Source organism: Anomaloglossus baeobatrachus, chromosome 7 (assembly GCF_048569485.1).
Source record: "Anomaloglossus baeobatrachus isolate aAnoBae1 chromosome 7, aAnoBae1.hap1, whole genome shotgun sequence".
Taxonomy (NCBI): Eukaryota; Metazoa; Chordata; class Amphibia; order Anura; family Aromobatidae; genus Anomaloglossus; species Anomaloglossus baeobatrachus.
The window spans coordinates 303,692,647-303,981,004 of record NC_134359.1 but is presented as its reverse complement, the minus strand read 5'-3'; the positions used below and the strand labels follow the sequence as shown (position 1 = coordinate 303,981,004).

Genomic DNA, 288,358 nt, shown 5'->3' with positions numbered 1-288,358 from the left:
CCACAGACGGCTGCGGTAGTTCTCCCGGTAGGTTGGCGGTGACTGTCTTTCTCTGCACCTGTGTTATGTTCACGGTTCCAATGGCTTCCCACTGGTAACCCGCTCCCCAACTTAGATGGAGGCTGAGGGAGCCCCTTTTGCCCGCAGGCGCTGGCCCTGGGAATTGTAGCCTTGGTGGTGACTGTATTCCCTTCACGGTTTGAGCTGTTACCTTCAATCGGGTCTTGACTGCTGGAAAACCCCGGAGGTTCCCTTTGCTAACGGATTTGACCGGTTTTACGGCGACTCCTAGCCTGGTCGGGGTCTGTAATCCCTGCCGAATGGTGCTGGCTTCTCTTCGCTCCCCGATCCGGTACCGGCGGGCCACTGCCCGTCCCCGGTCCTTACGGTTTACGTCAATCAGCCTCTCCTGCAGACGGTCACCACCGTCTGCCAACCTTGCTGTATGTGCCCGGGCCACGCACCCGGACATGGTCAGTCTCCTCTACTACCACTTCCCTTCTCCACTCCTCAAACTCCAAACTCATCTCTCAACTGCCTTCCTTTTCACGCCTCCAGGACTGTGAACTCCTCGGTGGGTGGGGCCAACCGCCTGGCTCCACCCCCTGGTGTGGACATCAGCCCCTGGAGGGAGGCAACAAGGATTTTTGTTTGACTTCGGTGTGCCTAGCCAGGGTGTGGGGTGTGTTGTTGTAGTACCTGTGATATCCTGGCTTGTCCAGGGCGCCACACAAAGACCCACGCTCACTTCCTGTAGAGAGACAAAGACCCACCCTCACTTCCTGTAGAGAGACAAAGACCCACGCTCACTTCCTGTAGAGTGAGGCAAAGACCCACGCTCACTTCCTGTAGAGAGACAAAGACCCACCCTCACTTCCTGTAGAGAGACAAAGACCCACGCTCACTTCCTGTAGAGTGAGGCAAAGACCCACCCTCACTTCCTGTAGAGAGACAAATACCCTCCCTCACTTCCTGTAGAGCGAGACAAAGACCCACCCTCACTTCCTGTAGAGAGACAAAGACCCTCCCTCACTTCCTGTAGAGCGAGGCAAAGACCCACGCTCACTTCCTGTAGAGAGACAAAGACCCACCCTCACTTCCTATAGAGAGACAAAGACCCACGCTCACTTCCTGTAGAGACACAAAGACCCACCCTCATTTCCTGTAGAGAGACAAAGACCCACCCTCATTTCCTCTAGAGAGACAAAGACCCACCCTCATTTCCTCTAGAGAGACAAAAACCCACCCTCATTTCCTCTAGAGAGACAAAGACCCACTCTCACTTCCTGCAGAGAGACAAAGACCCACCCTCATTTCCTCTAGAAAGACCTAGACCCACCATCACTTCCTGTAGAGACACAAAGACCCACTCATACTTCCTATAGAGAAACAAAGACCCACCCTCACTTCATATACAGGAAAAAAAGGGAGAAGCTTTGAAGCCTAAGAACACCATCCCAACTGTGACACCCGGGGGCGGCAGCATCGTGTTGTGGGGTTTTGCTGCAGGAGGGACTGGTGACTTCACAAAACAGATGCATCATGAGAAAAGAAGATTATGTGGCTATACCTGTAAAGAAAAATAGACCCACCCTCACTTATCGTAAAGAAATAAAGACCCTCTCTCACTTCCTTTAGAGAGAGACAAAAACTCAACATCACTTACTGTAGAGAGAGAGACAAAGATCCACCCTCACTTCCTGTAGAGAGACAAAGACCCACCCTCACTTCCTGTAGAGAGAGACAAAGACCCACCCTCACTTCCTGTAGAGAGAGACAAAGACCCACCCTCACTTCCTGTAGAGAGAGACAAAGACCCACCCTCACTTCCTGTAGAGAGAGACAAAGACCCACCCTCACTTCCTGTAGAGAGAGACAAAGACCCACCCTCACTTCCTGTAGAGAGAGACAAAGACCCACCCTCACTTCCTGTAGAGAGAGGCAAAGACACATGCTCACTTCCTGTAGAGAGACAAAGACCCACGCTCACTTCCTGTAGAGAGACAAAGACCCACCCTCACTTCCTGTAGAGAGACAAAGACCCACCCTCACTTCCTGTAGAGAGAGACAAAGACCCACCCTCACTTCCTGTAGAGTGAGGCAAAGACCCAAGCTCACTTCCTGTAGAGAGACAAATACCCACCCTCACTTCCTGTAGAGAGACAAAGACCCACCCTCACTTCCTGTAGAGCGAGGCAAAGACCCACGCTCACTTCCTGTAGAGAGACAAAGACCCACCCTCACTTCCTGTAGAGAGACAAAGACCCACCCTCACTTCCTATAGAGAGACAAAGACCCACGCTCACTTCCTGTAGAGACACAAAGACCCACCCTCATTTCCTGTAGAGAGACAAAGACCCACCCTCATTTCCTCTAGAGAGACAAAGACCCACCCTCATTTCCTCTAGAGAGACAAAGACCCACCCTCATTTCCTCTAGAGAGACAAAGACCCACCCTCATTTCCTCTAGAGAGACAAAGACCCACCCTCATTTCCTCTAGAGAGACAAAGACCCACTCTCACTTCCTGCAGAGAGACAAAGACCCACCCTCATTTCCTCTAGAAAGACCTAGACCCACCATGACTTCCTGTAGAGACACAAAGACCCACTCATACTTCCTATAGAGAAACAAAGACCCACCCTCACTTCATATACAGGAAAAAAAGGGAGAAGCTTTGAAGCCTAAGAACACCATCCCAACTGTGACACCCGGGGGCGGCAGCATCGTGTTGTGGGGTTTTGCTGCAGGAGGGACTGGTGACTTCACAAAATAGATGCATCATGAGAAAAGAAGATTATGTGGCTATACATCTCAAGACATCGGCCAGGAACGTAAAGCTTGGGCAGAAATGAATCTTCCAAATGGACAATGACCTGAAGCTACTGCCAGACTGGTTACACAGTGGCTTAAGGAGAACAAAGTCAATGTTTTGGAGTGGCCATCAAAAAGCCCTGATCTTAATCCTATGGAAAATGTATGGGCAAAGCTGAAAAGGCCGGTGCGAGCAGCAACCTCCAAACATGACTCAGCTCCACCAGATCAGTCAGGAGGAATTGGCCCAAATTCCACCAATTATTGTGAAAAGCTTCTGGAAGGATCCAAAACATTTCCCCGAAATCACACTGTGCAGAAAGGAAGAAAAATGGCTGAAAACATTCTCTCTCTCTCATTATTCTGGCATTTGGAAAAGAGAAATAATTTTGGTTCCTAATTGACCGAAAACGGGAGACAAACCTGCAAATGTATCTGTATAGAGAGCGGAGGGAAAAACCTACAGATGTGTCTGTATAGAGAGCGGAAGGAAAAACCTGCAGATGTGTCTGTATAGAGAGAGGAGGGAAAAACCTGCAAATGTGTCTGTATAGAGAGCGGAGGGAAAAACCTGCAGATGTGTCTGTATAGAGAGCGGAAGGAAAAACCTGCAGATGTGTCTGTATAGAGAGAGGAGGGAAAAACCTGCAGATGTGTCTATATATAGAGTTCAAGGAAAAACCTGCAGATGTGTCTGTATAGAGAGCGGAAGTAAAAACCTGCAGATGTGTCTGTATAGAGAGCGGAGGGTAACTAAGGGTTTACACTGTATATGGGCGAATACTTTGCCGCTTTGGTGCAGTCAGCGATTGTATTGTCCCCACATCTTGCAGAGTTTGGCTCGACTCCATCACTATTATATGGGTGGAGAAGGACAATAGGTGGAGGAGGTCGACTCCACCATGTCTGGACATGTAACGCAAAATCATAGACAATAAATCCAGGAAACATCGATACATTGAAGCAAATGATGAAGTAAATATTAAAGTTATCCAGAACTCCACAGGGTCCGGAGTATTGGAGCCCCCACTGTTCTCCTCTGCCCCGCTCATCCCTGCAGCCGGACTCCTCTACTTGTGATCACGTCGTGGTTTTCAGAGTCTTCTGGTTTTCTTCTTGACCCTTTATAGGACTTTCACAGGGACCTTTGAGAACACTATAGAATAATAGAACTGCATCATTGTTCTGGGTTCTTACCCCTGTCATCTCCTTACAGAAGTTTTTGCTTAGTTGATGACTGGTGGAGAGACTACGGACTGATAAAATTCAATTTACAAGACTTGACGACAACCCAACATGTCCACGCGACAATGGTCTCCTTGATGATGATGAAATTACAGAGACTCAATGGCAGAAATATATGATCAGTGTCCACTGGTTGTGGGATATATGTTTATTTTATTACATTACTATTACAATATGTTAAAAACCAAAGCGAGAACCCAACGTCAACCAACTATAACAAGTGAAAACCTTTGAAGTCCACATTAGGAAAGGTACCTAAAATTAAGACTCTAGAAAGACCACCAAAGAAGATGGACCATAGGACCACAGCAGTGTTAGCACATCCGATAGCTTGGACTGAATGTCAACATTTCCCAATTCTGACCTCAGACACAGAATGTGCAGGCATACAAGAATCCATGTGTCTTGTATCGGGAGCAGGTGTGCGCCGACGCCATACTCCTTTGTGTCCTATACCCCCTTCAGACACCCGTGTCTCCTCCAGGCTCTTCTGTGTCCTTCAGGTGCCTTTTTTTCTCTGTTTCCTCCATGATCCTCAGTCTTCACTAGACCCCTCTGTCTCCTCAGAATTATCTGTCTTTCTATAGAGTCCTCTGCCCTTCTCCACACCCCATTCATTCCCTAAGTGCTCATCAGTCATCTCTGGACCCATCTGACTTTTCAGACTCATCTCTGTCTCCTCCAGAATCCTCTGCCCTCCTCCACACCCCATCCATTCCCTAAGGGCTTGTCAGTAAACTCTGCACCCCTCTGTCTCTTTAGACTCATCTCTGTCGCCCTCTAGAGTCCTCTCCATTCCCCAAGTGCTCATTGGTCATCTCTGGATCCATATGTCTCTTAAGACTCATCTCTTTCTCCTCCAAACTTCTCTGCCCTCCTCCACACCCCATCCATTCCCTAAGTACTCATCAGTAATCTCTGTACCCCTCTGTCTCTTCAGACTCACCTGTGTCTCCTATAGACTCCTCTTGCACTTCAGACATCATGCTAGACTTCTCTATTCCCTCAAATTTACAGTTTCCCTCCAGACTTTTCAGATTTCTCTGACCTCCTCCAGACTCCTCTGCCCTCTACAGACTCTTGTCCTTCTTCAGACTTTCTGTCCCCTCCACTTCCCTTTGACTCCTTCTCCAGAACCATCTATCTCCCTCCGAACGTCCTCTTAAGACTCTACTTTCCTCCTTTTTCAAACTCCAATGTGCCGTCTTCTGTCCTCTTCCAGAATTTTCCAGCCTCTCCCCGTTGTACTCCTCTGTCCCTTCACTATTCTTGTCTATCCCTGGACTCCTCTGTCCCCTCACTATTATTTTCCATCTCTGAAATCCTCTGTCTCTTAACTATTATTGTCCATCTCTGAAATCCTCTGTCTCTTAACTATTATTGTCCATCTCTGGTCTCCTCTGTCCCCTCACTATTATTGTCCATCTCTGGACTCCTCTGTCCCCTCACTATTATTGTCCATCTCTGGTCTCCTCTGTCCCCTCACTACTATTGTCCATCTCTGGACTCCTCTGTCCCCTCACTATTATTGTCCATCTCTGGACTCCTCTGTCCCCTCACTATTATTGTCCATCTCTGGACTTCTCTGTCCCCTCACTATTATTGGCCATCTCTGGACTCCTCTGTCTCTTCACTATGCTTGTCCATCTCTGGACTCCTCTCTCCCTTCACTATTATTGTCCATCTCTGGACTCCTCTCTCCCTTCACTATTCGTGTATATCTCTGGACTTCTCTGTCCCTTCACTATTATTGTCCATCTCTGGACTCCTCTGTCCCCTCACTATTATTGTCCATCTCTGGACTCCTCTCTCCCTTCACTATTATTGTCCATCTCTGGACTCCTCTGTCCCCTCACTATTATTGTCCATCTCTGGACTCCTCTGTCCCCTCACTATTATTGTCCATCTCTGGACTCCTCTCTCCCTTCACTATTCGTGTATATCTCTGGACTCCTCTCTCCCTTCACTATTATTGTCCATCTCTGGACTCCTCTGTCCCCTCACTATTATTGTCCATCTCTGGACTCCTCTGTCCCCTCACTATTATTGTCCATCTCTGGACTCCTCTGTCCCCTCACTATTATTGTCCATCTCTGGTCTCCTCTGTCCCCTCACTACTATTGTCCATCTCTGGTCTCCTCTGTCCCCTCACTATTATTGTCCATCTCTGGACTCCTCTGTCCCCTCACTATTATTGTCCATCTCTGGTCTCCTCTGTCCCCTCACTACTATTGTCCATCTCTGGACTCCTCTGTCCCTTCACTATTATTGTCCATCTCTGGACTCCTCTGTCCCCTCACTATTATTGTCCATCTCTGAACTCCTCTGTCCCTTCACTATTATTGTCCATCTCTGAACTCCTCTGTCCCTTCACTATTATTGTCCATCTCTGAACTCCTCTGTCCCTTCACTATTATTGTCCATCTCTGGACTCCTCTGTCCCCTCACTATTATTGTCCATCTCTGGACTCCTCTGTCCCCTCACTATTATTGTCCATCTCTGGACTCCTCTCTCCCTTCACTATTCGTGTATATCTCTGGACTTCTCTGTCCCTTCACTATTATTGTCCATCTCTGGGCTCCTCTGTCTCTTCACTATTATTGTCCATCTCTGGACTCCTCTGTCCCCTCACTATTATTGGCCATCTCTGGACTCCACTGTCCCTTCACTATTATTGTCCATCTCTGGACTCCTCTGTCCCCTCACTATTATTGGCCATCTCTGGACTCCTCTGTCACTTCACTATTATTGTCCATCTCTGAACTCCTCTGTCCCTTCACTATTATTTTCCATATCTGGACTCCTCTGTCCCCTCACTATTATTGGCCATCTCTGGACTCCTCTGTCCCCTCACTATTATTGTCCATCCCTGAACTTCTCTGTCCCCTCACTATTATTGGCCATCTCTGGACTCCTCTGTCTCTTCACTATTATTGTCCATCTCTGGACTCCTCTCTCCCTTCACTATTATTGTCCATCTCTGGACTCCTCTGTCCCTTCACTATTATTGTCCATCTCTGGACTCCTCTGTCTCTTCACTATTATTGTCCATCTCTGGACTCCTCTGTCCCTTCACTATTATTGTCCATCTCTGGACTCCTCTGTCTCTTCACTATTATTGTCCATCTCTGGACTCCTCGCTCCCCTCCAGCCCCTCTTCATATCCTCTTCTTATCTCCCCTCGTATGGACATGATCAGGTAGAGAAATTCAACGTCAGATCTTTCTGTTGAGGGCACGAAGCACGGTAGATTAATAGATGAGATGATCACAGAGTAGAGGATCTCCACGTTAAGGCAATAAGAGTAAGATCTTAGTAGGAACTGCTTTGACCATACGTGGTCCATAGAGGGTAGGACCACTAGGATTAGGCAGCAGGTCCTCAGTGTTAGGACCATGGTATAACATAAGATGCATACGTACACACTGGAAGATGCTTCTGTGAGTGGACGCCATAATTAATGTTCACATTGAGTTCTTCATCCTCCTGAGCAGGGAAATGGTAGAAACTGGACAGATGACTCAGTCTAGCAGGAGAGGAATTGCTGATGAAAGTTCACTATAAAAAAGATCTACTAACTTCTACTTCAAACATGCCTGAAGATGATTAGGAAAAGCTCCAAAGAAGAGACGCTAGGACCAGACTCGTCCACCAGTGACTGGAGTCACTCATGAGTCCTCTATTCTCAGGAGGACCTTGTATATGACCCAGTCCATCTGGACAAGGCATGATGGGGGCAGGGATGTCTGTCACCTCACTGAAGTTTACATGCACGTACTGACTGATCCACTGCTCATAGGCCGGAACCAGGGTGTACACTCCGGGGCGAAACGGATCAGCACAGCCTTCTCCCCAGCTCACGATACCAGCCTGGTACCAGACACCATCAACTTTACACACAAGAGGTCCTCCGGAGTCTCCCTGAGAAGATAGAAAGAAGCTGTGACAATCATGAGAGACTTTATCTATCCATCTACATTGGTGCCACCTACCTGGCAGGAATCTTTCTGTCCCTCAATGTATCCGGAGCATATTTTGTCCTCTTGGACGATGATGGTTGTTTCGCTTTCTAAAGACCACATATGATACATTGTGTCGCACGTGTTATGGTCGATGATTGGGGTCATGACCTCCTGCAGGGTCCCATTGGTAGGAAGACCTCCTGAGATAAGATGGGTATATTCTTACTACTCCCAAATCCATAAAAAGTTGAGCTTCATTTTAGGTTGAGCAAAAAACAAGAAAGCAATGATGGAAACCTCTTACCACCATATTTTATCTCCCAGAACATAGAATATATCAGAAGTTGAACGCTGGACATTTTTCCACTTTATTTGACAAAAAGTACTAATTTAGAAATTGTTGGTATTGGCAGATCTCAAAAAAGTGGTGCCCAGGCCATCTCCACCATTGTGCCCAGGCCATCTCCACCATTGTGCTCAGACCATGTCCACCATTGTGCCCAGGCCATCTCCATCATTGTGCCCAGTCCATCTCCACCATTGTGCTCAGACCATGTCCACCATTGTGTCTGGGCCGCGTCCACCATTGTGCATGGGCCGTGTCCATCTTTATAACTGAGTTGTGTCCATCATCGTCCCTGGGCCATGTCTACTAATGTGCTCAGACCATGTCCACCATTGTGCCCAGGTCATGTCTGCCATTATGGAGCGTTTCCTCTTCTTCTTACAACAGTTTGTAAACGTCAGGGAAGAGAGGAGAAAATCGCTGGAGTTACGGGAAAGGAACGTTGTCCCCTTTTTGTCTGATGTCATTCTTGATGCTCCACAATTCAGGGTCTTTCCCCGATTTTTAATTTTATAATGCAGCAAATGTTTTTTATTGGTGACAGGTCTGGACTGCAGGCGACCAGTTCATCACCGAACTTTCCTTCTGCAAAGCCGTGCTGCTGTGATATATGCAGGATGTGGTTTATCATTGTCCTGCTGAAAAATACAAGGTCTTTCCTGAAAGTAGACATGTCTAGATGGAGCATGTTGTTCTCTGACCTCTTTATAACGTGTAGCAATGATACCGCCGGTAAGCTGCCCCTACCATCAATAACAAGCTGAGTGGTTTGTCTCTTGGATAACAAGCTGGATGGTTTCTCTCTTTGATAAGAAGCTTGATATTCCCTCTCCTTGATAGCAAGCTGGTGGTCCTTCTTCTTGATCGCAAGCTGAATGGTCCCTCTCCTCGATAACAAGATGAATAGTCACAATCCTCGATAACAAGCTGGACGGTTCCACTCCTTGATAACAAGCTGCATGGTTCCTTGCCTTGATAACAAGCTGGATAGTCCCTTTCCTCAATAAGCTGGATTTGGATGTGCCTCTCCTCAATAAGAAGCTGCATGGTCCCTCTCCTTGATAATAAGCTGGCTGTTTCTGCTCCTCGATAACAAGCTGGATGGTCTCTCTCCTCGATAACAAGCTGGATAATCCCTCTCTTTGATAACAAGCTGAATGGTCGCTCTCCTCGATAACAAGATGGAAGGTTCCGCACCTTGATAACAAGCTGGATTGGTTCCTTTCCTCGATAACAAGCTAGATGGTTCCTCTCCTTGATAAGGCATATGAGGATGGTGCCTCTCCTCAATAATAAGCTGGATGGTCCCTCTCTTTGAGAACCAGCTGGATTGTTCCTCTCCTCGATAACAAGGTGGATGGTCCCACTGCTGAATAACAAGCTGGAAAGGCCCTATGCTCGATAATAAGCTGGATGATGACTCTCCTCGATAACAAGTTGAATGGTCCCTTTCCTCAATGATAAGTTAGATGGTTCCACTGCTTAATAACAAGCTGGATGGTTCCTCTCCTCGATAGCAAGCTGGATGGGAATGGTGCTTCTCCTCAATAATAAGCTGAATAGTTCCTCTCATCGATAATAATCTGGATGGTCCCTTCGATTGATAACAAGCTGGATGATCTCTCCTCGATAACATGCTGGATGGTCCCTTTTCTCAATAATGAGCTGGACAGTCCCTCTCCTCCTGAGTCTGCAGGACATGACGTCTGCGGTGTCCATAAAGAATATAACATTTTACTTAATCCATCTTCAGAACTGTTTTCCATTTTGCCTCTGTCCATTATAAATTAATTTTGTCCCAGAGAAGACGGAAGCGTTTATGGATTGTGCTGATATACGGCTTCCCCTTTACCAGATAGAGCTGTAACTTGCATTCGTGGATAACATGGTGACTTGTGATCAGACATTGATTTCTGGATTATGTCTGAGTACATGCAGTGATTCATGCCTGAGATGACCAGCAGCCTTGTCCTTTCTGTGTATGGACTTCTCCAGAATCTCTGAATGTTGTGATGATATTATGGGCTGTAGATGGAAGATATTCAAAGTCTTTACTATTTTATATTGAGGAAAAATTTCCTGAAAGTGTTCCACAATTCGTAGACTCCGTTGTTCACAGATCGTGACCTCCGACTATCTTTGCTTCTGGGAGACTCTGCCTCTCTCACATGCTCCTTATACACAGTCATGTGGAACATTGACCTTCCGGCTGTTTCTCATTAGTGTCACTTACTTTTCCTGCCTTTGTTTTCCAAATGAAAAGGAAAAATGTCCAACGCTCAACCTCTGATCTGTTCCCTGTTCTGATATAAACAGAATATGATATCAGAGAATTCATCATCATCATCATCATCATCATCATCACATTGCAGTTTTCTTTACATTTTACAACTTTTTTGGAATTGAGTTTGTACATTAAAGAGCCAGATCTACGGTAACGGAAACTTCAGAGGAAAAGGCGTGCAGAGGAAAGTCCTAGAACGTTCTAATAGACTTTGTGCTTATATTCATCACTATCCCTGCTTGCTGTCAATGAATGTGAACAATAATGTATACATCCAGAGGCTGAAATACCGGCCTGACCCTGTTCTGCTGTCGCAGGTGATGACCTTGTTACAGTGTATCAGTGCAGGACACTGCAGAGCCATGTGCTGCTGGGTTCACACTGATACAAGTTAGGCTTCCAACTTCTAGGTAAAAACAAGAACCATCACTGACAGCAAGCAGAGATCTTGATAAAGGTGAAAACCTGATACACTGTCACAGCAGCAGGAATAATTCTGGCTATAATAGACTTACCGAAGAAGGACGTGTGGCCCCAGCCGGTGACCCAGCATTCCTGCCCACAGGGGAAGGTGACGGAGGCGGCGGGCAGGCAGACCGGCATGATGTACTTGGTGTAGGTGACTGGGCTGGAGAGCTTCATCAGGGCCATGTCCCCTCGGCTCCCAATCCCCACAAATTCAGGGTTAGGGATCACGGCTTGGACGTCAGAGATAACAGTGTGCGGCGGAGTCGCTCCCGAAAGTCGATATAAACCCAAGTAAACTTTATAATCCTTCGGTGCAACGGAGCTAGGAATGAGACAATGGCAAAAAAAACGTGACTATTCACCGCTGCGGAAATCACAGGAACTGCATGGGAGGGGTTAGATAATGGGGAGTGGTTTATAAAAGAGGAGGGATTTAAGTAAAGTAGGAGGAGTCATATGTAATAGGTGGGGTTTATATATAGGGAGGAGTTAAATATAATAGGTGGGTGTTATATAAGGAGGAGTTATAAATAGTAGGAGTGGTTTAATTTAGTGTGGGAGGGGTTATATAATAGGTGGGGTTTAGATATGGGTGGGTGGGATGATACAATAGGTGTGGTTTATATATAGGTGGGAGGGGTTACATATTATAGGAGTGGTTTATATACAGAGGAGGAGTGATATAGAGAAAGAGTGGTTTATATATACTGTAGGGGGGAGGGGTTATATATTATAGGAGTGGTTTATATACCAGAGCTGCAGTCACTATTCTGCTGTTACATCATGTCTTATCCTCCAGTCACCTCCAGAGCTGCACTCACTATTCTGCTGTTACATCATGTCTTATCCTCCAGTCTCCTCCAGAGCTGCAGTCACTATTCTGCTGTTACATCATGTCTTATCCTCCAGTCTCCTCCAGAGCTACAGTCACTATTCTGCTGTTACATCATGTCTTATCCTCCAGTCACCTCCAGAGCTGCAGTCACTATTCTGCTGTTACATCATGTCTTATCCTCCAGTCTCCTCCAGAGCTGCAGTCACTATTCTTCTGTTACATCGTGTCTTTTCCTCCAATCACCTCTAGAGCTGCAGTCACTATTCTGCTGTTGCATCCTGTCTTATCCTCCAGTCACCTCCAGAGCTGCAGTCACTACTCTGCTGTAACATCATGGCTTATCCTCCAGTCCCCTGCAGAGCTGCAATCACTATTCTGCTGTTACATCTTGTCTTATCCTCCAGTCTCCTCCAGAGCTGCACTCACTACTCTGCTGTTACATCATGTCTTATCTTCCAGTCACCTCCAGAGCTGCAGTCATTATTCTGCTGTTACATCGTGTCTTATCCTCCAGTCACCTCCAGAGCTGCAGTCACTATTCTGCTGTTACATCCTGTCTTATCCTCCAGTCACCTCCAGAGCTGCAGTCACTATTCTGCTGTTACATTGTGAATTATCCTCCAGTCACCTCCAGAGCTGCACTCACTATTCTGCAGTTACATTGTGAATTATCCTCCAGTCACCTCCAGAGCTGCACTCACTATTCTGCAGTTACATTGTGATTTATCCTCCAGTCACCTCCAGAGCTGCAGTCATTATTCTGCTGTTACATTGTGTCTTATCCTCCAGTCACCTCCAGAGCTGCAGTCACTATTCTGCTGTTACATCGTGTCTTATCCTCTAGTCACCTCCAGAGCTGCAATCACTATTCTGCTTCTTCCTTGTTACTAGCAGTATACGGCATTTGCCTTTGTATCAGGGATGTGATGAGCATGCTGTGCTGTGCTGTGCTGTGCTGCTGAGGCGCAGCCTTATGAATGAAGACAATGATATAAATCTATAATTATGGGTTTATGTTGTTGATCTTACGATACCAGTTCAGGTAGATTCCGGTATCAGGAAGGAACCGTTCTCCACACAATAGACCCAGATGATCTTCCTCAAAAGTATCTGTGTCGCTATCATTTCCAAGAACCCTGGAGACATCTGTGCTGATGCTCCATCCACAAGACAATGTAAGCACCACTCCCTCAGGGAAATGTATGTACACCCCGCCATCTGTTGTAGTTGAGATACTATGCATCTTCTATGGTTCCAGGCATTGAGGAGAGGGAGGAGTTTGTATGGGTTCACGCCGCCCATGAGGAGCTTATAGAACCAACCTAAGCAGACCACTAACCCCACAGCACCCCGAGAGGAGCTTGTACAGGAGAAAACATTGTGACCTAGCTGAATGAGCCCTCCATCCCTTTTAGAAGATATCTGCTGTATTTCAGGATATTGAGGAGAATAATGAGCTTTTTCAAGTGATCCCGCCCATGAGGAACGTGAATGTCCAATCCTGGAGGAGTTACTGCCATCCCTAGTACAAGAGGTGTCATGTTTCTGCTTTGTTTCTAGATACTAAGAAGAAGTAACATTTTCCAGTTTGAGCTAACGCCCGTTCCTTTAGTATAAAAACAAGAATTTATTATCCTCTTTTTAAAATCTCATCCAAAATAGAATAGTTTGGTACAAAAGCAGCAGAAAAATGCAAACATTGACAACAACAAAGTTTAACGCAGGAAATGTGCTTCTGACCTTTAGCGGTCCTTAGTCTCAGAGGTAGAGTTTTGTGCAGGTTAACCCCTCCCATGAGAAAAGTGTAAGACCAAGCATGAGGAACCTCCTATTCTCATGAGCCAATGAGGTGGTTGTACAGGAGAAAAGGTTTTGACCTATATGAATGAGCCCCCATCCATAGGAAAAGTCTGGGGTGTTTCTGGATATCAAGGAAAGGAGACAAACGTGCACAGGGGAACCCACCCATAACTGAAGTATTTGACCAATTTGGCATGATTCCCTCCCATTCCTTGTAGAAGAGGAGGAGTTTGCACAGGTTAGCCCGCCTATGAGGAAAGTACAGGACCAAAAGAGAGAAACTCTCTTTTTCAATCTGATGATGAGAAGGCAATGCAGCAAACCCAAGAGGAACATGTTATGAGGAATGGATGAAACCAAGCTGGGGATAACGTCCCATCCCTAGTATAAGAGATTTTAGAAGAGGGAGGAGCTTTTATTTGTGTAACTGCCCATAAGGAAAGTATATGACCAATCTCGGATGACTTCTTTCAATCCCTAGTGGAAATGATGCTATTAACTATTGTTCTAGATATTGAGAAGGGAGGAGTTTGTCTAGGTTGACCCGCCCATGAGGAATTTAAAGACTAACCGAGAGAAACTCCCTTTTTTCATGGGATGCTGAGAAGGTAATGTAGCAAACCCAAGAGGAGCATGTTCAGGAGGAATGGAAGTGACCAACCTGAGGTTAACATCCCATCCCTAGTATAAGAGATACTTTTAGAAGCGCGATGAGCTTGTGAAACTGCCCATGAGGAAAGTGTATGACCAATTTCGGATGACTTCTTCCCATCCCTCATACAATTGATGTTTTCTTCTATGTTTCTAGATATTGAGAAGGGAGGAGTTTGTGTAGGTTGACCCGCCCATGAGGAATTAAACAACCAACTGAGAGAAACTTCCTTTTGTCATGGGATGTTGAGAAGGGAATGTAGCAAACCCAACCATGTAGCATGTTTAGGAGCAATGGATGTGACCAAGCTGGGGTTAACATCCCTCCCTAGTATAAGAGATACTTGTGAAAGACGGATGAGCTTATGTAACTGCCCATGAGGAAAGTGTATGACCAATCTCAGATGACTTCTTCTTATCCCTAATACAAATGATGCAATCTCCTATGTTTCTAGATAATGAGAAGGGAGGAGTTTTTGTAGGTTAACCCGCCCATGAGGAATTAAAGGACCAACCGAGAGAAACGCCCTTTTATCATGAGACAATGAGTACTGAATGCAGAAAACCCAAGAGGAGCTTTTAAAGGAGGAAAGGAGGTGACCAACCCAGAATTAACTTTTCAGGTGTTTCTGGACATTGATTAGAGAGGTGAGGGAGAGGTGAGCGCATTCATTAGTAAAGTGTATGACCAATCTGGAAAGACTTCTTCACATCCTTTACATGAGAGATGATACTTTGCTGCTGTGTTTGTAGATACTGAAGAGAGAGAAGAACTTGTACAGGTGAACCCGCCCATGAGGAACGTATAAGGCTGACCTGGGAGAAACTCACTTTTCAATTTGTCCCCTGAGAATGTAACAGCCCGGGAGGATCAGTAACAACATTGCTGTTTATGCAAGAAGAACCTCAAATCGGCACATTAAAGGGGTGCACTTACTTTTCAAAGCAGTGTGCAGCAGTCAATACCCACAGTGGGGACACGATGGACCCCCCACAAATATGACTTCCTTGGTAATGAATGCTGACTTGCCAGGGCCATTCTCCATCCACGGCGTCTGTCCCTCCAACGATCTTGGTAGTGACCGCCGGGGAACCGCATACAGGGTGGTGAAATTCAGAAGTAGGAGGGAAGGAAGACGGGGGGCCACCTGGAAAAAAGGGAAGACAAAGGTGAAGGAAATTCAGGACTTAATGTCTCAGATTAGAAAGTAGCGCCACCCTGGTTAACAGGCTATGTCTGGTACTACAAGTCATCCCGAATCAAGATTAGTGCAATACCACACATGACCTATGAAGAAGAGGGGCGCTGTTACAGGGAAATCACTGAATTATCTATAAAACTTCGAAAATTCCTATCATTGAGATTCAGAAATAAAAAATATTACCATACAATGGTCACATCCTTCTATAAACTATTATATTCTAGGACTGTGTGACGCCCGGGGACCAGGGGGTACTAAGATCCGGGCCACGGGGTCACTTCTGTGGGTATCACGGTAGCGTGACCCGGTCTGTGATCCCAGGCTCCACAGTAAAAGGGGATTTGGTAAGGGAGATTGTCCGTGACGCCACCCACGGTTGTGGTGATTGTGTGGACACCACCGCTGCTCAGTATGGGGATCCCGGGAGCGGTGACAGGGAGCAGCTTTGTTGTTATTTCTCCCCTCCGTGGATAGGGGGTTGGTTGTCCCGGGGCCCGGTGATGGGGTAGGGATGGATGGCAGGCCGGGTGCGGGGCCTGGTGAGGTGCAGGGTCGCGGGGGCAGCGCGGTGCCGCACGGCACGGTGGTACTCACTAAGCCAGAAATCAGGACACAGTTCTTAGTAAAACACTCGGCTGGATGGACGGGTCCCACAGACGCTGCGGTGTTTTCCCCTGACCCAGTTTGGTGGTGTAAGTCCTTTCCTGCACCTTCCGTACACTCCTCCTGCGCTCCGGCTTCCAGCTGGCTCCCCGATTCAGTACCGGTGGGCCACCGCCCAGCCCCGGCTACCTACGGTTCCACCAGCTGTCTCCCCGGCTCCCTGCAGACGGCCACTACCGTCTGCCTGACTCTCAGCTGCACGAGGGCCCTAGGCTCCAATCCTAGGCCCCAGTCTGCGTCTGCCTCTCTGCAGACCTCTTCTCTCCTCCTCCGCCTGAACTTGACTGGGCTTACTTCCTGCCTCAGGCCAGCTAGCTCCTGGGTGGGCGTCTCCATCTCCTGACTTCGCCCACCTGGTGTGTCAGTCTGAGCCCGAGGAAAGGAATCAAGTTTCACTGGGGATGTCTGCTGTGAAACTGCTGGGGGTGGGGGTGTGTGTGTGTTGTTATCTGTGGCCCCTGGCTTGTCCAGGGCACCACATTCCCCCTTAGCAAAATGCAGACCGTCCTCGGGCTGCCCGTCCATCACCGGTTTTATTTTTCTTTTTTAAACTGCAAAAGATTAAAACATTAAACACAAGCATTTTCGATCTTCCCACAACGGGATGCACATTACTGTAACGTTGCAACAGTAATCAAACACTTTTAATAATAACAGTGGAACGGGTCCTTCAGTCACCCACCCAAACAACCTGGCCCTGATGCTGCCCCTAAGAAATGGGCAGCACCCCTTGACCCCAGTCCAGAACCAGGCTGCCCAGATAGTTAACGGGATGGGTGCTTCGCTGCCGTTGCGGCCGGGCGGACTGCCGGAGCCGTCGTCATCTCCGTCACGGCCGGGCGGACTGCCGGGGCCGTCGTCATCGGCGGTGCGGCTGGGATGGAAGCCGGGACCGGTGGCAGGGCGGTGACGATGGTAAGGCCTGGGCCCTCCCTCACAGACGCTGCGAGCTCAGCTACCGGTGACAGGGGTAACGGGTCGGTCGGGGCGTTGGCCGCGGGCACTGAGGTTTCAGCGGTGCCGGCCGGACGGGACATCTCGTGCAGCGGTGTTCCAGGAACCAAACACTGGCAGAGTCCTGGCGTCCCTGCTTCCACAGCCGCGGTTCACATGCGGCCGGACGCCATCCTGTCCCCCTTAGCTTCTTTTTAGCACTTCCTTCTTCAGGGGGCGGGGCTCCACTTTCGCGCCTTTCCTGCTCGGGGAAGACGCTCGAGCGGGAAATTTTTCGCGCCCAAGATGGTGGCTTTGCAAAACTTTTGGCCGGACACCTCCGGCGGTAACAAGGCGCACCTCTACCAAACGGCAGAGCGGTAGGATCCTGTTCGTGACGCCAAATGTGACGCCCGGCGACCAGGGGGTACTCAGATCCGGGCCACGGGGTCACTTCTGTGGGTATCACGGTAGCGTGACCCGGTCTGTGATCCCAGGCTCCACAGTAAAAGGGGATTTGGTAAGGGAGATTGTCTGTGACGCCACCCACGGTGGTGGTGATTGTGTGGACACCACCGCTGCTCTGTATGGGGATCCCGGGAGCGGTGACAGGGAGCAGCTTTGTTGTTATTTCTCCCCTCCGTGGGTAGGGGGTTGGTTGTCCCGGGGCCCGGTGATGGGGTAGGGATGGATGGCAGGCTGGGTGCAGGGCCTGGTGAGGTGCAGGGTCGCGGGGGCAGCGCGGTGCCGCACGGCATGGTGGTACTCACTCAGCCAGAAATCAGGACACAGTTCTTAGTAAAACACTCGGCTGGATGGACGGGTCCCACAGACGCTGCGGTGTTTTCCCCTGACCCAGTTTGGTGGTGTAAGTCCTTTCCTGCACCTTCCGTACACTCCTCCTGCGCTCCGGCTTCCAGCTGGCTCCTCGATTCAGTACCGGGGGGCCACCGCCCAGCCCCGGCTACCTACGGTTCCACCAACTGTCCCCCCGGCTCCCTGCAGACGGCCACTACCGTCTGCCTGACTCTCAGCTGCACGAGGGCCCTAGGCTCCAATCCTAGGCCCCAGTCTGCGTCTGCCTCTCTGCAGACCTCTTCTCTCCTCCTCCGCCTGAACTTGACTGGGCTTGCTTCCTGCCTCAGGCCAGCTAGCTCCTGGGTGGGCGTCTCCATCTCCTGACTCCGCCCACCTGGTGTGTCTGTCTGAGCCCGAGGAAAGGAATCAAGTTTCACTGGGGATGTCTGCTGTGAAACTGCTGGGGGTGGGGGTGTGTGTGTGTTGTGATCTGTGGCCCCTGGCTTGTCCAGGGCGCCACAACTGTTTCTAGGGAGGGTTCAGGATCTCCTCTGAGGGGTAACATGGGACCTCTATGTAAGTATCCTCCAGCTTACGTCACCCTCTATATTCCCCTACGGAGTTATATCCCCCAGCGCTATCTGTTGCTGTCCTGCTTGTGTGTCAGTCTCTACTGCATCTCGGGCTTTCTATTTATGAAACAGGAGGCTCAGGATGAACAGAACTATAAATCCTATAAGTGCTACGGGACATTGAACTAAAGAAAGGAACACAAAAGTTATTGCAAAGAGTAAGATGAACCCGTAATGCAAAGTATCAGGGCCCTGAAATGGGGGTGAACTTTATCTACTGCTCGGGGCCCCAAGAAAAAAATATATCTATGAAGTTCTCCAACCGACTGCTAAGCAAAGCCACAGCCGCTCCCATCCTTCTTCATAAAAATCCTTCTTTCATCATTCTCCAAATCATCCACAAGGTGTCGCTGTGACATCCACTACCCACAATACCTACGGCAACATTGCAACCACCAACATCACAGCAGCAACCTGGAAAATGTCAGCGGGTCACAAAACGTAAGTGCTGTAAACTAACCAAGAAATATCCATGGAAGACCGAGAAATGTCCACAGATGACCCAAAATATCCACAGAAGACCAAGGAATATCCACAGATGACCCAAAATATCCACAGAAGACCCAAAATATCCACAGAAGACCCAATATATCCACAGAAGACAAAAAAATGTCCAGAGATGGGCCCAAAATATCCACATAAAACCAATAAATGTCCACAGAAGACCCAACAATATCTACAGAAGACCAAGAAATGTCCACAGATGACCCAAAATATCCACAGAAGACCAAGGAATATCCACAGATGACCCAAAATTTCCACAGAAGACAACGAAATGTCCAGAGATGGGCCCAAAATGTCCACAGAAGACCAAGAAATGTCCACAGAAGACCCAAAATATCCACAGAAGACCAAGAAATGTCCAGAGATAGGCTTAACAATATCTACAGTAGACCAAGAAATGTCCACAGAAGACCCAACAATATCTACAGAAGACCAAGAAATGTCCACAGATGACCCAAAATATCCACAGAAGACCAAGAAATGTCCACAGATGACCCGAAATATCCACAGAAGACCAAGAAATGTCCACAGATGACCCGAAATATCCACAGAAGACCAGGAAATGTCCAGACATAGGCCCGAAATGTCTACAGATGACCCAAAATATCCACAGAAGACCAAGAAATGTCCAGAGATAGGCCTAAAATTTCCACAGATGACCCAAAATATCTACAGAAGACCAAGAAATGTCCTAAGTAGACCAAGAAATGTCCACAGATGATCCATAAACATACAAAGACCTAGAAATGTCGACATTATACCTAGAAATATCCAAAGATATCTATGGAAGATCATGAAATGTCCACAGATGACTGTAAAGAAAACATTGAACTAGAAATGTTCATAAAAGACACATTTGACCGAATAACTTCCACATAATACCAATAAATGTCTGAAAAAGACCAAGAAATGTCCACAGAAGACAAAAAAGTATACACATTTGACCAAGAAACATCTATAGAAGACAAAGAATCATTCAAAGCATACTCGAGGAAGGCCAAGAAATGTTCCCAGATGACCCAAAACTTGCAAAGACCTACAAATGTCCAAGAAAAACTAAGGTCTAAAGGGAGAACTTTTCTCCTTGTGGAGACTGACAAACCAATCTGGCTGTCGGTGATGAGCCTTATAGCTGCAATGCTCCTCTGGGAAATATTCAGATTGTCTCTTCAGGGGGGAAGGAGACAAACTTTAGTGCACCTATTGGAAGTAGCGATCCTAAAAGTCAAAAGTGGCCCTTTAACGAGCCCTTTCATATGACGTAGGATTTATGCCAGATCCAGAACCTCAATTTGCAGACACACTGTTTTGGCATGATTGTCCTTAGTCAGTGCAAAGTATGAGATCTGATCTGCCTTTATGAGAAGTGGGGTCTAAGGGGAGAACTTTTCTCCTTGTGGAGACTGACAAACCATATTAGGCCTCATACTTTGCACTGACGAGGGACAATCATCTCGAAACACCGTGTCTGCAAATTGAGGTTCTGATCTGGCATAAATCCTACATCATATGAAAGGCTCGTTAAAGAGCTACTTTTGACTGTTAGGATTGCTACTTCCAATAGGTGGCGCTAGAGTTCGTCTCCTTCCTCCCTGAAGACACAATTTCAAGAAAAACTAAGACAAAGCTGCAAAATTTACAGAAATATCCGCAAATAACCTAGAAACGTTTGGGTGAAATGTTCTCCAGTTCCACCATGGAGGGAATTTTTGTCTGACATTTCAGCACATGCTGGAGTCATGGAAATAAAAGACAAAAATAAAGAGCATTTTTAAAAATAACCAAATCCCCACGTGCGTCCTCCATAAAAACATTGCAGCAAAAAGACTCCATAAGATAAAAAATGACTTTAAAAAGGTAAATGATGTGACGAGGGTTTATTTCTTCTCCTTCACACATTTCATGTGTTTAAAATAAACCTGGATTTCAATAAATTCACGAAAGACTTAACCATAAAACGTCGAAATGGATCAAATGTGAAAACTCAAGTAAATTATGTTAAAGGAGTTGTAAATCGGTTCCTGTGTACAGACATACATGATAAGATCCTGCCACCACTAGGGGGAGCTCGCTGTATACAGAGATACATAATAAGATCCTGTCTGCAGCCACCACTAGGGGGAGCCCCCTGTATACAGAGATACATGATAAGGTCCTGCCTGCAGCCACCACTAGGGGGAGCTCGCTGTATACAGAGATACATAATAAGATCCTGTCTGCAGCCACCACTAGGGGGAGCTCCCTGTATACAGAGATTCATGATAAGGTCCTGTCTGCAGCCACCACTAGGGGGAGTTCCCTGTATACACAGATACATGATAAGATCCTGTCTGCAGCCACCACTAGGGGGAGCTCCCTGTATACAGAGATACATGATAAGATCCTGCCTGCAGCCACCACTAGGGGGAGCTCCCTGTATACAGAGATACATGATAAGATCCTGTCTGCAGCCTCCACTAGGGGAAGCTCCCTGTATACAGAGATACATGATAAGATCCTGTCTGCAGTCACCACTAGGGGGAGCTCCCTGTATACAGAGATACATGATAAGATCCTGTCTGCAGTCACCACTAGGGGGAGCCCCCTGTATACAGAGATACATGATAAGATCCTGTCTGCAGCCACCACTAGGGGGAGCTCCCTGTATACAGAGATACATGATAAGATCCTGTCTGCAGCCACCACTAGGGGGAGCTCCCTGTATACAGAGATACATGATAAGATCTGTCTGCAGCCTCCACTAGGGGGAGCTCCCTGTATACAGAGATACATGATAAGATCCTGTCTGCAGTCACCACTAGGGGGAGCTCCCTGTATACAGAGATACATGATAAGATCCTGCCACCACTAGGGGGAGCTCCCTGTATACAGAGATACATAATAAGATCCTGTCTGCAGCCACCACTAGGGGGAGCTTCCTGTATACAGAGATACATGATAAGATCCTGTCTGCAGCCACCACTAGGGGGAGCTCCCTGTATACAGAGATACATAATAAGATCCTGTCTGCAGCCACCACTAGGGGGAGCTCCCTGTATACAGAGTTACATGATAAGATCCTGCCACCACTAGGGGGAGCTCCCTGTATACAGAGATACATAATAAGATCCTGTCTGCAGCCACCACTAGGGGGAGCTCCCTGTATACAGAGATACATGATAAGATCCTGTCTGCAGCCTCCACTAGGGGGAGCTCCCTGTATACAGAGATACATGATAAGATCCTGTCTGCAGCCTCCACTAGGGGGAGCTCCCTGTATACAGAGATACATGATAAGATCCTGTCTGCAGTCACCACTAGGGGGAGCTCCCTGTATACAGAGATACATGATAAGATCCTGTCTGCAGCCACCACTAGAGGGAGCTCCCTGTATACAGAGATACATGATAAGATCCTGTCTGCAGCCTCCACTAGGGGGAGCTCCCTGTATACAGAGGTACATGATAAGATCCTGTCTGCAGCCACCACTAGGGGGAGCTCCCCGTATACAGAGATACATGATAAGATCCTGTCTGCAGCCACCACTAGGGGGAGCTCCCTGTATACAGAGATACATGATAAGATCCTGTCTGCAGACACCACTAGGGGGAGCTCCCTGTATACAGAGATACATGATAATATCCTGTCTGCAGCCACCACTAGGAGGAGATCCCTGTATACAGAGATACATGATAATATCCTGTCTGCAGCCACCACTAGGGGGAGCTCCCCGTATACAGAGATACATGATAATATCCTGTCTGCAGCCACCACTAGGGGGAGCTCCCCGTATACAGAGATACATGATAAGATCCTGTCTGCAGCCACCACTAGGGGGAACTCCCTGTATATAGAGATACATGATAAGATCCTGTCTGCAGCCACCACTAGGGGGAGCTCCCTGTATACAGAGATACATAATAAGATCCTGTCTGCAGCCACCACTAGGGGGAGCTCCCTGTATACAGAGATACATGATAAGATCCTGTCTGCAGCCTCCACTAGGGGGAGCTCCCTGTATACAGAGATACATGATAAGATCCTGTCTGCAGTCACCACTAGGGGGAGCTCCCTGTATACAGAGATACATGATAAGATCCTGTCTGCAGCCACCACTAGAGGGAGCTCCCTGTATACAGAGATACATGATAAGATCCTGTCTGCAGCCTCCACTAGGGGGAGCTCCCTGTATACAGAGGTACATGATAAGATCCTGTCTGCAGCCACCACTAGGGGGAGCTCCCCGTATACAGAGATACATGATAAGATCCTGTCTGCAGCCACCACTAGGGGGAGCTCCCTGTATACAGAGATACATGATAAGATCCTGTCTGCAGACACCACTAGGGGGAGCTCCCTGTATACAGAGATACATGATAATATCCTGTCTGCAGCCACCACTAGGAGGAGATCCCTGTATACAGAGATACATGATAATATCCTGTCTGCAGCCACCACTAGGGGGAGCTCCCCGTATACAGAGATACATGATAATATCCTGTCTGCAGCCACCACTAGGGGGAGCTCCCCGTATACAGAGATACATGATAAGATCCTGTCTGCAGCCACCACTAGGGGGAACTCCCTGTATATAGAGATACATGATAAGATCCTGTCTGCAGCCACCACTAGGGGGAGCTCCCTGTATACAGAGATACATGATAAGATCCTGTCTGCAGCCACCACTAGGGGGAGCTCCCCGTATACAGAGATACATGATAAGATCCTGTCTGCAGCCACCACTAGGGGGAGCTCACTGTATACAGAGATACATGATAAGATCCTGTCTGCAACCACCACTAGGGGGAGCTCCCTGTATACAGAGATACATGATAAGATCCTGTCTGCAGCCACCACTAGAGGGAGCTCCCTGTATACAGAGATACATGATAAGATCCTGTCTGCAGCCACCACTAGGGGGAGCTCCCTGTATACAGAGATACATGATAAGATTCTGTCTGCAGCCACCACTAGGAGGAGCTCCCTGTATACAGAGATACATGATAAGATCCTGTCTGCAGCCACCACTAGGGGGAGCTCCCTGTATACAGAGATACATGATAAGATCCTGTCTGCAGTCACCACTAGGGGGAGCTCCCTGTATACAGAGATACATGATAAGATCCTGTCTGCAGCCACCACTAGAGGGAGCTCCCTGTATACAGAGATACATGATAAGCTCCTGTCTGCAGCCACCACTAGGGGGAGCTCCCTGTATACAGAGATACATGATAAGATTCTGTCTGCAGCCACCACTAGGAGGAGCTCCCTGTATACAGAGATACATGATAAGATCCTGTCTGCAGCCAACACTAGGGGGAGCTCCCTGTATACAGAGATACATGATAAGATCCTGTCTGCAGCCACCACTAGGGGGAGCCCCCTGTATACAGAGATACATGATAAGGTCCTGTCTGCAGCCACCACTAGGGGAAGCTCCCTGTATACAGAGATACATGATAAGATCCTGTCTGCAGCCACCACTAGGAGGAGCTCCCTGTATACAGAGATACATGATAAGATCCTGTCTGCAGCCACCACTAGGGGGAGCTCCCTGTATACAGAGATACATGATAAGATCCTGTCTGCAGCCACCACTAGGGGGAGCTACCTGTATACAGAGATACATGATAAGATCCTGTCTGCAGCCACCACTAGGGGGAGCTCCCTGTATACAGAGATACATGATAATACTCTACCTGCAGCCACCACTAGGGGGAGCTCCCTGTATACAGAGATACATAATAAGATCCTGTCTGCAGCCACCACTAGGGGGAGCTCCCTGTATACAGAGATACATGATAAGATCCTGTCTGCAGCCACCACTAGGGGGAGCTCCCTGTATACAGAGATACATGATAGGATCCTGTCTGCAGCCACCACTAGGGGGAGCTCCCTGTATACAGAGATACATGATAAGATCCTGTCTGCAGCCACCACTAGAGGGAGCTCCCTGTATACAGGGATACATGATAAGATCCTGTCTGCAGTCACCACTAGGGGGAGCTCCCTGTATACAGAGATACATAAGATCCTGTCTGCAGCCACCACTAGGGGGAGCTCCCTGTATACAGAGATACATGATAAGATCCTGTCTGCAGTCACCACTAGGGGGAGCTCCCTGTATACAGAGATACATAAGATCCTGTCTGCAGTCACCACTAGGGGGAGCTCCCTGTATACAGAGATACATGATAAGATCCTGTCTGCAGCCACCACTAGGGGGAGCTCCCTGTATACAGACATACATGATAAGATCCTGTCTGCAGCCACCACTGGGGTGAGCTCCCTGTATACAGAGATACATGATAAGATCCTGTCTGCAGTCACCACTAGGGGGAGCTCCCTGTATACAGAGATACATGATAACATCCTGTCTGCAGTCACCACTAGGGGGAGCTCCCTGTATACAGAGATACATGATAAGATCCTGTCTGCAGTAACCTCTAGGGGGAGTTCCCTGTATACAGAGATACATGATAAGATCCTGTCTGCAGTCACCACTAGGGGGAGCTCCCTGTATACAGAGATACATGATAAGATCCTGTCTGCAGCCACCACTAGGGGGAGCTCCCTGTATACAGAGATACATGATAAGATCTGTCTGCAGTCACCACTAGGGGGAGCTCCCTGTATACAGAGATACATGATAAGATCCTGTCTGCAGTCACCACTAGGGGGAGCTCCCTGTATACAGAGATACATGATAAGATCCTGTCTGCAGCCACCACTAGGGGGTGCTCCCTGTATACAGAGATACATGATAAGATTCTGTCTGCAGCCACCACTAGGAGGAGCTCCCTGTATACAGAGATACATGATAAGATCCTGTCTGCAGCCACCACTAGGGGGAGCTCCCTGTATACAGAGATACACGATAAGCTCCTGTCTGCAGCCACCACTAGGGGGAGCTCCCTGTATACAGAGATACATGATAAGATCCTGTCTGCAGCCACCACTAGGGGGAGCTCCCTGTATACAGAGATACATGATAAGATCTGTCTGCAGTCACCACTAGGGGGAGCTCCCTGTATACAGAGATACATGATAAGATCCTGTCTGCAGTCACCACTAGGGGGAGCTCCCTGTATACAGAGATACATGATAAGATCCTGTCTGCAGCCACCACTAGGGGGAGCTCCCTGTATACAGAGATACATGATAAGATTCTGTCTGCAGCCACCACTAGGAGGAGCTCCCTGTATACAGAGATACATGATAAGATCCTGTCTACAGTCACCACTAGGCGGAGCTCCCTGTATACAGAGACACATGATAAGATCCTGTCTGCAGCCACCACTATAGGGAGAGCCCTGTATACAGAGATACAAGATAAAATCCTGTCTGCAGTCACCACTAGGGGGAGCTCCCTGTATACAGAGATACATGATAAGATTCCGTCTGCAGCCACCACTAAGGGGGAGCTCCCTGTATACAGAGATACATGATAAGATCCTGTCTGCAGCCACCACTAAGGGGGAGCTCCCTGTATACAGAGATACATGATAAGATCCTGTCTGCAGCCACCACTAAGGGGGAGCTCCCTGTATACAGAGATACATGATAAGATCCTGTCTGCAGCCACCACTAGGGGGAGCTCCCTGTATAACGAGATACATGATAAGATCCTGTCTGCAGTCACCACTAGGTGGAGCTCCCTGTATACAGAGATACATGATAAGATCCTGTCTGCAGTCACCACTAGGGGGAGCTCCCTGTATACAGAGATACATGATAAGATCCTGTCTGCAGTCACCACTAGAGGGAGCTTCATGTATACAGAGATACATGATAAGCTCCTGTCTGCAGCCACCACTAGGGGGAGCTCCCTGTATACAGAGATACATGATAAGATCTGTTTGCAGTCACCACTAGGAGGAGCTCCCTGTATACAGAGATACATGATAAGATCCTGTCTACAGTCACCACTAGAGGGAGCTCCCTGTATACAGAGATACATGATAAGATCCTGTCTGCAGTCACCACTAGGGGGAGCTCCCTGTATACAGAGAAACATGATAAGATCCTGTCTGCAGTCACCACTAGGGCGAGCTCCCTGTATACAGAGATACATGATAAGATCCTGTCTGCAGACACCACTAGGGGGAGCTCCCTGTATACAGAGACACATGATAAGATCCTGTCTGCAGCCACCACTAGGGGGAGCTCCCCGTATACAGAGATACATAAGATCCTGTCTGCAGCCACCACTAGGGGGAGCTCCCTGTATACAGAGACACATGATAAGATCCTGTCTACAGTCACCACTAAGGGGAAGCTCCCTGTATACAGAGATACATGATAAGATCCTGTCTGCAGTCACCACTAGGGGGAGCTCCCTGTATACAGAGATACATGATAAGATCCTGTCTGCAGTCACCACTAGGGGGAGCTCCCTGTATACAGAGATACATGATAAGATCCTGTCTGCAGTCACCACTAGGGGGAGCTCCCTGTATACAGAAATACATGATAAGATTCTGTCTGCAGCCACCACTAGGGGGAGCTCCCTGTATACAGAGACACATGATAAGGTCCTGTCTGCAGCCACCACTAGGGGGAGCTCCCTGTATACAGAGATACATGATAAGATCCTGTCTGCAGCCACCACTAGGGGGAGCTCCCTGTATACAGAGATACATGATAATATCCTGTCTGCAGCCACCACTAGGGGGAGCTCCCTGTATACAGAGATACATGATAAGATCCTGTCTGCAGCCACCACTAGGGGGAGCTCCCTGTATACAGAAATACATGATAAGATCCTGTCTGCAGCCACCACTAGGGGGTGCTCCCTGTATACAGAGATACATGATAAGATCCTGTCTGCAGCCACCACTAGGGGGAGCTCCCTGTATACAGAGATACATGATAAGCTCCTGTCTGCAGCCACCACTAGGGGGAGCTCCCTGTATACAAAGATACATGATAAGATCCTGTCTGCAGCCACCACTAGGGGGATCTCCCAGTATACAGAGATACATGATAAGATCCTGTCTGCAGCCACCACTAGGGGGAGCTCCCCGGATACAGAGATACATGATAAGATCGTGTCTGCAGCCACCACTAGGAGGAGCTCCCTGTATACAGAGACACATGATAAGATCCTGTCTGCAGCCACCACTAGGGGGAGCTCCCTGTATACAGAGATACATAAGATCCTGTCTGCAGCCACCACTAGGGGGAGCTCCCTGTATACTAAGATACATGATAAGATCCAGTCTGCAGCTACCACTGGGGAAAGCTCCCTGTATACAGAGATACATGATAAGATCCTGTCTGCAGCCACCACTAGGGGGAGCTCCCTGTATACAGAGATACATAAGATCCTGTCTGCAGCTACCACTAGGGGGAGCTCCCTGTATACAGAGATACATGATAAGATCCTGTCTGCAGCCACCACTAGGGGGAGCTCCCTGTATACAGAGATACATGATAAGATTCTGTCTGCAGCCACCACTAGGGGGAGCTCCCTGTACACAGAGATGCATGATAAGATCCTGTCTGAAGTCACCACTAGGGGGAGCTCCCTGTATACAGAGATACATGATAAGATCTTGTCTGCAGCCACCACTAGGGGGAGCTCCCTGTATACAGAGATACATGATAAGATCCTGTCTGCAGCCACCACTAGGGGGAGCTCCCTGTATACAGAGATACATGATAAGATCCTGTCTGCAGCCACCACTAGGGGGAGCTCCCTGTATACAGAGATACATGATAAGATCCTGTCTGCAGCCACCACTAGGAGGAGCTCCCTGTATACAGAGATACATGATAAGATCCTGTCTGCAGTCACCACTAGGGGGAGCTCCCTGTATACAGAGATACATGATACGATCCTGTCTGCAGCCACCACTAGGGGGAGCTCCCTGTATACAGAGATACATGATAAGATCCTGTCTGCAGCCATCACTAGGGGGAGCTCCCTGTATACAGAGATACATGATAAGATCCTGTCTGCAGCCACCACTAGGGGGAGCTCCCTGTATACAGAGAAACATGATAAGATCCTGTCTGCAGCCACCACTAGATGGAGCTCCCTGTATACAGAGATACATGATAAGATCCTGTCTGCAGTCACCACTAGGGGGAGCTCCCTGTATACAGAGATACATGATAAGATCCTGTCTGCAGCCACCACTAGGGGGAGCTCCCTGTATACAGAGATACATGATAAGATCCTGTCTGCAGCCTCCACTAGGGGGAGCTCTCTGCATACAGAGATACATAATACGATCCTGTCTGCAGCCACCACTAGGGGGAGCTCCCTGTATACAGAGATACATGATAAGATCCTGTCTGGAGCCACCACTAGGGAGAGCTCCCTGTATACAGATACATGATAAGATCCTGTCTGCAGTCTCCACTAGGGGGAGCTCCCTGAATACAGAGATACATGATAAGATCCTGTCTGCAGCCACCACTAGGGGAAGCTCCCTGTATACAGATATACATGATAAGATCCTGTCTGCAGCCACCACTAGGGGGAGCTCCCTGTATACAGAGATACATGATAAGATCGTGTCTGCAGCCACCACTAGGGGGAGCTCCCTGTATACAGAGATACAAGGTAAGATCCTGTCTGCAGCCACCACTAGGGGGAGCTACCTGTATACAGAGATACATGATAAGATCCTGTCTGCAGCCTCCACTAGGGGGAGCTCTCTGTATACAGAGATACATGATAAGATCCTGTCTGCAGTCACCACTAGGGGGAGCTCCCTGTATACAGAGATACATGATAAGATCGTGTCTGCAGCCACCACTAGGGGGAGCTCCCTGTATACAGAGATACAAGGTAAGATCCTGTCTGCAGCCACCACTAGGGGGAGCTACCTGTATACAGAGATACATGATAAGATCCTGTCTGCAGCCTCCACTAGGGGGAGCTCTCTGTATACAGAGATACATGATAAGATCCTGTCTGCAGTCACCACTAGGGGGAGCTTCCTGTATACAGAGATACATGATACGATCCTGTCTGCAGCCACCACTAGGGGGAGCTCCCTGTATACAGAGATACATGATAAGATCCTGTCTGCAGTCACCACTAGGGGGAGCTCCCTGTATACAGAGATACATGATAAGATCCTGTCTGGAGCCACCACTAGGGAGAGATCCCTGTATACAGATACATGATAAGATCCTGTCTGCAGTCTCCACTAGGGGGAGCTCCCTGTATACAAAGATACATGATAATATCCTGTCTGCAGCCACCACTAGGGGAAGCTCCCTGTATATAGAGATACATGATAAGATCCTGTCTGCAGCCACCACTAGGGGGAGCTCCCTGTATATAGAGATACATGATAAGATCCTGTCTGCAGTCACCACTAGAGGCAGCTCCCTGTATACAGAGATACATGATAAGATCCTGTCTGCAGCCACCACTAGGGGGAGCTCCCTGTATACAGAGATACATGATAAGATCCTGTCTGCAGCCACCACTAGAGGGAACTCCCTGTATACAGAGATACATGATAAGATCCTGTCTGCAGCCACCACTAGAGGGAGCTCCCTGTATACAGAGATACATGATAAGATCCTGTCTGCAGCCACCACTAGGGGGATCTCCCTGTATACAGAGATACATGATAAGATCCTGTCTGCAGTCACCACTAGGGGGAGCTCCCTGTATATAGAGATACATGATAAGATCCTGTCTGCAGCCACCACTAGGGGGAGCTCCCTGTATACAGAGATACATGATAAGCTCCTGTCTGCAGCCACCACTAGGGAGAGCTCCCTGTATACAGAGGTACATGATAAGATCCTGTCTGCAGCCACCACTAGGAGGAGCTCCCTGTATACAGAGATACATGATAAGATCCTGTCTGCAGTCACCACTAGAGGGAGCTCCCTGTATACAGAGATACATGATGAGCTCCTGTCTGCAGCCACCACTAGGGGGATCTCCCTGTATACAGAGATACAAGATAAGATCCTGTCTGCAGTCACCACTAGGGGGAGTTCCCTGTATACAGAGATACATGATAAGATCCTGTCTGCAGCCACCACTAGAGGGAGTTCCCTGTATACACAGATACATGATAAGATCCTGTCTGCAGTCACCACTAGGGGGAGGTCCCTGTATACAGAGATACATGATAAGATCCTGTCTGCAGCCACCACTAGGGGAAGCTCCCTGTATACAGAGATATATGATACGATCCTGTCTGCAGCCACCACTAGGGGGAGCTCCCTGTATACAGAGATACATGATAAGATCCTGTCTGCAGTCACCACTAGGGGGAGTTCCCTGTATACCGAGATACATGATAAAAGCCTGTCTGCAGTCACCACTGGGGGGAGCTCCCTGTATACAGAGATACATGATAAGATTCTGTCTGCAGTCACCACTGGGGGGAGCTCCCTGTATACAGACATACATGATAAGATTCTGTCTGCAGTCACCACTAGGGGGAGCTCCCTGTATACAGAGATACATGATAAGATCCTGTCTGCAGCCACCACTAGGGGAAGCTCCCTGTATACAGAGATATATGATACGATCCTGTCTGCAGCCACCACTAGGGGGAGCTCTCTGTATACAGAGATACATGATAAGATCCTGTCTGCAGCCACCACTAGGGGAAGCTCCCTGTATACAGAGATATATGATACGATCCTGTCTGCAGCCACCACTAGGGGGAGCTCCCTGTATATAGAGATACATGATAAGATCCTGTCTGCAGCCACCACTAGGGGGAGCTCCCTGTATACAGAGATACATGATAAGATCCTGTCTGCAGCCACCACTAGGGGGAGCTCCATGTATACAGAGTTACATGATAAGATCCTGTCTGCAGCCACCACTAGGGGGAGCTCCCTGTATACAGAGATACATGATAAGATCCTGTCTGCAGCCACCACTAGAGGGAGCTCCCTGTATACAGAGATACATGATAAGATCCTGTCTGCAGCCACCACTAGGGGGAGCTCCCTGTATACAGATATACATGATAAGAGCCTGTCTGCAGTCACCACTAGGGGGAGCTCCCTGTATACAGAGATACATGATAACATCCTGTCTGCAGCCATCACTAGGGGGAGATCCCTGTATACAGAGATACATGATAAGATCCTGTCTGCAGCCACCACTAGAGGCAGCTCCCTGTATACAGAGATACATGATAAGATCCTGTCTGCAGCCACCACTAGAGGCAGCTCCCTGTATACAGAGATACATGATAAGATCCTGTCTGCAGCCACCACTAGGGGGAGCTCCCTGTATACAGAGATACATGATAAGATCCTGTCTGCAGCCACCACTAGAGGGAGCTCCCTGTATACAGAGATACATGATAAGATCCTGTCTGCAGCCACCACTAGAGGGAGCTCCCTGTATACAGAGATACATGATAAGATCCTGTCTGCAGCCACCACTAGGGGCAGCTCCCTGTATACAGAGATACATGATAAGATCATGTCTGCAGTCACCACTAGGGGGAGCTCCCTGTATACAGAGATACATGATAAGATCGTGTCTGCAGCCACAACTAGGAGGAGCTCCCTGTATATAGAGATACATGATAAGCTCCTGTCTGCAGCCACCACTAGGGGATCTCCCTGTATACAGAGATACAAGATAAGATCCTGTCTGCAGTCTCCACTAGGGGGAGCTCCCTGTATACAGAGATACATGATAAGATCCTGTCTGCGGCCACCACTAGGGGATCTCCCTGTATACAGAGATACAAGATAAGATCCTGTCTGCAGTCTCCACTAGGGGGAGCTCCCTGTATACAGAGATACATGATAAGATCCTGTCTGCGGCCACCACTAGAGGGAGTTCCCTGTATACAGAGATACATGATAAGATCCTGTCTGCAGTCACCACTAGGGGGAGCTCCCTGTATACAGAGATACATGATAAGATCCTGTCTGCAGTCACCACTAGGGGGAGTTCCCTGTATACAGAGATACATGATAAGAGCCTGTCTGCAGTCACCACTAGGGGGAGCTCCCTGTATACAGAGATACATGATAAGATCCTGTCTGCAGTCACCACTAGGGGGAGCTCCCTGTATACAGAGATACATGATAAGCTCCTGTCTGCAGCCACCACTAGGGGATCTCCCTGTATACAGAGATACAAGATAAGATCCTGTCTGCAGTCTCCACTAGGGGGAGCTCCCTGTATACAGAGATACATGATAAGATCCTGTCTGCGGCCACCACTAGAGGGAGTTCCCTGTATACAGAGATACATGATAAGATCCTGTCTGCAGTCACCACTAGGGGGAGCTCCTTGTATACAGAGATACATGATAAGATCCTGTCTGCAGTCACCACTAGGGGGAGCTCCCTGTATACAGAGATACATGGTAAGATCCTGTCTGCAGCCACCACTAGGGGGAGCTCCCTCTATACAGAGATACATGATAAGATCCTGTCTGCAGTTACCACTAGGGCGAGCTCTCTGTATACAGAGATACATGATAAGATCCTGTCTGCAGCCACCACTAGGGGGAGCTCCCTGTATACAGACATACATGATAAGATCATGTCTGCAGCCACCACTAGGGTGAGCTCCCTGTATACAGAGATACATGATAAGATCCTGTCTGCAGCCACCACTAGAGGGAGCTCCCTGTATACAGAGATACATGATAAGTTCCTGTCTGCAGTCACCACTAGGGGGAGCTCCCTGTATACAGAGATACATGATAAGATCCTGTCTGCAGTCACCACTAGGGGGAGCACCCTGTATACAGAGATACATGATAAGATCCTGTCTGCAGTCACCACTAGGGGGAGCTCCCTGTATACAGAGTTACATGATAAGATCCTGTCTGCAGCCACCACTAGGGGGAGCTCCCTGTATACAGAGTTACATGATAAGATCCTGTCTGCAGTCACCACTAGGGGGAGCTCCCTGTATACAGAGTTACATGATAAGATCCTGTCTGCAGTCACCACTAGGGGGAGCTCCCTGTATACAGAGTTACATGATAAGATCCTGTCTGCAGTCACCACTAGGGGGAGCTCCCTGTATACAGAGATACATGATAAGATCCTGTCTGCAGCCACCACTAGGGGGAGCTCCCTTTATACAGAGATACATGATAAGGTCCTGTCTGTAGCCACCACTAGGGGGAGCTCCCTGTATACAGAGATACATGATAAGATCCTGTCTGCAGCCACCACTAGGGGGAGCTCCCTGTATACAGAGATACCTGATAAGATCCTGTCTGCAGTCACCACTAGGGGGAGCTCCCTGTATACAGAGACACATGATAAGATCCTGTCTGCAGCCACCACTAGGGGGAGCTCCCTGTATACAGAGATACATGATAAGATCCTGTCTGCAGCCACCACTAGGGGGAGCTCCCTGTATAAAGAGATACATGATAAGATCCTGTCTGCAGCCTCCACTAGGGGGAGCTCCCTGTATACAGAGATACATGATAAGATCCTGTCTGCAGCCACCACTAGGGGGAGCTCCCTGTATACAGAGATACATGATAAGATCCTGTCTGCAGCCACCACTAGGGGGAGCTCCCTGTATAAAGAGATACATGATAAGATCCTGTCTGCAGCCTCCACTAGGGGGAGCTCCCTGTATACAGAGATACATGATAAGATCCTGTCTGCAGCCACCACTAGGGGGAGCTCCCTGTATACAGAGATACATGATAAGATCCTGTCTGCAGCCACCACTAGGGGGAGCTCCCTGTATACAGAGATACATGATAAGATCCTGTCTGCAGCCACCACTAAGGGGAGCTACCTGTATACAGAGATACATGATAAGATCCTGTCTGCAGTCACCACTAGGGGGAGCTCCCTGTATACAGAGATACATGATAAGAGCCTGTCTGTAGTCACCACTAGGGGGAGCTCCCTGTATACAGAGATACATGATGAGATCCTGTCTGCAGCCACCACTAGGGGGAGCTCCCTGTATACAGAGATACATAATAAGATCCTGTCTGCAGCCACCACTAGGGGGAGCTCCCTGTATACAGAGATACATGATAAGAGCCTGTCTGCAGTCACCACTAGGGGGAGCTCCCTGTATACAGAGATACATGATAAGATTCTGTCTGCAGTGACCACTAGGGGGAGCTACCTGTATACAAAGATACATGATAAGATCCTGTCTGCAGTCACCACTAGGGGGAGCTCCCTGTATACAGAGATACATGATAAGAGCCTGTCTGCAGTCACCACTAGGGGGAGCTCCCTGTATACAGAGATACATGATAAGATTCTGTCTGCAGTCACCACTAGGGGGAGCTCCCTGTATACAGAGATACATGATAAGATCCTGTCTGCAGCCACCACTAGGGGGAGCTCCCTGTATACAGAGATACATGATAAGGTCCTGTCTGCAGCCAATACTAGAGGGAGCTCCCTGTATACAGAGATACATGATAAGATCCAGTCTGCAGTCACCACTAGAGGGAGCTCCCTGTATACAGAGATACATGATAAGATCCTGTCTGCAGTCACCACTAGGGGAAGCTCCCTGTATACAGAGATACATGATAAGATCCTGTCTGCAGCCACCACTAGGGGGAGCTCCCTGTATACAGAGATACATGATAAGATCCTGTCTGCAGCCACCACTAGGGGGAGCTCCCTGTATACAGAGATACATGATAAGATCCTGTCTGCAGCCACCACTAGGGGGAGCTACCTGTATACAGAGATACATGATAAGATCCTGTCTGCAGCCACCACTAGGGGGAGCTCCCTGTATACAGAGATACATGATAAGATCCTGTCTGCAGCCACCACTAGGGGGAGCTCCCTGTATACAGAGATACATGATAAGATCCTGTCTGCAGCCACCACTAGGGGGAGCTCCCTGTATAAAGAGATACATGATAAGATCCTGTCTGCAGCCTCCACTAGGGGGAGCTCCCTGTATACAGAGATACATGATAAGATCCTGTCTGCAGCCACCACTAGGGGGAGCTCCCTGTATACAGAGATACATGATAAGATCCTGTCTGCAGCCACCACTAGGGGGAGCTCCCTGTATACAGAGATACATGATAAGATCCTGTCTGCAGCCACCACTAGGGGGAGCTACCTGTATACAGAGATACATGATAAGATCCTGTCTGCAGTCACCACTAGGGGGAGCTCCCTGTATACAGAGATACATGATAAGAGCCTGTCTGCAGCCACCACTAGGGGGAGCTCCCTGTATACAGAGATACATGATGAGATCCTGTCTGCAGCCACCACTAGGGGGAGCTCCCTGTATACAGAGATACATGATAAGATCCTGTCTGCAGCCACCACTAGGGGGAGCTCCCTGTATACAGAGATACATGATAAGAGCCTGTCTGCAGTCACCACTAGGGGGAGCTCCCTGTATACAGAGATACATGATAAGATTCTGTCTGCAGTGACCACTAGGGGGAGCTACCTGTATACAAAGATACATGATAAGATCCTGTCTGCAGTCACCACTAGGGGGAGCTCCCTGTATACAGAGATACATGATAAGAGCCTGTCTGCAGTCACCACTAGGGGGAGCTCCCTGTATACAGAGATACATGATAAGATTCTGTCTGCAGTCACCACTAGGGGGAGCTCCCTGTATACAGAGATACATGATAAGATCCTGTCTGCAGCCACCACTAGGGGGAGCTCCCTGAATACAGAGATACATGATAAGGTCCTGTCTGCAGCCAATACTAGAGGGAGCTCCCTGTATACAGAGATACATGCTAAGATCCAGTCTGCAGTCACCACTAGAGGGAGCTCCCTGTATACAGAGATACATGATAAGATCCTGTCTGCAGTCACCACTAGGGGAAGCTCCCTGTATACAGAGATACATGATAAGATCCTGTCTCCAGCCACCACTAGGGGGAGCTCCCTGTATACAGAGATACATGATAAGATTGTGTCTGCAGCCACCACTAGGGGGAGCTCCCTGTATAAAGAGATACATGATAAGATCCTGTCTGCAGCCACCACTAGAGGGAGCTCCCTGTATACAGAGATACATGATAAGATCCTGTCTGCAGCCACCACTAGAGGGAGCTCCCTGTATACAGAGATACATGATGAGATCCTGTCTGCAGCCACCACTAGGGGGAGCTCCCTGTATACAGAGATACATGATGAGATCCTGTCTGCAGCCACTACTAGGGGGAGCTCCCTGTATACAGAGATACATGATGAGATCCTGTCTGCAGCCACCACTAGGGGGAGCTCCCTGTATACAGAGATACATGATAAGATCCTGTCTGCAGCCACCACTAGGGGGAGCTCCCTGTATACAGAGATACATGATAAGATCCTGTCTGCAGTCACCACTAGGGGGCGCTCCCTGTATACAGAGACACATGATAAGATCCTGTCTGCAGCCACCACTAGGGGGAGCTCCCTGTATACAGAGACACATGATAAGATCCTGTCTGCAGTCACCACTAGGGGGCGCTCCCTGTATACAGAGATACATGATAAGATCCTGTCTGCAGCCACCACTAGGGGGAGCTCCCTGTATACAGAGATACATGATAAGATCCTGTCTGCAGTCACCACTAGGGGGAGCTCCCTGTATACAGAGATACATGATAAGATCCTGTCTGCAACCACCACTAGAGGGAGCTCCCTGTATACAGAGATACATGATAAGATCCTGTCTGCAGCCAGCACTAGGGGGAGCTCCCTGTATACAGAGATACATGATAAGATCCTGTCTGCAGCCACCACTAGGGGGAGCTCCCTGTATACAGAGATACATGATAAGATCCTGTCTGCAGCCACAACTAGGGGGAGCTCCCTGTATACAGAGATACATGATAAGATCCTGTCTGCAGTCACCACTAGGGGAAGCTCCCTGTATACAGAGATACATGATAAGCTCCTGTCTGCAGCCAACACTAGAGGGAGCTCCCTGTATACAGAGATACATTATAATATTCTGCCTGCAGCCACCACTAGATGGAGCTCCCTGTATACAGAGATACATAATAAGATCCTGTCTGCAGCCACCACTAGGGGGAGCTCCCTGTATACAGACATACATGATAAGATCATGTCTGCAGCCACCACTAGGGTGAGCTCCCTGTATACAGAGATACATGATAAGATCCTGTCTGCAGCCACCACTAGAGGGAGCTCCCTGTATACAGAGATACATGATAAGTTCCTGTCTGCAGCCACCACTAGGGGGAGCTCCCTGTATACAGAGATACATGATAAGATCCTGTCTGCAGTCACCACTAGGGGGAGCTCCCTGTATACAGAGATACATGATAACATCCTGTCTGCAGCCACCACTAGGGGAGCTCCCTGTATACAGAGATACATGATAAGATCCTGTCTGCAGTCACCACTAGGGGGAGCTCCCTGTATACAGAGATACATGATAAGATGCTGTCTGCATCCACCACTAGGGGGAGCTCCCTGTATACAGAGATACATGATAAGATCCTGTCTGCAGCCACCACTAGGGGGAGCTCCCTGTATACAGAGATACATGATAAGATCCTGTCTGCAGTCACCACTAGGGGGAGCTCCCTGTATACAGAGATACATGATAAGATCCTGTCTGCAGCCACCACTAGGGGGAGCTCCCTGTATACAGAGATACATGATAAGATCCTGTCTGCAGCCACCACTAGGGGGAGCTCTCTGTATACAGAGATACATGATAAGATCCTGTCTGCAGTCACTACTAGGGGGAGCTCCCTGTATACAGAGACACATGATAAGATCCTGTCTGCAGCCACCACTAGGGGGAGCTCCCTGTATACAGAGATACATGATAAGATCCTGTCTGCAGCCACCACTAGGGGGAGCTCCCTGTATAAAGAGATACATGATAAGATCCTGTCTGCAGCCTCCACTAGGGGGAGCTCCCTGTATACAGAGATACATGATAAGATCCTGTCTGCAGCCACCACTAGGGGGAGCTCCCTGTATACAGAGATACATGATAAGATCCTGTCTGCAGCCACCACTAGGGGGAGCCCCCTGTATACAGAGATACATGATAAGATCCTGTCTGCAGCCACCACTAGGGGGAGCTCCCTGTATACAGAGATACATGATAAGATCCTGTCTGCAGCCACCACTAGGGGGAGCTCCCTGTATACAGAGATACATGATAAGATCCTGTCTGCAGCCACCACTAGGGGGAGCTACCTGTATACAGAGATACATGATAAGATCCTCTCTGCAGTCACCACTAGGGGGAGCTCCCTGTATACAGAGATACATGATAAGAGCCTGTCTGCAGTCACCACTAGGGGGAGCTCCCTGTATACAGAGATACATGATAAGATCCTGTCTGCAGCCACCACTAGGGGCAGCTCCCTGTATACAGAGATACATGATAAGATCCTGTCTGCAGTCACCACTAGGGGGAGCTCCCTGTATACAGAGATACATGATAAGAGCCTGTCTGCAGTCACCACTAGGGGGAGCTCCCTGTATACAGAGATACATGATAAGATTCTGTCTGCAGTGACCACTAGGGGGAGCTACCTGTATACAGAGATATATGATAAGATCCTGTCTGCAGCCACCACTAGGGGGAGCTCCCTGTATACAGAAATACATGATAAGAGCCTGTCTGCAGTCACCACTAGGGGGAGCTCCCTGTATACAGAGATACATGATAAGATTCTGTCTGCAGTCACCACTAGGGGGAGCTCCCTGTATACAGAGATACATGATAAGATCCTGTCTGCAGCCACCACTAGGAGGAGCTCCCTGTATACAGAGATACATGATAAGATCCTGTCTGTAGCCACCACTAGGGGGAGCTCCCTGTATACAGAGATACATGATAAGGTCCTGTCTGCAGCCAATACTAAAGGGAGCTCCCTGTATACAGAGATACATGATAAGATCCAGTCTGCAGTCACCACTAGAGGGAGCTCCCTGTATACAGAGATACATGATAAGATCCTGTCTGCAGTCACCACTAGGGGAAGCTCCCTGTATACAGAGATACATGATAAGATCCTGTCTCCAGCCAGCACTAGGGGCACCTCCCTGTATACAGAGATACATGATAAGATCCTGTCTGCAGCCACCACTAGGGGGAGCTCCCTGTATACAGAGATACATGATAAGATCCTGTCTGCAGTCACCACTAGGGGGAGCTCCCTGTATACAGAGATACATGATAAGATCCTGTCTCCAGCCACCACTAGGGGGAGCTCCCTGTATACAGAGATACATGATAAGATCCTGTCTGCAGTCACCACTAGGGGGAGCTCCCTGTATACAGAGATACATGATAAGATCCTGTCTGCAGCCATCACTAGGGGGAGCTCCCTGTATACAGAGATACATGATAAGATCCTGTCTGCAGCCACCACTAGGGGGAGCTCCCTGTATACAGAGATACATGATAAGATCCTGTCTGCAGCCAGCACTAGGGGGAGCTCCCTGTATACAGAGATACATGATAAGATCCTGTCTGCAGCCACCACTAGGGGGAGCTCCCTGTATACAGAGATACATGATAAGATCCTGTCTGCAGCCACCACTAGAGGAAGCTCCCTGTATACAGAGATACATGATAAGATCCTGTCTGCAGCCAGCACTAGGGGGAGCTCCCTGTATACAGAGATACGTGATAAGATCCTGTCTGCAGCCACCACTAGGGGGAGCTCCCTGTATACAGAGATACATGATAAGATCCTGTCTGCAGCCACCACTAGGGGGAGATCCCTGTATACAGAGATACATGATAAGATCCTGTCTGCAGTCACCACTCGGGGAAGCTCCCTGTATACAGAGATACATGATAAGCTCCTGTCTGCAGCCAACACTAGAGGGAGCTCCCTGTATACAGAGATACATGATAAGCTCCTGTCTGCACCCACCACTAGGGGGAGCTCTCTGTATACAGAGATACAGGATAAGATCCTGTCTGCGGTCACCACTAGGGGGAGCTCCCTGTATACAGAGATACATTATAATATTCTGCCTGCAGCCACCACTAGAGGGAGCTCCCTGTATACAGAGATACATGATAAGATCCTGTCTGCAGCCACCACTAGGGGGAGCTCCCTGTATACAGAGATACATTATAATATTTTGCCTGCAGCCACCACTAGAGGGAGCTCCCTGTATACAGAGATACATGATAAGATCCTGTCTGCAGCCACCACTAGGGGGAGCTCCCTGTATACAGACATACATGATAAGATCCTGTCTGCAGCCACCACTAGGGTGAGCTCCCTGTATACAGAGATACATGATAAGATCCTGTCTGCAGCCAGCACTAGAGGGAGCTCCCTGTATACAGAGATACATGATAATATCCTGTCTGCAGCCACCACTAGGGGGAGCTCCCTGTATACAGAGATACATGATAAGATCCTGTCTGCAGTCACCACTAGGGGGAGCTCCCTGTATACAGAGATACATGATAAGATCCTGTCTGCGGTCACCACTAGGGGGAGCTCCCTGTATACAGAGATACAGGATAAGATCCTGTCTGCGGTCACCACTAGGGGGAGCTCCCTGTATACAGAGATACATGATAAGATTCTGTTTGCAGTCACCACTAGGGGGAGCTCCCTGTATACAGAGATACATGATAAGATCCTGTCTGCAGTCACCACTAGGGGGAGCTCCCTGTATACAGAGATACATGATAAGATTCTGTCTGCAGCCACCACTAGGGGGAGCTTCCTGTATACAGAGATACATGATAAGATCCTGTCTGCAGCCACCACTAGGGGGAGCTCCCTGTATACAGAGATACAGGATAAGATTCTGTCTGCAGCCACCACTAGGGGGAGCTCCCTGTATACAGAGATACATGATAAGATCCTTTCTGCAGCCACCACTAGGGGGAGCTCCCTGTATACAGAGATACATGGTAAGATCCTGTCTGCAGCCACCACTAGGGGGAGCTCCCTGTATACAGAGATACATGATAAGATCCTGTCTGCAGTCACCACTAGGGGGAGCTCCCTGTATACAGAGATACATGATAAGATCCTTTCTGCAGCCACCACTAGGGGGAGCTCCCTGTATACAGAGATTCATGATAAGATCCTGTCTGCAGCCACCACTAGGGGGAGCTCCCTGTATACAGAGATACATGATAAGATCCTATCTGCAGTCACCACTAGGGGGAGCTCCCTGTATACAGAGATACAGGATAAGATTCTGTCTGCAGCCACCACTAGGGGGAGCTCCCTGTATACAGAGATACATGATAAGATCCTGTCTGCAGCCACCACTAGGGGGAGCTCCCTGTATACAGAGATACAGGATAAGATTCTTTCTGCAGCCACCACTAGGGGGAGCTCCCTGTATACAGAGATACAGGATAAGATCCTGTCTGCAGTCACCACTAGGGGGAGCTCCCTGTATACAGAGATACAGGATAAGATTCTGTCTGCAGCCACCACTAGGGAGAGCTGCCTGTATACAGAGATACATGATAAGATCCTGTCTGCAGCCACCACTAGGGAGAGCTCCCTGTATACAGAGATACATGATAAGATCCTGTCTGCAGCCACCACTAGGGGGTGCTCCCTGTATACAGAGATACATGATAAGATCCTGTCTGCAGCCACCACTAGGAGGAGCTCCCTGTATACAGAGATACATAAGATTCTGTCTGCAGCCACCACTAGGGGGAGCTCCCTGTATACAGAGATACATGATAAGATCCTGTCTGCAGCCACCACTAGGGGGAGCTCCCTGTATACAGAGATACATGATAACATCCTGTCTGCAGTCACCACTAGGGGGAGCTCCCTGTATACAGAGATACATGATAACATCCTGTCTGCAGTCACCACTAGGGGGAGCTCCCTGTATACAGAGATACATGATAAAATCCTGTCTGCAGCCACCACTAGGGGGAGCTCCCTGTATACAGAGATACATGATAAGATCCTGTCTGCAGCCACCACTAGGGGGAGCTCCCTGTATACAGAGATACATGATAAAATCCTGTCTGCAGCCACCACTAGAGGGAGATCCCTGTATACAGAGATACATGATAAGATCCTATCTGCAGCCACCACTAGGGGGAGCTCCCTGTATACAGAGATACATTATAAGATCCTGTCTGCAGCCACCACTAGGGGGAGCTCCCTGTATACAGAGATACATGATAAGATCCTGTCTGCAGTCACCACTAGGGGGAGCTCCCTGTATACAGAGATACATGATAAGATCCTATCTGCAGTCACCACTAGGGGGAGCTCCCTGTATACAGAGATACATGATAAGATCCTGTCTGCAGCCACCACTAGAGGGAGCTCCCTGTATACAGAGATACATGATAAGATCCTGTCTGCAGCCACCACTAGGGGGAGCTCCCTGTATTCAGAGATACATGATAAGATCCTGTCTGTAGTCACCACTAGGGGGAGCTCCCTGTATACAGAGATACATGATAATATCCTGTCTGCAGCCACCACTAGGGGGAGCTCCCTGTATACAGAGATACATGATAAGATCCTGTCTGCAGCCACCACTAGGGGGAGCTCCCTGTATACAGAGATACATGAAAAGATCCTGTCTGCAGCCACCACTAGGGGGAGCTCCCGGTATACAGAGATACATGATAAGATCCTGTCTGCAGTCACCACTATTGGGAACTCCCTGTATATAGAGATACATGATAAGATCCTGTCTGCAGCCACCACTAGGGGGAACTCCCTGTATACAGAGATACATGATAAGATCCTGTCTGCAGCCACCACTAGAGGGAGCTCCCTGTATACAGAGACACATGATAAGATCCTGTCTGCAGCCACCACTAGGGGGAGCTCCCTGTATACAGAGATACATGATAAGATCCTGTCTGCAGCCACCACTAGGGGGAGCTCCCTGTATACAGAGATACATAAGATCCTGTCTGCAGCCACCACTAGGGGGAGCTCCCTGTATACAGAGATACATGATAAGATCCTGTCTGCAGACACCACTAGGGGGAGCTCCCTGTATACAGAGATACATGATAAGATCCTGTCTGCAGCCACCACTAGGGGGAGCTCCCTGTATTCAGAGATACATGATAAGATCCTGTCTGCAGCCACCACTAGGGGGAGCTCCCTGTATACAGAGATACATGATAAGATCCTGTCTGCAGCCACCACTAGGGGGAGCTCCCTGTATACAGAGATACATGATAAGATCCTGTCTACAGCCACCACTAGGGGGAGCTCCCTGTATACAGAGATACATGATAAGATCCTGTCTGCAGCCACCACTAGGGGGAGCTCCCTGTATACAGAGATACATGATAAGATCCTGTCTGCAGTCACCACTAGGGGGAGCTCCCTGTATACAGAGATACATGATAATATCCTGTCTGCAGTCACCACTAGGGGGAGCTCCCTGTATACAGAGATACATGATAAGATCCTGTCTGCAGTCACCACTAGGGGGAGCTCCCTGTATACAGAGATACATGATAAGATCCTGTCTGCAGCCACCACTAGGGGGAGCTCCCTGTATTCAGAGATACATGATAAGATCCTGTCTGCAGCCACCACTAGGGGGAGCTCCCTGTATACAGAGATACATGATAAGATCCTGTCTGCAGCCACCACTAGGGGGAGCTCCCTGTATACAGAGATACATGATAAGATCCTGTCTGCAGCCACCACTAGGGGCAGCTCCCTGTATACAGAGATACATGATAGATCCTGTCTGCAGCCACCACTAGGGGAAGCTCCCTGTATTCAGAGATACATGTTAAGATCCTGTCTGCAGCCACCACTAGGGGGAGCTCCCTGTATACAGAGATACATGATGAGATCCTGTCTGCAGCCACCACTAGGGGGAGCTCCCTGTATACAGAGATACATGATAAGATCCTGTCTACAGCCACCACTAGGGGGAGCTCCCTGTATACAGAGATACATGATAAGATCCTGTCTGCAGCCACCACTAGGGGGAGCTCCCTGTATACAGAGATACATGATAAGATCCTGTCTGCAGTCACCACTAGGGGGAGCTCCCTGTATACAGAGATACATGATAATATCCTGTCTGCAGTCACCACTAGGGGGAGCTCCCTGTATACAGAGATACATGATAAGATCTTGTCTGCAGTCACCACTAGGGGGAGCTCCCTGTATACAGATACATGATAAGATCCGGTCTGCAGTCACCACTAGGGGGAGCTCCCTGTATACAGAGATACATGATAAGATCCTGTCTGCAGTCACCACTAGGGGGAGCTCCCTGTATACAGAGATACATGATAAGATCTTGTCTGCAGCCACCACTAGGGGGAGCTCCCTGTATACAGAGATACATGATAAGAGCCTGTCTGCAGCCACCACTAGGGGGAGCTCCCTGTATACAGAGATACATGATAAGATCTTGTCTGCAGACACCACTAGGGGGAGTTCCCTGTATACAGAGATACATGATAAGATCTTGTCTGCAGACACCACTAGGGGGAGCTCCCTGTATACAGAGATACATGATAAGATCTTGTCTGCAGTCACCACTAGGGGGAGCTCCCTGTATACAGAGATACATGATAAGATCCTGTCTGCAGTCACCACTAGGGGGAGCTCCCTGTATACAGAGATACATGATAACATCCTGTCTGCAGCCACCACTAGGGGGAGCTCCCTGTATACAGAGATACATGATAACATCCTGTCTGCAGCCACCACTAGGGGGAGCTCCCTGTATACAGAGATACATGATAAGATCCTGTCTGCAGCCACCACTAGGGGGAGCTCCCTGTATACAGAGATACATGATAAGATCTTGTCTGCAGACACCACTAGGGGGAGCTCCCTGTATACAGAGATACATGATAAGATCTTGTCTGCAGACACCACTAGGGGGAGCTCCCTGTATACAGAGATACATGATAAGATCTTGTCTGCAGTCACCACTAGGGGGAGCTCCCTGTATACAGAGATACATGATAAGATCCTGTCTGCAGCCACCACTAGGGGGAGCTCCCTGTATACAGAGATACATGATAACATCCTGTCTGCAGCCACCACTAGAGGGAGCTCCCTGTATACAGAGATACATGATAAGATCCTGTCTGCAGCCACCACTAGGGGGAACTCCCTGTATACAGAGATACATAAGATCCTGTCTGCAGCCACCACTAGGGGGAGCTCCCTGTATACAGAGATACATGATAACATCCTGTCTGCAGCCACCACTAGGGGGAGCTCCCTGTATACATAGATACATGATAAGATCCTGTCTGCAGCCACCACTAGGGGGAACTCCCTGTATACAGAGATACATAAGATCCTGTCTGCAGCCACCACTAGGGGGAGCTCCCTGTATACAGAGATACATGATAACATCCTGTCTGCAGCCACCACTAGGGGGAGCTCCCTGTATACAGAGATACATGATAAGATCCTGTCTGCAGCCACCACTAGGGGGAACTCCCTGTATACAGAGATACATAAGATCCTGTCTGCAGCCACCACTAGGGGGAGCTCCCTGTATACAGAGATACATGATAATATCCTGTCTGCAGTTACCACCGGAGGGAGCTCCCTGTATACATTGTATACATAATTTTCTCAGTGGACACTGGGACTATATTTGACTCGTCTATTAACAGTTTTCAGCAGGCTCATTATCATCAGAGACAGGATTACAGTGACTGATAGCAGCTCTATGCAGCTGACAATACAGGATTCCTCAGTCACATTGGATGTCTCAGATGACGCGGCTTCCCTCCTCTTCTGGTGACCTTTGCTCACGTTCATTTGGTGCTTTTATGTAAGACGCAGGGTCAGAGTGCTTTCGTTGCTGCTATTGTACATGTGAATTTCCTGAAACCATAAAGTCTAAAAAAAAAAACAAAACCTGAAAATGACTTAATATATATTTGTTTTTTCAAACACAGATTGATATACAGTGGGTACGGAAAGTATTCACACCCCTATAAATTTTTCACTGTTTCATTGCAGCCATTTGGTAAATTCTCATTAATGTGCACTCTGCCCCCATCCCCCATCTTGACAGAAAAAAAAAGAAATGAGAAATTTTTGCAAGTTTATTTAACAAGAAAAGCTGAAATCTCCCATGGTCATAAGTATTCAGCCCCTTTGCTCTGTATATCACATAGTCATAAGTATTCATCCCCTTTGCTCTGCATATCACATGGTGATAAGTATTCATCCCCTTTGCTCTGTATATCACATGGTGATAAGTATTCATCCCCTTTGCTCAGACACTCATATGTAAGTCCCATGCTGTCCATTTCCTTGTGATCCTCCTTGAGATGGTTCTGCTCCTTCATTGGAGTGCAGCTGTGTGTAATTACACTGATAGGACGTGATTTGGAAAGGCGCACACCTGTCTATATAAGACCTCACAGCTCACACTGCATGTCACACCAAATGAGAATCATGAGGTCAAAGGAACTGCCCAAGGAGCTCAGAGACAGAATTGTGGCAAGGCACAGATCTGGCCAAGGTTACAAAAGAATTTCTGCAGTACTCAAAGTTCCTAAGAGCACAAAGGCCTCCATAATCCTTAACTGGAAGAAGTTTGGGACCAGCAGAACTCTTCCTAGACCCGGCCGTCCAGCAAAACTGAGCAATCGTGGGAGAAGAGCCTTGGTGAGAGAGGTAAAGAAGAACCCCGAGATCACTGCGGCTGAGCTCCAGAGATGCAGTAGGGAGATGGGAGAAAGTTCCACAAAGTCAGAGGCAGAGTGACCCCACGGACACCTCTTCTCAGTGCAAGACATATGAAAGCCGCATAGAGTTTATAAAAAAAAAAACACATGAAGGATCCCAGACTATGAGAAATAAGATTCTCTGCTCTGATGAGACCAAGACAGAACTTTTTGCTGATAATTCTAAGCGGTATGTGTGGAACCAACCAGGCACCGCTCATCACCTGCCCAATACAATCCCCACAGTGAAGCATGGTGGCAGCATCATGCTATGGGGGCAGGGACAGGACGACTGGCTGCAATTGAAGGAAAGATGAATGCGGCCAAGTACAGAGATATCCTTGAAGAAAACCTCTTCCAGATGCTCTGGATCTCAGACTTGGCCAAAGCTTCACCTTCCAACAAGACAATGACCCTAAGCACACAGCTAAAATAACAAAGGAGCGGCTTCAGAACAACTCTGTGACCATTCCTGACCGGCCCAGCCAGAGCCCTGACCTCAACCCAACTGAGCATCTCTGGAGAGACCTGAAAATGGCGTCCACCAACCTTCACCATCCAACCTGACGGAACTGGAGAGGATCTGCAAGAAGAATGGCCGAGGATCTCCAAATCCAGGATCCCAAGAAGACTCATGGCTGTACTAGCTCAAAAGGGAGGGTGCCTCTACTCAATACTGAGCATAGGGTGTGAATACTTTCTGTACCCACTTGATGGTAAAAAAAAGTTAAAATAATTTTAAAAACAATATTGATAAAAGGGAAGTATTTTGGCCCTAAGAGTTCCTTGTGTCTGTATGTAGGGGAGACTCCTCATGGTGGAGGGATTCCCCTGCGCAGATGTCCTCAGTGACCGGTCTGAGCAGATCTGTTGATCTGTTGAGCTCTAGTCTGTCGGGACAGAGGGGTCCGGTGCAGCCCCTTCCTCTGGCCCGGCTGGTACCTGAATTATCAGGAGGACTGTACATAGAGGAATATGGAGGGTAGCAGAGGTTCACCTACCAGCACCCAGCGTAACAATCACCACGAGGACCAGGAGATGTCGGAGAACGTCCATCGCAGGGCAGAGACTTCTCCCGTCTTGGATTCTTCCTCAGGATAAAGCTTTTATACCTCTAAGAAGAGCTTCAGGTTTCAGCCCATATGAGAATCTCAGCCCCACATAAAGTGCCGGACACCTGACACCGCCATACAATATCCATCTTTACAATATCTGATGTAAAACCATGAAGCTCTAAACATTAACCCTATAAAGATCTCCACTCAATGTGTCAGAAGAACTTATGATGGATGGACATGTGTAGGCTGCAATGGTGGGATTCACTCAAGTCCCCCACTGCCCATATGTAGCGCCCAGGGATATGGGGTACTCTGTCCCGGGCGGTTGCAGATGGGAATGTCAGTCTAGTGGCTGTTGCCCGATTCCGTGCTCTGGGCCCCTTTTGTAAAAGGGGGTATTTACAGGGTGATGGGAGTTAATGTCATGTGACACCACCTGCAGGTTGTGGTTAAGGATGGAAAACCGCCGTTGCTGAATGTGGGTACTCCCAGGGCTGGTGGTGATTGCACAATGGTGTTAGGCCCTCCGCAGGTAGGGCAGTGCCTCGGAGATGATAAAAAGGGGGTAATAACTGAGACCACACCAGGTTGTCTGTAACAGTCTCTCGGACCCAGGGATTGCTGGTTCAGGTCCCAGGAGTATCAGTGCCAATGTAGTGACCCAGGTTGCTCTGTCACTCTGTTGGTTGAGTCCCCGTAGCGTGAAGCGTTTGGGGCCTGACTGTCCCGTTTGGGGTACAGTCTCCTTCTCCGTACGTCAGGCAGTGCGGACCCTGCAGGGAGGTAAATGTCTGAACCCCGATCCTAGTTTACTGCTGATGCCCCCGGATTATTTGGTTCGGTGAAGTCTGTGAAGGTTTCCTCACCGGTCAGGTATTTACCAAGCCATGTAAAACTGGCACCTGATCAAGGGCCCTGTGCCCCGTGCGTGCTCCGGTCCCAGCAGTATCTCCGGTACACGTACTGGCGACCTCTCTCCTGTGCCCCCGAGGTCACCGTTACATGGCCCCAGCTCAGGCACATCTGCACGCCTCTTCTGTGTGCCACACTCTCTGCCGACTGACTGCTGACCCCTCCCACCAGGCTGGCTAAACCCAAGGATTCGTTCCCATGGCGTCCATCTCCTTACATGGTTAACCCTCTATGCCCAGTGTAGAGTGGAGGACTAGGATTTTGGTGTGCTTTGGTGGTATCGGCACTGGTACTCCAGGTCCCAGGGGGTAGGTCCTGCATCCCCTAGAGGAATCCAGGGGTCACAGGTAATGACACCACCACACCCTACACCCCGGATAGGTACACCAAAGCTAAACCAGAAATCCTTGTTGCCTTCCTCCAGGGGCTGATGTCCACACCAGGGGGTGGGCCAGGCGGTTGGCTCCGCCCACCGAGGAGTTCACAGTCCTGGAGGCAGGAAAACCAGGCAGTTGAAGGGAGATAGAGTTTGAAGTGAGAGGGAAGTGGTAGAGGAGCAAGTGAGAGGAGTTGAAGTGAAGGAGAAAGTGACAGTTTGGAAAGCCTGAAGTTGGTCCGGGTGTGTGCCCATTCATAAAAAAACTCACCAAAAATAAAGCAAACAGCCAAAGACTGGTCAGATCGTGGCAAAAGCACATGCAAGATGCATACGGCCCCCCATGATAAAGGTTGGAAGATCACAGGTGCAGAATGCCTATAAAACAACCACCCTCAGCCTATTATAACAGGAGGGGGAGGTTGCTGGCAAAAAACTGCACACAAATAAGATCTAATATAGGGCGTCAGTCACACAGATACGTGCAATGCAATGCACAGTGTCCAGGCAAAGCCTATTGATCACGCCCTTCTATTAGATCAGGCAGGCTGCCCAGCACCTAGGTGCATTGGCACAATGGACAGACATCCCAGGGGACCGGCTGCATCCTGCAAAAATTGTGCGATAATAAAATGATAAAATTGATAATAAGTGTGAGGTATTGGTCATATTTTGGCCATAATATATAAGCTCGTAACCCATACGTCAAGGGTCCCCACGCTTACGAGTCCCTAACCACATCAATGGTGGTGACCGTCTGCAGGAGAGGCTGATCGGAGGTTGCCGAAAGGACCGTGGACGGGTGGTACACCAAAGGACCTCCGGACCGGTATACAAGGAGAAGCCAGCACCATTGGCAGGGGCCTTTCGGATCCCGGCAAGGCTAGGAGTCGCCGTGAATTTGCCAAATGCGTCAGTGAAGGGGACCTCCGGGTCTCCCAACAACAAAGTCCCGATTGAAGGCAACAGTCCAACCGTAGGAGAGAGAGACACCGCCACCGCCAAGGCACCAGTTTCTCAGGGCCAGCGCCTGCGGGCACAGAGGGGCTCCTCCGGCCCATATCCAAGTCGGGGAGCGGGTAACCGGTGGGAACCCATCGCTACCAACATTACACTAGGTGCAGGGACAGAGACCGTCACCGCCAACTACCGGGGAGAAGCAACAGCAGCCGTCCGTGGGAACCGTCTTTCCAGCCGTGTGTTTTACCGAGAACTGTGTCAACGTCTCAGGCTGAGTGAGTACCACCGTGCCGTGCGGCACAGCGCTGCCCCCGCGACCCTGCACCTCACCAGGCCCCGCACCCGGCCTGCCATCCACCCCTACCCCATCACTGGGCCCCGGGACAACCAACCCCCTACCCACGGAGGGGAGAAATGACAAAAAAAGCTGCTCCCTGTCACCGCTCCCGGGATCCCCCATACAGAGCAGCGGTGGTGTCCACACAATCACCACAACCGTGGGTGGCGTCACGGACAATAAATCCCCAAACCCAATCCCCTTTTCACTCACGGGCGAGGAGCGCCGCTCGAGTCCCCGGGATCCGGCCCATTGCTCAAGCCACCGAGCAGCAGCGGCCGCGGCAGCAGCGGCAGCCGGACCCGAGCATTGGGAGAGCGCGGCGTCCCCTCCTCCGCCCGCGACAGATGCAGTTCCCTGTAGTGCCCTGAGTGTCTCAGGGGCCCTACACATATGTGACGCCCTGGAGCCCAGGGGTCACAGGTCATTACATACACCACCAACCCCCCTCACACACTAGGAAGGTAACACCCGTCAATCAAGCCCTGATTAGCACTGAGAGAGGCAGACAGGCACACCAGGTGGGCGGAGTCAGGAGGAAAGACACACCCACCAAGGAGTCTGCTGGGCTGAGACAGGGAAAACAGAGCACAGTGCAGTTTTGGAAGTGGTAGTAGAGGAGTTTGACACACAGCGCTGCTCGGGGACTGGGTAGGAGCCCAGGACCGACACACAGTCAGGCAGGCAGATGGCAGGGGCTGCCTGCAGGAGACCAGGAACACGACCGGTGGAACAGTAGGGACCGGGGCAGGGTTGGAGCCCGTCGGACCCGAACCGGGGAGCCAACAGTCTACCGGAGCACCAGGAAGGGTACTCAGACCCAGACTAGGCCGTAGGCCACCATTAGTCGAATTAAGTGATTGAGGTCTGGACCTCCCGGGGTCCTTTCCCACCCAAAGTCCCGATTGACGGCAACAGCCCAACCACAAAGGATACCAGCCTCGGCCAGAGGCCATAGATCCGAGGGCCAGCGCCTGTGGGCAAAGGAACTCCCACGACATACCCGCCGGGGAGCGGACCACCCGTGCTTAGGCACCGTTGTCCACAAAAGCTTAGGTGCAGGAAAAGGAGGACCCTGTCACACCGATCAGTGCTGCAGCCGGCCGTGGGCCACCCATCTTCCACCTTGTTTGGTTTACCAGCGCCTCTGAGTGACTTAATTGTGAGTACTACATTACCGCAGCGCGCTGCAGCACGGCGCCCCTCACCGCACCTCCCTGCTACTGGGCCCCGGGACACACCGCCCCTACCCACGGAGGGGTTAACAACTGAGCTGCGCCCTGCCATCGCTCCCGGGAGTCCCTCCATCCATACCACAGCGGTGGTGCCCCCATATCACCACAACCCGTGGGTGGCGTCACAAAAACCACCCCAACACCAGAATCCCTCGCGTGAAGCGCCAGCCTCCCCTTTCAGAGCGACGTGACCCCCTGGTCCGTGAGAGGCTCGAGCCACCGATAGCAGTACGAGCACGGATCCGAGCGGCTCGGCGGTCGCAGCCGAGGCCGCGGGGCGGTACACATATGTGGCGCCCCTGACCTGGTCAGGCACCACTGAGTACTGCACCCCTGCTGGGGACAGTACAAAACAGGTAATCCAGATGGCTGACAGGGGTGTGGAACACAGGCGCATAGTGATCAGGTCTCACACATGTACCCATGAGAGGACCCCTGGGGATCCCAGGAGGGGGCAAGCCTTCACCTTCACTGGAATAGTGGAGGGGGTAGAGCCTCCATCTCCTCTCAAGGGGTGTGGTGGAGAGTCTGGTTGCTAGGTGGCGTAGGCAAGAACAGGAGAGGAGGAGCAGTGAGTCAGTTAGAGCAGAACTCCAGAGGGCTCAGTGAGGAGCAGACCTGTGGGGCTGATGCTGTCTAACAGCGCCCGCGCAGTGGCTACAGACGGGGGAGAACGGTCAACTAGGAGTGCTGCCTGAAAGCCAGCTTCAGCTAGAGAGTGCACGGAGTGGGAAGTAAGGAGACTGCTAGAGAGCACCAGGCCCAACCGGGCGGCAGATCCCGAAGCGAGGATAGATTCACCTTTCCCTGCTAAACCTGCCGGTGTGGGGCTCTTACAGCCCACACCCCAACACTACAAAAGCCGCAGCCACGTAACCGCAAGTTAGGGCCCATAGGTCATAGGAGGCAAGAAGCTGGAGTGGCCTGGTCCGGGGAACAAGCAAACGGCAAACAAAAAGGGGAGAGAGGCTGCAGCATCTTCCCTGGGTGACCCCCATAGGGACTCAAAGTCGGGGTCACCCCAAACCACCAAGGGCTAAGGAAGGCGAGTCAGTAGTCACCCTCATAAAGTCAGCCTGAAGGATACCTGGTTCCCATCTGGTTCATCCCAGCTACGCCCGGGTTACTCACCCTGCCATCAAATGTGAGTAAAAACCCTAAAAGACCTCCTGCCTGTGTGGTTATTCTGCGACTTGTGGTACTACAAACCCACACCGGGCCCTGGGGCTTGCCTCACTCTCAGGAGGCTACTACATCCGACTGCACCCACCATCAGCCCCAGGCGTCCCCTAACCTGCAGTGGCGGTCCCCACTGACCGCAATACTGAGAGTGGCGTCACGATCAAAACCGAAGATTCCCTACCTGTGACCAGCACCAGCTACGTGGAGTCCCTGAAGGTATGCACCGATACAACACCTGTGGGGCTTCACACATACGTCCAACATAAAGGGCTTCAACAGAGCCATCTGCTGGGCCTTCAGTGTCATGCTATAAGGATAGCAGAAAGTGATGGCATCAAAGTCTGTATGAAGGAATCATTGCTTATAGTGGAAAAATCTCATCTCCAGACACCTCTGACCCTCCTCAGATTGTTCTGTCTGCTCCAGACATCTCCATATCTAGAGCCTTGAGCGTTCTTCTAGATTCCTTTGATCGCTTCAAAGACTTCTGACCTGTCTCCTAGACAAGCTTGCTCTTTTTGTTTACTCCATAGTTTCATCTTGATCCCTTAGGTCTCTTCTAAACAACTAATTTCCTTCAATCTCCTCTGTTCCCATCAAGATCCCTCAGTCCTACTGATTTTTCTGCCCTCTCGAAAGCCGTTCTGACCTTCTTCAAAAGCCTGTTTACGATGGAACGTCTACTTCTACCTATATCTATTTCATCTGTTTGTCCTCCTTCAGACACTTCTGTCCCTTCCAGTCCCTTTTACCATCAACCCAACCACTTTATCTTCTTACAGAGACTTCTGCTAAACCACCATCCTCTACAACCTTACAGATTTATCAGGACATACACATGATTGAGCATGCTGAACTTGAACATGCCCCACCTTTCTAACATGACTTTCCCTTGACAAATATTGTAGGAGATTTGAGACCCCCCATATATTTTAGACATTGAAGAGGTCCTACCAGGATCAGTGGTTTCAGGCAATGTTTGCCTAACGTGTATGGCTGATTTTAGGGTTAGGCGAGATTAATGTGCTCAATCTTCCCCCATGTTACAGTCACATATCTGTGGCCAGGCTGTAGACTATAAATGAGTTTCCCAACCTTTGATGGGACACATCTTGGCCATGAGAATCACCCTTGTGGTTGGAGTTTCCAGTATCTCGATCATATGGAGCATCCCATTGTGGATCCCTTCATGTACATTGCGACCACACTCACGTCAGTTTCTATCAAACCTTTGTCTTCTATACAATGAGAGTAGGGAGCGGTCGGACCGGTTCCCTCCATTCTATTCCTGTATCTTCTGTGAAACATAGATAAAGTAATTATACAAAGACAAGTGTGGGTGAGACGTCATACAGCCGGCGGCTCTGTTTTCTTGTTGGCTAGTATTGAGTATCTGTGAAACCTAGAGGCTCAGCGGAAGTGTCATCGACCCAACACAATTCACTACGTGTGATTTACTGGAGAATATGTAGAGAGATCAGCAAGTAGGTCACCACCGACAACTTCTTACATGGCCTCTACCTGTCCTACACGAGGACTTAGTTTTCATGAAGAACATTAACCCAAGAAAATATGGGGAAGCCCACCTTATCTTACAAAAAGATGGAATGGGTCCATTGGCTGTAAATCTAAAATCACCAATGAACCCAAATAACCAAACCCTATGGTCAAGCTTGGAGAGTCTCAACTCAAACCCAATGACTCCCATTTCCAGGCAGGATGGAGATTGTGAGTATCACTTCATAGCCTTAAGTCTCATTTTAGCAACAAACCCCAAATAACAGGCATCTTCGGTATGTGTCATGAAGGTCTAAGATGGAAAACATTATCTGCTGCCCAATGTGGGACAACAAATATTACCAGCAGATGTCCTTATTGCGCTATATCCAGACCGAGAGCAATCTATCCAATGTGGGACAGACACAGTCTACAAATTTAAAATAAAAATAGATAGAATTTATTGAACATAAAACAGAGCTCACGACAGGCGACCTCACATGTAGAGGACACCATCCACTACTGAAATGTGGACGAACAGCTCAGAGGGGTTTAGAGGATACAAACCGCTGCAGCCGATGGGCTTTTCTCCTGAGACATGGTGGACGTCATAGTGGTCACTGTCAATGAAGAGGTAGTGATGTGTTGGCCATTGGGTCATTTTACGATCATGAAATATGTAACGGCTGCTTAGAAATGGTCCTCAGAGGCTACATGAAAAAGGTTATCATCTCACCGGCTTTCTCCTGGTGGCCACCAGTTCCATTAATCCCACCAACACAATTCTGGGTGTGACACTCAATCATGATTATAATCCCAGTTCATGGACTCCGCTGACCATCACGTGTGCAGTACTAAACAGGTGATCAATAGTAACGCCGATGCGGTAAATATGGAGGACGAGGACACGAAGCGCGTGGCTCCATATGAGTAGATCCAGGTGTAGTAAATCGGGACATAGGTGTAGACTCCTGGACGGTTCGGCAATGCACAATCTTCTCCCCAACTTACAATGCCGGCTTGATACCAAACGCCATTGACTTTACAGACCAGAGGTCCCCCGGAGTCTCCCTGGGAAGAACAACAAGAGACTGGTAAATATGGAAAATTTACTCTTCTGTAATTGAAACTTGGATACAGTCATGTTTTGGTCAAGATTACAGAGAAAAAACCCCAATGCATACAAGACCTTTTGAGTGTGGCTCACGATAAGGGCACCCCACCACAGAATCAGTGTCAGACCCTGACAGGAGCAGTTAAAATAAAAAGGAAAATGATATGTAAAAAAATAAATAAAATAAAGAGGTCACCCACCTGGCAGGAGTCCTTCTTTCCGGCCTGGTATCCTGCGCAGATTTGGTCACTTGGAACAATCTGCTCGTTGACACTAATGGCGGAGTTGGTGTGGTACATGGAATCACAGGCTTTTGTGCCGATCAGAGGCACCATCACCTGCTGGAGAGTCTGCGGATATGGAAGAGTCACTGCGGGAAGAAGAGCGATGGTCCAGATCATGGAGTGTAAGATACAGAAACTAAGACCAAAATCACCACCCAAGCCGCCAATATATTGTACATGGTGAGAATAGTGGTACCGTGTGATGGGGCGTAGCAATATGGGGGGGGGGGGGTCTTTTGGACGGTATCACACATGGAAGGCTTAGATATTCCAGTAGGTTATATGGGGGATGTGTGGTTCTCCAGGAAGTTCAGACATGATTGGAGAACATTGAGAAGGCCCAAAACCAACTCCAGTGCCACCTATCGGTGGGGGGGGGGGGGGGGGGGGGGGGTTTAGGGGCTTGTCTCCCCTAGAACCAACTGGAAAACTCATTGTGCTCTGAATCACGGCTAATCCCAAGTTATTATGGTTCAAAGCTCTTTAAAAAGGGAAACAAGTTCTCACCTATCGATAGGAAGCATGATGACTTTTTTGGGGGTCCTAATGAGGAACTTTTATCTCAAACAGGATGGAGCAGCAGTGCACAAGTGCGACCACCATGCCATTCAGTGTAAGCATGGCTACCAAATGCAGCGCTCAGCTATCCAGCAGCTCCATGCTATCCAGAAGCTCCATGAAAAATGAATGGAGCGGCACTCGGGCGTCCAACCTACCACTCTACCCAGCCGATTGTTCTGAATCTCAGCAGTAGACACCCAGCAATCAGCAAGTTACCACCATATCAGTGGATGGGCAATAACTTGTCTTCACTGGACAACCACTTTTCAACTTCCCACCCTTTCTTGGGAAGGGCACAGCGAGGAAAAAAGGGCACAGCGAGGAAAAAAAGGGCACAGCGAAGAAAAAAGGGCACAGCGAAGAAAAAAGGGCACAGCGAAGAAAAAAGGGCACAGCGAAGAAAAAAGGGCACAGCGAAGAAAAAAGGGCACAGCGAGGAAAAAAAGGGCACAGCGAGGAAAAAAAGGGCACAGCGAGGAAAAAAAGGGCACAGCGAGGAAAAAAAGGGCACAGCGAGGAAAAAAAGGGCACAGCGAGGAAAAAAGGGCATACAGAAGAAAAGGAAGAATAATGATCTTGGAATATGACTGTCCAGGTTAGGTCAGGTCAGGGTGCACACACCAAATACGCATAGGTTTATTATTTTAGGGGGTGAAAAAACATTTGTATATTTGTAAAAACAAAATGTTTTTGCTTTTGTCTCCACATTCCGGGGGTCGTAATGTTTTCATGTCTTGCTCGGTGGAGCATGTGAGGTGTGGAGATTTTGTAGGGAGAGCTGATGTTTTTATTGATACCATTTCGGGATGATGTTTTGAATTCTTATAATGGCATTTTTTAACGTTGTGGCGGCTGAATCACCGCACTTCTGCCGTTTCTATTATTTTTTTCTTCTTAAAGATTTTTTTAAAAAGTTGCTTACCGTACAGGTTAATTTAATCTATTTTGATACATGTGATTTATTTTTATAAAGGGAAAAGGGGGTTGAGATAAACAGAAATGTATCTTATAAAATATATTAAATTAACATTCTTTATTGCATTTTATAGTCCCTTTGGGACCTGAACTTGGCCGATCATCTTGATTGCTTGGGTTTTCAGCAAAACATGACCACCCACCAGCTCCCCACAACCACTGCACCCGTGGCTGTTAGAGCCATCAGCTCCCCACAATCACTGCACCCGCGGCTGTTAGAGCCATCAGCGCCCCACAATCACCGCACCCGCGGCTGTTAGAGGCAGATGATGGCTGAATGACCGAGCCATCTTCTGCCAGCAATGATGTCAGCTCAGATCGTGATCCCGCTTCAAAGACAGGGAGCCAACATCAGGCGTACTGGTAACGGGTTAATGGTTGATCATAGCTACCTATACGTTGCACTAGAGACCATTCTCTTCCTTCACAAGGAGAGATCATTTGTATATCTTTTCCCAGGGTGCACTGCCTGACCTGTAAGACTTGACATTTCCACAGGGCGGCAGCACGACCCATGGGATGGCTTAGTTACAGTGATAAATGCCATGGTCATAGTGTGGCACTCTTGGACAATATCATAGCCCCATGCGTCTCCCGAGTTTTCTTACCGTCACTCCCCGTATTGCCCCATCCGGTTACCCAGCAGTTGGTGCCATCAGGAAAGCTCATGGACGCTGGTGGGACACACACCGGCAGGATGTAGTCAGTGTAAGTAACCGGACCGGAGAGTTTGATGAGGGAGATGTCCCCCGGGGTGGCACTGCCGCCATACTGGGAGTTCACGATGATGCTGTCTACACTGGACACAACCTGGTGAGGACTGGTGATCTGCAGCTGGTACTCGCCCAGGACGACCGTGAAATCAGAGGGATTCGTAGACCTGAAGGGAAAAACCAAACACCACAATGATGAAGAGAGTTTCATCCTCCACAAAATCCTATACAGAAGGAACTGAGACTTCTGTGGGGTCTTGGGCTGAACATGAGGACATCACTTATTCCTGGGGAGGTTATTAAAGAGAACAATGAATCAGAATTGTATATAAATAACTAACACCTTCAGGTAGATGGGACCTTCTGTCTGATCACCAAAAATGATGAGGAACCGGCTACAATGGGAGATCGCTTCTTCCTCTTGGGAATATAGAGATGAAGGACATTTATTCTACCCTCCCCCCTCCAATACAAAGGTCATATTTTACTATAGCCCTACTAAAGTACACAACAGGTTCCACATCTCAACATGATGGACCACGTCAGAGTAGAACAAAACTTACGATCCAAAGCAATGAGCGGCGCAGAGCACCCACAGGTTGGAGATCAGGGACCCTCCGCAGATGTGGGAACCTTGATACCGCAGGCTGATCTGCCATGGCCATGCTCCTTCAGTCGCCGTCGTGCCTCCAACGATCCGATTGTTGATGACTGGACTTCCACATGCTGGTTGGGCGGCAGCGGTGGTGGAGGTGTCGGAGATCACCGGGGAGGTGTAGACTGGAAAACAGAAGGGAAATCTTAGCTTTCACATCTATTCAATGTGGTGACATAAAAGGTTTATGTATCAGACCATGTGTTCAGTATCTACCACCAGTCATACACATCAAGTGACATCAATAATCGCCCCTGTGGTGACCCACAGGGAAGGCGCCAGATGTTGCAGAGGGGACAACTGGGATATGTAGAGCGACTGGCAGCAGATATTACTGTCATGGTAGCTGAAGTGGGTCCCTAAGTGTTTAGGGTCCCTCGTGTCCACAACAATTGTCAATAGCGGGAGGTGGCACTTACAGACATGGTACAGGGCCCTCCGGGGGCACGCCTATGGGGGTGGTGTCTGGGTGCATGTGCTGGAGCCGTGATGTTTGTGCTCCCTCGGCGGCCGGAGCCCAGCTCTCCTCTCTCGGCGGAGGGAGCGCAGATTCACTCCTCTCTCGGCGGAGGGAGCGCAGATTCACTCCTCTCTCGGCGGAGGGAGCGCAGATTCACTCCTCTCTCGGCGGAGGGAGCGCAGATTCACTCCTCTCTCGGCGGAGGGAGCGCAGATTCACTCCTCTCTCGGCGGAGGGAGCGCAGATTCACTCCTCTGTGATGGTGATTATATGGAGAGAAAGATGGACTGGGCTAGAGTTTCTGGAAGCTTCCTTCTGCTCTCCGGACTAGACCTGTTTGATCGAGTTTACAGGAAGTCTCAGCACTGAGTTGGACTCTTCCCAGCCGTTTCCATGGCAGCTTGTTGTCAGGAGAATGAACACATAACTTTCATATGCATACACTGACCAGCAGATGGCAGCAGAGTACCGTCACAATCCTCAGTGTCCGCACAGCACAACACAATGCATTACACACTGCACAAAGTAATCCTGACCCACTGGAACAGATCTACTGCCACACAACAGCTGTGTAGCTCATCAGCATAGAACGGGATCCGGGATGGCATACCCCTCCACTACGCAGTAGAATGGGATCCGGGATGGCATACCCCTTCACTTGCAAGTTAAGAATTTTGTTCAAATTGAAGGTGCAATCTGTCACCAAAGTGAAATATCTGAGACTGGACAGCCTCTCACGTGTCCCATCACCTCGCCTCATCCGTACTGCAGGAGGTCTGAACCCCAGAACAGGGTCTCGTGTGGATCCATTCTTCTCACGATGAACCCACCAATGTCTAGGTTGCTGGTTTACATCACAGCAGGTGTCAGATTTACTCATATTAGGGGCTGTCAGACATTGCATCTGTAGACTCCTCTTGGTTGAGCATGCACGTGCTTTCAATGGGCGGCAGATCATCGCCTCAGACGTATTGTGCCGGGTCCCTGTGCCGCCCGGACAGAAGGCGAGCGAGTGCTGAACGCGTCTACGGCCGCCATTGGAATGTAAGCCTCTGTTATCACAACCAGCAGTTATGTCCATTGCTGGAGCTGTTTGGTTATATAAAAAAAAAAAAAAAAAAAAAAAAAAAAAAAAAAAAAAAAAAAAAAGGGATATAAAAGAAATTCATTACAGGAGCTGCTCAACAGTGAAAAAAAAAATAAAAAAATATGACGCTAGGTTTTTTAGTTTATCATTTAAGTTAAACGGAAATTGGATGGTAATGAAGGATCATCAGTGACCGCAGCCTGTCCTTAGCTCTGCGCAGGCCTTCACTAGTGGTCTGGGGCTGCTCTGCGCGGTCTGGGGCTGCTCTGCGCGGTCTGGGGCTGCTCTGCGTGGTCTGGGGCTGCTCTGCGCGGTCTGGGGCTGCTCCGCGCGGTCTGGGGCTGCTCCGCGCAGGCCTCACTAGTGGTCTGGGTCTGCTCTGCGCGGTCTGGGGCTGCTCTGCGCAGGCCATCACTAGTGGTCTGGGGCTGCTCTGCGCAGGCCATCACTAGTGGTCTGGGGCTGCTCTGCGTGGTCTGGGGCTGCTCTGCGCGGTCTGGGGCTGCTCTGCGCGGTCTGGGGCTGCTCTGCGCGGTCTGTGAAATCTGCCCCCACATTGGTTATTACAACCCAACTTTCCCAAGTCATATTAAAAATTTTTTCACAACTTGTTTTCTTTTCTTCTCGCTCTTGTGATGGGGAGGGAGTCTTCTCGCTCTTGTGATGGGGGAGGGAGTCTTCTCGCTCTTGTGATGGGGGAGGGAGTCTTCTCGCTCTTGTGATGGGGAGGGAGTCTTCTCGCTCTTGTGATGGGGGAGAGATTCTTCTCGCTCTTGTGATGGGGGAGAGATTCTTCTCGCTCTTGTGATGGGGGAGGGAGTCTTCTCGCTCTTGTGATGGGGGAGGGAGTCTTCTCGCTCTTGTGATGGGGGAGGGAGTCTTCTCGCTCTTGTGATGGGGGAGGGAGTCTTCTCGCTCTTGTGATGGGGGAGGGAGTCTTCTCGCTCTTGTGATGGGGGAGGGAGTCTTCTCGCTCTTGTGATGGGGAGAGATTCTTCTCGCTCTTGTGATGGGGAGGGAGTCTTCTCGCTCTTGTGATGGGGAGGGAGTCTTCTCGCTCTTGTGATGGGGAGGGAGTCTTCTCGCTCTTGTGATGGGGGAGGGAGTCTTCTCGCTCTTGTGATGGGGGAGGGAGTCTTCTCGCTCTTGTGATGGGGGAGGGATTCTTCTCGCTCTTGTGATGGGGAGGGAGTCTTCTCGCTCTTGTGATGAGGAGGGAGTCTTCTCGCTCTTGTGATGGGGAGGGAGTCTTCTCGCTCTTGTGATGGGGAGGGAGTCTTCTCGCTCTTGTGATGGGGAGGGAGTCTTCTCGCTCTTGTGATGGGGGAGGGAGTCTTCTCGCTCTTGTGATGGGGGAGGGAGTCTTCTCGCTCTTGTGATGGGGGAGGGAGTCTTCTCGCTCTTGTGACGGGGGAGGGAGTCTTCTCGCTCTTGTGATGGGGGAGGGAGTCTTCTCGCTCTTGTGATGGGGGAGGGAGTCTTCTCGCTCTTGTGATGGGGGAGGGAGTCTTCTCGCTCTTGTGATGGGGGAGGGAGTCTTCTCGCTCTTGTGACGGGGGAGGGAGTCTTCTCGCTCTTGTGATGGGGGAGGGAGTCTTCTCGCTCTTGTGATGGGGGAGGGAGTCTTCTCGCTCTTGTGACGGGGGAGGGAGTCTTCTCGCTCTTGTGATGGGGAGGGATTCTTCTCGCTCTTGTGATGGGGGAGGGAGTCTTCTCGCTCTTGTGATGGGGGAGGGAGTCTTCTCGCTCTTGTGACGGGGGAGGGAGTCTTCTCGCTCTTGTGACGGGGGAGGGAGTCTTCTCGCTCTTGTGATGGGGGAGGGAGTCTTTTCGCTCTTGTGATGGGGGAGAGATTCTTCTCGCGGTGACGTCGGTGCAGGTTCGCAGCGCTCGTCCACCAGTTGACGCCTGAGGGGCTTATACAAGGTGTTCTGTTATTTTTGAACATGTTGGGAAACGTCTTCCTGCAGGCATTCGTCACGGAGGACTGAGAAAGCTGAATATACCTCCGGGGGGGGGTTAGGGTTTGACGGTTTCTGGAATTATTGACTGTGGGCAGAGAACGCGACAAAGAAACACAAAACATAAAATATCTGCCCCGATTCCTGGGTGGGGGGCAAATTGGGGCGAGGATTGGTCTCATGCGGTGCTCACCCAGCAAGTTACAGAATGACCGTGTGCAGGATCCGGCGCCGCTCGCTCCGCGCTGGTCACACGTTCCGGATTAGCTCTAATTCACACTTGATACATTAGATGATGGGACCGGTACAATGTATCAGGAGCAGAACACGGCGGATCATTATACGTAGGAACATTAGTCCAGATTCTATGTGGAACCCCCTCCCCCCCCCCCATCATCGAAAACAACACAATAGGGATCTGAGCCAGTTATCACTTTTTTTGTTCTTTGATGCATTTTTGGTGCAAGTGTTTACAATGCAAAATCACTGGCAATCTGCACTGAGCTCAGCTGAGGCCCGAACAAACATTATTTCAGGGTCAAAGTAAAAAAAAACAACAAAAAAAAAAACAAACAAAATTAAAAAAAATATATAATAATAATAATAATAATAATAATAAATAATAATAATAATAATAATAATAATAAAAAAAAATAAATAAAAAATATTATACACACACATCCAAAAAATAGAATCCTCAGGATGGCGGCGCCCGTCACCGGCCGAGCGGTTACCTGACGTCTCACACATTAAACTCTGCAGATATTTTTTAGCTAAATTAGTTTTTCCCCTATTGTGTTTTAGTTCTTTGCAGTTGTTTTTATTGCACTTTTTTCAACTGAATTATTTTTGTCTCTTTACAATGTTTTAGGTTTTAAATAATTTTTTTTTTTTTTTTTTTTGTGGGACCCTCTTGTTGCTTTATGTGTGGATTACAGGCGCTTTATAATAAATTTTATTTATATCTCATTCAAGTCAATGGGAAGAATCCATGAATAGAGAAGATTTGCCACCAGAGAAAACGACATATTGTGAATTTCAAAAAACGCATGGCAGTTCGGTAAATCCAGCGACAAAGAGAGAAAGCGCAGGGGGACGAGAGGCGCAGGAATCACATTCACTTTGCTGCATTTTTTAATCAGTGAAAATTGTGTAAAAAAAACAAACCAAATTCTTGTGAGGATTTATCCTTAAACACAGCAAATTTACTACACAAATGTAAAAAGACCTTGCAGTGCCCATGCCTTACAATGTATGAGAATATGAAGAATCAGTTATAAATTCATTCACTAGATCTAAAATGATCACAGTGTAGCCTCCAGGATCCGGTCCGGCTGCCGCCAGTCTCCTGTAATAATAACTATTCGGTCTTGTGACCCCCGGGGTCGATTTGTAAATTGCCCTCAGGAATTTAATATGACAATTTTAGCCCCATAAATAACCCCTGATTGATCCGTGTGATTGGAATTTCGCCGTCTTACGATCACGCGGATCTGTGCACGGATTGATAACGGATCGGGATCAGTGATCGGATCTTGTCGATGGATAGTTGGTGAGAAGAGACACTTACCGGAGAGCAGCAGGAGGCTGGCGAGATAGCGGACGGCGCTCATGGCCACACGGACTGCTTTTGTCGCCTCTTCTGGGTGATAATCTCCTTGGTTAGGACTGATCCCCCGGGGACTGATCTCTCAGCGTCCTCCTCACCAGTATCTCATAGCTCAGAATGCGGCTCGACCTGTTCCTACACAGAATTCTTCTCTTGTGACGACCGTGACCGAGAGAAGTGCACGTGAGCGGCTGCAGCGGCCACTATCATGGTGATGACATCATCTCACAGGAAATAATACCCTGGTGGGGTTTTCCCGATCACCTGCACAGCTGACCCCACTCAGGGCCGCCGCCTGCTGCACTCTCCCCACAGCTGCTCCCACTACTGCACTGGAGGCACGGGGAGATCGGGGACAGTTTACACCACACCTTTATCTAAAACTAAAAAGTTTTATAAAATTTCACAAAATTTTAGCAAACAAGAAAACTGGCCTGAAATTTTGTAACATTTTAAGCATTTTTTTTGCCAGAAAATGTTATTAATCTGCAGAATGAGCGGAGGTCCGGGCTCGTTAATGGCGCCGGGAAGTCCTCACTTTTTTGCTGCTAAGACATTCTGATCTCAACAAGGAAAAACCGGTAAAAACCATGAAACAATTGAAATGCTGCAGGTTTTATTCATTACAGGTAAAAAAAAAAAATGCAGAAGAAGAAACTGACTGTGTGAATAAGATCCGAGAATCTCATTCATTGTAAAATACTGCGTGTTACTCTCACAAACTGCTGGGTGTGAACGCGCCCTGATCACACTGCGGCTTCACCCTCATCATGCTGAGTGCGGGAGAGACGGCTTCACTGAAGAAAAAAACAACAGAAAATAACAGAAAATCCCCTTTCAGAGCAGCGCTCCTGGAATCACCTGTTCTCCTCTGATCTCCGCTCATTTATTTCTCTCCACATTTGTGCCTTCTCTCCTTTCCTCTCCTCTGCTCTCCTCTTTTCTATTCTCCCGTTTTACTTTCTCTCATCTCTTCTTGCCTGTTTTCCTCTTATCACCTTTCCGTGCCCCATTTCCCTTCCTTCCTCTCCTTTCTGTTGTTCCGCCCCTGCAGCGGTCGAACCGCTCGGATCCGGGGGTGGTGATTACTCGTGGCTCGAGGGTCTCCGGACCCGGGGGCTAGGAGCCACACTCAAATGGAAAAGGGGGTATGTACAGGGGAGATATGGTTAGTTCGTGATGCCACCCGTGGTGTACGGTAATTGGGAGTACCGCCGCTGCCGTTGGGAGTACCTGGGGTGATGGAGTGGGGCAGCTAGATGACGCGACCCTCCACGGGTAGGGGAAGGCCCTGGGACTCTGGATGGTGATACGGGGTGCAGTGCAGGGGGGAGCGCAGGCTCGCTGGTTGTAAGGGTTAACTGGGTACTCACTCAGCAAGAAAGCAAACACTGACAACCGGGTAAACCAAGTCTCTGGCTGCCGCTGCCCTCTCGGGGGAGCTTGTCAGGGTCCCGTCCCCTGCAGCACTGCCTGGTGGTCCGTCACCTGCCTCATGGCACAAATTTAGATTGTTCATTGTGGCCCGGTAGCTTGGAGCTTTCCGGGCCCCGCTCCCCACTGTGGCTAAGTGGAGGAGCCTGCTCTCAGGGGCTCACGCTTGGGATTTTAGTGGGCCGCTTGTTTGGAAAGCCCTATCCCCCTCGTTGCGCTAGTGCCCCCTATCTCTGAGCTTCTTGGGAACAGTCCATAGAGGCCCTGTCCTCCACAGGTTAATTGCTGGGTTGCCTGAAGCTTCTCCCCGATCTAGGGTCCATGTACCCCGATGTGCCTTTGGTCCCAGACCAGTGATAGCACCAGCCTGCTAACCGTCCTCCTTGACGGGTTCCAGGCACCCAGCCTCAATCCCCTGCGACTGGGGGTCCGACTCCTCTAGGTCCAGACCACCGTCTGCGACTTACTCTGCTTCTCCCCTGGGAGCTCCAACTCCCAGCTTCCTCAGAGCTCCTCACAGCTCGAGGGTTGCTACTCAACTCAACTGACACCTCCCACCTCCCTGCCTGACCCCTAGGTGGGCGGCCCTATTCCTGCTTAAGCAGCCCACTGGTGCACCTGACAGGTGGGGTGCAAGATGTATCTAGGATTTGTGAATGCTGGTGGAGACAGCACTGCAGGATGGAGACCCAGAACCAGGGGGTTTGAGTCCTGCACCGGTAGGGCAGATTGTGCAGAACCCTGTGATGACCCGAATAGTCACACTGTTATTATAGTTACACTGTTATTCTCCTTTCTCCACTTCCCTTCTCTCCTCCCCATTATTCTCCTTTCCTCTCATCACCCCACTTCACTTCTCTTACCTCCTCTCCTTTACTCTTTTCTCTCATCCCCTCTCCTCTCTTCTCTTCCCTCCTTTCCTAGCCATTATTCTCCTTTCCTCCCCTCACTCCTTTCCTCTTCCTCCCTCACCTTTACTCTTTCCTCCCATTCCCTTCCTTCCTCTCCTTTCTGCTATTCTCCTTTCTCCCCACCCCTTCTCTCCTCTCCATTATTCCTCTTTCCTCTCCTCAGCCTTCTTCTCTTCTCTTCCCTCCTCACCTTTACTCTTTCATCCCATCTCCTCTCCTTCCTCCCCTCCTTGCCATTATTCCTCTTTCCTCTCCTCATCCTTCTTCTCTTCTCGTCCCTCCTCACCTTTACTCTCTCATTCTATCCCCTCCCCTTAGTCACTTTTTCCCTTCCCTCCTCACCTTTACTCTTTCATCCCATCCCCTCTCCTTCCTCCCCTCCTTGCCTTTATTCCTCGTTCCTCTCCTCACCCTTCTTCTCTTCTCGTCCCTCCTCACCTTTACTCTCTCATCCTATCCCCTCACCTTCCCATCCCTCCTCTCCTTTCCATTATTCTCCTCTCCTCCCCTCTCCTCTTCCCTACTCCCCTTTACTCTTTTCTCTCATCCGCTCTCCTTTTCCCGTCCCTTTTCCTATTATTCTCTTCTTTGCTCTTTCCTTTCATCTCTCATTAGGGCAGCCATGCCCCATATGTGGCACAGTGTAGAGATCACCCATGTGTTATTAGGGTATTTAGGTTTTGATCCATTCTCCCAGAAATGAATTATTTGACTTTACAGAATCTCATGACTTTGCTAAGATAAACAGAGAATCAGCGGAGGACACAGCCCCGGCCAGGAATGTATAAGAATAGATGAGCGGAAGCAGTTGTGTTCCTACATAATCCATGTGATGTGTGATCTGTCGGCAGAGTCATGTGCTGGAGTGGGAAATGATCACTTTCTAGGACCATAGTATCCAGCCGGTGACTCCTGGCTCCTACACGTCCCGGGAACTGTAGTCTCCGCCGGCCATTGGAACATGTTGGGAGTTGTAGATTTTAGGAGGAAGAGCTGAGTCTCGGAGTAACGGCTCCCATGGCCGCAGCTGAGGACACACTGGGCAATGACCTTGTGTCTGCAGACAACTTTCTGATGGCCCCATGTTTATGCTCAGGGGTCAGGAGATGTCGGAGCTTAGGAAGGAATATTTGATTTTCCTGCTATAACTTCTGACCGAATTTAAGCAGAGGGGATTTGCCAAATTCAGGTTTCGGCAGACTCTTTCACCATTGCTGGATACTTCACTCTTTGAATGTAACCCAACTACCAGCCTTGAGGGGAGATGGTGACCTGGTCCTTCTCATGGAGTCACCCTCACTACCAATCACCATGAAGCCCCAGCGGCTCATGATTTCTGCATCTTCCTCATATGTATAACCAGTTGTAAGAGCAAAATCCTAAATAGTTGGTTTTCCTTCTGGATCCATCTTCTCCCCTCATTGATGTGAGCGGAGTCTGGAGCTTGGTGGACACAGGTCGAGAGGTGGAGCCGGTGTCACCTTACCTGCTGGTGTCACAATGTAGAAGCTCTGCACCACCTGCTGCCGGTAACTCAATATTTGTTGTGACCAATGTTGTCACCTCCACCACACAGAGGCGAATATGGGATGTCAGGAGATGCGCTCTATATCTTACCTGGTGTCCCGGCCGTAGACCCAACATCTCCTCCACATTCCCTGCTGGGCTGAGGGATGTCTGTCACATTGATGAACACTAGCTCAGGCACATATGAGAGAATCCAGGACTGGTAGACCGTCACCAGCGAGTAAACCCCAGGCCGGTATTGTAGCGCACAGCTGTCACCCCAACTGACAATCCCAGCCTGGTACCAGTCACCATGTACGTTACAGACCAGAGGTCCTCCGGAGTCTCCCTGGAAGAGAGTGGAGATAAAGGACATCCTCTATATTATATAGGTACAATATAGGGTTATTAGGGGAAAGTCTGAGAGACATTTCCACCAGCGGAGAGGACAAGAACTCGTGTAAGGCAACAGAGCTTCACGGTGGAGTCTCGATGGCCGCTATTGTCATCTTCAGAATGGAAAATAAGGAAAAACAAACCCTTCTGATTTCTGTACATGTAAAGATATTGGATATTTCCAGGCCGTGTGTGGTCAGTAGGGGGTTCGATCACACTGGACCTCCAGTGATCAGCAGACCTGAGGGGCCATGTGACTACGTTTCAGCCAAAGTACGTCATGGATGCCCGGCTGCTGTTGGAGGCGGGCGAGCCACGTCCACTCCTACGTAGAAGTGCTATTGTATTGTAAATATAATGTATATGGGAGTATATGTAGGACGTAGCAGAGCTGGATGGGCGCAGGGTTCGGTGCCCTCTAGCGACTGCAAGTAGCATATGTTTTATGGCAAGTAATGTAATTGATTCTATGCATGTTTTAGAATACTGTAAATACTGTGTAATGTGTAATGTAAGATGCTGGCCCCTTGTGCTGTGTCAGGCGGGAGATGTAGAGTAAAGAGCCAGGAGTACTGTAGATAAAGGGTTAAGGATTAGATAGATATAGTATAAATAATATAGGATGTCTTAGTGTAGTGCAACTAGGGACCAAGTGTGCAGGAGTGGGGTGTGAGTGGAAGGTAGTGAGTTGGTAGGTTAGAACAGGGAGAGATGCAAGTAGCTCAGTGGTTACTGAGCAGAGGGGGTGCTCAGAGGAGAAGAGCAGAGGCGGTGCTCAGAGGAGAAGAGCCGAGGCGGTGCTCGGAGGAGAAGAGCAGAGGCAGTGCTCGGAAGAGAAGAGCAGAGGCAGTGCTCAGAGGAGAAGAGCCGAGGCGGTACTCAGAGGAGAAGAGGAGAGGCGGTGCTCAGAGGAGAAGAGCAGAGGCGGTACTCAGAGGAGAAGAGCAGAGGCGGTGCTCGGAGGAGAAGAGCAGAGGCGGTGCTCAGAGGAGAAGAGCTGAGGTGGTGCTTGGAGGAGAAGAGCAGAGGCGGTGCTCGGAGGAGAAGAGCAGAGGCAGAGCTCGGAAGAGAAGAGTAGAGGCGGTGCTCGGAGGAGAAGAGCCGAGGCGGTGCTTGGAGGAGAAGAGCAGAGGTGGTGCTCGGAGGAGAAGAGCAGAGGTGGTGCTCGGAGGAGAAGAGCAGAGGTGGTGCTCGGAGGAGAAGAGCAGAGGTGGTGCTCGGAGGAGAAGAGCAGAGGCGGTGCTCAGAGGAGAAGAGCAGAGGCGGTGCAAAGAGGAGAAGAGCAGAGGCGGTACTCAGAGGAGAAGAGCAGAGGGGGTGCTCAGAGGAGAAGAGCAGAGGCGGTACTCAGAGGAGAAGAGCAGAGGGGGTGCTCAGAGGAAAAGAGCAGAGGCGGTACTCAGAGGAGAAGAGCAGAGGCGGTGCTCGGAGGAGAAGAGCAGAGGCAGTGCTCGGAAGAGAAGAGCAGAGGCAGTGCTCAGAGGAGAAGAGCAGAGGCGGTACTCAGAGGAGAAGAGCCAAGGTGGTGCTCAAAAAAGAAGAGTAGAGGTGGTGCTCAGAGGAGAAGCGCAGAGGCGGTGCTCAGAGGAGAAGAGCAGAGGTGGTGCTCAGAGGAGAAGAGCAGAGGCGGTGCTCAGAGGAGAAGAGCAGAGGTGATGCTCAGAGGGAAGAGAAGAGGCAGTGTCAGAGGAGAAGAGCAGAGGCGGTGCTCAGAGGAGAAGAGCAGAGGCGGTGCTCAGAGGAGAAGAGCCAAGGTGGTGCTCAGAAAAGAAGAGCAGAGGTGGTGCTTAGAGGAGAAGCGCAGAGGAGGTGCTCAGAGGAGAAGAGCAGAGGCGGAGCTCAGAGGAGAAGATCAGATGTGGTGCTCAGAGGAGAAGAGCAGAGGCGGTGCTCAGAGGAGAAGAGCAGAGGCGGTGCTCAGAGGAGAAGAGCCAAGGTGGTGCTCAGAAAAGAAGAGCAGAGGTGGTGCTTAGAGGAGAAGCGCAGAGGAGGTGCTCAGAGGAGAAGAGCAGAGGCGGAGCTCAGAGGAGAAGATCAGATGTGGTGCTCAGAGGAGAAGAGCAGAGGTGATGCTCAGAGGGAAGAGAAGAGGCAGTGTCAGAGGAGAAGAGCAGAGGCGGTGCTCAGAGGAGAAGAGCAGAGGCGGTGCTCAGAGGAGAAGAGCCAAGGTGGTGCTCAGAAAAGAAGAGCAGAGGTGGTGCTTAGAGGAGAAGCGCAGAGGAGGTGCTCAGAGGAGAAGAGCAGAGGCGGTGCTCAGAGGAGAAGATCAGATGTGGTGCTCAGAGGAGAAGAGCAGAGGCGGTGCTCAGAGGGAAGAGCAGAGGTGGTGCTCAGAGGAGAAGAGCAGAGGCGGTGCTCAGAGGAGAAGAGCAGAGGCGGTGCTCAGAGGAGAAGAGCAGAGGCGGTGCTCAGAGGAGAAGAGCAGAGGCGGTGCTCAGAGGAGAAGAGCAGAGGCGTTGCTCAGAGGAGAAGAGCAGAGGCGGTGCTCAAAAGGTCAGAGGAGAAGAGCAGAGGTGGTGCTCAGAGGAGAAGAGCAGAGGCGGAGCTCAGAGGAGAAGATCAGATGTGGTGCTCAGAGGAGAAGAGCAGAGGCGGTGCTCAGAGGAGAAGAGCCAAGGTGGTGCTCAGAAAAGAAGAGCAGAGGTGGTGCTTAGAGGAGAAGCGCAGAGGCGGAGCTCAGAGGAGAAGATCAGATGTGGTGCTCAGAGGAGAAGAGCAGAGGCGGTGCTCAGAGGAGAAGAGCAGAGGCGGTGCTCAGAGGAGAAGAGCAGAGGCGGTGCTCAGAGGAGAAGAGCAGAGGTGATGCTCAGAGGGAAGAGAAGAGGCAGTGTCAGAGGAGAAGAGCAGAGGCGGTGCTCAGAGGAGAAGAGCAGAGGCGGTGCTCAGAGGAGAAGAGCCAAGGTGGTGCTCAGAAAAGAAGAGCAGAGGTGGTGCTTAGAGGAGAAGCGCAGAGGAGGTGCTCAGAGGAGAAGAGCAGAGGCGGTGCTCAGAGGAGAAGATCAGATGTGGTGCTCAGAGGAGAAGAGCAGAGGCGGTGCTCAGAGGGAAGAGCAGAGGCGGTGCTCAGAGGGAAGAGCAGAGGTGGTGCTCAGAGGAGAAGAGCAGAGGCGGTGCTCAGAGGAGAAGAGCAGAGGCGGTGCTCAGAGGAGAAGAGCAGAGGCGGTGCTCAGAGGAGAAGAGCAGAGGCGGTGCTCAGAGGAGAAGAGCAGAGGTGTTGCTCAGAGGAGAAGAGCAGAGGCGGTGCTCAAAAGGTCAGAGGAGAAGAGCAGAGGTGGTGCTCAGAGGAGAAGAGCAGAGGTGGTGCTCAGAGGAGAAGAGCAGAGGCGGTGCTCAGAGGAGAAGAGCAGAGGTGGTGCTCAGAGGAGAAGAGCAGAGGCGGTGCTCAGAGGAGAAGAGCAGAGGCGGTGCTCAGAGGAGAAGAGCAGAGGCGGTGCTCAGAGGAGAAGAGCAGAGGCGGTGCTCAGAGGAGAAGAGCAGAGGTGGTGCTCAGAGGAGAAGAGCAGAGGCGGTGCTCAGAGGGAAGAGCAGAGGTGGTGCTCAGAGGAGAAGAGCAGAGGCGGTGCTCAGAGGAGAAGAGCAGAGGCGGTGCTCAGAGGAGAAGAGCAGAGGCGGTGCTCAGAGGAGAAGAGCAGAGGCGGTGCTCAGAGGAGAAGAGCAGAGGCGGTGCTCAAAAGGTCAGAGGAGAAGAGCAGAGGTGGTGCTCAGAGGAGAAGAGCAGAGGTGGTGCTCAGAGGAGAAGAGCAGAGGCGGTGCTCAGAGGAGAAGAGCAGAGGTGGTGCTCAGAGGAGAAGAGCAGAGGCGGTGCTCAGAGGAGAAGAGCAGAGGCGGTGCTCAGAGGAGAAGAGCAGAGGCGGTGCTCAGAGGAGAAGAGCAGAGGCGGTGCTCAGAGGAGAAGAGCAGAGGTGGTGCTCAGAGGAGAAGAGCAGAGGCGGTGCTCAGAGGAGAAGACCAGCTGGGTGATAGAAGAAAGTCCAGCCCAGGGTCTCTGTGAGAGGTGGTCTCTGCTGTCCTCCTGGTCACTCACCTGGCACGAGTCCTTTTGTCCATCTGTGTAGCCCGCACATATCTCATAATCGTGGATTATTACAGTGTTGGCAGCTTCTGGGGACCACTGATGGTACAGCTGGTCACAGGTGACATGGTCAATCAGTGGGGTCATCACCTTCTGGAGGGTCTCGGGATACCGTAGATTTACTGAGAAGAAACGGCCAAGATTACTAACATCACTTAGAGGTAAGTATTACCGCAGAGGTGCATCTAAGGCATCTGTGGCTCTTCTAATACATTCAACATAGTCTAAACTAAATATAATAAAAAAAATGTAGAGGGAAATGAAATGTTTGGATGAAATGCAGAGGAAATGGGTGAAGTCTCCAATAAATGTTCCCTGTAAAGCCCGGCAGGAAGAGACGTGATTAAAAAGCTGTAGAATGCACCCTAGAGCTCTTAGGGAGATAAGAACAGTGAAAGTCACACTATGGTACTAATTATAAGAAGAACTGAAGTGTGTAATGTGAACAGAGTGTTCCCTGATGCTGCTAGGTTTTGATTGGTCGGCGTCACACAGGAGAAAAAGGACACGCCCACAGAGAATTCTGCAGGTTTTTGGTTGAAAGGAATAATTGCATATTGTGCGCTTTATTATTGAGGGGCGTAATGATGGGATGAAAGGGCATAAAACAAAAGATAATGTTTCAGAATCAGGGGAGCAGTGAGAATCGGAGGAAGAACTCAGTTTAGATAACCAAATCCAGGGCGCGGTCTCTTTAAGCCTTTGTAAATCACAGAGCCGCAAATTTGTGCAAATCTGCAAAAATCGGGTAAAAAAGAGAAATGACAGGTCTGTAAGTGCAAGCTGTATTGTGGGGGAAACGTGTGAAGACCCCTGAAAGATGTCATCCTGGAGCTTATCAGTGATCAAAGCCTCATAGCTCAGCATCAACACGGATTAATGCGGGGTCAGGCCTGATCAGCTGCATCTGGGGAGTTGGATATCGTACATCATATATACTGTATATATATATATATATATATATATATATACTGTATACCTATACAAAATCATACTGCAACAAAGAAAGGGGGTGTCACAGTGACGGGTAAGGTACCAAACATGTCAGCATTGGATAATGTAAGGTACTAGTGGGGAACCAAAGGGGTAAAAGCTGGAGGGGTCACAATAACCAGGGGTCAGTACTGGAGGGGTCACAATAACCAGGGGTCAGTACTGGAGGGGTCACAATAACCAGCGGGGAACCACAGGGATCAGTATTGGAGGGGTCACAATAACCAGCGGGGAACCACAGGGGTCAGTATTGGAGGGGTCTCAATAACCAGCGGGGAACCACAGGGGTCAGTATTGGAGGGGTCACAATAACCAGCGGGGAAACACAGGGATCAGTATTGGAGGGGTCACAATAACCAGCGGGAAACCACAGGGGTCAGTATTGGAGGGGTCTCAATAACCAGCGGGGAACCACAGGGGTCAGTATTGGAGGGGTCACAATAACCAGTGGGGAACCACAGGGGTCAGTACTGGAGGGGTCACAATAACCAGTGGGGAACCACAGGGGTCACTACTGGAGGGGTCACAATAACCAGTGGGGAACCACAGGGGTCAGTATTGGAGGGTTCACAATAACCAGCGGGGAACCACAGGGGTCAGTATTGGAGGGTTCACAATAACCAGTGGGGAACCACAGGGGTCAGTATTGGAGGGGTCACAATAACCAGCGGGGAACCACAGGGGTCAGTATTGGAGGGTTCACTATTACCAGCGGGGAACCACAGGGGTCAGTATTGGAGGGGTCACAATAACCAGTGGGGAACCACAGGTGTCAGTACTGGAGGGGTCACAATAAACAGCAGGGAACCACAGGGGTCAGTATTGGAGGGGTCACAATAACCAGCGGGGAACCACAGGGGTCAGTATTAGAGGGGTCACAATAACCAGCGGGGAACCACAGGGGTCAGTATTGGAGGGGTCACAATAACCAGCGGGGAACCACAGGTGTCAGTACTGGAGGGGTCACAATAACCAGCGGGGAACCACAGGGGTCAGTATTGGAGGGGTCACAATAACCAGCGGGGAACCACAGGTGTCAGTACTGGAGGGGTCACAATAAACAGCAGGGAACCACGGGGGTCAGTATTGGAGGGGTCACAATAACCAGCGGGGAACCACAGGGGTCAATATTGGAGGGAGGAGTCACAATAACCAGCAGGGAACCACAGGGGTCAATACTGGAGGGGTCACAATAACCAGCAGGGAACCACAGGGGTCAGTACTGGAGGGGTCACAATAACCAGAGGGGAACCACAGGGGTCAGTACTGGAGGGGTCACAATAACCAGAGGGGAACCACAGGGGTCAGTATTGGAGGGCTCACAATTACTGGCTGGGAACCACAGGGGTTTAGTATTGGAGGGGTCACAGACAATGAGGTGCCACAGGGGTCGGTATTGGGTTTTTTTCTCGATGATATACTTGCTGTTGCCTTTGCACAGAGTTCGCACAGTAAAACATCATTTTGTTGTGGCTGATACTAAGCTGTGTAAATTCATTATTGTACAATAGGACGATATTGTGTTACCAATGTGTCAGGAGAAGCCGGAGGGGAAATGGGAGGGGAAGATGCACAATATTATTATCTACTGAATGTCACGTCGTCAGATTCCTGAAAATGTCACTGACTTATAACCTCCCAATAGATGGCGATAGAGCTCCTCTAGCGGAGAGATAATTGCACAATAATTGGTGAAAACGCTGAGTAACCCTGACACAGAGGAGGACGATCTAACAAGCGTAACCGTGCGACCAATGCCAGGAGGCTGCTGTAAAGCAAAGAAGACAGCGAGCCTGAATGCTCAATCCAGGCGCATATACTGATGAGCGAGTCTGCCCAGAACTACATTTGCTGGTTTGCTGAAATATCGTCAGGAAATGTCATTTTTATCAAAGTTATTCACTGACAATCACCTATTCTTTATTACACACCCGGGCAGAGCGGGAGCGGGGGCTGCCGGGGCTTTATTTATTCTGTGAACTGTTAGACATAACATTTTAAAAATAAACTTATATATTGTAATATTTTTTTTACTTTTTATTTAATATTACAATTTTGTGGAGGTTTTTACTGCAATTATTTATTACTTTAGAAGTAAACCTAAACCTATCCTTAATGCTAGTTCTATCCTGAACCCGTCAGTCCTATCCCTATCCATAAGCCTAGTTCTCTACCTTGTCCTATCCCTTACCTTGGTTGTATCATCTACTGTATTCCTATCCCTATCCTTAATGCTATCCCTAACCATTGTCCTAACCCTGGTGCTACAGTTGTCCCAGGTCCTATCCTTAACCGTAGTCCTATGTGTAACCCTGCTCCTATCTCTTACCCTCGTCCTATCTGTAGTCCTATGTGTAACCCTGCTCCTATCTCTTACCCTCGTCCTATCTGTAGTCCTATGTGTAACCCTGCTCCTATCTCTTACCCTCGTCCTATCTGTAGTCCTATGTGTAACCCTGCTCCTATCTCCTACCCTCGTCCTATCTGTAGTCCTATGTGTAACCCTGCTCCTATCTCTTACCCTCGTCCTATCTGTAGTCCTATGTGTAACCCTGCTCCTATCTCTTACCCTCGTCCTATCTGTAGTCCTATGTGTATCCCTGCTCCTATCTCTTACCCTCGTCTTATCTGTAGTCCTATGTGTAACCCTGCTCCTATCTCCTACCCTCGTCCTATCTGTAGTCCTATGTGTAACCCTGCTCCTATCTCTTACCCTCGTCCTATCTGTAGTCCTATGTGTAACCCTGCTCCTATCTCCTACCCTCGTCCTATCTGTAGTCCTATGTGTAACCCTGCTCCTATCTCTTACCCTCGTCCTATCTGTAGTCCTATGTGTAACCCTGCTCCTATCTCCTACCCTCGTCCTATCTGTAGTCCTATGTGTAACCCTGCTCCTATCTCTTACCCTCGTCCTATCTGTAGTCCTATGTGTAACCCCGCTCCTATCTCTTACCCTCGTCCTATCTGTAGTCCTATGTGTAACCCTGCTCCTATCTCTTACCCTCGTCCTATCTGTAGTCCTATGTGTAACCCTGCTCATATCTCTTACCCTCGTCCTATCTGTAGTCCTATGTGTAACCCTGCTCCTATCTCTTACCCTCGTCCTATCTGTAGTCCTATGTGTAATCCTGCTCCTATCTCCTACCCTCGTCCTATCTGTAGTCCTATGTGTAACCCTGCTCCTATCTCCTACCCTCGTCCTATCTGTAGTCCTATGTGTAACCCTGCTCCTATCTCCTACCCTCGTCCTATCTGTAGTCCTATGTGTAACCCTGCTCCTATCTCCTACCCTCGTCCTATCTGTAGTCCTATGTGTAACCCTACTCCTATCTCCTACCCTCGTCCTATCTGTAGTCCTATGTGTAACCCTGCTCCTATCTCCTACCCTCGTCCTATCTGTAGTCCTATGTGTAACCCTGTTCCTATCTCCTACCATCGACCTATCTGTAGTCCTATGTGTAACCCTGCTCCTATCTCTTACCCTCGTCCTATCTGTAGTCCTATGTGTAACCCTGTTCCTATCTCTTACCCTCGTCCTCTCTGTAGTCCTATGTGTAACCCTGCTCCTATCTCTTACCCTCGTCCTATCTGTAGTCCTATGTGTAACCCTGCTCCTATCTCCTACCCTCGTCCTATCTGTAGTCCTATGTGTAACCCTGCTCCTATCTCCTACCCTCGTCCTATCTGTAGTCCTATGTGTAACCCTGCTCCTATCTCCTACCCTCGTCCTATCTGTAGTCCTATGTGTAACCCTGCTCCTATCTCTTACCCTCGTCCTATGTGTAACCCTACTCCTATCTCCTACCCTCGTCCTATCTGTAACCCTGCTCCTATCTCCTACCCTCGTCCTATCTGTAGTCCTATGTGTAACCCTGCTCCTATCTCCTACCCTCGTCCTATCTGTAGTCCTATGTGTAACTCTGTTCCTATCTCCTACCCTCGTCCTATCTGTAGTCCTATGTGTAACCCTGTTCCTATCTCTTACCCTCGTCCTATCTGTAGTCCTATGTGTAATCCTGCTCCTATCTCTTACCCTCGTCCTATCTGTAGTCCTATGTGTAACCCTGTTCCTATCTCTTACCCTCGTCCTATCTGTAGTCCTATGTGTAACCCTGCTCCTATCTCTTACCCTCGTCCTATGTGTAACCCTACTCCTATCTCCTACCCTCGTCCTATCTGTAGTCCTATGTGTAACCCTGCTCCTATCTCTTACCCTCGTCCTATGTGTAACCCTACTCCTATCTCCTACCCTCGTCCTATCTGTAACCCTACTCCTATCTCCTACCCTCGTCCTATCTGTAACCCTACTCCTATCTCCTACCCTCGTCCTATCTGTAGTCCTATGTGTAACCCTGCTCCTATCTCCTACCCTCGTCCTATCTGTAGTCCTATGTGTAACCCTGCTCCTATCTCCTACCCTCGTCGTATCTGTAGTCCTATCTGTAACCCTGCTCCTATCTCTTACCCTCGTCCTATCTGTAGTCCTATGTGTAACCCTGCTCCTATCTCCTACCCTCGTCCTATCTGTAGTCCTATGTGTAACCCTGCTCCTATCTCTTACCCTCGTCCTATCTGTAGTCCTATGTGTAACCCTGCTCCTATCTCCTACCCTCGTCCTATCTGTAGTCCTATGTGTAACCCTGCTCCTATCTCTTACCCTCCTCCTATCTGTAACCCTGCTCCTATCTCCTACCCTCGTCCTATCTGTAGTCCTATGTGTAACCCTGCTCCTATCTCCTACCCTCGTCCTATCTGTAGTCCTATGTGTAACCCTGCTCCTATCTCCTACCCTCGTCCTATGTGTAACCCTGCTCCTATCTCCTACCCTCGTCCTATCTGTAGTCCTATCTGTAACCCTGCTCCTATCTCTTACCCTCGTCCTATCTGTAGTCCTATGTGTAACCCTGCTCCTATCTCTTACCCTGGTCCTATCTGTAGTCCTATGTGTAACCCTGCTCCTATCTCCTACCCTCGTCCTATCTGTAGTCCTATGTGTAACCCTGCTCCTATCTCTTACCCTCGTCCTATCTGTAGTCCTATGTGTAACCCTACTCCTATCTCCTACCTTCGTCCTATCTGTAGTCCTATGTGTAACCCTGCTCCTAGCTCCTACCCTCGTCCTATATGTAGTCCTATGTGTAACCCTACTCCTCTCTCTTACCCTCGTCCTATCTGTAGTCATATGTGTAACCCTACTCCTATCTCCTACCCTCGTCCTATGTGTAACCCTGCTCCTATCTCCTACCCTCGTCCTATCTGTAGTCCTATGTGTAACCCTGCTCCTATCTCCTACCCTCGTCCTATCTGTAGTCCTATGTGTAACCCTACTCCTATCTCTTACCCTCGTCCTATATGTAGTCCTATGTGTAACCTTCCTCCTATCTCCTACCCTCGTCCTATCTGTAGTCCTATGTGTAACCCTGCTCCTATCTCTTACCCTCGTCCTATCTGTAGTCCTATGTGTAACCTTGCTCCTATCTCCTACCCTAGTCCTATCTGTAGTCCTATGAGTAACCCTGCTCCTATCTCTTACCCTCGTCCTATGTTTAACCTTATTCCTATCTCTTACCCTCGTCCTATCTGTAGTCCTATGTGTAACCTTGCTCCTATCTCCTACCCTAGTCCTATCTGTAGTCCTATGAGTAACCCTGCTCCTATCTCTTACCCTCGTCCTATCTGTAGTCCTATGTGTAACCCTGCTCCTATCTCTTACCCTCGTCCTATCTGTAGTCCTATGTGTATCCCTGCTCCTATCTCTTACCCTCGTCCTATCTGTAGTCCTATGTGTAACCCTGCTCCTATCTCTTACCCTCGTCCTATCTGTAGTCCTATGTGTAACCCTGCTCCTATCTCTTACCCTCGTCCTATCTATAGTCCTATGTGTAACCCTACTCCTATCTCTTACCCTCGTCCTATCTGTAGTCCTATGTGTAACCCTACTCCTATCTCTTACCCTCGTCCTATCTGTAGTCCTGTGTAACCCTACTCCTATCTCTTACCCTCGTCCTATCTGTAGTCCTATGTGTAACCCTACTCCTATCTCTTACCCTCGTCCTATCTGTAGTCCTATGAGTAACCCTGCTCCTATCTCTTACCCTCGTCCTATCTGTAGTCCTATGTGTAACCCTACTCCTATCTCTTACCCTCGTCCTATCTGTAGTCCTATGTGTAACTCTGCTCCTATCTCTTACCCTCGTCCTATCTGTAGTCCTATGTGTAACCCTACTCCTATCTCTTACCCTCGTCCTATCTGTAGTCCTATGTGTAACCCTACTCCTATCTCTTACCCTCGTCCTATCTGTAGTCCTATGTGTAACTCTGCTCCTATCTCTTACCCTCGTCCTATCTGTAGTCCTATGTGTAACCCTGCTCCTATCTCTTACCCTCGTCCTATCTGTAGTCCTATGTGTAACCCTGCTCCTATCTCTTACCCTCGTCCTATCTGTAGTCCTATGTGTAACCCTGCTCCTATCTCTTACCCTCGTCCTATGTGTAACCCTATTCCTATCTCCTACCCTCGTCCTATCTGTAGTCCTATGTGTAACCCTGCTCCTATCTCCTACCCTCGTCCTATGTGTAACCCTGCTCCTATCTCCTACCCTCGTCCTATGTGTAACCCTACTCCTATCTCTTACCCTCGTCCTATCTGTAGTCCTATGTGTATCCCTGCTCCTATCTCTTACCCTCGTCCTATCTGTAGTCCTATGTGTAACCCTACTCCTATCTCCTACCCTCGTCCTATCTGTAGTCCTATGTGTAACCCTGCTCCTATCTCCTACCCTCGTCCTATCTGTAGTCCTATGTGTAACCCTGCTCCTATCTCCTACCCTCGTCCTATCTGTAGTCCTATGTGTAACCCTGCTCCTATCTCCTACCCTCGTCCTATCTGTAGTCCTATGTGTAACCCTACTCCTCTCTCTTACCCTCGTCCTATCTGTAGTCCTATGTGTAACCCTGCTCTTATCTCCTACCCTCGTCCTATCTCTTACCCTCGTCCTATATATAGTCCTATGTGTAACCCTGCTCCTATCTCCTACCCTCGTCATATCTCTTACCCTCGTCCTATATATAGTCCTATGTGTAACCCTGCTCCTATCTCCTACCCTCGTCATATCTCTTACCCTCGTCCTATCTGTAGTCCTATGTGTAACCCTGCTCCTATCTCTTACCCTCGTCCTATCTATAGTCCTATGTGTAACCCTGCTCTTATCTCTTACCCTCGTCCTATCTATAGTCCTATGTGTAACCCTGCTCCTATCTCCTACCCTCGTCCTATCTGTAGTCCTATGTGTAACCCTGCTCCTATCTCCTACCCTCGTCGTATCTGTAGTCCTATCTGTAACCCTGCTCCTATCTCTTACCCTCGTCCTATCTGTAGTCCTATGTGTAACCCTGCTCCTATCTCCTACCCTCGTCCTATCTGTAGTCCTATGTGTAACCCTGCTCCTATCTCTTACCCTCGTCCTATCTGTAGTCCTATGTGTAACCCTGCTCCTATCTCCTACCCTCGTCCTATCTGTAGTCCTATGTGTAACCCTGCTCCTATCTCTTACCCTCGTCCTATGTGTAACCCTACTCCTATCTCCTACCCTCCTCCTATCTGTAACCCTGCTCCTATCTCCTACCCTCGTCCTATCTGTAGTCCTATGTGTAACCCTGCTCCTATCTCCTACCCTCGTCCTATCTGTAGTCCTATGTGTAACCCTGCTCCTATCTCCTACCCTCGTCCTATGTGTAACCCTGCTCCTATCTCCTACCCTCGTCCTATGTGTAACCCTGCTCCTATCTCCTACCCTCGTCCTATCTGTAGTCCTATCTGTAACCCTGCTCCTATCTCTTACCCTCGTCCTATCTGTTGTCCTATGTGTAACCCTGCTCCTATCTCTTACCCTGGTCCTATCTGTAGTCCTATGTGTAACCCTGCTCCTATCTCCTACCCTCGTCCTATCTGTAGTCCTATGTGTAACCCTGCTCCTATCTCTTACCCTCGTCCTATCTGTAGTCCTATGTGTAACCCTACTCCTATCTCCTACCTTCGTCCTATCTGTAGTCCTATGTGTAACCCTGCTCCTAGCTCCTACCCTCGTCCTATATGTAGTCCTATGTGTAACCCTACTCCTCTCTCTTACCCTCGTCCTATCTGTAGTCATATGTGTAACCCTACTCCTATCTCCTACCCTCGTCCTATGTGTAACCCTGCTCCTATCTCCTACCCTCGTCCTATCTGTAGTCCTATGTGTAACCCTGCTCCTATCTCCTACCCTCGTCCTATCTGTAGTCCTATGTGTAACCCTACTCCTATCTCTTACCCTCGTCCTATATGTAGTCCTATGTGTAACCTTCCTCCTATCTCCTACCCTCGTCCTATCTGTAGTCCTATGTGTAACCCTGCTCCTATCTCTTACCCTCGTCCTATCTGTAGTCCTATGTGTAACCTTGCTCCTATCTCCTACCCTAGTCCTATCTGTAGTCCTATGAGTAACCCTGCTCCTATCTCTTACCCTCGTCCTATCTGTAGTCCTATGTGTAACCCTGCTCCTATCTCTTACCCTCGTCCTATCTGTAGTCCTATGTGTATCCCTGCTCCTATCTCTTACCCTCGTCCTATCTGTAGTCCTATGTGTAACCCTGCTCCTATCTCTTACCCTCGTCCTATCTGTAGTCCTATGTGTAACCCTGCTCCTATCTCTTACCCTCGTCCTATCTATAGTCCTATGTGTAACCCTACTCCTATCTCTTACCCTCGTCCTATCTGTAGTCCTATGAGTAACCCTGCTCCTATCTCTTACCCTCGTCCTATCTGTAGTCCTATGTGTAACCCTACTCCTATCTCTTACCCTCGTCCTATCTGTAGTCCTGTGTAACCCTACTCCTATCTCTTACCCTCGTCCTATCTGTAGTCCTATGTGTAACCCTACTCCTATCTCTTACCCTCGTCCTATCTGTAGTCCTATGTGTAACCCTGCTCCTATCTCTTACCCTCATCCTATCTGTAGTCCTATGTGTAACCCTGCTCCTATCTCTTACCCTCGTCCTATATGTAGTCCTATGTGTAACCCTGCTCCTATCTCTTACCCTCGTCCTATATGTAGTCCTATGTGTAACCCTGCTCCTATCTCTTACCCTCGTCCTATCTGTAGTCCTATGTGTAACCCTGCTCCTCTCTCTTACCCTCGTCCTATCTGTAGTCATATGTGTAACCCTACTCCTATCTCCTACCCTCGTCCTATGTGTAACCCTGCTCCTATCTCCTACCCTCGTCCTATCTGTAGTCCTATGTGTAACCCTGCTCCTATCTCCTACCCTCGTCCTATCTGTAGTCCTATGTGTAACCCTACTCCTATCTCTTACCCTCGTCCTATATGTAGTCCTATGTGTAACCTTCCTCCTATCTCCTACCCTCGTCCTATCTGTAGTCCTATGTGTAACCCTGCTCCTATCTCTTACCCTCGTCCTATCTGTAGTCCTATGTGTAACCTTGCTCCTATCTCCTACCCTAGTCCTATCTGTAGTCCTATGAGTAACCCTGCTCCTATCTCTTACCCTCGTCCTATGTTTAACCTTATTCCTATCTCTTACCCTCGTCCTATCTGTAGTCCTATGTGTAACCTTGCTCCTATCTCCTACCCTAGTCCTATCTGTAGTCCTATGAGTAACCCTGCTCCTATCTCTTACCCTCGTCCTATCTGTAGTCCTATGTGTAACCCTGCTCCTATCTCTTACCCTCGTCCTATCTGTAGTCCTATGTGTATCCCTGCTCCTATCTCTTACCCTCGTCCTATCTGTAGTCCTATGTGTAACCCTGCTCCTATCTCTTACCCTCGTCCTATCTGTAGTCCTATGTGTAACCCTGCTCCTATCTCTTACCCTCGTCCTATCTATAGTCCTATGTGTAACCCTACTCCTATCTCTTACCCTCGTCCTATCTGTAGTCCTATGTGTAACCCTACTCCTATCTCTTACCCTCGTCCTATCTGTAGTCCTGTGTAACCCTACTCCTATCTCTTACCCTCGTCCTATCTGTAGTCCTATGTGTAACCCTACTCCTATCTCTTACCCTCGTCCTATCTGTAGTCCTATGAGTAACCCTGCTCCTATCTCTTACCCTCGTCCTATCTGTAGTCCTATGTGTAACCCTACTCCTATCTCTTACCCTCGTCCTATCTGTAGTCCTATGTGTAACTCTGCTCCTATCTCTTACCCTCGTCCTATCTGTAGTCCTATGTGTAACCCTACTCCTATCTCTTACCCTCGTCCTATCTGTAGTCCTATGTGTAACCCTACTCCTATCTCTTACCCTCGTCCTATCTGTAGTCCTATGTGTAACTCTGCTCCTATCTCTTACCCTCGTCCTATCTGTAGTCCTATGTGTAACCCTGCTCCTATCTCTTACCCTCGTCCTATCTGTAGTCCTATGTGTAACCCTGCTCCTATCTCTTACCCTCGTCCTATCTGTAGTCCTATGTGTAACCCTGCTCCTATCTCTTACCCTCGTCCTATGTGTAACCCTATTCCTATCTCCTACCCTCGTCCTATCTGTAGTCCTATGTGTAACCCTGCTCCTATCTCCTACCCTCGTCCTATGTGTAACCCTGCTCCTATCTCCTACCCTCGTCCTATGTGTAACCCTACTCCTATCTCTTACCCTCGTCCTATCTGTAGTCCTATGTGTATCCCTGCTCCTATCTCTTACCCTCGTCCTATCTGTAGTCCTATGTGTAACCCTACTCCTATCTCCTACCCTCGTCCTATCTGTAGTCCTATGTGTAACCCTGCTCCTATCTCCTACCCTCGTCCTATCTGTAGTCCTATGTGTAACCCTGCTCCTATCTCCTACCCTCGTCCTATCTGTAGTCCTATGTGTAACCCTGCTCCTATCTCCTACCCTCGTCCTATCTGTAGTCCTATGTGTAACCCTACTCCTCTCTCTTACCCTCGTCCTATCTGTAGTCCTATGTGTAACCCTGCTCTTATCTCCTACCCTCGTCCTATCTCTTACCCTCGTCCTATATATAGTCCTATGTGTAACCCTGCTCCTATCTCCTACCCTCGTCATATCTCTTACCCTCGTCCTATATATAGTCCTATGTGTAACCCTGCTCCTATCTCCTACCCTCGTCATATCTCTTACCCTCGTCCTATCTGTAGTCCTATGTGTAACCCTGCTCCTATCTCTTACCCTCGTCCTATCTATAGTCCTATGTGTAACCCTGCTCTTATCTCTTACCCTCGTCCTATCTATAGTCCTATGTGTAACCCTGCTCCTATCTCCTACCCTCGTCCTATCTGTAGTCCTATGTGTAACCCTGCTCCTATCTCCTACCCTCGTCGTATCTGTAGTCCTATCTGTAACCCTGCTCCTATCTCTTACCCTCGTCCTATCTGTAGTCCTATGTGTAACCCTGCTCCTATCTCCTACCCTCGTCCTATCTGTAGTCCTATGTGTAACCCTGCTCCTATCTCTTACCCTCGTCCTATCTGTAGTCCTATGTGTAACCCTGCTCCTATCTCCTACCCTCGTCCTATCTGTAGTCCTATGTGTAACCCTGCTCCTATCTCTTACCCTCGTCCTATGTGTAACCCTACTCCTATCTCCTACCCTCCTCCTATCTGTAACCCTGCTCCTATCTCCTACCCTCGTCCTATCTGTAGTCCTATGTGTAACCCTGCTCCTATCTCCTACCCTCGTCCTATCTGTAGTCCTATGTGTAACCCTGCTCCTATCTCCTACCCTCGTCCTATGTGTAACCCTGCTCCTATCTCCTACCCTCGTCCTATGTGTAACCCTGCTCCTATCTCCTACCCTCGTCCTATCTGTAGTCCTATCTGTAACCCTGCTCCTATCTCTTACCCTCGTCCTATCTGTTGTCCTATGTGTAACCCTGCTCCTATCTCTTACCCTGGTCCTATCTGTAGTCCTATGTGTAACCCTGCTCCTATCTCCTACCCTCGTCCTATCTGTAGTCCTATGTGTAACCCTGCTCCTATCTCTTACCCTCGTCCTATCTGTAGTCCTATGTGTAACCCTACTCCTATCTCCTACCTTCGTCCTATCTGTAGTCCTATGTGTAACCCTGCTCCTAGCTCCTACCCTCGTCCTATATGTAGTCCTATGTGTAACCCTACTCCTCTCTCTTACCCTCGTCCTATCTGTAGTCATATGTGTAACCCTACTCCTATCTCCTACCCTCGTCCTATGTGTAACCCTGCTCCTATCTCCTACCCTCGTCCTATCTGTAGTCCTATGTGTAACCCTGCTCCTATCTCCTACCCTCGTCCTATCTGTAGTCCTATGTGTAACCCTACTCCTATCTCTTACCCTCGTCCTATATGTAGTCCTATGTGTAACCTTCCTCCTATCTCCTACCCTCGTCCTATCTGTAGTCCTATGTGTAACCCTGCTCCTATCTCTTACCCTCGTCCTATCTGTAGTCCTATGTGTAACCTTGCTCCTATCTCCTACCCTAGTCCTATCTGTAGTCCTATGAGTAACCCTGCTCCTATCTCTTACCCTCGTCCTATCTGTAGTCCTATGTGTAACCCTGCTCCTATCTCTTACCCTCGTCCTATCTGTAGTCCTATGTGTATCCCTGCTCCTATCTCTTACCCTCGTCCTATCTGTAGTCCTATGTGTAACCCTGCTCCTATCTCTTACCCTCGTCCTATCTGTAGTCCTATGTGTAACCCTGCTCCTATCTCTTACCCTCGTCCTATCTATAGTCCTATGTGTAACCCTACTCCTATCTCTTACCCTCGTCCTATCTGTAGTCCTATGAGTAACCCTGCTCCTATCTCTTACCCTCGTCCTATCTGTAGTCCTATGTGTAACCCTACTCCTATCTCTTACCCTCGTCCTATCTGTAGTCCTGTGTAACCCTACTCCTATCTCTTACCCTCGTCCTATCTGTAGTCCTATGTGTAACCCTACTCCTATCTCTTACCCTCGTCCTATCTGTAGTCCTATGTGTAACCCTGCTCCTATCTCTTACCCTCATCCTATCTGTAGTCCTATGTGTAACCCTGCTCCTATCTCTTACCCTCGTCCTATATGTAGTCCTATGTGTAACCCTGCTCCTATCTCTTACCCTCGTCCTATATGTAGTCCTATGTGTAACCCTGCTCCTATCTCTTACCCTCGTCCTATCTGTAGTCCTATGTGTAACCCTGCTCCTATCTCTTACCCTCGTCCTATATGTAGTCCTATGTGTAACCCTACTCCTATCTCTTACCCTCGTCCTATCTGTAGTCCTATGTGTAACCCTACTCCTATCTCCTACCCTCGTCCTATCTGTAGTCCTATGTGTAACCCTACTCCTATCTCTTACCCTCGTCCTATCTGTAGTCCTATGAGTAACCCTGCTCCTATCTCTTACCCTCGTCCTATCTGTAGTCCTATGTGTAACCCTACTCCTATCTCTTACCCTCGTCCTATCTGTAGTCCTATGTGTAACTCTGCTCCTATCTCTTACCCTCGTCCTATCTGTAGTCCTATGTGTAACCCTACTCCTATCTCTTACCCTCGTCCTATCTGTAGTCCTATGTGTAACCCTACTCCTATCTCTTACCCTCGTCCTATCTGTAGTCCTATGTGTAACTCTGCTCCTATCTCTTACCCTCGTCCTATCTGTAGTCCTATGTGTAACCCTGCTCCTATCTCTTACCCTCGTCCTATCTGTAGTCCTATGTGTAACCCTGCTCCTATCTCTTACCCTCGTCCTATCTGTAGTCCTATGTGTAACCCTGCTCCTATCTCTTACCCTCGTCCTATGTGTAACCCTATTCCTATCTCCTACCCTCGTCCTATCTGTAGTCCTATGTGTAACCCTGCTCCTATCTCCTACCCTCGTCCTATGTGTAACCCTGCTCCTATCTCCTACCCTCGTCCTATGTGTAACCCTACTCCTATCTCTTACCCTCGTCCTATCTGTAGTCCTATGTGTAACTCTGCTCCTATCTCCTACCCTCGTCCTATCTGTAGTCCTATGTGTATCCCTGCTCCTATCTCTTACCCTCGTCCTATCTGTAGTCCTATGTGTAACCCTGCTCCTATCTCTTACCCTCGTCCTATCTATAGTCCTATGTGTAACCCTACTCCTATCTCTTACCCTCGTCCTATCTGTAGTCCTATGAGTAACCCTGCTCCTATCTCTTACCCTCGTCCTATCTGTAGTCCTATGTGTAACCCTACTCCTATCTCTTACCCTCGTCCTATCTGTAGTCCTGTGTAACCCTACTCCTATCTCTTACCCTCGTCCTATCTGTAGTCCTATGTGTAACCCTACTCCTATCTCTTACCCTCGTCCTATCTGTAGTCCTATGTGTAACCCTGCTCCTATCTCTTACCCTCATCCTATCTGTAGTCCTATGTGTAACCCTGCTCCTATCTCTTACCCTCGTCCTATATGTAGTCCTATGTGTAACCCTGCTCCTATCTCTTACCCTCGTCCTATATGTAGTCCTATGTGTAACCCTGCTCCTATCTCTTACCCTCGTCCTATCTGTAGTCCTATGTGTAACCCTGCTCCTATCTCTTACCCTCGTCCTATATGTAGTCCTATGTGTAACCCTACTCCTATCTCTTACCCTCGTCCTATCTGTAGTCCTATGTGTAACCCTACTCCTATCTCCTACCCTCGTCCTATCTGTAGTCCTATGTGTAACCCTACTCCTATCTCTTACCCTCGTCCTATCTGTAGTCCTATGAGTAACCCTGCTCCTATCTCTTACCCTCGTCCTATCTGTAGTCCTATGTGTAACCCTACTCCTATCTCTTACCCTCGTCCTATCTGTAGTCCTATGTGTAACTCTGCTCCTATCTCTTACCCTCGTCCTATCTGTAGTCCTATGTGTAACCCTACTCCTATCTCTTACCCTCGTCCTATCTGTAGTCCTATGTGTAACTCTGCTCCTATCTCTTACCCTCGTCCTATCTGTAGTCCTATGTGTAACCCTGCTCCTATCTCTTACCCTCGTCCTATCTGTAGTCCTATGTGTAACCCTGCTCCTATCTCTTACCCTCGTCCTATCTGTAGTCCTATGTGTAACCCTGCTCCTATCTCTTACCCTCGTCCTATGTGTAACCCTATTCCTATCTCCTACCCTCGTCCTATCTGTAGTCCTATGTGTAACCCTGCTCCTATCTCCTACCCTCGTCCTATGTGTAACCCTGCTCCTATCTCCTACCCTCGTCCTATGTGTAACCCTACTCCTATCTCTTACCCTCGTCCTATCTGTAGTCCTATGTGTATCCCTGCTCCTATCTCTTACCCTCGTCCTATCTGTAGTCCTATGTGTAACCCTACTCCTATCTCCTACCCTCGTCCTATCTGTAGTCCTATGTGTAACCCTGCTCCTATCTCCTACCCTCGTCCTATCTGTAGTCCTATGTGTAACCCTGCTCCTATCTCCTACCCTCGTCCTATCTGTAGTCCTATGTGTAACCCTGCTCCTATCTCCTACCCTCGTCCTATCTGTAGTCCTATGTGTAACCCTACTCCTCTCTCTTACCCTCGTCCTATCTGTAGTCCTATGTGTAACCCTGCTCTTATCTCCTACCCTCGTCCTATCTCTTACCCTCGTCCTATATATAGTCCTATGTGTAACCCTGCTCCTATCTCTTACCCTCGTCCTATATATAGTCCTATGTGTAACCCTGCTCCTATCTCTTACCCTCGTCCTATCTATAGTCCTATGTGTAACCCTGCTCCTATCTCCTACCCTCGTCCTATCTATAGTCCTATGTGTAACCCTGCTCCTATCTCTTACCCTCGTCCTATCTGTAGTCCTATGTGTAACCCTGCTCCTATCTCTTACCCTCGTCCTATCTGTAGTCCTATGTGTAACCCTGCTCCTATCTCCTACCCTCGTCCTATATGTAGTCCTATGTGTAACCCTGCTCCTCTCTCCTACCCTCGTCCTATCTGTAGTCCTATGTGTAACCCTGCTCCTCTCTCCTACCCTCGTCCTATCTCTAGTCCTATGCCTGACTCTAGTCCTATCTCTAGTCCTATGCCTGACTCTAGTCCTATCTCTAGTCCTATGCCTGACTCTAGTCCTATGTCTCACCCTAGTGCTATCTCCCCCTGCCCCTGCTTGTTCGGTTGCTTGCTGTACACTGTTTCAGGGGAATATTGCTTCCCTCTCATTATGGTGGTGTGAGGAGGTCGCACTTGTGAGGGTGACTTGGACTCATCATTTCTAGTTAACCCTTTCCCCTCCAGCCTTGTCTTTGCTGTCCGTTTCCCTTCAGACCTGCAGTGTCTGTCGCCATCTGGTGGCTTATCTTGGTGCAGTCGTGTTCCTGGCACTTTTTTCCTTCGTTTGCTCCCACTGTCGTCATTATCTTCACATTTATTATAACTATTTATTAATGAACTCTTGTATTTCACCATTTGTTTCCTTTGGTCCATTTTATTCTTCGATGGTTCCCTGCACTTTATTTATTTATTTATTTATTTAATTGGGGAGTCTCTGATTTGTTGGTTTTCTGGTTGGTTTTGGACCCTTCCTTTTTTCTTGGCAATGTTTGTAGCTCTATACTAGTTCTGACTCTAGTCCTATCTCTAACCATTGCACTATGCCTTAACCTATCCCTATCCCCAATCCTATCCCTAATAGTCCTATTACTTACCCTATCCCTAGTCCTAGCCCTATCTTTTACCCTAGTTCTATCCCTAGTTCAGTCCCTAGTATTATCCCTATCCCTAGTCCTATCCCTTACCCTATCCCTATGTCTAGTCCTATCTCTTAACCTCTTCCTAGTCCTGTCTCTTACCCTATCTTTAGTCTTATCCCTATTCTTACTATCCGTAGTCCTATCACTTACCCTATCCCCAGTTATATCCCTAGTCGTATCCGTAGTCTTACCCCTAGTCCTATACTTAGTTGTATTCCTATGCCTAGTCCTATCCCTATGCCTGGTCCTATCTCTAGTCCTGTCCTTATCCCTAGTCCTGTCTCTTACCCTATCCCTATCTCTAGTCTTATCCCTATCCCTAGTCCTGTCTCTTACCCTATCCCTATCTCTAGTCTTATCCCTATCCTTAGTTCTATCCTTAGTTCTATCCCTATCACTAGTCCACTCGTTTACCGTATCCCTAGTTCTATCTCTTACCATATCCTTATCCCTATCCCTAGTCCTATCTCTTACCCTATCTATAGTCTTATCCCTATTAGTGCTATCCCTATCTCTTACCGTAGTGTTATCCTGATGTGCGGCTGTGGCGGTGATGCTCGGACAGGTGAGCGATTGACGTCAGTATTTTTTTCCATGCAACTACAAGTCAACAAAACGACAGGTGCGCATTTTGCTGAATTCACACAAAGTGTCTGAGGACTCTGTATTTTTTCTTGTAATTTTCTCATTTCCACTTCCATCATCTACTGACACCCAGGACTCTATGTATAATGGGGGGCAGCTGCTACATCTGGAGGAACGGAGGACGCTACAACATGGTGATTCTTTACTGTAAGAGCAGTGACAGCACACAGCTCTATTCGGAAAAGCTGGGACTGGAGCACTCACCCCCGGAGGACGTGTCCCCCCAGCCGGTCACCCAGCATTCTGCTCCGCAGGGGAAGGTGGTGGAAACATCGGGCAGGCACACCGGCTGAATGTATTGAGTATAATTGACCGGAGTGGACAGCAGGACCAGAGCGATGTCCCCCGGGCTCCCCACCTCCGTGTACTGCGGGTGGGTGATAAACTGTCTCACTGTGGACAGAAGCTCATGAGGATTTGTCACCGCGAGCTGATACATTCCCAGACGCACCACGTAGTCCTCGACAGTCCTACAATGAGAAACAGAGAGGTCAACATCTGCAACGTCCCTATGACAACACTGAAATAACTGAGAGCAGGGAGTGTTGTCATAGGATCCCAGCTGCTCTGATAACTCCGCACTTACCCCAGAAAGCAGTGCGCAGCGGTCAGGACCCAGGTACTGGAAATCAGGGACCCTCCACAGATATGGGCGCCCTTATACCCCAGGCTGACCTGCCAGGGCCACTCTCCATCCACAGCATCCGACCCCCCAACAATGCGGGTCACAACTTTGGGGGACCCACATGAATCTTGTGAAGCTGATGAGATATCGGACAAGAAAACTAGGAAAAAAAAAACCATTAGATAAGGTTAGAATTTTTCAGCTTTGGAAAAGTTTAGTTGTGAATTGAAAATTTCTAGTCCTTGGGAGAAGGTGATGCGGACCCCAGAGGTCTGAGTCCAGGGGGCTCCACTATGGTCAGTGACTTCAGCATACCTCCCAACCGTCCGGATTATGCGGGACTGTCCCGATTTAAGGGCTCCCTCCCGCTGTCCCAGCTCTTGTACCGGCTCCTCCCCTCAGTGCAGTGAATAAATTAAATTCTCTTCTGCTCTGAATTTCTGGGACAGGACTAGAACTTGTGAGCTCTTTGGGCAGCGTCAGCAGCGCTACCATTGAGCCACTGCCTGTACTGAGAGGTAGATGAGGATTTGGTAATCTTGGCCTGTATTGCAGGCACAGAAAACAGAAGCAGATTATTCAGCTACATAGATAAGATATACACTACATCTCCATGTAACTGAAGGATAAAGTCAGATTCTTTTGTTCCCATAAAACTACTATAAAGAAATTAGCAAAAAATACAAATACAATATATATAAAAAAATCTTTACTTTCAGCCACGCCTGGAATCAAATGAGCAACTTTTAAACATGTGTCCAGCAGCCCTAGCGGTCCTAGCTGTTGAGCCACAAGCTGTGATGATGTCAGTGGAAGGATTTGATGTAGTTCAAGCTGCAATGCAGCCTCTGACTCCACAGCATAGACATAGAGATCCATTGTACAGAGCAGCATCTCTGTGTCCTGTATTATAGAGGGACCCAGCAGAGCCCTTGTCCCAACAGAAACCCAGCAGAGGACTGGTCCCAGCAGAAACCCAGCAGAAGACTAGTCCCAGCAGAAACCCAGCAGAGGACTGGTCCCAGCAGAAACCCAGCAGAAGACTGGTCCCAGCAGAAACCCAGCAGAGGACTGGTCCAAGCAGGAACCCAGCAGAGGACTGGTCCCAGCAGAAACTCAGCAGAGGACTGGTCCTAGCAGAGACCCAGCAGAGGACTGGTCCTAGCAGAGACCCAGCAGAAGACTGGTCCCAGTATAAACCCAGCAGAGCCCTTGTCCCAACAGAAGCCCAGCAAAAGACTGGTCCCAGCAGAAACCCAGCAGAGGACTGGTCCCAGCAGAAACCCAGCAGAGGACTGGTCCCAGCAGAAACCCAGCAGAGGACTGGTCCCAGCAGAGACCCAGCAGAGGACTGGTCCCAGCAGAAACTCAGCAGAGGACTGGTCCTAGCAGAGACCCAGCAGAAGACTGGTCCCAGCAGAGACCCAGCAGAAGACTGGTCCTAGCAGAGACCCAGCAGAAGACTGGTCCGAGCAGAGACCCAGCAGAAGACTGGTCCTAGCAGAGACCCAGCAGAAGACTGGTCCTAGCAGAGACCCAGCAGAAGACTGGTCCTAGCAGAGACCCAGCAGAAGACTGGTCCCAGCAGAGACCCAGCAGAAGACTGGTCCTAGCAGAGACCCAGCAGAAGACTGGTCCCAGCAGAGACCCAGCAGAAGACTGGTCCCAGCAGAGACCCAGCAGAAGACTGGTCCTAGCAGAGACCCAGCAGAAGACTGGTCCGAGCAGAGACCCAGCAGAAGACTGGTCCCAGCAGAGACCCAGCAGAAGACTGGTCCCAGCAGAAGTCCAGCAGAAGACTGGTCTCAGCAGAAACCCAGCAGAAGACTGGTCCCAGTAGAAACTCAGCAGAAGACTGGTCCTAGCAGAGACCCAGCAGAAGACTGGTCCTAGCAGAGACCCAGCAGAAGACTGGTCCTAGCAGAGACCCAGCAGAAGACTGGTCCTAGCAGAGACCCAGCAGAAGACTGGTCCCAGCAGAGACCCAGCAGAAGACTGGTCCTAGCAGAGACCCAGCAGAAGACTGGTCCTAGCAGAGACCCAGCAGAAGACTGGTCCTAGCAGAGACCCAGCAGAAGACTGGTCCTAGCAGAGACCCAGCAGAAGACTGGTCCGAGCAGAGACCCAGCAGAAGACTGGTCCTAGCAGAGACCCAGCAGAAGACTGGTCCCAACAGAAGTCCAGCAGAAGACTGGTCTCAGCAGAAACCCAGCAGAAGACTGGTCCCAGTAGAAACTCAGCAGAAGACTGGTCCTAGCAGAGACCCAGCAGAAGACTGGTCCTAGCAGAGACCCAGCAGAAGACTGGTCCTAGCAGAGACCCAGCAGAAGACTGGTCCTAGCAGAGACCCAGCAGAAGACTGGTCCCAGCAGAGACCCAGCAGAAGACTGGTCCTAGCAGAGACCCAGCAGAAGACTGGTCCTAGCAGAGACCCAGCAGAAGACTGGTCCAAGCAGAAGTCCAGCAGAAGACTGGTCCTAGCAGAGACCCAGCAGAAGACTGGTCCCAGCAGAGACCCAGCAGAAGACTGGTCCCAGCAGAGACCCAGCAGAAGACTGGTCCTAGCAGAGACCCAGCAGAAGACTGGTCCGAGCAGAGACCCAGCAGAAGACTGGTCCCAGCAGAGACCCAGCAGAAGACTGGTCCCAGCAGAAGTCCAGCAGAAGACTGGTCTCAGCAGAAACCCAGCAGAAGACTGGTCCCAGTAGAAACTCAGCAGAAGACTGGTCCTAGCAGAGACCCAGCAGAAGACTGGTCCTAGCAGAGACCCAGCAGAAGACTGGTCCTAGCAGAGACCCAGCAGAAGACTGGTCCTAGCAGAGACCCAGCAGAAGACTGGTCCCAGCAGAGACCCAGCAGAAGACTGGTCCTAGCAGAGACCCAGCAGAAAACTGGTCCTAGCAGAGACCCAGCAGAAGACTGGTCCTAGCAGAGACCCAGCAGAAGACTGGTCCTAGCAGAGACCCAGCAGAAGACTGGTCCGAGCAGAGACCCAGCAGAAGACTGGTCCCAGCAGAGACCCAGCAGAAGACTGGTCCCAGCAGAAGTCCAGCAGAAGACTGGTCTCAGCAGAAACCCAGCAGAAGACTGGTCCCAGTAGAAACTCAGCAGAAGACTGGTCCTAGCAGAGACCCAGCAGAAGACTGGTCCTAGCAGAGACCCAGCAGAAGACTGGTCCGAGCAGAGACCCAGCAGAAGACTGGTCCTAGCAGAGACCCAGCAGAAGACTGGTCCCAGCAGAGACCCAGCAGAAGACTGGTCCTAGCAGAGACCCAGCAGAAGACTGGTCCTAGCAGAGACCCAGCAGAAGACTGGTCCCAGCAGAAGTCCAGCAGAAGACTGGTCTCAGCAGAAACCCAGCAGAGGACTGGTCCCAGTAGAAACTCAGCAGAGGACTGGTCCCAGCAGAAACCCAGCAGAGGACTGGTCCTAATATTCTGTAAAACTGGGATTTACTGGAACTCTCTGTGTATCATATAATACTCTGAATATAAAACCCAAGTAGAGTAATGTGGGGGGAAAAGGGGTCACAGGGGCCATATTCTATAGGGGCATGACATTCCCCCTGTCCGCCTCCCCTCACTGCACTGAGCATGATAGGGCCAGGGTTAGGGTTAGGGCTCAGGAAATTAAATAGCTGCATAAAAAAATATAAAAGATGTAAAGAAAAGAAATTAATATAACAAAGTAGAACTTAAAAAAAATATGTAAAAATGTAGAAAAAAAGTGCAAACTACAAAGACATCAGAGTTGTCTTAAAAGAGGATCCATGTGCTCGGGAGACAAAGGGTTCAGCACCGGACTGGTGGACGAGGCTCATGGAGCGTTAATGGTCTAGGGGTCGGGGGGTGTAAAATCCTCGCCCCAGGCCGCATAGACTGCGCTGAGCCACTGGGAAAACCCAAGATCTGTTTCTGTCACGTACCCGCAGTCAGCAGAAGTGTCAGCCGTGACATCTCCACCGGGCAGACGTGACGCTCCGCGCACCTCCCGCTCTTCTCTTCTCGTCTCCTCTTTTTGCTTCACGGAAATGTAATTATTTTAGTTACAGAGAAATTTGAGTCGTCAGAATCTCCAGTTCTGATTGGCCAACGCCTTCACCCCAGCAACATAATGTAGAAACACCTGAAGCACGAGTATGAGATGAAATATTTAAGAAGTCACCGAGCCGCGCTCCTCCTGTACATCACAGCCTGGAGACAAGGGAGAACAGAACATACAACATTGTATCTCAGGTCTACGGCATCACACCCATGACTGGATTACCAAACATCCTCCATTCTCAAGAACAGAGGGTAGTTTTGATTCTATGGTTTGCTGCTCATTGCTTAGGTTAACGGCCACCTCTGCAGTCTGCAGCAGTGGTCGTCTTCCTATGCAGCGACTGAAAGCATTTTACAACAGAGTCTGCTACACTATTCTGCAGGGATTGCTGCTGCGGTGAGATTTCTGCTCTGCAGGGATTGCTGCTCTGCAGGGATTGCTGCTCCTCAGAGATTACTGCATAGAAAAAGTCAGTAGAGAAGTGAGTTCAAGAGCGAGAGGACATGGCCTCAGTGTTAGGGCCAGTCAGGAAACCTTGAGGTAAACTGTGGAGGCCCAGAGCCAACTGCTCACCCCAGCGGGCTTAGAAAGTCGTCTGGCTAGAGAAGCCGCCAGGGCTCAGAAGCAGATGAAGGTGCGAGGAGTAAAAGGGGAAGGAGTCACAGACGCCCTACATCCGTGGAGAGAGGATCTGACCGCTGCAGGTGTCATTGGCAGCAAAGAAGCCAGCAGCTGGAAAAGAGGTGCCAGGCCAGGAGGTGAACCGGCCACCAAAGACTGCTCTGACCAGAAGTGGGCTTACGGCCAAAAAGTCCCTGCCCTGGAGCTAAATGGCTGAGAATCCCCCAGACCCACACCCAGCGGAAGTCAAGTGGGTGGCCCAGGTCATTGAGGGCAAGAAATGGCGGGAAGCCTGAATATGGGCTCAGTGTTTCCAGGTTGCAGATCGGTTGGCGGCCCTATCTCCAGGAGGAGGGGATGGCACTAAGGTATACGTTAATGCAGTGCTGCCGTACAAAGGCCCAACTCTTGTCTGGAGAGCCTGGGTCCTCTTTGTTAAAGAGGACAGGCCCCAGGGCTAGGCGGTCACAGTGGTGCACACTCTGACTCAGATAGCCTATAGCCTAGAGGGATCTCTGTTGGGAACCAATACCCTTGCCCCATTGACCCTCCAAGCCCACCACCATAGCGGGAGAACCAAAGCCAGCCTCCCCACTACTGATTTGGAGTTCCGTACCATGACTCTGGAAGCAAGGGTTCCCCCAGCTGTGTTGAACGTTGTCCACTCGGCCGTGAATATGAACATGGCCAGGTTCAAGGCTACCTGGGTGTGAGGTGTGGCCACATCAGGACCGTTTCAGGGACTGTGAGCAGGAGTCGGTTCTGTAGTATTCCCCCAGTTGTGCTAAGGTGCGCTTGCCTCACAGGACTGTTCCACATTCCATGGGGGGGGGGGCAGGTCAGGAGACCCGACTACCTCAAGTTGGCCCGGGGCAGCCGAAGCTGAGTTTTTGTCCCCCTCTCACATTTTTGTTTCGAGGATGTTGCTCTCCCCTCTACTGGAATGCAGGTCTGTGAGAGGTGAGAGAGCTGCCCACCATCCACCATGGGCTCTGTCCCTGCACAAGGACTTTGCACACTGCCCATTGCCTTATGGACTTTTCCCCTTTGTCCCATGGACTCTGCCCCTTTCCTGGAGACCCCAGGATAGAGTTGTGTGAAAGAATGGACTTATCACAAAGAGGGGAGGAGGGAAACGAAACACCCAAGGTATCGGCTGGGGCAAGTACTTGTACCTTAGCTCTGCTGTATATTGGCAGATGTGTGGACTCTAGCTTAAGGGCCCTTAGGACTTGTTGAAACTAACTTTTACATATTTTATGTTTTATAGATGGTTATGGTCGGGGACGACCATATTTCAGTAGGGAGGTGTGTAATAGGTGGACCCCATGATGTAAACATGCTATGTCACATGTGTATACTGTTGAATAATACAAATGTATGTGTTAGTATTTAAGTGTTTTTTTTTAGAGAAGAACAAGTTCCAGACGTAGCAGAATTAGGACTGTCTGACAAGTTACCAAATGCTGCCATCTAGCGGTCGGGTTAAGCCAGTACTAGAGTGAGTTATAGAAGAGAGGTTAGATAAGATAGGGTTAATGTAGTGAAAGGGAGGAATAACAGGTGGCAGTGCAGATGACTAAATGAGGGAGCTGCAGAGGATTGGAGTGTAGAAGTGAGATCAAGAGCGAGAGGACATGGCCTCGGGGCTAGGACTATTCAGGGAACCCTGCGGTAGCCTCCGGAGGTCCAGAGCCTATTGGGACAGAATGAAGAGTAGTACCCCACAGTGAGAGATAGGAAGGCCATGTCTGTCATAATGGTGTGAAGTATAAAACTAATTAAAAGTGGTTGGCTACGAGAACTCTGGTGTTGCATGTCTCAATATCCACCACCTACATCAGTGACTGGTAGCAGGGGTGTGATGGATGCCTACCCAAAGCAGCAAGTAAGTGTCATACACCCCGCCAAAAGCCATTTCCGCACACGGAGTCTCCTTGGCAAAGCAGCATGGCACCAGTGTGGCCCGGGGCCAGCACCCTCCTTCACAACCCGTTTATACAGGATCAGAGAGCAGGATTGTAGAGATCTTGGAAATTATGAGAAATTGAAACATCAAGGCACTGATTCATCTAGATTGGGTATGTTCTCACCAGTCTTAATGAGCGGAAGTGCTGAAGTCAGAGGCATCTGATTCATAAAGTGGCGCTCGGCTGACAAGTATTGCGTGCCCCCATGTGTCTCACCACAAATATTACTCCAGGCAAAGACTGGAGAAAGATTTACAGGGTAGAGGCCACAGAGCATCTCGGTTTAGACAAGCTATGACGTAGAGCCCTCATTCCACCTAAGCTTTGCCAAAACTGGTATGAAAACACCAAAAGTTGCAACATTTTGGCAAAGCTCAACATTATGTAAACATTTTGCAGTTTTTCACAACTTTTTACAGCAGAATTCTGGTGTAATTGCTCTGTTGAATCGAAGTCTAGGGGTACTTTGCACATTGCAACATCGCTAGCATCAGCTAGCGATGCCGAGCGCGATAGTCCCTGCCCCCGTCGCACATGCGATATCTTGGGATAGCTGGCGTAGTGAACATTATCGCTACGGCAGCTTCACACGCACTTACCTGCCCTGCGACGTCGCTCTGGCCGGCGACCCGCCTCCTTCCTAAGGGGGCAGGTCGTGCGGCGTCACAGCGACGTCGCATGGCAGGCGGCCAATAGAAGCGAAGGGGCGGAGATGAGTGGAACGTAAACATCCCGCCCCCCTCCTTCCTTCCGCATTGCCAATGGAGGCAGGTAAGGAGATGTTCCTCGCTCCTGCAGCTTCACACACAGCGATGTGTGCTGCCGCAGGAACGAGGAACAACATCGTAGCTCCTATTGGTGCGACATTATGAAAATGACCAACGCTACACAGATCACCGATTTTCGACGCTTTTGCGATCGTTTATCGGAGCATCTAGGCTTTACACGTTGCGACGTCGTTACCGGCGCCGGATGTGCGTCACTTTCGATTTGACCCCGACGATATTGCAGTAGCAGTGTCGCAACGTGCAAAGTACCCCTAACATCTGAATGTTACAGATTTCATGGGCAATTACTTTTATGGCCGAGTGAAACATCACTGGCAAAATAAGAACAAGTAACTGTTCAGCGGTCCTGAGACTCCGGAGCTCCCAGACTCTTCCGTCCGCTGTCCTCCTTTCCGGTACGTGACCTGTTCTCAACGCTCTAATCATTTTCACCAGTTCCCGCGTTTCCTTTCATATTCCACATGAAAATTAATAAAATAGAAGTATCAATGTCCAAAGAATTCCAAAGAATCCATCGTATCCTAAATCTCAGCGTCTGTGCTCCGCGTCCTATAAGTGTCATCAGTCAGTGACAGAAGACGCTCATGTTATATTCACCATAAAACAAACACAAAAAATACAATGGAGGGAAAAAGAACGTTTACTCCTCATACACAAATACATTGTAACATTATTAATGAAGGCAAAGAAACAAAGATCCAACAGATTCATCAGCGGAGACTGTGATCAGTGAGTGCAGAAGGAAGTCACCGAGACGGATCCCGGCAGAAAGATCACTCACATTTATTCTCTATAGCGGAAATAACGACGTGAAAAACAGAAGCTGCAATGCCAGGAGATCTATCAATAATGGTGATCTATGAATCCTGGAGATCTATAAGCAATAGGGATCTATAAATCATTGTGATCTAAGAATCCTGGTGATCTATAAGTAATAGTGATCTATAAATCCTGGTGATCTATAAATCCTGGAGATCTATAAGTAATAGTGATCCATAAATCATTGTGATCTATAAATCATGGTGATCTATAAGTAATAGTGATCTATAAATCATATTGATCTATGAATCCTGGTGATCTATAAGTAATAGTGATCTATAAATCATATTGATCTATGAATCCTAGTGATCCATGAATCCTGGTTAGCTATACATTCTAGTGATTTATGAATCATGAGGATCTATAAATTATGGTGATTTATACATTCTGATGATCTATGAATTTTGGTGATATGAATTCTGGTGATCCATAAATCATGAGGATCTATGAATCTTGGAGATCTATGAATCATGGTGATCTATAAGTAATGGTAATCTATAAATCATAGTGATTCATGAATCCTGGTGATCTATAAATCATTGTGATCTATGAATCCTGGTGATTTATAAGCAATAGTGATCTATAAATCATTGTGATCTAAGAATCCTGGTGATCTATAAGCAATAGTGATCTACAAATCATGGTGATCTATAAATCCTGGTGATCCATGAATCCTGGTTAGCTATACATTCTAGTGATTTATGAATCATGAGGATCTATGAATCCTGGGGATCTATAGTTTATGGTTATTTATACATTCTGATGATCTATGAATTTTGGTGATATGAATTCTGGTGATCCATAAATCATGAGGATCTATGAATCTTGGAGATCTATGAATCATGGTGATCTATAAGTAATGGTAATCTATAAATCATAGTGATTCATGAATCCTGGTGATCTATAAATTCTGGTGATCTATGAATCCTGGTGATATGAATTATGATGATCTATAGATACTGGTGATCTATACATCCTGGAGATCTATGAATCCTAGAGATCTATAAACCATAGTGATCTATGTATGATTGTGAGCAGTGAGCCGTAGTGATGTGATCTGTGGTGATCGGTCAGTCTCCGCTCGGCTCATGTCCTCTTCACCTGGTTATACGTCCTCCTGCCGGTGACTACAGATCCTGGGGAGATGAAGCAGAACACATCTATATAATCTCCAATGGGTAATAACTTTCCAAAAGGTTAAAATATATTTTTCCTCCCCATCAGGCTCCGAGATCTAGCGTCAGATACCGAGGAAAGTGATTCTCTCTTGGCTTTGTTCACACTTCTATTTTCACGCACATGCTCCATCCATGGTTGCCATACATAGAACGTGCTCCCATTATAATCTATGGCGCTGTTTATACAGATAAGGGTTTTTTTTGTAGATCCGGGTGCATTTTTAATCTATGTCATGGATGAAAATCGCCCATACAGGTCTATGGGTTCAGGAGAACCATGGACATCACATGGATGGCGTCAGTGTGCGGTGCGTGTGCCGGCCATGATTTATATTGTAGCGGATCTGAGACTTGGAACATTTTTATTTTTTGTTACATATGAGGAAAAACACTGATGGTAAAACTGGTGAACTGAGCAAATACTGACCAAAACCAGTCACTGCAAGAAAAAAGGGGCGTCTGAAGGAGGCCAATAATTAGGAACCTGACATAAGTAAGTGATCGTACTCATAGAGAAGAAGCTCGCCAAATATTAGAAGGTTTTGTAATAAATCATATTGAGGACTCACAATATAAAGAGCCCAAGGTGCGGACCACAGGGTGCAGAACATCACAGAAACAGACAATACCATCCAGGATCCTTGCCCGACCCCGGGCGGAGACGAGGCTGAAAAACATAAGAAGTCAACAAGATGAATGTTAGATGGGAACCGATCACTGGTGTTATGGGGAATGGGTAATTAAGAGCGTTGTGTGACCGCAGGACGACTGTCATAGTGTGTTCGGCCCTGTTATATACTTGTTTAATCCTACGTGGGGAAAGGGTAAATAAAAGCCTATCTCACTGCTATCGCACCTGCACCCTACTAGTTCCTGTACAGACTAGTATCCCTATCTGCACAGCACTCTAAAGGGGGCTTTACACGCTGTGACATCGCTAGCAATATATCATCGAGGTCACGGTGTTTGTGACGCACATCTGGCGCCGTTAGCGACATCGCAGTGTGTGACACCAAGGAGCGACCGTCAACGATCCCAAAAGTGGTAAAAAACGTTGGTTTTTGAGAGGTCGTTCTTAAACAAAATATCGTTATTTGGCCACTAGCGATGTTATTCCTCGTTCCTGCGGCACCATACATCGCTATGTGTGACACCGCTGAAACGAGGAACATCTCCTTACCTGCCTCCACCGGCAATGCGGAAGGAAGGAGGTGGGCGGGATGTTACGTCCCGCTCATCTCCGCCCCTCTGCTTCTATTGGCCGGCCGCTTAGTGACGCCGCTGTGACGCCGAACGAACCGCCCCCTTGAGGGAGAGATTGTTCGGCGGTCAGAGCGACGTCGCTGACAAGGTATGTGCGTGTGACGCTGCCGTAGTGATAATGTTCGCTACGGCAGCAATCACCACATATCGCACGTACGACGGGGGTGGGTGACATCGCTAGCAAACGCTAAAAAGCACCCTTAATAGTCCCTGCACAGAATGGAATATCCCTAGGCAAACAGCTAGAAAGTTACAACCTGAACCTGGCTGCCTGAAGGCCATCGGGTTTTATCACGTACCTCCTGAGGAACCAGAGGGAAGTTTGCAATGCGCTACAAAAAAGGATAAGGCAAGCGTACAGAGACAGAAAGGTATCCAAAGTGAGGAAACATAAAACATGTGCACAAATGGCAAAAGAGATATAATAAATGCAAACAAGAGAAAATGCCTAACAACCTAACAGAAAACAAAAGGAAGGTGTAGAGGAAGCAAAAAACAATACACAAAAAGAACAATACTGATTTCTGCCTAAACCTCTGAGCTGCAGAGCTGGACCTCCTTGGAAGACATCCATATAGAAATAAATGTAGCCAGCAGAAAAGGCTGGAGAAGAGGAGTATAAATAGCCCCACCCAAGATGTGATAGGACAGAGACAATAAGCAAGTGTGAACACCTGTAACCACAAACCAATGTAAAAGAAGCAAAGGTAAAAAGACAATCAGTACTTGCACAGGGACCAACCAAGCTGTGGATCAGCATGGGAGGAAACCGACCACACACCACAAAAAACCCATATCAAGTCCTGAGGCATGACAGCCCTACATCTGGGGACATATAAGAGGAGCCTGATGGTGGAGCCAGATGGCTGGAAATGCTCCTTGCCTCTGCAGCCACAGTTATAGTACTTCAGGGTTGGAAGATGATGTTCTCCTTTCTCAGGATCAACACACAATCTTCACAATGTTTCTTATGGATGATTGTCAGTCATCACTGATAATCCTAATTATGGATGAGCAGATTCCACCACCTCATATGACTACTTGGGTCCAGTATATGTTATTTGGCTGTTGTTGAGGGTCAGGATAATCTGACACAACCTTTGATGTTCAGGTTACCTTGGTCAGATGCAAAGTTGTAACATCCCTCTCTTGATGTAGAGGCGTTCGTTACTCTTGTAAACACCAGATTGGGAATGTACTGCTGGATCCAACGCTGATAGATCTGCACCAGAGAGTAGACTCCAGGGCGGAAGGCGGCAGCACAACCTTCTCCCCAGCTTACAATGCCGGCCTGGTACCAGACACCACTAATATTACACACGAGAGGTCCTCCATAGTCTCCCTGAAAGAGAGGATTGCGGTGATGTAGAGTGCACTTTTTATATACTCACCTATGCCCATTCCCACACGAATCCATTGGGTGCAGTTGTCAACAATGGCATCTGTTCACCATGTACATGCTGGGATGTCCTACCCTCCTGTGAGGTGGCATCAGCACCATCCAGCATTGCACAATATTAAAGCTTTATCTCTTAATGCATCATACCTCCCAACTTTTGAAGAAGGAAAAGAGGGACAAAGTTTGTGGCGCGCGTAGCGCGCCGCGGCAAATTTTTAGGCCACGCCCCATAACCACACCCATTTCACAGTCACGCCCATATCCACTCCCCATCCACACCCATTCAGCAAACTGAAACTGCAGAAGCTGTCCGTGATCGCTCTGAGCCACCACAGATGCGCAAGCGCTGGCCATATGAACCACATTACCTATTACCGCAGGCGCAAGATTATGGGCGGCGCTGTGATTGTCATCAGCAGCGTCATCCAAGTACCCACCCATAATCTCGTGCCCACGCTTCTCACTCTGCCTCCACCGTTATGCGCAAGCACTGTCCATATGAACCATGTTACCTATTACCGTGGGCGCGAGATTATGGGCGGCGCTGTGATTGTCATCAGCAAAGTCATCCAAGTACCCACCCATAATCTCGTGCAAGAAGTAATAGGTAACATGGTTCATATGGCCAGCACTTGCGCATAACAGTGGAGTCAGAGGTAAAAGTGTGGGCACGAGATTATGGGCGGGTACTTGGATAACGCTGCTGATGACAATCACAGCGCCGCCCATAATCTCGCGCCTGCGCAATCACCTGAAAAAGCGTTCACATGCGCAAAACTTTGGGAGGACAGTTACATGAGGAAGGCGTCCTTGTGTATGTAAATGAGCAATGGGGGACTGCGTAAAGCGGCAGGAGGGGAATAACGGACGCTAGACAGCCCGCCCCCGTGACCATAAAAACACATTTGCATACAAAAAGGTAAGACTTCATAAAGTATTTTTGTAGGTCTCAAAGGGGGCACAATAACAACAGGAACCTTTCTAGAAGCAGCCCAGGAGCTGCAGAGGGGAATCTATTACTTTCATTGTGAAATTTCTGCTGACAGGTTCCCTTTAACTGGTAGGGGAGCCAGGATAAAGCAGAGCTGAAGTTGTTGGGCAGCTAGGACCCAGCAGCTCCACAGGCAGGAGACCACTGATCGGTAAGCTAATAGAAGTCTGCAGATGTCACTCTGCATAGGTTATTACTGGCCAGTGCTATCTGCAGGAGAGAGAAGTGCTGATTGCACTTTCTCCTCAGCTTCCTGATTCCCCGTGTGTCTGAAGCAGTGAGAAGCCGCACACGGGGAGTCAGAGAGAACAGCTGCAGGGAAGCTCCGGAGCTGGGGATGTCGGCTCTGGGGGAGGGGGGGGGTCGGCTCTGGTGCAGGGGATCCACTCCGGGGCTGCGGATGTTGGCTCTGGGGGAGGGGGGGGTCGGCTCTGGTGCAGAGGATCCACTCCGGGGCTGGGGATGTCGGCTCTGGGGGAGGGGGGGGTCGGCTCTGGTGCAGGGGATCCACTCCAGGGCTGGGGATGTCCGCTCTGGGGGAGGGGGGGGCTCGGCTCTGCTGCACGGGGTGATTCATACCTCAGCAGCAGTCACAGGAGTTTCAAGGTGCGCGCTCGACTCTGTAATGAATAGAAGGGAGAAACAGCGAGGCGGGGCTACAGTGGGTGGGTAGAGCCACGGGACAAACAGCCTCACGGGCGGGACTCGGGATCAAAGGCTCAAAAGAGGGACTGTCCCGCTGTATCCGGGACGGTTGGGAGGTATGATGCATGTCTGCTGACAGGTCATTTTCAGCGGCCGGTCAGCCCTAGTCCACCTGTCTCCAGCCAGTTACTGCATTATACTTATACTTCTCAGGTGCACTTATTGACCCTTTGTGTTCTGACCCAGCTCCTGTATGTTGATTATCTCTGGGATGTCTATCTAGGTTTGACTTTAGGGTGTTATCTTCTCTGTCTTATGGGGTTAATTCCTAAAAGCAAACAACCATCATAAAAGTTAGCCTCAAAGCGGGTTCTGAAAACACTTTTTAAATATAGCAGAGGTGCACAAACTTTCTTGGGGTTCAAGTGCCTCGATCTTAGGATTGCTGAGAGTCAGTGAGTCTTCCGTTACCCTATGGAGAGGTGATTACTTCTGATTTGCGGGGTAATCCTTTAAATTTCCTCCTGAACTTTGCACTTAGCCCTGACTATATCCTAACTATGCTTCTGGCATAATTCTATCTTTATCCACGCCTCACTGGTACTGACCTTGCTACCTAATTACTCATCCCTTAACTCGCTCCACTAGCCAGCAGCTACTCCGTGGGAACAACCCAGGTTAGATTTCCGCGTACACTGAAAACACTAGTGCCCTTGGGATCCCTTCAGCAGAGTGGCTTTCACCATGTCCATCCATTGAAGCGCGTCTAAATTGACAGATCCACTACAGGACTTTGGTCTGATCTATTTCGGTCTATTGAGCTAATTCAGTTAAAATTCCCTTTTTGGCCAAACAATTCCTCTCTTCTATACTGTACTTAATTATCACAGCAGAAGGTAATTTGTAAAACTGGGTTAATTTATCCTATGCTTTGAAATTCTCCCAAATTTCAAAAATGTCTTATTATTGCCATGATTTCTGAATGTGTAAATATTGAATAAATTCGACATTGACATTCACAGGGATCAGTTACTGTTCTTATAAATATTTTTTTGAGCTATATTTTTGAAATATAAATTGTAGAAAATCTTCAAAAGACCATTATAAAATCAGCATTCACATTAATAATGATCAGAGTCTTCAGGGGTTTTACTTCCTATGGAATATCTCCTTAGATACTTACTTGACAAGCATCCTTTTTTCCATCAACGTACCCAGCACAAACTTCGTAGTCATGGACTATGACTGTGCTGGCATTTTCCGGTGATGATATATGATACATCTGATCACATATCTTATAGTTCATTAGAGGAACAGACACCTTCTGGAGGATCCCATTTGTAGGAGAAGCTAAAAAAACAAAGTTTTGAAAGTTTGAAAGATGTTTGAGAATCGCTGCTAATGAATAATTTCATTTATGTCCTGAATTTTATGGGTCAATCATATCTTCCATATCTCCCCCCTTACAAAATTGTTAGGTATCTGTATGTTCCGTCAGTTTTTTATTTAATTATGGCCCCATGCTGCTAAAATGGGTTGTTGCCCTCAATATGAACCCACTTTCAAGATGAAATATATATCGGCAGTGACTATATACAGCGAGTACGTCTTTTGTTTCTTTCCTCATTTTAATCTTGTATTTCGTGCTGTTTGGGCTTATGGGTTTGTGCATACAAGTAGAAGAAAAGGACCTACACCCATTCTCTGTGGCCCCCCAGCCGGTGGTCCAGCAGTAACACCCACAGGGAAAATTGGACCACTCATCCGGAAGGCGAATTGTTTGGATGAATTGGGTGAAGTTGACTGGACTGGTCAACCTCATAAGAGCGATGTCTCCTTTGCTTCCTATCTTCACAAACTCCGGGTGAGAAATGATCCGGTCCACAGTGGAGACAATTTCATTAGAGGTGGCGGTAAACATCTGGTACATGCCCAACATGACTTTAAAGAAAGCAGGATCGGCATTCCTAAAACAACAGAACAATATTAATGACCTTATTGGGATTTTCTAACCTTTATGGTTAGAGTTTAAAAAACGAGAAGTGAATACTAATTATTCATGTTTGGATAATGCTCTCCGAATACCGAGCGCTATTCCAGTTTTCGTCATGGCAAGAAAAATACTCAAGTTCCCCATTTAATTGCATTAGGTTTGTAATTTGTAACAAATACCAGAATAGAACTTTGGGATTTGTTACGAATAATCCAAACACTAATATTTACTATTCAACCATCACTAGTGTATAATTATGAAGTGAACACAACTTATATACTACATGATTCGTATGTGCACCAGTCTACGGTCTCGACTATTCCATTTCGGATTCCACAAAGCAGAGTTTCTTCTTCCCTCTCTTTGTAAAGCCTGCTTTACACCTTACGATCCAGCATACGATATCGTATGCGATGTGACACGCCCCCATCGTATGTGCGGCACGTTCAATTTGTTGAATGTGCAGCACAAACGATTAACCCCCGTCACACGTACTTACCCGTCCATACGACCTCGCTGTGGGCGGCGAACGTCCACTTCATGGACTGGGAGGGATGTTCGGCGTCACAGCGACGTCACGCGACAGCCGGCCAATAGAAGCGGAGGGGCGGTGCTGAGCGGGACATAAACATCCCGCCCACCTCCTTCCTTCCGCATTGCTGGCCGGGAGCCGCAGGATGCAGGTAAGATCTGTTCATCGTTCCTGGGGTGTCACACAGTGCGATGTGTGCTACCCCGGGTACAATGAACAATCTGACGTTCAATTCTAGAGAAATGAACAATGTGCATGCGATGAACGTTTTACCGTTCAATCGCAATCGCACGTACCTGTCACACACTGCAATGTACCTTATGATGCCAGATGTGCGTCACTTACGACGTGACCCCATCGACACATTGTAAGATACATTGCAGCGTGTAAAGCGGGCTTTAGTCATGTGTTTGCAGAAAATTGAAATAAACCTGATCGCCAGTTGCCCAAAAGCACATATCCAATGCAGAGAGGGAGGAAAAGCTGTTTTCTGTGCCAGAAGTGGAGCTATGACGACACAAGTTTGTGGCTGCAAACAGGACATAAATGGACAAGGGCATAACAACAACCGTGCCCATGCTGGAGGGGGGGGGGGCGGCCGCCGACAGCTGCTATTTCAGCTGGTTGTGTGTCCGAGGACTCTCTGGGTCCCTGCAATTTATTGTCCAGTGCCGTCCAATCAGAAGCCAGCAGCTGACGTTGGCGTGCTAGTCACAGGCGGCAAATGGCATTATTACTGGAAGGGGCTCAGGATAAAGGAGATTATACTAGGATGAGAGACATTATATCAGGAAGGGGAGACATTATATTAGGAAGGTTCCGGTATAAAGGACATTATACCAGGAAAGGGAGACATTATACCAGAAAAAGACCCAAAACAGAACACATTATACCAGGAAGAAGTCCAGGACAGAGGATATTACTTCAGGATAGGGCCAGGATCAAGGACAATCTTACAGGATCAGGAAATTATTATTTGAGCTAGGGCAAACATGTATGTCTTCATAGGATCTGGATTACAAGGGCCTGTACATCTGATAACATGCAGTTGGGGGGCTCAGGTCCAAATTTTGCTCTGGGGTACATTGGACTCTAGCTGCACAACTGTCTATGGATCTTTAATAATATAAGTAAAGGAGTAGGTTGTGTCCATTTCATTGTTAAACACATCAGGGGCAACTTTACAGCTGGATCACCCATTTAAGACTTTTGCTTTATGACACAAGTTAAAAACTGTCTTTAGTAAAAACAAAGTTGATGCTAATAATCTGGTGAATGTAATTAACTGGTCACCATTACATAAGTCGAACGGCAGCCAGTCCTAGTCTTGTGTCAGGATGGGCTGCAGGTTGCAGAAACACAGCTCCCAAGAACTATGTCTGAATCACAGCTGTATCATAAGCATTCATAGCAGGGGAGCCGGGGAAGTCTGTGACAGGGAAAAAATAAATCTTCTCCTTGGCTGACTGAGGCTGGAGAAGATTTATTTCTTCTGATGTCACAGCCCTTCTCTTTGGCTCATGGAAGTATGTGTTATTATTGTACAGTGCTTCTGTCAGTTGAGACACAGTTCTCAGGAGCTGTGTTTCTTCAGACTGCAGCCCATGCTGACATGAGTAGGACGCGCTGCCTTTGAATTATGTGATGGAGCCAGTTTATTGCATTCTTAGAGAACTCTTTCATGATGAAGTCACTGAAAGGCACGAGCCTAAGAGATCAAGGTCCATGTGTTTGTAGACCCCATGTAAACCTTGTCTGAGCCACACTGAGATTTTCTTACCCTTCAAAGCAGTGAGCAGCGGACAGCACCCACTGATCAGAGATGAGTGACCCCCCACAAATATGGGAGTCATTGTTCTGCACGCTCACTTGCCAGGGCCACTCTCCTTGCTTGGAGTCAGTGCCCCCATAGATTCTGTTGAGGGTTCCCGAGTACGGGACATTCGAGGAGGCTTTAGAGCAGGAAAGGAAAGAAGCCACTGAAAGAGAAAAACATCAAGGTCAAGCTGGTGGTTAAACTCTTGTGTTATCAAAATGATGAAAGACGTTTAGAAAAGTCAATAATTTATTACATTTCTCCCAAAAAAAAATCAATACAGAGAAAACACTCCAAGTACTCCAGCGGGACAAAAAAAAATCTGTTCTATTGATGAGGGAACCAATTCCCACCAATTGACCCCTGTAAAATGTGAAAATGTTTCAAAAATGTCTGAATTTAAGGTGGACATGAGTCAAATATTTCAGTTTTCTTGGGGCCATAAATGCAACATCTCATCCTATATATTTACACTGTTCTCTATATACACTTCAGCCTTCACCCTTCACCTTTACAAGTGGATGTGACCTCTCCAGCGTACGAGGTTTTGTAAAGGAGTTCATAGAGCATCTATTCTACGTTCACATGAATCAGGGGTCAACTGAGCCAGACGTTGGCTGTGTTCAATCAATGCCTCAATAAGTATAATTGACTGATAACTTCATCTAATATATAAAGCTGAGTGTGTGTGTGTGTGTGTGTGTGTGTGTGTGTGTGTGTCCACTAAAGGAATCTGCACCGTAGCATTTACAATCACGAAATTTTGCACAGATGCCCCATGTGACTCAGGGAACTTCATAGACTATGTTTTGACAGGAAAATTGAAACCTGTGCTTTACAGTTACTCTCCAAAAAACATGCCTCCATTAAACTGAATGGAGGTGGGAGATACGGGCTATTAATAGCAACAGTCAGTGGTTGCTATAGGAACAAAATAAACTGTTAGTATAAGAAGCTTCTGTGTGAGGTAATAAGATGTCGGTGGGAAGACGGATAGAGAGAGACAGAAAAAGACAGACAGACATAGAGACAGACACAGACAGAGACACAGACAGAGACAGATGTGGAAAGAGACAGACAGAGACAGATGGGCAAAGAGACAGTCCTGGAAAGAGACAGACCTGGAAAGAGACCGACGGGGAAAGAGACAGCTGGGCAAAGAGACAGCCGGGCAAAGAGACAGACAGGCAAAGAGACAGACCTGGAAAATGACAGACCTGGAAAGAGACAGACCTGGAAAGAGACAGACCTGGAAAGAGACCGACGGGGAAAGAGACAGCCGGGCAAAGAGACAGCCAGGCAAACAGACAGCTGGGCAAAGAGACAGACAGGCAAAGAGACAGACCTGGAAAATGACAGACCTGGAAAGAGACAGACCTGGAAAGAGACAGACCTGGAAAATGACAGACCTGGAAAGAGACAGACCTGGAAAGAAACAGACCTGGAAAGAGACAGACCTGGAAAGAGACTGACGGGGAAAGAGACAGCAGGGCAAAGAGACAGATAGGCAAAGAGACAGACCTGGAAAATGACAGACCTGGAAATAGACAGACCTGGAAAGAGACAGACCTGGAAAGAGAATGACGGGGAAAGAGACAGCCGGGCAAAGAGAGAGCCGGGGAAAGAGACAGCCGGGCAAAGAGACAGACAGGCAAAGAGACCGACCTGGAAAATGACAGACCTGGAAAGAGACAGACGTGGAAAGAGACAGCCAGGCAAAGAGACAGCCGGGCAAAGAGACAGACAGGCAAAGAGACCAACCTTTAAAATGACAGACCTGGAAAGAGACAGCTGGGCAAAGAGACAGCCGGGCAAAGAGATAGCCCTGGAAAAAGACAGCCTGGAAAATGACAGACCTGGAAAGAGACAGACCTGGAAAGAGACAGACCTGGAAAGAGACCGACGGGGAAAGAGACAGCCGGGCAAAGAGACAGCCAGGCAAACAGACAGACAGGCAAAGAGACAGACCTGGAAAATGACAGACCTGGAAAGAGACAGTCCTGGAAAGAGACAGACCTGGAAATAGACTGATGGGGAAAGAGACAGCCGGGCAAAGAGACAGATAGGCAAAGAGACAGACCTGGAAAATGACAGACCTGGAAAGAGACAGACCTGGAAAGAGACTGACGGGGAAAGAGACAGCCGGGCAAAGAGACAGCCGGGGAAAGAGACAGCCGGGCAAAGAGACAGACAGGCAAAGAGACCGACCTGGAAAATGACAGACCTGGAAAGAGACAGACGTGGAAAGAGACAGCTGGGCAAAGAGACAGCCGGGCAAAGAGATAGCCCTGGAAACAGACAGCCCTGGAAAAAGACTGCCAGGCAAAGAGATAGCCAGGTAAAGAGACAGCCGGGCAAAGAGACAGACCTGGAAAGAGACAGACCTGGAAAGAGACAGATGGGGAAAGAGACAGACAAAGACAGCTGGGAAACAGACAGACGGGGAAAGAGAGAGACAGACAGACACACACATAGAGACAGATGAGCAAAGAGAGAAGACAGACAGACACACACAGAGACAGACAAAGAGATAGAGACAGACAGACACAGAGATGGAGACAGACTGATACAAATACAGAGACATAGAAACAGACAGACAGAGACATAGACACAGACAGACAAGGAAAGAGACAGACAGAGAGACAGACAGCGACACACAGACAGAGACTGGGAGACAGACAGAGAGACAGTTACTATCCCGGTCAACGCCCGGGTACTACAGTTAGTTATTGATAAACCTCAAATTTAGAACTAATTTAAGGTCAGCAACACTGAGAGCGATCCACAGGCTGCACTGCTGTGTATGAGAGGATTTTCTCCGCCTAACATCTCAATAGCACTCTTCTTTACAAGTAGAATATATTAGGGTATAAATATATGTGTTATCATATGCCAGTGTATTATAGGGTGAAAAAATGCTAAAATTAAAAATTAAGAGTGGACAACTGGTCGTTGTTTCTAACTTTCATTACATTGATCTCGGAGCCCTGTGCTGAAGGCCTATGTGGGTCAGCGCTAAATGCACGGGGTGTGACCCACATTTTTGCCTGATTTGGGCGGATCCAAATCTATTCATTCCAAATATTTGACCTTTATAATTTCTGTCCAAATCTTCGGTTTATGTGTCAACTTGTCAAATGGCACCAACTAGTCCAATCCTAACACAATGGGGGGATTGTCAAGACTTGGACAGAGCGTGATCCCAGTGCTGATCGATGGCAGCACAATAGGATCACATCGTCATGCAACATTTTCAGAGCCACGTTCTAAGAATATTTCCTAATAAATACTTTACTTGTGTCAATTTTATTGAAAATAATGTGAAGTGGAAATAATATAATGAAGATCTTCAATGACTGCAGGAGACCAGAAGCCGATGGTTTAAAAAGTAGATCTGGAGTAGGATTTTTATCAGTTTTTGGAGACGCTTTCATGTAACTTTCAATTAAAGTGTCACCTCCTTCCATGGTGCAAGAAGCCGGGACGTCTCTGTGACGACATGGACTCTCATGGGTTAAAGTTTCTTAAAATTCAGCCAGACAGGATGATAGATTGTTTATAGACGGGGGATAAGCCCCTCATTGATTCTACAAGACTCTTGTTGACTCATGTAATTGTGTTGGCCACTGAAAGCCAGACGTATTGTTTCTCCAGACTCTTTCAGTAACCATTGTATTGTAGTTGTGTATTGCTAATGTGATTAACTTAGTAGCCATTGTCTAGTCGGTGACTCCCAGACTACATGTATACCCTCAGTCTTTCTGTAGACATCATTTGGATGAACATTGTCCATGCAGCTTGAGATTCATCCAATGGGAGAGGCGATCTTGTCCAACCAATCGATGAGGACGCAGTGTATCTAAGTGGAAGGCTGTGGCTATAAAAGGGACTTCTTTAAGCCACCAGGTGGTTGATGGATGCTGATGGATCCAGTATAAGCTCTCAGGAGCTGACTAGAGGATCAGGATATCTTATGGCTTCAATCTAGGGACTCCGGTTCCGGTTGGAGACCATATCCACAGCCTAGGGATTTCGACTCCGGCTGCCAGGATTGTAACATCAAACCAGGACTACCTAAGGAGGACACTCAGGTTGGGACAGTTCAGTCACCTGGCTACAGACTTTGCAGACCTCACACAGCTTCCTAAATCTGGCGCTATTCCTTTCTCAGTAGGTGCCCGCCAAAAGCGGGGTGCTGCTGGATTGGAGTAAGTGGCCCTGGGAGCTCTGAGGCATGGACATTCTAATCCCTGGTGAGCCAGTGGAAGGGTGAGACTCTGTTGCCTGTTACATTTGTGTGTTTTGCTGGTTATGTGTTATGTGCCGTTAATTGTTTGGGGATCCAATAAAGTCTAATTATTGTGGTTCCCTCACCCTGTGTTGTCTGAGTAGTGTTACGCCCACGGTTAGGGAGGCCGGCGTTCAGTTGGGATGAGCCCTGAGATACGCTGTCTTTCTAAAGGCGGTGGGTTTTAGTGGACGAGAGCACCCACTGAGCCCCGTGTCTCCACAGTCTCCACCTCAATTAGTTTTCTATGTGTCTACTATATATTGCATAAGGAAGCGCGGCAAGAGCCTCCACACAGCTGTCTGCACATAAAGCTCTTTTCCATTTGGAGAACATTCTGGTTTGGATTTATAGTCTAAAGGCCCCGTTACACGCTACGATTTAGCTGACATATGTATATATATATATATATATGTCATCGGGGTCACGGTTTTCGTGACGCACATCCGTCATCGTTATCGACGTCGTTGCGTGTGACACCTACGTGCGACTCCGAACGATCGCAAATAGGTTGAAAATCGTTGATCGTTGATACGTCGTTCAGTTTCAAAATATTGTTCGTCGTTTGGAACGCAGCAGACATATTGGTACGTTTGACACCCTGCAAACGACGAACAACATCCACACGACCGCCTTGGTCAAACAATATATCGCTGAACAATGTAGCGTCGTTTGTGAGATGTGTACGTGTGACCGCTACTAAACGACCTATGTGCGATCTCGGCAAATCGTAACTATGATCTGTGCGTGTCACATCGCTACTGAGATTGTCAGATAAATCGTAGCCTGTAATGGGGCCTTTAGTCATGTGGAAGTTCTCTAGAAAGGGTTAATTTTGGCTTCTAGGATGGCTTGTCACGAGTGTGTCATGTCTGCAGGTTACATTTGATGCTGAAAGGTTTAAAGACTCTTTCCTTTCTGGTTGAGATTACTCATAGTCTTAACCACAGCTGCAACATCTTATCATCCTGCCCTTTCCGCTATATTTACCCACTCCGGGCTTTACTCCATGCCAGTGATAGAATATCTATACTGACCACTTTGAAGGAGCCAGTCTCTGGAGTAGCTGAGGTGTAGCTGTGAAGTTTCCTGTTGAAGAAACCTAGGAGTGTTATTTGTTGTGTCTTTCCCCACTCCATTTGTCTTACTTTCCTTATGTTGTTTTATTGTAGCAGTGGGATTATTGTCTTGCTGACTTCTCACTAGTCATGGTAAGTTCAGGGTCAGCAATGGCCTAGGCATGTGACAGGAAAAGACCTGTCTAGGGACAATCGGGAGCTCAGTGATCAGTCACAGGTGAGTGTGAGGTGGTGACCCCTCCCCACTCTTCCTATATTCAGGACCTTGCTTTACATCTTCCCTGGTTTTTCCCTTGTCTGTTGCACCACATGCCTGGCATTCCCTCACTTCATTGTGGCATTGCTGCTTTCAATAGGTGGTGCTAGAAACTCCATTTTGGGGATCAGAATTGGACATTTAATGTATAATGAAACACAGAAATCATTATTTCTTAACAAATCTTTTTTTACTTCCAACGTGGGTGAATGAATGCACCCTAAACATCACCAGGTGTGAAAGTGAAAGCATTATTACAAATGGCAGATGAAGGGGAAATAGGGCCGAAACGCGCGTCGGGATATGTGGTGAAAGCTGATGTGTTGACAGTCTAAAATTCTTCTTCTGAATATGTTTGATCAGAATGTATCTTTATTTTTTTCCCTATTGATTTTATTTTTTGTACATCACATTGCACCAAACCATATTTCTAAGTTGAAGAATTGTAAATAACTCTGCATGTGCATACATACATGTATATATGTATACACTCTCTGAACTATCAGAGAAAATTTATTTCCCATTCTACAAGGTTAAATTTACATTTTCTTTACATTTTATTTATTTTTCAGATTGGACCTTAAGCTTTCCATTTCTAGAAATGTAGGAAATGTAACCTTGTAGAACGGGGAATAAATTCTCCATAATAGTTCAAAATATGTATACGTTTTTTGAAGCACCCTGTGTGTATATATATATATATATATATATATATATATATATTCCATGGAATCAATGGTGCTCTATACATATATATATATATATATATATATATATAAAAATATATATATATATATATATATATATATATATATATATATATATATATATATATATATATATATATATATATATACTTACAAATACCTGTTATCATTTCTCCTTGGTAGTCTTCTGCCATATGGTGGCTGCCCTTGGTAATGTAATCTTTTTATTATTTTGTGTTGCTCACCGTCCTCCCTTTGCTCTTTCATTGTTCCTTGTTTTTACTATGAACTTTTACATTCTATGTCTATATTTCCCATATTTCAATTATTAGAATGTAAAAACATTCCTTAAATTCCTGAGAAAATCGCAGAATCCTTTATATTATTACACTTAAAAAACATGTAGAGAATAATGTAAATTAATACTTCTAGAAAAAAAAAATATTGAAATTCTAATTTTTGTATCTTTCTATTTAGCAATAAGTAAGTCTTATTTTAGTCGAAAATTTGTTACATTTTAGATTTTTTTTTGCTTTGAATGTTTTAGAATTTTACATTTTGTGTAAATAAATCAATTTGAGTTGTGGGAATTTGATTTATAACTTTTTTTTTATTACGAGATTTTTCATTTTTTAAAAAATATATATTTTAGTCCAATCAAAACACAATTTGCCTGATCGTGTCACCTAATGATCTCCCCCCTTGCTCAGTACACCACATTACGTACCTATGCCCAGTAGGGTCATCACTTGTGTTGGAGCCATTGGAGATGCGAGGCCATCGGCTGAGGTCTCTTCTTCAGACGTCTTTGCTTCCTCTCCTAGGAGATGATGGATCTGGCTGTATTTAAGGGCCGGAATAGTCACCAGATTATGTCAGCACCCTACTAGAAAATGTTGTCACGCCTGAATGATAATCTCCAGGCATCTATCTATATACAATGTCACCTTAACAGTAGAGTATATTGGTGATAGTTAATCCCCCAACGTATCACATTATGTAATACTTTTTGCTATGTAAGGAATCTTGAAGACAAAGATCATTGTGTTTTCAAATTTTTTATTTTTACCTTATACTCTTTAATATAAAATTCAGTTTAGTATTTAATGTAGGAGACTCTCTAGCCGAGCCTTGATGATATGTTATCTGTAAGCCAGGAAGCCAGAATATAGAGATGTGAGCTGAGGTCAAAGGTCACAGTAATAAGAGTGAATGAAAAGCAAAGGTCAAAGATCAGGTTAGATGATCAGATAACAAACCAAGGTCAACATTGTGCTCTAAGGACAAACTAAGGTGAACAATAAGATCTAAGAATAAACTAACTCAACAAAAAGATCTAAGACTAAAACCAAGGTCAACATTGAGCTCTAAAGGTACCGTCACACTAAACAACTTACCAGCGATCCCAACAACGATACAACCTGATAGGGATCACTGGTAAGTTGCTAGAAGGTCACTGGTGAGATGTCACACTGCGACGCTCCAGCGATCCCACCAGCAACCTGACCTGGCAGGGATCGCTGGAGCATCGCTACACGGGTTGCTGGTGAGCTGTCACCAGCAACCAGTGACCAGCCCCCAGCCAGCAGCGACGCACTGAAGCGATTCTGCGCTGGGTAACTAAGGTAAATATCGGGTAACCAACCTGATATTTACCTTGGTTACCAGCGGACGCAGCTACACGTGCAAAGAGCAGGGAGCTGCGCACACTGCTTAGCGCTGGCTCCCTGCTCTCCTAGTTACAGCACACATGGGGTTAATTACCCGATGTGTACTCTGCTACACGTGCAGGGAGCAGGGAGCTGGCACTGACAGTGAGAGCAGCGGAGGCTGGTAACGAAGGTAAATATCGGGTAACCAAGGACAGGGCTTCTTGGTTACCCGATGTTTACCGTGGTTACCAGTGTCCACAGAAGCCGGCTCCTGCTGCCTCCACATTCAGTTGTTGCTCTGTCGCTGTCACACACAGCGATGTGCGCTGCACAGCGGGACAGCAACAACTAAAAAATGGTCCAGGACATTCAGCAACAACCAACGACCTCACAGCAGGGTCCAGGTTGTTGCTGGATGTCACACATAGCGACATCGCTAGCAACATCGCTGCTACGTCACAAAAGTTGTCCATCAGCAGCGATGTTGCTAGCGATGTTGCTTAGTGTGACTGGGCCTTAAGGACAAGCCAAGGTCAACAATGAGATCACAGAACAAACCAAAGTCAACAATGAGATCTAAGAACAAAGCGAGGTCAACAATGAAATCTAAGAAAAAACCAAGGTCAAAATTGACATCTAAGAACAAAACAATTTCAACAATGATATCAAAAGAACAAACCAAGGTCAACAATGAGATTACAGAACAAACCAAGATCAACAATGATGTCACAAAACAAAGCAAGGTCAACAATGAAATCTAAGTCCAAACCAAGGTCAACAATGAGTTCACAGAACAAACCAAGGTCAACAATAAGATCTAAGACCAAACCAAGATCAGCAATGAGATCTAAGAACAAACCAATGTCAACAATGACATCTAAGAACAAAACAATTTCAACAATGATAACACAGAACAAACTAAGGTCAACAATGAGAACACAGAACAAACCAAAGTCAACAATTAGATCTAAGAACAAAGCAAGGTCAACAATGAAATCTAAGAAAAAAACAAGGTCAAAATTGACATCTAAGAACAAAACAATTTCAACAATGATATCAAAAGAACAAACCAAGGTCAACAATGAGATTACAGAACAAACCAAGATCAACAATGATGTCACAAAACAAAGCAAGGTCAACAATGAGATCTAAGAACAAACCAATGTCAACAATGACATCTAAGAACAAATCAATTTCAACAATGAGATCTTATAACAAACCAAGGTCAACAATGAAATCTAAGAACAAAACAATTTCAACAATTATATCACAGAACAGACCAAGGTCAACAATGAGATCTAAAGGCCCCGTCACACTAAGCAACATCGCTAGCAACATCGCTAGCAACATCGCTGCTAACGAACAACTTTTGTGACGTTGCTAGCGATGTTGCTGTGTGTGACATCCAGCAACAACCTGGCCCCTGCTGTGAGGTCGTTGGTTGTTGCTGAATGTCCTGGGCCATTTTTTAGTTGTTGCTGTCCCGATGTGAAGCACAGATCGCTGTGTGTGACAGCGAGACAGCAACAACTAAATGTGCAGGCAGCAGGAGCCGGCTTCTGCGGAGGCTGGTAACCATGGTAAACATCGGGTAACCAAGAAGCCCTGTCCTTGGTTACCCGATATTTACCTTTGATACCAGCCTCCGCCGCTCTCACTGTCAGTGCCGGCTCCTGCTGTGTGCACATTTAGCTGCAGCACACATCGGGTTAATTAACCCCATGTGTGCTGTAACTAGGAGAGCAAGGAGCCAGCGCTAAGCATTGTGCGCTGCTCCCTGCTCTGTGCACATTTAGCTGCAGCACACATCGGGTTAATTAACCCGATGTGTGCTGTAACTAGGAGCCAGATTCATGAGGTGGAATTTTCAGTGCAAGTTTAACTCTACTGTGGTCAAATGGCAGAATATCTTTATATCTGTTCTTTTTTACATTTTCTTCTTTTTCTCCAGTGATTGTAGGGTAAATCTTCTCTGTCCTGTATTTTGTGGATAGCCTTCTTAATCTCATGAAGTCGCAGGCGAAGTTGTCCTCCCCGTTCTGGTCCTTGCTGTTCATCGCCTGCACTTTCTGAATGAAGGTCCGCAGGATTTCCACTTGGTCCATGCTGGCTCTGTCTCCACTCTGCCAGTCACAGGCTCCTGGGTGTCTGTCAGGGTGGGCACGGCCGCTCAGTCCGAGCCCCTCGCCATGCGGAGCTGCCCCTTCCTTGTCATCAGCCGCAGGAGGGGAAGCAGTGTGCAGTCCCTGCCCAGAGCCCCGCCACCTCCCAGACGGTGTGGCGGGGCTCTGGGCAGGGACTGCACACTGCTTCCCCTCCTGCGGCTGATGACAAGGAAGGGGCAGCTCCGCATGGCGAGGGGCTCGGACTGAGCGGCCGTGCCCACCCTGACAGACACCCAGGAGCCTGTGACTGGCAGAGTGGAGACAGAGCCAGCATGGACCAAGTGGAAATCCTGCGGACCTTCATTCAGAAAGTGCAGGCGATGAACAGCAAGGACCAGAACGGGGAGGACAACTTCGCCTGCGACTTCATGAGATTAAGAAGGCTATCCACAAAATACAGGACAGAGAAGATTTACCCTACAATCACTGGAGAAAAAGAAGAAAATGTAAAAAAGAACAGATATAAAGATATTCTGCCATTTGACCACAGTAGAGTTAAAATTGCACTGAAAATTCCACCTCATGAATCTGACTACATCAATGCAAACTTTATCAAGGGAGTCCATGGCCCTAAAGCATATATAGCAACACAGGGGCCATTAGCTAACACTGTAACTAGGAGAGCAGGGAGCCAGCGCTCAGTGTGCGCTGCTTCCTGCTCTCTGCACGTGTAGCTGCGTGCGGTGGTAACCAAGGTAAATATTGGGTTGGTTACCCGATATTTACCTTAGTTACCAAGCGCAGCATCTTCCACGTGGCGCTGGGGGCTGGTCACTGGTTGCTGGTGAGCTCACCAGCAACTTGTGTAGCGACGCTCCAGCGATCCCTGCCAGGTCAGGTTGCTGGTGGGATCGCTGGAGCGTCGCAGTGTGACATCTCACCAGCAACCTCCTAGCAACTTACCAGCGATCCCTATCGTTGTTGGGATCGCTGGTAAGTTGCTTAGTGTGACTGGACCTTAAGAATAAACCAAGGTCAACAATGAAATCAAAGAACAAACTAATTTCAACAATGAGATCACAGAACAAACCAAGCTCAACAATAAAATCTAAGAACAAACCAAGGTCAATAATTAAATCTAAGAGCAAACAAAGGTCAACAAGGAGATCTAAGAACAAACAAAGGTCAACAATGAGATCTAAGAACAAAAAACAAGGTCAACCATTACTCCTGAGCAAACCAAGGTCAACTTTAGAATCTGATAATCACATGGCAAGATGAGGTCAAGGAAAAAAGTAGATGGACATAAAATGAGCAAAAGTAGGGTTGAAGTCAGACAAAGACAACTCAAGGTTAAAAACAAAATCAGATGATCACAGGACAAACCACATCAAGCATCACGTAGGATATTTTCCAGCTCACCTCCACGGACTACTCCTGTTGCACTTCTGGTCCAACCCTGCACTTCTAGCCACTCCTAAAAATTCGGCCCTATTAAAAACCTTCTCAGCATTATAGGTGCTGAAGCATGCTTTTCCAGGTCTTACATACCTCCCATTCAGGACTTGTCCAGTTGCATCCTTACAACATATAAACAGAATTATTATTATATATTCTCCTGGATAATGACTACTGTGTAGGTTTATATGTAGTGAGATGACATGAGGCGCCAAAATGGCAGCTACTGGAAGATGCCAAAGATGGCCCAATGAGGACCAGATTGAAGTAGACAACTGGACTGGAATGGGTCAGTCTCCTATCCTTGGCCTTCTCGCACCTGACCCATCTCAGCAGGTCCATCCATCAACTCTTATATCATCTGTATTCTATCTTTCTACCAGTTGGGTCTTCCATTACTTGACCTCATGCATCACGATGTGCATCATACCCCACATCAGTCCATCCACATCAGTAAGGTGCATTGTGTCCTACTTGATACTGTGATTGGGATCCTCCCTCCCGGAAGGCAGATATAATATAGAATAGCTGATCGGAGGACTGGCAGCAGTGGGATCGATGCAGCGAAGGCCAAGGAGAAGTGGAGAGAAGATACTTTTTAATCCTTTCCTGGTCAATTCAATCACAACAAAAGGCAGAAGATGGAATTATAAAGCATGAGAAGTTTGGAGGTTGGAAAATCTTCTCCTCGTCTTCGCACATCCCTCATAGAGATAGACTTAACAACCTTGTCTTCCACCAGATCTTTCTCTGGATATGTTTCCCTATTTTGGAAAACTTTTGGGCAGAATATCATTATGTTACAGTTCCTCCATCAGAGGGAGACAGTTTAGAGAATAAGGATTTATAGAAGCTGGAAAGGGTGGAGGCGATTGGTGGAGGATAATGACCCATGGTCAATTGCGCTGAGAAACCTGAGGAGAACCAGACATAGAGTCTTTCCTAGCAGAAAGCAAATTATCTAATAGTACAAGCACAATGATACAATAAGAGGAAGAAAATGTGGTGGATCAGCCAGATCCCGACAGAACCTAAAGTGAAAAAAGCAAGAACCAGAACCAGGACATCCAAAGTCAAGATCAGCAGTTCAAGCTAAGACTGGTCAGTGATCAGGACAGGTCCGGCTGAGACCGGTCAGTGATCAGGGCAGCACATCAAACTTAGATAATGGTATAATGCCTCAAGCATATGGAAAAATATTGGAATATACAATGAAAAATGCTACTTGCTAATTTGAACATGTGAATAATGAATTGCATACCTGCTATGAATATTAGGAAAAAGGAGATATTTAGCAATCGCATTGATCAATGTAACTGAGCCCCAAGGCCTCGTCAAGGCATATCTCTATATTGGGGTCCCTAGCTCTGTGACCCTAACTGTGTGTCATCTCATTGCAATTAAAAACTGCTATGGGTGGAGAGGGGTAACTAAGGACTTTCTTATATAGGAGATGGAAAAAACATGGCCGAAAGGGGCGGAGCTGTGTTCACATTCAGAAAAATGTCGACGAGGCCTTGGGGCTCAGTTACATTGATCAATGCGATTGCTAAATATCTCCTTTTTCCTAATATTCATAGCAGGTATGCAATTCATTATTCACATGTTCAAATTAGCAAGTAGCATTTTTCATTGTACATTCCAATATTTTTCCATATGCTTGAGGCATTATACCATTATCTAAGTTTGATGTGCAGCCTTATTCTTATATATAGTATGTATTTTTGGCTTGCACTCATATATATATATATATATATTAGTGCTCACTTCAGTTATCCTATTCAGTTATATGTAGTTTTTTTTCTGAATGTGAACACAGCTCCGCCCCTTTCGGCCATGTTTTTTCCATCTCCTATATAAGAAAGTCCTTAGTTACCCCTCTCCACCCATAGCAGTTTTTAATTGCAATGAGATGACACACAGTTAGGGTCACAGAGCTAGGGACCCCAATATAGAGATATGCCTTGACGAGGCCTTGGGGCTCAGTTACATTGATCAATGCGATTGCTAAATATCTCCTTTTTCCTAATATTCATAGCAGGTATGCAATTCATTATTCACATGTTCAAATTAGCAAGTAGCATTTTTCATTGTATATTCCAATATTTTTCCATATGCTTGAGGCATTATACCATTATCTAAGTTTGATGTGCAGCCTTATTCTTATATATAGTATGTATTTTTGGCTTGCACTCATATATATATATATATATTAGTGCTCACTTCAGTTATCCTATTCAGTTATATGTAGTTTTTTTTCTGAATGTGAACACAGCTCCGCCCCTTTCGGCCATGTTTTTTCCATCTCCTATATAAGAAAGTCCTTAGTTACCCCTCTCCACCCATAGCAGTTTTTAATTGCAATGAGATGACACACAGTTAGGGTCACAGAGCTAGGGACCCCAATATAGAGATATGCCTTGACGAGGCCTTGGGGCTCAGTTACATTGATCAATGCGATTGCTAAATATCTCCTTTTTCCTAATATTCATAGCAGGTATGCAATTCATTATTCACATGTTCAAATTAGCAAGTAGCATTTTTCATTGTATATTCCAATATTTTTCCATATGCTTGAGGCATTATACCATTATCTAAGTTTGATGTGCAGCCTTATTCTTATATATAGTATGTATTTTTGGCTTGCACTCATATATATATATATTAGTGCTCACTTCAGTTATCCTATTCAGTTATATGTAGTTTTTTTCTGAATGTGAACACAGCTCCGCCCCTTTCGGCCATGTTTTTTCCATCTCCTATATAAGAAAGTCCTTAGTTACCCCTCTCCACCCATAGCAGTTTTTAATTGCAATGAGATGACACACAGTTAGGGTCACAGAGCTAGGGACCCCAATATAGAGATATGCCTTGACGAGGCCTTGGGGCTCAGTTACATTGATCAATGCGATTGCTAAATATCTCCTTTTTCCTAATATTCATAGCAGGTATGCAATTCATTATTCACATGTTCAAATTAGCAAGTAGCATTTTTCATTGTATATTCCAATATTTTCCATATGCTTGAGGCATTATACCATTATCTAAGTTTGATGTGCAGCCTTATTCTTATATATAGTATGTATTTTTGGCTTGCACTCATATATATATATATATATTAGTGCTCACTTCAGTTATCCTATTCAGTGATCAGGGCAGGTCCGGCTGAGACAGGTCAGTGTTTAGGGCAGATCCGGCTAAGACCGGTCTCAGTGATCAGGGCAGGTCCAGCTTCTCTGATGCAGAAACCATCATCCTCGATAACTTGCAAGTAGCGCAAGGTGCAGGCAAGTTTCTCAGAAGGAAGATTTTCTCTTGGCCTCTAAAGTCTCTTTGTTAAGTCCAAAGATATCCAAAGATAAACCAGTGAAGGTCCACATCTCCTCGTATCTCTACTCTTCAGGGGATTTCTGTGTGTCTTGGTCCCTACAGATCATTAATTTGCAGTAAAGTCTCCTGTTTGTAGGGAAGAAAGTCCAAATTAGATTTATAATCTGTTCTCTCTGGTAACCGGGTCTAACATCACAACCAAGTTACAGGGGAACCAATGTAACATATATAGAAGGTAAAACCATAACCAAAATAAAAATGTCACCGCCGCCCCAACACTAACACTGACCGGACTCGATAACTCCAGTTTGGAGCCACCATATATCAGCATGACAGCACTGTGAGGGGGAACAGCGTGATGTTCTGTGTCAGCGTTGCACAATGTTATTACGTGTGGAGATGGGAGAAAGGATTTGATGTAAATTGAATTTGTGTTGAATTATTAGGAATTTGCAGAATTTGGTGGATTCAAACAATGTACGAACTACTTTATTGCCTAAAATGTCCAACACCAATTTACACAACATGGAAGATTCCTGAGAAGGAAAAGGTTCACCCTCAGCTTCCCATAATCCTTGAATTATCATATCACATGGTATAGCACAGCCAATCAGGAGGAACTATCACAGCCTGTATAAAAGCAGAGGCAGGGAACGCAGCATCTATATTGTAGTGAATCTGAATAGTGAGAGGATGTCAGAGCTCAAGATAGGAGGAACAACACAAAAAGCAGTGAATACACTGTGCAGAGAGTGACAGCACAGCAATAAGTGATATTAGTGTATGAGGAAAGGAGAATAATGCATATCTAAGAGCTCGAAAGCCTGAATCCCACAAAGAGACAGAAGTGGAGATGCAATATAAGGAATGAAGGGAGAATCAAGACTGGAAATGACATCGTGGAGAATCTTAGGGAAAGGTATAGAAAAGACTGATGGGACAGATATTGGTCCTTTGTTTCCTGATACTCTGTGGGGAGACGTTTATTCCGGACGTCTCTACGTGTGGCCACTCAGTGGTTGTGGTGGGGATTGCAGTCTATCAATGATATTTTCTAGTCCTGATATTGTATTGAATTTGTATCTTAAATTCAAGAAGAGGTGATGGTGGTCCTATCAGTCTGGGTTTGGACCAGTGTGGAGTGGTCCGGAGAGACGTAGAGGACGGCACGTTTGGAGGTGACTCTAGAGATCAGTATGAGGCTCTATAATGCGACAAGTCAGTAATAATGGAGGGGTCCTCACCATCATCTCCCTTGAGGGCCCCATAGCCCCCAGCATTATCCTATCACACATCCATTACACACAGGAGAGATGAGATACTCACACATAGCGAGCGGAGCAGACCACAAGGCGCAGAACATCCCGGTGACGGCCATCAGTAGCCCAGTCCGGTATCCGGCCCAGAGCTGAGAAGAGGCTGGAATACACGGAGAGGCTATATTCACTCATAGGTCTGGGTACACATTGCCAACAAAGGCGGCAGAAGTCTAGAAAATCCTCTGGTTATGCAGAGTAGATGATAACAGAGAACAGGAGTGATGATGGTACCTGGGCTGGAGATGAAGCTGAGACATTCTCTGTCCGGCTTGATGTTCGTCAGTTTCGTGAACTTCAGATTGGGCACGTACTGCTGGATCCACCATCGGTAGATTGACACCAATGAGTAGATTCCAGGTCGGTATGGACCGCCGCACCCATCACCCCAGCTGACAATACCGGCCTGGTACCAGGCACCCTGCACCTTACACATCAGAGGTCCTCCAGAGTCGCCCTGCAACACACAACACTGACTGCCATCACCCCTCACTTATCACAGGGTTAGTCAATATTCACATTGTGAAATATTCAGTAAAAAAAAGCAGCACAGAGGATTTGCAGCATTTTCCCAATAGATATGATCAGGCTCTGATGCTCCAATATGCACTTACAGACTGGTAACACCTCTGGTCACCACCAGGGGGCGAGCTGTGTACAGCTGGATAAGGCCTGTATTACAGTGCATAGAAGCTGCGGGCAGATCGCCCTCTGGTGGTGATGACAGGAATCTGACATTGATACATGTGATGATCGGAGGCCCATCGCAAGAAAATTCTTCAGCCTCCATTATTGAGCATAGTAACATATCAGGAGAGGGGTCCCAGTGGCTCCACGCACATAAATCAGAATATTATCTCCTATGCAGCCAATATGTAGTGTACATTATTACAGAGCGGAGCTCCCCATCAGCGGCTCAGGTCCTTACCAGCGGTAGACATGGCGGGAACTTACCTGACAAGAGTCTTTCTGACCATCGATGTACCCGGCACAAATCTCATAATCATGGATCAAGATGGTTCCTGCGTACTGTGGGGACCAGACATGATATAGTTCATCACATGTCACATGGTCAATGAGAGGCACAACCACCTCCTGCAGGGTCCCATTATCAGGCAGCACTAATAGGAGACAGAGATTACAGGATTTAGATGGTTAAAAAGAAGAAAATTGGGAAAATCAATCATTACCTGGAGAACGGCCCATCACCCTCCCAAAAATATCCCACGTATATCAGCGGGGATCATGAGATCCTCACGTCTCTTCTCTCTCGAATACATTGACTTGTACTATTTGGACAATGGCTGTGTGTTTAGCTGTGGGAATGACATTACCCCCCACCCACATTAATGGGAGACCTAACCATATGGTGAAGCCGATTCTCCACCATGATGCTCCAGAAGGCATCATGGGTGATGGACTCGCACATGACCACCCTACTGTACACACAAGAAACAAATGTTCTCCTCATCGTGGAGTCTATCATCATGTGTGGTCCCAAGACATCAATCTTGATTCACAAAGGATCTCCCCAAAAACTGAATTTGTGTGTTATGTAGATATTGTCTACTCAACGTTCAGCATTGTGTTGACATTAACTGTGCACAGATATGTTCAGTAAATGCAGTAACGTTCCTGCGATTACCCCCATAATGGTAATGTGATGGTAAGACCTACAGCCAGTGTTTGTCTGTCCCCAGCCGGTGGTCCAGCAATCCAAGCCACACGGGAAGTTGGAGGTTTCATCGGGAAGACGTATAGCCTGAATGTATGGGGTGTAGATGACAGGAGCGGACAACTTCACCAGAGCGATGTCTCCTTTGCTCATGAATCCATTATACTCCGGGTAAATGATAATTTGGTTGACAGTCGAAAAAATCTCATGTGAACTTGGTTTGTACAGCTGGTACATGCCCAACACGATGGTGACGTTTGAAGGATTAGTTCCCCTGAATAAGATAAAAACAGGGTGAGAATTGGTAGCCTTTCTCCTATGTGTCCAAGAACCACCCATAATTTTAATATTACCCCATACTTTCCACACCCATTTGTCATATATGGAAGGATTCTCATCACTGATCACAAATCTCCCATCTTACCATTCAAAGCAGTGAGCAGCGGACATCACCCACTGGTCGGAGATCAGAGTCCCTCCACATATATGGAATCCTTCATACTGCACGCTGACTTGCCAAGGCCACTCTCCGTCATCAGCATCCGCACCCCCAACTATTCGGCTACTGGCTGTGGGGTCGATGTTCTTGGAGGAGGTTGTTGTTGGAACCAAAAGATGAGAAACTAAGAAGTGAGAGAAAGTCATAGATTTGGATTTAATGGAATAACAAATCAGTCATCCCAATGGAATAGTAATGGTGATGGACTCATTAAGATGTCCCTCAGTCATTGCCCTGTCCTCCCCAATTTGAGGTGTAGAAACCCCCAGACGACAGAGGGGGATCATGCTCTTCACCTGCAGCCACAAGACGTCCCTCATTAAGACGACCCTCAGTCATTGCCCTGTTCTCCCCAATTTGAGGTGTAGACACCCCCAGAGGACAGAGGGTGATCATGCTCCTCACCTGCAGCCACGAGACGTCTTTCATTAAGATGTCCCTCAGTCATTGCCCTGTCCTCCCTAATCCGAGGTGTAGAAACCCCCAGATGACAGAGGAGGATCATGCTCCTCATCTACAGCCCGAGATGTCCTTCATTAAGACGTCCCTCAGTCATTGCCCTGTCCTCCCCAATTTGAGGTGTAGAAATCCTCGGACAACATAGGGGGATCATGCTCCTCACCTGCAGCCATGAGACTTCCCTCATTAAGACGTCGCTCAGTCATTGCCCTATCCTCCCTAATTTGAGCTGTAGAAACCCCCGGATGACAGAGGGGGATCATGCTCCTTACCTGCAGCTACGAGATGTCCCTCATTAAGATGTCCCTCAATGATCGCCGTGTCCTCCTTAATTTGAGCTGTAGAAACCCCCAGATGACAGAGGGGGATCATGCTCCTTACCTGCAGCTCGAGATGACTCTTTACTGAAGATGAGTGGATTATTGATGATGTGTTTTTGGGCTTTGTCCTCAGCTGTGAATAGCTAAAATGGGAGCTAATGTAAAATTCACATATAGGCAAAACTTGGAGATAACCTGGAGGTCAAACAGAGCTGTAATGGTGCCGACATAGTGGGAATGGTCCTTTCAGTAGGGTGCAGTAGCTTTAGGCGTCTGAACAACTTTGTAACGACTTACAGTTCACATGTAGACTGGAAGTACGGCACTCCTGGAGCCACCTCTGGTGCCCGGATAGGGTTCAAACTCCGTTCACGAACTCAGTGTACAAATCAGATAAACTAATGGAAAAAAACAATATAAAACTTGCTTCAAATTTGGCTAAATTGGCTGAATCTCAACAAATTAATTTTTTGGGTAAATCTAGAGTTTTGTACTCCAAAGTCTCGTACTTTCCTCACACTCTAATCTCTATGGATCTGCAGTCATACACTCTCTGCACAGATTCTTCAGTGTTTTATGTTTTTCTCTACTCTCTATCACTGAGCTGTGATGTCCCTTCACTATCCTGATTCACTACAAAATAGCTGCTGCATTCCCTACCACAACTTGTATACAGGCTTGGCTAGTCCCTCCTGATTGGCTGTGCTGTACCATGTGATGTGATAGCTGCAAGGCATTATGGGAAGCCTTATACAGCTAATGCAATCTTCTGCAATGTGTAAAATGGTGGTGAGTGTTTTTCTTGATTTGTGGAAAGCAAATCAGAAGTTCTTCTGGTTCAAAATATTATTAAAAATTTGACACAAATTCTCTTTGGATTGGTTCTTTTTGCTCACCTCCAGAAACTACCACAAAACTATTCTGCTCTGTATTGGCACTAATTGACTAAGTTCCAGTGAAACCAGGATCGGAGGATGTCTCCGACATTCACTTGATGTCTTCTACACTCTCAGGAGCCTAGTTGTTATGATTCATGCATGGCTCTGCCGTTCCTGAGCCGATGCATGTGTCCTGCCTTCGGGGTTTAGGTTTGTTGGGAGGGGTCTGTTCATTCTGGCCTTGTTCCGGAGGTCACACCGCCATATCTTGCTGCTGCCTCTGGGACACAGACAGTGATATTTCCAGCTCTGTTGTGTGCTCCGTTCGTGTGAGAAGTTCTCTATTTCTTGTCCCGCTAGCCGTTACTGTTTGTCCTGACCTCCGTTTCCCTTGCCTGACCTTTACTCCATCCCTCTTGCCAACCTGACCTCTGTCCCCCTGACCTGACTTGATCTTCTTTTCCCTGGCCTGTCCTGCTCTCCGTTCCTCCTAGCCAATCTTACCTCTGTTTCCCCAGCTTGTCCAGACCTCCATCCTTCCTGCCCATCCTGACCTCCATCCCTCCTTCCTGACCTTACCTCCATTCTTCCCAGTCTTCCGGACTCTAGTCCTGTTCCGTGTTCTCCGCTTCCTCCCCTGTGCTTACTTGCTCTTTCGGTATCCGACCTCGACTCTGTTCTTTGACTTTGACTTGTGTTGCCCCCAGTACAGACGTGACACCCCGGCATAGACCCTGACTGATCGACTATCCCTGCTCTTGTGTTAGTGACCTCTAGTGGCTTTCTGTCTAACTGCACTCAGGAGTTCTCTTTCTACCTTAGTCCCAGCGCCCCCTAGTGGTGGCTTGACATTAGAGGCCCAGGTTTTTTCCACCTGTAATGGCAGGAGGCAAATTAAAGTCGGAAATTTCATCTTCTTAAGAAAAAAGAAGGATGTGTTTTTGAAAACTGATGTGAACAAGGCCAGAGAGACACATCTTGTACTTGTGTACGACTGCGGCTTACAATGCTGCCCTCCATTCATTACTCTAATTATGATGGCAGACATTTCTGGCTATGGGTATAGGAGCAGTAATGGACTAGTATGGCTATGAGGATCCGCAGGTGTCAGCCACAATCACCTGCTATTGGTAGAAAGCAGCTAATCCAGCCTTCAATATTACAAAAAAATGGATCCTCATGAATCCCAAATTGTTATGATTCATTTTATACATTTAATGTTAATGTTGTTTAAATGTTTGTGTATTCCGATATGTGTGTGATTCATCAGCATTAATTGGTCTAAGTTGGGGAAGTGAAGTGAGAAAAATATAGGCAAAAATTAGATTTATGTGATAAAATAAATAAAAATTGCCATGTGCATATGTATTCACCCCTTTTGCTATCAAGCAGCTAAAAATTTCTGGTGCAAGCAATTACCTTCATAAGTCACATGATTAGTGATGGGAAACCCACCTGTGTGCAATCTGTGTCCCGGGGTCTGTCAGTATATACACACACCTTTTCTGAAAGGTCACAGAGGCTGCAACACTGTTAAGCAAGAGGCACCACTAACCAAACAACACCATGAAGACCAAGGAGGTCTCCGAACAATACCATGAAGACCAAGGAAATCTCCAAACACCATGAAGACCGAGAAGATCTCCAAACAACATCATGTAAATGAAAGAGATCTCCAAACAACACCATGAAGACCAAGGAGATCTCCAAACAACACCATGAAGACCAAGGAGATCTCCAAATAACACCATGAAGACTAAGGAGATCTCCAAACAACACCATGAGGACCAAGGAGATCTCCGAACAATACCATGAAGACCAAGGAGATCTCCAAACAACACCATGAAGACCAAGGAGATCTCCAAACAACACCATGAGGACCAAGGAGATCTCCAAACAACACCACAAAGACCGAGGACATCTTCAAACACCATGAAGACTGAGGGGATCCCCAAACAACATCATGGAAATGAAGAACATCTCCAAACAACACTATGAAGACTAAGGAGGTCTTCAAACAACACCATGAAACCAAGGAGATCTCCAAACAACACCACAAAGACCAAGGAGATCTCCAAACACCATGAAGACCGAGGGGATCTCCCAACAACATTATGGAAATAAAGGAGATTTCCGAACAACTCCATGAAGACCAACAAGGTCTACAAACACCACCACAAGGATCAAGGAGGTCTCCAAACACCATGAAGACCGAGGGGATCTCCAATCAACACCATAAAAATAAAATAAATCTACAAATAAAACAATGATGACCAAGGAAATCTCCAAACAACACCATGAAGACCAAGGAGATCTCCAAACAACACCATGAAGACCAAGGAGATCAGACAAAGTGGTGATAAGTACAAGCCAGGGTTGTGTTTTAAAAAAAATCCTGATCTCTGATGTTCCCCCAGAGCACCATCAAATCCATTATTATCAAATGGAAAGAACATGGTACTACAACAAACCTGGCAAGAGAGGGCTGCCCACTAAAACTCTCACCCTAGGCAAGGAGGTAAATAATCAGAGAGGCAGCATAGAGACCAAAGGTAACCCTGAAGGAGCTGCAGAGTTCCCAAGCAGAAACTGGAGTATCTGCCCATATGACCACAATAATACGTAAACTCCATAGAGCCAGTCTTTATGGAAGTGTCCAGAAAAAACTTTACTTATAATTTTACCAAAATTGGAAGGATCATTTTGATTTTACCAAAAAAACATGTAGGAGACTCCACAAATGTATGGAGGAAGGTGCTGTGGTCAGATGAGACCAAAATTGAACTTTTTGGGCAAAAAGGTAAACATTATAGGCCGCTTTACACGCAGCGACATTGCTAAAGCAATGTCGTTGGGGTCATGGAATTTGTGACGCACATCCGGCTGCTTTAGCGATGTCGTTGCGTGTGACACCTATGTGTGATCAAAATTGTCGAAAAATCGTGCAAAATCGTTAATCGTTGACATGCTCCCCTATTCCCAAAAATCGTTGCTGCTGCAGGTACGATGTTGTTCGTCGTTCCTGCGGCAGCACACATTGCTATGTGTGACTCCGCAGGAACGAGGGTGGCCGCATAGTGACGTCGCTATCACACCGAACTAACCGCCCCATTAGAAAGGAGGCGGTTTGCCCGTCACAGCGACGTCGCTAGGCAGGTAAGTAGTGTGACGGGTCCGAGCGATTTTGTGCGCCATGGGCAGCTATATGCCCGTGACGCACAACCGACGGGGGCAGGTATGCTCGCTAGCGATATCGGTACCGAAATCGCAGCGTGTAAAGTGCCCCTATGTCTGACACCAGACCATCATAGCTCATCACCCCAAGAACACCATCCCCACAGTGAAGCATGGTGGTGGCAGCATCAAGCTGGGGGGAAGTTTTTTGGCAATTGGGACAGGGAAAATGGTCTGAGTTAAGAGGAAGATGGATGGTGCAAAATACAGGGATATTCTTGAGCAAAACCTGTCTGTTAGTGATTTGAAACTGGGACGAAGGTATCTCTTCCAATATCACCATACTGGAGGGATGTAAGGGGGAACGTGTAAATGTATTGGAGCGGCCAAGTCACAGCCCAGACCTTAATCTAATGGAAAATCTGTGGTCAGACATGAAGATCGCTGCTCACCAGAGGAAACATCTAATGGAAGGAGCCGGAGAAGCTTTGTCTTGACGGATCAGCAAAAATCCCAGTGGCAAGATGTGGAAATCTCATAGCGACTTATCCAAAGTGGCTGGCAGCTGTCTTTAGGGGGTGAATAGTTATGCATACTGAATGTTCTCAGTTGTTGGCATGTTCTGTGCATGAACTGATGCAAATTATCAAGAAAAACCTGTGAAATTTGAGGTTGTGAGGATGTAAAACATGGAAAATGCCAAGGGGGGGGGGGGTGGTTGTGAATATTTTCTCAAGGCATTGTATATACATTATATCAAATATATAAAAAATGTTTTGGAAATCCAAAAATGTTTGAGTATCAAAATGTTATAGGATTGTTAGGATACAAAAATAATTGGGACAACAGAGTTACTGATGAACAAATCATGGATGAGATGAATGGAGATCTGACGCATCGTATGAAAACGTTTTTCTCCAGTCAACACTTTATAGTCTAGAACCACAAATATATCTTGTAAACATGTAAGATCCTTTCTGTTTGGGACCTACCTAGAATCAGTAGTATTAGTTCCTTGGAAGGAGCCATTCTTGATCTTCGGAACTTCTCCTCAAAACAACATATTAGGCTGTAAGTCAAGATGAAGAGTAAGACGTTCCCCGGCTCAGTGCTCCACGAAGAAGCTCCAGCTAGAATATGTAGAAACACCAGACTGTTGAGTCCTCGGCCGTGTGTATAGTAACATGTGCCGGTGAATTCTCAGGTTCATCACTGATTGTTTTTCTTAAAACTTTTCAACCCATTTTTCTTGAAGACTTTCCTGTTTGACCATTGTTTTCAGGATCAGACTGTGGTTGTTTGTGTTCACTGAAGGGAACGATTGAGGAGGTGGCCCTCCATCTAGAAAGAACAGTTACTATCGTCACTGTCATCATTGTGCACACTGGATGGACCATCAGTGAGATCGATGCATTATTGGGGAATCATCCCACCATTATTAGACCTTAGTGTCTCCAAAATCGCTTCTCCATGGAGTTGTCCTCTGCTCACAGCTCAGAAACCATTATGGAGTCATTGTCTTTCTCCATTATGGGATCTCTGTGGAGCAGTCAATCCCATATTGGCTATTCTTAAGCAGGCTTTACATGCTGTGACATCGCTAGCGATGTCGCGAGCGATAGCACCCGCCCACGTCGGTGGCGCATCACGGGGTGATCACTGCCATAGCGAACAATATCGCTACAGCAGCGTCACACGCAATTACCTGTTCACTGACGTCACTGTGGCCGCCGAACAATCTCTCCTTTAAGGGGGAGGTTAGTTCGGCGTCACAGCGGCGTCACTAAGCAGCCGCTCAATAGAAGTGGAGGGGCGGAGATGAGCAGCCGGAACATCCCGCCCACCTCCTTCCTTCCTCATTGCCGGCGGACGCAGGTACGATGTTGTTCCTCGTTCCTGTGGTGTCACACTTAGCGATGTGTGCTGCCGCAGGAACGACAAATAACCTGCGTTCCAAACGAGGAGCGATTTTTAAAAAATGAACGACGTGTACACGACGAATGATTTTACACCTTTTTGCGATCGTTACTGATCGCAAAAAGGTGTCACACACCACGACATCGCTAACGAGACCGGATGTGCGTCACCAACACCGTGACCCCGACGATATCTCATTAGCGATATCATTGTGTGTAAGTGGGCCTTTAGACGGTTAAATTTAGGAATTAGGTCTCATTCACTTTACTCCTTTATGATATTTGGACTTGTGAAGGTTATGGGTCTTGTGGCTTCTGTGGACACTAGTAGAAATATTGTTCAGATGTTATGACTTTAGGACCTAAAACCATGTATGACCCAAGGGTTTTGGCTAAAGGAAATCAGAATTATGACTAAGTTGAAGACAATTATTAGCATTGGACGATTGGGGTTAAATAATGAAGTCAACAATAATAGCAGAAACTGCAAAAAGCTCATGGACTGAAGGACCTGAAGGTGGTCGGACCCTGGTCTGACGGGTGGAAGGATTTTCCTTATATACAGTATATTGTATCTTGATATCTGAAAAACCTGCTATAAAGTATTGTCACGTGCAAAGGAAAATCCAACTCCCAAATATGACATCACCTCAAAACATTACAAATTATAATGTCAAACGTTTCATTCATAGTTTCTAAGGTTGAAGGTCCATTGAGTGCATCCTACAGCCCAACATGTTCCTCAAGAAGAAGGCAAAAATCTCAAGGAGGGGATGATAATTGCCTTGTGTTAAGGGAAACAAATCCTTCCTGTCTCCACTTACGTCAATCAGACAAGTTCCCTGGAACAACGTCTCATCACAGATCATAAGATAACCCCAAACCCCAGTCCACCAATTCCCTTCTCAATCAAAAACAGTCAAAGACCCTCATAATAAGTCTTACTGGTTGTTCCCACAGTGACAGGTTTATTCCTCTCCACAGGATAGAGGAGATGATTGTTGGGGATCCAACTGTTGGGTCCCTCAACAAGCCCAATATTATGGTTACAGAGAAGGGGGTTTTACCATCCCATTGTGCATAATGTGGTGGTGTCCATACTCTACCTCCGATCCATCATTGTCTATAGGACTGCCAGAGAAAGTCGACTACAGCCCTATTGTTTCCTACAGTCTCTAGACAGTGAATGATGCAGAATTTGAGCAGTGGAGCCCTGGTCAGGAGATAAGGTGTTATTGGAGAATAACCCTTTATATACTGGTTTACTGTCAGCCTTAGAAGATGCAGACGTTTCTTCCTACATGGCCGTCGGACCTCTCGACTCCTCAAACCTGACCTCTGAACCTTGAACGCAGTAATGATGACAATTTACCGCTTTCGTATTTTACTTAAAAAACTTGGAAGAAAATTTGCATCCAAGCATAAAGTCCGAGACATTAGTGGACGGAGGAGCTCATGAAATGAACGCGTGTAACACGACTTTAGTGACTTTCCATAAACTGAACAGAAACTAGAAACATAAAACAATCTGCTCTCTGTTGACTTAATGCTGAATTCTTGAGAGGTTGATAAAAACAATAAAAAAATGATTCAAGATACGAGAAAACATTCTTGCTTTTAAGCCATGCAGAAAACGCTTATGGAAACAGGCAGCAGGTAAAAACCAGACACTGAAACTAGGGTCAGACCGGCGCTCGCTGCCTCTCACTCTCTGACATCTACAAGTCATCAAATGATCCCTGGGAAATCTCGGCAAATATTACCGAGGGTCAACACCGGGCAGTAAGAATATGAAATCAATGAATCCTTCATGCCGGTTACTGCTGGCTACACGTCACCGCTGCCCGACACCATGGATTCTTCATGCCGGTCACTGCTGGCTACACAACATCACCGCTGCCAGACACCATGGATTCTTCATGCCGGTCACTTCTGGCTACACAACATCACCGCTGCCTGACGCTATGGATCCTTCATGCCGGTTACTGCTGGCAACACAACGTCACCGCTGCCCAACACCATGGATCCTTTATGCTGGTTACTGCTGGCTACACAACGTCACCGCTGCCAGACGCCATGGATTCTTCATGTTGGTGGATGATGCTCACCGCTGCCTGACGCTATGGATCCTTCATGCCGGTTACTGCTGGCAACACAACGTCACCGCTGCCCAACACCATGGATCCTTCATGCTGGTTACTGCTGGCTACACAACGTCACCGCTGCCAGACACTGTGGATCCTTCATGCCGGTTACTGCTGGCTACACAACGTCATCGCTGCCAGACGCCATGGATTCTTCATGTCGGTCACTTCTGGCTATACAACGTCACTGCTGCCTGACACCATGGATCCTTCATGCCGGTCACTTCTAGCTACACAACGTCACCGCTGCCCAACACCATGGATTCTTCATGCCGGTCACTTCTGGCTACACAACGTCACCGCTGCCTGACACCATGGATCCTTCATGCCTGTTACTGCTGGCTACACAACGTCACTGCTGCCTGACGCTATGGATCCTTTATGCCGGTCACTGCTGTCTACACAACGTCACCGCTGCCCGACGCCATGGATCCTTCATGCCGGTCACTGCTGGCTACACAACGTCACCACTGCTTGACGCCATGAATTCTTCATGCCGGTCACTGCTGGCTACACGTCACCGCTGCCCGACACCATGGATCCTTCATGCCTGTCACTGATGGCTACACAACGTCACCGCTGACCGACACCATGGATCCTTCATGCCGGTTACTGCTGCCTACACAACGTCACTGCTGCCTGACACTATGGATCCTTTATGCCGGTCACTGCTGGCTACACAACGTCTCTCCTGCCTGGCGCCATGGATCCTTCATGCTGGTCACTGCTGGCTACACAACGTCACTGCTGTCCAACGCCATGGCTTCTTCATGCCGGTCACTGCTGGCTTCACAACGTCACCCCTGCCAGACGCCATGGATCCTTGATGCCGGGATCCTTCATGCCGGTCATTCCTGGCTACACAATGTCACTGTGACGCTCTGGACTAGCCAGGTAGTCACAGACACAACACCACACACACCCCTTCCCCAGATAGGTGACACGAGTCACACAAAAATCCTGGGTGCCACCCTCCAGGGTCTGATGTCCACACCAGGTGGGGCGGAGCAAGGCAGTTGACTCCGCCCACTGAGGAGTTCACAGGCCTGGAGGCGGGAAAACACGACAGTCAGTTCAGTCAGTGCAGACAGTGAAGGAGTGAGAAGGGAAAGTCAAGGGCAGACCTGGGACCAGGAATGCCACGGACTGTCTAGGTGTCTGGGTCGGAGCCCAGGCACCTCCAGCAAGGTCGGCAGATGGTGATGGACATCTGCAGGAGTTGGTGTACGGTCAGTGGAACCGTAGGACAGGGGTCGGGCGGTGGCCCGTCGGTACCAAACCGGGGAGCCGATTGGAAGCCAAGCACCAGGCAGGGTACTCAGACCCGACTAGGCTAGAAGCCACCCTTATAGTCAAATTTACTGATTGCGGTCTGGACCTCAGGGGTTCATTCCCAACCAAGTCCCGATTGAAGGCAACAGCCCAACCATTCCGCATAAGTGCCACCGCCAAAGGCAAGGGATCCAAGGGGCCAGTGCCTGCGGGCAAACGGGCTCCTAAGACATTTACACGCCGGGGAGCGGACTACCGGTGTCCAGGCACAGGAGTCACTCACAACACAACATCGGTACAAAGGGAACAACAGCCGCCACCAACCCGTCCAGGGAGAACACCGCAGCCGGCTGTGGGCCCCGTCCATTCTACCATTTGGTTTACCAGAGACTCTGTTATCTTGTGTCAGAGTGAGTACACCAGTGCCGTCAGGCACCGCACCCCGCTGCACCGCAACACTGCGCCATGCACCCCGGCCCTCACCTTCCCGCGGGCCCCCGGGACCATCGCCCCCTGCCGACGGAGGGGTTAACACCGAGCTGCATAACACCGTCCCCGGGAGGCCTAGTCAACGGCATCGGTGGTGTCCACCATACAATCACCACAACCCGTGGGTGGCATCACGAACTTTGCTAATTCAACCACTCAAACCCTTGCGTGCACCGCCACTACCCCTTGCAGAGCGACGTGACCCCGGGTCCGTGAGAGGCTCGAGCTATCACCCACAGTACGAGCATGGACCCGAGTGGCTCGGCAGCCGCAGCCGAGGCCGCAGGGCGGTACATCACCACTGCCCAACGCCATGGATTCTTCATGACGTTTGAGGCTGTGAGCGGATACCTTCTTAAGTTTTTCACAGTGTTCCTTTTAGTACGGCGGTGATGGATCTGAACGTCACACCATTGTCTTTTGTTTTTATGCATTTTATTCGGTTTATCTACTCCCCCATAATTAACCATGCCCCGCCCATGGTCGTGTCTCAGCTTCATTTATGTACTCCGTTCATCTCGTGGTCTCTGGGCTCGGGGACACGTCTTATGGTCGATGGATGGACATTACTTGTCATATCGACACATTCTGCTCTACAGCCTGGAGATCAAAAGAAAAACATGGATCATAAGAAGCTGAAGACGGAGTGGAAAAAGAGGACTCAGGATGAGAAGAGGGGAATGTGAAGAATCGAGGGAGAGACGAGTCCAGATCGGCCTCAAATACCGGCAACTATGTAATGTGAGGGAAAGGAAATCCTCTGTGAGCCACAGAGACACTTACCTGCACTGATACAGTGTAACGACAGAGCGATGTGCTGCTACAGGGCTACTTGTAGCTCACAGAAGATTGTCCAGACTGGATACATTGTACCAGACCCTCAGCTCTCTGTGCAGGACATTGGTAGGATTGATTATTACTGATATATTGTAGCAGCTACTTACAGATAGAAAGCGTCCAGCGTCAGGACACAGAGGTACATGGCGAGGAGCTGAAATGTGTGTCCGGCCCACAGCGGAGGGGAAGCTGCGAAACAGAGAAGATCCAATGATGGAAACACAAGGATCAGAATAATCATAAGGAGGAGCGTCACTAATGGCGGAGGAGCGTCACTAATGGCGGAGGAGCATCACTAATGGCGGAGGAGCATCACTAATGGCGGAGGAGCGTCACTAATGGCGGAGGAGCATCACTAATGGCGGAGGAGCCGATATACTGATATTCACGTTCATCAATTCACTCAAATTTGGGGAGGTGTGATGGTGGAATAATGAGGGTTGTGTATAATTTTGTGTAGGTTCATATTTTACCATGATGCTCTGTTCATTCTGTGTATTCCTTGTGTGTACATTGTCCTGTTGGCAGGTTAATCACCCCCTGCTGGGTTTTTGTCTCTAAAGGCCATGTCACACTAAGCAACATCGCTAGCAACATCGCTGCTGAGGTATAACTTTTGTGACGTAGCAGCGATGTTGCTAGTGATGTCGCTGTGTGTGACATCCAGCAACACCCTGGCCCCTGCTGTGAGGTCGCTGTTTGTTGCTGAATGTCCTGGACCATTTTTTAGTTGTTGCTGTCCCGCTGTGAAGCGCACATCACTGTGTGTAACAGCGACAGAGCAACAACTAAATGTGCAGGCAGCAGGAGCCGGCTTCTGCGGAGGCTGGTAACCACGGTAAACATTGGGTAACCAAGAAGCCCTTATCTTGGTTACCCGATATTTACCTTCGTTACCAGCGTCCGCCGCTCTCACGCTGCCAGTGCCGGCTCCCTGCTCCCTGCACACATCGGGTTAATTACCCGATGTGTACTGTGGCTAGGAGTGCAGGGAACAGGGAGCCGGCACTGGCAGCGTGAGAGCGGCGGACGCTGGTAACGAAGGTAAATATCGGGTAACCAAGGGAAGGGCTTCTTGGTTACCCGATATTTACATTGGTTACCTGCGTCCGCAGAAGCCGGCTCCCTGCTGCCTGCACACGTAGCAGAGTACACATCGGGTAATTAACCCAATGTGTACTGTGGCTAGGTGTGCAGGGAGCCAGCGGTAAGCAGTGTGCGCTGGTAACCAAGGTAAATATCGGGTTGGTTACCAAGCGCAGCATCGCTTCCACATCGCTGCTGGCTGGGGGCTGGTCACTGGTTGCTGGTGAGATCTGCCTGTGTGACAGCTCACCAGCAACCCGTGTAGCGACGCTCCAGCTATCCCTGCCAGGTCAGGTTGCTGGTGGGATCGCTGGAGCATCACTTAGTGTGACGGTACCTTAAGTCTGGGCGAGAGGGGCCTGTAATCCACCCAAACTCTCTGCTTACCTGGTGGATTATTTTTTCTGGCTCATAAAGACATGAGGGAAGCAGTAAGATTGGTCCTCTGGGGGAGAAGCTGACACCCCTGAGAGACTGTGAGAAACCCTGATTTCACTGGAAAAGGACTGCTGGAGGAGTGTGACTGATCCCCGGGACTACTTTACTTTCTATGTGGTGGATTATTTTATGGACCTTTTGATTTGCTTGGAATAAATACTCTTTGGATTGTTCATCCATCTCTCGCTCTGTTGATTGTGTGATATGGGAGAAGGACCCTGTGATAGGAGGAAATTTGATTTTCATTGAAGTTGTTTAATGTTAACGTAAGAATATGTCTTAGTTTGGGGTCTCGGAAGACACATAAAGTGATAAAGAATCCTACCTCATGGCTCACTGGTCCAACCCCTGTGGCCCCCTGTATTGCTCACCACACAGCTACCCCCTCTCTTTGGCTCTTGGCCATCTCACTCTGATCCGAGGCATCTGGATAACCATTAGGTGCTGAGATCATGGCATGCATTGTATGAATTGTAAAGCGCTGTGGAATATGTTGGCGCTCTAGAAATAAAGATTTATTATTATAATTATTATTATCGTCAGGAGTCTGCCCCAGTGAGGAGGAGGTTGTCAGAGGGAGCTGCACAGTGGACTGGACAGGGGGCTGTAGTAACAGGACAGGTGAGTCATTTTTTTCACCCCTTGCCCACTCCTCTGCAAATTTACAAAATACCAACTCATCAAAAATTTGGATTCCGACACTTGAGAAATTTAATATTATATCAACTAGTGTCACTGTCAGAGGTAACCCTGAAGGTCCAAAGTACAATTTGTACCAGCCTCCACTGGCCATGTGCCATTTATGATAGTGATGGATTCCTATGTTGCCCTTTTCAGGTAACAGAGGGATGTGACCACTACCTCTGCACCCCCTACTGCAACACCGCTGGTCACTAAGGTCACACATAAAATGTACATAAAGACCACGTTACCACTGCACCACATTGGTAACTAAGAACACATAAAGTGAATATGAAGTCCATCTTACCCATCGTACCCCTCTCGTCACTAAGAACACACAATGAACATGAAGACCATGTTACCTCTGCACCCTATGGTCACTAAGAACACATACAATGAACATGAAGACCATGTTACCTCTGCACCCTATGGTCACTAAGAACACATACAATGAACATGAAGACCATGTTACCTCTGCACCCTATGGTCACTAAGAACACACAATGAACATGAAGATCATGTTACCTCTGCACCCTATGGTCACTAAGAACACATACAATGAACATGAAGACCATGTTACCTCTGCACCCTATGGTCACTAAGAACACATACAATGAACATGAAGACCATGTTACCTCTGCACCCTATGGTCACTAAGAACACATACAATGAACATGAAGACCATGTTACCTCTGCACCCTATGGTCACTAAGAACACATACAATGAACATGAAGATCATCTTACCCATCGTACCCCTCTCATCACTAAGAACACACAATGAACATGAAGACCATGTTACCTCTGCACCCTATGGTCACTAAGAACACATACAATGAACATGAAGACCATGTTACCTCTGCACCCTATGGTCACTAAAAACACACACAATGAACATGAAGACCATGTTACCTCTGCACCCTATGGTCACTAAGAACACATACAATGAACATGAAGACCACGTTACCTCTGCACCCTATGGTCACTAAGAACACATACAATGAACATGAAGACCACGTTACCTCTGCTCCCACAATGTCTACACCTCTGATCACTGAGGTCACACATATAATGAATATTATGAACATGAAGACCATGTTACCTGAACTGGTGCCAAAACTGAAGTCCACACAGTCTCTGTCAGGTTTCGGTATATTTGTTACTGTTGTGAAGGACACGTACGGCAGGTACTGCTGGATCCACGACTGATACTGTGTAACAAGTGAGAAAACTACAGGGCGGTACGGAGTTCCACAGCCCACTCCATGGCTGACGATGCCGACCTGGTACCAGACTCTCTGCACATTACACACCAGAGGTGATCCATCATCTCCCTGTAACAGAAAACAAGAGCCGTTCTGCTGGTCAATGGAGAGAGCACAAATGATGGTACCCGTCATCCTATGTAACGTCAGAGGTTAGACATCAGGACAGAAGACCACCACAACCATTCACCACCTTACTCTGATGATGACTTACTGGACTTTTAGGATGGGACACGTACCTGACACAGGGCAGTCTCTCCATCTATGAATCCGGCACAAATCTCATAATCATGTGTCGCGGGCGGGGAGGAGGGTGTCAGCACACCGCGCTCACCCCTTCTGCTCGGGTCCGGCAGTTGCTCCTGGTGGCTCGAGCTGCGGGCCGGATCCTGGGGTGTCTCGAGCGACACTCCTCGCCCGTGAGTGAAAAGGGGGGTGTTTGTTGGGATTATAGTTCGTGACGCCACCCACGGTTGTGGTGATGGCACCACCGCTGCTCAGTGTGGGGGTCCCGGGGATGGTGATGGGAGCAGCCAGGTGTTGTGTTGCCCCTCCGTGGGTAGGGGTTGGTGATCCCGGGGCCCGGTGAAGAGATGTGAAGTGTAGGGCCTGGAGGGCGCAGGGACGCGGGGGCAGCGCTATGCCTTGCGGCACTGTGGTACTCACTCAGCCTGAGACACGGACACAGTTTGTACGGTAAACCAACGGCTGGTAGGACGGTCCCACAGACGGTTGCACCTGCACTCCCGGTAGGTGACGGTGACGTCTCTCTTCCTTGCACCTTTTTGACTGATGGTAGCGGTGGATTCCCTCCGGTTACCCGCTCCCCGACTGCAATCTGGGCCGGAGGAGCTCTACACTTTGCCCGCAGGCGCTGGCCCTGGGGAAACTGGTGCCTTGGCGGTGGCGGTGTCTCCCCGGTAATGGTCGGGCTGTTGCCGTCAATCGGGACTTTGTTGCTGGGGGATCTGCGTCCCCTTCACTGACGGATTCGGCAAATTGGGCGACTCCTAGCCTTGCCGGGGTCCGAGAGGCCCCTGCCCTGGTGCTGACTGTCCTTCGGAACACTGCTCCAGACCACCGGGCACACAGCCAACGGGGTCCTTCCAGGAACTTCCGAACTGTCCCACTCCGGACAGTCACCGCCGTCGCTGACCTTGCTGTTCTAGCCCTACACACAGCTGGGCTCTCAGGCTTCTCCTTCTCTCTGCTCTGTCACCACTTCTTGCTTTCCTCCTTCTCCACTTTCCTTTCTTTCACTTTCACTGCTGGTTGTTTCCTCTAGCCCCTGCCTGGGCTACTCTGCTCTTCACTCAAGCTCCTCCTGAGCTAATCTGCTCTCTTGCCCTCCCCGGGCTAAACTGCCTGGTAACTTCCTGCCTCCAGAGTTGTGAGCTCCTTGGTGGGCGGAGCCAACCGCCTGGCCCACCCCCTGGTGTGCATCACAGACTCCTGGAGGGAGGCAACAAGGATTTCTGGTTAGCTGATGTGCCTACCTGGGGTGTGGGGTGTAGTGGTGTTGTTATCTGTGTCCCCTGGCTTGCCCAGGGCGACACACATGGACCAGGACGGTGCTTGCATTTACTGGAGACATGACATGATACATCTCATCACACGTGGTGGAGTCAATCAGGGGGATGCTCACCTCCTGGAGGGTCCCATTATCTGGGGTATCTGGATGCAAAAAAGTGATAATTAGTGCAACCTGTAGGGGATGTGCCCGTGTCATGGAGTGGTATTTCCATGGCTATAGGGTCCACACATACAGGTTCTGTAACTATAGGGGCCATCCAGGCTCTGTAACTATAGGGGCCATCCAGGCTCTGTAACTATAGGGGCCCTACAGGCTCTGTAACTATAGGGGGTAGTATATGTTCTATAACTATAGGGGCAGTACAGGCTCTGTAACTATAGGGGCCCTACAGGCTCTGTAACTATAGGGGCAGTATATGCTCTATAACTCTAGAGGCTATACAGGCTCTGTATCTATAAAGGCCATACAGGTTTTGTAACTATAGGAGCCATACAGGTTCTGTAACTATAGGGGCCCTACAGGCTCTGTAACTATAGGGGCCCTACAGGCTCTGTAACTATAGGGGCAGTATATGCTCTATAACTCTAGAGGCTATACAGGCTCTGTAACTATAAAGGCCATACAGGTTCTGTAACTATAGGGGCCGTACAGGTTCTGTAACTATAGGTGCCGTACAGGTTCTGTAACTATAGGGACCGTACAGGTTCTGTAACTATAGAGGCCCTACAGGCTCTGTAACTATAGGGGCCCTACAGGCTCTGTAACTATAGGGGCAGTATATGCTCTATAACTCTAGAGGCTATACAGGCTCTGTAACTATAAAGGCCATACAGGTTTTGTAACTATAGGGGCCGTACAGGTTCTGTAACTATAGGTGCCGTACAGGTTCTGTAACTATAGGGGCCGTACAGGTTCTGTAACTATAGGTGCCGTACAGGTTCTGTAACTATAGGTGCCGTACAGGTTCTGTAACTATAGGGGCCGTACAGGTTCTGTAACTATAGGGGCAGTACAGGTTCCGTAACTATAGGGGCCGTACAGGTTCTGTAACTATAGGTGCCGTACAGGTTCTGTAACTATAGGGGCCGTACAGGTTCTGTAACTATAGGGCCGTACAGGTTCTGTAACTATAGGGGCCGTACATGTTCTGCAACTATAGGGCCGTACAGGTTCTGTAACTATAGGGGGACCCCAATATTTCCATAAGTAACACATGATAGATGAGGCTGAGAAGCATGGCTCTCCTGGCTCTTCTCATAGGTTGTAGTCTAGATCGCGGCTCTATCCTTCATACTGAATCTGTGGCGCCCCAGGACCTGGTCGCCACAACAGCATTGCCCTTCCAAAGGGTTAATGCTGAGCCTGGAGGTAATTGGGAGGTCCATTGGCCAGCAAGTTTTAACACCCAACGCAGTTCTCCCTCCGGCCAGCAGGGGGAGCTCTGAACCTGGAATTCCAGGGAGCCTTCCTCAAGTCTGACCTGAGGGAGGAAGTAGCAGTCAGTCTGTAGAGAGAAGTGAAAGGAAGCAGACACAGAGTGTGCTGTCCTGTGGATCTGGGGCCTAGAGCTAGAGTAGCTTGGCCCAGGGAAGCAGGAGGAGCAGAGAGGCAGCGAAGAGACTCGGACATCGGAGTCTGTGGCCACCAGAGCTTAAAATACTCCCTGGTAGCCGAATCCGAAGGGCAGGAGAGCTGCAAGCACCTGACCCATATACATCCCGAAGACACAGCTGCAGCATCAGGGCCCGGTGTGGACTCCAGCAGAGAAGCACCAGAGAGGGCCTGCGCAGCCTGCTACAGAGGAAAAGGGACGAACCATTGGTCCCAGCAGCAAAGAGGGCCATTGCTGGATTCAGAGAAGCAGGGTCCTATCATAACAAAGAAAAGCACAGGAGTAGGCCTCATACTCAGCTGGCCAGAAAGATCACCCCAAGTACTTCCAGGCCGACCGGATCCCCATCACCACCTGTAACGGTCTCCCAGGACTGGACTGTTCCCAAAGTAAAAGAGGAAAAGGTAAAGAGACTGTTGTTTGTGCCTGGTTCTTTCATTGCCTGTCGGCCCTGCACCGTGTTAGCCACACAACCCCATAGACTTTCACGAGCACTAACAGTGTCCCCGGGGCTCCGCTCCACCTGTGGGGAGCAGTACCACCATCGCTACTATATCATCACCCCGGAGACCTCACACAGCAGCGGCGGCTTAATAACCGCAGACCACAGGTGGCGTCACGAACACAAACTTTATGCATCAAGCCACATATTCTACTGACACCCACCAGGGCCACGGAGCTGGGCCCAGCCACCACTGACTACCTCCGGACTAGTCCGGCCCGGCACCGGGTGTCCCATAGCCCTGGGGTGGGCGAGTCAATTTTGGCGTCACGAACAGGATTTCGTGCCCGCTCCCACCGGGTACTGTGCGCCTGCAGAAACTGTGCTTAAAAGACTGTGTTACTGTTTGCAAACTGCCGCCGCCATTAGCCTCGCCGAGCGCAGGAGGAAAGGGGGCGTGCCTGACAAAGAGCGCGAAGGGAGCGCGCCATCAGAGCAGAGCGCTGTTAACCCTGCGCGACCCAGAAGGGAATTTGAAAAGTGAACGGAGCCTGGTAAGGTTCACTAAGGGGGAGGAAGATGTCCGACTCAGAGGGAGAGCAGGTGGCTGCCATAGCCCGAGGCGCCGCAGCACCGGCCGAAGCAATCCCAGTCGCCGCCGCCCCAGCCCCCGCTGTAGCGCCGGTAATGCCGATCACAATGCCGTACATCCCGGGAGCAGAATGGCTGCCACAGTACTCCGGGGAGTCCCATACCTTGAGCGACTTCAGAGAAAGTCTGCACAGCTTGTTCCGGGTGTATCCGCTGACTGAGAGCTAGAAGGTGGGCATATTAATGGGGCAGCTAGCCGGCGCGGCCCAGCGTGAAGTGAAGTCCTGGCCTGATACAGATAAAGGGACAGTAACCCAGATACTGGCCAAGCTGAAGAGTACTTTTGACACCCGCACCGCAGCGGAAATAAAGATGAGATTCTTTGGGTGCAAGCAGCGGGCCACAGACAGCATAAGGGACTATGCCTTAAACTTGCAGGAGGCCCTGAAAGCAGTTAAACAGGTGGACCCAGAGAGTGTACGAGAAGGAGACAAACTCCTAACTGAGCAGTCCATAGAGGGGCTCCTGTCAGATGCCCACAGGACCCAGCTGCGTATCATGGTCCTGCAGAACCCTGCTCTGGACTTTGCAAAGTTTAAGGACCAGGCCAAGCGGGTACTGAGAGAATTTACACCGAATGACCCAGTACCCCTCCGGCCTCTTGCTATCACGTACCCCGGGGTGGTGCCTGCAACACGAGCCGCTGCAGGGGCTGAGGCGCAGTCCCTGGATAAGGATCCCACTGCAGAGCTCAGACAGCAGGTCCAGGAGCTGACCAAGACTGTAGCTGCCCTTGCCAAGACCGTGCAGTCTCTACAAGTGACTCCATCGCCTGCAAGAATCGAGTTGGCCTCCAGCCCAGATGACGTCCCATGGATGCGACAGAGGAGGATTCCGCCGACCCGAGGCAGAGACACAGACCGGTATGATTCAACGGGACAACCGATCTGCCGCCGCTGCAGCCAGGCGGGCCACATTGCACGACACTGTCCTTTAAATGGGCCGAGCCTGGGGCCAGGAGCCAACCCCCAGGTGTAAGGAAGCCCGGCTCAACCCCCAGCCGCAGCAAGTATGTGGGAGGACGACCGGTCCTTCCTATTGTGCTGGATGGGATCCCTTTGAATGCCCTCCTGGATACGGGGTCCCAGGTAACAACCATCCCTTATAAACTGTACAAAAGATATTGGGCTGATTCAGACATTGACCATGGCCCAGATGATGATTTAACAATTGTGGCCAGTAATGGTCAGCCCTTACCTCAAATTGGGTATAAAGCAGTAACCATTAAAGTGGGGCGGGTAGAATTGCCATGTCAGGGGATGATAATTGTAGATATTGATCGCAAAGAATCTGACCCACTGCTAACCATTGGTACAAATGTGATAGAAAATTGTATTGCCGAAGTGATAGTTTTGTTGCAACAGGCGTCTGAAACTGCCAGCTCCGGGCAGCAGCGTGCCCTACAGAGGGAGATCAGAGCCCTGATGAGGAGGCAGCAGGTAGAGCTGGCCGGAGGAGAAATTGGCAGTGTGAGGGTAAGTGACCCCCTCCCCATTGCAATACCCCCAAGAAGTGAAATGTTGATATGGTGTCGGGCAGCAATAGGCCTCAAGGGTCAGGATTACCATGCCTTGGTAGAACCGGTGTATTCAGACAGTAGGCCTGGAGTCCTGGTAGCCAGAGGGGTAGCAGACGTCCGCAAGGGGAGAGTGCCCGTCCGTGTCCTGAATTGTGGGGAGGAGGAGGCCAAATTGCCCCGGTACGCCACTGTAGCAAAACTGTACACTGTCAGCAACAATACCATCAAAGCAGTGGGACCCTTGATCCCGTCTGACCAGGCGGAAGACAATGGCTCCAAGGGGCGGCTGGAAGACTGGTGCCAAAAATTACATGTGGGCACCGATTCCACCCCCTCACACCAAAAGCATGGGGTTTACCGGGTGGTACAGGAGTACGAGCGGGTCTTCAGCAAACACCCCCTAGATTTTGGGCAGTTGAAAGGGGTTAAACATCAAATCCCCACGGGTGATCATCATCCCATTAAAGAGAGATACCGCCCTGTACCCCCCGCACAGTATCAGCGTGCCAAAGAAATGTTACGGGAAATGAAGGAGGCTGGGGTTATCAGAGATAGTTGTAGCCCCTGGGCAGCTCCACTAGTGCTCGTAAAGAAAAAAGATGGTACAATGAGAATGTGCGTAGATTACAGGCAAATTAACCGCATTACACATAAAGATGCTTATCCACTGCCCAGAATAGAGGAGTCACTAACAGCCTTAAAGTCAGCTAACTATTTCTCCACCTTGGATCTCACCAGTGGGTATTGGCAGGTTCCCGTGGCAGAGGCGGACAAGGAGAAGACTGCATTCACGACACCAATGGGCCTCTGCGAGTTCAACTGTATGCCATTCGGGCTCTGCAACGCCCCAGGGACATTCCAAAGGTTGATGGAGTGCTGCTTGGGCCACCACAACTTTGAAACCGTGCTGTTGTACCCGGATGACGTCATAGTCTACTCCAAGACTTATGAAGACCACCTGAGGCACTTAGCAGAAGTATTTGAGTCTTTGTCGAAATATGGCCTGAAGATCAAGCCGTCCAAATGTCACCTCTTGAAGCCAAAGGTACAGTACCTGGGTCATGTGGTCAGCGCAGAAGGTGCGGCAGTTCCTTGGGCTGGTGGGCTACTACCGAAGGTTTATTGATGGTTTCACAAAGATAGCAGCGCCTCTTCAAGATCTCCTGGTGGGCCAGCCAAAGCAGGCTAAGAAGCAGAGCCCTCCATTTGAATGGAGCAGCCAAATAGAAACATCCTTTGTCCGGCTGAAAGGGGCTCTCACGGGAGAAGAAATTCTGGCCTACCCTGACTACAGCCAGCCGTTTGTACTGTATACAGACGCCAGCAACGTGGGACTGGGAGCAGTTCTGTCCCAGGTGCAGGGAGGCAGAGAGAAGGTGATAGCTTACGCCAGTAGGAAGCTGCGGCCCACAGAAAGGAATCCAGAAAACTACAGTTCCTTCAAGCTGGAGTTCCTCGCTATTGTTTGGGCGGTGACTGAACGCTTCAAGCACTATCTGGCATCGGCCAAGTTCACCATCTTCACGGACAACAATCCGTTGACACATCTGGCAACAGCCAAGTTAGGTGCGTTGGAACAGCGATGGATGGCCCGGCTGTCTAACTTCGACTTTACCATCAAGTACCGGGCTGGCAAGAAGAATAACAATGCTGATGCGCTGTCCAGAATGCCTCACTTACCCGAGTCTGGAGAAGACCTGGATGAACTCGAAGAGATAGAGTTACCGGCTTTCCATCACCAAGGTGTTTCCCAGTGTGAGCATGCTGTAGGAGTGAAGCGCTCGAGCCAGCACGAGGTCTCGGTCAACCCATTACTCCACCATAATTGGGAAGAGACACAGAACGGTGACCCGGCCGTGTGATTGGTCAAAGAAAAGCTAGCACAAGCTGAGACCCATCTTGGCCCAGATGCTCAAGAAGAAGCCCAGCAGCTGTGGAAGGAGAGGGGACGACTGTTCACCTACCAAGGCAAGCTATGCAAGAGATATGTCAACTGGCGAACGAATGAACTCGTCTGGCAGATAGTGGTCCCGCAGAGGGATGCTCCAATGGTCCTAGCAGCTTATCATGATAACGCAGGACACTTCGGGTGGAAGAAGTTGGAGACCCTACTCCGTGATCGGTTCTACGGGGTGCACATGAGAAAGACAGTCGAGAAGTGGTGCCGAGACTGTGGTCTGTGTAACCTGAGGCGGAAAGATGATGCCAGCCAGAGGTCTCCCCTACAGCCAATTGTCACGAAGCAGCCCCTGGAGTTGGTGGCCCTGGACCACGTGAAATTAACACCAAGCCGGTCAGGTTATGTGTACGCCCTCACCATTGTGGACCATTACTCTCGTTTCCTGGTAGTAGTGCCCGTGAAGGACCAGACAGCCAGAACAGCAGCAAGAGCATTTCAGGCATACTTTTGTCGACCTCACGGTTACCCTGAAAGGGTACTGACTGATCAAGGTCCTGCATTCGAGGCAGAAGTGTTCCAAGAGTTCTGTAACATGTACGGTTGTAAGAAAATCAGAACCACACCGTACCACCCCCAAACCAATGGATTGTGCGAGAAGATGAACCATGGGGTTATTGATATGCTCAAGACTCTACCTTTGGAAGAAAGAAACCAATGGCCAGAGAAGTTACCAGATCTGGTAGACTTGTACAACCATATCCCGGTAAATTCGACCAACTGCAGCCCTGCTTACCTGATGCGAGCCAGACCTGGCAAGTTACCTGTTGACTTTGAGATGGGGACTGTGTCACCTGAGGCGGTTCAGGAAATAGAGGATTGGGATACAGAGCGGCAGCAGCAGTACTGTAAGGTCCAGGAATGCGTAGAAAGGAGCCTGTCTCAAGCAAGAACGAGACAAGAGCAGCATTACAATCAAACAGCCCCAGCAACTCCCTTAGCACCTGGAGAACAGGTCCTCAAGAAGAAGCGGAGGGCACATAAATTGGATGATCAGTGGGAGAATGAACCCTACACCATTATCCCCTCCAACTTTGACAATAGTAAGGTATGCCTCATAAGCAAGGATGAAGGCAAGACCTATCAAGCAGTTTCTCGAGACCGCCTGAAAGCGTGCCCTGAACGGTGCAGGATCCAAAGGGAAGTGGAAGAAGTACAAGAAAGTCCCCAAAGTCAAGAAAAAGAGGAGGAGATGATCCAAACAATCCTTGGAAAATTCCCCAAAACTTGGACCCGAATAAACAATGCCATAGTGGTACCAGTTTTGACGTTCCCGCAGTTGGTCGAGCCAGAAACAGAAGAGGTTCCAGATCCACCTAAAGAACCGTCCGCTCCAACACAAGATGACACGCCAGCAGTGGAACAGGAGGTTCAACCCCCTGCCAGTGGTGAACCTGCCGTACCCTTGGCGAATATGAGATCCCGTAGGCAACCAACGTGCATCCCTGTCAGGGTTAGGCCTACCAATAACACGGGGGGGGGGGGGGAGACACTCCAAGTAGTCAGGGACAAACCCCAGAGCTACGCCGGTCCCAACGTAGCACTCGGGGACAGCCCCCTCCAAGGTATAGAACATAGAAAATAAAATACCTAACAGAATGTAAATAGTTATGTGAAATGTCTGTCATGTTGTGTATAAAATGCTTTTTGTCTTAGGTGATTAAGTAAATGGACAATTGGGCCACTGGACTATGGGTGGCCAACACCTAAATTGTTCATAGTTAGCACCAGTGTGCTCAACACCCCTGAAGAAAAACCCGTCCGGCGTGCATAGAGTGGGGTCATCAATGCTCTGACGCACGCCCAGAGCCTACGTTGGGGGTTTGATCGCGGCGGGTTCCCCATGGAGCAGTGTAATGGACACCCGGCAGGGAGCCACACTGGAATCTATAGTAGTGTTTAAGTTGTAACGTTTAAGTAATGCGCCTCCCACAATGGGATGAAATGTTGTAACCTGTTTTGTTTCTACAGTCCGGGAGTACTGAATTTAACTAAGGGGGAGTGTGGCGCCCCAGGACCTGGTCGCCACAACAGCATTGCCCTTCCAAAGGGTTAATGCTGAGCCTGGAGGTAATTGGGAGGTCCATTGGCCAGCAAGTTTTAACACCCAACGCAGTTCTCCCTCCGGCCAGCAGGGGGAGCTCTGAACCTGGAATTCCAGGGAGCCTTCCTCAAGTCTGACCTGAGGGAGGAAGTAGCAGTCAGTCTGTAGAGAGAAGTGAAAGGAAGCAGACGCAGAGTGTGCTGTCCTGTGGATCTGGGGCCTAGAGCTAGAGTAGCTTGGCCCAGGGAAGCAGGAGGAGCAGAGAGGCAGCGAAGAGACTCGGACATCGGAGTCTGTGGCCACCAGGGCTTAAAATACTCCCTGGTAGCCGAATCCGAAGGGCAGGAGAGCTGCAAGCACCTGACCCATATACATCCCGAAGACACAGCTGCAGCATCAGGGCCCGGTGTGGACTCCAGCAGAGAAGCAGCAGAGAGGGCCTGCGCAGCCTGCTACAGAGGGAAAGGGACGTACCATTGGTCCCAGCAGCAAAGAGGGCCATTGCTGGATTCAGAGAAGCAGGGTCCTATCATAACAAAGAAAAGCACAGGAGTAGGCCTCATACTCAGCTGGCCAGAAAGATCACCCCAAGTACTTCCAGGCCGACCGGATCCCCATCACCACCTGTAACGGTCTCCCAGGGCTGGACTGTTTCCAAAGTAAAAGAGGAAAAGGTAAAGAGACTGTTGTTTGTGCCTGGTTCTTTCATTGCCTGTCGGCCCTGCACCGTGTTAGCCACACAACACCATAGACTTTCACGAGCACTAACAGTGTCCCCGGGGCTCCGCTCCACCTGTGGGGAGCAGTACCACCATCGCTGCTATATCATCACCCCGGAGACCTCACACAGCAGCGGCGGCTTATTAACCGCAGACCACAGGTGGCGTCACGAACACAAACTTTATTCATCAAGCCACATATTAAACTGACACCCACCAGGGCCACGGAGCCGGGCCCAGCCACCACTGACTACCACCGGACTAGTCCGACCCGGCACCGGGTGTCCCATAGCCCTGGGGTGGGCGAGTCAAATCTCTCAGGAAATAAGTATAAGGAGAGGGCACTATATACTGTCTGCACAGACATGGGAAGAGTGAAGGGGGGATGAGGGAGATGCCTACAGTTGGAGCCGGTCATCCCCCAGCCTGTGCTCCAGCAGTCCATGCCGCAGGGGAAGACGGATGATCCATCTGGAAGGTGGATTGTCTGGATGTATGAGGAGAACGGGACTGAACTGGACAACTTTATCAGAGCGATGTCTCCTTTGCTCCCAACCACATCGTATCCCGGATAGGTGATGATTTCTTCAATGGTGGAGACGATCTGGTGTGAGCTTGGATGATCCAATTGGTACAAACCCAGAACAATTGTATAGATGGAAGGATCCGGATTCCTGTAAGATAAAATGATAATACGGAGGCAGCACTGATAGTCACAAGGCACCTGACAGTGTCTGAGGGACAAGTCTGGGGCCATCAAGGAGCAGGATGGACGTGTCTTAGTGTGCCACTATATATATATACAGTATATATATATATATATATATATATATATATATATATATATATATATAAAGCTACCAGGGGTAATAGTACTGCCTGGATGGACGTGTGCTAGTGTGCCACAAGATATATAAGTACTAGGGGTAATAGTCCTACCTGGACGGACGTGTGCTAGTGAGCCACTATATATATATATATATATATATATATATATATATATAAAAAACTACTGGGGGTAAAAGTGCTGCCTGGATGGATGTGTGCTAGTGTGCCACAAGATATATAACTGCCAGGGGTAATAGTGTAGTGACCCAGAGAAGACACTACTGGAATGTACCCTGATGGGCCATATGTTTATCATGGTGGACATGATCTGTGCCTTCTGAAGCCTTGCTCTGAGAGTTGTAGCATCTACACTGACCTCTGCTGGCCGTTCTGAACACTACCTTTGCCTTATATGGTATAAGGAAGTGACGCAGTTGTGAGGAAATTTCTCGGTCTATAATGACAGGAAAAATAAGAAAGATGTCTGTGGTTGAGGACTCAGGAGGTGAGGGCTGAGAAGGGAGAAGGTGAGGAGCTAAGGCGGTGAGGGGCTGAGGAGGTAAGGGGCTGAGTGTGGTGAGGGGCTGAGTAGGTGAGAACTGAGTAGGTGAGAACTGAGTAGGTGAGGGACTGAGTGTGGTGAGGAGGTGAGGGCTAAGGATGTGAGGGCTAAGGAGGTGAGGCACTAAGGAGGTAAGGCACTAAGCAGGTGAGGGGCTAAGGAGGTGAGGGGCTAAGGATGTGAGGGCTAAGGAGGTGAGGCACTAAGGAGGTGAGGGGCTAAGGAGGTGAGGGCTAAGGAGGTGAGGCACTAAGGAGGTGAGGGGCTAAGGAGGTGAGGGGCTAAGGAGGTGAGGGTCTGAAGAGGTGAGGGGCTGAAGAGGTGAGGGGCTGAGGCTGAGAGGGGCTGAGGAGGGGAGGGGCTGAGTAGGTGAGGGGCTGAGTGTGGTGATTAGGTGAGGGGCTAAGGATGTGAGGGCTAAGGAGATGAGGGGCTAAGCAGGTGAGGGGCTAAGGAGATGAGGGGCTAAGGAGGTGAGGGGCTAAGGAGGTGAGGGGATAAGGAGGTGAGGCGCTAAGGAGGTGAGGGGCTAAGGAGATGAGGGGCTAAGGAGGTGAGGGGCTAAGGAGGTGAGGGGATAAGGAGGTGAGGGGATAAGGAGGAGAGGGGCTGAGTAGGTGAGGGGCTGAGTGTGGTGAGGAGGTGAGGGCTAAGGAGGTGAGGCGCTAAGGAGATGAGGGGCTAAGGAGGTGAGGGGCTAAGGAGGTGAGAGGATAAGAAGGAGAGGGGCTGAGTAGGTGAGGGGCTGAGTGTGGTGAGGAGGTGAGGGCTAAGAAGGAGAGGGACTAAGGAGGTGAGGGGCTAAGGAGGTGAGGGGATAAGGAGGTGAGGGGATAAGGAGGTGAGGGGCTAAGGAGGTGAGCGGCTAAGGAGGTGAGCGGCTAAGGAGGTGAGGGGCTGAGGAGGTGAGGGGCTGAGGAGATGAGGGGCTGAGGAGGTGAGGGGCTGAGGAGATGAGAGGCTGAGGAGATGAATGGCTGAGGAGATGAGGGGCTTAGGAGATATGGGGCTGAGGAGGTGAGGGGCTGAGGCAGAGAGGGGGTGAGGCGGAGAGGGGCTGAGGAGGGGAGGGCTGAGGAGTAGAGGGGCTGAGGAGGGGAGGTGCTGAGGAGGGGATTGGCTGAGGAAGTGAGGGCTGAGGAGGGGAGGGGCTGAGGAGGTGAGGGGCTGAGGAGGGGAGGGCTGAGGAGGGGAGGGGCTGAGGCAGAGAGGGGGTGAGGCGGAGAGGGGCTGAGGAGGGGAGGGCTGAGGAGGGGAGGGGCTGAGGAGGGGAGGGGCTGAGGAGGTGAGGGGCTGAGGAGAAGAGGGCTGAGGAGGTGAGGGGCTGAGGAGAAGAGGGCTGAGGAGAAGAGGCCTGAGGAGAACAGGGCTGAGGAGGTGAGGGGCTGAGGAGGTGAGGGGCTGAGGGGGGGAGGGGCTGAGGGGGTGAGGGATGAGGGGGTGAGAGCTGAGGAAGAAAGAGCTGAGGGCGTGAGGGCTGAGGAAGAGAGGGCTGAGGAGGTGAGGGGCTGAAGAGGTGAGGGGCTGAGGAAGTGAGGGGTTGAGGAGCTGAGGGGGTGAGGGCTGAGGGGGTGAGGGCTGAGGAAGAGAGGGCTGAGGAAGAGAGGGCTGAGGTGGTGAGGGCTGATGAGGTGTTCATTGCCTTTTTGCCAACAAGTGTTTCTATGTTGTAATTCACTTTGCCCCTTCACCCGAATTCTTAAGGACGTACGTGGAACACTTGATGGCCGCTTAGGAAACAAAGGTCCAAGTGGTCAGCTGAGTCATCCAGGTATGTTTCTTTCCATCTGCGCAGGGGTCTTTAGGGACTGCACAGCTGGGACCTCTATTCTCTACAAAAATCGGATGGGTCAGGTGCAGTCGTTTTTATGTAAATCCTTATTTCACGTTATTTGCCACATGTGCACTTTAGTGAACATAACAAAAACTTATGATAACAATTGTAATTTTTTATCTGTTCTTCTCAAATGTATATGTGAGGAAATAGGGATATATTCTGAGCTATTAAGCCATATTCCTATAGCCGCCATCTTGTCAAAGTAGGAAGGCCTAAGGAGGCTTCAATAAGTATGGTAATTAACTGGAGGAAATTGTCTGTTAGCAGTGGTGTGACAAAAGGCGAAGTTCTATGAAATGGAAATTAGATGAGCTGTTTAGGCCTTGAGAACAATAAAGGGGAGGAAGACCCCCCTCTGTGACGCTGCAGAAGAAGTGACAAATTAAATAGAGGCATCCTGTACACCTGAGACAGACAGGCACCAGGAATAAATGTTTAATATCTCATGAGCCGTGCTTCCTATAAACATGTCAAGTAGAAATATCGCATCCAGGCATTCCGACAATTCTAGCACATATTTTATATAGGCGTGGGACATCTGTAGGTATCCCAAAGTTGATATTGGCCAGTGGGGTACCAGCAGACTAATCATGCGTCCTATCATTGTGAAGATAAAATCATAACTGTAAATATGAAAGCATTGTCGTCCGCCTACGACATTCCCAGGCCAAGTTATGGCCAATAATCACTTTGGGATATTGTTTCAGACCCAGGACAGGGGTGGGGCAGTGCTCCCCTGTGAGGCCACTAGGTAAGAGGGGACATGGATTGTAGCCAGTTTGATAAAGGCAATGTGGCCATGTTTTGGCTTGTCTTTACTCGGGAACCATGTGTCCGATACACATGTGAGGAAGTCCATGAAACCCTGGTCGAACGGCGCCCCCCTGTAGCCAGACGCAAAAGGTAACTACTTGATCTGTATGCCTGCCTGTGATCCATAACTTACCTGTAATATAAATATATACGGTATAAATATATATATATATATATATATATTATATATATATATTGTGATAATACGGTCGGTGATCGCCTTTGCTGGGTTCAAAGGGCACGTATTCACCTCAGGCAGACAGCCGAATTCCAGGTGTAACTGACGCTTGGTCAGGTTTATTGCAGTGAAGCATAAACAAAAGAAAAACACCAACAAAATAAATCCTTGCCTGTCCTCCGGCGCTAACTATACAGGGTGATATCCTAACTACAAACTGGAGGGCTTCTCCCTTCCAGCTAAACCATACAGACATCAAGCACTGCTCCCACTCACAAGTGTCTCCTACACAGACAGGCGTTCTGTGTTCCCAGCTGGAGCAGCCTCCCCCAACTTCCCAGACTCCTTTTACATCAGTCCTTCACCTCCCATTAATCCATTAGTAACCAGGTGATCCTGACCAGGCTAAGTCACATAGGACCGATACCGGGGTGAGATATACCTGCCCTCATCCACTAATCCCACATGAATCTCACAAATATATATATATATATATATTTTCTGTAAATCCCATATTGTATGTATTGTAGTATCTAGTGTGGCTTAGGCCGATTAAAATATATAATTTAATCTTGGGCTGTTCTGTTATCTCGATCCTGAATTCCACATCTGTGTGCTCGGCGTAATAGTTATCGTAATCGATTGGTTGCAGCGAGTTTATGCCAAGGATCATTGTGGGGCAACCAGTGAGATCTGGGGAGGTTTAGATATATTCCGTCCGCAGAGGTCGGGGGATATATACCTTGCTCTCACCGGGAACCCTTCAATTATCGGCATAGTAGAATAGTGGCCTCCTGGCTTATTGTCGGGCAATTCCATAATTGGCCTGACTATAAGAAGGGCGCTAGAGAGCGTGTCACATGCTTGGTCTGTCGGGGGTGGAAATGGGGGCTGTAGCTTCCGCTTACTACCCCCCGGCTGTTCGTGACATATTGGTGGCAGCGGTGGGATCGAGATAATAGTGTGTGTGAGTGTGAGACCCATATTCCCAAACACTAAAGCCTGCCAGTAGCAGCTGTGGCTGCTGTAGCCTTCAGACCAGCTCAACACTAGAGTGTCAGAGTGCAGATACTGTAAGGTGTGTGGAGGCATCAGGTGTCAGTTCTGTGTCAGTGACCAAAGCCTACAAGAATGGCTGAGAACACCAGGAGCAAAGCTAAAGAACTGGCCAATGCTCTGGCCGGAGCCAAAGAGGTGGCGGACGGTGTTGTGTGCAGCGATGAGGAGGTTGTCCACGAGTCCTCCAGGAGCCCGACACCCAATAACAACTCTGCAGAGGACATCGCACAACCTGGCAATTATGGACAATGCAAGGAGGAGCCCACCCAAGGGTCCTCAAGGAGCCAGATGCCAGTCCTCCACCCTGCAGTGGACAGTGAATCAGCAGGCTCTGCAGTGGGTCGCTCATCACCTGGATCTGCAGCATGTCGCAGATCACCACTTGCCAATCCACCGAGCCTGGCAGGCTCGGATGCCCTTCTACAAATGGCTATGTTCCTACTCCAGGCTGGAGACCGGGAGGGCTACAAGGACCTCATGGCAGAGCGCAAGGCAGAGCATGAGGCTGCGGAGCGTAAAGCAGAGCGTGACCACCAGCTGCAGCTAGCTCAGCTCCAGCCCTCATCATTCACCCGTGACCATCGAGACACCAAGCTTCCAAAGGTCCGTGTTGACGACTTCCCAGTGCTGGAGAAGGATGGAGACTTGGACTCTTTTCTGACGGCCTTTGAACGGACTTGCCTGCAGCACAATCTGGACAAGGACCAGTGAGCCAAGTACCTGATCTTGGACCTCAAAAGGTGTGGGTACTGGTCCTCGTACCACAGGATAAGCTTCAGGCAGCCTGGGAAGGCCCATACCTCGTGTACCAGCAGCTCAACCCTGTAACGTACCTGATCACCCTGGACCCTGCCCGTGGAAGGCGGAAGGCCTTCCATGTGAACATGATGAAGGCACATCATGAGCGGGAGGCATGTGCACTCCCCGTGTGCAACCTGCCCGAAGAGGGAGAGGCTGAAACCCTCCTGGATATGCTCGCCCAGGTTAGGGCAGGTGGATCCATTGAGGATGTGGAGGTTGGCCACCAGCTTTTGGAGGACCAATGGTCCCAGCTGTGGGCCAGCCTACACCCCTTCCGGGGGTTGTTTACCAACCAGCCCGGAAGGTCTGAGTTGGTCGTCCATCACGTGGACACTGGGGATCACCCACCGATCCGGCGTTCAGCATATCGGGTCTCCCTGGAGGTGCAGCAGCACATGCGTCAGGAGACTGACGAGATGCTGAAGCTGGGGGGTGATCTAGGCATCCAACAGCGCTTGGGCCTCGCCTGTAGTCCTCGTCCCAAAGAAGGACCGAATCACTTGGTTCTGCATGGACTACAGGGGGCTCAATGCTGTCACGGTCGCCGATGCGTACCCAATGCCACGCATCGATGACCTGCTCGATCAGTTGGCCGGGGCTCAGTACCTGACCATCATGGATCTGATCCGGGGATATTGTCAGATCCCCCTGACTCGCGAGGCCAGGGAACGCTCTGCCTTTATTACCCCATTTGGACTGTACAAGTCCACAAGTCGACTTCACACGGCTGTTTGTAGTACAAACCGACGCCAGTGACTTCGTCCTCGGTGCGGTGCTCAGCCAGGTGGCGTCTGCGAGCCAAGAGCACCCAGTCTTGTATCTGAGCAAGGAGCTGTTGCCAAGGGAGGTGGCCTACTCCATGATGGAAAAGGAATGCAGCCATAGTGTGGGCTCTGCAGCGTCTGCAACCCTACCTATACGGGCGCCGCTTCATCGTGGAGACAGACCACAATCCCCTCAGCTGGTTACACACAGTCTCCAGGACAAATGGGAGGTTGTTGGGATGGAGCCTGGCACTCCAGCAATACAACTTCACCATTCGCCACAAGAAGGTCTGTAAACATGGAGAGGTCGCGGACGGGTGTGCGGGGGAACACAGGAATGTGCTGCCCCCTTGTGCCCTCTAAAGGAGGGAGGTGTGAGGAAATAGGGATATATTCTGAGTTATTAAGCCATATTCCTATAGCCGCCATCTTGTCAAGGTATGAAGGCCTAAGAAGGCTTCAATAAGTATGCTAATTAACTGGAAGAAATTGTCTGTTAGCAGTGGTGTGAAAAAAGGCAAAGTCCTATGAAATGGAAATTGGATGAGCTGTTTAGGCCTTGAGAACAATAAAGGGGAGGAAGACCCTCCCTCTGTGACGCTGCAGAAGAAGTGTCAAATTAAATAGTGGCATCCTGTACACCTGAGACAGACAGGCACCAAGAATAAATGTTTAATATCTCATGAGCCGTGCTTCCTATAAACATGTCAAGTAGAAATATCGCATCCAGGCATTCCGACAATTCTAGCACACATTTTATATAGGTGTGGGACCTCTGTAGGTATCCCAAAGTTGATATTGGCCAGTGGGGTACCAGTAGACTAATCATGTGTCCTATCATTGTGAAGATAAAATCATAACTGTAAATATGAAAGCATTGTCGTCCGCCTACGACATTCCCAGGCCAAGTTATGGCCAATAATCACTTTGGGATATTGTTTCAGACCCAGGACAGGGGTGGGGCAGTGCTCCCCTGTGAGGTCACTAGGTAGGAGGGGACATGGATTGTAGCCAGTTTGATAAAGGCAATGTGGCCATGTTTTGGCTTGTCTTTACTCGGGGGCCATGTGTCCGATACACATGTGAGGAAGTCCATGAAACCCTGGTCGAACGGCGCCCCCCTGTAGCCTGACGCATAAGGTAACTGATTGATCTGTATGCCTGCTTGTGATCCATAACTTACCTGTAAATGTACTCTGACCTATTTATATATATATTCTGTAAATTCCATATTGTATATATTGTAGTTTCTAGTGTGCCGTAGGCCGATTAAAATATATAATAGAATCTTGGGCTGTTCTGTTATCTCGATCCTGAATTCCACATCTGTGTGCTCGGAGTAATAGTTATCGTAATCGATTGGTTGCAGCGAGTTTATGCCAAGGATCATTGTGGGGCAACCAGTGAGATCTGGGGAGGTTTAGATATATTCCGTCCGCAGAAGTCGGGGGAATATATACCTTGCTCTCACCGGGAACCCTTCAATCATCGGCATAGTAGAATAGCGGCCTCCTTGCTTATTGTCGGGCAATTCCATAATTGGCCTGACTATAAGAGGGGCGCTAGAGAGCGCGTCACGTGCTTGGTCTGTCGGGTGGTGGAAAGGGGGGCTGTAACTTCCGCTTCCTACTCCCCAGCTGTTCGTGACAGTATACAACTACAAAGACCATTCTCCTGGACAGCTCCTTGGGCAAGCGGTGATCTCCCCTATGAGTCATGGATTCTATGCCGTTAGAACAAGTCCCACAAATCTGCTCTGCAAAATCTCACACTCACATGAAATATTCTTACCAGCCAAAGCAGTGAGCAGCGGACATCACCCACTGGTCGGAGATCAGCGTCCCCCCACATGTATGGAATCCTTCATACTGCACGCTGACTTGCCAAGGCCACTCTCCATCTTTAGCATCCACACCTCCAATTATTTTGCTAGAGGTTCTTGGACCAGGTTCCTTTGAGGACTGTGCTGTAGGATTGGCCAGGATAGAGGCAACTGAGGAAAAAACTTAGTTGGAGTTTAGGCATATAAAAGCAATTAGCAATTAAAGATGTAAGAAAAGAATGTTTGAGAGAATCACCAGCTAATATCTAGTTCTTCAGGTCTAGTGTTCGGTTGGTTAGTGTTCCTCAGAAAAGTCTTCGAGAATTAGTACTTCTTAGGTTTATTGTTCTTCAGACTAGATTTTACTGTTTCTAAAATTTAGTGTTCCTCAGATTAGTCTTTTTTGAGTTAATATTTCTCAAGGTTAGTGCTTCTCAGATTAGACTTTCTAGTTTTGGTATTCCTCAGATTAATCTTTCCAGAGTTAAGGGTGCTTTTGCACCCGCCCCCGTCATTTGTGCGACATTTGGTGATCGATGCCGTAGCGAACATTATCGCTACGGCAGCATCACATGCACTTACCTTGACAGCGACGTCGCTGTGACCTCCGAACAATCCCTCCTTCAAGGGGGAGGTGCGTTCGGCGTCATAGCGACGTCACTGCGGCATCACTAAGCGGCCGGCCAATAGCAGAGGAGGGGCGTAGATGAGCGGGACGTAACATCCCGCCCACCTCCTTCCTTCCTCATTGCCGATGGACGCAGGTAAGGAGATTTTCGTCGTTCCTGCGGTGTCACACGTAGCGATGTGTGGTGCCACAGGAACGACGAACAACATCGTACCTGTGGCAGCAGCGATATTAAGGAAAGGAGCGACATGTCAACGATCACCGTTTTTGAACAATTTTGCGATCGTTGATCGTCGCTCCTTGGTGTCACACGCTGCGATGTCGCTACTGGCGCCGGATGTGCGTCACTAACGACGTGACCCCGACGATATATCGGTAGCGATGTCACAGCGTGTAAAGGACCCTTTAGTGTTCCTTAATGTTTAATTTTCTTTTGGTACCTCAGATTAGAGAATTTTTGTTCATCAGGTTTATCGTTCCACAGATGAGGCTTCCATGGATGTAGGGTTCCTCAGGTTTATTGTTCCACAGATGAGGCTTCCATGGATGTAGCTTTCCTCAGGTTTATTGTTCTATGGATGAGGCTTCCATGGATGTAGTGTTCCTAGGGATTATTGTTCCACAGATGAGGCTTGCGAGGATGTGATGGTCCTCAGGTTTATTGTTCCATGGATGAGGCTTCCATGGATGTAGTGTTCCTAGGGATTATTGTTCCACAGATGAGGCTTGCGAGGATGTGATGGTCGTCAGGTTTATTGTTCCATAGATGAGGCTTCCATGGAAGTAGTGTTCCTCATGTTTACTGTTCCACAGATGAGGCTTCCATAGATGTAGTGTTGCTCAGGTTTATTGATCCACAGATGAGGTTTCCACGCATGTAATGTTTCTCAGGTTTATTGTTCTACAGATGAGGCTTCCATGGATGTACGGTTCTTCAGGTTTATTGTTCCACAGATGAGGCTTCCATGGATGTAGTGTCCTCAGGTTTATTGTCCCATAGATGAGGCTTCCATGGATGTAGTGTTCCTCGGGTTACTGTTCCACAGATGAGGCTTCCATGGATGTAGTGTTCCTCAGGTTTACTGTTCCATAGATGAGGCTTCCATGAATGTAATGTTTCTCAGGTTTATTGTTCCTCAGATGAGGCTTCCATGGATGTAGTGTTCCTCAGGTTTATTGTTACACAGATGAGGCTTCCATGAATGTAGTGTTTCTCAGGTTTATTGTTACACAGATGAGGCTTCCATGGATGTAATGTTTCTCAGGTTTATTGTTCCACAGATGAGGCTTCTGTGGATGTACGGTTCCTCAGGTTTATTGTTCCACAGATGAGGCTTCCATGGATGTACGGTTATTCAGATTTATTGTTCCACAGATGAGACTTCCATGGATGCATGGTTCCTCAGGTTTATTGTTCCACAGATGAGGCTTCCATGGATGTAGTGTTCCTATGATTAACTACAAGAAAAGTCCAAATAGGATATTCTTCATCACAAATTAGAAATGGGGTTACATTTTACCTTTAATAGCATGAAATAAAAGACTAAGCACAATTTTTCTTACGCATTTCGAGTAAAAAAATCCCTTCCTCACAGCTGTTATTAAGGATTTTCTTTAACCTGAAATACATAAGCAAAATGTATTATTTTTGACAGTGTGCATAGGGCTTACTCTTTTGTTCCATGCTATTAATAGCCAAGTTTTAACACCCTTCCTATATTGGTGCAGGAGAATGTCCTATTTGACCTGGGAGCCAGACCAGTGCAGACTCCGTGCACCGCACCCTGACCACAGATGGTCCACCCTGACTGTCCCTCTCATCTGTACCTGACTTAGTTTTCCCTTAGATGTAGCGTTCCTCAGGTCTTGAGTTCCATATTTTTGGCTTCATTTTCCCTCAGCATTCCTAAGATAGCGTTCTTTAGTGTTCAATGGTTTGGTTGTGATCAGGTGAATCTTCCTTGGATTTGTCCTTACCAGCTTAGTGTTCCTCATCACCATCTTATATTTAGTCCTATGTGAGCGCTAAGGTTTCACTTAACGCTCTTGTGCTTTCTTGGAAAATTTGTTCCAAGATGACAAACATTTTTCATTTTCACAGGGATGAACATAAAAAAAGTGCCTGCAATACGCTCTATTTCCTTAGGATGATGGGCACTTTGCTGCATTTTTGTGTGTCAGTGACGCTTTATATTACATCCAGAGGTCTAAAACAAAGGCCAATACTGCAACCATTAAGAGGTGAACTGTGGATAAGCTGCACATAATCCGTAACCGCAAAGAGTTTGGCCGAGGGCAATGAACATTTTTGTGACATGACTTGTTTCTGGACTTCCTGAAGTTACAAAGACAGGATTAAAGTTACCAATATTTTCAGAGTCGGCCTTTTGTCACCATCTATTGACAAATGTCTCAAGGCGAAGAAAGATTTCTTGCTATTTTTAGAAACATTATGCAAATTAAAACTAGTTTCCAGTAATGACGAGAACATTTCTGCAAAAATTCCTGAATGTCAGAACAACAATGATGAGGTTGGTTTTCGTAGAAGTCTTCAGTAGACAAGTAAGCCAGTGTGAAAATGACAATACATGAAAAAAAAAAACACACCAGTCCTTGAAACCTAAGAAGAACAGGAGAAATTCAATAAAGTAGACCCACCACCAGTAGACCCTCCACAGGGAGATCCTCCATTTGTAGACCCACCACCTGTAGACCCTATACCTGTAGACCCTCCACAAGTAGACCCACTACCTGTAGACCCTATACCTGTAGACCTTCTACAGGTCGATCCACCACCAGTAGATCCACCACCTGTAGACCCTCCACCAGTAGATCATCCACCAGTAGACCATCCACCAGTAAACCATCCACAGGTAGACCCACCACCAGTAGATGCTCTACTGGTAGACTCTCCACCAATAGACCCACCTCCTGTAGACCATCCAACTGTAGATGCTGTAGCAGTAGATCCAACACCAGTAGACCCTCCACCAGAACTTCTTGAGTTGGTCATAATTCATTCATGCCATGGAAGGCATTGATGCGATGAGACTGGCTGTGCTCACCTTTAACTCTTCAGCTGTTTGTGGACTTTTTGCATTGACTCAACACACTGCCCTCTGAGAACTTTACACCATAACCTAAAATTTTTATTGCGGTCCACAGATTGCAAAACATCCAGAAATTCTCTATTGACCTGGAGCTTGGCATACTGATCCTTTTATCTCCAATTATCTATCTGGTAGCAAATATCAACAGCTTATCAGTTGTGGGAAGGATCAGCACAAAGTTTTGGAACCAAGAATGTTCCACTTCACTCTCAACAATGGTGGAAAACGGAAATACAGACTAACAGAAAGCTGCAGGATATTCCATTATACAATAATTGGGCTCACACGGGTAGAACCACACCACAGTGACATGAATCTGACTTATCGAGAGTTTTGGACGTCTGGAACTGCGATCTAAGAAAGTTCACTAATGTCCCAGTCACACAAAGCCCAGAAAAGTCTATGTGGGCACGTGACTACTTCTGAAATAACAAGATGCTATGATGGCCCTACAGTACGTACCCAGCATTAACGCTTCCAAATGAGTCATCCTGAGAGTTGGGATGAGGTCGCAAGATGTGTTGTCTTCACCTCTGTAACAATCGCACTTTTCTTGTTGAATGTTCTTTGGTTTATGTTGCACAATGGAGTAAAATCTCAGCAGCCCATGAAAAAATGCAGAAACACCTGAATGTTCAGATCTTTAGAATTTCTCATTTTTCCGTATTTTCTAGGATGTAAAACATCTAAGTAATTCTGAGCCCTGACACTCATCCCCCCGGGACCTGACGCTCATCCCCCCGGCACCTGACGCTCATCCCCCCGGGACCTGACACTCATCCCCCCAAGACCTGACTCTCATCCCCCCAAGACCTGACTCTCATCCCCTCAAGACCTGACTCTCATACCCCCAAGACCTGACTCTCATCCCCCCAAGACCTGACTCTCATCCCCCCAAGACCTGATGCTCATCCCCCTGACATTCACCCCCCCAAGACCTGACGCTCGTCCCCCTGACACTCACCTGTTATGATCCGGAACCATGGAAGACCACCATAAATCATTGGTAAAAGGTGACAAGACCATTGGCCACTAATCTGGCCGCCATCCCCTTACTAACCATCACAACTAGAAGTAGCCGAGAGGTGAACTAACATCCTGTGCACCGCGAACCCAGCCGGAGAACTAGCTATCGAAAAGGAAGGAAAGATGAATAACTCTCTGCCTCAGAAAATAGACAAGAATAGCAAGCCCCCCACATTCAAAGACTGCAGTGATATAGGAAAACACAATACACAGATAGATGATAGGATTAGCAAAAGGTGAGGCCCCCACTGATTAAAATAGGAAAGGACAGGAAAGGGGCTGATGGTGGCCAGAGAAAAACCCTGCAAAATTCCAACTTCCTGATAGTACAAAAAGGCCCTCAGATCGCACGATCTGCACTCCGTCCTATACCAGGCGCTCTTGTCATACCAATGAACAGAAAACAGGAATTATTACAAATTCAAAAAGCCACAAACACATGGACTTATAGGAGCTATTCTCCAAACATAACTGCAGGGAGCTTCCCAGCTAAGCAACTGAGAGGGAAGATCCCTGAATACAAATAAACTGAAAACAACCACAGCAAATGACAAACTCAGATAAGATTAAAAGAACCAAACAACAAATAAAGAGCAAAGCACTTATCTAGGGTAGATGTGGTGTGGAGCAGAATGAAGCAGGCTGGTGAACAAAGAACAACTGACATCCGGCATAGCCTGCTATCAGACCAGGATTTAAATAAGCAGAGAGTTAGCAATGGAAACGCCTATTGCTCAACACACCTGGTCTATGTCCAAACCATTCCTGGCCACAAGATGGAGCCTCCCAGCAGCCAAAGCATAACTGACATTCACAACACTCACCCCCCTGAGACCTGACGCTCATCCTCTAACATTTTATCATTTCTCTTTCTCATTCGCATCCTCCAGGCCATTGGTCTTACTCCTGTCTCATCTTTCTTCTCCACCCTTATCTCGCTCCTTCATTTTAATTTCTTGTCCCATAATCCTCTTCCTTTCTCATTGATATCCTCCTGTTGAATAATCATCTTCCTCTCCTTTGGTCATTCTCCATCCTTCGTTCTTCCTCCTGTCTTGTGGTCAACTTCCAGTCCTTCTTCACACTCCTGTTTATCTTTCTGTCTCCCCACCATCCTCCTGTCTTAACGTTATCGCCCTATTCTAATAAAATCTTTCTATTTTACTAGTAATTTTCCTAAAAAATGGAGAAGGAATGAGATGAAGAATCTCCGGCACTGATCAGAAGCATAGGCAGGACTCCAGGACAGGATCAGTAATGTAGTGTATGTACACAGTGACTGCTCATAATGACATTAGGCCCCCACTGCTTGATTCCAGATATTTTGGAGTTTTTGGCACCTTTTCAAATATTTGGTAAAGATTCCTACAATGTTGGCATTGGCGTTCACATTTTTCTCTATGATCGTTGCTAGAGCAAAATCTCTCCCCCGGAGCAGGTTGATCCACATTACGAGCGCTGAACATTAGGTGACGTTGTAGTTAATGTTAAAAAGAGACAAAAGACATTTTATAAGAACAAAGTGCAAAGCGAACAGCTAAACCGATGATGGAGTGTGATCGGGTTCACGCCATCCTCCTCCCGCTGTCCAGTGAGTGCCCTATAATTACCCGTCAGTCCCTACAAAGAGTCAGAGTCTCTGCTACCATATTTATAGTTAAAGGGACCAACCACCAGGATTTTCCTATATAACATAAAGCCATTGCTATACTGCCACTATCAGGCTGATTTTATACTTTCCTGTAGTGGTGAGCTCAGATGTTTAGGTTTTGAAACACAAGCAAGTAAAGTTTATAAAATTAGCTACTTGTTGAGTGACAGCAGCTGAGGATCAGATAATATCTGGGGGGTATTCATAGTTATACCCTCCCCCTGTTATTTACGCTAATTATATTATAGAATCGTTATACTTTGTGACTAAAAGGACCTGTACTGATGTCATACCCATGTAACCCGAATGGGTGGGGCCTCAGCCAAGAGAAAATGTTACCTCCTGGTATAAGCTATGTTGGCTGAGGCCCCACCCCTTCGGGTCACATGGGTACGACATCTGCACAGGTCCTTTTAGTCACAAAATAAAATGATTCTATATTAGAATAAGCATAAATAACAGGGGGAGGGCATAACTATGAATTCCTTACCCAGATATTATCTGATCCTCAGCTGCTCCCAATCAAAAAGCTGCTGATTTTACAAACTTTACTTGCTTGTGTTTCAAAACCTAAACATCTGAGCTGACCACTACAGGTATGTATAGACTCAGCCTGATAGCACCAGTATAGCACTGTATGTATAGAATCAGCCTGATAGCGCCAGCATAGCACTGTATGTATAGAATCAGCCTGATAGCGCCAGTATAGCACTGTATGTATAGAATCAGCCTGATAGCGGCAGTATAGCACTGTATGTATAGACTCAGCCTGATAGTGCCAGTATAGCACTGTATGTATAGAATCAGCCTGATAGCGCCAGTATAGCACTGTATGTATAGACTCAGCCTGATAGTGCCAGTATAGCACTGTATGTATAGACTCAGCCTGATAGCTCCAGTATAGCACTGTATGTATAGAATCAACCTGATAGCTCCAGTATAGCACTGTATGTATAGAATCAGCCTGATAGCGCCAGTATAGCACTGTATGTATAGAATCAGTCTGATAGCTCCAGTATAGCACTGTATGTATAGAATCAGCCTGATAGCGCCAGTATAGCACTGTATGTATAGAATCAGCCTGATAGTGCCAGTATAGCACTGTATGTATAGACTCAGCCTGATAGTGCCAGTATAGCACTGTATGTATAGACTCAGCCTGATAGTGCCAGTATAGCACTGTATGTATAGAATCAGCCTGATAGTGCCAGTATAGCACTGTATGTATAGAATCAGCCTGATAGTGCCAGTATAGTACTGTATGTATAGAATCAGCCTGATAGCGGCAGTATAGCACTGTATGTATAGAATCAGCCTGATAGTGCCAGTATAGTACTGTATGTATAGAATCAGCCTGATAGTGCCAGTATAGCACTGTATGTATAGAATCAGCCTGATAGTGCCAGTATAGTACTGTATGTATGGAATCAGCCTGATAGCGCCAGTATAGCACTGTATGTATAGAATCAGCCTGATAGTGCCAGTATAGTACTGTATGTATAGAATCAGCCTGATAGCGGCAGTATAGCACTGTATGTATAGAATCAGCCTGATAGTGCCAGTATAGCACTGTATGTATAGACTCAGCCTGATAGTGCCAGTATAGCACTGTATGTATAGAATCAGCTTGATAGCGCCAGTATAGCATTGTATGTATATAATCAGCCTGATAGTGCCAGTATAGCACTGTGTGTATAGAATCAGCCTGATAGTGCCAGTATAGCACTGTATGTATAGACTCAGCCTGATAGTGCCTATATAGCACTGTATGTATAGAATCAGCCTGATAGTGCCAGTATAGCACTGTATGTATAGACTCAGCCTGATAGTGCCTATATAGCACTGTATGTATAGAATCAGCTTGATAGCGCCAGTATAGCATTGTATGTATAGAATCAGCCTGATAGGGCCAGTATAGCACTGTATGTATAGAATCAGCTTGATAGCGCCAGTATAGCATTGTATGTATATAATCAGCCTGATAGTGCCAGTATAGCACTGTGTGTATAGAATCAGCCTGATAGTGCCAATATAGCACTGTATGTATAGAATCAGCCTGATAGTGCCAGTATAGCACTGTATGTATAGACTCAGCCTGATAGTGCCTATATAGCACTGTATGTATAGAATCAGCCTGATAGTGCCAGTATAACACTGTATGTATAGACTCAGCCTGATAGTGCCAGTATAGCACTGTATGTATAGAATCAGCCTGATAGCGGCAGTATAGCACTGTATATTTAGAATCAGCCTGATAGTGCCAGTATAGCACTGTATGTATAGAATCAGCCTGATAGTGCCAGTATAGCACTGTATGTATAGAATCAGCCTGATAGTGTCAGTATAGCACTTTATGAATAGAATCAGCCTGATAGTGCCAGTATAGCACTGTATGTATAGAATCAGCCTGATAGCGCCAGTATAGCCCTGTATGTATAGAATCAGCCTGATAGCCCCAGTAGAGCACTGTATGTATAGAATCAGCCTGATAGCACCAGTATAGCACTGTATGTACAGACTCAGCCTGATAGCGCCAGTATAGCACTGTATGTATAGAATCAGCCTGATAGCGCCAGTATAGCACTGTATGTATAGAATCAGCCTGATAGTGCCAGTATAGCACTGTATGTATAGAATCAGCCTGATAATGCCAGTATAGCACTGTATGTATAGAATCAGCCTGATAGCGCCAGTATAGCACTGTATGTATAGAATCAGCCTGATAGTGCCAGTATAGCACTGTATGTATAGACTCAGCCTGATAGTGCCAGTATAGCACTGTATGTATAGACTCAGCCTGATAGTGCCAGTATAGCACTGTATGTATAGAATCAGCCTGATAGTGCCAGTATAGCACTGTATGTATAGAATCAGCCTGATAGTGCCAGTATAGTACTGTATGTATAGAATCAGCCTGATAGCGGCAGTATAGCACTGTATGTATAGACTCAGCCTGATAGTGCCAGTATAGCACTGTATGTATAGACTCAGCCTGATAGTGCCAGTATAGCACTGTATGTATAGAATCAGCCTGATAGCGGCAGTATAGCACTGTATATTTAGAATCAGCCTGATAGTGCCAGTATAGCACTGTATGTATAGAATCAGCCTGATAGTGCCAGTATAGCACTTTATGAATAGAATCAGCCTGATAGTGCCAGTATAGCACTGTATGTATAGAATCAGCCTGATAGCGCCAGTATAGACCTGTATGTATAGAATCAGCCTGATAGCGCCAGTAGAGCACTGTATGTATAGAATCAGCCTGATAGCACCAGTATAGCACTGTATGTACAGACTCAGCCTGATAGCGCCAGTATAGCACTGTATGTATAGAATCAGCCTGATAGCGCCAGTATAGCACTGTATGTATAGAATCAGCCTGATAGTGCCAGTATAGTACTGTATGTATAGACTCAGCCTGATAGTGCCAGTATAGCACTGTATGTATAGAATCAGCCTGATAGTGCAAGTATAGCACTGTATGTATAGAATCAGCCTGATAGTGCCAGTATAGCACTGTATGTATAGAATCAGCCTGATAGCGGCAGTATAGCACTGTATGTATAGACTCAGCCTGATAGCGGCAGTATAGCACTGTATGTATAGACTCAGCCTGATAGTGCCAGTATAGCACTGTATGTATAGACTCAGCCTGATAGTGCCAGTATAGCACTGTATGTATAGAATCAGCCTGATAGTGCCAGTATAGCACTGTATGTATAGAATCAGCCTGATAGCGCCAGTATAGCACTGTATGTATAGAATCAGCCTGATAGTGCCAGTATAGCACTGTATGTATAGACTCAGCCTGATAGTGCCAGTATAGCACTGTATGTATAGACTCAGCCTGATAGTGCCAGTATAGCACTGTATGTATAGAATCAGCCTGATAGTGCCAGTATAGCACTGTATGTATAGAATCAGCCTGATAGTGCCAGTATAGTACTGTATGTATAGAATCAGCCTGATAGCGGCAGTATAGCACTGTATGTATAGAATCAGCCTGATAGTGCCTATATAGCACTGTATGTATAGAATCAGCCTGATAGTGCCAGTATAGCACTGTATGTATAGAATCAGCCTGATAGCGGCAGTATAGCACTGTATATTTAGAATCAGCCTGATAGCGCCAGTAGAGCACTGTATGTATAGAATCAGCCTGATAGCACCAGTATAGCACTGTATGTACAGACTCAGCCTGATAGCGCCAGTATAGCACTGTATGTATAGAATCAGCCTGATAGCGCCAGTATAGCACTGTATGTATAGAATCAGCCTGATAGTGCCAGTATAGTACTGTATGTATAGACTCAGCCTGATAGTGCCAGTATAGCACTGTATGTATAGAATCAGCCTGATAGTGCAAGTATAGCACTGTATGTATAGAATCAGCCTGATAGTGCCAGTATAGCACTGTATGTATAGACTCAGCCTGATAGCGGCAGTATAGCACTGTATGTATAGACTCAGCCTGATAGTGCCAGTATAGCACTGTATGTATAGACTCAGCCTGATAGTGCCAGTATAGCACTGTATGTATAGAATCAGCCTGATAGTGCCAGTATAGCACTGTATGTATAGAATCAGCCTGATAGCGCCAGTATAGCACTGTATGTATAGAATCAGCCTGATAGTGCCAGTATAGCACTGTATGTATAGACTCAGCCTGATAGTGCCAGTATAGCACTGTATGTATAGACTCAGCCTGATAGTGCCAGTATAGCACTGTATGTATAGAATCAGCCTGATAGTGCCAGTATAGCACTGTATGTATAGAATCAGCCTGATAGTGCCAGTATAGTACTGTATGTATAGAATCAGCCTGATAGCGGCAGTATAGCACTGTATGTATAGAATCAGCCTGATAGTGCCTATATAGCACTGTATGTATAGAATCAGCCTGATAGTGCCACTATAGCACTGTATGTATAGAATCAGCCTGATAGCGGCAGTATAGCACTGTATATTTAGAATCAGCCTGATAGTGCCAGTATAGCACTGTATGTATAGAATCAGCCTGATAGTGCCAGTATAGCACTGTATGTATAGACTCAGCCTGATAGTGCCAGTATAGTGCTGTATGTATAGAATCAGCCTGATAGTGCCAGTATAGCACTTTATGAATAGAATCAGCCTGATAGTGCCAGTATAGCACTGTATGTATAGAATCAGCCTGATAGCGCCAGTATAGACCTGTATGTATAGAATCAGCCTGATAGCGCCAGTAGAGCACTGTATGTATAGAATCAGCCTGATAGCACCAGTATAGCACTGTATGTACAGACTCAGCCTGATAGTGCCAGTTTAGCATTGTATGTATAGAATCAGCCTGATAGCGCCAGTATAGCACTGTATGTATAGAATCAGCCTGATAGTGCCAGTATAGCCCTGTATGTATAGAATCAGCCTGATAGTGCCAGTATAGCACTGTATGTATAGAATCAGCCTGATAGCGCCAGTATAGCACTGCATGTATAGAATCAGCCTGATAGTGCCAGTATAGCACTGTATGTATAGAATCAGTCTGATAGCGCCAGTATAGCACTGTATGTATAGAATCAGCCTGATAGTGCCAGTATAGCACTGTATGTATGTATCGCCCCATGGGTTTTGGGAGCAGCCAGCTTCGCCTGCTGGGCCCACTTCCGGTCGGCATGCACCTCCATCTCGGCCGGGCGGACTGCTGGGGCCTTGGGTAGCTGGGACACGGCTTCCTCCGGGACTGGCGGGCTCACTTCCAGTCCGGGCACTCTCCGGGGGCCACTCTTCCACTGGAGCGGGATTGGCGCTGGTCGAGTGATCGGCCGTCCGAGGGCTGCTTCCACAGGCGGATCCTCACGGGCGGACAGGACGGGCTCCGCTGCCGGGGGCAGCGGACCGAGCGGGGGAGTAGCGGCAACCAGTATGGACAGCGAGGGAGGCAACATAGTGGGCAGGGGCAGACCGGGTCCTTTAGCCGCGTTGGCCGGTCTCTCGGGGACATAGGGGCGTGGGTCGCTTACCCACTCCTCCAAGATTTCCGCCACTTCACGTACTCGCACAGCCGCAGCTATTTCCTCCATCTCGGCCACCCACCGCTCCATTAAGAAGCGCACCTGGGCCTGCAGACGGCGGCACATCAGCGTCGTTCGGGCTTCCACCCACGCTGCTGTTCCAGGCGCGGGCTCTGGGACTTCGGGCTTGCTGGACGGGCCAGCCATGTCGCTCTCTCGGGATCCAGGAACGAAAAGGGTGGCAGGGTCCTGGAGTCCCTGCCCTTTATCTGCTCGGTCACATGTCGCAGAATCTTCACCCGCCCCCCCCTTGGTCTTTTTGCGGCCTTCCTCTCTCTGGCCGGTAAGTTTCGTTTTGAGACTTCCGGCCTTGCTGCACGTGCACGGCCGTGTTCCCAGGGGGCGGGGCTTCAGCTTTCACGCCCTTTCTGCGGGGAAGAAGACTCTGGCGGGAATCTTCGCCGCAAAAGATGGCGGCAAGATGGCGGATCTTGAAAATTTCGCAACGGATCACCGCTGACTGTCCGTACAAGGCACACTTCACTAGGTAAGTGAATGGGTAAGTATCCTGTTCACAGCGCCAGAAAAGTCTATGTGTACCGCCCCACGCTCGGCTACAGCCGAGCCACTCGGATCCGGGCTCGCTGGTAGGTGGCTCGAGCGTCTCCGGACCTGGGGTGCCCTGTGCTCATTTCGATCTTAAAGGGGCTGGCGGTTTAGAGGACGTAGGTGTACGGCCGGAGCCGTGGTTAGGTTCGTGACGCCACCCACGGGAAGTGGTGAAGGGAGACACCACCGCTGCAGTTACGGGGCAGAGATGTTTATGCAGCAAGATGTTAACCCCTCCGTGGGCAGGGATGATGGCCCCGGGACCCGTTGGGTGTTGTGTGGTTGGGCGGTGCAGGGAGGTGCGCGGCCAGAGGGCACTGTTCTACTCACGATTAGTAACACACACAAGTCTCTGGTAAAACAAGTTGATGGTGGTCGGTGCCCGCAGCCGGCTGCATCTGGTCCCCCACCCGGTTGGTGGTCTCTGCCTTTTTCCGGCACCGTGTTGTGTATCTGTGGACTGCCTGCGCTTCAGCGACGGGAGTCCGCTCCCCGGCTTTGTGGATGTCGGGAGAGCCCTTTTGACCGCAGACGTGGGCCAGTGGGATCTCTCTGCCTGTGCAGTGGCTTTCTATCCCCCTCGTTGGGCTGTTGTCTTCAGTCGGGGCTTTGGGTGGGAAAGGACCAATAGTCCAGACCGCAATCAGTTAATTAACTCAGTCCAGTGGCTTCTGGACTTCGTTTCAGGGTCTGAGTACCCCCTTTGTGCTCCGGTTTCCGAGTTAGTTCCCCGGGTCGGTACCGGCGGGTTACTACTTTGTCCCGGTCCACCACGGTTCCACCGAGCCGTCTTCCCGGCTCCTGCAGACTGAGGCCACCGCTTGCCTCCTAGCCAAAGGTGCCCGGGCTCCAACCCTGGCACCTGTCAGGCTGCTGCAGACCTGGGCACAGGCCTGCTTCCACTCTCCTTCACTCCTGTCAACTCATCTCCTCTCAACTCAACTGTCTACCTTTCCCGCCTCAGTCTCTCTGGACTCCTCGGTGGGCGTGGCTAACCGCCCGGCTTCGCGCCCTGGCGTGAACATCAAGCCCTGAGAGGGGTGACTAGGTTTTTAATGGTTGGCTGATGACACCTTTTTAGGGGACTGGTGTTGTGCGGGGCGCTCTCTGTGACTACCTGGCTAGTCCAGGGTGTTACACTCCCCCTTGGTTAACCACAGACCGTCCGCGGGCTGTCCGACCACCACCGTTTATTTTTCTGAACTGCAAAAGATAAAAGAGAACATGTATACAAGTATACCAACATATTTACAATCACGAAAGCTTTTGTTTCATCCCTTGACGGGAGGCATTATACTTAAACGTTGCAAATAAACAATTTTAATAACCGGGAATGGGACGGGACCGGGTCCTTTCATTTGCCCACCCAAGCAAACCTAGCCCTGATGCTGCCTCTAAGAACTAGGTCAGCACCCCTTTTCCCCAGTCCAGGAAACGGATTCAGGTCCGGGTATTGCACATAAGGGCTGGGTAATAAGTTCCTTACCCGGCAGTCTCTCAGAGGCCCCACGTCCAGGGGACCCCTGACCATGAGGGTTGTCACCGGTCTGCATGGTGACGGGACCTTGGCCTCCTCTGCCGCAGGCCCTTCCTCCAACCAGCCTCTCCGGAGACTGTAGGACCTGAAAGGTTGGTCCGGGGATTATTTACAAGCCCAAAAGTTATTGGGTGGCCTGCAAGTTCTTGGCCATGATCATTTAAAACGGGCTATAATGGGGCAAAAACAAAGTCCCAACGGGAACGGGCAGCCGGGAACCGCTACCTCACTCAACAGTGTTCTTCATCCTCCTCAGGACTGTATGGCGGGGGAGGGGACTGGGTGTGCCTCCGGGCACTGCGGCTCACCCTCCTCTTCACGTCGAGGGCGAACCATCCCCTCTCCCCGCAATGCCGGGTGTAGCTCACCAGCTCTCCGGGCTTCAGGTCCCGGTCGGGATGACCCACGGGAAGATGCGGGTACACGTCCCTCTGGGACACAAATATTTCCGCTTCCAGGCCCGGCTCAAAGATGAACCCCCATCCACGGCGGGGGTCAAACTGCCGAACCTGGCCTTCAAAGGTCGGGCCCCGCACCCGATAAGTGGCGCTGCGGAGGGTCTCTTTCTCTCGGATGGTCCAAGCCAGCACCTCCGCCTTCTTCTTTTCTCGGGCCGCAATCTCCCTGCCCAGCTGGTTTTGCTGCCGCTCCCAGTATGGAGCGTCTGCCTGCTCTGGGTCACTCTGCGCGGCGTCGGGCCCAGCCGGAGCTCCCCTGTGCCGGCTACGACTGGCACCTTCTGCACTGGGGAACCCCGCTGTGTCATGGCCTGTTTAGCTGCCTCGCAGCGGCAACCCCGTGACGCCTCAGCCGAGGCCTGGGTTTTGGGAGCAGCCAGCTTCGCCTGCTGGGCCCACTTCCGGTCGGCATGCACCTCCATCTCGGCCGGGCGGACTGCTGGGGCCTTGGGTAGCTGGGACACGGCTTCCTCCGGGACTGGCGGGCTCACTTCCAGTCCGGGCACTCTCCGGGGGCCACTCTTCCACTGGAGCGGGATTGGCGCTGGTCGAGTGATCGGCCGTCCGAGGGCTGCTTCCACAGGCGGATCCTCACGGGCGGACAGGACGGGCTCCGCTGCCGGGGGCAGCGGACCGAGCGGGGGAGTAGCGGCAACCAGTATGGACAGCGAGGGAGGCAACATAGTGGGCAGGGGCAGACCGGGTCCTTTAGCCGCGTTGGCCGGTCTCTCGGGGACATAGGGGCGTGGGTCGCTTACCCACTCCTCCAAGATTTCCGCCACTTCACGTACTCGCACAGCCGCAGCTATTTCCTCCATCTCGGCCACCCACCGCTCCATTAAGAAGCGCACCTGGGCCTGCAGACGGCGGCACATCAGCGTCGTTCGGGCTTCCACCCACGCTGCTGTTCCAGGCGCGGGCTCTGGGACTTCGGGCTTGCTGGACGGGCCAGCCATGTCGCTCTCTCGGGATCCAGGAACGAAAAGGGTGGCAGGGTCCTGGAGTCCCTGCCCTTTATCTGCTCGGTCACATGTCGCAGAATCTTCACCCGCCCCCCCCTTGGTCTTTTTGCGGCCTTCCTCTCTCTGGCCGGTAAGTTTCGTTTTGAGACTTCCGGCCTTGCTGCACGTGCACGGCCGTGTTCCCAGGGGGCGGGGCTTCAGCTTTCACGCCCTTTCTGCGGGGAAGAAGACTCTGGCGGGAATCTTCGCCGCAAAAGATGGCGGCAAGATGGCGGATCTTGAAAATTTCGCAACGGATCACCGCTGACTGTCCGTACAAGGCACACTTCACTAGGTAAGTGAATGGGTAAGTATCCTGTTCACAGCGCCAGAAAAGTCTATGTGTACCGCCCCACGCTCGGCTGCAGCCGAGCCGCTCGGATCCGGGCTCGCTGGTAGGTGGCTCAAGCGTCTCCGGACCCGGGGAGCCCTGTGGTCACTTCGATCTGAAAGGGGCTGGCGGTTTAGGGGACGTAGGTGTACGGCCGGAGCCGTGGTTAAGTTCGTGACACCACCCACGGGATGTGGTGAAGGTAGATGTACCGCCCTGCGGGCTCGGCTGCGACCGCCGAGCCGCTCAGATCTGTGCTCGTATGGTGGATGGTGGCTCGAGCTCCTTATGGACCCGGGGGTCACGTTGCTCTGCAAGGGGGGGTTGGCGCTACACGCAGGAACTTGACGGGGAGGTTCCACGGCCGGGGCCGCAGTGGTTTTGGTTTGGGATGTAAGTTCGTGACGTCACCCACGGGTTGTGATGAATAGATGGACACCATTGCTGCCGTTAACTGGGCCTCCCGGGGACGGTGTTGCGCAGCTTGGTGTTGACCCCTCCATGGGAAGGGGAGTGATGGTCCCGGGGGCACGAGAAAGGTGCTGAGGCGTGGGAGCGGGTGCGGGCGTAAACTGAAGCGGTGCGGTGCGCGGCCCGAAGGCACTGGTGTACTCACTGTGACCCGATACACTGGAGTCGCTGGTAAACCAAACGGGATGATGAACGGGGCCCGCAGCCGGCTGCAGCTTCTCCCTGAACGGGTTGGTGGTTTCCGCCTTTCTCCTGCACCTCTTATATGAACGTTTGACTCCTATGCCTAAGCAACGGTAGTCCGCTCCCCGGCTTGCTGATTGTCGGAAGAGCCCTGTTTACCCGCAGACGCTGGCCCTTTGGGTCTCCATGCCTTGACGGTGGCTTTACCCTGTCTGGTTGGACTGTTGTCTTCTAACGGGTCTTGTGTGGGATAGGTCCTAAAGTCCAGTCTTTAATCAGTTGATTTGACTCGATCCTGTCGGTTCGGGGCTTTGTACTGGGTCTGAGTACCCCTCCTGGTGCTCCGGTTTCCAAATGGTTCCCCGGTTCGGTACCAGCGGGCCACCGCCCGACCCCGGTCCCTACGGTTCCACCGGCTGTAATCCCAGCTCCTGCAGGCAGCCACCACCGTCTGCCTCCTTGCCAAAGGTGACTGGGCTCCGACCCAGCCACCTGAGTAGACTTTTGACAGGCCTGGTCACAGGTCTGCCCTTGAACTCGTCCTCCCTCCTTCTTTGTCAAGGCTACTCCTCACACTGCTCTACCACTTCTGTGTCTGAACTTGTGTCTTTCGCGCCTCCAGGCCTGTGAACTCCTCGGTAGGCGGAGCCAACTGCCTGGCTCCGCCCCCCTGGTGTGGACATCAAACCTGGAGGGTGGTGACAAGGGTTTCTTGGTTGGCTGCTGTCACCTACTCGGGGAGGGGGTGATGTGTGTGTGACTACCTGGGACGACCTGACTAGTCCAGGGTGGCACATAGACACTGCAGTTACGGGGCACCCAGGGAGATGCTAATGCAGCAAGATGTTAACCCCTCCGTGGGCAGGGATGTTGGCCCCGGGACCCGTTGGGTGTTGTGTGGTTCAGCGGTGCAGGGAGGTGCGCAGCCGGAGGGCACTGTGGTACTCAAGATTAGTAACACACACAAGTCTCTGGTAAAACAAGTTGATGGTGGTCGGTGTCCGCAGCCGGCTGCGTCTGGTCCCCCACCCGGTTGGTGGTCTCTGCCTTTTTCCTGCACCGTGTTGTGTATCTGTAGACTGTCTGCGCTTCAGCGACGGGAGTCCGCTCACCGGCTTTGTGGATGTCGGGAGAGCCCTTTTGACCGCAGATGCTGGCCCGTGGGATCTCTCTGCCTGTGCAGTGGCTTTCTATCCCCCTCGTTGGGCTGTTGTCTTCAGTCGGAACTTTGGGTGGGAAAGGACCTATAGTCCAGACCGCAATCAGTTAATTAACTCAGTCCAGTGGCTTCTGGACCTCGTTTCAGGGTCTGAGTAGCCCCCTTGGGGCTCCAGTTTCCGAGTCGGGTCCCCGAATCGGTACCGGCGGGCCACTACCCTGTCCCGGTCCACCACGGTTCCACCGAGCCGTATTCCCGTGTTACGAACCGGCGCCGCCATAGCCGCAAGCAGCCTGCTGTGGTTCCTGTTGTGCCCAGGCGCCGGCTGCCATTCTTGGCCGTGCCTCGGGTCGTCCAGTTGGCTGCTCCTTCCACCACGTCTAAGTGTGGAGAGGCGGCTAGTGCGCATGCGTGCGCCGATTTACCCCAGCCAGAGTCTAAGTCTGGTGTTTTGCCTACTGAGCATGCTCAGCCTGATTGTGTCATTTCTGAGACTAAGGGTACCTTCACACTTTAGCGATGCAGCAGCGATCCGACCAGCAATCTGACCTGGTCAGGATCGCTGCTGCATCGCTACATGGTCGCTGGTGAGCTGTGAAACAGGCAGATCTCACCATGCGACCAGTGAACAGCCCCCAGCCAGCAGCGACGTGCAAGCGACGCTGCGCTTGCACGGAGCCGGCGTCTGGAAGCTGTGGACACTGGTAACTAAGGTAAACATCGGGTATGGTTACCCGATGTTTACCTTAGTTACCAGCTCACACCGCTTAACTTAGCATGTGCAGGGAGCAGGAGCCGGCACTGGCAGCATGAGAGCTGCGGAGGCTGGTAACGAAGGTAAATATCAGGTAACCACCTTGGTTACCCGATGTTTACCTTGGTTACAGCTTACCGCAGGCTGTCAGACACCGGCTCCTGCTCCCTGCACATTCAGGATTGTTGCTCTCTCGCTGTCACACACAGCTATGTGTGCTTATCAGCGGGAGAGCAACAATAAAAAAAACGAACCAGGGCTGTGTGTAACGAGCAGTGATCTCACAGCAGGGGCCAGATCGCTGCTCAGTGTCACACACAGCGAGATCGCTAATGAGGTCACAAAAAACGTGACTCAGCAGCGATCTCAGTAGCGATCTCGCTGTGTGTGAAGTACCCCTGAGTCCTCAGTTCAGGCTGCTGAGCATGCTCCCACAATTAATCCTAACAGCCTCTTTGCACAGGTACTTGGACTTCATGCTGTGTCTAAGTTCTGGGATGTTCCTGTGACGACATGGACTCTCATGGGTTAAAGTTTCTTAACATTCAGCCAGACTATTGTTCTTCTGTGTGCTAAGTCATGTTTGCTTAGCTATTGCTCTCCAGACTTTTCCAGTAACCATTGTATTGTAGTTGTGTATTGATAATGTAATTACCTTAGTAGCCATTGTCTAGTCGGTGACTTGCAGACTCCATGTAGATATAGTGATTCTTTCTATGCACATCATTTAAATGAACATTATCCATGCAGCTTGAAATTCATCCAATGGGAGAAGCAATCTTGTCCAACCAATTGATGAGGACGCAGTGTATCCTAAGGGAAGGTTATGGCTATAAAAGAGACTTCTTTAAGCCACCAGGGTTGATGAAGGTTGATGGATGCTGATGGATCCAGTCTAAGCTCTTTGGAGCTGACTAGAGGATCAGGATATCTTATGGCTTCAATCTAGGGACTCCGGATCCGGTTGGAGACCATATCCACAGCCTAGGGATTTCGACTCCGGCTGCCAGGATTGTAACATCATACCAGGACTACCTAAGGAGGACACTCAGGTTGGGACAGTTCAGTCACCTGTTACAGACTTTGCAGACCTCACACAGCTTCCTAAATCTGGCGTTATTCCTTTCTCGGTGGGTGCCCGCCAAAAGCGGGGTGCTGCTGGACTGGAGTAAGTGGCCCTGGAACCTCTGAGGCATGGACATTCTAAATCCCTGGTGAGACAGCGGAAGGGTGAGACTCTGTTGCCTGTTACATTTGTGTGTTTTGCTGGTTATGTGTTATGTGCCGTTAATTGTTTGGGGATCCAATAAAGTCTAATTATTGTGGTTCCCTCACCCTGTGTTGTCTGAGTAGTGTTACGCCCACGGTTAAGGAGGCCGGCGTTCAGTTGGGATGAGCCCTGAGCCACGCTGTCTTTCTAAAGGCGGCGTGTTTTAGTGGACGAGAGCACCCAATGAGCCCCGTGTCTCCACAGTTCCTACTGAGCATGCTCAGGCAGATAGTCTGATTTCTGAGTCTGTTGTTCAGGCTACTGAGCATGCTCAGGCACTTAGTGCATCAGAGGCTAGGTCCGGTAAGGACCTCACTGAGCATGTCTGTGAGGTGGAAGGCCCTGATAGGGCAGAGGGTGTCAGGTGTCCTGATGACGTGGCCACTCCGGACTGGCTCGCAGAGGCCAGCCCCTATGATCTGGCACCTCACCATTGGTCGTCAGACGATGACTGGTGAAGTGTTTGGGGCGTGGCTGCCATAAGGAAATCAATGACGTGGCGGTTCCGGATAGGCCGCTGGTGACGTCGCTGCTGACATGGCACTCTGCTATTAGACCTTGGTGGTTCCACCCTAGGTTTGGGGTGGACCCAGGTTATAAAAGGGGCTGGAGACAACATGGAGGTGCGCAGTCTTCATTTAGAGTTCATAGTGGCATAAGCTTTGTTTGAAGCGGTAGGTAGGGCTAGGCGAACGGTGCCTGTCACGCCAAGATTCGTGGCTCGGCACATCAGGGTCAGGCGCCGTGCTTCCTTGCTGCCGTTCCAGTTGTGCTATAGCAGTCCAGTGGCGTTAACTGGACTGCGGCTGCTGTGTCACTTGTCCGTTTGTGCGTCCTACGCACACGGACAGCATACCTGTTGCGTTCCTGTCCGGTTATGCCCTCTACGCGCACGGACAGCGTATTCCAGAAACCCTGTGGAGTTAACAGGGTGTTCCTGGACTGGGTGTGTGAACCCTATTTCTCTCCTCGGCTTCCCAGTCAAATGCTACTGGTGTGACTACGTGGTCTGACGTGTCCTTCACACACGTGACCAGTCGAGTGGTGACCAGAAACGCTAATCGAAGGACCGCTCGGCCTGACATGTCTTACACCCGTGGCCGAAAGGGCGCTGTCACAGCGGTGTTCTTGGTCAATGCTAACTGGTTACCATCCGGCCTGACGTGTTCCCTACACATGTGGTCGGAGTAGCGCACGCTCCAGCGAAACGCTAACTGGGTTGTCGTCCGGTTTGACGTGTTCCTACACACGTGACCGGTTCCCAGGTCTCCTGGGTTATCTCTGAGTCATCAGCTCCATAGTCTCCGCCTAACCCACAGGGTGCCAGCAGCTCCATTGCCATCTGGAGCACGGTGGGCCCCGACTGGTGATTGGGATATATACCCCCTGGTCCTAATCTGCCGGTCCCCCCGTAACATCCCGGCTCCTGCAGACTGAGGCCACCGCTTGCCTCCTAGCCAAAGGTGCCCGGGCTCCAACCCTGGCACCTGTCAGACTGCTGCAGACCTGGGCACAGGCCTGCTTCCACTCTCCTTCACTCCTGTCAACTCATCTCCTCTCAACTGTCTACCTTTCCCGCCTCAGGCTCTCTGGACTCCTTGGTAGGCGTGGCCAACCGCCTGGCTCCGCCCCCTGGTGTGAACATCAAGCCCTGAGAGGGGTGACTAGGTTTTTAATGGTTGGCCTGATAGTGCCAGTATAGTACTGGCTTTAGGTCATATAGAAAAATCCTGGTGATTGTTGCACTTTAATAATTTTATTTAATTCTTGTAACATCTTGAATGTTGCTAGAGGGGTAGAAGGGAGGAAAGAAAAATTCTTCATTTCCTGGACGACTGATTATTTCACCAGTGATTTTCGGGCATTTTTCAGTGAGGGACTTTTTGGGAACCCTTTTCCGCTCCTGCTCCCGTAGACTCGATATTCTTACTCCATTTTGTATTATTATGGCCCTGTCCTGTGCGTTACTGATATCTGGACAGAGAACGATTTGTAAATAGAAGTTTTCCCCAAAAAGTCCAAATTTACACCTTTAAAAGAAATTACTAAATGCCTTAAATAATGGTAGCAGTTTCTATAAAGGCAATAAACCCATCATCCTTGTTCCAACCTCACAAACTAAAATGGGGCTTGAGCCGGACAGTGCTCCTGAAAATATCCCGATAATTGGACCTCCCCGAGGAGCCGCACGGCCCCAAACTACGGAGTTCATGAAGACAATTGTCTCTTCTGCCTCCACAATTCACCTTGAAACAAAACTCCTCCTGTCTGATCTAGAAAGCCTCCATCACCTCCTCCTGGCACATAATCCCAGCATTTCTTCCTCCCCAATTCTTCCCATCATGAAACAAGGAAGCCACATCTTCACATTTGAGTTCCTGTCTTAGATCGTGGAGAGGACATTCTGTTTTCTACATCACATTGTATCCCTGGGGCAAATATCTAAAGCTTTCATCCTCAACAAACCATTTTGTCTGATTATTTCCTTATTCCGCGGCATAAACATAGCCCCTCAGGACTGAAACGCCACCCGGTGCCCTGCAGCCCCCCAACCCACAACTTACCCAGATGGGGGCCCAATGTCTGATGGTAAAGAAAAAAAATACTGTAATTAAAATGTGTGACGCCCTGGAATAGCCAACACAAAACCCTTGTTGCCTCCCTCCAGAGTCTGATGTCCACACCAGGTGGGGCGGAGCCAGGCAGTTGGCCCCACCCACCAAGGAGTTCCCAGGCCTGGAGGTGGGAAAAGTGACAGATCAGTCTTGGAGGTGAAAGAGAGAGGAGTGAACACTTGGGTGTCTGGGTTGAAGCCCAGACACTAACGGCAAGGTTGGCAGACGGTGGTGGCCGTCTGCAGGAGTTAGTGGAACTCCGTAGAGCCGTAAGGACCGGGGTCGGGCGTTGGCCCGATGGTACCGGACCGGGGAACGGAGTGAAGCTAAGCACACAGGCAGGGCCATCGGACCCCGACCAGGCTTGGAGCCGCCGTCAATAGTCAAATCCGAATGTGACAGGAACCCCAGGGGTTTCTCAACTACTAAAGTCCCGATTGAAGGCAACCGTCCATCCAGAGAGGATATACAGCCACCGCCACAGGCTAGAGATCCAAGGGCCAGCGCCTGCGGGCAAAGCGGGCTCCTACGGTACCTATACGCCGGGGAGCGGACTACCGGTGGGCAACCACAAGAGTCAAGAACATTCTCAAAGGTGCAGGGAAAGACAGCCACCATCAGCCGTCCAGGGAAAGCACAACAACAACACTGCAGCCGGCTGCGGGACCCGTCTATCCGGCCGCTTTGGTTTACCTACGACTCTGTCAGTGATTGTCTGAGTGAGTACACCAGTGCCGTCCAGCACCTCGCCGCGCAGTCCCTGCACCCCAGCCATCCGGCCTCCCCGTTACACCATCGGGCCCCGGGATCACCAACCCCTGCCCACGGAGGGGACACCATCTCTCCCGGGATCCCTGTTACCAGCAGCGGTGGTGCCATTATCACCACGACCCGTGGGTGGCGTCACGAACAATCTCCCTAAACATACCATCCCCATTTCACTCACGGGTGAGGAGCGCTGCTCGAGTCCCCGGGTCCGGTCCACCACTCGAGCCATCGAGCAGCAGCAGCAGCAGAAGCCCCGGACCCGAGTGTGGCGAGCGCATCCCCTCCGCCCGCGACATTTGGTCCCGCACACGGGCTGACAGGGCAGGAGCCCTTCCTCCTGCACTTGTAGTTTCTTGTGTGTTGACTTAACCCGCATAAAATGGGAGAAATCCGCTTCCTGTATTTTGTGTACAGTGGGAGCCGTTGCCCACAAAATCTGACCCTTGGGATCTCTGTGGGTTCTGGCAGACACCCTATCCCCTGCGTTGGGCTTCTGTTTCACTCTCTGGGCTACTTGTGGGACAAGATCTGAAACCTTGTCTCCTGCTGGCTAATCGGTAAGGCGCTTGCAGCGGTCGTTGCCCTGGGGTCCAGGTACTCCGACTGTGTACGGCCTCCGGATAGGATTCCCGCTGTCGGCAGCGGCGGGCTACAACCCTGCCCCGGTCCACCTTAGGTCGCCTGTGGCCCTGCTTTGCCGTCTACCACCTAGTCCACAGTCTAGTAGTCCAGGGCCTCCGACCCCTGACCACCACTGCTTTCCCTTCAACTGCTCAGACCCTACTTGTCTGCTCCACTGTCTCTGTGACGCCCTGGACCCCAGGGGTCACAGGTAATTACATCTACCACATACACACACACCCCCATCCCCTGTGAGGTCACACACATGTCACCCGAAAGGGAGACCTGATGCCTCCCTCAGGGCGAATAGAGCACACCAGGTGGGCGGAGTCAGGCAGCAAGACACGCCCACCGAGGAGACTACTGTCCTGGGGCAGGAAGTTCAAACTGTGAAGTTTTGGAGTTGACAGTGAGTGGTAGAGGAGCAGCTGTCAGGGACCCGGGTAGGAGCTTGGGCCCCTTGGAGAACATCAGGCAGGCAGATGGTAGTGGCCGTCTGCAGGAGTACCGGTACAGCAACCGGCGGAACCGTACGGACCGGGCCTGGGTTGGAGCCCGCCGGCCCCGAACCGGGGAGTCAACCGTGTACCGGAGCACCAACAGGAAGGTACTCAGACCCCGTCCTAGCTTAGAAGCCACTGAGTATAGGCAAATTGACTGATTGCTGGCCGGACCTCAAGGGTTCATCCACACCAAAAGTCCCGAAAGAAGGCAAAAGCCCACCGAGACCGGGTGAGCGCCACTGCCAAACACCCGACGGGCCAGCGCCTGCGGGCAACCGAGGGCTCCTCCAGCAGCGGGCTACCACTGCTTAGGCAGGGGGGCCGAAACACAAACATCCAGAGGTGCACGGGAAAAGGGGCCACCATCAACCCCACAGGGGACAGCAGCAGCCGGCCGCGGGGACCGACCACTTCCGAACTTTGGTTTACCAGTGACTCTGAGTGTGAATCAATCGTGAGTACACCAGTGCCATCCGGGCACGTCGCTACACCGTGGCACGGCGCCCTGCACCCCGACGACGACAACATCCCTTACAGTCCCCCACCGGGGCCCCGGGACACACCGCCCATACTCATGGAGGGGCTAACATCTCAGCTGCGGCCGCAACACTGAACCCGGACGAGCCTGCCATCACTTCAGCCGCAGTGGTGGTGCATCCCCCATCACCACGATCCGTGGGTGGCGTCACGACCCGTTACACAACGACCACCCCCCACCGCCTTCCCTTAACAAGAGCGACGTGGCCCCCAGTCCGGAGGCGCTAGTGCCACCGAGAACCCGAGCCCGGACCTCGAGCAGCTCGGCCCGAGCAAGCGGAGGAAGCAGCCGGGCCCCTCTCAGGGCGGTACATCTCCACTTAACTCCTCACTTCAACTCTCCCTCAGCTCAACTCCAAACTTGAACTCCTTTGCTTGTCTGTGTCTCCGCACTAACTGACGTGTTCCCTCCCCTGACACCTCAGAACCCGTAGGTGGGCGTTCCCATCCACCTGGTCCCGCCCACTGGTGTGTCCCTATTGTCAAGGGGGGTGGCTAGGCTTCTGTGGCTGGTGTTACCTATGTGTGGTGTTGTGTTGGTAGAGTCCCAAGGAGAAGGTGATTCCTGCACCCTGGAGGGGGTACAGTTATCTGTGACTACCTGGTTTTGCCAGGGCGTCACATCTGCTCCCCATACCTCTGTCTCCTCATGTCTCTGCTCCTTGTACCTCTGTCTCCTCATGTCTCTGCTCCTTGTACCTCTGTTCCCTCATGTCTCTGCTCCTTGTACCTCTGTTCCCTCATGTCTCTGCGCCGCTTATGTCTGTCTCCCCATGTTTCTGATCCCCCCATTTTTGGAAAGTTGAATTTGAACAATTTGGGATTCAATTCAAGTGAAATATCAAAATTGTCACCTCTATATTGTACAGTGCAAAACATTGCATCAGCCATAACCATCCCATGACTTCCCCATGATGCCTTGCACATGGTACAGGAGAACCAATCATCAGGGACTATCATAGCTTGTATAAAAGCCAAGGCAGGGAATGTAGCAGCTACTTTGTTGTAACTTTCCATATAGAGAGGAGCGCAGATCGTAACCGTAGAAAATGGGAGCGAAAGCCATAAAACAGTGAAGAAACTGTACGCTAGTGTGTGATCGCAGTGAGAACAACATCTGCACCCACATAGGCTGAGGTCACTTCTATATTACTGCTGCTGTGTCTGTGGTCAGCAGCTTGTAATGTGTTGTACGGACCTGGGAGACCTCAGAGCGTTATATTCATCTTTTTATGGCAAATGTATTATATTTGCAAAAAATTGTTGGTGTTGGCTAATTCAAAAGTAACCTTTATAATTTAGTATTTTTCAGTTTGTGGTATTTATCGAACTCTCTTTATCATTCAGGGAGACTCCGGGGGACCCCTGGTCTGTAAAGTCAATGGGGTGTGGTATCAAGCTGGCATTGTAAGTTGGGGCAAAGAATGCGCCTTGTCCAACCATCCGGGAGTCTCCACCTATGTCCCATATTACTACAACTGGATTGACTATTTCCATACGTCCTCGTCCTTTGTGTTTTCTGCGTCAGTGTCTCTACTGACCTCCTGCCTGTTGCTGCACACAGGGCTATACATAAAGGCGGCGCTGAACTAGGTCTGAATATGTCCATATCTGTAATAGAGCCACATTTATCCTTAACTGTAGACATAATTTGTTGGTCACAATTTTCCTGTGATATGTAAATGACCTGTGAAATTTCTACCCATAGTGACATGTGATGGCAAAATGCTTCACAGCGCAACAGAGTTTGCACAGTCAAGTCCCCAAAGCCTTTTGGTCTGGATGTCAAGAGACTGTGTCATCCATAATCCAGAAGATTGGCAGGGGCTGAACCCTTTTCCGTGTAGGTGCTGATACAAGACTTTCATAGTTGTTCAAGATGGCTACTATCATTGAATGCAAGTGCAAAAACATTCAACCAAGATGGCGGTTTATACAGGTCAGAAGAAAGTGGTAGAATCTCATATCGGCAGCTGCATCGATTGCTGCCGGTGGCTGCGCAGTGAGGCTGATCTTCTCTACACCAGTGGGCACAGATAGCTTCACTTTATTCCACCTTTATTATTCAAAATTAGAAATTAACCAATCGATACATTGCAAACCAAACTCATATCAAAGCTCTAAGAATTTTCTGAACTCGATGAGGTCCAATAATTTATTATTCACATCACGTGAATCGCATAAAATGCCCAACACCATCTTACATATTGTAGAAGATTACACCAACCAGGGAAGGATCCCACAACCTCAGGCAATAAAAGCATGGCTAAAAGCAGAAGCAGAAAAGGCAGCGGCCATTCTGGGGTGAATCTAAATAGTGAGAGGATGTCACATTTCATAAGGTGACACCAGAGATAAGGAGAGAAAACCATAAAAGACTGAAGAGACTGGACAGATGGTGTGACGGTTCTGAAGAGACTGGATAGATGGTATGATGGCTCTGAAGAGACTGGACAGATGGTGTGACGGCTCTGAAGAGACTGGACAGATGGTGTGTTGGCTCTGAAGAGACTGGACAGATGGTATGATGGCTCCGAAGAGACTGGACAGATGGTGTGATGGCTCTGAAGAGACTAGACAGATGGTATGATGGTTCTGAAGAGACTGGACAGATGGTGTGATGGCTCTGAAGAGACTGGACAGATGGTGTGACGGCTCTGAAGAGACTGGACAGATGGTGTGATGGTTCTGAAGATACTGGACAGATGGTGTGATGGCTCTGAAGAGACTGGACAGATGGTGTGATGGTTCTGAAGAGACTGGACAGATGGTGTGATGGTTCTGAAGAGACTGGACAGATGGTGTGATGGCTCTGAAGAGACTAGACAGATGGTATGATGGCTCTGAAGAGACTGGACAGATGGTGTGACGGCTCTGAAGAGACTGGACAGATGGTGTGACGGCTCTGAAGAGACTGGACAGATGGTGTGACGGCTCTGAAGAGACTGGACAGATGGTGTGTCGGCTCTGAAGAGACTGGACAGATGGTGTGATGGCTCTGAAGAGACTGGACAGATGCTGTGACGCTCCCGGTGGGGATTTGGTGCCATCTATCTACCCATAGTCGCGGATGTTCAGTTCACTTTGACATTACTAAGGTTGTATTTGCATTGGATGCAGGCCTAGGAGCCCTCAGAGCATTACACCCATCTTCAGGGTAGTTGCAATTTTTGGATTATTTTCATTTACTGCAAATTAAACTTCCTGGTAAAATTCAGTTAATCTGGTACACAGATCTATCTGTAGGAGATTGTCAGGAGGCTCCACTCCTACTAAGTGTTGTATTAAAGTGTATTGCATAATGTATGTGTTGGGATTGCTGAGCTGTGTGTGTCATACATGTATTATAATGTATGTACTGGAATAGATGGAAGGTTTGTTAGTACAGGAAGAGTGATATGCAGGTGCAGCAAGCACAGAAATAGATACATTTAGTAACTAAGGCAACAATGCCCCTCTTCCAGGTGTCAGTTGGACTGGCCAACACCTCCCCTCCTGGAGGATGTATATGGTTTAATCCGGACAGAAAAAGTGCGGGAAAGTGTCTGTGAGGAGAGAGACAGGCTGAGAAGAATTCAAGAGGTGGTTGTGTCACAAGTGCGGAGAGCAAACCGGGACAATGCCTGAGGAAAAAACCCAGAGTATTGCTCAGTCGGTACCTGACCCAGGAGAAGACATCGCCTGGATGAGCCCAGCTGCCTCTTGACCCAGGAGAAGAAAGCTGCCTCCGTTTGACCCCAGAGAAGTGTGCACCAACGAACTTCGTACCCCGAGAGAGGACCGCTTCCCCAGACGGTACCATGAGCTTGTATCTGTGTGCACTGGTTAGGATTAGTGCAGGCCTCTGTAGTTAGAGTGCAGTGTCCAGACGGTCCTATTAGTGGAGGCCAGTTAGGTTAGAGTGCAGAGTGGTGAACTATTAGTATATATTGTCTATAGTAGTTTGTACTGTTTTCTATTGGGATCATTGAGGCAACAGTCATAGTTTACTGCAGCTAAATAGCTCAATTGTGGATTATCTCCTGTTCCATAATACCCTCTTCCCTGTTCCCAGCCGCCCTCACGTGTCATCCCCCTGCAATAAAATATCCTGTATTGTCTGTAAACTCATCCAATACCGTAACTTACTCTGCACCGCGGTGGTCCCTCGGTCATCACTTCAGATCCAGATCCATAGACGGAAAGCTCCAGACCCGTAGATTCAGGCTGCCGCGTGCCAAATCTGAGTACGGGCGAAGTCGTGGACAATCCCTTTAAATGGAGATTTTATTACTTTTTCAGTGTAATTATTTTTTAAGCAAGGAAAATGGTAATTTCAGCATCGTACATCAATGTCGGGGAATTTACAGATGTTGTGGAGCTTAGATTTTCATTATTACTTTGGAATGAATTCATTTTGTATAATTTGGAGGTAGAATGTTGAGTTGGATGAAATCAAGATACACACCACACGATGGCATCATTGGGTAACGCCTGCGACTGTCGTGCGGATGTTTTATGGTCTCCATTATTCCAATTAGCACTAGATGACGAGCACATTCTGAGGATTTCTTTCATGTTATCTGCTGTTTATTAAATACAATGTATCACCAGTGTTTGTTGTAATTGTCTTTTTGCTGTTGTTTTTAATACAAACTCTAGGAAAAAGAAACATCTTTTCTTCTACCTTCCATATACTAATTACAATAGCGCTGCCGCATTATGTACATGGGACTCTCCCCTCCATAACTGCCATGTACATAATGCAGGAGTGAGGAGATCTCAGTGACTGTCAATGTGATCTCACCACTGCAGCCAATCATCAAAGACTGGCAGGGAGTCGGAGCGGCAGCGCTGGACCCTGTTAGGATTTTTTGCATTACTGAAGTCTCCGTTAAACAACTGATTTTAACGCCGTGTCTCCAGACATTGATTATAATGACTAATTATCAGAATCCGAGTCAGATGTTGGTGCGATATCGGGATACATGAGCCGCCGGTATGAAGCCATTGATGCCGCCTTCAGATCAGAAATCACTTTATTTATTACATTGTGTCTATTCACATTTATTCATTGTCATCCATGTTTACATTGTATCAAACAGATTTGTCTGGAAATCACATGTTCTGGTTGTTCTAATGATTGGCTTGGTGAATGGTTGAAGGTCCGGTCCGGATAGACCGCTGCCGTGTGACCAGCTCTTCTATGGTCTGTACATTGATGACCCCAATACTATCTACACTCCCTGTAATCCTTTTAGGGATATTTTCTGTGATGACGTTCTTTTGCCCACCTGCTCATTATTACAGATCGCCTTCAAGGATCCGTCCGGACAGATAGCCGTCATGTCACTGGCTCCTCTACGGTCTCTATGCTGGTGACCTTATAACTATCTCTGCCCCCTGGACCTCTCTTTTGGTGGTATCTTCTGTGTCAACACTCTCCTGACTCCAATACTATCTCCACTCCTTGCACCCCTCTCGGGGATATCTTCTCTGATGACGCTCTCCTGCCCACCTGCTCATTATTACAGATCGCCTTCAAGGATCCGTCCGGACAGATAGCCGTCATGTCACTGGCTCCTCTACGGTCTCTATGCTGGTGACCTTATAACTATCTCTGCCCCCTGAACTCCTCTTCTGGCGGTGTCATCTGTGTCAACACTCTCCTGACCCCAATACTATCTCCACTCCTTGCACCCCTCTCGGGGATATCTTCTCTCCTGCCCACCTGCTCATTATTACAGATCTCCTTGCAGACCGGGCTCTCTCAGTTGGTGATCCCTGCGTTCTGCTGTCCTGTGTATTAGCCTCACTATGTATATACATACATTTATATATATGAAGTCTGATATTTTATTTTTTCCTCCACTATTTATGACCACGCTTTTCTTTGCTATCACATATATTGGCTGGATGACGCCATCGGTGCCAAACAGAAAGGCGTCACCTGCTTTTATTGAATGAGAAGCCTTTGACCAGACCCTGAACATCGGACTATTTTAGCAGCACTATACATGTTTTCTTTTTTTATCCTTTTTTTCTCTTTTTTGGGGTGAGGGGATTGGTTGCAGAGCTTAAGGCTGAGTTCCCACGTCCACTAATCATCCGTTAGAACAGATCCTCCATTGGGAAAAACGTTCTGCAGACACAACCTTCTTGTCTGTTTTGAAAAAATAGATTTTTGCCGGATCCATTTTTTAACATTGGAATTTATGGAGAACAGATCCGTTACCTGATCACTATTTATCTTCCATTTGAAACAAATCCTGTATGAAAAAATATGGATCTTTTACAAGTGCAAAAAACACCGGGGGCTGAATAGCGATTGGGTAACAGATCCGTTCTCCGCGGAGTCCAATGTTAAAAAAACGGATCCTGCAAAAATCAATTTCAAAGTGGACAAAAGCTTGTGTTGGCAGAACCTTTAGCCAATGGATCTCTGCTGGATCTGTTCAGGCAGATGATTACTGGATGCGTGAACTCAGCCTTAGATTTGGGAGAAGAATCACCTCCATTTGCACAGAAATGTCCAGAAGTTACTTCCAGGGCATTGGGTTTTTTAGATATTCTAATTTTGGATAATTAATCTCTAAACCTCTTAGATGAGGTTCATTCATAAAAAGTCTGTGATTATTATATCATGTATGAAAATAAAGCACAATCTACCAGCGCTAGCGTTACTGTAGACTTATCTATTCCCACTTCACACAACGAATATTATCAAGACATAATAAGTAACTGATCCCTTGGTCCATTATAACCTAGAGATATCGGAGCACTGCGGCTGTGATAATGAGGAGTATCAGCAGATAACACGACACGTTCATGTTACCGCTACATTTTAGCGGAAGTTGTGGGATACTGCGCACATCATGGAAGCTCAGCTCTGGAACATAGGACCAGATCCAGGACTGATAGGAGGTGACCAGGGTGTAGACCCCGGGGCGATCAGCTAAAGCACATCCAATACCCCAGCTCACAACTCCAGCCTGGTACCAGATGCCGTTGACCTGAGACACGAGAGGTCCTCCGGAGTCTCCCTGAAAGACAACACCTATACAATCAGTGGACAAAGGAAACCGGGATTCGAATCTCTACAAGAAAATCTCATCAGGTTCTGGTTGAATTTATAGAGTTTGGAAATTAGACAATGACTTCATGGTCCACCAATGAGTTATCAGCTCTAAACCACCCAAAGAAGTGAAACTGAGGAGCAAGGAGAAGCGTTCACCCCTCTGAGGAGTGAATACTGCTGGATCTGTAGAAATGAATGTAAGAAATGGATGTAAAATTTACTTAACTGGAAGCTTCCCAACAAATATCCCAAAGCAACAAAATGTCTTATCTGGTGACCGAAGACGCTTCCAAAATGTGACGAGGTTGTCATAAACCGTGTTTTCTTCATTTCAGCAATCCCTTTCAGTTAGAAGATTACCTCTTTGCTCTTCCTCCAAGATGGTCACCACAGGGCAGTGGTAAGCCTGACCCACGTCTTCCCTGCCTTTCTTATCCTAAAGCACAGGAGAGGCATGGAGCCATGGATTGCACTTATTGCCTTTGTAAGCATAAGAAAGGGAATTTCCAGCGCCAAGGATGAAATACAAAATCCTTTTTTATTAAAGAATAAATTATAAAAATCCAGCAGGTACCACAGGCATGTCAGATAGCTTGCAGAACAACGCGTTTCGACGCTTCAGGTCTTAATCATGTTCTGGCGTTAAATGTGACCAGCTCCCTTTTGTCGGATCTCTCCTCCACTAATTATAATCACATGTGTAGGTTACTCGAGGCAACTCCTAACATAGTAATTGCAAGAGATCCGGCAAAATAGAAGTATACAATGGTAAATTCGTATGGATGAGATATATAAGAAATAACATAATACAAAATACATATAATCACATACATATTAAAAGGTGTGGACAAATTTCCCATAGTGGGCAATACAAGTTCAATATATAGTTATCCAACAAATCACTCAAAATACCAACATATATGTAAAATACATGCCAAAGGAAGTATATTATGGATCAAGTTTATATTTAATGCATCATATCAAATTCTATAGAATGTATCAATTACGTGCATGTAATGCAATGTATTTAAAGATGTATAGTATGCATTAACCCATAATTAATAAATGTGTCAATGGAATAAATGCCATAGTTTTGTTAGTATAAACATATATGCGAAAAACGCATGATATGAATTTTTTTGACAGTAACAAAATGCTTTTTCCACAGGATACGAATGAAGATCTTGATCTTGATATTGATAATGTTAATCCTCATGTTTCTCTCTTCTCCTTTTGTGAACAAAAAAGTCTTATGACTCTACGACTTCTTTCTGCTGAGACTGGTGTATTATTGGACAAACCTGCCACTAATATACAACCCTCACTTCCAAATAGGAAATATTATCCTGTTCAATCACGACCCCAAATCCTGGATTTATTCCAGGAGCTTATAGTCAAAGATCTTATTGAGTTGAGTGAGACAATGGTCCCCCCTAGAGATAACCTGAGTCATCGGGAAAGATTGGCCCTTAAGGAATTGAAAGTTAATTCTGACAATCAGGGAGGCGGATAAAGGGGGGCCATTGTGTTACTGAACTCAGGTCTATATAAAAAACTAGTATTACAGGATCTACAGGATTCTGATACATATATTGAATTGGATGGTGACCCAACTAAACATTTTAATAATGTATTACTTAAAAATTTGGAAGAGGGAATTTGTACTGGTGCCATTAATGATAAAACTAAAGAATTTTTGTTCAATAAAAACCCTGTTGTTCCAATCTACCATTGCCTCCCAAAAATTCACAAAAATCTTTTTCCCCCACCATTACGACCGATTGTTTCGGGCATCGGCTCACTGGGAGAGAATTTGGGAGGCTGGATAGATCAGTTTCTCCAACCCCTGATCCCGGACATACCAGGTTACATCAGGGACACAAAAGAGGTGGTAAGAGCATTGGATGGTTATGAGTGGAAAAATCATTTTTTTTGGCTTTCATGTGACGTGATATCTTTATACCCGTCTATCCCCCATAATGTGGCATTACGCTGCCTATCTCAACATTTAGATAGGTTCAGCGATTATGACACTTGTCTTAAAGATTTCATAGTCTCATCAGTAAATTTTCTTTTGAATCATAACTATTTCTCATTTGATAAAATTTTTTATCTACAGTGTAGAGGAGTTAGCATGGGGGCCCGCTTCTCCCCCTCGCTTGCAAACATTGTAATGGCGAGGTGGGAGGAAGATTTTTTATATACTGACCAAAATATATTTTCCAGATGTCTGCAGTGGTACGGCAGATATTTGGACGACCTGCGTATAATATGGTCGGGTCCAGTAAATATCATACATGACTTTCTTCTCTACATTAATGATAATGAATTTAATTTAAAATTTACATCCTCTCATCATGTAACAACTATGAATTTTTTGGATATCACCCTATTTATAGACAACTCAGACAGGGTCATGATTAAACCTTATCGTAAATCTACTGCCACCAATTCCATCCTAACAGCAGACTTATGCCATAATTTACAGACTAAGAACAATATCCCCTTAGGAGAATTAATTAGAACAAAACGCAATTGTTCCCAACTTAGTGATTATTCTAGGGAGGAAGCTTTAATTTGCGACAGACTTTCTGAGAGAGGGTACCCTAATTGGGTCCTCAATCGAGCTAAATCAATAGTAGCACAAATCAATAAATCAGATCTACTACATAAAAATTCAAACAAAAATAGAAATAAATTGAAACAAAGTAATAATATTGTTTTCTCTACCAACTATAGCAAACAATACGATCTTGTTACTAAGATAGTGAAAAAATATTTACCAATACTTAGTGAGGACCCAATTTTGAAACAAGTGACAAAAAATAACATTAAATGTGTTGCTAAACGAGCTCCAACTTTTGGTACCATTCTCTCTCCAAGTCTCTTTCTGAGTGCTAATGGTCATAAGGAGGGATCCTCTTGGATTACCCTGAAAGGTTTTTACAAATGTGGTGCAAATAGATGCAAAGCTTGTACCTATGCACAAAAAGGAAGGACCTTTCAGTCTATTGCAAATCAAAAAATATTTCACATGAATACTCGAATTAATTGCAATACGACTTTTGTTGTATATTTAATAACATGCAAGTTTTGCAACATCCAATATACGGGTTGTACCATGGGTCCGTTGAAAGTCAGAATCAGGAGACATCTTTCTGATGTCTCTAACCAGAACGCAATTGCTATATCGGCAGTATCCAAACACTTTGCCTCAGTCCACAAGGGAGATGTTAGTGGTTTCCAATTTATGGCTATTGAACAGGTATTCAGACCGGTTAGGGGTGGAGATCACAGAAGGAAACTCTTAAACAGGGAATCCTTCTGGATCTTCACCCTTAATACTAGATATCCAGAGGGTTTGAACAGCCGTCAGGATCTGATATTACACTATTAAATATAACCAGATTTTGTCAATTCTTATTAATTAAACATATATTGATTATACCCCAATTCATATCATGCGTTTTTCGCATATATGTTTATACTAACAAAACTATGGAATTTATTCAATTGAAACATGTATTAATTATGGGTTAATGCATACTATACATCTTTAAATACATTGCATTACATGCACGTAATTGATACATTCTATAGAATTTGATATGATGCATTAAATATAAACTTGATCCATAATATACTTCCTTTGGCATGTATTTTACATATATGTTGGTATTTTGAGTGATTTGTTGGATAACTATATATTGAACTTGTATTGCCCACTATGGGAAATTTGTCCACACCTTTTAATATGTATGTGATTATATGTATTTTGTATTATGTTATTTCTTATATATCTCATCCATACGAATTTACCATTGTATACTTCTATTTTGCCGGATCTCTTGCAATTACTATGTTAGGAGTTGCCTCGAGTAACCTACACATGTGATTATAATTAGTGGAGGAGAGATCCGACAAAAGGGAGCTGGTCACATTTAACGCCAGAACATGATTAAGACCTGAAGCGTCGAAACGCGTTGTTCTGCAAGCTATCTGACATGCCTGTGGTACCTGCTGGATTTTTATAATTTATTCTTTAATAAAAAAGGATTTTATATTTCATCCTTGGCGCTGGAAATTCCCTTTCTTATGCTTACATTGGATGGTTGCCGAGCCATACTCCGTGCGCAGGATTCTAAATACTACCAGCAGGGCAGTCTTTGGTGAGCTGGACCTTCCCTTCTTCTTTGATATATTGCTTTTGTAGACTCCATCCCAGAGCATGAGAAACAAAACCCCAGTCTGAACGAGGAAGCAAGTAACGGATACAAGGTCGGGCGACCACATGTAAGAAACATCTCAGGGTGGAGGGTCACTTTGACTGTATCAATAAATCAACAAATCTTTGAATATGACCAGGGATGCACAAACTTCTGCATACAACTATAAAATACATTTATTGACAGTCTGGGCCTTCAGGAAAAAATAAACGCGTGATAGATGATTGTCATTCTCTCCTCTGTCCAATGATTCCAAAAATTCCTGAAATGGCTTTTCTAAACTCAAAAACCTTTTTACCTGTACTTTAATTGAAACATGAAGAGACTCGCCTCGCTCGTGTGCCATCTGCCTCCACTGTGGCCACCATGAATGGTGAGAGGTGCTGACACAGGAGAAGATGGCGCTGAGGGCCATGACTACACTTCTGCCTCCCAGATCTGTGCAATGATTTCCTGTTCTGCTGGGCATCACGCTTATCGACCAGCCAAGCTCCACATCCTTCAACTTTCAGTCTGGATTGTTAGACCCTTCTATTTTGTTACTAGCTTCTTTCCAGTGCCCTCTTTACCCTCTAGTTTTTACCTCAGCTATCATCCTGGCCTCATATTTGCCTTGGCTCCAACCTTTTGGTCTTGACCAATTTTGTTCACCATTCCACTGCCAACTTACTCTATTGGCCACCAGTAGCTGCTCCATGGATGCAAACCAGGGACCTTTCAGCAAATGCCAGCTCCCTGTAAAGGGTGAATGGGTGAACGCCAGATCATACACTAGGACCTGCTAGACCCATTGACCAGTGAAAGGTCTATCTGTGGAAGGACTATAAAAAGTTGCCGGATTCTACATACAGAATCAATCTCATAAGACAGAAATATAAACATAGTTACTAGGATGAAAAAAGACTCTAGTACATCACATCCAACCTTCCTCCACCAGTTGTACATGGTGCTAGATTATTTATTGCCCTCAATGTCATTTGATGAGATCAAAGTATCCGGCTTTCCATAAAGGCAGATATAGTCTCGTGGTTGTCTTTCCACAGTCTGATGGCTCTATCTAATGCTTAAATTTTTTTCACCAGAACTGTAAGCTACTGGTTAATGATTACTGGAAATATTTCCATTATTATTAATTAAGGCCTATAAAATACTGGTTCCTCACCTGGCAGGAGTCTTTCCCTCCCTTCGAATACCCGGCACATATCATGGTGTTATAGATTATGGGGGTATTACTGCTGACCGCTGAGTTCACATGATACATCTTGTCACATGTCCTGTAGTCAATTAGTGGAACCATCACCTTCTGAAGGGTCATTGGAGACGGCAGGCTCACTGAGAAGGTAAGAAGTCAGGTTAATCCAACATTTATATTCTCATTAACAATTTATGCATTGTCAGATCTTGTATGACCGGGGTCTGGAGATGTTGGGAGTCAGAGCCTATAATAACATCTTACTGACTGCATGGGTTATATGGTTATATGGCTGTTGGGCTTGTAGGGTCTTTTTGGTCAACGCAGCACACAATGAGAAGAAAAAACAAGTGTAAAATCACCAAGGATGAATATGCCACAGATCCACCTCCATACATATTTCCAAGTATCATACCAGTCTTCATTACTTTTTTCTAGTCATCATTATCATCATCATCCATACAATCACCATCATTCATTTTATTCCAATCATTCTTATCATCCTCTCACCTTCTGATTTAATATTTCCCCAGCCGGTTGTCCAGCTTTCCTGGCCACTGTTGAAAGTGGCGGAGGCGGCGGGCAGGCAGACCGGCATGATGTACTTGGTGTAGGTGACCGGATTGGAGAGCTTCATCAGGGCGATGTCCCCCATCATCGTTTCCTTTGAGTACCGGGGATAAATAATAATTCTTGACACATATTTATCGATGACGTGAGATTCACTGGTCAGGAGTTTGTAGGCGCCAAGACTCACTAAATAGTTTGTATAGTTGGAATACCTGTGGAGCGGAGAAAATGATCAGAGGTCGTAAGAGCCACAAAATAATGTATCCGGGGTCCGTATCCCAACCACTGATCCACCAGACACGACACCACGACGCAGTTGTCATGTAATGGTCTTCTCCTTATATTAGGGGTGTGAAGAGATACAGAATTCTTCATTTTCTAATATAATAAAGTGTGTCTAATCAAGAGGAAAGGTTTTACTTCTTCTCTTGATTAGACGCACCCCAAGATCAGGACATGAAATGCTTTGAATCCTTCACTTCTGGGAGCAGTTTATGCTCTACGTGGCTTCCCTGTGGTTATGAAGAGATTTCACTTCCATGTTGTGACATTGTAAGAAACTGGAGATTTTACCAAATTTGTATAAAGTTGAAGACCCGTTTTGCTTTTATTTTATTCCCACTGCTCCCCTCAGTTTTCTAATTTTTTTCTTTTATCTCCCCTGTGGTTCCAGAGAAATGGAGCATTTTATTTACAGAAAGAAGCTCCATGAGGACTGGGCTCCAGCTGAGATAAGGGTTCCTAACCCGAAATCTTATGGATCCTTAATCCTTTTATCCTTTTTCGGACCATGTTTTTAATTGTAGAGCTAAAGTTATATTTTAACATTTTCCCATTGGTGCTGGAGCCCAGTCCTCATGGACCTTCTTCCATTTCTGACCTGGATCCCAGCCTGGTGTGTTCCTCCACTACTGACCAAACAAGGTCCACCAGGGTTCCTATAAGAATACAAGTGGTTTTCACACTGAATTGTCCTCCCTGGAAGTCGATGACCTTTTTCCTTCCCTTTTTATTCTTCTCGTATTTGTATGGTCTTTACCAAGAGGGCGGTGAGATTGTCTCTGGGTGCAAAAAAGGAGAATCCATCTCCCTACAAATAAAGCCCAGAAAAATTACACTGTGAGCAGCGCCCCATGGCAAATACCATAAAATAGCACAAAATATAAAGGCCCAGATCTCTGCAACTGTACAATGGATTTAAAGAAAGAAACCAAAATCCACAGTGTCCTCAGGGGATCAGCGGGAAGACAATTAAAGCCAAACTGGACGCGGATTTCACTATTATTTACCATGATGAGGGTACGTGGGGGGTAATTAGATGGGCAAGATTTGGGGAGGAAAAAAGAAAGTGAAAAAAAAAGAAAGACGTTAAAGAAAGAAAGGAAAGAAATACAATAAAGAAAGAAGGGAAAGGAAGAAAAAAAAGCAAGTAGAGGAAGAAAAGAAAGAAAGATGGAGAGAAAGAAAGAGAAAGAATGAGAGGGCAGGAAAGGGAATGAAAGGAAAGAAAGATAAGGTAGGAGAGGAAGGAAAGAAAAGATAGGAAGAGGAAAGAGAGGAAAGAAAGAAAGAAAGAAAGAGAGAAAGAAAGAAAGAAAGAGAAAGAAAGACGGGGCAGGAAAGGGAATGAAAGGAAAGAAAGATAAGGTAGGAGAGGAAGGAAAGAAAAGATAGGAAGAGGAAAGCGAGGAAACAAAAAAAGAAAGAGAAAGAATGACAGGGCAGGAAAGGGACTGAAAGGAAAGAAAGATAAGGTAGGAGAGGAAGGAAAGAAAAGATAGGAAGAGGAAAGAGAGGAAAGAAAGAAAGAAAGAAAGAAAGAGAGAAAGAAAGAAAGAAAGAGAAAGAAAGACGGGGCAGGAAAGGGAATGAAAGGAAAGAAAGATAAGGTAGGAGAGGAAGGAAAGAAAAGATAGGAAGAGGAAAGAGAGGAAAGAAAGAAAGAAAGAAAGAAAGAAAGAGAAAGAAAGAAAGAAAGAGAAAGAAAGACGGGGCAGGAAAGGGAATGAAAGGAAATAAAGATAAGGTAGGAGAGGAAGGAAAGAAAAGATAGGAAGAGGAAAGAGAGGAAAGAAAGAAAGAAAGAAAGAAAGAAAGAAAGAAAGAGAAAGAAAGACGGGGCAGGAAAGGGAATGAAAGGAAAGAAAGATAAGGTAGGAGAGGAAGGAAAGAAAAGATAGGAAGAGGAAAGAAAGAAAGAGAAAGAAAGAAAGAGAAAGAAAGACGGGGCAGGAAAGGGAATGAAAGGAAATAAAGATAAGGTAGGAGAGGAAGGAAAGAAAAGATAGGAAGAGGAAAGAGAGGAAAGAAAGAAAGAAAGAAAGAAAGAGAAAGAAAGAAAGAAAGAGAAAGAAAGACGGGGCAGGAAAGGGAATGAAAGGAAAGAAAGATAAGGTAGGAGAGGAAGGAAAGAAAAGATAGGAAGAGGAAAGAGAGGAAAGAAAGAAAGAAAGAAAGAAAGAAAGAGAAAGAAAGACGGGGCAGGAAAGGGAATGAAAGGAAAGAAAGATAAGGTAGGAGAGGAAGGAAAGAAAAGATAGGAAGAGGAAAGAGAGGAAAGAAAGAAAGAAAGAAAGAGAAAGAATGACGGGGCAGGAAAGGGAATGAAAGGAAAGAAAGATAAGTTAGGAGAGGAAGGAAAGAAAAGAAAGGAAGAGGAAAGCGAGAAAAGAAAGAAAGAAAGAGAAAGAATGACGGGGCAGGAAAGGGATTGAAAGGAAAGAAAGATAAGTTAGGAGAGGAAGGAAAGAAAAGAAAGGAAGAGGAAAGAGAGGAAAGAAAAAAAGAAAGAAAGAGAGAAAGAAAGAAAGAAAGAAAGAAAGAGAAAGAAAGACGGGGCAGGAAAGGGACTGAAAGGAAAGAAAGACTAGGTAGGAGAGGAAAGAAAGGAAGGAAGAGGAAAGAAAGAGAAAGAAAGAATGAGGGGGGAGGAAAGGGACTGAAAGGAAAGAAAGACAAGGTAGGACAGGAAGGAAAGGAAGAGGAAAGCGAGGAAAGAAAGAAAGACAGAAAGGAAAGGATAAAAGAAAGGAAAGAATTCAGGCAGGCATAATTCACCCAGAATCAAGTAGATCTACAGAGATAAATGAACCCGTAACTTACACATCAAAGCAGTGTGCCGCGGTCAGCACCCACTGGGGGGAGATCAGGGAGCCCCCACATATGTGGTAGTAATAGCCCTCTACGAGGTACATCAGACTGACTTGCCACGGCCATTCTCCCGGCACAGCGTCTGTGCCACCAACTATGCGTCCGGGGACCTGCGGGGAGCCACAGACCGAGCGGCCATCTGCAGGGCTGAGAACAGCTGGAAGGAAAGAGTCACACACGTCAGTACATTTAGATTTTTTTATATTGATAACTTTCCCACTTTTGTTGATTGTTTATACGCACTCATCGGATCGTATTTTGTCCTCACTTTTTTTTTTTTGCATTTTTTTATGCTTGTGTCTAAAACAAATCAAGGATCAAATGGGATTTATTTGCTGTTATTTTTGTATTTTTTTTATTATTATTATTATTATTTATTATTATAGCTCCATTTATTCCATGGCGCTTTACAAGTGAAAGAGGGTATACGTACAACAATCATTAACAGTACAAAACAGACTGGTATAGGAGGAGAGAGGACCCTGCCCGCGAGGGCTCACAGTCTACAGGAGGGGAGAGGACCCTGCCCGCGAGGGCTCACAGTCTACAGGAGGAGAGAGGACCCTGCCCGCGAGGGCTCACAGTCTACAGGAGGGGAGAGGACCCTGCCCGCGAGGGCTCACAGTCTACAGGAGGAGAGAGGACCCTGCCCGCGAGGGCTCACAGTCTACAGGGAATGGGTGATGGTACAGCAGGTGAGGACAGAGCTGGTTGCACAGTGGTGTACTGGACTGAAGGCTATTGTAGGTTGTAGGCTTGGTGGAAGAGGTTGGTCTTGAGGTTCCTCTTGAAGCTTTCCACAGTAGGGGAGAGTCTGATGTGCTGAGGTAGAGCATTCCAGAGTATGGGGGATGCACGGGAGAAATCTTGTACGCTATTGTGGGAAGAGGAGATAAGAGAGGAGTAGAGAAGGAGATCTTGTGAGGATCTGAGGTTGCGTGCAGGTAGGTACCGGGAGACTAGGTCACAGATATAGGGAGGAGACAGGTTGTGGATGGCTTTGTATGTCATGGTTAATGTTTTGAACTGGAGTCGTTGGGTGATGGGACGCCAGTGAAGGGATTGGCAGAGTGGCGAGGCTGGGGAGTAGAGAGGGGAGAGGTGGATTAAGCGGGCCGCAGAGTTTAGGATAGATTGGAGGGGTGCAAGAGTGTTGGAAGGGAGGCCAGAGAGCAGGAGGTTGCAGTAGTCGAGGCGGGAGATGATGAGGGCATGCACTAATGTTTTTGCTGATTCTTGGTTAAGGAAAGCATGGATCCGGGAGATATTTTTGGGTTGTAGTCTGCATGAGGTGAAGAGGGCTTGGATGTGTGGCTTGAAGGATAGAGCAGAGTCGAGGGTTACTCCAAGGCAACGAGCTTGTGAGACTGGGGAGAGTGAGCAACCATCAAGTTTGATGGAAAGGCTTGTTGGAGGAGATGAGTGAGGAGGAGGAAAGACAATGAACTCTGTTTTGTCCATGTTAAGTTTTTGGAATCGTGCAGAGAAGAAGGATGAAATAGCAGACAGACATTGTGGGATTCTGGTTAGTAGAGAGGTAATGTCAGGTCCAGAGAGGTAGATCTGTGTGTCATTTATTGAAATAAAGAAGAAAATATATCATACATTGGGCCCCTGTACCTGAGGCGCCCGTCTCCTTCATGTGGCCCCCGCTTGGCTTTGTATCACCCATCGGAGAATTCCAAGCTAATTTGCACAAAGAATAAAAGTTTATTTGCCCAGAGATTATCTCTCGGCACCAGGACGGTGATCTCACGTGTATCTAGTTCTGGTTCTCCGGACTACTATTGCTTTAGCAGAGAGGAGAGATGATATTATGAAACCCATATTCGCCGGTTTGCTGAAATTTCATTGATTCATGGTGATAAACTCTCAGTACTGCAATGTCTTTAATAGCCCAGAGAAGGCGCATGTAACAGTCTGAGGTCTCCTTGAAGTATAGTGAACACCATTTTGTGCTCTTTGACGCACCTTATTAATATTCACGTGACCTCAACCTATCTGACAAAGGGGGGTAAAGATGGTTACTAGAGAGAACCAACAACCTTTTTAATAACACTCTGTGGTATCAAACATTTTAGGCTACTTAAATTGTAAAAATGGCAGAAAAAATATTCCTTTTTGAGACATGCCTGCCTTGCTGGTGTTTATACACAGCCGGTGCAAACAGGAGAAGCAATGGTTTTTGTATATAGGTTGACGCAAACATTTTTGGTGAGATTTTTTTCTTGGAAAAATAAGAAGTTATAGCTCCTTCAAGAGCTGTCTAAAAATTATCCTATTAATTAAGGAGCAAGGTACACCCCCATAAAAAGCTGGGTGAAACGTGCGTCGGGGTGGAGGGACTGTCTACCTGGGATCTAAACCACTAAGCACCTAAGTTTATGGTGTGTACACCTTACAAAAAGCAATTAGCTATGTGTTATGTGGGTGATAAATTGTATACTATGGTGGGGAGTTGGAGATAAACCTTAGACTTTGAGTGTAGAGCCACTATGTGTGCTAGTACTACACAGTTTCTTGACCACTATTGTGAGTTAGTCCATAGTGTAGTGTGAATTACAGAGAATATCAAGTTTTTACATCCCAGCTACAATTAAATGATACTTGTATATGGTTATTGCCAACAGTTTATGTAATCCATAAAATGATTTATATCTATTTACTGTGTATCTATCTGAGTATATTTACCGTATTTAGTTTTTTACTATTTATTGTCTTTGTTGATATCCTCTCTAGTCATTTATTGAAAAAAATATTTAACTATTTATTTTCACTTTAGTTTTCAGTCCTTTAGAGATTTCTCTGTTTTTTAATATTTTCTAGTTTTAAAAATGTATGATCAAATAAAACTTATTAATTTTCTTCCTTGAGCATGAATCGCTTTTTACCTGTGTTTTTCTATATAAAACTAAAGGTCCTGGGTCTAAATCTACATCTGAAGTGTCATGAACACTTAATTATACCACGTATTTTTGATAAAAATAAAGAAATGATAGCTTCTTCATGATCTGTCCAAAAATTATCCCTTTATTTAAGGAGCAATGTACCAAACAGTTTAGCTGTTGGAAAGTGAAGAAGCAATGGCTTCTTGTCTAGGAAAGAAAAAAAATAACACTTAATTTTGCCTTCCACAATAAGTTCACTATGCTCACAGTGATTAACACAATTATAAAGGCTTGTTGTCAAGAAGTTCAAAAATTATCCCTTTTTTCAATAATAGCAAAAGACCGGCTGCTTCAAATTGAAAAAGCAATGGCTTGGCAACAAGCCATGAAGAAAATTAGCCCTAATTTTTTTGTTTCATGTTTGTTTGCCCCCAAGAAAGTACATTTCCAAGCAGCAGTGCAGTATCTATACAAAACTGGACAGTGGCGGCAGCGGCACCATCTGTAGCCACCTGGCATAAAAATATTACGGATCGGGCAAGGAGATATCTGGTAGAGTAAGGCAAGCGATGCGAGCCCCGGAGCAGAAGTAGAGTATTGCAATATCAAAGAGTAGGCGGCAAGGAGATGTGTGGCTGGCTTATCTGTGCAATGGCAGTGGCATAAGCCACATGATATAAAATATGACAGGGCAGCCAGGAGATGGTGGCAGTGTAGGGTCGGCAATGGCAGCTCTAGCAGCACCAGTTCAACGTTGGCCATCATTCATCCATGGAGAAATCTGCTCCTAAAGCCCATACACAAAAGCCGCCTACAATATACCAGGGCCCAGGCTGAAAAATATTACCAATACTGAGACGCTCTACTCTGGAGCGATGAGACTAAGTTAAATGTTTATGGAACTAATGGCTTCAAAAATATGCGGTATCAAAAATCTAAGGAGTGCAAAGAAAAATGTCCGGTGTCTACAGTGAGACCTGGTGGTGGCTGTGCCCTTATGTGGATACATGAGCTACCAGTGTCGGGGGGGGTACATGAGCTACCAGTGTCGGTGGGGACATGAGCTGCTGGTGTCGGGGGCACATGAAATGCTGGTGTCGGGGGCACATGAGCTGCTGGTATCAGGGGCACATGAGCTGCTGGTGTTGGGGGCACATGAGCTGCGGGTGTTGGGGGCACATGAGCTGCTGGTGTCGGGGGCACATGAGCTACCAGTGTCGGTGGGGACATGAGCTGCTGGTGTCGGGGGCACATGAAATGCTGGTGTCGGGGGCACATGAGCTGCTGGTATCAGGGGCACATGAGCTGCTGGTGTCGGGGGCACATGAGCTACTGGTGTAGGGGGCACATGAGCTGCTGGTGTCAGGGGCACATGAGCTGCTGGTGTCGGGGGCACATGAGCTACTGGTGTAGGGGGCACATGAGCTGCTGGTGTCTGGGGCACATGAGCTGCTGGTATCGGGGGCACATGAGCTGCTGGTGTTGGGGCACATGAGCTACTGGTGTCGGGGGCACATGAGCTACTGGTGTAGGGGGCACATGAGCTGCTGGTGTCTGGGGCACATGAGCTGCTGGTATCGGGGGCACATGAGCTGCTGGTGTCGGGGGCACATGAGCTGTTGGTGTCGGGGGCACATGAGCTGCTGGTGTTGGAGCACATATTCTGCTGGTGTCGGGGGCACATGAGCTGCTGGTGTTGGGGGCACATGACCTGCCGTTGTCGGTGGGCACATGAGCTACTGGTGTCGGGGGCACATGAGCTGCTGGTATCGGGGGCACATGAGCTGCTGGTGTCGGGGCACATGAGATACTGTTGTCGGGGGAACAGGAGCTGCCGGTGTCGGGGGCACATGAGCTGCTGCTGTTGGGGGCACATTAGCTGCTGGTATCGGAGGCACATGAGCTGTTGGTGTTGGGGGCACATGAGCTGCTGGTGTCTGGGGCACATGAGCTGCTGGTGTCTGGGGCACATGAGCTGCTGATGTCGGGGGCACATGAGCTGCTGGTGTCGGGGGCACATGAGCTGCTGGTGTCGGGGGCACATGAGCTGCTGGTGTCGGGGGCACATGAGCTGCTGGTGTCGGGGACACATGAGCTGCTGGTGTCGGGGGCACATGAGCTGCTGGTGTCTGGGGCACATGAGCTGCTGGTGTTGGGGGCACATGAGCTGCTGGTGTCGGGGGCACATGAGCTGCTGGTGTTGGGGGCACATGAGCTGCTGGTGTCTGGGGCACATGAGCTGCTGGTGTCTGGGGCACATGAGCTGCTGGTGTTGGGGGCACATGAGCTGCTGGTGTCGGGGGCACATGAGCTGCTGGTGTCTGGGGCACATGAGCTGCTGGTGTCTGGGGCACATGAGCTGCTGGTGTCTGGGGCACATGAGCTGCTGGTGTCTGGGGCACATGAGCTGCTGGTGTCGGGGGCACATGAGCTGCTGGTGTCGGGGGCACATGAGCTGCTGGTGTCGGGGACACATGAGCTGCTGGTGTCGGGGGCACATGAGCTGCTGGTGTCTGGGGCACATGAGCTGCTGGTGTTGGGGGCACATGAGCTGCTGGTGTCGGGGGCACATGAGCTGCTGGTGTTGGGGGCACATGACCTGCCTTTGTCAGTGGGCACATGAGCTACTGGTGTCGGGGGCACATGAGCTGCTGGTGTCGGGGGCACATGAGCTGCTGGTATCGGGGGCACATGAGCTGCTGGTGTCGGGGCACATGAAATACTGTTGTCGGGGGAACAGGAGCTGCCGGTGTCGGGGGCACATGAGCTGCTGGTGTTGGGGGCACAGGAGCTGCTGCTGTTGGGGGCACATTAGCTGCTGGTATCGGGGGCACATGAGCTGCTGGTGTTGGGGGCACATGAGCTGCTGGTGTCGGGGGGCACATGAGCTGCTGGTGTTGGGGGTACATGAGCTGCCGGTGTCAGGGGACACATGAGCTGTTGGTGTCAGGGGACACATGAGCTGTTGGTGTTGGGGGGCACATGAGCTGCTTGTGTCGGGGGGCCATGAGCTGCCGATGTCGGGGGGCACATGATATGCTTGTGTCAGGGGTACATGACCTGCCAGTGTCGGGGGCACATGAGCTGCTGGCATCAGGGAGCACATGAGCTGCTGGTGTCGGGGGGCACATGAGCTGCTGGTGTCGGGGGGCACATGAGCTACTGGTGTGATTGGCACATGAGCTGCTGGTATCGGGGGGCACATGAGCTGCTGGTATCGGGGGGCACAGGAGCTGGTGGTGTCAGAGGCACATGAGCTGCTGGTGTCTGGGGGCACATGAGCTACTGGTGTCAGGGGGCACATGAGCTGTTGATATCAGGGGCACATGAGCTGCTGGTGTTGGGGGGCACATGAGCTACTGGTGTCAGGGGGCACATGAGCTGTTGATGTCAGGGGTACATGAGCTGCTGGTGTCAGGGGGCACATGAGCTGGTGGCTTTGGTGTGCACATGAGCTACTGGTGTCATTGGCACATGAGCTGCTGGTTTCGGGGGGGGCACATGAACTGCTGGTGTTAGGGGGCACATGAACTGCTGGTGTCGGGCGGCACATGAGCTGTTGATGACAGGGGGAACATGAGCTTTTGACGTCGGGGGCACATGAGCTGCTAGTGACGGGGGGCACATGAGACTGTTGATGTCAGGGCACTGAGCTGGCGGCTTCGGGGGCAAATGAGCTACTGGTATCGGGGCACATGAGCTGCTGGTGTTGGTGGTACACGAGGTGCTGGTATCATGGGCACATGATCTGCCGGTGTTGGGTGACACATGAGCTGCCGGTGTCGGGGGCACATGATCTGCTGGTGTTGGGGGGTACATGAGAAGTCTATAGGCGGCAATTTTAGATGTGGGTCCTTGATTTCACCAAACCAAGGATTCTACTTTATGGCCAAAGGATCAGATTGAGGTTTTATATTCTTCTTCTTACATACTGACCCAGTTGAGTGGAGAAAACATTTTTACCCAGTAGAGAAAAGGAAAGAAGACGAAGGAACTTGATCATGAAGCTTGAAAATTCCAAAAATGGACAGGATGTTCTCTAGGAGGACAACTCTTACTCAGCCATTGAAATGGACTTGATAGTATACAAAATGAAAACTGTTATCTGGAACTTACCAAGGTGCAGAAATATAAGTGCCCCAAGAATCTTCAGCTCCATAGTGTCCGGTCTGGTCGATCCGATCTAAGTGCCCCTTTTATAGAGCTTTGATTTCTAATCATTACAAGGTGAAACCCAATTACTTAGTAACTGATAGTTTACATAACAAAATATAAAAACTCATCAATCACTCCAGGCTATAGAAAAAGCGATAACAGGAAACATGAGAGAAAATTCTCTAATCTCAATCATCACAAAGTAGATCTTAAGATAAACAACGCTGCCGAGAAACCTGCAAAAACAGAGGAGACAATGAGGGACAGAAATGGATCCAAGGTGTTGGGTGCCGAAACTTGCATCAGGTCAATAATTCATAACCTTTCCCTGCACGACGCAGAAAGACACGGAAGAAACCTTCACATTCTGCAACTTCAGATCTTCTCATCATTTCCCAGACTTTCTCATAGACGTAGTGAAGGAATGGCTGAAAGTGGGAGTGAGCGGCGGTACTAAGGAAATATACCTTCTAATACTGTCGGCATCATAGCAAAGGTGGAGAATCTCTACGAGAAATCTGCAGAAATGGTCAAAGGAAGACGGTAAAGGATGCAGCTCACATCATACATGGATGGGTGACGAAGATGGAGAACATCAACCAGAAATCTGAAGAAATGGGTCAAAGGAAGATGGCAAAGGAGGACATCATACATGGATGGGTGATGAAGATGGAGAACATCAACCAGAAATCTGAAGAAATGGGTCAAAGGAAGGTGGCAAAGGAGGCAGCTACATCATGCATGGATAGGTGACGAGGATGGAGAACCTCTACCAGAAATCTGCAGAAATGGGTCAAAGGAAGATGGCAATGGAGGCACCTACATCATACATGGATGGGTGACGAGGATGGAGAACCTCCAACAGAAATCTGCAGAAATGGGTCAAAGGAACACGGCAAAGGAGGCAGCAACATCATACATGGATGGGTGAACGGAAAACCAAACGGGGAACTTTTGTTGATTCCGCTCATGATTTGCAATGATGAAAATTATAACATTTTCCAAGATTTAAGAATAATAAAACTTTTGGAAACATTTTTCATCCCCTACATTCTATTCAGAAGGGTCTGGATCTGGGTTCTGAGTCCCCCAAAGATTGGTGAAGACACCCCTGAGGAGCGCACAGCTTTTACATATTCAATAGGAAGTCTATATCTACTCTGCACAGAGCTGCACACTTCTCAGGGGTCTTTTGAGGCATTATGGAGGTCTGAGAACCTGGACCACCAAGAGAATGAAAGGGTCAAAATTTTATAAATGTTTTTGCAATTGTCTAGTTACAATTTAATGGAAAAATACAGAAAGAAATGATTTTATGATAAGTCAGGTCCAGATTCAAAGATGTTGTTGGTGAAGTTTGTAGTTCTGGATTAGCAACGATTTCGAGAAAGGAAGAACTGGAAAGAACATTTACAATCACAAAAATAGATATTTCATATCTACTAAATTGCCTTTTTTCTGCAGCACTGCCTCTCCACTGCAGGTAGACAAATCAATGACACGGTGATTGTCTGCAGAGGTCACATGTGGACATGTCCACGACAAGAAGTGGTGCTGGAGTTACGTGGCCCCATGAGGTGGACAATCCCTTTACATTCCTGGCTGCTCAGAGATTTCCATTGACTATTTTTTGAGCAGGGTCACACTAGATCTCCAGATCACTGTCTGATGAGGTCGATACAAAAACTTGTTTCTATGTTTCATATCAAAAGTATTAAAACAAAGCGAGAACAGAGTGTAAATCCCTCTACGTCCATCCATTTCCAGCTCATCCCCCGCTCACACAACGTCAGCACTCAGGACCCAATTCCTTCCGCAGAAATATTAACATTTCTTCATTGTTTTTCAAAAATTAAATTACATTTTTTTTAATTTTTTTATTAGAAAAATGTTTAATTATTAAACGTTTATATTTCTAAATATTTTTTTAAAATATTGGATAGAAATGATTTGTTGTTAAAGTGGAGCAGCTAGTGCAGCTGTGATGATGAGGAGGGTCAGCAGATAACTCGACACGTTCACGTTCCCTCTACATTTTTGGGAAGGTTGTGGGATATCGGTCACATCTTGGAAGCTCAGGTCTGGTATGTAGGGCTGGATCCAGGACTGGTAGGAGGTGACCAGGGTGTAGACCCCGGGACGGTCGGGTAAAGCACATCCAGCTCCAAAGCTCACCACGCCAGCCTGGTACCAGGTGCTGTTGACTTTACACACGAGAGGTCCTCCAGAGTCTCCCTGAAAGACAACATGTACATGATGAGCAGAAGTAGGGCCAAAACTAAAAAAATTTAGCAAGGTAAAAGTTATACATTGGATTAAAGGGATTCTCCACTTTTCATAATGCTGAAGGCAGAAGATGCCATCGGTATCAGATCACTAGAGATATGACCATCGACTCTGCCACTGGTGAGGGCAGCTGAGCCTGGTCTTACAATTTAGTCTTATTCAATGGAATTCCACCACTATCAATGTCCCATGAAGGCCATTAGTCCCCCGCAGCGCCCTCCCTTGGAGAATAACCATCTACTTGGGACTATTGAAATTCCATACAATATGTGGACAGGCCACGTCACCCAAACTGTTCTTGTTGACACTTTCTCCAATAACTGTTTTGTGCACAAACCTGAAGGTGCATGCTGTGATTTTTTTTTTCACCTGGACCTTAGGTTCCTAGCAAAAATTGCTCATATCGACTGATATTAGTTATTGAGCTGTCTGCCTGTGATCTTTGAAGAGTACAATACTGATCCTTCACCTGGCAGGAGTCCTTTCCTCCTTTGGAATATCCGGCACATATCATGGAGTTATAGATTATAGGGCTCAAACTGCTGACCCCTGAATCCAAGTGATACATCTTGTCACACGTCTGGTAGTCGATCAGCGGGATCATCACCTTCTGTAGGGTCATCGGGGTCGTCAGACTCACTGAGAAGATAAGAAGTCAGGTTATTCCATTACTTGTGTTCTCAACACTTTATACCATCTCACATCGTGTAGAACATGTTCTGTCCCAGCTATAACTGGAGCGTTAACATCCAGGTCAATGTGGGACAGCAGATTGTTTATGGTTCCCCCATACCACGTACTTTTCTAAGGATCATCACAGGCTTTACAATTCATTTGATCATTCTTATTCACATAATGCTCATCATTGGAATAATGAACATCATTGAGGCCTACAGAGTTGAAGATTGACCTCCCGTACCGGTGAGTTTTTCCTGGGTTCATCCAAGGTTTTATCACTCTTTCATGATCTATTACTTTTTCACCATCATTATTGTTATGATCGTCATCATCATTGCTCACATTATGTCCATCATACATTTCATCCCCATCATTCTCATTATTCCAGTCACACCCGTCATACACATCCTTTCCGTCCTCACCTCCTGATGCAGTGTCTCCCCAGCCGGTGACCCAGCAGTCCATGGCACAGGGGAAGGTGACGTAGGTGGAGGGCAGGCAGATGGGCTGGATGTAGTTGGTGTAGTTGACCGGACTGGAGAGCTTCACCAGAGCAATGTCTCCTATGGACGTTGTGGTTGAGTAATCGGGATAAATTATAATTTTTGACACAGTAGTATCAAAGTGATTAGATTCATTTAATTGGAGCTTGTAGGCGCCCAGCCGAACTGCATAGTTTGAAGGTGAGGGATCCCTGTGGAGACAAGAAGATGATCGGAGGTTAAAAATACTGAGCATCTGAGATCGTATCTGAATCCATGAGACCAAACTACACCCGGCTGCCCAATTATTATGTAATGTCCATGCCCATGGGGTTTGGAGAAGTTCTGAATTGTAATCCTTTTAACCTTAATGTTGTTTTGACTATTGATGGGCAATCACGAACGATAGAGTTTGGGGTTTTTACTGGACACCTGTTGTTCAGATCTTGGACTCAAACAAGGACTATGTCTGCAGAAAGAAGTACCGCTACACACAGTCTCACTACTATATAGCTTGTTTCACGACCCCTCATTGCCTGGCCAGCCTCACCCTCCTTTCCTCTTGGCGTGGGAGAGGGACTTGGGCAGGACCTTTAGAGATATGGAACGAGATAGAATTTTTCAACTCACTCAGGAGTCGTCGCTAAATGCTCTATCACAGGAGAGGGGCTATAAGAGCGTCTCCAGGTGGTACAGGTGCCCCTCCAAGATTTGCGCTACATTCCCCACTGCCCCGACACTTGCTGGAGGTGCGAGCGGGGAAATGGGTCATACCTTCATATTTGGTGGGAATGTCTAGTGCTGAAGAGCTTCTGGGACGCTGTGTTTCAATAATTAAACACTCCTCTGGAGAACTCTACCTAACACCAGAGCTGGTGCTCTTTTCAATTGGGGGGGCTCTATTTTGCAATTTAAAAAGGGTATGGCACAGCACATTTTAACAGTGGCGAGAAAGCTAATCTCTAGGTACTGGAAATGGAAGTAGATCCCCTCACGAGCAGAACTCATTTTGGAACTCAACATGATCTATAGAATGGAGGAGTCGATTGGTCAACAAATTTGTAAAGGGAGAGGGTCATTGAGATCTGGGCATCTTGGATTATGCTTAGGGAGACCTCGAAATTCCTTGCATGGCTCCGGGAAGTGGGTTGATTGACTCGAGTTACCGCGGACCACACACTAGACACTAGATACAATTTACCACCTCTTAGCTGCGTCTGAATCCAGATGGGAATCTTCAGTCCATACCCTCATTACCCCCCCTGCATTTCCTCCCCTTTCTTGTCTGTCAAGTCTTCTATTACCGCTTTATAGAAATATTGGTCCACACTGAGCTTGACTGCCTTCGTGAGGCATCAGTCCTTTCTCCGGTTGGAATGGACCAGGTTAAGGTCTCCCTCAAGGAGACAATAGGATATTGGGGCATATTGTAAGTTGGCTGTGTTTATAATAACAATTAATGTAATAATTAATGTAATATGCTTCAAGATCTTATGTTGAAAACCCAATAAAATTTGATTTACCAAAAAAAAAAAAAATAATTCTGTATCCGAGTTTGGAGTTTGGGTGCTGTTCGTATGCTAGTAAAGTTTGTTGAATCCAACCAATGTGGAAGTTGCCTGTACGCTGCTGTGAACAATAAAAAAATGATGTGGGCTCCCGTCTAATCTTGATAACCAGCGCATGTAAAGCAGATGGCTGCGGGTTGCATCCTTCAGCTGTCAGCTTTTTCTTTAGCTGGTTATCAAAATTAGAGGGGATCCCAGGTCTTTCCTAAAAATTATTTTAATAAATAATTAAAAAAATGGAGCGGGGTCCTCCCCTATTTTTGATAACAAGCTAAGGTAAAGCAGACAGCTGGAGGATGGTATTCTCAGGCTGGGGAGGCCCATGGTTAATAACAGCCCACAAGTACCCCAGAAGTGGTGCATCCATTAGATTCCATTTTACCAGAACACAAGTTAAGGTCTCCATTGACTTATGTGGTACAGGTTCAAGTCCAGGTCCCAACCTAACTTTTATTTAAAAAACAACCGAATTCAGTGAACCCGAACATCCATGGATCTCTAATTTTGATACATCTTGAGATCAAGAGATAAGCAGCTCAAAAACACCAAAACATTTATTCCCAGTACTCTGCTGGGAGACAGTTATGCTATAGGTGTCTACTTGTGTCCCCCCAGTGGTTGTTATGAGCATTACAGGCTGTGTAGGTAATCATACATGTGACATGGCTCGTTTCAGCCTTTACCATAGTCCAGCAGGATAAAATTACAGGTGGTGGTTGGTGGAGGGACTGCGATGCTTATATAGTTATAATTTTGAATAACAAATAATAGTGAAAGAATAAAAAAGACATAAATCAATCAGCAAAACACAGGTCGAAAGAGAGAAAATATAACCCAGCACTTACTCATTAAGGCAGTGGGCGGCGGTCAGCACCCATTGGGGTGCGATCAGGGAGCCCCCACATGTGTGGTAATAATATCCTAATGATTTGCGAAGCAGACTGACTTGCCACGGCCATTCTCCTGCTATGGCGTCTGTGCCACCAACTATACGTCCGGAGATCTGCGGGGAGCCACAGACCGAGCCGCCATCTGCAGGGCTGAGGACAGCTGGAAGGAAAGAGTCACACAAGTCAGTCACAATTCAGTACAATGGCCGTATCTGTGGGCTTATAAAAAAAATTAGCAGGTGGGTTTCACAAAAGGTCTGAGTGTTTTGTCTTCTCCATCCTCTATTTATCATTGTACATAGACTGCAGAATGAGTGATCCATGACTGGGCGCGATCTCAGGTTACTTATCTCTCTTCAAAAGTTCAATCTTTTCTATTGACAATTTATAGCAAATTTTGTCAATAACTATACAATATAGAGCACCATTCAGTTTAATGACCCAACCAAGCAGGTTGCTCATAGCACGTAGTGGAGTTCCTTGGCGCCTTCTTATACAATCTCTCATGATGGAGCCTTGATAAGACGTGCCAGGAGCTACTTATGTAAGAACATCTGTCATTCATTTTCTACCTCTACTCCGAAATATTTCTGCCACTGTTCTCCTGCTGGAAATAGATCTATTCCACAATCATCTCTAAGGGGTACTTTGCACGCTGCGACATCGCTGGCCGATGATAGCGATGCTGAGCATGATAGTCCCCACCCCCGCCGCACATGCGATATCTTGTGATAGCTGCCGTAGTGAACATTATCGCTAAGTGAATATTATCGCTACGGCAGCTTCACTCGCACTTACCTGCCCTGCGACGTCACTCTGGCCGGCGACCCGCCTCTTTCCTAAGGGGGCGGGTCGTGCGGCGTCACAGCGATGTCACACGGCAGCCGTCCAATAGAAGCGGAGGGGTGGAGATGAGCGGGACGTAAACATCCCGCCCACCTCCTTCCTTCCGCATAGCCAGTGGAGGCAGGTAAGGAGATGTTCCTCGCTCCTGCGGCTTCATACACAGCGATGTGTGCTGCCGCAGGAACGAGGAACAACATCGTATCTCCTATTGGTGCGACATTACAAAAATGACCGACACTACACAGATCACCAATTTACAACGCTTTTGCGATCGTTTATTGGCGCATCTAGGCTTTACACGTTGCAACGTCGTTACCGACGCCGGATGTGCGTCACTTTCGATTTGACCCCGACGATATCGCAGTAGCGATGTCGCAATGTGCAAAGTACCCCTAAGTCTTCAAAGTCCTTCCATTGTTGTGAGTTTTAAAAATCAAGAATACATTCATAAACTTTGAATCCTTAACTGTGAACTCTTATTTCTCCCTTGAGAACCTTCAAGAACCCCTGATTGTAACGAAAAGCATTTTACCAAAGTCCAAACTCAACCTAAAAATCTCCAAATGTCTTTAACCTCGGTCCCTCTCGAATTGTTAGTGATCTTATTTGTTGAGAAATCAATCCGTGACCGCTTGGGAAACATCTTCCTTAAAGTTTTTGTTTTTACAAATTGTTATTTTGATAAACACATTCTTTTCCCTCTCCATCGACGTTTCTCTGCTCCATAATGCAGAGTGGCTATGGGAGGCAGTAGTAGTCGCGCTTACAGGGGCTGGCAGGCCGCAGCGCAGCCGTTCGGTAATCCATTGCATCCCAGCCGCCACTCCACTGCAGAGATACTTTCGCCACAATTCATTCTTCCACTGAGACAATGAATCAGACCCAGGTGCACTTCTTTTAAGCAGCAGAATTTTACATGCTTTCACTACATGGGTACTTTCAACTCGCATAACACGGGCACCGCTTCTGACCCCAACGGGGTTCCCTCCAGATTCCATTCCACCAATACATTTACCGGCCCTACTGCTTTCCTGGCATCTGAACTCCTTTGGACACCGCTAGGCCCCTCATTCTCCTGTCTGATGTCACATTGCACTGGCCGATTCAAAAAGTCCTTTAGTCTCTCCGTCCCACCCACAGGGATTAAGCTTGCACTATTGAAGGGGCTTATTACGACAGCACTCCTCTGTTCATGCTTCTGGTCAGGATCTACTCTTCTTCATTAAGAGCCCACTGACCTTCGGTCTCGCAGGGAAATTTGTTGGGTTTTTATATCCAGGAAAGACAGATGCCACCCTGACCGACCGGACTCAACCCCTCTTCTTGGGACGCAGTTACCAACAGTCCTCAAATGAGCAAGACCCCGCGTATCTGGTGTCAAAGGGTTGACCCTTAGGACCTTCAATAATCAATTGGTTTGGGCTTCTTCTCTCTTTCTCCTACTGAAGACTCATATGCTCCTTCTGCATCCTACCCTATTTATACTCTGGCCCCCTCCTTTTACGTAACTCCTTCCTGCATAGAGGTGCCAGGAAAGCAGTAGCTGAATCACCTGGTCACCTAGTGGCCAATTACCAAATTACACAGTACAGACTAATACATTTGACAACCCTTCCTGCGTGCTGGTCACTTCTGCGGGGGTGGTGCAGCCTTGACCCCCCTTACATTAAGATAAGAGCCATTAGTGGTTGTCCAAATCTACACAAGCTTAAGTGACCCAAGTCCAAAAAACACTTCATACACCACCAGATTGGAGGATCCCTCTCAGTAGATCATCTGCTTTTTCCACCAAATATCTTGATGGACCAGCTAAATGTTAGTCTAAAAATAGGAATCCCGGTCCCCTTCATTTTGGGGATTCTTGGTGGGCCTCTATTTTATCTGGGCATTCTTTTCTTTTCATATTACTACCATCCTCTGTGATCCACTAGCACTTGTTAACTAGTTAAATCCTCCTGTCAATATTTGACATTGGGATGTAACGCGGTCCGGGGGGATCGCACCATTCCTTGACCCAGTCAGTGCTCCTGTGACACAATCGGGTTGTTATAACAGTTGGGAGTCAGTTGATGACAGTTGTGGCTAAATCCCAGTGGCTAGAAGGACTTGTGGGCATGGCCGCCTTCATTAGTGGGCGTGAGGCGGTTTCTTCCCGTCCACTAAAATCATGCAAGGGGGTGCTTCACCCCTCCCTGCACTTCCCCCATCCCCCCCGCTTTTATTATAATCAACTCCATGCCGACGTGGACTTAGAAAAATAATGTTGCTTCCTGGTATCAGTTAAGTTGGTGTAGGCCCCACCCCTTCTGGTCACATGGGCATGACATCAGCAGAGGTCCCTCTGTCCACTGGGATTTAGATGTTACCACTTGATGTCCCCTGTTGCTGTCATGACACTTCCTGTGAGTGCCGGCATCCTCACAACATCAGCATTTCTTCTGTACAGAGCGATGCTGATGATGAGGCTGAAGCTGAAGCACGGCCCTGAACAACACAAGTGATCAGACAGTCTGAGATTCAAATCCCCTAAGGGGACTAGTAAAATCAATAAAAAGTTTTAAAAAAATATGAAAAAAAACCCGCAAAAGTTCAAATCATCCCCCTTTTTCTCCAATTGAAAATATCCCCCGATCTTTCAAAATATAAAATTAATTACGGTAATCTGATCGCTAAACGGCGTAGGAAGAAAAAACTCAAAACACCAAAATTACGCTTTTTTGGTCGCCGCAACATTTCATAGTATCATAGTATCATAGTATCATAGTTTTTAAGGTTGAAGGGAGACTCTAAGTCTATCTAGTTCAACCTGTAGCCTAACATGTTGATCCAGAGGAAGGCAAAAAAACCCCAATGTGTCAAATAAGCTCCAATGGGGAAAAAAATTCCTTCCTGACTCCACATCCGGCAATCAGACTAGTTCCCTGGATCAACACCCTGTCATAAAATCTAATATACATAACTGGTAATATTATATTTTTCAAGAAATGCGTTCAGGCTCTGCTTAAATTTTACTACCGTGTTTCCCCGAAAGTAAGGCCCTGTCTTACATTAATTTTACCCCCAAAAGTCCCACCCTGCCTTACTTTCGGGGGAGGCCTTACATTGGAAAAAAAAATGACAATCCTCCCCCCTGCAGCCTCCCCATTGTTTGAGATCCGGCATCCACCCCATCCTCCCCCCTGCAGCCTCCCCATACAGTGGTTCTGCCCCCCACTCTGCCACCACACACACTGACACATACGGTACCGGTACAGCCCCACACGGCACCCACACACATATCGTACCGGTACCGTACACACACACACACACACACACACACACACACACACACACTGACACATACAGCCCCATACGGCACCCATACACATAACACACACACACACACACACACACACACACAGCCCCATACGGCACCCATACACATAACACACACACACACACACAGAGTTTCGGAACTTACCGAAATCGGAGCGAGCCTGCAGGCGGTGAGTCGCGGCTGATTTCGGCCAATCAGCTGCAGGCGGTGACGTCGCGGCTGATTTCGGCCAATCAGCTGCGAGCCGGCTGACTGGCCAATCGCAGCTCGAGCTGAGGGCCAATCAGCTGCGAGCCGGCTGACTGGCCAATCGCAGCTCGAGCTGAGGGCCAATCAGCTGCGAGCCGGCTGACTGGCCAATCGCAGCTCGAGCTGAGGGCCAATCAGCTGCGAGCCGGCTGACTGGCCAATCGCAGCTCGAGCTGATGGCCAGCAGGGAGCCTTGCGGGGGCCATTCACCGGAGGCGGACCACGGGTGGCACGAGACTGGAGAAGGCCTGGATGGAACAAGGGAACAGCGGCAGCGGTAAGTTCCTGTACTTTCCCCAGGGACCCCCACCCATAGGCGGCCTTACATTCCCCGGCCCCCCCGCTACCCTGCCTTACAATCGGGGGGTGCCCTACATTGGCGGACCCCCCCGAAACCCCCACCCTGCCTTACTTTCGGGGGGGTCCTACTTTCGGGGAAACACGGTAGTGAATCCCTCATTACAACATCATACGGCAGAGAGTTCCATAGTCTCACTGCTCGTACAGTAAAGAATCCTCGTCTGTGATTATGATTAAACATTCTTTCCTCAAGACGTAGCGGATGCCCCCGTGTTCCAGTCGCAGGCCTAGGTGTAAAGAGATCTTTGGAAAGGTCTCTGTACTGTCCCCTCATATATTTATACATTGTGATTAGATCCCCCTAAGCCTTTGTTTTTCCTAACTAACTAACCCCAAGTTTAATAACCTGTCTTGGTATTGCAGCCCACCCCATTCCTCTAATAATCTAGGTCGCTCTTCTATCTACCTGTAAGATTATGCTATTTATAACCTTCTATACTTTTGCTAACAAGAAATGCATCCATTCCTCTCTTAAATTCATTCAGTGAGTTGGCCATCACCACTTCCTCAGGAAGAGAGTTCCAGAGCCTCACTGCTCTTACCGTGAAGAACCCTCTTCTACGCTGATGTAGGAATTTTCTTTCCTCCAATCGAAAAGAATGCCCCCTTGTTCTTGTCATAGTCCTTGGTACAAACAGATCATGGGAGAGATCTCTATATGGCCCTCTGATATATTTGTACATATTTATTAGGTCTCCCCTAAGTCTTCTCTTTTCTAGAGTAAATAGACCTAATTTTGATAACCTTTACGTGTATTGTAATGCACCCATTCCATTTATTATTTTAGTAGCCCGCCTCTGAACCCTTTCAAGTTCAGTAATGTCTTTCTTCAGCACCGGCGCCCAAAATTGCACACAATACTCCAAGTGTGGTCTGACGAGTGATTTGTACAGAGGGAGAATGTTTTCATCTCGTGCCCCCAGACCTCTTCTAATGCATCCCATCACCCTATTTGCTTTGGTGGCTGCTGCCTGACACTGGGCACTCCAATTTAGATTCTTATTCACTAAGATGCATAAGTCTTTTTCCATGTCTGATTTCCCCAGCAGTTTCCCATTTAGTAAGTAATCGTAGCATCTGTTTCTCCTTCCCATGTGCATAACCTTACACTTATCTGTGTTAAACCTCATTTGCCATTTTTCAGCCCAATTCTCCAATTTACTCAAATCCATCTGTAGTTGCAAACTGTCCTCCTTTGTGTTAACTACCTTACATAGTTTTGTATCATCTGCAAATACTGATATTTTACTCTGTAAACCATCCACCAGATCATTAATAAATATATTAAATAGTAGGGGGCCCAATACAGACCCCTGTGGCACCCCACTAGTAACCCTGGCCCAATCTGAGTATGCACCATTAATAACCACTCTTTGTTTTCTACCACTAAGCCAGCTACCTACCCATCTACACACATTTTCCCCGAGCCCAAGCTTTCTCATTTTACTTAGCAGTCTTTTATGTGGGACAGTGTCAAATGCTTTACCGAAGTGGAGATAAATGACATCCAATGATTCTCCTCGGTCCATGTGAGAGCTTACATCCTCATAGAAGCTGATCAGGTTAGTGTGACAGGAGCGATCCTTCATAAACCCATGTTAATATGGAGTTAAACAGTTATTAACATTGAGACATTCCATAATAGTATCCCTTAAAAACCCTTCAAACATTTTACCCACAACAGATGTTAAGCTTACCGGCCTATAGTTTCCAGGTTCCCTTTTGCACCCTTTTTTGAATATTGGTACCACATTTGCTAGCCGCCAATCCAGTGGAACAGACCCAGTTTCTATAGAGTCTTTAAATAAAAGGAATAGAGGCCTGTCTATCACATTACTTAACTCCCTTAATACCCGAGGGTGAATGCCATCAGGGCCTGGTGATTTGTCAATTTTAATGTTACTAAGTCGGTTCTGCACTTCTTCCTGGGTTAGACCGGTCACACTTAATGAAGCGGTTACATGATCACTCTGCATTTCCCCTGGCATTTGCTTTTCCTGTGTGAACACAGTTGAGAAAAAAGTATTTAAAACATTTGCTTTTCACACATCGCTTTCTATGATTTTACCCTCATTATTCTTTAAAGGGCCAACACCATCAATTTTAATCTTTTTTCTGTTTATATAATTAAAGAATAGTTTGGGATTTGCTTTGCTTTCCTTAGCAATGAGTCTCTCAGTTTCTACTTTTGCTAAATATATTTGTTTTTTACACATTTTATTTTTTTCTCTATATATTTTTAATGCTTCCTCGCTGCCTTCTTGTTTTAGCTTTTTAAATGCCTTTTTCTTATTATTCATTGCCCCTTTTACATCCTTATTTAGCCACATTGGTTTTCTCCTGTTCCTAGCCCTTTTATTTCTGTATGGTATGGCTCGCCCGCAGTGGGTGTTTAATACCGATTTAAAAATGTCCCACTTATTTTCTGTGCTCCCATTTTTGAGGACATTGTCCCAATCAATTTGGCGAAGGTCTTCTCTAAGCTGATCAAACTTTGCTTTGCTGAAATTCAGCGTTTTTGTAACCCCCCTCCAAGGCACCTTACTGAAGGACAAGTGGAATTGTATTATATTGTGGTCACTATTCCCTAGGTGCCCATCCACTCGTACGTCTGTTATTCTATCTGGCCTGTTGCTTAAAATTAAGTCCAGAAGGGCTGCCCCTCTATCCGGCCTCCAGAAGGGCTGCCCCTCTATCCAGCCTCCAGAAGGGCTGCCCCTCTATCCGGCCTCCAGAAGGGCTGCCCCTCTATCCGGCCTCCAGAAGGGCTGCCCCTCTATCCGGCCTCCAGAAGGGCTGCCCCTCTATCCAGCCTCCAGAAGGGCTGCCCCTCTATCCGGCCTCCAGAAGGGCTGTCCCTCTATCCGGCCTCCAGAAGGGCTGCCCCTCTATCCGGCCTCCAGAAGGGCTGCCCCTCTAGTTGAGCCTGGCACAAGTTGGGACAGATAATTATCCTTAGTTACTGACAGAAGCCGGTTTCCTTTCTGAGATACGCAGGTTTCAGTTTCCCAGTCTATATCGGGGTAATTGAAGTCCCCCATAATAATCACCTCATTGTGATTTGCTGCTTTGTCTATTTGTTTCAATAATATATTTTCAGTAGTTTCTGTTATATTTGGTGGCTTATAACAAACCCCTATGAGGATTTTATTAGTTTTCCCTCCTTGTATCTCCACCCATAGAGACTCCACCTCTTCATTTCCCTCTTGAATATCTTCTCTTAGTCTGGGCTTTAAACTGGACTTTATATATAGACAGACTCCACCCCCTGGACTTTATATATAGACAGACTCCACCCCCTTTCCTTTTTTTACGATCCCTCCTAAACAATTCATATCCTTGCAGGTTAGCCGCCCAGTCATAACTATCATCTAACCATGTCTCAGTTATTCCTACTATGTCGTATTTCTCCTCATACATTACCAGCTCCAGTTCCTCCATCTTATTGGTCAGGCTTCTTGCATTGGTCAGCATGCAGGAAAGAAGTTTTGCTCCCCTTTTCTTAGCTTCCTTCTGATTACCCTGTCTTGGGTCCTCTTTACGGCATCTAGTATCCTTGATTAGTTTGTCCTTCTGTTGCATGTTCTTGTCTGCTGTTTTTTCTCCCATCCCCTCTTCTTCTGGTGTAAAGCCCTCCTGATGAGTGTGGCAAGCCTTCTGGCGAACGTGTGTTTCCCAGGTTTTGTGAGGTGTATCCCGTCTCTTGCGAGAAGTCCATCGTAGAGGTAATTCACTCCATGGTCCAAGAATCCAAATCCTTGCTGCCTGCACCATCGTCGTAGCCAGTTGTTCAAATCTAGTATCCTATTCCATCTTCTGACACCATGGCCATCGACTGGGAGGATTGATGAGACAACAACCTGTACGTTCCGTTCCTTAATTTTCTTCCCCAGAATTTCAAAGTCTTCACAAATAGTTGGTAGATCATTTCTTGCCGTGTCGTTTGTTCCTACATGTATCAATAGGAACGGGTATTCGTCCTTGGATCCGAGGATAGTTGGTATCCTGTTGGCCACATCCTTGATTTTTGCTCCCGGTAGGCAGCATACTTCTCGTGCGGTTATGTCCGGCCTGCAGATAGTTGCCTCCGTGCCTCTTAGTAGTGAGTCGCCCATAACTACCACTCTTCTTTTCTTTCTGGATGCACTGCATTTTGCTCCTGAGTGTTTTTGAGTGTCTTTTGTTTCTGCTTTTGTTGACAAAGTAACTTCTTTTGATGATACTGTGTCTTCTCCTGTAGAGACGGTATCATCCTGAGCTGTGCCATTTTCCTTCTCCAGCATGAGGGCTTCATATTGGTTGCTAAGCTGTGTGGGTGGTGACGACCACTTGATCCGCTGGCTTCTTTTGGTCACATGTTGTCCACTTTTCAGCCTCTGTATGTGTTCTGAAGCTTTTCTCACTTTCCATATCCTGAATTGTTGCTTCTGCCTCGTCCAAGAAGTCCTCATGTTCTTTAATTAGCTTCAGCGTTGCTATTCTTTCTTCCAGTCCCCGCACCTTTTCCTCTAAGAGGGCAACAAGTTTGCACTTTTGACAGGTGAAGTTGGATTTTTTGTGCGGCAGATCCGTAAACATGTAGCATGTGTTGCAGGTGACCATGTGGATTTTCTTCTCTTCCATAATGCTGATGTAGCGTATGACAGGCGACGGCGCGCGGTTTTGCGATGTCCTCAAACAGCGAGACCCGGCAAGTCCCAGCAATCGATCAGCTTACGGCGACTCTTCTCTTCTTAAACAGCTACAGTTATCACCACTATGAGATTGTGTTAAAACTATGCCACACTTATCTTCAGTCGCCTCCCTTTACTTCAGTACCTCGCACTCTCAGCACCTCGCTTGCTCTGGCTGGTTTATATAGTTCTACAAGGACTACTAGAAGCTGCTAGAAGCTTCTAGAAACAGGTGTGGCTAATACTACTGACTAAATCACTAGACACACTTTTTTTTTTTTTTTTTTTTAATCATTTCATTAAAATGATTAAACAGATGATCAGAACCTCACATCTACCTAAAAATTAGATAATTAAAAACATCAGCTCAAGACGCAAAAAAAAAGAAGGTGTCACTTACCCCAGATCCCGAAAAATGAGAACACTACAGGTCTCGGAATATGGCAATAGAAAAGCGCAATTCTTTTTTTTTTTGTTTTACAAATTTCTGAATTTTTCTCACAACTTAGATAAAAGTAAATCTCAACTTGTTTGGTGTCTATGAACTCGTACCGACGTGAGGAATCACACTGACATGTCAGCTTTACCATATAGTAAACATAGTGAATAAAAACACTAAAAAACAACATTCATGGAATTGCAGATTTTTTTGCAGTTTGGAATTGGATTTTTTTTCCCATTTTCCAGTACAATATGGAGCAGAATGAATGGTGTCATTCAAAAGTACAACTCATCCCGCAAAAAACAATAGAAGGAAAAATAAAAAGGTATGCCTCTTGGATAGGATAGAGACAATCACCTTGAGGGCCTCAGAAAGACCTTTTTAAATCGAGGCTACCGCCCAAGAACAATTGAAAACCAAATTATAAGAGCCACCAGAATACCAAGAAACCATCTCCTAAACTGAAGAAGAAAACAACCGGGTCCCTCTTGTAATCACCTACAATTCAAATCTGGAAGCGTTACGAGGAGCTGCACGGAAACTACAACCATTACTGCAAAAAGAATTTTTCCAGACCAGCCCGGACCAGACCCCAATCAGAGGACAATAAAACTCTCACACTGCTTATCTATGAACTGCTGCAATATTTATGGCCACAGCTGATTGTCCTCTTGCCATAGTGATAGTTCTGCTTCACATAACTTGTTTTTTGTTTTTTTACTGTTCCATTCTATGTCCTGTTGTGTATAAATATGTGACTCTTCAGATTTTGTGTTATATTGAGCCTGATGAAGAGACCTGAGTAGTCTCGAAAGCTCCTATTATTACCATCTTTTCAGTTATCCATTAAAAGGTATCAACCACTGGGACTCGCAGTTCTTTTAAACAATTTTTTTATTTCTACAGTTACACTGTGAGCTGTGACGTCCCTTCACTATCCTGATTCAACATACAATGGCTGCTGCATTCCCTGTCACAGCTTTTATACAGGCTATTATAGTCTCTCTTGATTTCCTGTGCTATGTCATGTGATGTGATAGCTCCAAGTAATTGTGGGGCAGCCTGCTCGGCCATGCCCAAGCTCATGTGATCTTTCTCCGATTGGTCCTATGTTCTGCACTGTGTATATTGGCAGAATACATTTTCGGCAATTCATGCAAATTAAATTGTAAATTGTTTGAATTCCTAAAACATTTACACAAATTTGTTTTGCTTCAAATCTACTCACTTATCTCCATTAATCTTAGCATGCTGGGACTGTCAATCCCCAAACAATTGGCACTGAAATGCCCATTTAGAAGGGTGGTCTGGCATGTGCATGCTTCAAGACAGCACTTTGCTATATCTGTCTGTCCCATTGACTATGAATGGAGCGATGATGTGCGTGAATCAGCACAATTGACAATAGAGTTGCTGACCAGAAGCCAAAATCATCCATGTTTTTTTTTTTTTATGAGACCTGTGAATCATTTTCTTGACAATAACTTGTCGAGACACTACCTGAATATCAGCAAAGCCTCCGCAAGAAGGCTGATTGCCAACACAGACTGCTGGGAGCTGCCAGTAATTGTATTTGTTTTCCTATACTGCTGGTGTACTTTTGTTATTCAATTACTTATCTTGTGACCCACATCATCTTCCCGTAGTCCCTCTTGACTTTGATTCCAGTCTGTCTGATTTTGTCTTTGACCCTCTTGTATCTGACCTTCTGGTGTCTGACCTTCTGGTATCTTACCTTCCGGTGTTTGAACTTCTGGTGTCTGACCTTCTGGTATCTTACCTTCCGGTGTTTGAACTTCTGGTGTCTGACCTTCTGGGATCTGACCTTCTAATATCTGTCCTTCTGGTGTCTGACCTTCTGGTATTTTACCTTCTGGTGTCTGAAAGTTTTGGTGTCTGAGCCTCTGGTATCTGACCTTCTGGCATCTGGACCCTCATGCATCTGACCTTCTGGTGTCTGACCTTCTGATATCTGATCTTCTTGTATCTGATCTTCTGGTATCTGACCTTCTGGTATCTGATCTTCTGGTATCTGACCTTCTGGTATCTGATCTTCTGGTATCTCATCTTCTGGTATCTGACGTTCTGGTGCCTGACCTTCTGGTGTCTGATATTTTGGTATCTGACCTTCTGGTATCTGACCTTCTGATATCTGACGTTCTGGTATTTGACCTTCTGATGTCTGACCTTCTGGTGTCTGACCTTCTGGTGTCTGACCTTCTGGTGTCTCACCTTCTGGTATCTGACGTTCTGGTATCTGACGTTCTGGTGTCTAACCTTCTGGTATCTGACCATGACTATGGTTTTGCCTCCTGATTCTGTCCTTGGTTCTATCCCCCCATTACTGACCTGGCTTGTCTTTGCATAAAGCTCCAGATTTTCATATTTGTGCTGACTCCACTATATACTTATTGAAAGCTGGAGAAAAGGAGTCTCTGCAGAGAAAGATAGGAGATCTAAAGAGAGCTTAATGATAGCATAGTACCCGTGGTAAACACGTGAGGATGTCACACTGTTCCCCTAAGCGTTTCATGTCACTCGCTTCCTCATATTACCATGGGTACTATGCTTTCACTCAGCTCTCTTTAAATCTCCGATCCTACTCTACAATTGTATTTAACAGGCATGGATAGTCGCATATCTTTATTTTCTGAGTCATGATGAGCTTGATTCCCTCTCATCTCCCTATCATGGACGGCTTTATGCCCCTTTTTAAGCCTTGGTGTCCCCATTCTTCTCCACATTGTGATGGGTTTGATTTTCTGAGTCATGATGAGCTTAGTCCCTTCTCATCTCCCTATCATGGTAGGCTTGGTGCCCCTTTCTTAGCCTTGGTATCCCCCATTCTTCTCCACGTTGTGGTGGGTTTGATTTTCTGAGTCATGATGGGTTTGGTCCTCTCTCATATCTCTATCATGGTTGGCTTGGTGCCCTTTCTTAGTCTTGGTGGCCTGCATTCTTCTCCACATTGTGGTGGGCTTGATTTTTTGAGCCATAAGAAGTTTGGTCCTCTTTCTTCTCCATTTCATGGTGAACTTAGAGCTCCTTTTTTCTCCTTATCATGGTGGGCTTAGTGCCCCCTTCTTCTCCCTATCATGGTGGGCTTAGTGCCCCCTTCTTCTCCCTATCATGGTGGGCTTGGAGTCCCCTTACTGTTAGTGTTTCTGCCATACGTACCATGGAGTGAAGTCTGGGAGGTACAATATAAACCAGCTGAGAACTAATAACTGTAGGGGGTCATTCACTTACAGGCGGAAGCCCCCAGTATTTGGTGTCAGGGAGTCTACCTAGGCAGAGGTGACACAGCAGCCCCCTGAGATTAGAGTGTGCAGAGCGGGGTGTAATCTGGCAGAGATCCGCTCCCTTGTGCCGCGGCACAGGCGATATGTCCGACCATACATCAGGTGCCCATCAGTCAGGACACGTCCTGGAAAGGGAACACAAATGGTGGCTGCTTGCTGACCACCATATTTTTGCCTCACACAAATAGAATCCCCCCAAAATTGGATTCTGACTAATCTGATGCTTTCAGGAGATATATATCGTAATATGAATCTCTTCGTCCGTCTTTTCACTCTCGTACATCTCTCATTTTGTACTCTTCTTGGCAGCAGCTTCCAGGCACTGATTTTTATAGTAATGAAGGTCAACTATAGCAGAAGAACAAGTCCTGCGGGTTCTCAGAGATTAACATCTCTCCGCTCCTCTCCAGATTGAAGATTGTGACTGATCTCAGTGACTGGAGACATCACATCCACGGCTCGTTCATACTGTGAGCGAAACCCACCGTCCGCACAACCTGCACTTCCCATGGTCGGAGACACTGACCGCTCATACGTACTCTGATACATTGTACCACTCCAGCTTTGTGATCTGCATCTTTGCTCTGTTACCGAGGTTCTCCTGTCTCATCTATTAATGCCATATCCACCGACTATTCCATAAACGTATCGTAAATGTGGATCCCGCCAATAGTATCGTCCTCTATCTCTAGAAGAGATGGAGACACAAAGCACGGACGTCACCGGAGAGAAGAATACAACAATATCCATAGGATAAGACTGGAATTATAACCACATCTCCCCCACCACACCTACAGACTGGGATTCAGGATCCATACATAGTCCTAATGGGAGTATATATACACTGGGTGCAGAATTATTAGGCAAGTTGTATTTTAGAGGATGTTTTTTATTATTGATCAACAACTATGTTCTCAATCACCCAAAAGACTCATAAATATCAGAGCTTAATATTTTTGGCAGTTGGAGGGGTTTTTAGATTTGGCTTCTTAGGAGGATTCTGTTTGTGCAGGTGACTATTACTGTGCAGAATTATTAGGCAACAATAAAAACCAAATCTATTCCCATCTCACTTGTTTATTGTTACCAGGAAACCAATATAACTGCACAAAATATAGAAATAAACATTCCTGACTGCAAAAACAAAACCCCAAAAAATTGCCTCCAGCCACCACAGCCTCCAGCCACCACAGCCTCCAGACACTCCAGCCTCCAGACACCACAGCCTCCAGCCACCACAGCCTCCAGCCACCACAGCCTCCAGCCACCACAGCCTCCAGACACTCCAGCCTCCAGACACCACAGCCTCCAGACACCACAGCCTCCAGACACCACAGCCTCCAGCCACCACAGCCTCCAGACACTCCAGCCTCCAGACACCACAGCCTCCAGCCACCACAGCCTCCAGACACTCCAGCCTCCAGACACCACAGCCTCCAGACACCACAGCCTCCAGACTCCACAGCCTCCAGCCACCACAGCCTCCAGACACCACAGCCTCCAGACACTGCTCCCAGAGGTGGACTGTTCTCCCTCCCTGTAGATCTCACATTTTATGAGGGACCACAGGTTCTCTATGGGGTTCAGATCAGGTGAACAAGGGGGCCATGTCATTATTTTTCATTTTTTAGACCTTTACTGGCCAGCCATGCTGTGGAGTAGTTGGATGCATGTGATGGAGCATTGTCCTGCATAAAAATCATGTTTTCCTTGAGCGATAGCGACTTCTTCCTGTACCACTGCTTGAAGAAGTTGTCTTCCAGAAACTGGCAGTAGGTCTGGGAGTTGAGCTTCACCCCATCCTCAACCCGAAAAGGTCCCACAAGTTGATCTTTTCTGATCCCAGCCCATACCAGTGCCCACCTCCACCTTGCTGGTGTCTGAGTCGGAGTGGAGCTCTCTGCCCTTTACTGATCCAGCCTCTGGCCCATCCATCTGCCCATCAAGAGTCACTCTCATCTCATCATCCATAAAACCTTTGAAAAATCAGTCTTCAGATATTTCTTCGCCCAGTCTTGAGGTTTTATCTCATGTTTCTTGATTGATCAGAGGTGGTGGTTTTCAGCCTTCCTTACCTTGGCCTGTCCCTGAGTATGGCACACCTTGTGCTTTTTGATACTCCAGTAACGTTGCAGCTCTGAAATATGGACAAACTGGTGGCAAATGGCATCTTGGCAGCTTCACGCTTGATTTTCCTCAATTCATGGGCAGTTATTTGGCGCCTTTTTTGCCCAGCACGCTTCTTGCGACCCTGTTGGCTATTTGCCATGAAACGCTTGATTGTTCGGTGATCACGCTTCAAAAGTTTGGCAATTTCAAGACTGCTGCGTCCCTCTGCAAGACATCGCACAATTTTCGACTTTTCAGAGCCCGTCAAATCTCTCTTCTGACCCATTTTACCAAAGCAAAGGAAGTTGCCTAATAATTAAGCACCCCTTATATAGGGTGTTGTGTCATTACACCGCACCCCTCCTCATTACAGAGAGGCACATCACTGGAGTTACTTCATTGGTAGTTGGCTCTCAGCCTATACAGCGCGGAGTAGGACGACATGTATAAAAAGCATCATGTGATCACAATACTCATCTGCCTAAAAATTCTGCACACAGTGTATATACTTTTTGATTGCAGATAAAGTAGTAGATGTCACCTGCAGTCCTATGTAACACCACAGATAACACAGTGATATCTCTCTGAGTACAGATAATGTAGTAGATGTCACCTGCAGTCCTATGTAACACCACAGATAACACAGTGATAGCTCTGAGTACAGATAATGTAGTAGATGTCACCTGCAGTCCTATGTAACACCACAGATAACACAGTGATAGCTCTGAGTACAGATAATGTAGTAGATGTCACCTGCAGTCCTATGTAACACCACAGATAACACAGTGATATCTCTGAGTACAGATAATGTAGTAGATGTCACCTGCAGTCCTATGTAACACCACAGATAACACAGTGATATCTCTGAGTACAGATAATATAGTAGATGTCACCTGCAGTCCTATGTAACACCACAGATAACAGTGATATCTCTGAGTACAGATAATGTAGTAGATGTCACCTGCAGTCCTATGTAACACCACAGATAACACAGAGATACCTCTCTGAGTACAGATAATGTAGTAGATGTCACCTGCAGTCCTATGTAACACCACAGATAACAGTGATATCTCTCTGAGTACAGATAATGTAGTAGATGTCACCTGCAGTCCTATGTAACACCACAGATAACACAGAGATACCTCTCTGAGTACAGATAATGTAGTAGATGTCACCTGCAGTCCTATGTAACACCACAGATAACACAGTGATATCTCTCGGATTACAGATAATGTAGTAGATGTCACCTGCAGTCCTATGTAACACCACAGATAACACAGAGATACCTCTCTGAGTACAGATAATGTAGTAGATGTCACCTGCAGTCCTATGTAACACCACAGATAATACAGTGATATCTCTGAGTACAGATAATGTAGTAGATGTCACCTGCAGTCCTATGTAACACCACAGATAATACAGTGATATCTCTCTGAGTACAGATAATGTAGTAGATGTCACCTGCAGTCCTATGTAACACCACAGATAACACAGTGTTATCTCTCTGAGTACAGGTAATGTAGTAGATGTCTCCTGCAGTCCTATGTAACACCACAGATAACACAGTGATATCTCTGAGTGCAGATAATGTAGTAGATGTCACCTGCAGTCCTATGTAACACCACAGATAACACAGTGATATCTCTGAGTACAGATAATGTAGTAGATGTCACCTGCAGTCCTATGTAACACCACAGATAGCACAGTGATATCTCTGAGTACAGATAATGTAGGAGATGTCACCTGCAGTCCTATGTAACACCACAGATAACACAGTGATATCTCTGAGTACAGATAATGTAGTAGATGTCACCTGCAGTCCTATGTAACACCACAGATAACACAGTGATATCTCTCTGAGTACAGATTATGTAGTAGATGTCACCTGCAGTCCTATGTAACACTACAGATAACACAGTGATATATCTGAGTACAGATAATGTAGTAGAGGTCACCTGCAGTCCTATGTAACACCACAGATAACACAGTGATATCTCTCTGAGTACAGATAATGTAGTAGATGTCACCTGCAGTCCTATGTAACACCACAGATAACACAGTGATATCTCTGAGTACAGATAATGTAGTAGATATCACCTGCAGTCCTATGTAACACCACAGATAACACAGTGATATCTCTCTGAGTACAGATAATGTAGCAGATGTCACCTGCAGTCCTATGTAACACCACAGATAACACAGTGATATCTCTCTGAGTACAGATAATGCAGTAGATGTCACCTGCAGTCCTATGTAACACCACAGATCACACAGTGATATCTCTGAGTACAGATAATGTAGTAGATGTCACCTGCAGTCCTATGTAACACCATAGATAACACAGTGATATCTCTGAGTACAGATAATGCAGTAGATGTCACCTGCAGTCCTATGTAACACCACAGATAACACAGTGATATCTCTGAGTACAGATAATGCAGTAGAGGTCACCTGCAGTCCTATGTAACACCATAGATAACACAGTGATATCTCTGAGTACAGATAATGTAGTAGATGACACCTGCAGTCCTATGTAACACCACAGATAACACAGTGATATCTCTGAGTACAGATAATGCAGTAGATGTCACCTGCAGTCCTATGTAACACCACAGATAACACAGTGATATCTCTGAGTACAGATAATGTAGTAGATGTCACCTGCAGTCCTATGTAACACCACAGATAACACAGTGATATCTCTGAGTACAGATAATGTAGTAGATGACACCTGCAGTCCTATGTAACACCACAGATAACACAGTGATATCTCTGAGTACAGATAATGCAGTAGATGTCACCTGCAGTCCTATGTAACACCACAGATAACACAGTGATATCTCTGAGTACAGATAATGTAGTAGATGTCACCTGCAGTCCTATGTAACACCACAGATAACACAGTGATATCTCTGAGTACAGATAATGTAGTAGATGTCACCTGCAGTCCTATGTAACACCACAGATAACACAGTGATATCTCTGAGTACAGATAATGTAGTAGATGTCACCTGCAGTCCTATGTAACACCACAGATAACACAGTGATATCTCTGAGTACAGATAATGTAGTAGATGTCTCCTGCAGTCCTATGTAACACCACAGATAACACAGTGATATCTCTGAGTACAGATAATGTAGTAGATGTCACCTGCAGTCCTATGTAACACCACAGATAACACAGTGATATCTCTGAGTACAGATAATGCAGTAGATGTCACCTGCAGTCCTATGTAAGCCCCGTGTGCTGTGTATGTGGGGATATTCGGCGTGTCTTACCCACATAGAGGACTAGCAGCAGATGGAGCCGGTTCCTCTGCATTTCGTCCTTTCTTGGTGAGCAGTCGGCCTCTAGCAGTGTCTTATATATACAGGATGAGGAGGGGGTGGGAAAGTTGCCGCTGTTTTGTATACAAGGAAATGTGGATTTTCTTTTTCTTTTCCGTTAATGGCTTTTTGTACGATTTGTTGTTAGGATTTCATGACGAGCTTTTCGGAGCTTTTTCACAGTAGTTCAATTAATAACTTAAATACAATATGTAAAATAGTAAATATAAAGCCAAGTCTCTGTGTCCAGCGACAACCTGACCACTCCTATCACCGGACCCTACCCATGATTTATTTACACCAAAGACTTGTCCTTGGTGAATTACATCAGATTCCTTCTTGATAAGTTTGTCATCTGATTGACATCTGACAGTAGTGCTATGGCTATATAGGTGCTTGTCCACCATTAAAAAGGTCCATTAGTTTGGAGTCCAATGTGTCAGAAAAAATCATATGCAAATCAGTCTGAAAGTGCATTAGGGCGTGTCTGGACTGCTTATTCCAAGTGCATTGACAATACCCACAGTGCAATCCCATGTTTTGTTACATATATTTTACATTTTGTGTGGGGAAGTTATTGCCTTTATATGTGGTTGGATATTAGGTACCGCCATGGGTACTCATTTCACCCCAACCTAGAAAATATATGCTATTTTAGTGACACAAGGATTTAGCCTCACTCACATGAATCCATGTTCCCTGAAATCTGAAAATCTATTTTTTTTCTAATATTAGAGTTAGTTTTATAGAAAATCAGTTAATAACATATCAATATGTTGTGGTATGAACTGGAGATATGGGGTGATATCAGCTTCACGCAGATGTGATGCTTACTTGCATTTATGGCAGGACACCAGGGCCGAGCACCGAGTCTTTCGAATTATTTTCTTGTATTTTAAGCATTGATTCTGATTTACAGGAGGAGTTTGATTAATTTGTGATATTCACCAATGACAATAACATGTATGCACTTTGCTGTTCTGTGTATACAGCTCCTATGTGTCTAATGTTTATATACTGTAAGCAAATCAAGAACAAACTTATATGACAAAGCTTTCAACTACTAAAAAACAAAAACAATAAAATTTGATTTTTTTGTTTGTTTTTATTTCTTAGTATTTGTAAGCAAATCATGTATAATCTGACTCTGCAGTCATGGGTTACTCCGCTGCCTCTTCTCGTCACCTGTAGATAGGAAAACTGGTTCTGATCTGACATCTTTGCACTTCCGTGTCACGATACCGGGAATGTACATTGTTTTCACATTCAAACCTGAAATTCTTGCAGAGTGAATCCTGGTGAAAGCTGCACATGGGTGAAAGAGCGCATAACTGTACGGAAGGAGGAGGACTGCCCAAGGGTAATAATGCCACAGCCACTGACGGCTGATCCACAGCGGTTCCCCTACAGAGGGCTTCTGTAATCTCTGTAAACTACTCGCACTTTAAAGTCCTTGCTCTCTAGTGATTGCTGTCTAGTGATTGCTTTCTAAAACCCTTGCTCTCTAAAGTGATTGCTCTCTAAAGTTCTTGCTATCTAGAATGATTGCTCTCTAAAGTTCTTAATCTCTAGTGATTGCTCTCCAATGTCTTACTCTCTAAAGAGAATGCTCTCTAGAGTGATTGCTCTCTACTGTCTTGCTCTCTAGAGTGAATGCTCTCTAGAATTATTGCTCTCTAAAGTCCTTGATCTCCAGAGTGATCATTCTGTAAAGTCCTCGATCTATAGTGATTGCTCTCTAAAGTCTTGCTCTTTTGAGTGATTGCTCTCTATTGTCATTGATGTCTAAAGTTCTGATCTTTAGAGATCAATCACTAGAGATCAAGGAATTTAGAGAGCAATCACTCTAAAGTCTTGCTCTCTAGAGGGATTGCTTTCTAAATCCCTTGATCTCTAGTAATTGCATGCTAAAGGCTTACTCTCTAGAGTGATTGCTTTCTAAAGTCTTTGATCTCTAGAGTGATTTCTTTCTAAAGTTCTTGCTGTCTAGAGTGCTTGCTCTCTAAAGTTCTTTCTTTCTATAGTAATTGCTCTCTATAGTCCTTGCTTTCTATAATGATTGCTCTCTAACATTCCTGCTCTCTAGAGTGATTTGTCTCTAAAGTTCTTGCTCTCTAGAGTGCTCTCTAAAGTTTTGTTCTGTAGAGGGATTGTTCTCTAAAGTCCTTGCTATCTAGAGTGATTGCTCTCTAAAGTCCTTGATCTTGAGTGATGGATCTCTAAATTCTTTGATCTTTAGTGATTGCTCTCTAAAGTCTTTGCTCTCTAGAGTGATTGCATGCAAAATTCTCTCTCCCTAGAATGATTGCTCTCTAATGTCCTTGATCGCTACAGCGATTGTTCTCTAAAGTCATTGCTCTCTAAAGTCTTTGCTCTCTAGAGTAATTGCTCTCTAAAGTCCTTGATCTCGAGTGATTGCTTTCTAAAGTCCTTGCTGTCTAGAGTGATAGCTAACTAAAGTCCTTGATATTGAGTGATGGCTTTCTAAAGTCTTTGATTTTTAGCGATTGTTTTCTAACGTTTTGCTCTCTAAATTCCTTGATCTCTAGAGTCTTTGCTCTCTAAAATCATTGCTCCGTAAGGTGATTGCTCTCTAAAGTCCTTGATCGCTACAATGATTGCTCTCTGAAGTCCTTGCTTGCTTTCTAGAGTGATTGCTGTCTAAAGTCATTGATCTTGAGGGATTGGTCTCTAAAGTCCTTGATCTCGAGCAATTGCTCTCTAAAGTCCTTGATCTTGAGTGATTGCTCTCTAAAGTCCTTGATCTCGAATGATTGTTCTCTAAAGTCCTTGCTGTCTAGAGTGATTGATCTCTAAAGTCCTTGATATCGAGTCATGGCTTTCTAAAGTCTTTGATCTTTAGTGATTGCTTTCTAATGTTTTGCTCTCTAAATTCCTTGATCTCTAGAGTCCTTGCTCTCTAAAATCATTGTTCCGTAGTGTTATTGCTATCCAGTAGAGTTTTGTCTCCAAAGTCCTTGTTGCTACTTTTTCACAAGAAATTACTCTTGAAAAATGTTTCTTTGCTCACCACCGTGTTCTGATTCTTAGAACTTTTATTTATTTCTACTTTTTCACATGAAAAATCCCTTTAAAAGAATCACATTTAGCTTGTTTGTTATTTTGTAAGAGACCTAACCTTTTATTTTTCTCTTTACAGGACTGTAATTTGTTGTGTTTTTTTACGTAACGAGCTGTAGTTTTATTCCCATTATTTTGGAACCAATATATTTTTTATTACTTTGAATTTATTTAATTTTGAGCCAATATTAACAAAAATGGCAATTGTGGCACAGTTTTCCACATTTTCATATGTTATTATTCCGGCAGTCCTGATATGTGATGAACATGTATCTTGTTTTATAGTGTGGGTCATTATGAGCGCAGCAATAACAAATATGTGACTATTTGTAAATGGTTGTTTACTTTTTACACGTAAACCCATTTTTTTGTATTAAATTGGGATTTTATTATATTTAGATAGTTTTTATAATACTTAAAAACTATTTTTTCCATTTTGTTAGGCATGCACTGAGGGAGACACTAGCACATTTGCTACCCAGCTTTTCCGAGCTCCTGATAGTCCTCTTCTTGCAATCTGTCATACACAGGGAAACATAACCAAGCTTTTCTCTCCCTCTCAGGGTTTGTGGGGACGTTTAGAGCAACAAGGAACTTCTCATCTTTTAGATTTAATATAGAAAAAGAGTACAGCACTTAAATGGTTATACACGATGGAATAATACACGATGTAATAATAATTAAATGGTTATACACGATGGAATAAAAGCAAAAACAGTATATCGTAAAGATAAAACACAGATATCTCTTACAATTCAATTATGAGCAACTTCTTTACAAGGGAGAGGCTGAAGAAAAAATCCAACAAATCGTCAATATATCTTTCATTCCTAGGTCTGACAATGATGTTATAAAGGGTCTCGCCCGACCCCTCACTAGTCCCTACACTGAGAACAGAGGAGGACGGCTGATCACATGAGGTTAATCCTCCAATTCCCCCTAATTTATCCTCTGGGTCTTATTTTCCCCCAGGAATCTCCTTGAGAAACAATATAGCATAAAGAGCAACCATTGTTATCTAACAAAAATTCAAAGACTTCCATGTGTCCAGTTTTGATTTTTGTCTCAGCTTCTTTATCATTTATAGTGATATTACATTTTTAGGAGCATCAGTTGGGATGAATTACCCTTGTGAGACCCTGCACAGAATTGGACCCTTGTGAAGGGTGGACACGAGGGTAAAATATTGTTAGAAAACAAATTCACAAGCTTCTATGATTCCAATTTTCTCTACTTCTTTGGTTTTTCCTCATTTTTGCACGACAAAGGCTTCTTTTGGCATCTACTGGGATGAATTCCACCAGAAGGAGCCGTAGCTGACAACACCAGGCAGGTACCAGACACCATTCACCTTACACACGAGAGGTCCTCCAGAGTCTCCCTGATGGACAATATCTAGACACTTAATGGAAACAGAGAGCTTAGTCTTCTGTGCACCTTGTAGAATTTGGCTGAGAGTCAATGGTCCAAAGGGTTCATGGAAATCAACTATGACCCAACCCAAGAGGAAAAAAATATTTGGTGGTGGCTTTCACAGATCAGAGGTGTGAAAACTTTGAATTTTCATAGACTGATATAAAACCACAAATAGAGGTAAGATTTCCTAAACTTGAAGCTTTTTAACAAATATCCCAAAACAACAAACTGTGTTATCTGACTGCAGACGAAGCCCCTGGCACCAGTCTGACCAGAGACAACAAAGCTGACGGCAGGGGGCCGGGGGCACCTGCTGCTGAGTCTCTTATTACGGAAAAACTAAAATCCTCTTTTCGGGGATTAGTACTCTACCCACCCTTCCATAGTATCCTCCGACTGGACGGCATGATCACTGCCCAACACTATTGTAATTAATTTTAATATATAAATTAGGCTTTGCAGAACAAACAGGACTGGTCAGCCCACCCATTGCAGGACTAGCTCAATGGCCAATCATAGTAAATGGCCAATATTCTAGTATAAAGAATTTATTCAATTCCTGACTATTAATTCTAATATATTGCTCAGTTAACTAGCCTCCTGCTGTCTGACCCAGTGATTGGTACTTGAACTTGACCCTGGATTGGCATCTGCTGATTTTTTTTATCTTGTCCTTCCCTCTGCTTTTGACCCTGGATATCCTCCTGATCTTGTACCTGCCTTGGATTTGACTAGGGATTGTTGACTATCACACTGCCAACTCACTCTACCAGCCAGCAGCTACTGCATGGATGCAACCCAGGTGCTAGGCTCACCTGGTTTGGTGGATCCTCCAAGCACAAGGTTTGGGTGGATACATGGGTTGCGGGCATAGGTGCAGCAGGCAAGTGAGGAATGGGGGAAACAGGTAGCAGAGGAACAGGAGGCCGCAGGCAGACAAGACTTGGGAATACTAAAAGTTGTAATACAAGACATAGGTGTGTGTCTTGGTGAGCCTTAGGCGGGCTTTGCACATTACGACATCGCAAGCGATGTCGAGTGCGATAGTCCCCGCCCCCGTCGTACATGCGATATCTTGTGATAGCTGCCGTAGCGAACATTATCGCTACGGCAGCTTCACATGCACTTACCTGCCCTGCGACGTCACTCTGGCCGGCGACCCGCCTCCTTCCTAAGGGGGCGGGTCGTGTGGCGTCACAGCAACGTCACACGGCAGGCGGCCAATAGCAATGGAGGGGCGGAGATGATAGTCGATAGCCCACATCCTTCCTTCTCATAGCAGCCGGGACGCAGGTAAGGTGATGTTCCTCACTCCTGCGGCTTCATGCACAGCGATGTGTGCTGCCGCAGGAACGAGGAACAACATCGTACCTGTTGCTTCACCGGCATTATGGAAATGTCGGAGACTACACCGATGATACGATAACGACGCTTTTGCACTCGTTCATCGTATCAAAAAGGTTTTACACACTACGACATCGCAAGTGACGCCGGATGTCCGTCACTTTCGATTTGACCCCACCAACATCGCAAGCGCAATGTCGTAGTGTGCAAAGTAGCCCTTAGATAGGCCCATAGAGAGCATCACATGGAGCACTCTGGGACATCTGCAAATCTCAACATGGAGCACAACAGAGTCCAGTGAACGAAGGTGAGGGGGGGAAAGCCCAGGACCGGGAGAGGTTTGTAACATTGGGGGTCTTTGCAGAGACCAGATTCCTGTACAGGGGTGAAAGGTTTCAAACTAAAGCTTTCCTTCAACCTGCTAAGAACAGTGGCTTGTGCAAAAAACTGTCCATGAAATTTTCTTAACACCAATGTGTGAATTGTGCAACACAAGGCAAAGACTAAAAGCCAATTGTGTGCAAATTATTGGTGGGTCCAACTGGATTTAAAAAACTAACCCCAGTTCGGGCCTGGAATTAATTCCAGATATCTGGCCAGACGCCGATCCACATATAAGACTTTGGGGACCCGAAACAGGTGCTTTAAAATGGTGGTAGAAGAGATAAGGGGGTCAGGAGCAGGCACATTATACTTATAAAATTTCAGCACCAAATCTGCATCTCTAGAAACGTGGGTTTTCTGCCAGGAGATGCAGGTCTGTGAATTCCCCGATGTCACCGAGGACCTACCTCCTACACTATGAGCTATTGATAGGATGTCACCAGTTCTTTATTTTCTGTTGTTTCTCTTCCTTTTCTTGATTTATTATTTTTGGACAGAATTGATCATTATAAAATAATATATATTTTTTTAATTTTTTTTAACATTTTCTAAGATAATTCTTATAAAATCAAAAGCTTTAAAGTGAAATAAACAACTGAGAAGAAGATAATTCCAATCATCACAATAATAAAATTCCACCAAAATAAGAAGACCACCATCACCTTGAACATAGAAGTGTCCTCACCTCCGGTTGCAGCGTCTCCCCAGCCGGTGACCCAGCAGTCCATGGCGCAGGGGAAGGTGACGGCGGGCAGGCAGACTGGCCGGATGTACATGGTGTAGGTGACCGGACTGTCCAGCCTCAGGAGTGCGATAACTGTTTTGCTGCTTTCGATACTTTGGATGAATGAGAACAGTCTCCAGACCATGGACGGCTTTGTTAGGATTGTCCGGTTCGAGCTTGTAGGCCCCTAACACCAGATAGTAATTTCTAATGCTTTGGGATGATCAGATATTATGGGTCATAATGGGTCACAACACCTGGTGACTCTAATAACCGGACATGACCCAAATAACCCATAATTATGGTCTAGTCTCCTTCTAGGTATGAGGTTTGATGTGGTCGTTGGTGGTGGCATGAGATAAGCAGCTTTAAAATAAAAAAAAATGATTTCGTGATACTCTGGAGACCTAGATGCTACCGTATACGTGTCTATATGAGGCCGCCCAGTGGTTATGATGGGAATTGCAGCCTGTTGAATTTTGCCAAAATGTCTGGAAATTGTTTCATGAGAAATTGGAGTCTTTAACAAAATGTGTAGATAGTTTAGGGTGGACAATTTTGTATTTGAAAGATTTTGTTTAAGACCAAACTATTATAGACCTCTATGAAGGATATTTCATCAGTATGAGATCGGTGGACGTCCATCACCAGGAGGCCCCTCAGATCCGTCACAGCAGCTCCATCAGCGGCTGCCGAGTTCTGCGCTTTATCTCAGACTGACTGATAAAAATAAAGAAATAAACATATTTGATTTTATTGGACCAAAGTCTAAAATTAATTAATGCCGTAAAGAAATAAAAAAGTGAAACTCCAGATTTACCGTATTTCAGTTTCTCATTCTCTGAAGCAATACAATAAAAAGCAATGAATGCAACGTACTGTATATTCTCCAGACGAGCATCAATAAAGCATCAACTGAGAACGTAAAAAATAAACCCACAACAACTCCATCAATAGAACAAGAGGAACGTCATCATGGCTCTCAGAAAATGGAGGAACAAAATGAGTTTGTTTTTACAAATTTCATTTTTTCCCACTACTTCATTAAAAAATAAAATCTATAATTTGGCATTACTGAAATAAACCCGCCCTGAAGAATTATTTATCAGGTCATTTCTTACCGCAAAATGAAGACTAAAAATAAAACTCAAAAACACTTTTAGAAGCACTTCTTTATTATCTCGCAGCGGTTAGAAATGTTTCCCGTGTTTCGGTGCATTATACACTAAAGTGAATGGAGTCATGAAAAACTACAACTCGTCACACAAAAAAAAAATCTTTTATATGGCTATGGAAAAAATAAAAAACATTCAGACTCTTGGAAGAAAGGAATGAAAAAAAATAAAGTGGAAATAAGGAAAATCGTCCTGGTTGTGGGGAGGGGTCAGGGATATATCTGGGTGCCTATGAATTGTACAGACATAAATCATCCAGCATGGCGGCGGTCTACTGAGATAGACGGAACCGGAACTTACTCATCAAAGCAGTGGGCCGCACACAGTAAGCACCTGTGAGAGGGCTGATGAGCCAGCTGCAATGTCTTCTCCCGGCCACCAGAGGGATGTCTGCGCTGCCTACAAGGAGGATAGAGACAGAGGAAAAGAGTCAGAGCGAGGAGATTCTGAGGTGAAGTGGCTGCCTGTATCCTGGTCTGATATAGATACCTGGAGTGTGAGAGACAGCCTGCATTCTGCTGTACGAGCAGACCTGGAGTGTGAGAGACAGCCTGCAGTCTGCTGTGCGAGCAGACCTGGAGTATGAGAGACAGTCTGCAGACTGCTGTGCGAGCAGACCTGGAGTGTGAGAGACAGTCTGCAGTGCGAGCAGACCTGGAGTGTGAGAGACAGCCTGCAGACTGCTGTGCGAGCAGACCTGGAGTGTGAGAGACAGCCTGCAGTCTGCTGTGCGAGCAGACCTGGAGTGTGAGAGACAGCCTGCAGACTGCTGTGCGAGCAGACCTAGAGTGTGAGAGACAGCCTGCAGACTGCTGTGCGAGCAGACCTGGAGTGTGAGAGACAGTCTGCAGTCTGCTGTGCGAGCAGACCTGGAGTGTGAGAGACAGCCTGCAGACTGCTGTGCGAGCAGACCTGGAGTGTGAGAGACAGCCTGCAGACTGCTGTGCGAGCAGACCTGGAGTGTGAGAGACAGCCTGCAGACTGCTGTGCGAGCAGACCTGGAGTGTAGAGACAGCCTGCAGTCTGCTGTGCGAGCAGACCTGGAGTGTGAGAGACAGTCTGCAGACTGCTGTGCGAGCAGACCTGGAGTGTGAGAGACAGCCTGCAGTCTGCTGTGCGAGCAGACCTGGAGTGTGAGAGACAGTCTGCAGTCTGCTGTGCGAGCAGACCTGGAGTGTGAGAGACAGTCTGCAGACTGCTGTGCGAGCAGACCTGGAGTGTGAGAGACAGCCTGCAGACTGCTGTGCGAGCAGACCTGGAGTGTAGAGACAGCCTGCAGTCTGCTGTGCGAGCAGACCTGGAGTGTGAGAGACAGTCTGCAGACTGCTGTGCGAGCAGACCTGGAGTGTAGAGACAGCCTGCAGTCTGCTGTGCGAGCAGACCTGGAGTGTGAGAGACAGTCTGCAGACTGCTGTGCGAGCAGACCTGGAGTGTGAGAGACAGCCTGCAGACTGCTGTGCGAGCAGACCTGGAGTGTAGAGACAGTCTGCAGACTGCTGTGCGAGCAGACCTGGAGTGTGAGAGACAGTCTGCAGACTGCTGTGCGAGCAGACCTGGAGTGTGAGAGACAGCCTGCAGACTGCTGTGCAAGCAGACCTGGAGTATGAGAGACAGCCTGCAGACTGCTGTGCGAGCAGACCTGGAGTGTAGAGACAGTCTGCAGACTGCTGTGCGAGCAGACCTGGAGTGTGAGAGACAGTCTGCAGACTGCTGTGCGAGCAGACCTGGAGTGTGAGAGACAGTCTGCAGACTGCTGTGCGAGCAGACCTGGAGTGTGAGAGACAGCCTGCAGACTGCTGTGCGAGCAGACCTGGAGTGTGAGAGACAGCCTGCAGACTGCTGTGCGAGCAGACCTGGAGTGTGAGAGACAGCCTGCAGACTGCTGTGCGAGCAGACCTGGAGTGTGAGAGACAGTCTGCAGACTGCTGTGCGAGCAGACCTGGAGTGTGAGAGACAGCCTGCAGACTGCTGTGCGAGCAGACCTGGAGTGTGAGAGACAGTCTGCAGACTGCTGTGCGAGCAGACCTGGAGTGTGAGAGACAGCCTGCAGACTGCTGTGCAAGCAGACCTGGAGTATGAGAGACAGCCTGCAGACTGCTGTGCGAGCAGACCTGGAGTGTAGAGACAGTCTGCAGACTGCTGTGCGAGCAGACCTGGAGTGTGAGAGACAGTCTGCAGACTGCTGTGCGAGCAGACCTGGAGTGTGAGAGACAGCCTGCAGACTGCTGTGCGAGCAGACCTGGAGTGTAGAGACAGCCTGCAGACTGCTGTGCGAGCAGACCTGGAGTGTGAGAGACAGCCTGCAGACTGCTGTGCGAGCAGACCTGGAGTGTGAGAGACAGCCTGCCAACTGCTGTGCGAGCAGACCTGGAGTGTAGAGACAGCCTGCAGACTGCTGTGCGAGCAGACCTGGAGTGTGAGAGACAGCCTGCAGACTGCTGTGCGAGCAGACCTGGAGTGTAGAGACAGTCTGCAGACTGCTGTGCGAGCAGACCTGGAGTGTGAGAGACAGTCTGCAGACTGCTGTGCGAGCAGACCTGGAGTGTGAGAGACAGCCTGCAGACTGCTGTGCGAGCAGACCTGGAGTGTGAGAGACAGCCTGCAGACTGCTGTGCGAGCAGACCTGGAGTGTGAGAGACAGCCTGCAGACTGCTGTGCGAGCAGACCTGGAGTGTGAGAGACAGTCTGCAGACTGCTGTGCGAGCAGACCTGGAGTGTGAGAGACAGTCTGCAGACTGCTGTGCGAGCAGACCTGGAGTGTGAGAGACAGCCTGCAGACTGCTGTGCGAGCAGACCTGGAGTGTGAGAGACAGCCTGCAGACTGCTGTGCAAGCAGACCTGGAGTATGAGAGACAGCCTGCAGACTGCTGTGCGAGCAGACCTGGAGTGTAGAGACAGTCTGCAGACTGCTGTGCGAGCAGACCTGGAGTGTGAGAGACAGTCTGCAGACTGCTGTGCGAGCAGACCTGGAGTGTGAGAGACAGCCTGCAGACTGCTGTGCGAGCAGACCTGGAGTGTAGAGACAGCCTGCAGACTGCTGTGCGAGCAGACCTGGAGTGTGAGAGACAGCCTGCAGACTGCTGTGCGAGCAGACCTGGAGTGTGAGAGACAGCCTGCAGACTGCTGTGCGAGCAGACCTGGAGTGTGAGAGACAGCCTGCAGACTGCTGTGCGAGCAGACCTGGAGTGTGAGAGACAGCCTGCAGACTGCTGTGCGAGCAGACCTGGAGTGTGAGAGACAGCCTGCAGACTGCTGTGCGAGCACACCTGGAGTGTGAGAGACAGCCTGCAGACTGCTGTGCGAGCAGACCTGGAGTGTGAGAGACAGCCTGCAGACTGCTGTGCGAGCAGACCTGGAGTGTGAGAGACAGCCTGCAGTCTGCTGTACGAGCAGACCTGGAGTGTGAGAGACAGCCTGCAGTCTGCTGTGCGAGCAGACCTGGAGTGTGAGAGACAGCCTGCAGACTGCTGTGCGAGCAGACCTGGAGTGTGAGAGACAGCCTGCAGACTGCTGTGCGAGCAGACCTGGAGTGTGAGAGACAGCCTGCAGACTGCTGTGCGAGCAGACCTGGAGTGTGAGAGACAGCCTGCAGACTGCTGTGCGAGCACACCTGGAGTGTGAGAGACAGCCTGCAGACTGCTGTGCGAGCAGACCTGGAGTGTGAGAGACAGCCTGCAGACTGCTGTGCGAGCAGACCTGGAGTGTGAGAGACAGCCTGCAGACTGCTGTGCGAGCAGACCTGGAGTGTGAGAGACAGCCTGCAGACTGCTGTGCGAGCACACCTGGAGTGTGAGAGACAGCCTGCAGACTGCTGTGCGAGCAGACCTGGAGTGTGAGAGACAGCCTGCAGACTGCTGTGCGAGCAGACCTGGAGTGTGAGAGACAGCCTGCAGACTGCTGTGCGAGCAGACCTGGAGTGTGAGAGACAGCCTGCAGACTGCTGTGCGAGCAGACCTGGAGTGTGAGAGACAGCCTGCAAACTGCTGTGCGAGCAGACCTGGAGTGTGAGAGACAGTCTGCAGACTGCTGTGCGAGCAGACCTGGAGTGTAGAGACAGCCTGCAGACTGCTGTGCGAGCAGACCTGGAGTGTGAGAGACAGCCTGCAGACTGCTGTGCGAGCAGACCTGGAGTGTAGAGACAGTCTGCAGACTGCTGTGCGAGCAGACCTGGAGTGTGAGAGACAGTCTGCAGACTGCTGTGCGAGCAGACCTGGAGTGTGAGAGACAGCCTGCAGACTGCTGTGCGAGCAGACCTGGAGTGTAGAGACAGCCTGCAGACTGCTGTGCGAGCAGACCTGGAGTGTGAGAGACAGCCTGCAGACTGCTGTGCGAGCAGACCTGGAGTGTGAGAGACAGCCTGCAGACTGCTGTGCGAGCAGACCTGGAGTGTGAGAGACAGCCTGCAGACTGCTGTGCGAGCAGACCTGGAGTGTGAGAGACAGCCTGCAGACTGCTGTGCGAGCACACCTGGAGTGTGAGAGACAGCCTGCAGACTGCTGTGCGAGCAGACCTGGAGTGTGAGAGACAGCCTGCAGACTGCTGTGCGAGCAGACCTGGAGTGTGAGAGACAGCCTGCAGTCTGCTGTACGAGCAGACCTGGAGTGTGAGAGACAGCCTGCAGTCTGCTGTGCGAGCAGACCTGGAGTGTGAGAGACAGCCTGCAGACTGCTGTGCGAGCAGACCTGGAGTGTGAGAGACAGCCTGCAGACTGCTGTGCGAGCAGACCTGGAGTGTGAGAGACAGCCTGCAGACTGCTGTGCGAGCAGACCTGGAGTGTGAGAGACAGCCTGCAGACTGCTGTGCGAGCAGACCTGGAGTGTGAGAGACAGCCTGCAGTCTGCTGTGTGAGCAGACCTGGAGTGTAGAGACAGTCTGCAGACTGCAGGGCACTGCGGCCGATGCCGCTGCCCCTGACTGCTGAGCCCCTCGCTACGTCCCCCATGGTCACCTCTCCCTCCTTCCCATTGTGCAATGCCCCCCGCTGACCCCCCTTCCCTGCTGGGACCTCCTCCAGGGCATATAAGCAGCCTCCGGAGTCCCTCCTTCCTCTTACCACAATCTGCCCTCAGGGTGAGCATCGCCGATGGACCCCCTGGAAGCAGCGGTAAGAGAAAGGAGCGGACGGGAGGGAGCCGAATGGCTTGCCTCCCTTGTGGGCACCAGCTCCCTCCTGCCGGCTCCCAGCAGCGGTGGGCGCAGGTCTTCCAGACCCTCCCGTCCACCGCAGCGTCTAAGCCCCACAACAGACCCCAGGCGCAGGGCGGCCCGGTCCAGAAGGTCCGGCCCGCTCTCACCCCCGGCCACCTATCCCCTGCCCCACCGAGCATCGCGTTCACATATATCTCGCAGCGCTGCACCCCCGTCACCCAGGCATGCTGCCCCCCACCGAGCATCGCGTTCACATATATCTCGCAGCGCTGCACCCCCGTCACCCAGGCATGCTGCCCCCCACCGAGCATCGCGTTCACATATATCTCGCAGCGCTGCACCCCCGTCACCCAGGCATGCTGCCCCCCACCGAGCATCGCGTTCACATATATCTCGCAGCGCTGCACCCCCGTCACCCAGGCATGCTGCCCCCCACCGGTCATCGGGTTCACATATATCTCGCAGCGCTGCACCCCCGTCACCCAGGCATGCTGCCCCCCACCGAGCATCGCGTTCGTCCACGCCACGCAGCGATGCTCCCCCTCCCCTCAGGAATCCTGGCATCACGCTCGCCACCACAATGCAGAGCGCCTCCCCCCAGGCACTCTGCACCGCCCAGCATGACGCGCCCCTCATGTTGCTTACCGCTCCATGCTGAGGCTGCGTCACATCCGGTATCCATGGCAGCCGAGTCACTTCCTCTGACTCGGCAACCATGTGACTATACTGTACTTCCGGTTTTCGGCCCCCGGACCGGAAGTGATGTCATTAAAAGTAAAAGCGGCAAATTTAAAGGGAAATGCAGTCATAAACAAACATGCTTTATAACTGCATTTCCTGCCCAGCGTTCGCATTCTTTACAAAGCGAACGTGGTGGTCTGCAGCAGTCAAGCACATCCATACATCCCCCTAAAGGGACAAGTTTAAAAAAAAAATAAATAAATAAATAAATAAATAAAATAAAAATAATAAAATAAAAATAAATAAATAAAATAATAAAACAAAAAAAAAAAAATATGTATACATATATACACATATTTGGTATCGCCACGTTCAGAAAAGCTTGATCTATCAAAATATAAAATCAATTAAAGAATAATAATGCTAATAATTTTATTCACTTGGGTAGCGCTGTCCACGGCGCTTTGTATGCATTGGCGACGCTGTCCCCATTGGAACTCACAATCTAGAGTCCCTAATCTGATTGTTAAATTTCGTAGCAGCAAAAAAAAAAAAAAAAAAAAAAACACAAAACACCCAAAATTACGCTTTTGGTCACCGCATGTTTTGCGCAACATCCAATAACAGGCGATCAAAAGTAGCATCTGCGCAAAATGGTACCATTAAAAAATGTAAACTCGAGACGCAAAATAAGCAGTCATTGCGCCATAGATCCCAAAATGAGAACGCTACGGGTTTCGGAAAATGGCGCAAAACGTACGCCACTTTTATTGGGCGATCTTGTTAACACCATCAGGAGTAGTTCTGGTTAACCCCGCGTTTGTACGACATCAGGATGTAACGCAGCAGCGCCCGACTTACACAGGGACGTGTTCTACTGCTGTGTATCACAGCTGGGAACTCACCGAACACCAGATACAGTTAAAAAAAAATATAAATAAAAATTCGCGCAAACAAATACGTCGATATCTGTTCCCTAATATCAGTGGACCAAAACACAGTCAACAAAGAAAAGAGAGTCAATTCGCAAAATACTGCAATACCATTTTCAACTCCTATAAAACCCATGTCGGTTCTCATTGGTGGAAGTACGACGAAGAATTTAGAAGATGCTTGGCATTCCAACCGTTGGGAAGTTAAGGCCACCGATTCGTGGCTTATGATGGCGCAAAAGTCCCACCAGTCGTTTCCAGGCCCACCAAACTTTTCCTCTCACCACGCTACACCTGGAGCTGCAAATGTCCGCAGACCAGGTCACTGTTGGCTTTTCAATGAAGGCCATCGCAGGTTTCAAGGACTCCGCAAATACAAGCGCGAATGCTCATCGTGCGGAGGCAATCACACCTCCTCCAAATGCGATAAGCAACCAGACAGGCGTCACACTAAAAATGCACCACCAAGTCCCAAAGACTCCAGTGAACGTGCACGCGGTGGAGCCATTGCTAGAACGTTACCCCAATAAGGCTGCGGCCAACGCTATTAGGGACGGTTTCAACCACGGTTTCTTTATCCCCCTTTATGTTCTCCTCAGAACTAACCTTCGCCCCCAACCGCAAATCGGCCCGGGACCTCCCACAGGTCCTGGGGAACAAACTACTGAAGGAAGTGGCGTTAGGCCGACTAGCAGGCCCATTTATAGATTTACCATTCTTAAACCCTCGCGTTTCACCCCTAGAGATAGCGCCTAAGAAAGAAAAGGGTGAATTTCGCCTCATACACTACTTGTCCTTCCCGGCTGGGCGGTCAGTCAATGACGGCATCCCCACAGAGGACTCAGCAGTTTCCTACGCATTTTTGACAAAGCGGTCGCACTGGTGCGAAAAGCAGGGTAAGGAGCACTAATGGCAAAATCGGACATAGCATCTGCCTTTCGCCCGCTACTAGTGCACCCCGATTGTCCCACCTGCTAGGGTGCTATTTCAACAAAAAATTCTGTACCACATGTGAATTACCATGGGTTGCTCCATATCCTGCTCACACTTCGAGCTCTTCAGCTCTTTCCTGGAATGGGTGGTTAAGGACGTAGCAAAGAATAAATTGGTCACCCATTATTTGGATGATTTCTTGTCCGTTTTCCCACACCAACTCTAAAGCATGCTCAAGCGCGTTAAAATCTGTCCAGGTCATAGCGGACAAGTTTGGGTTTCCGCTGTTGGCCGAAAAAACAGTTGGCCATGTGACCTGCCTTTTCATTTGAGAATCGAAATAGACTCAATTATCATGATGTTTCGGCTACCACTCAAAAAGGTTGAAAAAACCACATCGCTCATTGACGGGTTCTGCGCGGTTCGTAAGGTAACCCTGGCGCAAATGCAATCTCTATTAGGCTTGCTCGCCTTCGCCTTTAGAGTCATGTCCATGGGAAGGGGCTTTTCCCTGAGGCTCTGCCTGGCCACTAGGAGCATAACTGCCTCCCATCAAAGGATTTGCATCACCAGCGCTCTACGTGAGGAGCTCGGTGTATGGAGGTCCTTCATAGCTACTTACAATGGGCGTTCATGTTTCCAGGAACAGGAAGTTTCCAGCGCTGATATATCTATTTTCAGATGCTGCCGGGTCCACCGGATTCGGCGTTTACCTTGGTCCCAATTGGTACGCTAATCGCTGGCCCAAAACACGGCACCTGTCTGGGTGGACAAAAAAAAAAAACTTTACTCGAGCTGTTCCCTATAATAGTAGCTACAAGTCTTTGGGCAGAAAAGTTGGCGAACAATCGGACCCGCTTCAGGACTGACTACATAAGTGTCGTCCACGCCGTTAACCACCTCGCATCTTCCTCACCACCGGTGATCAGCTTGCTACGATACTTAGTTCCTTAGTTCTTAAGTGCCTTGAACATAATATCTGGGTCAAGGCCAGCCACATACCGGGGATTGATAACACTATCGCTGATGCCTTATTGCATTTGATTTTCATAAGTTTCGAGCATTGCACCCAGAATCTGACAACAATGGCCAAAAGTGTCCACAGTCCCTCTGGACGGTCCCCGTGGACAGTTGATTCCGCTGATTAAGGCATCCCATCAACGTGTCATTTGTATGGTAAGGCTTGGGACGAATGATTTCAATATAGTTCAACCGCTGCCTAGCCAGGTGTCCGCGGTTTTCTTAGCAATTCCGTTGCTCGAGACATAACGCATCTACATACCAGTGGCTTGCCGGGCACAGTAGCGTAGTAGCGGGTTGCAGGAATAGCCTCTCACTTTCAGGTTCGTGGATGGACCGATGTCACCAAGGCCTTTCTGTTCAAACAGGCCGTTAAAGGCTGGAAGCGCTGGTGCACGGAGAACAGGAAGGCCAATTCATTCGCCATCCTTTCCGGCATAATAAACCAGCTAGGCGACGTTTGCACCAATTACAGCGAGGTCCTCTTGTTCTCGGCCGCCTTCTCGCTAGCATTCTTCGGAGCTTTGACGGTCAGCGAATTAGTTAGCAGGTCCCTAGGTCGCACCGGTGGTCTGTTACGCGACAATGTTATAGTTTGCAATGGTGGAGTACAGGTTCGCATAAGGCGCTCCAAAATAGATCAGGTCGGTAGAGGAGTTTGGTTCCCTATTTTCCCGTTTTCAGGTATCCTATGTCCCATCCTTACCTTGCAGCGACACTTAGAGTCTTGGGTTCCCAACAAATTCTTCTTGGAGCACGCAGAGTGATCCCACTCACGGTGACACAACTTTCGGCATTGCTCAAAATGTCTATTTCCTACCTGGACCTACAACCAGGAGATTATGGCATGCACTCCTTCCGCATCGACACGACAACCGAGGCAGCAAGGGCCAGCTTCATACCTATCCGTGCAGTCCTGTAGTTCCCTGCCACCAGTTGTCCACTGTTTGGCACGTTTATATATTACACAAAAAAAAAAAATAAATAAATAAATAAAATAAAATAAATTGTTAAATAAATATATGTATATCATTTCGGTTATCTAAGCACCTTCAAACCTAAAGAAACATTAATACAATGATGTTTGGTGACACGATGATAGAAAATGTTTTGCATACAAGAGAGGTAACCGTTTTTCTTTTAGATCTGTCGAGACCTAGCATCTGGATCCTAGGTCACTCACACATATTCTGGGCAGCACGGCGGACTGAGTCGAGACCGGGTGGAAGCGTGCTGGGAGTTTGTGACCTCAAGTTTCACTGGAGAAGAGTTCGGGGCCTGGCCTGGGCCCAGGTCCTGCCCGTGGTAGTGAGCATATCCAGAGTAGCCACTGGCCTAGTAGTGCTGGTCATTCACGGGTGGAAATGACCTGGTAAATGTGAGGATCCAGGATCTGCTTGCGGTCATGCAAGTGGTCCTAGATAAGTTCAGCAGCTTCTTTCCTAGATAAGTTCAGCAGCTTCTTTAGCAACGTAGTGGGGTACGGTCCAGTATATTACCGAGATTGAGTTGTACAGGGGCAAGGAACATAGCAGCTGTGGAAAGGTCAAGGCAACACGTTAATATGCAGATCGCCAAATTTATAGCGTCAGGAAGAGGGATAGTGCCGGGACACGAGATGCTGGAATCAGAGGTCAGCCGTTTGGTGCTAGAGGATGGTTTTAGCCTTAATGATATAGGCCTAGACAATTTCCTGTCGGACAGTAAGGACGGGGTTGAGCGGGCCATAAGGGCCCTGTGTGGGGGTCGCAGCTCAGGCTTGGGCCTTCGCCACTCCGTGGCCGGTGGAAGAGGGATTTGGTGAGAGCCAACCTGCCACGGACGGCCGTAGGCATCGGGCCTCCTCCCTCAGGTTTAAGGCGGATTTGTGCCTGTGGTTAAAGCTGTGGCCAAAATAACAAGCAACCCCCTTTTATATCAACATTGAATGGTGTTACGTGGATACCTTCAATAAAGTACAAAAGAAAGATATTCCATGTGTGGTCTCATTCATTGCGCGGTGGGGAGGGGGAACCGGTTGGTGGGTCTCGGCAGTCTGCAGGGCACTGCGGCCGATGCCGCTGCCCCTGACTGCTGAGCCCCTCGCTACGTCCCCCATGGTCACCTCTCCCTCCTTCCCATTGTGCAATGCCCCCCGCTGACCCCCCTTCCCTGCTGGGACCTCCTCCAGGGCATATAAGCAGCCTCCGGAGTCCCTCCTTCCTCTTACCACAATCTGCCCTCAGGGTGAGCATCGCCCGCCCTCCCTCCCTTAAGAAGGTTCTGTTACAAGTTCGGAAGTCAAAGCCGGTGGAAGAGGTATTTGGAGAGCCTACCTGCCACGGACGGCCGTAGGCATCGGGCCTCCTCCCTCAGGTTTAAGGCGGTTTTGTGCCTATGGAAAAAGGTTATGGTTCAATCTCAAAGTCACAGCCGGTGGAAGAGGGATTTGGTGAGAGCCAACCTGCCACGGACGGCCGTAGGCATCGGGCCTCCTCCCTCAGGTTTAAGGCGGATTTGTGCCTGTGGTTAAAGCTGTGGCCAAAATAACAAGCAACCCCCTTTTATATCAACATTGAATGGTGTTACGTGGATACCTTCAATAAAGTACAAAAGAAAGATATTCCATGTGTGGTCTCATTCATTGCGCGGTGGGGAGGGGGAACCGGTTGGTGGGTCTCGGCAGTCTGCTGTGCGAGCAGACCTGGAGTGTGAGAGACAGACTGCTGTGCGAGCAGACCTGGAGTGTGAGAGACAGCCTGCAGACTGCTGTGCGAGCAGACCTGGAGTGTTAGAGACAGCCTGCAGTCTGCTGTGCGAGCAGACCTGGAGTGTGAGAGACAGCCTGCAGACTGCTGTGCGAGCAGACCTGGAGTGTGAGAGACAGCCTGCAGACTGCTGTGCGAGCAGACCTGGAGTGTGAGAGACAGCCTGCAGACTGCTGTGCGAGCAGACCTGGAGTGTGAGAGACAGCCTGCAGACTGCTGTGCGAGCACACCTGGAGTATGAGAGACAGCCTGCAGTCTGCTGTGCGAGCAGACCTGGAGTGTGAGAGACAGCCTGCAGACTGCTGTGTGAGCAGACCTGGAGTGTGAGAGACAGCCTGCAGACTGCTGTGCGAGCAGACCTGGAGTGTGAGAGACAGTCTGCAGACTGCTGTGCGAGCAGACCTGGAGTGTGAGAGACAGCCTGCAGACTGCTGTGCGAGCAGACCTGGAGTGTGAGAGACAGCCTGCAGACTGCTGTGCGAGCAGACCTGGAGTGTGAGAGACAGCCTGCAGACTGCTGTGCGAGCAGACCTGGAGTGTGAGAGACAGCCTGCAGACTGCTGTGCGAGCAGACCTGGAGTGTGAGAGACAGTCTGCAGACTGCTGTGCGAGCAGACCTGGAGTGTGAGAGACAGCCTGCAGACTGCTGTGCGAGCAGACCTGGAGTGTGAGAGACAGCCTGCAGACTGCTGTGCGAGCAGACCTGGAGTGTGAGAGACAGCCTGCAGACTGCTGTGCGAGCAGACCTGGAGTGTGAGAGACAGCCTGCAGACTGCTGTGCGAGCAGACCTGGAGTATGAGAGACAGTCTGCAGACTGCTGTGCGAGCAGACCTGGAGTGTGAGAGACAGTCTGCAGACTGCTGTGCGAGCAGACCTGGAGTGTGAGAGACAGCCTGCAGACTGCTGTGCGAGCAGACCTGGAGTATGAGAGACAGCCTGCAGACTGCTGTGCGAGCAGATCTGGAGTGTGAGAGACAGCCTGCAGTCTGCTGTGCGAGCAGACCTGGAGTGTGAGAGACAGCCTGCAGTCTGCTGTGCGAGCAGACCTGGAGTGTAGAGACAGCCTGCATTCTGCTGTGCGAGCAGACCTGGAGTGTAGAGACAGCCTGCAGACTGCTGTGCGAGCAGATCTTTTGCGGAAGTGTGTTTTAGGCCTTATACAGGCGTCACACGGTACGATATATCGGGCAATATGTCGTCAGGGTCACGTCGTTAGTGACGCACATCCGGCATCGTCTGATATATCTTAGCGTGTGACAGATACGAGCGATGGTGAACGAGCAGAAATACTCACCTCGTTCATCGCTGACACGTCGCTCATTTTCTAAAAATCGCCCGTCCGGTTGTTCATCATTCCCGGGGCAGCACACATCGCTCCGTGTGACACTTCGGGAATGATGAACACAGCTTACCTGAGGCCGCCGGCTATGAGGAAGGAAGGAGTAGGGCGGGATGTGACGTCCCACTCATCTCCGCTTCTATTGGCCGGCGGCTGTGTGACGTCGCTGTGACACCGAACGCCCCTCCCCCTTCAGGAAGCGGATGTTCACCGCCCACAGCGAGGTCACTCAGCAGGTAAGTGCGTGTAACAGGGGTTACTGACTTTGTGTGCCACGGGCAACTAATTGCCCGTGACGCACCAACGACGGGGGTGGGTACGATCGCTCGTGCGATCGCACGATAGATCGTACCATGTGACGCCCGTATTAGGCTAGTTTCACACTTGCGTAGAATGGCATCCATTGCATTGTGTTGTGTGACAGATGCAACGGATCGTACAAAATGATGCATCTGGGCATGCAAAATTGTGTAAAGATGGTTGCATTAACGGAATCCGCCACCATAGGCGTCCATTATAAAAACAACGGACGGCGACGGAATCCTGCCGATTGCGTTTTTTTATGCTCCGACAAGCGCAGAAAAACGCTACATGCAGCGTTCCAGCCGCCAGGCGGATGCAAGGCAGCGTCGGCTGACGGATGCAACGCAAGGCCATCCGCTGCTATCCGTAGCTAATAGAAGTCTATGAGGAATCAAACGGTTTCCTGCAACGGTTACCATAATTCCTGAAGGCAGCGGATAGCAACGGATGTGACTCGCCCACCCCAGGGCTATGGACCACCCGGTGCCGGGCCGGACTAGTCCGGGGGTAGTCAGTGGTGGCGGGGCCCGACTCCGTGACCCTGGCGGGGTCAACTAATATGTGGGGGTGCTTAAAGTTTATATTCGTGACGCCACCTGTGGTTTGCGGCTATTAAGCCGCCGCTGCTGTATGGGGCCTGCAGGGGTGATGCAACGGCAGCAATGGTGGTACTGCTCCCCACAGGTGGAGCTGGACCCCGGGGCACCGGTTGGTGCTTGTAAGTGTCGGTGTAGTTGCGGTGTAGTGCAGGGCCGACAGGGCGGTGAAAGGACCGGATACAAACAACAGTCTCTTTACCTTCTCCTCTTTTACTGGGCAAACGGTTAGTCCTGGGAGACCGTTACAGGTGCTAGAAGGCTCCGGCCAGCCTGGAAGTAGCTGGGGTCATCTCTTTGGCCAGTCGAGTATGAGGCCTACTCCCTGCTCTTTCTCTGCTTCTACAGGACCCTGCATCCGAGGTTTAGCAGTGGCCCTTTCGCTGCTGGGACTTGTGGTGCGTCCCGTTCCCGCGTGGTAGGCTGTGCAGGCCCTCTCTGGTGCTTCTCCTCTGCTGGAGTCCACACCGGGCCTTGGTGATGCAGCTGGAACCTCGGGTTATTTTGGGGGCCAGGAGGCCTGCAGTCCTCCTGCCCTTCGGATTCGGCTACCAGGGAGGATTTTAGGCCCTGGTGGCCACAGACTCCGATGTCCACTTCTGTTTCTTTGCCTCTCTGCAGCTCTTGCTTCACTGGACTGAGCTAACCAGCTCCAGCCCCAGCTCACCAGACTGCACTACTCTGCATCTTCACTCTCTGGACTCTCCTCACAGACTGAACACTAACTCCTCCCTCAGGTCAGGCTTGAGGAATGCTCCCTGGAACTCTAGGTTCAGAGCTCCCTCTGCTGGCCTGAGGGAGAAACTGCGTTGGATGTTGGTACTTACTGGCCAATGATTTCCCCAATTACCTCCAGGCTCAGTATTAAAAATTTTGAGGGGGCAACACTGTTGTGGCAACCAGGTGCTGGGGCGCCACAGATGCCCTTCAAAGCAAGTGTGAAAGTAGCCTAAGAGACATTACTGGGAGGCTTAACAACAAAGTCTCAGAAACTGGGCTAAATCTTTGCAAACTAATATTTTGATCAAAAAAGCTGAATCCCTTCTGATCAAACAAAACTGATATCAAACTCAGACATGTAATAGGGATGTACCGAGGCAAACATCAACCTCGAAGACAATCCTCAGCAGGAGGACAACCAGTCAGGACAAGGACATGCAGCCAAATCTATTCCTGGGTGGCTTTTATAAACTGCTCCCATTTTTTGGTAATTGGCCATTCTTTGTCTATCAGCCTCAACATTTTTTCTAACAATGTTTTCTCACAGTTTATTCCTTACTGTTGTTGACTTTTGACTAGTTTCCTTTACATTTATGCTACTGTGAAACCCTGGCAAAACCAGGTTGTCACAGGAGACTGCATCCATCTTCCAGATGCAGGATCCCCTCCTCCTTGTCATACCAAAACAACCCCACACACAGGTACATACACTAGCCACAAAAGCCTAGTCACCCCCCCCCATTACAATAGGGCCACACCAGTGGGTGGGGCCAGGCAGATGGTGACGCCCACCTAGGGGTCCTGAGGTGTCAGGGGAGGGAACACAGCAGACAAGTCTGGTAGTCGGGGGTTGTAGCTCCCGGACTACTGGACTACCTGAGCTGATTAGGTAGCAGACGGCAGAGTAGGGTCACAGGCGACGGAGATCCGGTCATGGGAGACCTTAAGTGGACCGGGGCAGGGTTGTAGCCCGCCGGTGCCCACAGCGGGAATCTGGTCCGGAGGCCGTACACAGTCGGCGTGCCTGGACCCTAGGGTGAGGACAGCTTCAAGCCTCTTGTCAATTAGCCAGCAGGGGACAAGATTCCAAGTCCCACCAGCAGCCCAGATAGAGCAAGACGGAAGCCCAACGCGGGGGATAGGGCGTCTGCAAGTGCCTGCAAAAATCCCAAGGGTCAGATCTCATGGGCCACAGCTCCCACAGCAAATATACCGGGAGTTAACTTTTCCCGTTCCATGCAGACTAGTCAGCACACAAGACAAAAACACAGAAGTGCAGGAGGAAGGGCCCCTGTCCTGTCTACCGGTGTGCGGGACCCGAGCACACCCCTCCGGAGGCTACCGGTATACGGCACTTGGTTTACTACTTCGACTCTGTGTGAATTATTCAACAGCAGTGAGTACACCGGTATCATCCGGTCCAGCCCTGGAGACTGCGTCCCAGCACTCCACCTACACCTGGGCCCCGGGACAACACCTCCCGGGGCAGCTCCATCAGCCCCGGGCGCTCCATACCAAGACAGCGGCGGTGTCACCAACAATCACCGCAACCCATGGGTGGCGTCACTGACAAACTCTCCCCTATAAATAACCCCTTTATATTGTTGTGGGCGTCGGACAGCTGCATGAGCCCGGGTCCCGCTGCCACTCGAGCCACAGCCACGATCCCGGATCCGAGCATCTCGAGTAGCCCCCTGCAGTGGTCTGCGCCCCTGCCTGCAACACTACCACCACTAATCTAATGCGGGTGTCACATGGTATGATCTATCGTGCGATTGCACGAGCGATCATACCCGCAAATCGCTGCCCATGTTGCACAAAGTCGTTAAACCGCCGTCACACGTACTACCTGCTGAGCGACCTCGCTGTGGGCGGCGTACGTCCACTTCCTGAAGGGGGAGGGACGTTCGGCGTCACAGCGACGTCACACAGCCGCCGCCCAATAGAAGCGGAGGCGCAGAGATGAGCGGGACGTAAACATCCCACCCACCTCCTTGCTTCTGCATTGCCGGCGGGCCGCAGGTAAGCTGTGTTCATCGTTCCCGGGGTGTCACACGGAGCGATGTGTGCTGCCATGGGTACGATGAACAACCGGCGCCATGTAAAATAAACAATTTTTTAAAAATAAGCGACGTGTACACGACTCACGATTTGTGACTGATTCAGCGTGGTTCGGAGGTGTCACATGAAACGACGTCGCAAACGATGCCGGATGTGCGTCACGAAAACTGTGACCCCGACGATGCATCACACGATAGATCGTCTCGTGTGACGCTTGCACAAGACTAGTCATTAAAGGAGTTGTCCGGTCTAAATGCACAAGTCTTTACAATCTCTCTCTGTGTCTCTCTATGTGACTGCAGACTTGTGAATCCTGACATTGTATATACTGTGCGATGTGACAATTCTCTGCTGTGAGAGCTGTGCATGGCGGTCACATGGCCATAAGTATGCGATATGCAGATTCCTGGCGTCAGTCCGACTAGAGAGCGGCAACATCACTCTATACACTGGCATTGGGCAAAGCTGCACCGATCTAGCTGAATTCTGGCCAGGACTAGGCACATGGCATACTCGCGGGCACATAACCACCATCTGTGTATCACAAGGCTGCAGACTTGTCATTTTAAGCTGCATACCCTTTAAGGAACTGCTGCAGTGAAGGACAGATCTCTATACAGGGATTAAAAACTGGGGAACTCTTAAGGGTGCTTTACACGCTACGACATCGCTAATGATTTATCGTCGGGGTCACGTCGTTAGTGACGCACATCCGACACCGTTACCGACATCGCAGCGTGTGACACCAAGGAGCAATGATCAATGAGCGCAAAAATGTCAAAAATCGTTGCTCGTTGACACGTGGCTCATTTACATAATATCGTTGCTGCTGCAGGTATGATGTTGGTCGTCGTTCCTGCGGCAGCATACATCGCTGTGTGTGACACCGCAGGAACGACGAACATCTCCTTACCTGCGTCCACCGGCAATGAGGAAGGAAGGAGGTGGGCGGCATGTTACGTCCCGCTCATCTCCGCCCCTCCGCTTCTATTGGACGTCTGCCGTGTGACGTCGCTGTGATGCCGCACGACCCGCCCCCTTAGAAAGGAGGTGGTTCGCCGGCCACAGCAACGTCGCAGGGAAGGTAAGTCCCTGTGATGGGTGTTAGCAATATTGTGCGCCACATGCAGCGATTTGCCCGTGACGCACAGCCGACGGGGGCGGGTACGCTTACTAGTGATATCGATACCGATATCGCAGCGCGTAAAGTACCCTTTAGACTCCTCACCTTGGTTTTGACTCTCCTTTGCACTATGGTAGCTCGGTGCCCTCCTACTTTTCTCCCTATTGTGGCAGGTTTTGGCCTTCTCACTCTTCTTCATGTCGCTGTTTTATGGAGTTTAAGCCCCTTTTCTTCTTTGCAATATGGCAGCTTGATGCCACCTCTCTTCTCTGTTATTTTAGGCCCAGTGCCCCTCTCTCTTCTCTTTGTTATGGAGCACTTATGGTACTGTCTCCTTGAATTCTTTGAACTCTCCTTTTCAGGGTTCTTGGTAATAAACAGAATTTTATTGACAATACACAAATAATAATTCATGCATTAAATGTTATTCTGATATCTTGTGATGTTTCGGCCTCTCTGGAACTTTGATCTCACAGACACAAAATGCAGAAGAACCTTTAGTTCCTAAATTGAGATAATGCCGGAGGTTCTGTCGAAACTAATGGAGCATTGGGCTCTGGTGAAGACGCGCTGCCACTTCTAGATGCCTCTTCATCAGAGCACAACCAAGAATTGTGGAGTGCAGTACATCGAGTGCTGACCACTTACTCTATGTACCCACTCCTCTATGTGTCGTGTGGGCTCGGTAGGCCTCTCTTACCTCTGTGTTACAATGGCCTTTGTGCCCCCCACTTTTCTCAACATTGTGGTGGTCTTGGTGTTCCCTCTTCTTTCGTGTATACATGATGGGTTTGTTCACCCTCTCTTATCTCAAATATGTGACCATATCTTGATCATACATGTGTGTTTTGTGTGCCCCTCTTTTCTATGGGTTACCGTAGGCTTCGTGCCTTTCACTGCTCTCTGTCATTGTGAGCTTGTGCCCCCTCTCTGGTTTTCTGGTGGGATTGTATTCCCTCTCGTCTTTGTGTTAACGGTGGGCTAATATCTTCACTTTTCCCAGTGTTATGGCAGGCTTGTGCCCTCTCTCTTTTTAGTGTTATTGTGGGCTTATGCCCCCTTTTTTCCAAGGGTTATAGTGGGCTTATGCCCCCTCTTTTCCCAGTGTAATGTTGGATTTCTGCCCCATCTCTTCCCAGAGTTATGGTGGGATTGTGCCCCCCCCCCTTATCTTCTCAGTGTTATTGTGGTCTTGTGTCCCTCTCTTCCCAGTGTTACGGTGGGCTTATGTCCCATCTTTTCACAGTGTTATGATTATGGTGGGCTTAAGCCACATATTTTCCAGAGTTATGTTTATGGTGGGCTTATGCCCCATCTTTTACCAGTGTTATCATGGGCTTTCGACCCCTCTTTTCCCAGTGTAATGTTGGATTTCTGCCCCATCTCTTCCCAGAGTTATGGTGGGATTGTGCCCCCCCCCCTTATCTTCTCAGTGTTATTGTGGTCTTGTGTCCCTCTCTTCCCAGTGTTACGGTGGGCTTATGTCCCATCTTTTCACAGTGTTATGATTATGGTGGGCTTAAGCCACATATTTTCCAGAGTTATGTTTATGGTGGGCTTATGCCCCATCTTTTACCAGTGTTATCATGGGCTTTCGACCCCTCTTTTCCCAGTGTAATATTGGATTTTTTCTCACTCTCCTCCAAGCATTATGGTGGGCTTGGAGCTGACCTTTCATTCTCCTGTGACTGTTGAGTTGTGGTCATCGATATTTTAATAATTTTAACAAAAGACCACAATTAAACAAGAGAATTTATTTAGTCAATTACATCAATTTTTGGAGCAAGCACAGTTTCGCTTATCTTAATCACAATATTTATTATTACTATTTAATGGCCTTCAGCTGGATCTAGAGCCATGGCAACTTGATGGAGGAACACTCTTGTAGGAAGATTGATCTGGTGCAGCCTAGATAGGTCCACCAGGGTCTTTTCCGCCTAGAAAGGTCCACCAGAGTCTTCTCCGCCTAGATAGGTCCACCAGAGTCTTCTCAGCCTAGAAAGGTCCACCAGAGTCTTCTCCGCCTAGAAAGGTCCACCAGAGTCTTCTCCGCCTAGATAGGTCCACCAGAGTCTTCTCCGCCTAGATAGGTCCACCAGAGTCTTCTCAGCCTAGATAGGTCCACCAGAGTATTCTCCTCCTAGATAGGTCAACCAGGGTCTCCTCTGACTAGATAGGTCCACCAGGGTCTTCTTCACTGTTATCCTGATAATATCAAGCCATAAGGTTGCTGGTTTTCTTCTTCGCCTTGTTCTTTGTATTTTTCCCACCATGATGTCCTTCTACAGTGATTACCCTCTTCATATGATGTGAAGACAGGTCATAGCTTGGTCGTCAATGCTTCACGTGACATGTCTAGCTTGATTTGTTCCAGAATTGATCTGTTTGTTCTTTTTGCCATCCATGGTATTAATAACATCCTTCTCCAGCTCCACGTTTCGAAGGCATTGATTTTTCTGTCTTGCTCCTTTATTGTCCAAGTTTCAGATCACAATAAGGAAGATTTATAAATTATTAATTATTGCTCGACAATTTCAGTGTAATTGCACAAAACAAAGGGGGAATTATATTATCACTGCGTAATTCTTAGTGCAGGTTTAGACTCAATGGTCTTTTAATACATCAGATTTATCATACTGGTTAATGCTGCCTGACAAATCTGTATAATTTTAAGAGTAGTCTAAGTTTACACCAACTTTTTGGCTTATTAACTTTATGCCAGTAGTGAGCACCACAATTCTGTATCTATGGTAAACCATGCCTCTTTCAGTGAAGCTCTGAACCAAGAGCGGCTAAGGTGGAGAAAATATGCAAAATAGATAAATATAGCGTAAGTTATGAAGACCGTTTTGTCGGCATCAGAATTGTGGTGATTTTAGCCTATAAACCTCGTCTTTCATGACTTATACCACATTTATTATCTTTTAGACACTTATTACGACTTGGGCAACTAGAGACCGAGGCTTACCGGAAAGGTGGCATCTCCGAGCGTGCGGCACAATGCACCAAACAGTGCGCCAGAATTCTGGTGAACATTTCTGGCACAAAGCAAGGCAACTGTGGTGTAAACCTGGACTAGACAGTCCAAATTAGACAGATTTATTAAACAGCAAGGACCAGAGTGATAAATCCGGTGCATTTTATAATTGTCCGCTCTACTTTTCTCCTGTCTAAGCATTAGACAGTAATGATAAATCTATCACCATTGTCTATAAAAGCCCCCAAACTGCTGAGATGGTCTGAGAGCTGGGAGTGCGGTCATTAGTGGTGGGGTAACTCTACTACCCAGAAATTAGATTATATGTTCAGCCAAAAACAAACTGACATTTTATTATCACCTGTTCTGGAAATAACAGCAATAACTAACAGCGAAGATCGGAGGCTGCAGACGCCACAATATAAGGAAGAGGGTCCACAGCCCAGAGACCCCTCACTGCACCAGTACATTATACCCTAGAGATATCGGAGCAGTGAGACTGTGATGATGAGGAGGGTCAGGAGATAACACGACACGTTCACGTTCCCTCTGCATTTTTGGGAAGGTTCTGGGATATCGGTCACATCATAGAAGCTCAGGTCTGATACAAAGGACTGGATCCAGGACTGGTAGGCGGTGACCAGGGTGTAGACCCCGGGACGGTCGGGTAAAGCACATCCAGAACCCCAGCTCACAACGCCAGCCTGGTACCAGACACCGTTCACCTTACACACGAGAGGTCCTCCAGAGTCTCCCTGAAAGACAACAGCGGACAATGAGCCATGGAGTCATTGATATTTACACTATTTTAGAATGAATCACTTCTTCACACAGGGCCCTGCAGGTTTGGATTTCTTTTTCCCTTAATAATAAAGGACTTTATGTGACGCCCTGGCCTATCAGGTCGTCACAGGGTATTGTGCAATCTGCCCTCCCGCACATTATCCATCCTCCTTGGTTAACGGATCCCAGTCCTCCGGTGTTGTTAACAACTAGTCCATTAAAAATCCGAGGAACATTTCCCACTTGAACCTACCAGACACACGATTGGGGGCCTGAAGGGAATAGGGCCGCCCACATGGGGGGTTGGTGAGGAGAAAGTGAGGACAGTGTCAGTAGAGAGAGTTGAGTTGAGAGAGGAGAGCTCCTGTGTACTAGGTGGCAGATGTTGGTCTGGGCCTAGTGGAAGCTGGAACCCGGTCGCAGGGGTTAGTGTCACGGGGCACGGACTGCTGAGGAGGGCAGCCGGCGGCCTTAAGCTATCACCGGGCAGGGGCCAGGGCACGACGGGGTATATGGACCCCAGGCCAGAAAGTAGCTTCACGCATTTCGGTAATTTACCCAACGGGGGGGAAGACTTCAAGTGTCATCCCCAACCCGGTCCAAAATCGGGGTACTAGCGCACCGATGGGATAGGACTTTCCCGCTACAGTCCAAAGAAATCCTATGTGTGAACCCTGAGAGCCATACGGGTGAGCAGGACCCGGAGAGTTTCATACCAAGAGGTCCAATTGAGACTAAGGTGCCAGGGATAGGGCCACAGACCAACAACATCACCAGGGGCACGGATCCAGACTACAGTGGTGATTAGAACTTTGGTTTACAAGCTGTCGGTGTGGTTATTCTGAGGGAGTACATTGGCAACCCCCTTGCACCTATCCCCCAACGGCACCCAGTCACCGTCCATCACCAACAGGCCCCGGGACACCAACCCCCTACTCACGGAGGGGTTAAACATCAGGCTGCCGAACCTTTGGTCACCGGGCTCCCCGATGGCAGAGGTGGTCCCTCATATTACCACGCACCGTGGGTGGCGTCACCAACTTTCCAAAAAAACCCCTGTACATAGTCCCCCTTTTTAATAAAGTGTCCGCGCGGACCCCCTGGATCCGGAGACCCCTCGAGCCACCGCGGCTCTGGATCCGAGTGGCTCAGCCACTGGCATGGGGGCGGTACATTTACAGTATGTATAAATTCTAAGAATAATGTAATTGTGCCGCCCCCGTGTACAGCAGCTGGCGCTGCTCGGATCCGGACCTTCTCCTTGGGCGGTGGCTCGAGGATCTCCGGACCCTGGGGTCTCGCGGACACGCCGAATAAATAGGGGGGAGGCGTAGTTATACGGGTTAGGCCGTAGTGAGTTTGTGACACCACCCATGGTGTGTGGTGAGGTGGGACACCACCGCTGCTATTGCGGGACACCCAGGGGCGATGTTGAGCAGCAAGTTCTTAACCCCTCCGTGGGTAGGGATGGTGGCCCCGGGGCCCGGTGACACAGTGCAGGGGATGGTGATCACAGCGAGTGTAGTTGTACTCACTTTAAGTAAACACACGAGTCTCTGGTAAACCAAGGTGGTGGTGGTCGGTGCCGCGGCCGGTTGCGTTCCGGTCCCCCACCCGGCTGGTGGTCTCTATCTTCTCGCTGCACTGTTTGTGTGTTGGACTGTCCTTGTATAAAACTCAGGAGTCCACTTCCGGCTGGATATGGCCTAAGGAGCCGTGCCCGCAGACGCTGGCCCGTGGGATCTATGGGCACTGGCGATGACCTCTTGTCCCGGAACAGTGGGCTGTTGTCTTCTATGAGGGACTTTGGGTGGAACAGGACCTCTAGTCCTGGCCTCAATCGGTTAATCAGCTGGTTCCAGTGATTTCTGGTGCCGGCTTCAGGGTCCGCGTACCCTCCTTGTGTGCCACGGTTTCCGGGTCGGTTCCCCGTGTCGGTACTGGTGGGCTACAACCCTGTCCCGGTCCACCTCGGTTCCACCAAGCCATCTTCCATCTCCTGCTGATGGAGACCACCGTCTGCCTCCTAGCCAGTGGCACCAGGGCTCCTACCCTGGTACCCGTCAGTCAGCTTCAGGCCTGACACACAGGCCTGGCCTCACTCCACACTCCTCTCCAAACTGAACTTGACTCAGCTTAGAACTTGACTCGAGTCTTTGTTTTCCCACCCCGGGCTGTCTAGACCCCTGGATGGGCATACACCAACCGCCTGGCCACGCCCACTGGTGTGTCAATCTCTCCCAAAGGGGGGGGGTGACTAGGGTTTACTGGTTGGCTGGTGTTGCTTTGTGAGGGAAGGTGTTATGCAGGGGCCTATTTGTGACTACCTGGTTTTACCAGGGTGTCACATAATCACAGCTCACCTAGACCCATATGTATCCCAAATGGTGGATGGTGCCAGGCACATCAGGCTGGATCCTGATTAAGGGCTAGTCCTATGTTAGACCTGAAACGCATAGACCCTTGTCTACACGCTGAGCTTTTTATCCATTGTATTTTTTTTTTATGGATTTTTCACAATAGAGCTTCAGAGTTTTTCCAAGATGGTTGCTGGCTTTTTCCACTTCTCTCATTCATGTATAAATTCTGGCTGGTGACCGGTCTATGCAGCTGGTTTTGAATCCCCTATTAAATCGATGGCTGGGCCATATACACTGTGTGCAAAATTATTAGGCAAGTTGTATTTTAGAGGATTTTTTTTATTATTGATCAACAACTATGTTCTCAATCACCCAAAAGACTCATAAATATCAAAGCTTAATATTTTGGCAGTTGGAGGGTTTTTAGATTTGTCGATCTTAGGAGGATCTGTTTGTGCAGTGACTATTACTGTGCAGAATTATTAGGCAACTTAATAAAAACCAAATCTATTCCCATCTCACTTGTTTATTGTCACCAGGTAACCAATATAACTGCACAGAATTTAGAAATAAACATTTCTGACATGCAAAACCAAAAGCCCAAAAAATGAGTGCCCAATATCGCCCCCTTTCTTTCTGATGACCCTCAGCAGCCACCATCCATAGATTCTGTCATTGCTTGATCTATTTACGATCAACATTGCGTGCAGCAGCCACCACAGCCTCCAGCCACCGCAGCCTCCAGCCACCGCAGCCTCCAGACACCACAGCCTCCAGACACCACAGCCTCCAGCCACCACACCCTCCAGACACCACAGCCTCCAGACACCACAGCCTCCAGACACCACAGCCTCCAGACACCACAGCCTCCAGACTCTGCTCCCAGAGGTGCACTGTTTTCCCTCCCTGTAGATCTTACATTTTATGAGGGACCACAGGTTCTCTATGGGGTTCAGATCAGGTGAACAAGGGGGCCATGTCATTATTTTTTCATCTTTTAGACCTTTACTGGCCAGCCACACTGTGGAGTAGTTGGATGCATGTGATGGAGCATTGTCCTGCAGGAAAATCATGTTGTTTTTTAACGATACCGACTTCTTCCTGTACCACTGGTTGAAGAAGTTGTCTTCCAGAAACTGGCAGTAGGTCTGGGAGTTGAGCTTCATTCCATTCTCAACCCGAAAAGGTCCCACAAGTTGATCTTTGATGATCCCAGCCCATACTAGTCCCCACCTCCACCTTGCTGGCGTCTCAGTCGGAGTGGAGCTCTCTGCCCTTTACTGATCCAGCCTCTGGCCCATCCATCTGTCCCATCAAGAGTCACTCATTTCATCAGTCCATAAAACCTGTGAAAAATCAGTCTTCAGACATTTCTTAGCCCAGTCTTGAGGTTTTATCTTGTTTCTTGTTCAGAGGTGGTGGTTTTCAGCCTTCCTTACCTTGGCCTGTCCCTGAGTATGGCACACCTTGTGCTTTTTGATACCCCAGAAACGTTGCAGCTGTGAAATATGGCCAAACTGGTGGCAAATGGCATCTTGGCTGCTTCACACTTGATTTTCCTCAATTCATGGGCAGTTATTTTGCACCTTTTTTGCCCAGCACGCTTCTTGCGACCCTGTTGGCTATTTGCCATGAAACGCTTGATTGTTCTGTGATCACGCTTCAAAAGTTTGGCAATTTCAAGACTGCTGCATCCCTCTGCAAGACATCTCACAACTGTGGACTTTTCAGAGCCCGTCACATCTCTCTTCTGACCCATTTTGCCAAAGGAAAGGAAGTTGCCTAATAATGAAGCCCCCCTTATATCGGGTGTTGATGTCATTACACCTCACCCCTCATTACAGAGATGCACATCACCGGATTTACTTCATTGATAGTTGGCTATCAGCCTATACAGCTTGGAGTAGGACGACATGTATAACAAGTATCATGTGATCACAATACTCATTTGCCTAATAATTCTGCACTCAGTCTATATAACAAGCTTTTCTCCCCCATTCACCTTTTGTGCCCCCCTATTTCCTCATAGACTGTAAGCTTACGAGCACAGCTCTCATTGTGTTTTTTTTTAATGTTTCATATTGTCTGTACATCTCCCCTCTGAATTGTAAAGCGCTACAGAATATGTTCGTGCTATATAAATAAAAATTATTATTATTATTATTCATGTATAATCTGCATTTTCTGTTACTTGTCTTATTTTTGTCTAATATTTACATTTGTTTGGTGATCTGAAACATATAAGTGCGAGAAACATGGAAAAGAATAAGAATCCGGAAGGGGGCAAACAGTTTTTCACACCACTGTGTATGTTTAAATCACCCCTCTTTTACCTCTTTACTATAAAGAAATGTAAAAATATGCAGATTTTTCATCAACATGTTCAGAAAAGTCCAATCTATAAAAATATAAAATGAATTAACCTGATTTGTAAAAACTGCAAAGATAAAATAAATTGTAATTCTAGAATTGTGGGATTTTGATTGCCACAACACCACAAACAAATGTTGTATATACCCCAAAATAGTATCAATAAAAGTATCAGGTCACCTCGCAAGAAATAAAAATGTTAATGGTTTTCGAAAATAGCCTCTCAAGCTAATTTTTTTTTATAAATGTAAAAAAAATGTCACCAAATAAACAAAAAAAAAAACCAACAACAAAACATGCAAGTTAGGTGTCGTCGTAATCATACTGACCTGGACAATAATATTTCCGGGTCATTTTTACTTTTGAATGAGTGTCGAAAATTGTGGAAATTTATTTTTTTTCTCGCAATTTCACTTCACTTGGAATTTTTTCCTTTTTTCCAGTACACCGTATATAAATAATAAGTAAATCAATGATGTCATAAGTTCAACTAGTCCTTTAAAAAACAATCACTTGCATGGATATGTCAGCAGGAAAATAATAGTGTTTTGGCTTGATTTACGGTACATTGATGACTTCTGACCTTGGATTTTTTTCTCTTTTTTTTACAGAATGAAGCTTTTTTCCTCTCACCTGACAAGCGTCTTTCCCTCCTTTTGTGTATCCAGCGCATATCATGGCATCGTTCACCATTGTACTTGCGCTGCTTAGATCGGCATTTTCATGTAAAATCTTGTCACACGTCTCGTGATCTATCAGCGGCACCTTCACGTTCTGCAGAGTTTGTGGAGAAGGTAACCCCACTAATACAATAAGAGAAGAGTCAGTAAATCAGAAGAATGATCCAACCTGGGAATATCTACAGGTGTGAGATTTTGGGAGTTTGTGTCTTCTGGGGAAGGTTTGGGGTTCTTTCTGTAGGACGATGTACAGCCTGTGTAATGTGGACCGTCAGTGTCTCTACTACAGATGGTAGTGTCTGATAGTGCTCATGGCATGAAGAAAGCACAAGAATATTACCGGAATTGGGACCTACAAAAGCATTAAGAATGAGATGTAGGGGATCACTTGTAACCTAGAGTATTCAGACTCTAATGTACCACGCGCTCGAAATTTCAACTGAGGTCTTGTTTTGTTGGGCTCCAGTGCCCATGTGTGATAGGTACTTGCGGTGGGCAAGCATGCTCAGTACTCAATCAAGTATCGTGGTGTGCTCAGGCGCCTTGCTCAATTCCCTGCCCCACATGTTTCCCGGCTGTGTTTCAGCCACTAAACATTCAGGGATTGCCTGACAAGTATGGTAATGCTGTAGCATCTTGACTCCTGGCGTTTCTGTGATTGACTAACCGCATTGAGTCATCAGGTCTATGTAAGACGTGGAGGCACGAAACTTGGCGCACTGCAGTTCAGGAAGAGTGATGCAGGAGGAAGAGCTTCGATTAAAGCAGCCATATAGGCTGGGATTTACACTTGAACTCTTCAGTGCCTCTCATGTGGCACTAAAGCGTGTTTTTAGCCTGGTTTATTTTAATAATAGTTAAAAAAAATGTCTTGGGGGTCCCCCCTATTATTGATGACCAGCCAAGTTACAGCAGACAGCTGGGGGTTGGCATTATTAGGATGGGGCGGTCCATGGTTATTTGGCCCCTCCCAGCCTAAAAATAGCAGCCCCCAGCCACGCCAGAATTTTGATCCATTGGATTCCCCTCTTTCTGATTGTCCTGGTGTGGTAGCAATCAGGGTAATATTGTTTTAGATTGATATCAGCTGTGACTTGTCAGCTGGCATAAAGCCCAGTGTTTAGTAATGAAGAGGCATCTATCAGACATCCCCATTACTACTCAGTAATTGTAAAGTTAAAAAAAAACACAGGGAAATATAGTTTCCTTGAATTTAACTCCTGCGCTCACCAATTTCTTAAAAAAAAATGCCATGAAGATCCAATGTAATCCATGGTGTAGTGGTCCCATAATGTTATCTGATTTTGTACTCCAACCTATGGAGTCTTGTTCAGAGAACAAGGCTACATAGGTCACTCTCAGTCACCACACAGCCAGAATTTCTCACGAGCGGTGACATCAGTAAGTCAGTGACGTCACCGTGGGTAGGAAACTCCAGATCTGGCCCTGATAATCCCAGCCTCAAGTTGTCTGCTTTACCTTGGCTGGTTATCTAAAATGGGGGGACCTCAAGCTTTTAAAAAAAAAATATTTAATTTTTCAGTTTCCAGCAGTGACCTTTGCATCAGAAACGTGTACGGGTGTCTTCCCCGTGCTGTTCCCATTCCAGTTAAGCACTGTGTCCATTAATTTCAGCCATTTTTCTACCCCGCCAGCCCTCCTGGGAGAGTCTACATGAAAAATGCGCAAGTTGATTTGAATTATATTTGTTACCAGAGCTGAGTCCATCTGAGCGTCCGACCCGCTTGATTCAAGTAACAAGTTATTTGAGGGCAGCAAATTCAAAGCCCTGTGCTTTATGCCATGCCCTGACACACCATGCAGGAAGTCTGCTCCATACTGAAGGTAGGGACATGTTCTCTGGATATATGCTATGACTCTTAATGCACTCATGTTTGTTCTATTTGATTCTGACAATACTGCTCATTTTTTGCAGCCCTTGGTTTCTTGACCACAGTCCCCTGATGACTAAGTGAATTAAGAAACGCGTTGGGAGGTCTAAGCATAAACTAAGGTCAGAGTGTTGCCATTTGAGGGGTATTGTGTGGCTGAAGGGTCTGCTCCCCCCTCTATTGGACAACCTTTTGCATTATTTATTTACCATAACTGGACCTAACTATTGGTCCTAGTGACTGTCTTAAGCACTGTATATTGAAGTGTGGTATATCTTGGTGTGCATATTAGGGTGACAACTCTGTCTGGTCACCTTATTTTTACGGTTACGGTGGGTGATTTTCCTACCGTGCCTGTGTCCTAATTTGGTAATAGTAGGAGCCTGTTTCGGGCCCTAGTCATTTAGGTTGGTTTTACAACCTTTATGTTGTGTGGTCAAAAATTTCTTTTATCATAAACTAATAAAAGTTATATTTTAAATTGTTACCACGTTACTTTTAAGACTATATCTTGCTTTGCTAATTGCAGCAAGTAACAAGTACTCAAGCCTTTTTTGTGGTCACTCATCACTAATAGGTACCTTTGCCCAACTAAAGATATGTCCATAAATGACCCCAGAAGTAGGAGGTGATGTATGAATAAATCAATGATGAGCTATATCACAGAGGTGGATGATGAGATGAGGAGCTTAGCATCACTTACCCCCACAGTGTATATTGCCCCAGCCGGATACCCAGCAGTCCAGACCGCACGGGAAGGTGACGGAGGCGGCGGGCAGGCAGATGGGCTGGATGTACTTGGTGTAGGGGACCGGTCTGTCCAGCTTCACCAGAGCGATGTCCCAATTGCTCTGATTTTTTTCATAATTTTCATGAATTATAAGTGTCTCCAGACCATGTTTGGCTTGATTAAAATTTGGACGCTGAAGCTCGTGGGCTCCTAATATCACAATGTAATTTCTTTTGTTGGGGTCACTGTGGAGCAGAGAAAATGATCAGGTGTTAGAAGAGTCATAAAATATAATATCGGGTGCCCATATTCATCCCATATTCCACCGGACACCACCCAACTACTCAATCATCTAATGTCCTTCAATATTATGGGGTTCTGCAGGGTGCGAATGTTTGCTCCTTTGCTTTTTTTGTTGATTAATGTGAAGCTTTTGATAAAATTGATTTTGTGATACATGAAATGTAGATGCCCTGTGTGGCTGCCTTTTGACTGAGATGTGAACTGCAGCATAGTGAGATTATCGGATTTAATTTTTACAGTTAGAATTAAAAATCTGTAACGAAGTTTATGTAAAGTTTAAGGTGCACATTTCTGTATGTGAGTGGGGTTGTCTAGGACCAAACTATTGATGACCTCTCTTTGGAATTAGTCATCAACAAAAGATTATTGGGGATTCAACCATCAGCGGAAACCTGCTCCCCCTCAGCTGCTGGAACTGAGCACAAGGAGGGACATATATTACTAACTGGTCACTTCTGAGTACCTCACTTTATTTTTAACAAATACATGTTTTTTACAATAAATATCTTTGGTATCGCATTGCTTATAATCCAATTTATCAAATGCTAAAGTAAATTAGTCTCCATTCGTAAAACATTGTAAATTAAATGTAAAATATTATTACAATTCAGTGCAAAAACATTAGATTTGTCCTGTGGGTTTCTGCATCTCCCTAAAAAATGCATTAATAGTAGTGATGGGTGAACCCAAACTGTAAAGTCCAGGGTCCATATCAGATACCTAGTGTCTGTGCATGGACCCTGAACATGGACTTCTCAGGGAATTCAGTGTTACTCTTTATGATATAATAAAAAGAAAGATTTGCGGGGCACTACTTCCACTGAGGACTGTCCACATCAAACAACCAGCGACTAGTTGCTGGAAGCACACGCGGTGCTATTGATCTCTGCTGTAACAAGTGAAAACTTCCAGGTTGGACTGTGCTGAGTACAGCTACGGGGTGCTTATTCCAAAGCATCAGAGCGTGAAACATTAAGCAAAAGGAAAAAAGGGGACAGCACTCACCGATAATTGCTGTGAAGTACTCAGGTTTATTTCATGGTCGGAGGATACATGCTTCGGCGTTACAGGGAGGGAATGAGGACGGTCAGCACAAAAAGACAACGGCCGTTTTGCCCCTGTGGGTGGGGCTTCGACGGGTCTTACCGCCTGGGGCGTGGCAGCGCTCTACACCTGACCTAGCTAATACAATAAAGACTTGGTTTTAATTTTTCCGGCTTGAATTGGTGACGAGCGCGGCGTGATACCTGATTTTCCTTCCAAGACTTCATCTTACTTCTTCGGGGCTGCAGCTTTCTCCACCCACTACTATGAAATTATAGGAGTTGTGACTTTTCACAACCCCTATAGGTGAGTGAACCTATTTATATTATGGCTTTATATCTGGTAAGACCCTAAGTTCCTTTTATTTCACACTCTCTGAAACATTTACTAGAAAAATTAAAAGTTTTAAAGTTTCTAAAAATGGCAACATTTTTTCAAATCTCCACATTTATTTGCCACTACAATAAAAAAAAGTACTTCTAAGTTATTCGCTGTAAATGTACAGAACTGAAGAATCATGATGTTGCGTCTTTATACAGCGCAATGAAAACCATAAAACATTTTTTTACTGTTTTACTAATTTTGTATTTTATTTGTTTCCCATTTTTAGTAGAATATGAGGTAAAGTGAATTGTGTCATTCAGAGCTAGAAGTCATCCTGCAAAAAACAAGACTCGCGCTGCTGTGTGTACGGAAAAATAAAAAGTTATGGCTCTGGAAAGAAGGGAAGGAAAAAATGAAACTGGAAAAACTGAAAAATGTCTTGGTTGGTGGGGAGGGATGTCAGGGATATATCGGGGTTCTTATCAATTAAAAACACATAAGATATCCAGCATGGCAGCGGTCTACTGAGATAGTTGAAATCAGAACTTACTCATTAAGGCAGTGTGCCGCGGTCAGCACCCACTGGGGGGAGATCAGGGAGCCCCCACATGTGTGGAAAAAATCATCTTCTTCCCAGTGCATCAGGCTGACTTGCCATGGCCATTGTCCTTCAACAGCGTCTGTGCCACCAACTATGCGTCCGGTGACCTGCGGGGAGCCACAGACCGAGCCGCCATCTGCAGAGCTGAGAACAGCTGGAAGGAAAGAGTCATAAGTCAATAATAACCGAAGATCCAACATTACCTTACTATAGACACATCACTGCTGTCCTAGCATGGTCACTGATACACTCCCAACTCTCATGAAACATCTGGAGGGTCCCAAAAGAGTCAGCAAATCGCAGGCTCCATCGACCAAAGTATTCCGTGAGGTTTCTTTATTTGTGGAGATGGGGAATAGGTAATAAGCCATGAAGGGGGGAACTGTGGCTACAGACAGATTTTGCTAATGGTGATCCATATGCACATGTATCGTGGTGTTTCATGGACAGGTTTTTCACCCAAATATTGGCAGATGTAAACCCAACTCCAGATCACTGATTCAATGATTGTTCCAAACAAATCTAGTTATCTTCTATCCCTTACCCTAGCAATTGGATACCCAATGATCCCAAGATCATGGCTCGGCAGTCCAGTCATAAATGGAGTGGTGGAGTGCTTACATAGACTACACTGCAATCATTGCCTTTGGGACAGATGAGTGCTCAGTGCTAAATGCGTGGATTGATGTAGTATCCTAATCCATCCTTCATTCTGCTATTATTGAATACCTTTGTCTGGTTTCATCCTCTTACTGTTCCAGTTGGTCTCTCAGGGTGTCATGAGTGTATCTCGCTCGGTTGAGACCCCAGGTGAATCTAGTGTCAGAAGGTGTGATACCAATGTGATATGACTGAAGAATGAGTGTGATTAGTTAGGGATCATAATCAAAAGATAGTGATCACAGGTATTATTTGATCCATCCAAAATTCAGTATCAAAGAGGTGTCCTCTGGTTGAACCTATTTCACTATGACCAATCGTACATGTTAGCAGGCCTTGAAGAAACCACTATTATGAGGAAGGAACCTTACAGTTCCACATATACAGGAAACTCGTGGTTAGCTAAAAACATGTGTAAGGAAACTGGCATGTAAAATTCACAGCTCATTGCAATATCTCCAGGAAACTGTGGTCGGCCAGTGGTCAACTAACAAAATGTGCAGGAAGCTACTGGTGCCCACAGCCGCGTGTGGTCAGGTTACATGACCATGACTCAGCAATCACATGCTGGTCACAATTGCAATACTGCATTTGCACACGACGCACAAATTTTGTATAAAAAGACAGGACTCGCTTAGTGAGATTAGGGACATTTCCAGGACGCTAAAGTGGACGCACCGCTCCTTTGATGTAGAGGCCGGCTTGTCTTCCTTCTCACTAATCGAGTACCTCCGATGAGAAAGAAGTGCTACAACACACGGTAATGTTGATGCATATTTCTGTTATTGTATAAGATTCTATGGCTATAAAGTAGTTCTAATGCCTATGTACCATTGACTATTCATGTGCTATTAAAATAAATAGTATCTTGCCATAAAAAATCTTAGTATTCGTGCCTGATTAGGATATCAGAGAGTGCTTCATAAGTACGGGCTTTCAGCCCCCTTTTTAGGAGAATTTAGCAAGACAGAAGGTCAGGGTGTCTTGCTGCGAGCAGGTCCACTGCTGTTATTTAATGGCATTTCCTTTTTGTGGTGCTGTAAGGGTTAAGCACCCTTTACTGCCTGGCTGCTTGCTGTAGCTGTCAATCTTAGGTCTGGCTCTTTGAGATCACCTCCCTTCCCTATATAAGTCATGTGATCTGATCACATGATGCCTGTGATAGAAACTGAATCCTCATTTCTACTTCCATTTTGGAAGGCGCGAGCTCTGGAAGAAGTCTGTCGTGTTGTGTGCAGCAGTGGTATTTGCTGCACTGAAGCCATCTGGATTGTTTTTTCCTTTGCATGTCAATTTCCCGTTTGTTTTCCTTCCCTTGTGTTTCTGTATTGTAGTGGCTCACTAGCCAGGGTGAGTGGAGAGCCAGCTGATGGCCTAAGGTATCCTGCTCACGACAGGTTGCAAGAACCTGTACAGGGACGCTAGGGAGCTCAGTAGTCAGGTTGAGGTGAGTTCAGGAGGTATCTCCTCACCCCTCTCCCTAGCGGCAGAGACCGCTGTTGTATCGTGACTCGTGTCCCCTCTGTTTTGCAACATCTTCTGGGGGTCTACCAGGTACTAAGTAAACACGACTAATCATGTGTGTGATACAGGGACCGATTCATTACTCCATTTCCTCCAGGTTTTTGGTGTGAATTCCTCTCAATTAGAGACTTTTTGATTTGCAACAAACTCATCAAACTCTTTGTGCCTCTTTTTTTCCCCAAGTTATCGTTTGTTGTTTAATTTTCAAAATGTCATATCAATGTAACTTTTATAGATAGTTGTTCTATGAAAGTATAATAACTGGAATAAGATTTCTAGCATAAGGAAAGCTCATTATGAATGAGATGATCTCTGGCATAACGCCCCCGCTGCGCCCCCTCCCACCCAGCTCGGCACATTTTGGCAGAGCTGGGCAAAAATTTTGTGAAAAAAAATAAAAATTGCAAAATGTTTGCCCAATTGTGAGTTGTGCAAAATGTTTGCAACATTTTAAAGCAATTTACCTCAAAATGTGATGAATTGGCCCTTGTGCTTGCAGTGCACATGATTCATTTTTTACCCCATGATTTTTCAACGTAGAAAAAGAATCATCATATCATCTCTCGATGACGCAATTTTTTCTATTGAATCAATAAAAGAACAAAAATACTTTGCCATAAAGTCAGGTAAAAAAAACAAACAACAAAAAACCACAGGCAACAACAACAAAATTGATTTGTTTATGTTTTTTTGGGTGTAGATATTTCAGCTGCAGAAATCCATGAAAACAATCTCTGAACATCTATGTGTTTGTGGCACTACAAGCAGAACGTTGCCTATATACATGTGTAGCAATAGTGGAATTAATGTAATCAGTGGCTGCAGAGTACGCTGGTTTTCACCTTAGTACTGTTAACATGGTGGATGTGCTCCAAGCCCTGCACCGGCAGCTCATACTATAATTAGTACTGACCACTCCGGATGATTTACCCAATGTCTCTATAGGAATCATTTGGTCTTGCTACTGATCGTCAACCCCTGGTCTTTGTCTTTACATCTTAACCAACAAAATGTTACTCCATTAGATGCTACAGGTATTTAGAGAGATGCATTCATTTTTAGAATATAATATAGAGCTTAAAGGAAAGCATCTGTGTCGCGGGCGGAGAGGGGATGCTGCGTTCACCACGCTCGGGTCCGGCTCTGGGCTGCTGCTTGCTCGCCGCTGCTCGGTGGCTCGAGCGGTGGGCCGGATCCGGGGACTCGAGCGGCGCTCCTCGCCCGTGAGTGAAAGGGGTGGTTTGAGTTGGGGATGTGGTCCGTGACGCCACACACGGTTTGTGGTGATAAGGGCACCACCGCTGATAGTGACGGGGATCCCGGGAGCGATGGCAGGGTGCAGCTTGGATGTTGTTTTCCCCCTCCATGGGTAGGGGTTGGTTGTCCCGGGGCCCGGTGATGGTGACTGGGAGGTGGATTGCGGGGCCTGGAGAGGTGCAGGGTCACGGGGGCAGCGCAGTGCCGGACGGCACGGTGGTACTCACTCAGCCAGTAACGTACACTGAGTCTCTGGTAAAACAAACGGCTGGATAGACGGGTCCCACAGGCGGCTGCGGTGGTCACTCCCGGTAGGTTGGCGGTGACTGTCTCTCCCTGCACCAGTGTTGTGTTTTCGGCCCCGATGGCTTCCCACCGGTAGCCCGCTCCCCAGCGGTGTTTGCCAGAGGAGCCCCTTTTTGCCCGCAGGCTCTGGCCCTGGGAACTCTAGCTGTGGCGGTAGCTGTATTTCCCTTCACGGTTGAGCGGTTGCCTTCAGTTGGGTCTTTACTGCTGGGAAACCCCGGAGGTTCCCGTTGCTGACGGATTTGACCAGTTTAACGGCGACTCCAAGCCTGGTCGGGGTCCGTAGGCCCTGCCGAATGGTGCTGGCTTCTCTTCGCTCCCCGGTCCGGTACCGGCAGGCCACCGCCCGACCCCGGTCCTTGCGGTTGTGCGTCAATCAGCCTCTCCTGCAGACGGTCACCACCGTCTGCCAACCTTGCTCTTAGGTGCCCGGGCCACGTACCCGGACACGATCAGTCTGCTCTTTCTCCACAACTACCATTTCTCACTCTCTAACTCTACTGACCTAACTTCCTTTCCCGCCTCCAGGACTGTGAACTCCTCAGTGGGTGGGGCCAACCGCCTGGCTCCATCCCACCTGGTGTGGACATCAGCCCCTGGAGGGAGGCAACAAGGATTTGTATGTGTGACTGATGTGCCTAACCGGGGTGTGGGGTGTGTTGTTGCAGTACCTGTGACGTCCTGGCTTGTCGAGGGCGCAACATCTGCATGTAAAGGCACCTACAAGACAATTCTGTACAGGACCTTACATAGAGAAAGAAAGTGTGAGAAGAGACAACAGCAGGGCACGAGACAGAAGAAGATGGCCAAGCCTTAGAGAATAGAGTAGTAAACTGTGAGAAGAGACAGCTATAGGGTGAAAAACAATTAAAAGAAGATTGTAGCCTTTGAGAAGAGAAAAAAATGAAGAAAAGATGGTTGGGTAAGAGCAAATCATGAGAAGATAGTGGAGCCTTAGAAAAGGAAATCATGAGAAGAAACAATGTAGGGAGAAGAGACACTCAGAAGATGATGGAACCTTAGAGAAGCAAACCATGAAAAGAAGCAATGGAAGGGTAAGAGACAATCAGTAGATGAGAAGAGAGAAGGTAAGTGTGACAAGAGACAATGGCGGGGTAAAAGACAATCAGAAGATATTGTAGTAGGAATTACCTGCTGTCCTACTTAACATCCAAACATCAAATATGGTGGATCTCATGGACAATGTAATATATGTTACCTTCCTCCCAATGTAACACCACAGACGCTGTATGCCAGTCCCTTACCGACATGTAGGACTATCAGTGCATAGAGCAGGGTCTTCTCCATGTCTTCGCTTTGTCTCTTGAGAGCAGTTGACTCCTCGCAGCTCCTCAGATCTTGTAGGAATGCTGAAATGTGGAAGTTCTGACTATGATCTACAAGGGTTATTAATTTTTCTCTTTTTATAAACTTTGTTCAATTTATTTTTATAACAGAACATTTTCACTTTCTTTTTTCTAAGTAAATGAATAACCTGATAACAATATCGAAAGTCCACACGGTCAACCATGATCTGTTGGTGGTAAAATCTTAATAGCTGATATGGAATCTAATTATATAGTAAATAAAATTATTAGATCCACTTAGTACATGATCTGATCTCCGGGAATCTGCTCTAAGGGATACTTTGCACACTACGACATTGCAGGTGCGATGTCGGTGGGGTCATGTCAAAAGTGATGCACTTCCTGCGTCACTCTCGGCATTGTAGTGTGTAAATCCTAGATGATACGATTAATGAGCGCAAAAGCGTCGTAATTGTATCATCGGTGCAGCATCGGCGAATTCCATAATTATGCTGACGCGACGGTCCGATGTTGTTTCTCGCTCCAGCGGCAGCACACATCACTGTGTGTGAAGCCGCAGTAGTGAGGAACATCTCCTTACCTGCGTCCCGCGGCTCACGCCGGCTATGCGGAAGGACGGAGGTGGGCGGGATGTTTACGTCCCGCTCATCTCCGCCCCTCTGCTTCTATTGGCCGCCTGTCGTGTGACGTCGCTGTGACGCCGACAACCCGCGACGTCGCACGGCAGGTGAGTGCATGTGAAGCTGCCATAGCAATAATGTTCGCTACGGCAGCTATCACAAGATATCTCAGCTGTGACGGGGGCAGGGACTATCGCGCACGGCATCGCAAGCATCGGCTTGCAATGTCGTAGTGTGCAAAGTACCCCTAAGTGTGTCCTATGTGCAATATAAGGAGCAGACGGCCACCGGAGGTTTAGAATTAGTGAATATTTTTCAAATTTTTTATTTATATTGAATTATATTATAGATGTTTAATAAAGGTGTGTAATGTAGTCAGATAAATACGCTCAGGGTAGTGCACCGTACCATATATCATGTAACAGTATATTTTCAGCAGACACACATCCAAAAAATTACAGAATCGGCACTTCTTTATGTACTTTATGAAAAGTTCAGTAAATTGCGGGATGTGCAATATAAAAATAACATTTAATCATAATATTTCTGAGTGTGCTCACACCAAATACATCAGAGAAAATAGGCAAAAATATGCCGCACCTTCATTCAATAAACATCTGAAATATAATTAAATATATTCACTAATTCTAAGTTAATTCTAAACCTCCAATGGAGAATTGTGCAAGCTTAAAGGCTCCTCTGGAACTTGCACCTGAGAGCCGCATCATCCCAGTGAACTTCAATGGTCCATTGCTGGAATTCGGTACTGTAGCCCTCAACCGTGCGGCTCCTCAGTGTCAAACTCATGATCCTAGGCTCAGCGACCTGGATTACATCGGGTTCATCATAAATTACAATTAAGCGGTTAAAGAAGGCGTCAACAGAAACCCATTCTGGAACTTGAAGGGGGCGGTAAAGTAAAAGGCCAGGTCTGAGGGACATAATTACTCCTATCGACTGGGATTCATCCCCTGAAGACCGAGGTTGCAGGGTGAAAAATATCTTACGGTTCTCCCTGAACTCCCTAAACTGATTTTTTCTCTCATGAACATTTTTCAGGAAAGGTCACTACAGGTTTAGGAAAGCCCAGCCGCACGTCTGAGGGTACAGACCTCACAGCCACTGCCGGACACCTGTCCCTGCAACTACAACAATTCAAGATCCCGGTATTCTTTAGCCGGATCCTGAATCATTTGCATCAGACTTGTCACGTGATCATAAAGTATGTGGATTGGATCCACAATGGCAAAAGTCAAGAAAAAAAAATGTTAGGGCTGGAAGTAATGTCACGCCGATTCACACCTCACAGAAAAGTCGTGAGGAGGGAAGTCAAAGAGCCAAGGTCAAAAACCATCAGAGTACCAAGAGTCACAGGCCAAGTCTGGGGTCAGGCAACTAAGGACAGAGTGTGTCACGGCAAAATGGGTCATCTAAGCGAGCAGAGCAGGCAAGAGGTAAATCCAAGGTCAGACAACAGAAGATCAGAATATCACAGAAGATCAGAATATCACAGAAGATCAGAATACAGAGGAAATACCCCACTGAGTAAACCTGACCACTGCCAACCAGAAAAACAGCCAGGTAGTCACCGTGAACATGTGACATCTGGAGGAAACCCTGCAGACCCAGCCAGATAGGGCAGCTGGGCTTCAATCACAATAGCAACAGCCCAGCACACCCTTGATCATATAGGGTGGCTGAACTGTCACTCACAGCATCCATAGGACACCGTGAGTGGTGAAATCATGAGTGACATGATGCGTGTCAGGTCCTGTTTAAAACAGGAACTTCCAGGCCACCGTACCTGGATGACCCTGCAGCAATTATTCGGTTTGGAGTCATGATGGAAACCATCAGTACAATCATGTTATGCTAATCAGAGGAAAGAAGGAGCTCACTCCCTCTGGTAAGTAGATCAATGCCACTGTCGCTATTGACCCCCAGAGGGGTTAAATGCCCGCGATCGATGCTAGCACCAATTGTGGGCATTGCGTTGCTGACATACATGGCTGACACCCACTGATTATTTCGCTGGCTCTGCTTGTGAGCTGGCATGATGATAGCACCATCTATGTATGGCGGTTTGCGGAAATGAACTTCGTGCTGTGCCATATATGTACACTAGATGTCATAAGAAGAATTATGAGGAGAAAAGGCCAAGAGCCAAGGACATCTGTGGAGGCTGCAGAAAGACCTGGAATCAGCAGTTACAATTGTGTCTCAAAAAAAAAAGTAATGCACTCCCCCTCCATGGCCTGTATGCACTCCTCCTCCATGGCCTGTATGCACTCCCCCTCCATGGCCTGTATGCTCTCCCCTCCATGGCCTTTATGCACTCCCCCTCCATGATCTGTATGCACTCCCCCTCCATGGCCTGTATGCGCTCCCCCTCCATGGCCTGTATGCTCTCCTCCTCCATGGCCTGTATGCACTACCCCTCCATGGCCTGTATGCTCTCCTCCTCCATGGCCTGTATGCACTCCCCCTCCATGGCCTGTATGCACTCTGCCTCCATGGCCTGTATGCGCTCCTCCTCCATGGCCTGTATGCACTCCACCTCCATGGCCTGTATGCACTCCCCCTCCATGGCCTGTATGCTCTCCTCCTCCATGTCCTGTATGCTCTCCTCCTCCATGGCCTGTATGTGTGGCGCCCCTGACCTGGTCAGGCACCACTGAGTACTGCACCCATGCTGGGGACAGTACAATACAGGTAATCCAGAAGGCTGACAGGGGTGTGGAACACAGGCGCATAGTGATCCGGTCTCACACATGTACCCATGAGAGGACCCCTGGGGATCCCAGGAGGGGGCAAAGCCTATACCTCCACTGGAATAGTGGCAGGGGGTTAAAAAGCCTCCATCTCCTCTCAAGGGGTGTGGTGGAGAGTCTGGTTGCTAGGTGGCGTAGGCAAGAACAGGAGAGGAGGAGCAGTGAGTCAGTTAGAGGGAGAACTCCAGAGGGCTCAGTGAGGAGCAGACCTGTGGGGCTGATGCTGTCTAACAGCGCCCGCGCAGTGACTACAGACGGGGGAGAACGGTCAACTAGGAGTGCTGCCTGAAAGCCAGCTTCAGCTAGAGAGTGCAACGGAGTGGGAAGTACGGAGACTTCTAGAGAGCACCAGGCCCAACCGGGCGGCAGATCCCGAAGCGAGGATAGATTCACCTTTCCCTGCTAAACCTGCCGGTGTGGGGCTCTTACAGCCCACACCACAACAACCAAAAGCCGCAGCCACGTAACCGCAAGTAGGGCCCATAGGTCACAGGAGGCAAGAGGCTGGAGTGGCCTGGCCCGGGGAACAAGCACACGGCAAAACAACAAGGGGAGAGAGGCTTGGAGCATCTTCCCTGGGTGACCCCCATAGGGACTCAAAGTCGGGGTTACCCCAAACCACCAAGGGCTAAGGAAGGCGAGTTTGCAGTCACCCTCATACAGTCAGCCGGAAGGATACCTGGTTCCCACCTGGTTCATCCCAGTTACGCCCGGGTTACTCACCCTGCCACCTGAAGTGAGTAAAAACCCTGAAAGACACTCTGCCTGTGTGTGGTCATTCTGCGACTTGTGGTACTACAAACCTACACAGGGCCCTGGGGCTTGCCTCACTCTCAGGAGGCTACTACATCCGACTGCACCCACCATCAGCCCCAGGCGTCCCCTAAACCTGCAGTGGCGGTCCCCACTGACCGCAATACTGAGAGTGGCGTCACGATCAAACAAGAAGATTTCCTACCAGTGACGGAGATCCAGCAACGTGGAGTCCCTGAAGGTAATGCACCGACACTGACACTACACCTGCGGGGCTTCACATATGCACTCCCCCTCCATGGCCTGTATGCACTCCTCCTCCATGGCCTGTATGCGCTCCCCCTCCATGGCCTGTATGCACTCCTCCTCCATGGCCTGTATGCACTCTGCCTCAATGGCTTGTATGCACTCCTCCACCATGGCCTGTACGCGCTCCCCCTCCATGGCCTGTATGCACTCCCCCTCCATGGCCTGTATGCTCTCCTCCATGTCCTGTATGCTCTCCTCCTCCATGGCCTGTATGCACTCCCCCTCCATGGCCTGTATGCACTCCTCCTCCATGGCCTGTATGCACTCCTCCTCCATGGTCTGTATGCACTCCCCCTCCATGGCCTGTATGCACTCCTCCTCCATGGCCTGTATGCACTCCTCCTCCATGGCCTGTATGCACTCCTCCTCCATGACCTGTATGCACTCCTCCTCCATGGCCTGTATGCACTCCTCCTCCATGGCCTGTATGCTCTCCTCCTCCATGGCCTGTATGCTCTCCTCCTCCATGGCCTGTATGCACTCCCCCTCCATGGCCTGTATGCTCTCCTCCATGGACTGTATGCACTCCCCCTCCGTGGCCTGTATGCACTCCCCTCCATGGCCTGTATGTACTCCCACTCCATGGCCTGTATGCACTCCCCCTCCATGGCCTGTATGCACTCCCCCTCCATGGCCTGTATGCACTCCCCCTCCATGGCCTGTATGCACTCCCCCTCCATGGCCTGTATGCACTCCTCCTCCATGGCCTGTATGCACTCCCCCTCCATGGCCTGTATGCTCTCCTCCTCCATGTCCTGTATGCTCTCCTCCTCCATGGCCTGTATGCACTCCTCCTCCATGGCCTGTATGCACTCCCCCTCCATGGCCTGTATGCTCTCCTCCTCCATGGTCTGTATGCACTCCTCCTCCATGGCCTGTATGCTCTCCTCCTCCATGGCCTGTATGCACTCCCCCTCCATGGCCTGTATGCACTCCTCCTCCATGGCCTGTATGCACTCCTCCTCCATGGTCTGTATGCACTCCCCCTCCATGGCCTGTATGCACTCCTCCTCCATGGCCTGTATGCACTCCTCCTCCATGGCCTGTATGCACTGCTCCTCCATGGCCTGTATGCACTCCACCTCCATGGCCTGTATGCTCTCCTCCTCCATGGCCTGTATGCTCTCCTCCTCCGTGGCCTGTATGCACTCCCCCTCCGTGGCCTGTATGCACTCCCCTCCATGGCCTGTATGCACTCCCACTCCATGGCCTGTATGCACTCCCCCTCCATGGCCTGTATGCACTCCCCCTCCATGGCCTGTATGCACTCCCCCTCCATGGCCTGTATGCACTCCTCCTCCATGGCCTGTATGCACTCCTCCTCCATGGCCTGTATGCACTCCTCCTCCATGGCCTGTATGCACTCCTCCTCCATGGTCTGTATGCACTCCCCCTCCATGGCCTGTATGCACTCCCCCTCCATGGCCTGTATGCACTCCTCCTCCATGGCCTGTATGCACTCCCCCTCCATGGCCTGTATGCACGCCTCCTCCATGGCCTGTATGCTCTCCCCCTCCATGGTCTGTATGCACTCCTCCTCCATGGTCTGTATGCACTCCTCCTCCATGGTCTGTATGCACTCCCCCTCCATGGCCTGTATGCACTCCACCTCCATGGCCTGTATGCACTCCACCTCCATGGCCTGTATGCACTCCTCCTCCATGGCCTGTATGCACTCCTCCTCCATGGCCTGTATGCACTCCCCCTCCATGGCCTGTATGCACTCTTCCTCCATGGCCTGTATGCGCTCCTCCTCCATGGCCTGTATGCACTCCACCTCCATGGCCTGTATGCACTCCCCCTCCATGACCTGTATGCACTCCCCCTCCATGGACTGTATGCACTCCTCCTCCATGGCCTGTATGCACTCCTCCTCCATGGCCTGTATGCACTCCTCCTCCATGGCCTGTATGCACTCCCCCTCCATGGCCTGTATGCACTCCCCCTCCATGGCCTGTATGCACTCCCCCTCCATGGCCTGTATGCACTCCTCCTCCATGGCCTGTATGCACTCCTCCTCCATGGCCTGTATGCACTCCCCCTCCATGGCCTGTATGCACTCCACCTCCATGACCTGTATGCACTCCCCCTCCATGGCCTGTATGTACTCCCCCTCCATGGCCTGTATGCACTCCTCCTCCATGGCCTGTATGCACTCCACCTCCATGGCCTGTATGCTCTCCTCCTCCATGGCCTGTATGCACTCCTCCTCCATGGCCTGTATGCTCTCCCCCTCCATGGCCTGTATGCACTCCCCCTCCGTGGCCTGTATGCTCTCCTCCTCCATGGCCTGTATGCACTCCGCCTCCATGGCCTGTATGCACTCCTCCTCCATGGCCTGTATGCACTCCTCTTCCATCGCCTGTATGCACTCCCGCTCCATGGCCTGTATGCACTCCCCCTCCATGGCCTGTATGCACTCCCCCTCCATGGCCTGTATGCACTCCTCCTCCATGGCCTGTATGCACCCCCCCTCCATGGCCTGTATGCTCTCCCCTCCATGGCCTGTATGCTCTCCCCCCTCCATGGCCTGAATGCGCTCCCCCTCCATGGCCTGTATGCACTCCCCTTCCATGGCCTGTATGCACCCCCCCTCCATGGCCTGTATGCTCTCCCCTCCATGGCCTGTATGCTCTCCCCCTCTATGGCCTGTATGCACTCCCCCTCCATGGCCTGTATGCACTCCTCCTCCATGGCCTGTATGCACTCCCCCTCCATGGCCTGTATGCTCTCCCCTTCATGGCCTGTATGCTCTTCCCTACATGGCCTGTATGCTCTCCCCCCTCCATGGCCTGTATGCGCTCCCCCTCCATGGCCTGTATGCACTCCTCTTCCATGGCCTGTATGCTCTCCCCCCTCCATGGCCTGTATGCGCTCTCCCTCCATGGCCTGTACGCGCTCCCCCTCCATGGCCTGTATGCACTCCTCCTCCATGGCCTGTATGCACTCCTCCTCCATGGCCTGTATGCACTCCCCCTCCATGGCCTGTATGCACTCCCCCTCCATGGCCTGTATGCACTCCCCCTCCATGGCCTGTATGCACTCCTCCTCCATGGCCTGTATGCACTCCTCCTCCATGGCCTGTATGCACTCCCCCTCCATGGCCTGTATGCACTCCTCCTCCATGGCCTGTATGCACTCCTCCTCCATGGCCTGTATGCACTCCTCCTCCATGGCCTGTATGCACTCCCCCTCCATGGCCTGTATGCACTCCCCCTCCATGGCCTGTATGCACTCCTCCTCCATGGCCTGTATGCACTCCCCCTCCATGGCCTGTATGCACTCCTCCTCAATGGTCTGTATGCACTCCCCCTCCATGGCCTGTATGCACTCCTCCTCCATGGCCTGTATGCACTCCCCCTCCATGACCTGTATGCACTCCCCCTCCATGGTCTGTATGCACTCCCCCTCCATGGCTTGTATGCACTCCCCCTCCATGACCTGTATGCACTCCCCCTCCATGACCTGTATGCACTCCCCTTCCATGGTCTGTATGCACTCCTCCTCCATGGCCTGTATGCACTCCCCCTCCATGGTCTGTATGCACTCCCCCTCCATGGCCTGTATGCGCTCCTCCTCCA

General features: G+C 48.1%; 5 protein-coding genes across 5 annotated transcripts in view; all 5 read right to left on the bottom strand.

Moving 5' to 3' along the window:
* The window catches only part of LOC142246806 (transmembrane protease serine 9-like), a 51,437-nt gene extending 35,778 nt beyond the window's left edge, over window positions 1–15,659 (bottom strand). Inside the window, exons 1-5 of the mRNA XM_075319855.1 lie at window positions 15,650–15,659; window positions 15,343–15,553; window positions 11,167–11,441; window positions 8,052–8,221; window positions 7,813–7,980 (exon numbers count right to left, since the gene is read on the bottom strand). Coding sequence (XP_075175970.1) covers window positions 7,813–7,980; window positions 8,052–8,221; window positions 11,167–11,441; window positions 15,343–15,553; window positions 15,650–15,659 — 834 coding nt within the window. The remainder of the gene's footprint in view (window positions 1–7,812; window positions 7,981–8,051; window positions 8,222–11,166; window positions 11,442–15,342; window positions 15,554–15,649) is intronic.
* Window positions 15,660–55,749: 40,090 nt separating this feature from the next.
* LOC142246805 (uncharacterized) lies at window positions 55,750–92,435 on the bottom strand. The gene is given in 10 exon segments (XM_075319853.1): window positions 55,750–56,335; window positions 56,579–56,748; window positions 58,807–59,078; window positions 59,475–59,691; window positions 61,885–63,162; window positions 68,646–68,883; window positions 72,955–73,124; window positions 91,520–91,785; window positions 91,896–92,100; window positions 92,327–92,435. Coding segments are annotated over 10 exon segments (3,156 nt in total). The 3' UTR covers window positions 55,750–56,104.
* Window positions 92,436–103,701: 11,266 nt separating this feature from the next.
* LOC142246804 (uncharacterized) lies at window positions 103,702–120,086 on the bottom strand. The gene is made up of 11 exons (XM_075319852.1): window positions 119,870–120,086; window positions 119,202–119,219; window positions 119,082–119,159; window positions 118,931–118,978; window positions 118,661–118,858; window positions 118,540–118,617; window positions 117,057–117,149; window positions 109,964–110,162; window positions 107,354–107,625; window positions 106,842–107,008; window positions 103,702–103,965 (listed from the first exon to the last, which is right to left on the bottom strand). The coding sequence occupies exons 1-11, from the start codon at window positions 120,084–120,086 to the stop codon at window positions 103,702–103,704; spliced, it is 1,632 nt and encodes a 543-aa protein (XP_075175967.1).
* Window positions 120,087–125,753: 5,667 nt separating this feature from the next.
* LOC142246803 (transmembrane protease serine 9-like) lies at window positions 125,754–210,933 on the bottom strand. The gene is made up of 16 exons (XM_075319851.1): window positions 210,891–210,933; window positions 203,839–204,043; window positions 200,677–200,948; window positions 200,137–200,306; window positions 194,441–194,713; window positions 165,858–166,046; window positions 165,289–165,426; window positions 143,159–143,390; window positions 139,525–139,616; window positions 129,205–129,286; window positions 128,290–128,488; window positions 127,868–128,139; window positions 127,145–127,311; window positions 126,425–126,647; window positions 126,201–126,293; window positions 125,754–125,782 (listed from the first exon to the last, which is right to left on the bottom strand). The coding sequence occupies exons 1-16, from the start codon at window positions 210,931–210,933 to the stop codon at window positions 125,754–125,756; spliced, it is 2,679 nt and encodes an 892-aa protein (XP_075175966.1).
* A 1,940-nt stretch (window positions 210,934–212,873) lies between these two features.
* Window positions 212,874–280,354, bottom strand: LOC142246801 (transmembrane protease serine 9-like). Its single transcript, XM_075319850.1, has 12 exons — window positions 280,262–280,354; window positions 275,199–275,403; window positions 272,951–273,222; window positions 270,309–270,478; window positions 264,645–264,917; window positions 264,154–264,260; window positions 249,375–249,430; window positions 243,882–243,980; window positions 216,789–216,993; window positions 214,316–214,587; window positions 213,685–213,854; window positions 212,874–213,164 (listed from the first exon to the last, which is right to left on the bottom strand). The coding sequence occupies exons 1-12, from the start codon at window positions 280,302–280,304 to the stop codon at window positions 212,886–212,888; spliced, it is 2,151 nt and encodes a 716-aa protein (XP_075175965.1). The 5' UTR covers window positions 280,305–280,354; the 3' UTR covers window positions 212,874–212,885.
* Window positions 280,355–288,358: the final 8,004 nt, after the last annotated feature.

Excerpts from the sequence above, each read along its gene's own strand:
- LOC142246804 (XM_075319852.1), bottom strand. The coding sequence starts at position 120,086 with ATGGACCAAGTGGAAATCCTGCGGACCTTCATTCAGAAAGTGCAGGCG. Across the intron at positions 118,979-119,081 it reads TGACATCATTGTTGATCTTG|ATTTCATTGTTGACCTTGCT; the intron begins GTTTGTTCTGTA and ends TTTTTTTCTTAG. Across the intron at positions 117,150-118,539 it reads AGATCTCATTGTTGACTTTG|GAGAGGAAGCAAAGACGTCT; the intron begins GTTTGTTCTGTG and ends ATCATCTCCTAG.
- LOC142246803 (XM_075319851.1), bottom strand. The coding sequence starts at position 210,933 with ATGGAGCTGAAGATTCTTGGGGCACTTATATTTCTGCACCTTG. Across the intron at positions 126,294-126,424 it reads CAGCTTCATCTCCAGCCCAG|CCTCTTCTCAGCTCTGGGCC; the intron begins GTACCATCATCA and ends CGTGTATTCCAG. Across the intron at positions 125,783-126,200 it reads GTCTGCTCCGCTCGCTATGT|ATTCTCCACGATGTCATTTC; the intron begins GTGAGTATCTCA and ends CCTTTCCCTAAG.
- LOC142246801 (XM_075319850.1), bottom strand. The coding sequence starts at position 280,304 with ATGGAGAAGACCCTGCTCTATGCACTGATAGTCCTACATGTCG. Across the intron at positions 273,223-275,198 it reads GCGGCACACTGCCTTAATGA|TGACCCCAACAAAAGAAATT; the intron begins GTAAGTTCTGAT and ends TCTGCTCCACAG. Across the intron at positions 216,994-243,881 it reads GCGGCCCACTGCTTTGATGA|CTGTCCTCAGCCCTGCAGAT; the intron begins GTAAGTTCCGGT and ends CTTTCCTTCCAG.